At 46.8% G+C, this 288358-nt stretch overlaps 3 protein-coding genes and 3 pseudogenes across 8 annotated transcripts in view; 5 read left to right on the top strand and 1 right to left on the bottom strand.

Annotated features, from left to right (window-relative positions):
- Window positions 1-55640: 55640 nt before the first annotated feature.
- Window positions 55641-56200, top strand: LOC142566806 (uncharacterized; annotated as a pseudogene).
- Window positions 56201-57354: 1154 nt separating this feature from the next.
- LOC142566805 (uncharacterized) lies at window positions 57355-62441 on the top strand. Its single transcript, XM_075677687.1, has 6 exons — window positions 57355-59402; window positions 59460-59606; window positions 59704-59877; window positions 60163-60360; window positions 60443-60760; window positions 62433-62441. The coding sequence occupies exons 1-6, from the start codon at window positions 57555-57557 to the stop codon at window positions 62439-62441; spliced, it is 2694 nt and encodes an 897-aa protein (XP_075533802.1). The 5' UTR covers window positions 57355-57554.
- A 43579-nt stretch (window positions 62442-106020) lies between these two features.
- On the bottom strand, window positions 106021-238609 carry LOC142566744 (transcriptional adapter 1-like). Of its 6 annotated transcripts, none has more exons than XM_075677619.1 (10): window positions 238468-238608; window positions 238342-238378; window positions 238224-238278; window positions 187642-187701; window positions 186372-186457; window positions 172496-172699; window positions 149550-149698; window positions 134253-134412; window positions 111805-111893; window positions 106021-106349 (listed from the first exon to the last, which is right to left on the bottom strand). In XM_075677619.1, the coding sequence occupies exons 1-10, from the start codon at window positions 238539-238541 to the stop codon at window positions 106142-106144; spliced, it is 1122 nt and encodes a 373-aa protein (XP_075533734.1). In that variant the 5' UTR covers window positions 238542-238608; the 3' UTR covers window positions 106021-106141. The 6 variants fall into 6 exon arrangements, with proteins under 6 accessions (XP_075533734.1, XP_075533738.1, XP_075533739.1 ...); XM_075677623.1 differs by lacking the exon at window positions 238468-238608 and adding an exon at window positions 197540-197680; XM_075677624.1 differs by lacking the exon at window positions 172496-172699 and having other exon boundaries at window positions 238468-238609.
- LOC142566762 (uncharacterized) lies at window positions 111946-113494 on the top strand (annotated as a pseudogene).
- Window positions 156342-161551, top strand: LOC142566691 (uncharacterized; annotated as a pseudogene).
- A 48719-nt stretch (window positions 238610-287328) lies between the features above and the next one.
- LOC142566804 (uncharacterized) overlaps window positions 287329-288358 on the top strand; it is a 4631-nt gene continuing 3601 nt past the window's right edge. The window contains exon 1 of the mRNA XM_075677685.1: window positions 287329-287348. Coding sequence (XP_075533800.1) covers window positions 287329-287348 — 20 coding nt within the window. The remainder of the gene's footprint in view (window positions 287349-288358) is intronic.

Below are 288358 nucleotides of genomic sequence, written 5' to 3'. Positions count from 1 at the left end.
AGAGAAAGACAACACGAACGCCGGACTTAACTGAATTTTATTCATGAAAAACAGGGCTTTATGTACACAGGGGGAGGGAGGGGGGGGCGCTGCTAGTACGCAGGACCACCCAAGAATATTTCCTTGGTCTAGGCTAAAGCCCCTCCATACACGTTTCCGCCGACCAGGTTAAGTACCGCCAACCTGCCCTCCTCCTCCACGCTCCTCTCCCACTCACCCCCTTAGCTTCCGGCGTCAAGCGGAACTTACGTAGCTGCAGCTTCCTGTTCCGAGTGGAAGTGAGACTTTGTTTTTTAGCGTTGATTAGTTTCGCGCCGCTGGAGAGGCTTTACTTGCACGAGTTGCGGTTGAAACTGTGAATGCGATTCCATCCAAGAACCACCGCCTACTGTAACCAGCGATCTGCTCGTGTTTGCTGCTTCGCGTCAACCTGCGACGGGTTGTGGCACGAGCGACAACATACAGTGGAATGTAGTGCCTGGGCGCTTGGAGACCACTGCCGTTTTTCCTGCATTTGGACAACAGTGACCGCGAACTACTACTTCAGCGGAATACAACAGCTTGACCCCTTTGCATTCTTCTTATGGTGACTGCCACAGCTCTGCTAAGCACGCGCGGGCGTCTCACCATCGTCTAACAGCAGTCAAAGCGGAAATTCCCGCAGCGCAACTCCAGGAAGCGGAAACGCCGGAACCGGAAATTTTTAAACCGGAAATGCCGGAACCGGAAATACCGGAACCGGATTTGGTGTGAGGGAAAAAGGCGGCGCACAACAAAGGTTGTCGCTACTTAAGAAAGCGGCGGTGGCGCGTAGATGCAGGGGCTTTAGTCTAGGCAACAGTCATCAGAAGTGTCAAACCAAAATAAGAAAGGAATAAAAGCAAAAAGTGAAAAAAAGGTGAAAAAACCTTTCCATCTCCCGCCCTACCTAGCTGATTCGACACACCCGTTACCATGAGATAATGAAGTACAATAGAAGTGAAGTCTGTGTCAGTGCTCCTACCGTTGTACTCGGAAAAAAAGAACTTGATTATCTCAGGGCAAACGGGTGTGTCGAATCAGCTAGGTAGGACGAGAGATGAGCAAGATTGTACTAAGTGATGTAAAAAAGAGAGGGAAAGGTTTTTTCACCTTTTTTTCACTTTTTGCTTTTATTCCTTTCTTATTTTGGTTTGACACTTCTGATGACCGTTGCCTAGACCAAGGAAATATTTTTGGGTGGTCCTGTGCACTAGCAGCCCCCCCCCCTCCCTCCCCTTGTGTACATAAAGCCCTGTTTTTCATGAATAAAATACAGTTGAAGTCCGGCGTTGGTGTTGTCCTTCTCTTCTCTTCCGTGTTCAATTGTGCGCGGGAACGATGTTTCATAATTCTATTCACGGTCCGAAGGTGAGCGTCATACCCACTATGCTATACACCCAAAACTTTCTTCGCGAGGCGAGGCGAGGGGTGCCAAACCATGCTCTTCTTAGTCTAGCACTGCACTTCTTTGCTGGGCTTCACCCAGCTGCATTGATCTTTGGTGTTTGCTATAGCAGAGTTACGCATAATTTTTCATGAATAGCCTTATTTTAGGCAGTATTTTACTGTTATTGATCGTCCTAATCACTGCTTAAACGCAAACATGACATATACTTTCTGATCATTTTCCCTTACTCCAAAAGCAGATAACTCGTTGATGAGCGCATATCGGGCAAAGCTCTACAGCCCTTGCGTAAACTTTGTTCTCTTTCAGATTGATGTATTCAACTCCATCATGAAAGTTCTTTAATTTATTCAAAGCAACCCGGCAAGATGGATAAGCATTTCTCAGGTGGAAATGAATTCGGGTCATCTTGCTGAAATTCAGGCACTGCTCAGGCCTCTTGCAGAAGCCACCGATATGTTGCAATCGGATGGAGTGACATCATGTGACCTACATATCAGCATTAGTTCATGTTACGCGCAAGTCAAGAATTGCCCGACTTTCGAGTAAGTATACTATTCTGGGCCCGATAAGGTTGTAGAAAGGAAATTAAAAAGCACGGTTTTCAATGTTTAAATCCTTGTTTAGGAGGCGACTTTCCTTGACATGGGAATGGCTCGCGACTAATTACGCATACCCACGCGATTTCACTAATTTTGCTTGCTTTTCGTCGCTACGTCCTCTTGGCAATGAACTGTGATAAACAAGATTAACAGTAACATTTCCATGTTCGATAGAGAGGTTAAAGTGTAAATAAGTGCAGCTGTTTTGAATCGTATAACGGGATCACGAACAGAAACAGCCTTTTACTTTACAGGCTATTTTGCTCTCTGAAGTCTAGAGACCTGAGCATGCAGGGTTATTGACCTACAAAGTAGCGGGTTGCGTTTTCTTTTTCAAGCGAAGCTTTATATGGCTAGGCGAAATCGCCTGTTTTTTTTTATTACCGGCTAGGAAAAAGAAAATACAATGTGAATATTACATGGCCATAAAAAAACAACTAGTCAATGCCGGATCAGTGTGATGTGATTAGAACGATGTAGGCTAGTCACTTTGTCCAAAGCACTTAGCCAATCAGGAGGATCACTCTGTGCACAGAAAAATTCGCATATATATAACACACTTTTAATGAAGTATTCATGTGCTGGGGCCTGAACAATGCGCTCATGTCTAATATCCATATGCGTTCGCCACACACTGTGCATGCACAGAAGCATTAACAAATCGACAGGCACTCCCTCTGGTTCCGCGCATGGCAGGAAGCGTATCCCGAAAGCACTTAACGGCAATTCCTTTTTAAAGCTACGTTTTAGAATATCCCACAATAACACTGCGTCATGGCAGTCCAAAAAGATATGCTCAATTGTCTCCGGTTTTTTGCATATAAAGCAATTCACAGACCAAGGTACAAAAATGCCTTTGCTTTGCAGCCACGGTTTCACTGGGAGAGTGCCTGTATGTAGTTGAAAAAAGAAAGATTTAACAGAAGCTCTTACCGGCATTCGTTTAACTCTCTTAAGAACATCTCGTTCTTAACCTAAAACAAATACTGTACGATACAACGGTACAGGCAAGAATACATCAAGAAGATCTTTATACAACTTCTTACTAGTAACAGCGGCCAGATATGCACTAGAATATCTTGCTTTCAGTATTCGGAAAGACGCGACCGCTTCACGCAAAAAAGCACTTAAAGGCATTGGCCGCATATACATGGACGACACTACTTAATCAGGCAATGAATTGCGCAGTCTAGCTTGAATCATTGTTCTCAGAAAAGCATCCTTTTGATCACGCAAAAAAAAAAAGAAACCTGCTTACAATCTGTTTGAGGAACCAATTCTCATGCCAATTCCCATGTCAAAAACCAAGACACAGGCGAAATCGCCTGCCCATAGAAAACTATCAGCATTGCCGTCGTCTTCTGCAGCTGGCTCGTGCCACGGTTCCCACGTTCGTCTTCTGCCTCTGCCGCGTTGCCGCCAATCATTCCGGCGTGGAATTTCACTTGTGCCATCGTAATTGGGAAACCGCGTTTACGGGGCTATGAGCCATTCATTGTGTTACCTAAGACAGATTTAATTTTGAAGCAATTTAACTTCGAAGAATCGAAAGCGGCAATAGCGGGCGAATGCTGCTATAACCCCGCCGCCGAGCAAACTCGAGACAGCGAACGCAAGCGACAACGGCGGACTGCGGGCCTATCATCAGTGACGTCATTCTCACCGTCGCAGCCGAACGTGTGTGAAACCTCATAATTGAGAAATACTTTAATGAACCCTCGGGATTAACCAAGTGATAAACAACGGGGCCGCATACTACAGCTTCGCTGATTAACCATCTTCACGGAGTGGAAGGGCCGACGAAACTTTTTTTATGACTGATTGCCATTGCGTCTGGCTGTATGCCAAGCGATACCAGCATAGCTTTTTGATGACATAGCATTGCGGCAGTAGTCCACATTTCTCAACTCAGTAATTAAACACATCATTCACTTTCAGATCTCCTGACCTAAAAACTAAAGTCCTGGAGCAACTGAACAAGCGCTTCGAAGAACTGCTCTACGATGACTTTTTCGTGGCTTCAAGTGTGCTCCATCCACGACAAAAGCTCTGAGTATTTAATGCATCTGTTGCCCCAGAATTTGCGCAGCCCACAGCAAACGAAGCAACAGCCGCTGTTGGCGCACGCTACTTCAGGCCCACGTGCAAGTAGCTCGTCTTCTTGTTTGCGAATGAATGGGAGTGAACAAATACTTATGTTGAAATCAATCTCGTGACTAATGAAGTCAAATGTACAGATAGTAGCGAACCTGTATGCGGGTACCAAACGTGTCTTCCTGTATGCCTCGATATGTTCAGTAAATTCATAATTTGTTATTCTGTTCTTAAACTAATGTGAATCCCAGGATGTCGCCTTAGATTTCCAGGTTCGCTTAACGTGATATCACAATGCATGAAAGTATATTGGAGTGTAAAGTGGAAATGTTAGTTAGTAGTGTGCACGTTTTGATCTTGATTCCCAAGCTCGGCTGTGAACTAGTTAGTACTCACGTTGTCATATAAGTTGCGCCGTGTGCACCTACCGAAGTTATTGTTTGACTGCAAGGAGAGTCACTTTCTATTGTGTAGCCGATTCTTTTACTAATACTTCCCTGTGAAATGAGACAATCTGAGCCTTGAACGTTGCTGTGACGTGATTTTCACTGCTAAGAATAGAGATGCAGCCATTTACAGTATTCGATGTAACAGTATTGCCCAATAATTCTGCCTTCAAATACGCATTACGAGCCTTGCAATATTATCGCGTCCCTCGGGTAATATTTTCAAATATTGTGTTGTGAGCCTTGTAAACTAGTGCGTCATTCACGTTGTATTTTCACGCTTGTTTTGAACAGGGTGCGGCAACCACCACTGACAAAGCATCGTCGCAATAGTCCGAACGTGGGGCAGGAAGGGATGGACGACGCACGCGACCCCTGCGCACTACTGATTTGTCCAACAGCGCATCACGAGCAATCGGAACTCGAGAGGTGCCTGACTTTACAGCTGACGACGAGTTATTGGCAAAAGTATGAGGAAACATTCCCACAGCTCGCAGTTGTGCGTTTAGGAGGTCCCGCGTCATCTGGAGCAGGTTGTTCTCAACGGCAGGGGCACTCAACGAGCAAGACGAGCTTCGCTCTCTGCACGCACCGTGGAACAGCTGGTGCTCGTATCCGAACATATGCGGAAGGAGAGCGCTGGCAAATGATGGTCCGGATCCAGAATAAATAACATATCTCTGCACCACTGGGAAGGGGAGGGGGGGGGGGGCAGTGCGATACAAAAGCAACAAGCCTTTAATAAACATGCTAGTATTTTTCAAGACTTGTGGCTTCGCTCAAGGTGTCCAACTCTTCAGACTCTGAACACCGAATGACATTTCCTGTGTGGCCTCATATCTTGTGACATGGCACTTGGTCTGGCATTATAGAGACAACAGTATAAAATAAAAATGAAGCAAAGTAAAAAAAATCATTTTCTGTGATCTTTCAAACGAAAGCATTAACCAAAGTCTTGCAATTTATACTACACCTTTATAATGATGTAGTTTAGTCCTAGCGCTAGTGGATTCTGGCAAGGATAACCATTCCGCTGTGTTGTTTTTAACAGTGGCACTTTAAAGGCCACTGAATGTCTTAGTTTACACCTGCTTTAGGCGAATACAAATGATTTGGAAGAATTATTGCATCACAAATGAGCAAGTTACAAGCAGTAAATATTGTAACGAAAATAAACAGTACATGAAGACAAGAAATTAAAACAAAAGCTTTGCGTCATTATGACATGGAGTTGAAATTGGCCCGACATAGGACCAGATAATGCTACATAAGTTTAGGGATGACCTTGTTATGTTGGAACCAGGGAACTTAGCCAATTTTCAATTGACAATGCAGTTGGTGCGGGTCGAGAGAGAGAGAGAGAAATACTTTTAATAAAACAAAAATATCTACAAACGTTTTAGAACATTTGATCTGTAATAAAGGCTGTGGTTTCTCGAAATTATTATCATGTTTGCTTGAAATAAATTTCTTCACGAACGCAAACAGTAGCATCGAGCGCTAGCCGCTCCGGCGGTAGCGCTTACACAAAGCTACTCTAGCCTAGATGCACGCAAACAGGTGACAGAAAAAAAAAGCTGTAGGGAACATGGCCTCCGAGATTGATCCTCAGTTGTGCGCAATCTCGGAGGTCGTGTAACTTAGCTAGCCGCTAGTTAAAGGGGTGGAGACATCAACATTTTCGTTCATGAGTTTGTTGATTCAAACGTTGCGTCATGCTTCAGGGAGCACGATACACACAGCGGGATTCATATATATCCGATAAGTAATTTAATAATAGCATTATTATACCGAGTGATTTCGGTTTCGGTTTCTGGGCTCCGGGGGATGCTATGACGTCACAGAGGAGGAAACGCAACATGGCTTGGTCACGTGGGCCACAAAAATAGTGACGTAAAACTATGCTGCGTTGTCTGCTCGCGCAAACGCGTGCTCTGCCAGCAGAGGTCAACAACTGGCGATTCGAAGTGCATGTCGCGATTATTATAATTATTGCGAAGAGCGACAACAACGGTAAGAAAGTATTGCGGCTTGTGAGAGTCGGTGATTCATTCCGAAGTGCCGTAAGCTTTAGCTTTTAAGTGAACCGGAAAAGACCTAGCGACGATATCGGCGGCGACGAACAATCAGAGGCGGTGAAGCTGCCGTCGATGCCAGAGTGACCACTCCTCGGTCGCTGATTGGCCGCTTCGCCGTACGGCTGCCGCACAAATGGGTCCCGGGCCCGTCCTCTCTACGGCAAGGAAATCTCGCCGTTCGCGAGCGAAACCGCCGTCGTAAGGGGGGCCCGCGAACGGCAAACGGCGTGCGGCGAGTTTCCGTGCCAGTAACGTGGACGGGCCCTCACACTGAGAAAGGCCAAGCGAACGAGGTTAGGATGGATAGTTGGGCGTGTTGGTTAAGCATGATTTCTGAAGTGAAGGCGCTAAAATGACGGAGGACAAAGAAGAAACACACACACACACAGGGCGCCACTTCTAACAATGTTTAATCAGGAAAAGACGCCACCGATTTATACTAGGAGCGCAATCACAGTTTCTCAGGGCGCATTCGCGTTCAGGTAAAGCAGTTCTTTGCGTGACAGTGATATGGATGCAACACTTACGCAGTTATCAGCTGCTTCAATGATTCTTTTGGCCTCAATTATTAATCTAACCCATTTGTCACGGCTTCTGGCAACCACAGCGCAGGCGTGGAAGTCTGGCTTACACCTGCAATTTCTACAATGAATTGCCAGGTGGCCCTCCCTCCCATTGTTCACTTTGTTATTGTGTTGCCTCAGCCTGTCATTCAGGCACTGCTCTGTTTGGCCCACGTACTTTTTACCACAATCTAAAGGAATCTCATAAACAACTCCTGCCTGACAATCTACGTATTTGTTATCGTGTTTTGTAGCACAGGCCGGTGCCTTGCGGGAATAAGGGTTGGTCATTCGACAGAGCTTAGAGAGCTTGATCACCGTCGCGACTTGCAAAGCACGCGCGCTCTCCTACTGCATTCGGCGTAAGCTCCTACCTGAATATGTGAGGCTTCTTTTCGGAGGCTTCAACCCCTCAGTCGGTCATGGAAACCGCATTTGTAAAATTCTCAAGTCCGAATGGTCAAGACAGGCTCGCCTCTACCGAGTTCACCTAGAAGCCCAACTGCACAGCTTGATCAGAGATGAGCGAAGCGGGCCTTCTGGGATTTTAATCGTCTCGCTAGCCAGACGACCGAATTCCTCTGGCAGAGTACCCTGTCCCACCTACGTGGCCAGCCTCGTCCTAAGAAGAAAAAACAAGGCCCTGGGAACCCAATTTTCACCGAGGGAAACGTCACGCTACCGGAGGACGTCAAAAAGCGTCTGGCTTTAGGGCCGAAGTTTGCCATGAAGCCCCGGACCAGCGCTCCGGAAAAGCTTTCCCTGGTGCGAAAAGTGTCCAGTTTGGCTCCCGTGAGTGAAATGGATCGGTGCGTTTCAAGTGGCGTGGACGTTCTTCTGCGGGACCAGTGTGACCCCGGTCGTCCCGCAATTAATCGTCTGGCGTCTTATTTGAAGACGAACGCCTACTGCATACTCTCATCGGACAAAGAAGGCGGCTTTGCCATCTTTCCACGAGAGACTTACAAGGTGAAGGCGTTGGAAGCCTTAAATTATGTTTTTAGAGCGCAGCTCTTTGGCGTCCGTTCCTGGGTTTCGCGTCGGCGTCGTCGTCGGCCTCGTAACCAGCTCCGCCCCCCTTTCATCCCTCCAGCGCTAGCAGCGATCAACTGATACCGCTGGATGCCGCTGACGCCGCTAGAGAGTCAAGATAACGTGACTGCATAGAACACCGTCGCCGCCATGCAGAAAGAGGAGGAAAGGGTCCCCCCCCCCCTGTTCTTGTGTGGCGGATAGGGTGCTCTTCAGTTGCCGACGCGCCGGTTATTCGTTGTCCCTGAAACCAACTCCGCAGCTGGGGTTGACTCACTATCGGCGTCAGCGGCATCAGTCAGTCGCTGCTATCTCTTCCCTCCTCCCTTTATCGTGTTGTCCGCTTGCTGCGCGCGCTTCTGCCCCCATCGTTTGCCGCTGGGTGTACACGCCGCCCCCCTCCCCCCTCTTCCTGCGAGTCTCCGGTTGTCAAAGCGCCGGCTCGAACTTAGTTCCTTTCTTCGCTCCTCGTCCAATGCAACCCCTGTGCGGTGGCAATCAGAGAGCCAGATCGGTGGCGGCTTGACATAAAGACAAACAGCAATTTCCTAACACTTATGCGGGAGAACATCCCGTTCCTCTCGCTCGTAACGCGTCCCACGGCTGTGACAACCTCGCGAGGCACTTGTATGCATCTCGTCTTTGAGAATCAAGCATTGGTGTACCAAGTCGAACATATATCAGTCTATTTCTCCGACCACAAAGCTTCCTTCATGACTGTCAAGAACTGTTAGTGGAGTCTTTGTTAAAGGAATACGTGTGAAAAATAAAAAACAAATTCTGTGATAGCGCATACATGTGTTGCTAGATTCCTTTGCCTCAATCTATCGAAAAGGTGAAACAGCTTATTTGCTGCGCTCAAATTTCGCATTAGGAAGTAACGTAATCGTCGGCAATTTTTCATTATGCGAGGAGAGGAGCGGACAACACGAACACCGCATATCCTGGGCCCTTTCGGAGTCGGCCAGCTAGTGTTGCACTCAAACGTGTAAAAAGGCCCGTCCGCACGGCAACTCGCCGCATGCAGTTTGCCGTTCGCGGGCCGCCGTGCGGCGTTCGTGTTGTCCACTTCTCTCCTCTCGTGTCCGTGTCTGCACGCCTTACCCCTTCTTTGCATTAAGAAAGGATTTCTATATGCCTGTAGCTCGGTCATAGTGGAGGCTATGCTCGGTCGCTCGGCTCAGCATTTCATCGCTACTCATGATACGTCACGTTTTTGTGCTAGTGTGCTATGACGTGGGTATTTTCGTTCCTCCTCTGTGACGTAGTAACTGCCGCGCTAGCGATGGGTCTCGACTACGAGAAGGAGTTTTTAATGACTTTTTGGAGCTGAATTAAAATTATTTTGAAATGTTTGCAGCGTCCAATACCTCGTTCTGGGTGTCCTTGCATACGGAAGCAGCCTACAACATGGTTTTTATAGCCTCAAAATTTGGTGTCCCAACCCCTTTAATGCCTCTAGGATTTGCCCGCCTGCGACGGCAATTTTGGAGGTAGGAGGATTCTCATCATCCTCAGCCTGCTTTATGTTCACTCCAGGACCAAGGCCTCTCATTGCGATCACCAATTACCCCTGTCCTGCGCCAACCGATTCAAACTAGCGCCCGCGAATTAATTTCAGCGCTCCACCTAGTCTTCTGCCTTCCTTGACTGCGCTTCCCTTCTCTTGGAACCCATTCTGTAACACCAATGGTCCAACGGTTATCTAACCGGCGCATTATATGACCTGCCCAGCTCCATTTTTTTCTCTTGATGTCAACCAGAATATTGTCTGTACCCGTTTGCACTCTGATCCAAGCCGCTCTCTTTCAGTCTCTTACCGTTATGCCTAGCAATCTTCGTTCCATCGCTCTTCGCGCGGTCTTTAACTTGTTCTCAAGTTTCTTTGTCAGTCTCCAAGTCTCTGCCCCACATGTCAGCACTGGTAAAATGCACTGATTGCACTGGTAATGCAGTGATCCATATGATGCACTGGTAAATACAGTGATAATGGTAAGCTGCCAGTGAGGAGCTGACAATGTCTGCCGTATGAGATTCAACCCATTTTTATTCTATTAATTTCCTTCTCATGATCCGGGTTCCGTGTGATTAGTTGACCTAGGTAAACGTACTCCTTCACAGACTCTAGAGGCTGACTGGCTATCCTGGACTCTTGTTCCCTTGCCTGGCCTGGCTAGAGCTTGCATACTGTCTGCCTTGGAGCCTTGCCTCCCACTTCAATAGCTGCCTCTGAAGCCAGCCTAGTTAGGCTGGCTCATTGCCGCAATGTCATCTTCATCTTTCCATTCTAAGGCTGCATATTTGTTTGCAAGTACCAGCCTGAATTTGTCTGCTTTTACCCTTACTGCTTCTAGGTTGACCTGTTTCTTCTTGACCAATTTTACTATTTCTCTCTTTAAATTGAGGTGAATCCTAGCCATCGCTAACCTATGAACACTGCACTTTACCCTACTTATAACTTCTAGTTCCTGCACTATGCTGGCATCAGCAGAAAGTATGAAATCAATTTCATTTCTTGTTTCACCATTAGGGCTCTTCCAGGGGCACTTTTTGTTGCTAAGCTTCCTGAAAAAAGGTGTTCATTATTCGAATCTCATTCGTTTCTGCGAATTCTACCAGCATCTCTCCTCTAGCGTTCCTAGAGTCAACACCGTAGTTGCCAATTGCTTATTCACCAGCCTAAATTTTCCACACTTTTGCATTGAAGTCGTCCATTACTACAGTAAACCGAGTTTGCACTTTTATCATCACTAATTCAAGATCTTCATAAAACTGACCTACTTCATCATGATCGTGACTGCACGTTGGAGCGTAGGCTCGTACTACCTTTAATCTATACCTCTTAAATTTGATTACGACTACTGCTACCCTCTCACTAATGCTGTAGGATTCGTCAATGTTGCCCGCTATGTCCTTATGGATTAGGAATCCTACTCCGTATTGCTTCTTATCAGGGAGACCTCTATAGACTAGAGTCCCTCAATAATTTCAAAGTAGAGAAACGCTTTGATGCAGCCGACGACGCCAGTGATAGGCTGATCAGTGTCATGTAGCCTTGCTCTGCCCCTTTCTCGCCATGAAAGTTCCTGCGCGCCGGGCGAAGTGCGCGCGTTTCGCCTGTTGTGCTACGCACATTGCTGCGATAATTTTGTTCCAGGAGGGCCGAAATGACTTGTTGCTGTGTAGTTGGGTGCCGAAACCGAACGAAGGATGGCAAGAAGTTATTTTGCATCCCGCGCGGAAGCCAGAACCTAACCAGAAGAAAAGTATGGTTGCGCAGAATTGGACGGAAAGACTGAACCATTGGTAACTGCTCGACTATGCGAGGAAAGTAACGTAGAGCCATACGAAGGTGCGAGAGAAAGTATACACGTGTGTGTCCAGAGCTGCGATAGTATTTCATTCGCGCGCATGAATGTTGACGGCCGAAGTTTGTGGAGATTATTGATTTTAGTGCATTATGAGCCCGTTGACTTAGCAAGTGCAGTGTGACCTGGCATGCAAGTAAACAGTTGGGCAGAAGCGCATTAACTCGCAGACAAATATGCGCATTGCGTTACGTGCGATAAAAAAATCACACATTTCAGCAGCGAATTCTACTTTTACACTTTTGTTTGTGAGCGCGTTGTTACCTGCGCTTTAAAATATGTCTAAAAGTCATTTCCAACCCTGCATATCCTAATCGTATTCTGTGCATTCCATATGTGAATAAATATATTCCTAAGTGCCTGCATTACTCTGCTTTTAAAAACATATTGTCACGTGGTAGAGACGGTGAAGAAAGCGGCAATACGGTAAAATACAAAACTAACTTTTATTGGGCGAACCTGTGCCCACAAAAACAGGCTACACTTATAGCACAACGATAGCGGCGAACACGGTCGGCGATCCTCGGAAATCTGATCAGCTGGTTCAGCGCGTCGGCTTTTATACAGCAGTCATTGAATGTTCCAGACTAATCGTTGGGACCCGCGTGCCTTCCACAAAGTTCTACACCATTCGCGTCAAGCGATGAAATCAGATAACACAAGGTTCGGTGACAACAGACAGCGGATAGAAGCATCGATAACTTTACAGAAACTTCGGATACATGCAGGCGCGTCCCACGCTGTGCGATAACATTTGTTAGGCGGCGAAACGTGGTCGCCCGATAAAGTACACGTGTCATTACCCCCCTCTTAAAAAGCATCGACCCGATTCTGCAAACAAACGAAAGTAATAAAGAAAAGCACTCGTAGCAAAGAAAACAACAAAATAAGGGAGTTCGTCAGCGTCCGTAAAATGGTTTGAGGCGCACCACGTGGACCACTACAGATCGTGCGCGGCGCCGCTGTGAATGCGAAATGCCGTCTGGCACGACCTCATAGTCCAGTGCGCCAATACGTCGGATGACCTTGTAGGGTCCGAAATAGCGTCGCAGTAGTTTCTCACTGAGTCCTCGTTGGTATATCGGGGTCCATACCCAAACACGGTCGCCGGGCTGGTACTCGACGAAGCGTCGTCGGAGGTTGTAGTGTCGGCTGTCGGTCCTCTGCTGGTTCTTGATCCGCAGGCGGGCGAGCTGTCGGGCTTCTTCGCCGCGCTGGAGGTAGGTAGCGACGTCAAGATTTTCCTCGTCACTGACGTGCGGTAGCATGGCGTCGAGCGTCGTCGTCGGGTTACTGCCGTAAACCAGCTTAAACGGGGTGATCTGTGTTGTTTCTTGCACCGCCGTGTTGTAAGCGAATGTTACGTACGGCAGGACCGCATCCCACGTCTTGTGCTCGACGTCGACGTACATTGCTAGTATGTCGGCGAGGGTTTTGTTCAGGCGCTCCGCGAGACCATTCATCAGCGGATGGTAGGCAGTTGTCCTCCTGTGACTTGCCTGGCTGTATTGCAGAATGGCTTGCGTGAGCTCTGCTGTAAAAGCTGTTCCTCTGTCGGTGATGAGGACTTCTGGAGCACCATGTCGCAGCAGGATGTTCTCGACGAAAAATTTCGCCACTTCGGCTGCGCTGCCTTTCGGTAGAGCTTTAGTTTCAGCGAAGCGGGTGAGATAGTCCGTCGCCACGACGATCTACTTATTTCCGGAAGTTGATATCGGGAACGGCACCAACAAATCCATCCCGATCTGCTGAAAAGGTCGGTAAGAAGTCTTGATCGGCTCTAGTAATCCTGTTGGCCTTGTCGGTGGTGTCTTGCGTCGCTGACAGTCTCGGCATGTCTTGACGTAACGGGCGACATCGGCGGTTAGGTGCGGCCAATAATACCTTTCTTTTATCCTCGATAGCGTCCGGGAGAAACCGAGGTGCCCAGCGGTCCAATCGTCATGTAGGGCGTGCAGTACTTCTGGACGCAGCGCCGATGGAACAACAAGAAGGTAGTTGGTGCGGACTGGTGAGAAGTTCTTCTTCACGAGTAGGTTGTTTTGAAGCGTGAACGAAGACAATCCACGCTTAAATGCCCTAGGGACAACGTCGGTGTTCCCTTCCAAATACTCGACTAGGGCTTTTAGCTCCGGGTCTCCTCGTTGCTGTTCGGCGAAGTCTTCCGCGCTTATTACTCCAAGGAAGGCGTCGTCATCTTCGTCATCCTGCGGCGGCGGGTCAATGGGGGCGCGTGATAGGCAATCGGCATATAAGTGTTTTCGTCCGGACTTGTATGTTACAGTGATGTCGTATTCTTGTAGTCTGAGGCTCGACCGTGCCAGCCGTCCTGAAGGGTCCTTTAAGTTAGCTAGCCAATACAACGCGTAATGATCCTTGACCACTTTGAATGGCCTGCCATATAGGTAAGGGCGAAATTTGGCTGTAGCCCAAACGATGGCGAGGCATTCCTTTCCGGTCGTAGAATAAATGCCTTCCGCTTTTGACAACGACCGGCTAGCGTAAGCTATCACGTGTTCATGTCCATCTTTTCTCTGGACTAGGACGGCACCGAGGCCTAGGCTACTGGCGACAGTGTGTATTTCGGTATCGGCGTGCTCGTCGAAGGGCGCAAGTACGGGCGGCGACTGCATGCGTCGTTTGAGTTCTTGAAATGCGTCGGCCTGCGGCGTTTCCCACTTGAACTCGACGTCACATTTAGTTAGCTGTGTCAGCGGATCAGCGATGCGTGAAAAGTCCTTGACGAATCGCCTATAGTAGGCACACATGCCAAGAAATCTACGCACTGCCTTCTTGTCGACGAGCTGCGGGAACTTTGCGATGGCAGCTATCTTCTGCGGGTCGGGGCGGACTCCAGACTTGCTGATGACGTGGCCTAGGAACAGAAGCTCATCGTAAGCGAAGCGGCACTTTTCTGGCTTCAGAGTGAGCCCTGATGACTTGATGGCCTCTAGTACTGTTGCAAGCCGCCTAAGGTGATCGTCGAAATTTCCGGCGAAGACGATGACGTCATCCAAGTAAACGAGACAGGTCTGCCACTTCAATCCTGCTAAAACCGTGTCCATCACACGCTGGAACGTTGCAGGCGCCGAGCACAGTCCAAATGGCATAACCTTGAACTCGTAGAGGCCGTCTGGGGTGATGAAGGCGGTCTTTTCGCGATCTCTTTTGTCGACTTCTATTTGTCAATAGCCAGACTTGAGGTCCATCGGCGAAAAGTATTTAGCGTTGCCGAGCCGATACAATGCGTCGTCTATCCGTGGAAGGGTACACTTCCTTCTTCGTGATCTTGTTCAGACGACGATAATCGACGCAGAAACGTAGGGTTCCGTCCTTTATCTTTACCAGGACAACAGGGGATACCCACGGGCTTTTCGACGGCTGGATGATGTCGTCGCGCAGCATTTCGTCGGCTTGTTCTCTTATAGCTTCACGTTCTCGCGGCGAAACTCGGTAAGGGCTCTGGCCGAGTGGTCAAGCGCCCTCCTCTGTGATTATGCGATGCTTGGCGACTGGTGTTTGTCGAATCATCGATGACGTCGAAAAGCAGCCTTTGTATCGTCGGAGCAGACTTCTGAGCTGCTGTTGCTTAATCACGGGGAGACTTGGATTAATGTCGTAGTCTGGTTCGGGAACCATGGTCGTCGGGGTAGATGCGGCGGAATCCGAGAGGACAAACGCATTACTGTTTTCCAGAATTTCCTCGATGTGCGCGATCGTCGTGCCCTTGTTGATGTGCTTGAACTCCTGGCTGAAGTTTGTCAGCGACACCAGTTTTCCCTCCATGCAGTCGAGCGATCCCTCTTGCAACGCAAATTTCACGGTCTAGCAGTAGACGCTGGTCGCCTTCGATGACGCCTTCTACGTCAGCGGGTGTTTCGGTGCCGACCGAAATAACAATGCTGGAGCGAGGCGGGATGCTTACTTGATCTTCGAGCACACTCAAGGAGTGGTAAATGCGAGGGCTCTCCGGCGGTATCGCTTTATCTTCCGACAGCGTTATTGACTTCGACTTCAGGTTGATGATTGCGCCGGGTTGGTTCAGGAAGTCTATACCGAGAATGACGTCTCGTGAACCCTGTTGGAGAATAACGTAGGTGGCAGGGTAAGTTCGGTCAATAATGGTTATTCTTGCCATGCAGATTCCAGTCGGCGTGATGAGGTGTCCTCCAGCGGTCCGAATTTGAGGGCCTTCCCATGCGGTCTTAACTTTCTTCAACTGGGCGGCGATATGTCCACTCATTACGGAGTAATCGGCTCCTGTGTTTACTAAGACGGTGAGTGCGTGGCCGTCGAGAAGCACGTCGAGGTCGGTGGTTCTTTGTCTTGCGTTACAGTTAGGTCTTGGCGTCGGATCACGGCTGCGTCGTGTTGAACTGAAGTTGGAACGTCGCGTCGTCAAGTCGTCTTTCGTCGGTGTAGTCTTGGCTTCCTGATTTCGTCGGGACGGCGGCGTGTCGTTATTATGTCGTCGAGATGGTCTCTTCGTCGTCTTCGTCGGCGGCGGAGGGTCTTCGTCAGTTCGACAAACAGCAACCGCACCTCCATCGGTTGCTGCTTTTAGTTTTCCGGATATGGGCTGACGGACCGGCCCCGGACTAGGCCAGTGTATGGTCGGCGCTGAGGCGACAGGTAGCGGCCTGGTGACGGCGAACGGGAAGGTCGTCGAGGGCTCCATTGAGTGGCGGCGAGGTAGTCGGCGATACCGCGAGGTCGTTCGCCAATCTGCGGCCGCGGCGCGTTAATGGCGAACCCTCGGAGTCCCATCTCCCGGTATGGGCATCGGCGGTAGATGTGCCCGGCTTCTCCGCAGTGATAGCAAAGCGGGCGGTGGTGGGGGGGGGAGGGGGCGCCAAATGTCAGTCTTCCTTGGAATGCCGCGTGGGTTGACGGGTTGGCGTGCTGGCGGCGGGGGTGGTGGTGGACGACGGAACTCTGTCGTCACTGGGCCCGGCCGTGGGCGCGGAGGGGGAACGTGACGGCGGGCTACAGCGGCGTATGTCATCGCTTGCGGCTGAGGCTGCAGCAATTCAGGGGCTACTCGGAGTTGTTGTTGAAGCTCCTCACGCACGGGGTCGGCAATCGAAGTCACTTGAGGCTGGGATGACGGGAACAGCTTTTGTAGCTCCTCCCGCACGACCGCTCGGATAGTCTCGCGCTGGTCGTCAGTGGCCAGTGACTGAACTCCCGCGTAGCTTGTCGAGTTTGGGCGGCGGTCGAATCGCCGGTTTCGCATCTCGAGTGTCTTCTCGATGCTGGTGGCCTCGCGAAGAAACTCGTCGACTGTCTTTGGTGGGCTTCGTACCATTCCGGCAAAAAGTTCCTGCTTCACACCACGCATGAGTAGGTGGAGTTTCTTCTCCTCGGGCATTTCAGGGTCGGCGTGGCGAAATAGACGGCTCATTTTTTCCGTAAGGATGGCAACGTTCTCGTTTGGTAGCTGCACTCGGGCGTCCAGCATAGCTTCGGCCCTTTCCTTGCGCACGACGCTTGTAAAGGTGCGCAGGAAGCCGCTACGGAACAGGTCCCACGTTGTCAAGATCGACTCCCTGTTCTCAAACCACGTTCTGGCGGCGTCTTTTAAGGCGAAGTAGACATGCCGCATCTTGTCGTCGGAGTCCCAGTTGTTGAATGTCGCGATTCGTTTGTAGGTCTCCAGCCATGATTCCGAGTCTTCAGTCGCTGCTCCGTGGAAGGTTGGTGGGTCCTGAGGTTGTTGTAGGATAGCGGGTGACGCTGGGGCAGCCATTGGGGTTGTCTTGACCACGATCTTCTTTGTCGTCTCAGGTAGAAGTCCGTGCTCTGGGGGCAGCCCTTGCAGTCTGCGCCTAGCACGCTGGTCTTGGGCGATGTTGGTTCTGTCGTCGGGCTTCGGGCTTGGATCGCGGCTTTGCGGGGGCGTTCGGTACATGAACGCACAAGTACCTCCACCAGATGTCACGTGGTAGTGACGGTGAAGATAGGAGCAATACGGTGAAATACAAAACTAACTTTTATTGGGCGAACCTGTGCCCACAAGAACAGGCGACACTTATAGCACAACGATAGCGGCGAACACGGTCGGCGACCGTCGGAAATCTGATCAGCTAGTTCAGCGCGTTGGCTTTTATACAGTAGTCATCGAATGCTCCAGACTAATCGTTGGGACCCGCGCGCCTTCCACAAAGTTCTACACCATTCGCCTCACGCGACGAAATCAGATAACACAAGGTTCGTCGACAACAGACAGCGTATAGAAGCATCGATAACTTTCCAGAAACTTCAGATACATGCAGGCGCGTCCCACGCTGTGCGATAACATTTGTTAGGCGGCGAAACGTGGTCGCCCGATAAAGTACACGTGTCAATATACTGCATAGCCACTGCTGCTGGCCATCCAATAACAAAGTATAATACAATATATCAAAATACATTACATACACATGCGAGCTCATTCCTTCTAAGTTTCCCGGTTTCAGTAATCGGCGATGCCATTTTATTGATGAAAAACAGACAACTGCAAATTAACATAATAAAAACGCCATACACGGATCGCCAGCAAAACACAGTGCAGTAATAGCTAGGCCAATTCGCGTGCGTTTCGTATAAGGGCCCTCTAATTCTTAAGAGGCTTTAGCGGTGCACGGAGGCAAAAAGTCATAAACACAACAATGCGCGTCGTGATTCAAGTTTACGTGGCGACGTCGCACAGTTCACGAGAACAGTCAACCGCATTCACATACGCGCACACACTACGCTCGATGTTGGTGTGCCGCGAGATTAGATCGCGCTGGCAGCCCCAATACGATCGAGGAGACTCGCTGACACAATCCATACCGCCGCTTCAGAATGTCACGACAGTTGCACTGGCTCGTAGAACTGAGCCACAAAACACAACAGTCTTCGTGTAATCGCTACACGATCGACAGACACACTCAGCGGCAAGAAGACTGTTGGCGCACTCCTTTCCACACAGGATGTTGTTTAGTTGCCATGAGGGTCACACGTTTCAGCGACGTTATGTCGAAAGTTTTTCGGTCCGAGTGACTGTCAGCCTTCTTTTTTACACGAACTATTCGTTCAATGTAACCGTTATGTGTACGCGGCACACTTACAAGCAAAGGAAATCACAGAGCAAACGGCATTAAGCGCCAGCAATCACCAAGGCTCGCGCGGTGATTGAGCGCAAACGAACGAAAGGTAAACATGCGGAATCGAGGCGATCAAGCACTCATTCCACTCTCTTGAGCGTCTTTCTTTCAGCGCTCATTTGAAATTGAAGGACTAGATATAGCAGTTCGGACCCTTTTGTTTTTCACCACAGTCAGGCACCAGTAGGTTTTATGTCCGCGCGTGTGCAGATATTTTTTCACCTCACGAATGCCGCGTCGCCGTGGTTTAGCTTGGGCGCCGTCTGCTGCAGGAACTTCCTAGGTGGCGCGCGCGGCAGACGTCGCTACCTGGTTTTGTTTTGTTTGGATTTTGTGGCGAATGGAGGTGCTTCTCGGGGCTCCGTGGCGGCGACGAAATCTTCTTTTTGTGCATGCTTCGATCTTGCTTCTGTTTTTTATTTGCTATTTTTTTTGCCTTTAAATAGCAATTGGGTGGTTTTCTTTTTCCTTCCTTTTTTTGTCTCTCGTATTTCGGGTACCCGGGTGTGCTTCGTGTACATTTGTTTTGCAGTATGGTTAGAGCGTCCTTTCGTGCCACGTGCTCCAACACGTGCAGCCGGGTGGGACGTTGAGTGTTTGTAGTCTTTAAATGGTAGCTTGGAAGTGGCGAGAGAAATAGCTTCACTTCACTTCACTTTATTACCTTAAAGGCCCCCAGGATTTGGAGTATTACATAAGGGTTGGGTAGCTAATAAAGGAAATTAAATACACAAAGAAAAGATGTGTAGGTACAAGTTTGCTCGCTCGTAAATATGTTAATTATACAGTTAAAAAATGTTGATGGGCAGGCGATTGCGGCGATGTCGTGTGGAAGGCCGTTCCAGTCCGAGGCTGAACGTGGGAAGAATGATGAGGCAAAAGTAGCGTGCGCACGTGGACGGGCGACTTGAAGCGGATTACCAACGCGGAGTGAAATGCGTGCTGGAGGACTGATGTACGGTGGATGATGAAATGAGCTGTAAAAGAACCTATGAAATAAGTGCATAGTAGCGATACGACGCCGACAAGCCAGGGTTGTTAAGCCGGATTCTACTTTTAACGATGACATACTGACATTATATGAATAGCATGAATGAATTAATCTTGTGGCACGGTTCTGTACTGATTCTAGACAGTTTGTTAGATATATTTGGTTAGGGCTCCAGATGGCAGAGGCGTATTCCAGCTTAGAGCGTACGAGTGACTTGTATGCAAGCAATTTTAGGTTTGGTGGCGCTAGACGTAGATGACGTTTCAGGAAACCAAGGCTTCTGTTAGCAGATGATATCACTATTAGTGATATCAGCTATTAGTGGTTTTACTGTGCGTGTTTTGGTAAGAAAGCGAGAGCGTGGCCGCGTGGTTGAGCGCGTGCGAGAGCGTGTCATACCTTCGGTCTCCGCGACATTGATTGTTTTCGAAACAGTGGTGCGAGTTGCTTTGCGACATTTTGAGGATTTGGATCCTGTGCGTATCGGTCTTTGCTAAAAGGCACGCGCTCTGCATTGATATAGTATTATAGTATTATAGTGTTTGCATCAGTAGTAGCATTATTATAGTATTGTAGTATTCGCAAAAAAAAAAGCCGTCCAATACATGGCGACAAATACGGGAAAGCAAGCAGTGCGCGGGGGGTCCCTCAAGGCAGATGAGGAGACGGATGAGAATGGAGAGGGCATCGAATCAACCGGCACACAATGTGATGTCGATACTAGGCTGCAGAAAATGGAGGCTTTCCAGGAAGAGCTTCTCAAACAGGTGCAAGAGCTCAAAAATGAGCTAAACAGGAAGCGTTATGCACGAAAGGTAGTTGAAAAGAGACTTGAAGCAGCCGAGGGAAAGCTCAACAGGGCCGCCATTGTGAACGAGAATGTGCGTGACAATGATTGATTGATTCTTTATTGGTTCATCACATATACATGTGATGGGAGGCGAAGGAAAAAAACCATTCAAGGATGGCTTGAGGGAGTCCTTCGCCCCCACGCTGGCAAAGACAACAGCAGAGGCACACACGTCCTGTTCACATGGTCGTACACTTTTACAAAACCATCATATTAAGCACAACATTGCCATAAACCTTGACAAAACCATAAAATTAAACACATTAGTTACTGTCCTACGTAGGGCATCATGCGTTAACATACTTTACTTCACCTCAGCATCGAATGACAGCACATTTCATAACAATGTACGCTTAGTAATAGTGACATTGAAACAATATAATTAAATAGCAATCGTAAACAGCTCTAGTGGTCAATGTTAGGCTAGAAAGAATGTGTACAAGTCAGATAATGTTGCTTCGCGAATATCGATTTGTTTTTTATTGAACTCCTTTAGTAGACGTGGAAGCTTGTTTTGGAGTATTTGCCGACCATAGCCAGTGTGACAATATGGAACATTCCATATTTCTGCTGTTCTAGTGGCATATGATGCTTCCTTCAAATGGAGATTCACCAAACTCATGAAGATAGAATTATGACAGTCATAGTTAAGGCGATATTCACGCAACAATTTATGCTCATATGTGTCTTGTACTCTAATTATTTTAAATTTTGTAAAGAGTTCCACAGTAGAATGCCGGAGTGGCACATTCTCAATTATTCTCAAAATTCTTTTTGGAATGGAACGCACACCCCCAACGCGACAGGCGAGGGACGGTCAGCAAAATACGTGTAATGCGTGCAGGGTGATGAAGGGTTAGCTGGAAAGAGCGGCACTAACCTTGAGGCCGCCACGCGGAAAAAGCAGGAGCCCAGGGGGCAATGCCCCTTGTCGAGTCCAAATCACGCGGAAAAGGACAAAGGGAAGCAGGGTGAGGTAGGAGAGAGTGAAAGGATGATTATCGCTGGCGACTCAAACTTGGCTGGGTGCTCAAAAGCAATTGTGGAGAGGGTGAAAGGCGACAAAAGAGTGGCAACAGGGACATTTCCAGGGCGGACACTGCGTTCGGTCATGGAGCGAGCAAAAGAAAAGCTCGCGGAAAATGCCCATGTGCGCAACCTTGTCATAGTAGCAGGTGCGCTCAATGACGTCCTAAACAGGAAAGGGGGAGGCTACCCCAGCGCTTGGCAAAGGGGGCGGACGACTTGCGCGAGCTGTCCCCTCAGGTGCAGATCGTGGTGTGTACGGTGCCGGAGAATCCTGTACGTGGCAGTCACAAACAGCCGTAGTGGCTGCTAATGAGGCGATATCTAAAATGAACTGAGAAAAAGGTTTCGAGGTTGTCGAAGTAAATAGGGAAGTGAGCAGTTGTGGTGGTTTTAAACGAGACAGGATCCACTTCAATTACAGGCTGGCACGACAAGTGGGCTGGCGAAATGGTGGTCGCGCTGTTGCTTTTTTAGGGGGCCCGCGGGCGCTCAGGACAGAGTAGATAGTAATGAAAAAGGTCCCCTAGGGGAACATCAGAAGAGCATCACCGTCGATAACAGAAAAGGAGGAAAGCAAGAAAAAGAGCTCGCCATGCAATAGGCTACATAAACATGCAGGGCGGCAGAAGAAAGGAAAAGTGGGCAGAGATTGAGGAGCAGTTACATAGAGAAAAAATAGGGGTGTATGCGGTTACAGAAACGCACCTGAGATTCAGAAGAGCCGCCAGTTATTGAGAATTATGTTTGGGAAGGGTGCAACAGAACTAAGTCGGAAAGAAAGAGAGGGGGAGTCGGAATGCTCATACATCAGGGAGCCAAATGGAAAAGAGTATATTCACAATGTCAAGAGCATCTTTGGTTATCACGTACAATGAGTGGGAAAGAAACTTGGCTGGGCGTTACGTATTTGTGGACCGGAAAAATTGCACAGAGAAGAATAAAGAGTTAGTGGAATGCATAAGCGCTGATATTAAGGGTTTCGGGAATGGTGCTGAAATTGCCCTATTAGGTGACATGAATGCCCACATACAGGATTTAGATGGCTATACAGACAATAACGGGAAGCCAATGCTAGACCTTTGTGAGCAACATAACCTCGTTATCGTTAATACAGGGCCTAACTGTAAGAACAGATCACGTGGGAAGTGGCAAACCGGCAATCAGCCATTGATCACTGTCTCATGAAAGAAGGAATTCATGATAAGTTGAGAGAAATTGTCATCGATGAGGAAGGGTTTAGCAGCATAGGGAGTGACCATAAACGCATCATGTTGAAAACGGGATATGTAGTTAGGAAAGAGGGCAAGGAGAGCAAAATGGCCAGTCCAAATTTGAACGCTGAACAAATAGCAAATATAGTCACCAGAGTTGAGGAAGAACTTGGCAAATGGCCAAGTAAGGAGTGGAAATATGGTGAGCTTCTAAGTGCAATAACGACAGAAATACGGAAAGAGAAACAACATGTTCGTTGAAAAGGAAAAAAGAAACCGAAAAGCTGGTGGAACAAGGAGATACGAGAAGCGATCGCCGAACGACAGAAAGCATCTCGACAGCACAGGCAGGCAAAGAAGGTGCAGTTGCCGCAGGAAGAGGTAACCAGTAAGTGGGAAATATACCGGGAGAAAAAGACTATGGTTCAAATACTGGTGCAAGCAAAATTAAAAGGTCAAAGTTAACGTTGGTTGTCAGAAATACGTGAGAGAAAGAAGGCCGCACTTAGAATATTTTGGAACCACATAAAATTATTAGGCAGGAAGTCAACAATACAACAACGTATCCTAGACGAAGATGAAAACAGACTGGAAGGAGAAGCGGCAATAAATTACATCCGAAAAGTAACAGCCGAATCTTTCCAAGGCAATGACGAGGTTGAATTTGAAGAAAAAAAAAGAGCATGAAAGAGACCCAAGTGGAAAAGGAGCTGGGGCTGACAAATTTAAACTGGAAGAAAGCGGAAGGGAAAATTCCTAAGCCAACAGCCACAGGGCCAGACCAGGTTCCCGTTAGGCTGATTAATGAACTAGGACCAAAAAGTAAGGAAGGTCTGGTGAAAGCGGTGGAAAAACTTTAAAAGATAGACGAATACCAGACAGTTGGCGACAAAGTAGATTGATTTTAATTTATAAAGGTAAGGGGGAGAAAGACAGAATTCACTCGTATAGATCGTTGACCATTACATCGGTAATATACAGGCTAGCAATGCAGGCAACCAAATTAAAGCTTCAAGCATGGGCAGAGAATAATGGAATTTTGGGAGAGCTTCAGAATAGGTAGGCGTTTGTATGATAACTTGTTTGTTCTTACTCAGTGTATTGAAATATCAAAAGTAGAAAGTAGACCGTTGTACGTGGCCTTTTTAGACATTACAGGAGTCTAGGACAACGTAGACCGCAACATTTTGTGGGATATTCTGGAAGGGGAAAGGTTAGGTAACGATTTTCTACAGCTTTTGAGAGAGATTTACCTAGAAAATACTGTTTGCGTTGAATGGGAAGGGATGAGGAGCGAGGAGAGAGTTCATATCGACAAGGGACTGAGGCAGGGGTGCCCTTTATCCCCGCTGCTGTTTATGATGTACATGGTGAGGATGGAGAGGGCGCTAGAAGGAATAATATCGGGTTTAATCTCTTATACAAACAGGCGGGTACAGTAGTAGAGCAGCAGCTTCCAGGTTTATTTTATGCGGAAGATACTGTGTTGCCAGCTAACAAGCAAAGTGATTTGCAACGTCTGGCTAATATCTGTGGACAGGAAGGCAACAACTTAGGTTTGAAATTTAGTGTTAGAAAATCAGGTGTTACGGCATTTAATGAAAACAGTGAACAGACAGTGGAGATACAGGGCCAAGAAATACCTCGGGTAACAGAATATAGATATCTTGGTATATGGATAAACGAAGGCAATAGATATATGGAAACACAGGAAAAAAACCCTAACAGTAAAGGGGAAGAGAAATGCAACCATAATAAAGCACAGAGCACTATGGGGATACAATAGGTACGAGGTCTTCCGAGGTATGTGGAAAGGTGTAATGGTTCCAGGAATTACTTTTGGAAATGTGGTTGTTTGCTATAAATCAGGGGTACAATCAGGACTCGACGGGAAGCAAAGGTCAGTGGGTCGCTTCGCATTGGGCGCTCACGGGAAGACTACAAATGAAGCTGTGCAGGCTGATATGGGCTGGACTAGTTTTGAAGTGAGGGAAGCTCGCAGTAAAATTTAGTACAAAGAACGGCTGAGGAATATGGAAGAAAGTAAATGGGCTGGGAGAGTGTTCCGGTATCTGTACAGGAAAAACATTGCTTACCAGCAAGTAGCTTACTAGCCTGTAGGGTGGGCAACACAGCAACAAAGAAGGTCAAGCAGAAAGTCAGAGAGGCTGAAAAAATTGGAGGACGCTTAAGCTTCGCCTTCAAGAGTGGAACGCGACAGCGTTCCCATCGACCCGCCAAGGGGTGTAAGACAAAGCGCTACGGCGCAGGGATCACTTACGAGGCGCCCCGCATCGGACTTTGCGCCCACCTATCACACGGAGAGTGTCGAGCAACGCAGCGTTCTGCGCGGCAACGAAACGTGCGCCTGAGCAAACGGAACGAACCAAAGAACTCGGTGTCTCGGAGGGGGAAACGATCTACGCCAGCCAAACGTCGTGATCGGCACGGGCAGAGAGATAGACAGATAGTAATCTAAAGAAAGGAACGGCGCTCGATTCTGCAACCCGCGTGGGAGCACGGCGAAGCGTCGCCAGGGGAGAGGGAGTCGGGGCCGCAACGCGCCTGGCACCGGTCCGCGCACCGCACAGCCCCAATGCGCGCATGGCGCGCCACCTGTCGGGGCAGCGCCGTACATTGAGAGGAGGGGTCTTCTGTGTTTGCCGCAAGATGGCTCTGCGTGTGCGGTAAGCGCAGAAGAACTGTAGCGGAAACGTACTTCGCTATTCGTGTAAATGCGACTTCTGTAAGTTACGTGCTCATAATTACCGATATACACCGCAGTATAACATTCTACGGCACGTTTTTAAGGCAACACCGCGTTCACTAAAAGCGCGTTTGTACCGATTTCAAGCATCGAACTCGTGGCTGAGTGGTAGCGTCTCCGTCTCACACTCCGGAGACCCTGGTTCGATTCCCACCCAGCCCATCTTGGAAGTTGCTTTTTATTTATGAAGTGCCTGCCATGATTTATCGTTCACGGCCAACGCCGCGGACGCCGACGACACCGGCTTTTCTGCGACACGAGCTCCTTAACGCTATCGCGTTAATATTCAGCTCTCTGACTTTTAGCGGCTTGCTATTAGCGGCAAGCACGGAGGAAGGAAACTAAGTAGAGGCCCTGACGTCACTCTTTGTGAAGCTAAAGTGAAGCCGGAAGTTGGCGTTGCTCATGGCGTTGCTCCGCCTATCGGGCCAGCTCTCCTCTCTTGTTTACATTTCTCGCGAAACCACGGCGCGCTGCGCGCAACCGTGCTGCTCCGACCAGCGCGCTCCGCAGCAATACTAAGCAATCGTTAGCACGTTAGCATGATTCCGCGAAAAAGGGCAAAATTTCCCGTGGATATTCCTTCGTCCGTAGCCACTGCCATGGCGCGGTACATTGCGTACAGCGCTGCATGCGCGTTCATTTCACGAATTTTAGTTCTTGTCCCACCTGGCCACAGCAACACCCGGGAGAGCACGGTCCAGATAACGCAGCGCAACAAAACACGAAGACCAACGCAAACCTGCCCGAACGGCGCCTTTGACCCGGTTCGAAACCTACGGAGCAACACGTGTGAGCGCACAGAACCAAAACAAAGCCGCCATTGTGGCCCGAAAGGCGTGGCCGCTACGGCAAAGAAATAAAAAATCAGCAAAAAAAGAGAAGAATGTACTACGTCACTTCCTCCACACTTTTCTCTTAGCGCGCGGAGGGGCAGGGCCTGTCCTCAGTTTCCTTCCTCCATGGCGGCGAGAATTAGGAGTGGCGCCCTCTCGTGAGTCACGTCACGGCCAGGACGTCACTCGCTCCGGCTCGCTCGTTCCCGTCGTAGGCTTGGGGTATGGGTGGCTCGAGCCGTACGTATTGAAGGATACGTCGGCTTCTTTCAGCTGCCATGCCTTAAGAGTAAGCTTTAGCTCGGGCCCAACTCCGACGCGGCCTATTCAAATACATGTAAAACGCAAAAACGTTTTTATGAGATAACCCCTGGACCGATTTTGATGAAATTTGTCGCATTTGAAAGAGAAAGTTAAATTCTAGTGACTGTTGGAAGCGGAATTTCGATTTAGTGCTTGAATTTTCTTAAAACGATTTTCAAATGTTTGACCGTTTCAAAAAAATAGAAGCACGAAGTTTATAAATTCATAGCTCTGCATCAAGAACCGATATCGCGGTTCTGTAAACGGCATCGATTAGATCATTCAAAGCGGACAAATTCAATATGTCATTTTACATCTTACGTGAATTTGTTACGTTGGTTACAACGGTTTTGCAAAAGTTGCATTTCTTTGTGATTAAATTTTTTTATATTCATGTGTAACATATCGATTTTGTCCGCTTTAGATGTACTATTAGATACAATTCACAGAATTGTATTATCATTTTAGTGGTTAAGTTACAGAGTTGTAAACTTGATAGTTTCGTTTTTTGAAAATTTTCGATTTTTGCCAATTTTTAATAAAAAATTGACGATCTAACTCAAAATTTCGAAACCAACAGTCACTAGATTTTAAGTTTGTCTTTTAAATGCAACAAACCTCGTCAAATTTGGTGCAGTGGTTGCCGAGAAAAACGAATTCTCCTTTTACATGTATTTAGATGGGAGCACTTGAGCTAAAGCTTCCTCTTAAGAGGAAGCTTTAGCTCGGGGGCTCCTATCTAAATACATGTAAAAGGAGACTTCGTTTTTCTCAGCTATTACCGCACCAAATCTGACGAGGTTGGTTGCATTTACAAGAAAAACTCAAAATCTAGTGACTGTTGGTTTCGAATTTTTGAGTTAGGTCGTGAATTTTTTATTAAAAATTGGCAAAAATCGAAAAATTTCAAAAAACGAAACTATCAAGTTTACAACTCTGTAACTCAGCAATGAAACATGATATCACAATTCTGTGAATTGCATCTAATAGTACATCTAAAGCGGACAAAATTGGTATGTTACACATGAATATAAATAAATTTAATCATAGGGACATACAACCTTTGCAAAACCGTTGTAACCAACGTAACAAATTCACGTAAGATGTAAAATGACATACTGAATTTGTCCGCTTTCAATGATCTAATGCATGCCGTTTACAGAACCGCGATATCAGTTCTTGAGGCAGAGCTATGAATTTGTAAACTTCGTGCTTCTATTTTTTTCAGACGGTCAAATATTTGAAAATCGTGTTAAGAAAATTTAACCCCTAAATCGAAATTCCGCTTCCAACAATCACTAGAATTTAACTTTCTCTTTCAAATGCAACAAATTTCATCAAAATCGGTGCAGGGGTTATCTCAGAAAAACGTTTTTGCGTTTTACATGTATTTGAATAGGCCGCGTCGGAGTTGGGCCCGAGCTAAAGCTTCCTCTTAATCACAGTTTCTTCTTCAAACGCGCGTGAGTCGAGAAATTTTACGGCTTGGATATCGCAAGCTATGGCGTTAAAGGGGTCTACTGGTTTTGCATTGCATATATGCGCCGTGTCTATCGGTAAATTTTGCGTAAAAAGTATGTCTGCAAATTCAACACGCGAAGTTGTGTATGATGCCTCGCTAAACACTTAACATTCCCTAAGTATTTAGCTATGAGAGATATTGCATTTTACATGGAAGAAAAATCTTGGTAATTGGCGTCAGCATGTTATCCGATGTTAGAAAGACACTGTCCAGCGAAGCTGTCATCATGATTCTTTTTACTCTGGTGTATTGTTCTATTCAAATATGGGCATTCATTAATGCGTAAAAAAATAGGCGCGCATTTCTTATGAAAAAGTTTGCTGCTACTTTCATCACCCTCTGGAACAGGCCTCCAAAAATCTAATTGCTCATGGCTGCTAACACGACGGCGCGTCATGTAGAGTATTTACATAGTTAATTCACAAACACCATAGTAGCAATCACCTGAGAGAAAAGTTTCGTTGTTAAGATCGAGAACCAATCAATTGAAAGTGATGAAATGTTTCATAGTGGCCCTAGTAGCCTTTATCGACAATATAGCACACCCCTGATCACGTAACGGTAGCAATCGACTGTCGGTATGGCGAGGCACGCTTTGTTCGCGAAACCCATCAGTTCACTACAACTTCGAATTGAAACCATAAAGCATTTTTTTACAGCGCCATCTGGAATGGCTAAAGTATTCTCGAGCTACTACAGCGCAGCTTAGGTTGCCTAGAAAAGGAAAATTCAAGCACCTTCTGTCTCACCATGTCTCGATACAGCGTTCTTTAATTATACGAACGGATAACTATTCCCTTCGTCGGTACATAAAAGAGAACCTTGACCAACTGTAGGCTAAATAAAGTTTGCTCCAATCCAATCGCAGACATTCATTGAGAAAGCACCACAAGCCTTGCATATACTTTCACTTGATTTCTGACCCTCCACCGGAGGGGGGGGGGGGGGGGAATTTCGATATCTTCAATATGTCCCATACTACTAATGATTGACGCTTCGACTTCTTTCTGGCTGCAGCCATGCGGTCCAACAGGCATATTTCACTAAAAAAATTCGGCCGAGCAGCCTGTGTCAGTTCGCCAAACAGATTCATCATGTATATCCCTCAAGCAACAAGCACCAGTAAATTTCTCAAGTGAGCTGAACGTGCAGCACGGAAAAGGGAATATATATTGGTACATTCCTATTTGTATTCTGCAAATAGCTCTGAGCCTTCATTAACATTACTTCAAATTCCCGCCGCTTAATATAAACACGTGAAGAACCGCCTAATATTGACAAGCAGTTAAATCAAGGGGTGCTTGTAGAATATAAACTCCAGTATTAGTTAAGTTCCAGTGTTACGGCCGAGCGTTTCTGTGAAGAAATGCAAGAATTCTATATTATACCATGAACTACTCGTCGTGAGCAAAACTGTTTTAGCGGATTAAAATCAACGTAACTGTTGTAGAAGTCATTTATAGGCAGCGTTTATGACATACTTGTTGCACCGTGGCAGGTATGGTATCATAACTGGATTCCTATATGCTATGTGTTTGCGATTGTCCATCCGCGCATGAAAAACCCGCAATGGGTTGGTCTGCGCTCCTTCGGCTGGCACTGTAGCAATGCCTCTGAGAGCTGCATTGTTGTATAAGAAATTAGCTCTTTGAATAAATGCTCGCAAAAGAAGACGTTGTAAAAATATATTTGAGACGACCACCATAAGTATACAAGCAGAGAGAACGAGGGCGAACAAACGAAAACACTGCAGAAAGCGCCCGGACAACGCCCGAACTGAGCAGACGACAGGCGCGAGTCCGTGCCCTGACGTCACGCGAGCGGCGCTCGCAGCGCCACTGTAGTTCGTTCTCGGGGCCACGACCTACGACCCTTATACAGTAGGTCGTGCTCGGGGCTAATCGGTTTCCTGGGGCCGAATCTTATAACGGTTCGGTTGGGGAACCGTTCCTTTGGCCTCACCTGATTGGCCAAAATTTTGATTACGTCACAGGTCGTCAGAGGCAGCGGTAGGGTGGCTAGAAGGGGAGGTGTGAATACCGGCGGTGAAAACGTGACCCCACAGCGCACCGATGCCGCGGGGCGGCGCTGTAGACCGAGGCGCGGGAAGCAGCTAGCCGAAATGAGCGCCTCGCCAGCTTCGCGTCGGCTGCATCTCTAGAACCGAAGTGAAAGTGAGCCCGTTTCAGATATCCCGGGCTTTCTGCGAGCGTCAAAGAACAAATATTTACCACGAAAACGATCTTACGTCAGACCACATCATTACTCCTGTGAAATTTTACGGGCCCAGTTCGCACTGTATCGAGATTCAAACGCGTTTTGTCTGTGCACATTTCGTGAAGCGGCTCAGGGTGTTAAGGGCTAGTGGGGGGCTTCGAAATAATTTCGACCACTTCGGGTTCTTTAACGCGCACTGGCATCATACGGCACACGGGCGCCTTGCATTTCGCCTCCCTGAAAATGCGACCGTCGTCCTCTAGATCAGCGCAGTCAATCACCTTATGCGTGACGCACGCATAGTAGTCATTCACCCTATGCAATCACCTTATGACGCAGTCACGCACAGTAGTCAATCACCCTATGCGTATCAGGTAATGTCTCCAGATTAAGAGACATTACCTGATAATTCGTCTCGACGTATTTACAAGCCACTTTCTGTCTGCACTTGCACACCTGTAGCATGTCATTTTGACGCTCATATAAGCAATTTCCCATGACTGCAGACAGTGAAGCAACAAATCTGGTCATGAAATCGTTTATTTACAAGTGAGGAAAAAAATAGTGAAAACTTTACAACAAACACAGTATCAGTGTTTTCCATTTCTTCTCACTGCCCTGCTGATTGACACCTTTAAGCAAAAAGTGAATCCTTGTGAGGCAATAGAAACGTGTAACTGAGGCTGTCAGGGTAGCAGAATGGTTCAGGCAACGAATTTTTGGCATATCACGAATTGACTGCAATATTTCGGCCACAGCTTTGGCATGCAAGCGTGTTACACTGAATGAACGAGTGAGCATCTTTTCAGGGGCATTTACCAGCTTATAGGACGATTCTGGGGGATATAGAATGCCCCCAAGGTCCCGCTCTTTGGATGCCTCTGATGGAAGTTCTCTGGGGATATTGCCTTTATCACTAAGACATACTGCTTTGCAGTCTTCACAATGTGTGGGCAAAACACGCCGTCTCGCCACATAACCTGCAATGTAATAAACTTTAAGCCGTACGTCGCTGCGGTGCTCTATACATAACTTTGGTGGTCCACAGCCACTTGCACGGCATCTGTTGGCAAAGCCTTCACGCTGTCTTCACTGTGGCTTTCTTGTTCAGCCAGCACCTCTTCAACAGATAACTCCAGGACAACCGACGACACATTGCCGTCCTTGGGGCTCCTTGTGAGGCTCTAGAAGCTAAGACACCTGGATGTGCACAAGCAACATTTGTTACTTAAGCATGCCGAACTTCTGCAAAACATTGGTACTATTTACCAAGCTTGCACGTATACATACCTCATGACTAGAATGAATTGAGGTGGGGTAGGATGATTGTTTGCCCCACTCGCTTGTCTCCAACGCCAAAACATTGCTCTAGGCGGTCTTGGCTCAGTTTCCAAGTCGTCATGTACATAATGTCAGCATTGTCGGTAAGGTACTTTAGAAGGTGTTTTGTTGAATGGATGGTCATTGTCAGCCCCCCAGAAGTGCTGTTACTAAGAAAGCCGAGCCCATTGGAGTGAGCCTCCCATTCATCAAGAAACGGAAGAGTTTCATCAAGGGTGGCCTCTTTCTTGCTGCCCCGTCTGAAATACCAAAGAGAACAATCATGCACCATTTAGAGAAAAAAAACTATGTTAAAATAACCTCATGGCTTCTGCAGGGAACCTCGACGTCATAGCTTCAATGAGCCTGGTCTGACCATTGGGACCACTCGATCCCGTTTGGCAAACGCTTGTTTGCAGGCAGGGGCACGGAAGAGATACCTTTTCTGAGGTTTTCTTGCACCCAGTATCACATCCGGGCACAAAGCTCCGTCTTCTTTTTCGCTGCCGACTGTATCTCGCCCTCGAATTACGGATTGTCGCGAGGAACACTCCAAAAGGGGCGCCGAGACCAACTGACAGCGGAGGCGCAGGCCAGCACGGTTACGAGTCCCCCGCCGCGAGCGGCAGCGCCACATTCCCCCTGGTGGCATCGGTGCGCAAGGGGGTCACGCGTGCCCGAAGGAAAGCGCCACCAGTATTCACACCTCCCCTTCTAGCCACCCTAGCAGCGGGGCGGTATCGCAATTTTCGAATACGTCACGCATCTGTCAATCATCTTCAAAGCGAACCGGTCGTAGGAACCGGAGAGGGGGTAGTCCGTAAAGCCCCTGAAACTTCGTAAAGTAGTGCCACTCTCCTCCTCCGCCTTCACTCTTCCTCGTTTCTCCTCTCTTTCACGCTCCCTCCTCGACTTTTCGACGACCTTTCGCAGAGTGAATGCACGCATAGCAAGGCAGTGCTCTTTAGGCGTTCACGTTGGCTTTCCAGCTCCGCGTAACTTCGTGTACAGCATAGAATTTCTAGTCGGATCCTTGTACAAATTCGGTAACGGCAGCTTTTGTTTATTTTTTGATAACAATTTCTTAAAAAAGTATCTGAAGGAGTGTTAACGCTGTGCGTTGACGAGTGCGAATGTATCGCGTGCCCTACAATTAGGTACGCAACATTTGTCAAGGGCGTGTCGCAAGATCTTGTTGCGAATGGTTGTAAATAACACGTTTACCATCGAATGACAACCTCTTGGCTTCCAGCAAGCCCTCAGCCTAAAGAATCCGCGCCGCCCTTACCATGTGAATTCGCGGCGCGTATGAGCTATAACGTACAAAGGCTGACGGAGATCACTGCTCTGGAGGTTCGAAAGTGTATTACAAGCTACAGTGCCGCCAACGTGCGTGCTTGCCAGTCCAAGCGCGCGCAAAGCCTCAGAGGTGGGCGCTGGTGCTATTATGTTTCTCGTGTCTCAACGCCGACAGAAATACCGCGGCCGATCATCAAGTCGGGACTGTGTGTACACAAGAAAATAAAATGAGTTTTTAGCATTCGTGCGCGAAGCGGGAGCGCGATAACAATGCTTGACTCAATCTCAAACAAGACCACTGTGGCCTTCAGTAATTTTTTCAGGTTAGTGACTTATCACGAATAACACTTCATCGTGCGTTGGTTCGTCCGTTTACTAAGTGACGTACTTGTCGCGAACCGAGTTGCACTGAGGTGCATGCATTCAGGACGGTTGCACTCCCTTCGAAGTAACATTTGCGAGACATGACTTTATTAGTGAAGTCATGATCGCGCAAAGAATCCCCCCGCCATGACGCGGCCGAAATTGCGGCAAGTGAAATGATGTTTTATCCATAGGTTAAAATGATATGAAACGGCATTCGAGTTGCAAGTTAACAGTTTATTTTCACATAGATGCATTACAGATTAGCCTTTGCAGTTACAAGTCCGTGTGCACCATTTATTGTCTCATTTCGTAAATAAACGCACCAGCCTAAGAGTCCTACAGCGAGCGCGTCTCAATTAGGCATAATGACTGTAGAAACTAATAGTAACATAGACGAGCAAGCGAACGACTATATGTAAACCAGCCAGGGAACGGGCGGGCGACCGCACGTTTTCTTTGCGAGTGCTCCACCGCCGCATCTTAAGCTTCGCACACTTTAAAGCTCACGCGAATTAGCACATACGTCTCAATTACCAATGATGCGGTCGCTCGACGACGAACGCACCGCGTAACACGGTTTCGGGAGAGCACGCACGCTTTTCATCGGTGCCTCTGTATCGCAAATCCACCGGGCGACCGCCAATGAGGAACACGAACAAATGTGGCAAACAGAGCTAGTCTATCTAAAGAAGGCTAGTAAGTAACCACAAAAGGCAGAGAGTTGCTCTCCTGAGGCGCTTTCATGATCGAGACTGAAATTTTATCAAAAGGACTGCGCTGAATCTTAAAAATTTCGTAATCACGTTATCGCAAGCAACCTCGCGTGCCCGCGAACTCAAACCGGTTGGCGTTCAAAACGATTAAGCGCACCAAATATGACTAACACGACCACGTAGTGCGCATATAAGCAAAGCAGACGTTGCGTACAAATCATGTTAAAGCATGCGTACAAATGACAACATGCACAGTGAACTGTGCAATATCTACTACGTTATTGCCCGCAGCACAATACGCAAGCCTGGCACATACAATATTCTGAGAGAGCCACAACTTACATCACATAGTCGCGCGGAGGAAGTTGGTCGGAAGTTCTCCCTCCCGATTCGGTGAAGCCATGTCTTTCTTCTTAACGCGCTTACCGGACGGTATCGCGAACATATTCTTGCCTTTGCTAAAACTATATTGGCATCCAAACGCGCAGCAGGTCATGGTAACTGAAAATGACGTGAAGCGACGTCGCACTTGCCACAAAAAATCCTTCAAGGCGTTCACAAGATCAAAACAACACAGAATAGGAACGGAAGGAATGCCGTCAACAAGCGCCGCTTCTCGAGCAAAGATGGCACGGAAGCGCGACTGTAAACAAACGAAGCCGGTGCAAGGGGCCACGTGATGCCATTAGGCCAATAGCGACGCGGCGTCGGCTTCGATCAGAACGCTGGAGGAGGAGGCGGCGTTCTTCAAAGCGTGGCACTACTTTACGAAGTTTAAGGGGTTTTAGTAGTCCGCTTTGGGTTCCGTTGCTGTGGCTTGGCTGTTGGCTTGTGACCCTGGCTACAGTGCCCTGGCCGCGCGCGCCGGTCGCGCGTCCCCGGAGACGTGCGGGCGTCGCGCGCGCGTGCGTTGGTTGCTTCGGAGGCTATTGCTTGCCTTCGTCGTCTGCTTGGCGTTGCTCTTTCGGTGTCGACCACGGCTGGAAATGCGATACGCTTTCGAAGAAGTGACGGATAATGAGTTGCACCGCCCTTTCTGGCTTTCTAAGTAGACCTTTTGCAGGCTACGCTATCAAATGGAGGAGACTCGGGTGCAAGCGTACGAGTGGCCATTCCACGCAGAGGAAGGGATATTGCGCGCTGCGGTTCATCGGCACCGGCCTGCAGCTCCCAGAGCTCAGTCGGACGCGAAGCATTAATCGGAATTGCCTAGATCTCTGCTGCCGGCATTGTCCACAAAGTTGCTCTCGCAATTACTGTGTTGGCCGGTTGAAGGGCTGGGTCAGCTTTGCCGTGACTTCAGCTTCAAAGTCAATGCCAAGGAGATATTTGCATGGTGAGAACGAATTCCCAGTGCTATCGCCAGTGTGAATAGCTCGCAGATCGCCGTTCAGCAGTCAGAAGGGTTCAACCTAGGCTGGTTCAGCGCTTCCTTCGTTCGGCTGATAAAACTATACAGTCAGGACGGGAAGGTATTGTGGAGCTCTCTTATTTGGCTGCCCTTTTTTCTCTAGTTCGGGAGTGCCATACTTTGTTTCTCAATTTCACGGCACAGCGCGCACCGTCAGCACCACACTCTTCGATTTGACTTCGCTCAGGCAATGCAGGGTCCGTATACCGTAATGTTCGATTTAAGTTCCACTGCTTCTATCACGCGACGCGCCGTGGGGCAGATCGCAGGGATAGCGGCAGCGCGGCGGCGAGCGAGTCATGTCCGAGCCGATGACGAAGGGCGAAAAAAGAAGGAAAATTGATATAGTCGGCTAGTAAAGGTGTCCCTAAGAACCAGTTCACGGTTTTGTCGTGCTAGCTACTTGAGAAGTGCTGGTAGTGCGTTCCTATTGCGTGCATCCTGCGAGCTCCTGGTAGCAGACGACATAGCCCTGCGCTCTGCCAACTCCGTGGCCAACTCATTTACGCTTACGATACCGCCTGTGGGCTGAGAATGAAAAAAAATGACATTAATAAATTACTTCTGCATTGCGTAAACGCCTGACACCACAAGTTTATATTTCAAAACTTGGCGTATAATATTTAATTTATATTTTACATTCATTTAGCAAGCAGAAACATTCTGCAATTCCTCGATTAGCTCGTCATATAATGACGTACACTTCAGAGGTGGCACCCTCTCATCTATTGGTCGCGCACTCCCCTTCTTCCACCGCCGGCTTGGGAGTGGCACATCTAATGACGTAAGCGGCGAAGCGGACGGTTCGTATTCCGAACCGTTATAAGATTCGGCCCCTGGGTGCTATTCTCGACACGCATGGCGGCTGCACGGCCGCCATTATCCGCCATATTTACTCTCTGATTGGCTGTGGAGAGCTCACGTGCCTCAAAATTTGTGCCGGGAAACGGAAGTTTTGCGAAATGTCATTTTGCGTTTTCATCAAGATGACGAAACGTGACGTGGAGCTGCAAATTTTATGGACTAATACATTTTTTTTTTGGTCCTTGGCAGATATATTGTGATGTTAGCGCTTCAAAAAGAATGTGAGCGGTAGCGTGCAGAAGACAGTGCAATGCATCTGCAATTGCGCGAATGTGTGGTGGCGATCCAAGATATGCGTCATGCCAGCTTGCTGATTGGCTGAAGGAATGTCTCATGAGGAGCGTCACAGGGGGCTTCTTCGATTTTCCACTTATGGCCACCCGCGGGCTGCCAGAGCCAGCCAGAGCGTCTTCGTTTTTCTCGGGTTGCTACGCCCACCGCGCTACGCACTTCCGCCGGGCGTTCGTTTTGCTCGCGCTGGACGGTTCTGCACCCGCGGGCTGCCAGAACCTGCCAGGTCGATTTCGGTCTGGCTGCTCTCTGGAAGTTCTCTGGCTAGCAGACGACTAAAAGAGGCGATGGGCGCTCGCCGCCATCTTTACGGGGACTTCACGGATTGCAACGCGGGCGCTTGAGGACTTAAATTTACCTCGCTCAGCCAACTGTCTACGGTCATCTAAGGATTTCCTTACTTCTAGCGTTATCTTTTTAGGCGCTAACGCTCCGTTCCGCATAGCGAAGCGGTGTGACACGAGCCGTGGTGAACCGTTTGAAGCCTTTGTATTTGTGCGTGCGTGCGTGCGTGCGCGTGTGTGTGTGTGCGTGTGCGTGCGTGCGCGCGTGTGTGCGCGTGTGTGTGCGCGTGCGTGCGTGCTCTCATGCATGCATGTTATCTGCATCGTGTTTCACGCAAGTTGTAGACGCTCATTCACACATTGCGGTACATTTTGGGTTCGTCTTTCTCTGGTGGCGTTCCTTTTCACATATTTCGCGTATGTATATCTCTCCTTTCTCTGCAGTTAGCGAAGGCTTTGCAGTGAGCCCGTGTTCGCTCCGTCTCTCCGTCGTATGCTTAGGTGGCAGCTCGAAACCGATATGTGTTCGAACTGCAGGCCGTTGATCCACGTACTGATTGCACTCTGTACATTTAGACACACGTACATTGGCTTAATTATTGCTCTCATGATTGCGACCAATGTTGTTTTTCGTGTGAAACGTTTCGCTGGTCACAGGCGACGTACATTTTCACGCGCCAGCCGCGACCCCAGCTCCTTAAATGAGAAGCACCATCAGCCACAACAAAATTTCTGAAATCGAAGCCCAAGCAGGTCGGCGCGAAATTTTATGCGTATGAGATGTACCCGATAACCTGCTTTTTCATGTCTTGTGATGACACAACGCCAACTCATCAATGTCGCCGGTGGTCGACGTGATCGCTGCGAGCAGGGATCCTCCAGCTATCGCTTTCGAGTATAGACCGTTTCATCGGGAGAGGAGGATAGGGCGCGCGGAGCGCCTTTCCTCCTCTCTGGCTTGGGCGATCCGGTGCGGCGCTGCTTGAAAGTATTGCTGTCGCGTGCTGCGGAATGATTTCGAGATGTTTTAGATTGTACTTTGTGAAATTTACGCCATGTCCGTTCATATATGGTAACTACAGTAGGCGGAAATATCTCTTGGGGGCGCAAAAATGTGACGCGCTTTATCAGCCGCGGTGTACGCACATTATCAGTCGCGGTGTGTATGCGTGGTGAACTATTTTGCTTATATCGGTTTTAATTCAACAAAGAAAACCGGTGTCTCTGTATTAGCAGCATGAAATGGTAAACCTGCTCACTATCTGCTCGCTTGGCGTATAGGGAGTAAAACATGAAGCATAAGAGCGCATGTTCGTGAACGCCCCCCCCCCCCAACCTAAGGCAATTAAGAAACATCTAAGCGGCAGGCGCTATCAAATATTTCTGATGCACCGGCATCGTTCTCGCGCATTTCAAGACTAGTAGGCTTCAAATTACCATATGTATACGCTAGCCTTCCTGCGTGAGGCCGATGCATGGCGCTGCTCAACACAGCGATTACTGCATTCGGTGAACCAGCACGATACATATGTAAGCTGTGCGCTTCGGCATTGTCTTTTTGGCCTGCATACAGCCATAATATATGAGAGGCATCGCATAAAAAGAATGCGATGCCTATTTTTGAGGACAAAATTTCCGTAATACGTGTGAGTGCGTCGTAGAGAACGGAACGAACGCAACCGAAACAAAAATTTGATTGTCATCCTCTTTCTCGAAAAAGCAAGATAAAACGGGCTAACGCCGCAGTAGGACCTCGCATAGTCACGCCGCACAACGCTTATAAATATATAACCGCTGATGCCGTATGCTTGGACCATGCGGTATATAGAACAAAGATATATGTAATCCAGCACATACGACTGCTTAGGACGCTCGCGCAGTTCTTAAACAGTCCCTTTGCTGCACAATCTTAATTCAGACTGTACGGTATGCTGCTATTACTTGCAAAAACTATTTTATTCAGGGGCGGAAACCTCATCCATCGAACCAAGTATGGTCGCGCAATGTAACCGGCAGCGAACAGTTTGAACGCTTGCCAAAGTATAACAGCACAACTCCTATCGTAGCAGAACGGTACCCACGCTGTTACGATCGTCGCTTACGTTTCATGGCTCCTAAACCGCAGCTTAGAAATAGAGGATAATACTGCAATAAGGTCACATTAGTAATTGGAACATTCAGAAATACACAACTGAGCTCCGAGGCCGATTGTAGGCTCAACTATGCGCTCACACGTCGCGCTGCGTGTTCCGTCCACCTCAACGCCAGCAGAAATTCCGGCCATGACGCCTTAAACCACTTCAGCACGTCTCACAGAACCGTTTACCTCGTAGAAAACGCGCGTTATACAAAACAGGCCGCACGACCGCGAAAACAAACGCCAGAACCTACCGCCGAGCGTATACCTGCCATGCAAAACATCGCTTTCACCCAAGCCAGTATGGCGCTGCTCATAGGCGGCGCCACTGCGTTCACAAAATGGCGGCTCCTACGAAAAAACGGTCTATACAATCACGATTTCGCGTCTTGTCATCCGCCTCGTCGGAGGACATTTGTTGCGCTGCGCAACGCGAGGTTGGCCGAGTACGCGTCCTGCGCCGAGTCGCGCGAAAGTGATCGTATTCCTGAATGCAACTATATATTTTCAAGCTGGCAAAGCATAAATGGGCCGACTACGCCGAGCGCGCGTCGGCCTCGACGGGCGCTGCCATGCTGGTATGTTTACATTTGGCCAGCTGTACCGGCGTTCGATTTTGCAAACTTCGGGCACGTTCGGGTTGTCTTGGGATCCCAGCCCACGTGACTTCCTGTCAGAACCGGAACTAGCTGGCTGCCGTCTGGCTCCCAGCGGGCTGCCAGAACTCCGAAAATCATAGAGTTTCTCACTATAACACCTAGAGGGTAATCTGGCGCCACCGTCTATGGGAGTTTCTTAAGGGGGCACCGTGCCGTCATGGGAATGACGGGATATGTGTCTGTGAGGCTCGTGTTGGCTGGTGTTGTAAGAGGCTTCGTCTAAAACGTGGATATGGCTACGCAAATAACGCGTTCTCAAAGTAAAATCTTCATAAAATGTTTCCATTCACGCATATTACATCTTTACTCACCCCCGATGCATGACCAAGCTAAGAAAAGCAAGGACAGACGACCAACTGTTTCAAAGCGAGCGCGAACCTTGTCGTCTGTCCTCTAACTTTAGCAGCCCGCTGATACTTTTTACGTAACATGTAGTCGTACACACAATAACAAGTTCTCATAGTTAAACAAAACATGTTTTCGCGTAATAATAAAGCTAAAACAGCTTTTCAGGTGCTGTTCTAGTAGAAAATGAATCATTGTGACAGACGGAACGGTACTTGCCAAGCGCGTCTTCAAAGTGTCCTATCTCTACGAGAACGATGCCAATCCGAATCCACAATATACCGGCATTCCCATGCATACCACAGCGCAGCAGCGCCAGATTTCCCTCTAGGTAATGTAGTGAGAAACTTTATGCCGAAAATCGAAGAGGCCCAGGAAGGGCTGTTTCGTAAACGTCATTTTGACGATGCGTGACGTTGCGCTGCGCCGCCATTGCTGAGATTTTCCGCCATAATTTTTGCTGTGACGAGCCGCGCGAATTATAATGGCCAGCCATATGCAATGGCAGCCGAGAGGAATGCGTATCGCCACATTTTCCCCGTCGATTGGCACCACGAAAATCTTTTGTTCATAACGCGTGCTCATAGTATTTGCATCGTTCTCGGGTGGTGTTGGCATTTGTGTTTGGGGCCATCATTTTTTAAAAGAACGCGTTTATACGAAATAATATTGGTTGAACTTAGCAAACTTTCGGCAATGTTGTCCACTTTTCACTGCTGCATTTGTATTGTAATCAAGATTAATGCCTTTTCGCACAATCAAAAGTCATGACAACGGCCTCTTTCTAATTTATAAAAAGAAATGTACGCAAGGCGGCGCCTTGAAGTTTCCTCCCGCGGTGCGAGTAACCAGCGAAATGAACAAGAGATGGCAGCGCCGGCGCTTGCGTCGCGCTAGTGGATATCTCTGGCGCCCGCAACGCTATCGGTGATATTCTGCCGTTTCTCAGCCAGCCGAGTCGGGCTGAGTCAATTGCGTTTCACGAGATAGCGATAACGTGGCCTAGAACGTGCGCGCATCACCACTGGTATGTCGCGTATGTTGTCTCAAGCAAGAAAACAAGCGCGTTGGCGCCAACATGCGATGACTCGTTCCATTTTCCGGGGACACGCATCCCAGCTATTGAAGCAGACGATGGCTTGTACGCAGCAGACGACGGAAGCGAGAAGCGTTTTCGACGGAATAATCATACGCTTTGAGATAGCTGCTTTATTTTTACTGCGGAGGAAAACTGTTTTGCTTTACCGATAACGCTATATTCAGTGCCTTCATTTCAATTTCTTGGGCGAAACGTCAAGTTGGCGTCACGTTACGTAAGCAAAACGGGGCCACCAGCGCCATTTTGTTTGCGTCGCGCCTACGTCATGCATCGAAGAAAATGGCGGAATGTCCAGAATAGCGCCCCACATGGAGGAAGGAAACTGAGGAGAGGCCCTACCCCCTCCGCGCGCTAGGAGAAAAGTGTGGAGGAAGTGACGTAGTACATTCTTCTCTTTTTTTTTTTGCTGATTTTTTATTTCTTTGCCGTAGCGGCTGCGCCTTTCGGGCCACAACGGCGGCTCTGTTTTGATTCTGTGCGCTCACACGTGCTGCTCCGTAGGTTTCGTACCGTGGCAAAGGCGCCGTGCGGGCAGGTTTGCGTTGGTCTCCGGGTTTTGTTGCGCTGCGTTATCTTGACCGTGCTCTCCCGGATGTTGCTGTGGCCAGGTGGGACAGGAGGAACTAAAGTTCGTGAAATGAACGCGCATGCAACGCTGTACGCAATGTACCGCGCCACGGCAATGGCAACGGACGAAGGAATATCCGCGGGAAATTTTGCCCTCTTTGGCGGAATCATGCTAACGTGCTAACGATTGTTTAGTATTCCTGCGGAGCGCGCGGGTCCGAGCAGCACGGCTGCGCGCAGCGCGGCGTGGTTTCGCAAGATATGTAAACAAGAGAGGGATGCTGGCCCGATAGGCGGAGCAGCGCCATGAGCAACGCCAACTTCCGGCTTCACTTTAGCTTCGCAAAGAGTGACGTCAGGGCCTCTCCTCACTTTCCTTCCTCCGTGGCGCCCCAGAACACGATAGTCTAGAACCGGATGGGCTGAGCGCATACTCCGGAACCCAGCGACCGGCCGCCATCTTCCCTGAGCTGCCAAGAAGCGTTTACGTGCATGTAGCGTGTGTGTGTAGGCTGTTTCACATGCTGCGACTGCAACGACGAAAATCGGTGCTGTCGCACGCGTCGCAATGCGATTTTTAGAGGGCTCATTTCACATGATTGCGATTTCAACAATGCGACTGGTGCGACGCCCAGGGTTGCTTACAGCCAGGTTTCGCGGCACACGCTGCATAATTACTTTATTGTAGTGAATAAAACGTTTACACTATAATATTATTGACTTATCTTGATTAGAAGCAAATAATATGTACGTTTACTAATTTAAAACCGTTATTTAAGATTTGTCTTGGAGTGCGCGACGGCGGTTTCTGTAGATCAGTGCAACATCGCGCACGTAAACAGCTGTTCGCAGGTGGTTCAGCAATTCTTTATTCTATGGTTCAGCGCTGTGTGTTGTCTTATCTACCTTCTATGGCCGTTTCGTTTTGCCTGCGCTACAACAATCTACAAGATGGCCTACCGACAAGTTCATATAGCTGCCCTCACCGTATATGCAGTATTCGGAGTTCGGCTGCACGAAGTTGTCGTGTCAGCCCAACAAGATCCTCGCGCTACCCGTGCTCGGCGTCAGCTTTTGGAGAAATGATGCGTGTACAATGCCCGTCATTGCGCATATGTGGTGCCTGCTCCTAGCCATATTCTTACGCCAAACGCATCAAGAAGCACCAACCCGAACGCCCGCGTGTGCCCCTGAACGAAGCCTCAAACGATCTGTGTGATTACGACGTGGAATGAAAATTGTGTTGTGAAATTCAACCTTAGCGCTAGCCTGGTTCGTCCATCGCCGTGCTTGCGCTGCGAATATATATATGGGAGCCCTCTATAAATATTTCTAAAGGCGCAAAAGCCGACGAATCAAATGTTTCGAGCAGTTACCGTCACTTTTGTAGAAACCTGTACGTTGTGACATAGCATTCTAAAAGACACACTTCTCGTCCACTTTGTTGTCCCGTGTCTCGCGCTGGTACTATACTCGGAACTTCTAACAAGAAGACCATATCAATACGCGCTATCCATAATGCAGGATCGTGGGCCCACGGCAGGCGCACTTGCCGTAGAATTTTTCAGCTTTCTGCTCAGCCTCGCACGCCTCTCACGGTTAGCCTGTTCTCTGGAAATAAATATTATTATCAATGTTATTAGATATTATAGTTTCTTCACTGTAATTTATAGCAATCTTCCAGATTTCTTAAGATAGTCATGCATTTAACCTGTATTAGATCAACATTGTTACGACATGCTTATCGGAGTCATTTCAAACTAGATTGCTCAGCCAGAGAAAGTACAAGTGCAAGCCTCCATGTTTATTCCAATTTGGTATTCCTAAACAGATTATATTGGCAGAATTTTGTGTCTGCTTGCATTTCCTGCAATTCGATGTTCAGAGCTGGAAAAACTGATTCCTTTTCTTGCTGTCGAAAGGCTGCTTCAATGTCGATAGCAAGCTATAATTATTCATTTCGAAAGTGTTAAGCAATGACTATATGTCTAAGCTTATCAATGCATTTTTGTTCCACGAACACAATCAAGTTTTCTCTCCGTCTCATTGACAGCCATGGAATGAAACCGTTCACTTTCATAAGTATCAGGATGCAAACATTCTGGACAAACATTTGTCCTGAGCATTTGTCTGCATCCTATAGTGTGCATGTTTGTATCAAGTTATGGTGTTACAATCTATAGTAATTAACTATAGTGCAACAGAAATACGATGGACAGGAACGAAGTGAACACACAGAGCACTTCGTTCTTGTCTGTTGTCAATCTGTTGCACTTTAGTTAATAATGATTACACACAAAGTCATCTAGTTTTCAGTTATTATGTCGGGCTTATAAGCCTGCTTGTGTCCTGGAATATCTGCACGGTTATGTATCCTGTAATTTAATTTCTGGCCATGTGCTTGCAAGTCGCGTGTCAATCTCCTGATTTTCCTGACAATCTTGTGTGATGTGCAGGCCCAAATAGTTTCTAGTGAATCCATGCAGGGTGTTGTGCAGGGTGTAATCTGCACTACAAGTGCTGCTTTGATTGCTTTCAGTTCAGCTTTTCTAGGTGTAGGATGACCTGGAATGGTACTCACTTATATAGGGTTTAGCTTTATGTAGTGTCATACTACTGTTACACTGCTATTGCCATGCCATATGTGCCTTATGTTTGCTTGCATCTTCATGATTAGCAACCTCCTCTGTGTGTTTGGCAGTTGCATATAGTCCCCTGGCTTAATTGTTTGCCCCCATATTCCACGGTATGGGCCTGTTGTGTTTCAAGTTCAGGCACTCCCGAGGTTGTGTTTCTGAAGGGAGGGGTAGTCGTCTTTGCATCTCATATGCTAGCTGGCATAGTATCTTGGGACGAGGTTCTGAGCTCTTGAGACAAAGAATTTGTGCTGCAGGCTGCAACTCTACTGTCTAGGTGCTTGTTCGTTAGCTCTTTCTCATAGAGGTCTTCAAGCATGGTAAAGTTGGAAAGACCTGTTATTACTACCCGATGCCTGTATTCGACGAGTTGTCTTTTTTGTGTGCTGCTGGTAATTCATACCGTACCATACCTTGGACACAAGCACAGCATCTGCGATTTTCTATAGTATCCACTTGTCCACCCCCATTATTTCGAGATTATTCTTTTCACCAGGTGTGGAAGTTGCGTCCAGGCATTGCATAATTGTTTCACCCACGTGCTGGCTCTGCCGTCATGGGCTTACACTGGCTGAGGATTTGTGGATGTTGTCTTGTGGGCATACTTGTCCAGCTATGTGGATCACAATGTGCAATCTGGGGCAGTTCTTGATTCTAGTCTTTCTTTTTTTTTCGACGTTGATATGAGCTGACTTATCAGAAAGCGAGAGGCCAGACCGGCCAAGAAAGTCTGAAGTGTTGTCGAGGGCTTGTTGCATCATTCTTGATTTCTGCATAAGATAGCTTTCCCATAGACTGTAATACACCATAGGCTGTAGTGTTTCTTGTAGTATGCCCGTGTTGTTGGTATGTGTGGGCCAAATGTACCTCCAACTCTCACCTGGAATTTTCTGCCTTTCAGAAAGTTACTATTTAAGTGCTCTACCAAAAATGTTTTTGCTCATCGTTCCTCTTATTAGAGCAGCATGAGGTACTCCTGTTAAAAGCCTCTTAACTCTCTTCATTCTTTCATAAGCGGTATTACACAATGTCCTGCAATAAAGTTCCTGCTGCTTATGGCCCACTCAGATCTGCCAGAAGGGACAACTCTTGAAAAAGGTTTTCTTTGTGCTATGTGTGCGACGTATATGTAGTATGAGCATTCATGCCTTGATATTATACATCTGTAGAACCAGCTTCCTGACAGAGTACTTGCTATACCTGATCATGCTTATTTGTGCAGTGCTGTTGAACAATACATATTGATCCAATGAATATTTACACACTCGAATTATCACGAAACATGGTTGTTTTACAATTCTGCCCTTTGCTTTCTATTGGTGTTAGATTTTGCATAAGGATGCCCCCCTATGCAATAGTATATTGAAGTGCAAGGGTTCAATAAAAGGTGATGAACTAAATCTAAGTGCAAGAGCTTTTTTTTTCACCTATGACTCCCATTGAAATGCGACTTCCATGGCTGGCAAAACAACCCCTCGCCTTGTGTTAGCAGCAGAATGCTATAGCCACAGTGGCAGGTGAGCAAATTGAAGAACAATATTTCTGTCTATAATTTTTTTTCTTGCCTGTATGTAAGTAAAGTTTGGAATAAGTTTGTCATTGCAAAAAAGCCCAGTTTGTGTTATTTTATTGAATAAACCACATATTGTGTATAGTTGAGATGCAGAAATTTGTTCTAAAATCCTCGGGTGATATATGTTCTTGCAAGTAGCATGGTATTTCATTATTTATAAAGATAGTAATCGCAGCGGATATCGTTATATGGTTTTACACACTAATATATGTGATCACAAACTTATTAGAAACTTACTAGAAACATGTAAGGCATGAATGTTTCTGCACACTTGATCAGCCGTGAACGTGCAAGAACTGCTTGTACTGGCTGACTTCACTGCACAGTTTTGATTTACTTTTCTTCAGCGTGTCGTTTTATACTGTTTTATCCCCACTAGAACAGGCCATTTGCCTGCTTTTCGCATTGTTGCACGAGTTCTACATAATTGTGCAGGAGGGTACGTTGTCACTGTGCCATTATAGCAAGCAATTTACTTAATCTACTAGCTGTACAGTTAAGTACCTTGCAGAGCATGTGTTCATACAGATGCAGTAAGGATACAAAGTCCGCAACATAGTCAATGTTTATTGGTTTCTGTGCAAGAAAAAAAAATATCCAGAGAAGAGGTGCAACTTGACGTGCATGTAATGTTTTATTCAAGCCACGGATTTAATGCTATCGTAGCAAATTCATTACGATAGCCTACACTTTCGCTCTGTCAAATTTAATAAGAGGCAAGATAAGCTTTCAAGATGCATCGGGAAATTCATGCTTGAAAACCGACAAGAAAATGCAACTGAACGGTACCGCGTTCAGCGCAACGTTGAAACTTCGGGTACTTTGCTGTCTTGTCATTTGCCCTTGCCAAGTTTGAAGTAATTCAAGCTGCTTTGTAAGCGCGATTTCTGCATGCTACTCAGCAAAAGAAAATTGTGACGACCTCGTCGTCTGCTGGGGTTCGAACACCTCCTAGCACTGAGAACTCCCAAAGGCGTACGAAGCAAACGTGAAAATGCACTTCATTTGCTGTGTAGCGTGTCAACAAACGCATAGCAATCGGAGAATGCAATCTGCGGTACAAGTTTTTTATTCTCCCTTCGCGTACGTACCGAATTCGACGATCCACCTCTCCGCGCATTGCACTTGTCGTGCGAGACGCCATTTTCCAAAACAAACCGGCGGAATAGCTCCGTTGACAGCTCTCCGCGCAATTTCGACGGAAAATCGCAGCGATCGGTGCGACGGTGCGACTGTGCGACCAACCGGTTGGTCGCAGCCGAAAATCGGGGGGTCGGCACTGCGACTGCGATTTTCATCGCAAACGACGGAAATCGCACTTCCGGTGCGACGAAAATCGCATCATGTGAAACAGGCTTTACGCGGTGTTCAAAGTGTAAATATGTCTGTGCCTGCAACATTCAAGTACAGAACATCATCTGGGCGTCACTGCGTCATATATGGATGTGCAAATAACCAGCGAAACCGAAGCAAATTGCAGAGCACCGTTTGCGACGAGCACGATGTACTACAAGCTGTGCCACTGTGGCATATTCAGCCGTGCATGCTCTTTTGTCTCTGTATGTGTGTATCTGTGCGTTTCTCTCTATGTGTATGTGTCTGTCTACGGGCGTCGATTACACAAAGGCCTGCGGTGGGCTTCGTACAGCGGCTCTCGCCATAGAACTCCTCACCTGATTCACAAGTAAATGCCGCGAAAGTGTTCGCACTGCTACAAACTTCTGACGCTCATGACTATCGTACTCATGCGTAACAGATTAAATTCCGTGCACTGGTGTTAGTGGCCACGAAATTTCGCAATACCTTTCAGCAACTATTCAAAACCTTTACGTGTGAAAGCTGGTGTGTGTTGCTTGTAACTGCTGGCCACATGGCAAGAGCGGCGAAGTTTGTTAAAGAAGTATGCATACGTTGCACAGTAGATCCGACACGGTTGAACTAATGTTAATTCACTCTTCCGCCGTCCCGAGACAAAAAACGGACACATCTGGGCATCCGCGCACGTGCGCTGCGCTTACTTGAACCTACGGCATGCCGCCTGTTTTCAATGTTTTTCCAGACACAACAACGCGGAGGTAAAGTATAACGCGTACGGCAAGGCTTTTACTACTAGTTCATGACGTATTTTCAGACGCGCAAATCAAAGTGGAATAGCCGCAGAACCAATGTTTCCGCATGTAAATTACTCGAACGATCCGCTCCATCTGCGGACGTTGCGCTTGCCACAACCATTCCGATTTGCAGCACAATCTTGCCGAGAAGCTGAAGTTCACTAACTAAATTCGTTGGCTAAAATTCACCAACCCGTCCTTCGTGACAACTTCAAAGGCATGTCAAAGCGCAAGTACTGCGTCTACCTGCGGTCGCCTCGCTTGGCAGCTCGGAGCTGTTGGAGCAGCAGGTGGCGCCACCGCGCTTTGAAAATGGTGCCACTCGTAGACTTCCTAAGCTAGCCTCACTCGACAGAGTTCGGCAATTAAAGCTTGACAGGGTCAGTTTCCATTGACGGCCTGTCCGGACGCAGAGATTCTTGGCACCCCCTGCGGCGTTACAGGCCGCCTTGGTCAGCTTCTCCGCAGCTGCTGGGGACTGAGGGCCGTGGTTGAATTGTAGGGATCATTTGGGAGGTAGTGGCCGAATACTGCACCAGGGAGACCACACTTGTTCGCTGTGAACCGAATCCGGCCGCAGGGCCCTATGGAGGTGTCCGCTCTTGTATATGTACTGTGCGTGCTCCGTCTCGCAGCCCCTTCCTTCTGCCATAGCAGTGCCGATATAGTGTTGGCAAAGGCCCGCCGGCAGCCTGGCGGCGAGCGGGAAGCGCGGCCGGCCGGTATTGCAGACCACAATCCCGTGACCCTCCTCCACCTGGCTGCAGCGCAAATGCTCCTTTTTAAAGCGATAGGGTTGAGGGCCCTGTGTCGCAGATAATCCGGTGTCGGCGTCCGTAGTCTCGCGTACGGTGTTGTCATCCCGAGAGCGAGATTGCCGTATATATTTAGATATATGTATGTACCACGCCTTGTTATATGGCCTGCGGTATATGGGGGTCATATTGCCATATCAGTCTACCACCAAAGTTGCTCATACTTTGTCTTAATTCTTAACAAAGTTACTCCTAAGAATATTGAGAATGACAGCTAGGCCACAACCAATATCATGAAACAAAACGGCGACAGCACATGCTTTTATGTTAAATCTTCTCATAGTGAAATATTAACATGGCGAAACAATCACAGAAGGCTAAAAATTGCGCAACTTTTTAGTGCAACATTGCACTATCTTCGGGATCAGACCACGCAAGAGGCCGCGTATCTACCGGAAAGCTCGCCTTCGTGCATAGCATTCACCGCCAGCGTTTCCCGGTAAACATTACGTGTACATGAGCTGCATTTGCCGGGAAGCGTGAGAAGCAGTCGGGGACCTTTGAATGCTATAGCGTTCCACTCTTGAAGGCAAAGGTTAAGTGTCCTCGGAGTTTTTATTGTCTCGGACTCTTTGGCCTTGAGCATGCTGCAGGAGGGCGCCATTTTTGATCACACGCAGGGGCGTAGCCAGGGGGTGGGGCTTATGGGGTTTCAGCGCCCCCCCCCCCCCCGAAATTTTTTCGTACTGTCATGCCCCGCCGACCAAAACAACCCCCGGCTCCGGAAATCATGCTCGATTTTGTCTAGAATGTCCTTTTCACGTTCGAAAAGTCATTTTAGCGCAAACATTGCGCAATCGGGCTGGAGTTCGCGGCAACGCCCATGCACCGGAAGTCACACATTCTAACGCCAAGGAGCTCCATCCGAGCAAAAAGTTGCAGAGGCGTTTGGATGGCAAGCGGGCTCGTCGCGGCATTTCGCGGAGGCCGCGGAATCTATAGGGAGCGCTTGGATTTAAATTATGAAACTTTATGGGTATAAAGTTCTCATAAACTTTTGATGCGAAAGGCGCATTGACACTTCCAAAGTCGGGCTTTAGATATTGAATTCCGGAACTATGCGAGTTTAATGTTGGGGCGCTATAACGTAAAACTATTCCAAACATTTCTATTCCTAAATTCAGCCCTCTGCCATTGGACAAATACTTTTTTGGACCACCCCCACTTTACCTGTCTCTCACGCGACGTCACGAAAAGCGCATAGGTCCCAACCTGATAAGGCGTGTACACAATGATAATGTATGATTTGACCGAACAAAAGAAAAATAGTTATTTCCGATTCGATGCCTTTTCTCCATTATCCCTTGGCTACTCGTCAAAAGTTTTCGGGCTGCACCCACTTCACCTGTCTCTCACGCGACGTAACAAAACTGCAAAAACTCACCACGTCAAAGTGATGTGTACGCGTTAAAGATGCATTAATATGCCGAAAAAAACTTAATTTTCTTCTAAAAAGCCGCAGGCTGCCCCGTTCCGAAAGGAATAAAAGATGGCTGCCGCCGATCGCTCAGGCACTGGACTCGCACCTGCCGGAGGGCACGGGCTGCGTGTAATAAAGGTGTAGTAACGCGAAGCGCCGAATGATAAGACAAGACTATACATTGACGGGGAACAACAGAACTGAACTTCATTCTCATGACAATCGCTTATATACAACTGATTTAATTGACAGCGCCCCCTATACACAACACATTCCCCCCTCATAAAAAAAGGAAATAAAATCAATCCACTTTCGCGCACTCACTTCACATCACATGACACAGACGACGTTCTTACAGTCAGGTAAGCTCGTAGTCTTGATATCGCGCTGGCACTCTTCTTGTTCGTTCCGGCCTGATGCGAGGTGGTGCTGTGGTTGTGGCCAACTGCGACCGAGAATTGTCCTGCTCATCGGGAATCTCTACTATAGACTCCGTTACTGTGGGCTGTGCACCGTCAGAATGGTTGGCGCTTCCCTGGATGTCTTCTGATAGCACCATTTCAGATTGATTCTCGACGGTGGTTGGAGTATTTTGCTCCGCCATCTTCCCTATGTGAAGATCCAGGTCGCAGGAAAACCCTGAGGCTGCACTGCGTTGTGCTGTAACCGCGTCAGCTAGTGCTTGTGCCTGTCCTGTCCGTACTTTACCAATTACCGTTAATTTTGATGCGTTCCATTTCGTGCCATTTGCCAGCAAAAATGAATTCGTGCCCACTCGTCTGTTCACCTGGATCGGCAAAGAAAGCTTGTTTTGTCTTTGGTCCGCCTTGCTTTATTTTTACGAAATCTGCTGGCTCAATGGTAGACGCTCTGGCACCTCGTTTTTCATCGGTGTACTTTTTTGTTCGTTGTTGCTGCTCCTTAACGCACTGTTTCAACTTTTCCATGGCGACACGCGGCTCCTCGAAAAATTCCCTTTCTGGAAGGCCAACATCATCAAATCTTGTTCTGGGTCTTATTCCATGCAGTAGGTAAGCCGGTGACGCTCCTGTAGTTGCATGTGGGGTGGCCCTGTAAACACCGAGGTAGTACCAGATTGCCTCCTTCAGTGGTCTTCGTTCCAATGCCGCAACCTGAATATATTCCTTGAGAACGCGGTTGAACCTCTCAATCTGACCATTGCATTGCAGGTAATACAATGTTGTAACGCAATGCTGGATTCCCCGATCTCGTAAAAACTGCTCAAAACATGTCGGCATAAACTGACGCCCATTGTCAGTCAATGCTTTTCGGGTACCCTTCTCTCGCAAAAAGTTCCAAAAGCACTTTCACTACTGCCTGTGCAGTGATTGTGGACACAAATGCCACCTCGGACCACTTGCTGTGGTAATCAATAACAGTTATTGCTAACCTGCACTCCAGAGGGGCTCGCTCCATTGGCCCAACGATGTCGATTCCAAGCTTTTCCCACGGCTTGTCAGGCCACTTTACTGGCTCCAATGGGGCCATTACGGGTTTTGCAGATTTATCTGATGCTTTGCAGATGGCACAATTCCTAACCAGCGATTCAACATCACTGTCCATTCCGGGCCACCAGAACTGTTCCCTCAACCGTTGTTTGGTCCTTACAATGCCTGGATGCGATTCATGTGCCATCATGACCAGCCTGGAAGTGAGTGTCGATGCGGGAACGACCCGTTCAGCTCGAAACAGTAGACCGTCTATCACCGACAGCTCTTCTTTTACACGAAAAACAACAGCCGTAACATGCTGCGCCACCTCATTTAGTAATGAATCCTCAGCTGTTGCTGCTTGCAACTCACTCTTAGTGATCATGCTGGAAACCACAGCAACTACTTCCCCCACCGGTTCGTCCTCTGCAGAGGTCGAAAGTAACGTAGAAAGCGCATCCGCAACGACATTGGTGTTCCCCTTTGTGTACTGCACAGTGAAGTTGTATCTCAAAAGTCTAGCACACCAGCGTTCAATACGCAGTGGGCGTCTTCCAACCCCATATGTGGACAGCAGTGTCACCAAAGCCTGATGATCACTTCGTAAAACAAACTTGCGGCCCCACAGATAAACGTGCCAATGTTCGCACGCTGTTAGGAATGGCCGGACGGGGTGGCAACGTGCCAGCTTTCAGCCCGCTACACGTGTTCCTATCCAACCGGACGGGGCGCACTTCAGAGAACTGCGAATAACCGGCAGCCACGTGGCGCGGGGTCAGCTCAGGAATGTGGTACTCGGCCGCGCCACCCGGGACGGAGCAGAGTTCTACGAAGCCCCTCTAACGTCGGCTCCGGACCTTTACACCTGTGTGTGTGTGTGCGGCACTGAAACCTGTGCAACACGTGTTTGTGAGCCCTCCTCCAAAAGGGCGGGTCATCTACGGTGACGTCGAACGGTGACGTCGAACGATGACTGGACGAACGTTTCCGTCCACTAGGAATCAAGGGGAGATCAAGTTCTTATAAGCAGCGTTTGCCGGCTGCTAGAGTGTGCTCGTCATCGTGAGCTGAGTGCTCGTTGTCATGCTAGAAATGTACTAGTGAGCTGTGTGCTCGTAAGCTGTTTGCTGTATGTTAGTCTTGCGGGCTCCATATGAGAGTCACGCTAGACTGTCGATGTATGTCTTGTTCAAAATGTTAATATGTAAATAAATCCTGTTCACCGAGTTCCTCTCTACGACCTTCAACTCCTACATCTGGTTGACAGCGGTGGGACAACGCCCATAAACATGTCAGCGCCTCTCGTTCCCTGGTAGAGTACTTGCGTTCTGTTGGAGTTAGTGTCCTCGAAGCGAATGCCACTGTACGTACTTCTCCGTCGACTACCTGCTGTAGCACAGCTCCCAGTCCATATGCCGAGGCGTCAGTGGTCACTTGCACAGGCAAAGACTCGTTGAACATAGCCACCACCCCGCATGATGACAGCATCTCCTTGATCCTGCAAAAACTATCCGCGGTGCTCTGATCCCACACGAACTTCTGTCCTTTACGAAGAAGCCGTCGCAGCGGCTCCACCACCTCTGCATAATTGGGAAGAAAATGGGAGTAATAGCCTACGAGCCGAAGGAAAGACCGCAGCGAGACTACATCGGCAGACATTTGTGCTTTAATCACAGCATCCACCTTTGACTTGAGTGGGGCCAGACCACTTACACTCTCACGATGACCCAAAAAGGAGAGTTCCTTGACAGCGAATAAGCATTTCTGATTTAGCTGCAGCCCCGCCTCAGCGATCCGATGCTATACCTCGCGAAGGTTACGGTTGCGCTCGTTATTAGTCTTTCCAAAGACTATGATGTCGTCGATATAAAACAACACGCCCTTGCAGCCTTTCAAAATTTCTTGCATCATTCGCTGAAACGCGGCTGGTGCCGATGCGAGGCCAAAACACACTCTGCGGAACCTAAATAAGCCTTCGCGCGTAATAAACGTCGTTAATTCGCGGCTCTCTTCGGCTAATTCCACTTGATGGTAGGCTGCAGCAAGATCCAGTTTCGAGAACCATGCTGCTCCGCTCAGGGCATGCAACAGTTCCTCCGTGTGCCGCAAAGGGAATACATCAATGACTACTGCTTTGTTCGGCTCGCGCAAATCGACGCATAGACGAATAGTTCCATCCTTCTTCTGCGCAACCACTTTAGGAGACACCCATTCCGCAGCACTGACCTTTTCTATAATGCCTGCATCCAATAATCTTGCCAGTTAAGCCACTACTTTCTCTCGCAGCGTCAGGGGCAAACGTCGAACCTTCGCTGCTACTGGTTTTACACACCGCTTCCCAGAATGTACAAAGTTTTTCGCTAATCCCAACTTATCAGCGAAAAGAAAGGAAAACTCACATAATTCAGGAGGAAGCGACTGGGGGCTGACCGTGACTTGCAGACACTGCAGTGTAGAACCGATGATGTGCAACTGTAGCTTTTGTGGACCCCATCCAGTCCTGGTAATGCCATTCCTTGGGGAACAACGTAAAATCGAAGGCAAGCCGAGTTGTTCCCGCGTACAACTCTGGCTGTGAACCATCCCAAGACTGGAATTTTCTTCTGTAAAAAATGCCGCAGCGTCGCTGAAGCCGCAAAGGAAAACTGTTGGCGAACTTGGCTCGATAAACGTGGTCTGGCAAAATAGACACCGACGACCCAGCATCTACCAGCAACTGAAGTGGCTCGTTCTCAATAACGACGTCAACGACCAAAGTCAAGCTTCGTTCCACTTGTCTGACCGCCAGCACAGTGCCCAGGTAGCACGCAAAGTCTTGAAAACGTCGTATTAAGGGATTCAACGTCTGAAACGGATTTTTGACCAAAATCGTCGCATCAAAGACGTTCCAAACAAGACAGCTTAAAAACGAGGGGTGAATACGTTTTGAAAACGTTGAAAGCCAAACAACTTAAAAACGAGGGGTGAATACGTTTTGAAAACAACTTCACATAACTCGCTCTATCTGTTTAGTTATCAAGCGTACCGGGTACGTTTTCGACAGCGCCGTTTTTGGCGGGAGAATTCCTCGCTGTCAAACAGCACTCGTCGTGTCAATTGCTCCTGTATTCGACCTACATCAGAATGAGTGCGGAAAGAAAAAGAAATTCTTTTGTGGTGTTAACCTCACGTCAGAAGAGACGAAAGATTGCAAATGAACGTGGCATCCTAAGGGGAAGTGTTTTGCGCCAGGAGGAAGTGGAGCGCGAGTACAGAAACATCGAAGCCGCCCTTACGGCAATGGTAGCCGGCCGAGCCTTCAACAGGAAGAAAGATCTGTATGACTACCCGGTTCCTTCGAGTGTGTTTGGCATATCAATGGTGTCATCACTAAATGTGACAACGAGTTCCTGGAAAATGAGCAGCGTCGCATGCAAATGCTTCAAAATTCCCGCTGGTCAAGGCAGCTTTGCCGTGTTTCCTCTTATTCACAATGCAGTGATGGGAATACCTTACGGCTGAACGGCTCAATGTTTTTTTACTGCTGAGGCACGAGTGCTGTACAGTTTTCGTGCCTATAAAGTAACATATTGTGCCCAGTCGTCTGAATAATGAAAACTGCTGTTTTAATAGAAACAGTCCGAGCGCTTAGATATATATATATATATATATATATATATATATATATATATATATATATATATATATATAATGTGTGTGTTTAACTCCATATGAAATTTTAGCTGATATCTTATGCATATACAATACAGTAAGCGTACACTCGCCCACAAAATATTGCGGGATGCCAGCGCCATCTAGAATTGAGAGACATGAAATGAGAGACATGTGGAAATCTAGCAGCAAAACATTAGATGCCAGCCGCCTCATAGAAGACTAAAAAAAAAAAGCAAGGAGTCGAGCTTGCCAGCCATTACATACATAGCAGGATTTTGTGCACATGCAGCTCTAAAAAAGATTCCTTGCACAGCTTGTGCAGAAAACCTTACTGCACAGGAAAGAGAAATGTAGCTGCATCGCAACATAATAATTGAGAACCGCTCCCGGGGTGGTTTGAAGTTGCCGAGGCCTGTAGTCATAGATGCCGTGCTGCGAATGCAACTAGTTCTTGAGAAATTGACTACACAAGAAAATGTTGTGCAGTTTCATGCTTCCAGACATCAAAGGGAATTGCTGATTAGTTTGACACAAGAAGTAATGGACGATGAAGGATTCGATATCTGTTCTCAAGGTCATCATCCTGATGATGTCTATCAAAATATACTGTGGGCACCAGCGAACACATTGCTTAAAAATTATGTCCAAATGAAGACAGACCTCTTAAACACTGAACTGTCAAAAAAGAAAGAGCAAAGAAAGCTCAAAACGCTTTCGTAATGCAGACCAGCTGCAGACAGGTTGTTTGGTTCAAGGATTTGTTTGTATTGTTTGTAGTCAATGTATTGTAGTGTGTCTATGCAGTGTTTGTGAGGACTCCCTTTTCGTTCTTCAGTGTGCATTTGAAATAAATCTGTCAGGGTATTGTTCAGTGTTCTTTTAATCAGTTCTAGTATTGGAAAATAAACCTTTTTTCCTTAAAAGCTAAACCAGACGTACGCGTTCCAATGCGTCCGCACACGCCGCGCTGACTCGACGTCGCGTCGCGCCCGACGGAGGAAGAGGGCGCGCACCCAAACGATGCACGAGTTGCCGCGCGTCTCGTCGCGGCGGCGCAGTGTTGCTAGCTTGCCATGTTCAAGGCAGTCTAGCCTTCGCTTAACGGCCACGTTAAACAATGTGTTACATATTAGATAGCTTTAGTTTAGCGTCAGCAACTATAGCGTACGCTATACGCTATAATATAGCGTACGCTAAGCAGCGCACGTTTTCTACGATTTTAGTTGACCGGCGATATCTTCGGATCTCAGAGGCCATATGCCGTTGTTGAGGCTATTTCGCGCCTTTAGCGACAGGTGGCGCTGACATCTCGAATGTTTCTTTCGTTAGGCTTCGACTCGTTCGAAACGAGAAGCGATCTCCAAAACACCACGAGGTTATCCATAATACTCTGTCGTCGTAGCGGCCTGAGACTAAGCGAAAGCCGTTTACACAGTCATTTGCTACGAACGAAGTGCATTTTACAAAAGCAACGCCAAATTCAATTCGAAGCGGGCAGCCGGGACCGCCGCCATGTTTCCCGCAAGCTCCGCAAACCCCGCAACAACGCTTTGCGTTGCGTACGCCCGCTATACCCGCCATTTTGTTTAGCGTTCAGCGCATGCGCAGTGACGATCTGCTATTCTTTAGCGTACGCAATGGTATAGCGTACGCTATACTAAACTGTCTATTGCAAGAAAACACAATAATTTTAGCTTAAAATTTGTTTTTATATTTCAGAAACATATTTTACGACTCCTTGTGGGTCATTCAGCTCAACTGCGACCTAATATGAGTATCGTGAGCCCGGCGAAACCTGCAGCAGCATCGGCATAGCATCACCAGGTACTGAAGCCCAACGTTACTAGATTCTTTTCAGTTGCCAAACTCCGCCACGGCACCTGACCCCTTTCTGTCGCGGCCGCGGGGCGGCGCGCGCGACACGGTCGGCCCGAAGGCGGGCGGTGCGAGCCACCACGTTGGTGCGAGCAACGTTTGTGCGAGCGGACGGAGACCGACGAGTGCAGCAGCGTGCCACGTTTTGCGCGTTTCTTATTTGTGTTCCAGAAATATGCTGCTCCCCTTGTGAGCAAGCATGCCTCGGTGTTTTGTGACAGGCTGCAGGAGTGGGTACGACTCAGTGCAATCTTCAAACGAGAAGAGACATTTTTTCAGGCCGCCGAAGACTCATCCCCGCCTTCGCGAATGGCAGCGTGCGATTCCGAGGCTCGACAAAGAACTTTCCAGCTCTTGTGTGGTGTGTGACGTACACTTCCAGCCAGAAGACATCGTTAAAGATTTCGTGCACAACATAAATGGTGAAGTGGTCGCCATACCACGTGATAAGTGGGCGTTAAAGGAAGACGCTGTACCATGTCTCTTTCCGAATTGCCCGAAATATTTATCAAAGCCCTCAAAGAAGCGCAAGCTACCCACTGTGAGACCAGCTCGTGAAGTTAAGCGCCGCAAGAAACAAAATGGAGGCGAAAATGAAAACGCAGTGCCCAATGAATCTGACCATAGTGAACGAGTGCGCTCCACGGACGACGCGGTTGCCATCGAAAGCCCTGCATCGCTCTTCGCCGAGCTTTCGACCATCGCTAAAGCGGGCGAACGCGTGGAAGGCTGGTCGACGGAAGCAGTTGATGATACGGTTGTGCTGTTCAAACTTGTACTGGAAAACGCTATTCCTCGCATTGAAAAAGCCGTAACAAAATCAAGCGACCTTGAGCTAACTGTTAGTGCGAACGGCCTACTTGTACCGTCAAGCATCTATGCCACAAACACGTCCGTCCAAAGGACTTCACTTCGTGACTTGAAATATCTGCTCAGCTACACAGACCAAATGAAACCGTGCGAAGGTATCCCCGCCAAGCTCTATCCAGAAATCGAGTCATCAACGGTTGCCACGAAAGGCGGTGAAACGTGGAGACGGAAGACATGTACTGTCATAAGCTTAAACACCACCTGCCCAGAATGTAAGATGCTAAGTAAACTCTTCATGGACCGTATGAAAAAGCGCCAGCACCGAAAACCAAGGCAAAGAAGCATCTGTTTGAAACCATTGCGTCGCAAAGCAATACGGGCAACACTTAAAAGAGAAAAACTGAAACATGAGCTTGCGGTCGTGAAGAACTCCCTTCACAATATCACTGAAGCAAAGATCGACAGTGCTCTCCACATTCTCCCAGCAAAGCAGCAGCTCTTGTTTAAGACAGCTTTGATGGCATCGAGGGCTCGGGCCAAGAAAGGGAGGCGGTACGACAACGAGTGGCTAATGACCTGCCTTTTCTTACGGATATCAAGTCCAAAAGCATACACCCTAATTTCGGACATGGAACTGTTGCCGCTTCCTTCCAAGGCACGCTTGCAACAAATAATCAGTGGCATCCCTTGCAGGTTCGGCTTCAATGAAGTTGCCTTGAGGAATATTAAGCTACACTTCCACGACAAGGATCAGCTTAAACAGTATGGTGTGTTACTGCTTGATGAAATCAAACTGAAGCAGGCTGTTGCATTTAACAAAGCTTCCTGCAGAATGGATGGTTTTGTTGACTACGGTGACCTGAAAGCCGAAAACCCAAATCAACTCGCAGATCATGCACTGGTACTCATGTTCGTGCCGCTCTTCGAGGGCTGGGTGCAGCCGATAGCAAGCTTCGCAACAAGAGGAGCAGCACCTGGAAGGATCCTTTCGGAGCTTGTGTTGAGCGCCATCCTTGAGTTGCGCAAGAACAATGCCTCGGTGCTTGCTGTAATCAGTGATGGGGCCGGCAACAATAAGTCAATGTGGAGTCATTTTGGGCTGTCTGGAAAGTTACATTCCGCACGTCACTACATTGAGAACCCTTGGGATCTTTCCCAAAAGATATACTTCGTCTGTGATGTTCCCCATATCATGAAGTGCATCAGGAATCATCTACAAAAGCACAACTATGGAATGGTAAGAAACAACACCGTAGTCATTGTCTTGAGTTTTAACATTTTGTTTTTCTTTCAGGCCGGTCATCATCAAATCAACTTTAAACATTACAGTGCACTCTATGAAGCAGAAAAGGATAAATACGTGCGAGTAGTCCCAAAGCTGTCAAAAGCCCATGTTGCCCCTGACAATCTTCGTAAGCAGAGCGTCCGACTGGCTACACAGGTGTTTATCACTTAGAACGTGCATTTTTCATGTAAATGGGTCGGTAAATACCATTGCTTCCTTTCATAAGACTAACTGAGATGTTATTTCTTAACAGCTGTTTAGCCGTGGAACGGCCATTGGTATTAGAGTGTACCGAGAAGCCAAGGCAGCAGGCATGGAAGACTCGGAAGGCACAGAGACTTTTACCATGATGCTGAATGACTTGTTTGATGCCCTGAACACAAAGCTGCCAGCCAGAGGAGTCAGGCGCCACTCGAAGGAAATACAGGTAATGCGTCATATGGGTGGTTTGTTGGGCGAGTTATTACATTATTGCGTCATACAATGCCAGTGAACAGCAATGAAACAAGAAAAACAACGAGAAATAGGCAAAGTGATAGCTAGGGAGAGTGCATTGCCCTTCCTAACTATCACTTTGTTTTTACTCCTCTTTTTTGTTTGTGTTATTAAAAACTTGCGAGCATTCTACGACGAAATAGTGTACCAGACCACAGCCTTTGAACTTTGTGTGCATTTCCTAAGGGCTATAAACTTGTTATGCTATTCATTTCAGGTCATCAAAGATTTTTTGGAACTGCTAAACGTGACAGAGCAGAATGCAATCCAAAAAAACCTGAAGCTTTTTGCATCACAACAAACGACAGAGTCGCTGCGAGTAACTCTGATGTCCACTTTAGATATTGTTGATGATCTGCTGCGTCAGGGTGCGCTCTATGTTTTGACAGCCAAGTTAAATCAAGATCCACTGGAGGTAAGGCACACTGTTCACATTTGTTGTGACTGCATTCACATTGTACTATTTGCTAGAAAATTCACCCACTCTGTTTTTTCAGCGACACTTTGGACTGGTGCGTTCCTTCGGTGGAGATGAGTCCCATCCAACTATAACCAACTTCACGCAGATATTCCGCCTTCTAAGCCTGTATACACCTGTTAAAGCAGCGCTACGTGGGAGTGTGGAAGGTGTGCCAAGCCCTGTGCTCGTCGGCGTCAACGACACATTCCAGCAGACCAGAGAAGCCTGCAAGTCAAAGCAAAGTAGTCTTCGCAGTGCCATTGAGGCGTCGTTGATAAGTTGCCTGGAGCCAAGCAGTTCACCAGATTGTGCTTGCAATGAGCACACCTATGCTCGAGGAAACATAGAGGACAATGTTTATTATCTGTGTGGATATATCATACATAAAGTCAGAAAGGGCGCACCATGTGATCTATGTATAGCGGACATAAGCTCTGAAACCCCAGCAGTTGGTTGCGACAGTTACTTAACTGAGTACAGAAGTTTCAAGCAAGGTTCGTTAAAGCACCCGACGCCAAAGATGCTGGGCTTTATGAAGACTGCTAACAAAAGTGTGTCAGCTTCCCTGGATGAGGCAGGCCTTTGCGGGGACATATTTTGGAAAGTTTTAGATGACCTAGAGGGGTGCTGCCTCCCTCTTCTTGGTTGTACAGAGCATATGTTCGCGTTCACGTGCGAAGTACTGAATTTCTTTATTGTTATGCGGATGCATTTTTACTCCAGGGATATAAACTGTCAACTAGAAAGCAGCCACAAGGTATCTGTAGCAACCAAGAAAGCGCGTCTTTTGTGAATATCGATGCAGCACGCTTAAATTCATCAATCCGCCGTTGTACCGCTCCCGTTTTTTTTTTTCCATGTGTACATAAAACATGCCAAAACGAAAAGCCTCACTGACCCCTTCATTCACCTATTAGCTGCTTTTTACAGAGTGCACAATGTAAAAAGGATATTCTTCGAATACTTAGCGCCGCGGAGACCAGCAAAAGAAAAAAAAAAACCTGGCATTGAGTCGGCAGCGCGCTGCTGCCTTGGGAAGCTTCCGCAGCCCACCGGGCCGACCGTGGCGGCAGCGCCACCTCGCGAGTGGAGACGGCAGAGGGTCACGTTCTCGCGCCGCTCCCAGGCGGAGTTTTACAACTGAAAAGTATCTAGTAACGTTGCTGAAGCCATAGTAGGGTTAGGGTGGCTAGAAGGGGAGGTGTGAATACCGGTGGCGCTTTCCTTCGGGCGCGCGTGACCCCCTTGCGCACCGATGCCACCAGGGGGAACGTGGCGCTGCCGCTCGCGGCGGGGGACTCGTAGCCGTGCTGGCCTGCGCCTCCGCTGTCAGTTGGTCTCGGCGCCCCTTTTGGAGTGTTCCTCGCGACAATCCGTAATTCGAGGGCGAGATGCAGTCGGCAGCGAAAAAGAAGACGGAGCTTTGTGCCCGGATGTGATACTGGGTACAAGAAAACCTCAGAAAAGGTATCTCTTCCGTGCCCCTGCCTGCAAACAAGCATTTGCCAAACGGGATCGAGTGGTCCCAATGGTCAGGCCAGGCTCATTGAAGCTATGACGTCGAGGTTCCCTGCAGAAGTCATGAGGTTATTTTAACATAGTTTTTCTCTCAAAATGGTGCATGATTTTTCTGTTTGGTATTTCAGATGGGGCAGCAAGAAAGAGGCCACCCTTGATGAAACTCTTCCGTTTCTTGATGAATGGGAGGCTCACTCCAATGGGCTCGGCTTTCTTAGTAACAGTACTTCTGAGGGGCTGACGATGACCATCCATTCAACAAAACACCTTCTAAAGTACCTTACCGACAATGCTGACATCATGTACATGATGACTTCGAAACTGAGCCAAGACCGCCTAGAGCAATGTTTTGGCGTTGTGAGACAAGCGAGTGGGGCAAACAATCATCCTACCCCACCTCAATTCATTCTAGTCATAAGGTGTGTATACGTGCAAGCTTGGTAAATAGTACAAATGTTTTACAGAAGTTCGGCATGCTTAAGTAACAAATGTTGCTTGCGCACATCCAGGTGTCTTAGTTTCTAGAACCTCACAAGGAGCCCCAAGGACGGCAATGTGTCGTCGGATGTGCTTGTTGGAGAGGTGCTGGCTGAACAAGAAAGCCACAGTGAAGACAGCGTGAAGGCTGTGCCAACAGATGCCGTGCAAGTGGCTGTGGACCACCAAAGTTATGTAGAGCACCGCAGCGACGCACGGCTTAAAGTTTATTACATTGCAGGTTATGGGGCGAGAAGGCGTGTTTTGGCCACACATTGTGAAGACTGCAAAGCAGCATGTCTTAGTGATAGAGGCAATATCCCCAGAGAATTTCCATCAGAGGCATCCAAAGAGTGGCACCTTGAGGGCCTTTTATATCCCTCAGAATCGTTCTATAAGCTGGGCAATGCCCTTGAAAACAAACTCACTCGTTTATTCAGTATAACACGTACCCGCCGTGGTTGCTCAGGTGTTGGGCTGCTGAGCACGAGGTCGTGGGATCGCATCCCGGCCACGGCGGCCGCATTTTGATGGGGCGAAATGCGAAAACACCCGTGTCCTTAGATCTAGGTGCACATTAAAGAATTCCTGGTGGTCTTAAATTTCCGGAGCCCTCCACTACGGCATGCCTCATAATCAGAAAATGGTTTTGGCACGTAGAACCCCATAATTTTTAATTCAGTATAACACGCTGGCATGCCAAAGCTGTGGCCGAGATTTTGCAGTCAATTGGTTAAACATCAAAGATTGGTTGCCTAGACCATTCTGCTACCCTGACAGCCTCAGTTATACGTTTTTATTGTTTCAGAAGGATTCACTTTTTGCTTAAAGGTATCAATCAGCAGAGCAGTGAGAAGAAACGGAAAACACTGAAACCTTGTGTGTTGTAAATTTTTTTCCTCACTTGTAAATAAACGATTTCATGACCAGATCTGTTGCTTCACCGTCTGCAATCATAGTAAATTGCTTATATGAGCGTCAAAATGACATGCTACAGGTCTGCAAGCGCAGACAAAAAGTGGTTTGTAAACACGTCCAGACGTTATCAGGTAATGTCTGCAGTTTACAGGTCTTACGGCACGCATAGGGTGATTGACTGCTAATCTCGAGGACGACGGTCGCATTTTCAGGGAGGCGATAAGCAAGGCGCCTGTGCGCCGTATGATGTCAAAAAAAAAAAATTATGGGGTTTTACGTGCCAAAACCACTTTCTGATTATGAGGCACGCCGTAGTGGGAGACTCCGGAAATTTGGACCACCTGGGGTTCCTTAACGTGCACCTAAATCTAAGTACATGGGTGTTTTCGCATTTCGCCCCCATCGAAATGCGGCCGCCGTGGCCCGTATGATGTCAGTGCGCGTTAAAGAACCCGAAGTGGTCGAAATTATTTCGAAGCCCCCACTAGCCCCTAACACCCAAAGCCAGCTCACGAAATGCGCACAGACGAAACGCGTTTGAATCTCGATACAGTGCGAACTGGGCCCGTAAAATTTCGCAGGTGTAACGATGTGGGCTGACATAACATTGTTGTCATGATAAAGATTAATTCTTTGACGCTCGCAGAAAGCGCGCGATACCCGAAACGGGCTCACTTTCCCTTCGGTGGTAGAGATGCAGCCGACGCGAGGCTGGCGAGGCGCTCATTTCGGCTGCGTGCTTACCCCGCCTTGGTCAACAGCGCCGCCCCGCGGCATCGGTGCGCTGTGGGGTCACGTTTGCGCCGCCGGTATTCACACCTCCCCTTCTAGCCACCCTAGTAGGGTGGCTAGAAGGGGAGGTGTGAATACCGGTGGCGCTTTCCTTCGGGCGCGCGTGACCCCCTTGCGCACCGATGCCACCAGGGGGAACGTGGCGCTGCTGCTCGCGGCGTGGTATTACGGCGTGGTACTGCCGCGCTGGTCTGCGCCCTCCGCTGTCAGTTGGTCTCGTCGCCTGTTTTGGAGTGTTCCTCCCGCCATTCCGTCATTCGAGGGCGAGATGCTGTGGACCACCAAAGTTATGTTGAGCACCGCAGCGACGCACGGCTAGATTATTACATTGCAGGTTATGTGGCGAGAAGGCGTGTTTTGCCCACGCATTGTGAAGACTACGAAGCACCATAAAGGCAATATCCCCAGAGAGCTTCCACGAGAGGCATCCAAAGAGTGGGACCTTGAGGGCCTTTTATATCCCGCAGAATCGTTCTATATGCTGGACAATGCCCTTGAAAACAAACTCACTCGTTTATTCAGTGTAACACTCGCCGTGGTTGCTCAGTGGCTATGGTGTTGGGCTGCTGAGCACGAGGTCGTGGGATCGAATCCCGGCCACAGCGGCCGCATTTCGATGGGGGCGAAATGTGAAAACACCCGTGTACTTATATCTAGGTGCACGTTAAAGAACCCCAGGCGGTCAAAATTTCCGGAGCCCTCCACTACGGCGTGCGCCTCATAATCAGAAAGTGGTTTTGGCACGTAGAACCCCATAATTTTTAATTCAGTGCAACACGTTAGCATGCCGAAGCTGTGGCCGAGATTTTGCAGTCAATTGATTAAATGTCAAAGATTGGTTGCCTAGACCATTCTGCTACCCTGACAGCCTCAGTTATACGTTTTTATTGCCTCACAAGGATTCACTTTTTGCTTAAAGGTTTCAATCAGCAGAGCAGTGAGAAGAAACGGAAAACATTGAAACCTTGTGTGTTGTAAATATTTTTTCTCACTTGTAAATAAACGATTTCATGACCAGATCTGTTGCTTCACTGTCTGCAATCATAGTAAATTCCTTATATGAGCGTCAAAATAACATGCTACAGGTCTGCAAGCGCAGACAAAAAGTGGTTTGTAAGTACGTCCAGACTTTATCAGGTAATGTCTGCAGTTTACAGGTCTTACGGCACGCATAGGGTGATTGACTGCTGATCTCGAGGACGGCGGTCGCATTTTCAGGGAAGCGATATGCAAGGCGCCCGTGTGCCGTATGATGTCAGTGCGCGTTAAAGAACCCGAAGTGGTCGAAATTATTTCGAAGGCCCCACTATAGCTCCTTACACCCAAAGCCAGCTCACGAAATGCGCACAGACAAAACGCGTTTGAATCTCGATACAGTGCGAACTGGGCCCGTAAAATCTCACAGGAGTAATGATTTGGGCTGGCATAACATTGTTTTCATTATGAAGATTCATTCTTTGACGCTCGCAGAAAGCGCGGGATACCCGAAACGGGCTCATTTTCACTTCGGTGGTAGAGATGCAGCCGACGCGAGGCTGGCGAGGCGTTCATTTCGGCTGCGTGCTTACCCCGCCTTAGTGTTCCTGTATATGCTCCCGCAGGGAGCAGAGTTGCGCATACCTTTTCCGGCGCCGCTCGCACAGCTATTGGCCGAGCGCGAAAAATGACGTCAAATGATCCGCGCCGCTGCGAAGCCAACTTTACGGGCGCATCGCCGACTCATGCGAACTCGTCGTTTCCGTCAGTGCCATCGCCATTGCAATCAGCGGACCGTCGATCGTGCGTTGAGAGGAGCAGCTGCGGGTTTCAGGTACGGTATTCGACGATGTGAAGTCAAGGACCTTGGTGATGTGATACGAAACACATCGTACTGGCACTTGTATTGTGCCATTACGATGCCAAAAATGTGTTGTCAGATTACAGTCTGCACTGTGTGAATAATTACTCTGCAAGTTTGCCATCTTGATGTGATTAGTGCAATAAAAATAACCTGTTGTTACTTTTAATAGCTTGTTGCCTTTCCATTTTCTTTGAATTCTGCCCCCAAGGTTCCAAGAACCAGCACACTTGGCCTGCTGCCAGCAGCCGTTCATGCATTCCCTTGTATGAAATAAATTTGATCTAGAAGCTCTTGCATCTTGAATCTTTTTCTACTTGCAGATTTGCTGATACTATATAGCTGATTAGTCTGCGGTATGAATGAATCGTAAAAATAAGCTTTGCTTAAAATGTGCGCATGTGAACATTTGAAATGCGCTTAAATCTGTGTCTGCACCGCATGTATCGAAAACGTGCAGCTGTTTCGAGCGATGGTTAGTGATAAATGACGCTCTGTTAACGGTCACTGACATAACTGCAGGCACGATAGCTCTCTTGGCGACGGCCATTAATCGGCTGGTTTCGGCAGCCAACATGCGCTAAGTGTCCAGCTTACGTGTGTGAAGTTTTAAACACTTTCTAAAACATTTCTTGCTTTCTGACAATGATAAGACAACTTCATATGCATGAAAATCATTGCACCGCCTTTTGTGGCAACGTACTGCGCGTTTGCGAGCGAACTTTGGAGCTGTTCGAGCCACGGGAGTATTTTATTTTGGGGAACTGAAGGCGGTCCTACCCCTTATTTGTACGTTCATGTGTGTTTTTGTATATGCGTGTTTACATAGGTACATACAAAGTTTCGGTTGGTTGGAAGCCCACCCCCTCCGACTGCACGAATGACTCATTCGAGTGTAGCCTGTATTAAGAATTGCCCTTTACTAAGCGCCTGCGAACAATTGGCGCTTGTAGCTCGCGACCACTAGAGAAAAAGGCGGAACACCGCGCGGCATTTGGCTCCTGCGCGCGCGAGGAGGGGCTTCGCTGCAGAGCTGGATCACGACGGCGGACCTATGCGCAACTCTGCTCCCTGCGGGAGCATATACAGGAACACTACCCCGCCTTGGTCAACAGCGCCGCCCCGCGGCATCGGTGCGCTGTGGGGTCACGTTTGCGCCGCCGGTATTCACGCGTGCGTCTATTTGTCGTACAAAAATCCCTCACGTGACCTGATCCTAGGTGCCTAGGGACAGCATCGTTTAGGGATTTTTGAGAAGCGCGATGCTGGCGCCGAGCGACGCCGTGGCGTGTTCGTCCTCGGCGTGATCGTTCTCTGGACCCCGCGTTGTTCAACATTGCTCATGTCATTGTACGTGCCTTGCTTGTGTGTTGGTTGTAGGTTCTGCGTTACTTGGCGGAAAGCCGCGAGTAGTGGTGGTGCGGCAGTGCGGCTTTCGCCTCGGTGAGCTCTGGCAGTAGAGAATCTGCTTTGTGTGACCCGTGCTTGCTTGACAATTGAAATGTCGAAGTGGCCTAGCGCATCGGCAGCGAAGTTCTGCGAACCGCGATGTGGCGTCGCCGTGTCCGACTTTGCTTAACGGACATCGAGGGATGTGCTGCTCGCTACAAGTCATGTAAATGCGACTGCGTCGACCGCCCACTGTTCAGTGCTGAATGTGTGTTAGGTGTGCTGTGCTTGAAACGAGTGGTTCAGCCGTGCAGCGGGGGGTGGTGGAGGAGCAGAGGTCTCCATTTGCACGTTCACAGATATGTGCTCCCGTTTTGGTCTCATTAGCGGCTGTCGCGGAATTGTGGTGTGCTCCTTGCCTAGTATGAAGTTTACGATGCTAACACACAGCATGTTCACGTTTTTCCGTGCTATATGTCATTTGCATGACGACCGAGTTGAAAACAAGGCATATGTATCTGTTGTTTTCGTTTGTGTGTTGTAAATTACTTCCTGTTGTGGAAGTTCTGGAAGTCTTATTACGCAAGGAGTACGAACGTAAACATATTTCTGTGTGTGTGAAATTATGAATTACCCAGAATAGCCTTTACGACTGATAAGTGGGCTACACATGCTGTGTGAATCGGCTACCTTTTGTTGCGACGCTCTTCCATGTGGTAGACTGATGCATGGTGCGCGTTTATTTCTGTACTGTTGTAAAAACCATTTGTTTATTCACTCAACACAAATGTACTGCTTCTTCGACGCAGTGCATTTTAGTTACGCGGTAAAGGATACTAAAAGTGGGAGGGGGCCGCTATCACCCAGCATAGTATGTCCACTCAGGCGACCTGAGAGGCGGCGGTTGCGCGAGTGTATAATCATAGGGTATAATTAAAGAACTCTTTTTATGTCCAGTGACAGTGGCCCCTTTCCACTTTTAGTATGCTTCAACGCAGTACATTGCTTAGGCTTCACCGCAGAACATAGGTGTATTGCAAAAAAGGTAATCTTAAAAAGCTCAATTATGCAAAGTTTCTTTCGTAGCTTGCTACACCGCAATACAGAGGTGGAAATAAGCATCGCGCAGTAAAGCATACTAATAGTGGAAAGGGCACATAGGTTTGCTCATTATTTTCAATTGTGATATAATTTGCAAGTGCATCTGTGCTCTTGATAAGCTTAATTGACAATTCTTTGTACATTACAAATTCATATTGCAGGGAAGCTTACTAAGGCACATTCGTCATTTTGTAACGCGTTATTCACCTTCAATGCAGGAGCACAATGCGGATTCATACCTATGCTTCTGGCTGGACTGCACATGCTCTTTGAGAATTGATTCGTTTTTCATAAGTGCACTGGTACTTTACTCTAAACTGGAGGGCTGAAGTTTATACGGAAGCACAATTTTTATTAAGGGGACAAGATGTTGCCAAGATGGTTGCAGCACAGCTTTTTTTTCTTCCAGGCACCTTTTCTATTAGAAGCTTCCATTGCAGTGTTTCGAGCATCTTTGAGCCAGCATATAGTGTATATAAAAATCGGACACCGATTGGGAACATCACCTATGCTCTCTGCAGTAAGCTGTGCACAGGATAAGTTCATGCCTATGTATAGAAAGAAATGTAGCATGACCAGACAAAATAAAAGGGGTGGGCTGCAGCAATACTAGGTGTTAAATGGTGCCTTATCCTTTCCCTTCAGTTTTCTGTTTTGTGCTTTTTATTATGGATCCTCCACAGTAACCACACGAGTGCTGAACTTGAGCTTGTTGGTTTCAGATCTGATGGTTGTTACTAACAGAACAGTGTGATACACGAACAAGGGCTTGGAGACATCCGGTCACCTTGCTTGTCTCATGGTGTCGCTTTGTGAGCACCATGAGCCTCCAGACCAACTCGGAAGAAAGGTTTCTTGCAATCGCTTCTGAACTGTATTGCCACCAAACCAACAGTGCTCTCAATGACAACTTTTGGACAGTAGAATGCTTGCACCCAGAAAAGTCTAAGAAGGAAGCATTCAGGATGTGCCAAGTGGGCCTTTTGAAGCTGGCAGCATTGCTGAAGGGGTTTGCCTATCCGCCCTCTTTATGGATGCACAAGGATGATTTCTTCTTTCATAAGGATTGTTTCAGAGGTGTCACGTGGCAACAGTGTTGGGTGTTTAGTAGCAGATAAGCTTGCCTTTGGCCACTGTCAATAATCTGTTTCTTCTCCAGTGCCCCTGTGAAGTGCCTACTTTTTGGACACAATGTGCGCTCCATGCATGCATGCATTTTTAGCTTGTAAAGATGTATATTACCCCTTGCCTAAAGCCGGTCCTTGCTGATGTCAACCAAGAAGGCAGTGGGGAGTATGGCGATGCATACTTACAAAGCACTGCTGATACCAGTGAAACCAGATTAGTGGAGCTGCCGTTTTTTTTGTCCACTCCATCTTCATCAGTTACAATGAGCAGTTCTTTGTCCAAATAGAAGGCATATGTAGTTGGTCATGCATAGCCTGCGCACTAAGATTTGTTGGCGTGTTACAAGAGACGTGCCTGAGAACCTTAGCAGTGCCTATACGCAAAAACCTTCTGATGTGTTGATGACTTCCTTCTCTTTATCACAGTTTGCCTGATGAAGCCAGCAACTTGGTCAATTAAATGTTCAACAGGGTTCCCACTAGTTTTCCCAGCGTCTCCTTTACCAGTGTGCTGCTCATAGATATCTGTTTTCTTGACCTTGCACTGCACTTCAACCATGGCCACACCTGCTGAACCTATAGTATGCGATCAGAAAAGTGCTGTACATCATGTTGCTCCAAACTCATGACAAGCTAGAAGGCCTTGAGGAACACCTTCATTAATTTCCGTCCTCATCATACTGTAGGAAGCTTCGCATGACAAGTGCAACAATTAACATCTGCTGGTTTTTCAGTGCTATTCCTGTCCAGCTTGCTGAAAGCTATCCTGAGTGTTTCAAAAGCAAAACTGCTGCCAGACAAGAAGTGCATAAAGCAAGAGTAGCTATAACCATATGTCACACAAAATGAAGAAGGCCACCGAGTGTACAGGCGGTTTAATTCATATCCAACAAGCTTGGTTCTCTCTTTGCAAGTGAGTAAACCCAACTTGCCCCAAAAACATGGCCTGTGACAAACTATGTGCCAGATGCTGTGTCCCCTGCAAAGCTGAAGATGTGTACAAGATCCTGACACCCACAGTGGCTTCTACACTGCGCAAACAGTTTACTATAAGAACGACTGCCTCAACTAGTATGCTAATAACATGAAAACAGGCAGAAATTTGGCTATTCATTGGGCCCCAGTGCAGGTGCAAGCCACTCTTCCGCCAGATTCGTGTTGTTCACAGGAACTGGAGCTATACAAATGCAGATAAAAACAATGATGTTTGAAAGTAGTAGAGTTGAACTATATTCTGCACAAACAGTGCTACTTGCAGTGCTGGTAACTTATAGCTACAATTCATGGCTGCCCCACCATGCAAAGGCACTATTCTTGAATTAACTTCTATTTATGGAGGCCATATATTGCAAGTACATATCATCCACATTGTGTGCAATATGATTAAATGATGTCAACTGTGATAGCCATTCCTAATCTGAGATACAACAAAAAAACTAATATAGGCAACAAATTGTAATTCAAAAAGACAACCAGTGCACAGGATAAGTGACAGACTTCCTTTTATTGAACAAAAGTCACATGTGTGTCACATGTCAACAGCACTGGGTAGCAAGCTTGGGTGACAGAGGCAAAACTTAGCGAAATGCTACACTCATACTCAAATGTAAAACGGCCTACGACACAAAAAACAACATTATGTTGTACTGAATGAAAGGGCAAGACTCCATCCAAGAACACACTATGGCACCACATAATTGACATGGTGTAAAAGATGTTAACATGCCCTCTCCATAAACAAAAGAAACACTTGAAACATGCCTTAAAAGGCAATGTGCAGAGTCTGAAAGCAAGGAAAAACAACCCAAAAAAGGTTTCGCTAAGTCTTTCAATGATTAAAATTGTCAAACTGTCTTGTCACTTCTTAATGAATCTGCACAGCGGAAAAGGATGAAAAGAAAGCCCAATAGCAGGGCCACAGAAAATGTTACCAAATAAATAAACCTTGCTTACCAAGGATACTGGTTTAGTTGTCTGACTCTGCACAATAATTGTGTATGAGCTTTTGTTTAGAACGGTTTAGCAGATAGCGGAAAAAATGGACATGAGAGCACCAGGTGCATGCATAGTCGATGCACAAAGAGCCACTGTTTTCTTTTTTTCTCTACTACTATTCACGAATATGCAAGTGCCTTAATAGCACTGCTAAAATCCTACTGCAAAACACAAGATTGGGCAAGTTGTGGCATAACGAAAATTGGAGTTTCACTCATACTGTGAAAGTGATGCAATAAATGGTGAAATATGCGCAGGAAGCTTGCTTCATTCGGTGTTTGGTGAAGTGAACACTTGCCAGTGCAAGTCAGTAATCTCCTTTAAAGTAAAATAAGTGGGAGTTGTGCCTCCCAGTGTTGAAGTGGAAAGACAAGTTTTGTTCCTCCTCTTTCACATCCAGACTTGGTCTCTGGTCTCCAGAAAAACAACCCTTTAGCTTCTTACTGCTGAATTAATTTGGTTTTCTCAAATCTATATTTGAGCTGCCCATTGCTAGGTCTCTCGCTCTGCCCCATCAACCAGCCCCATCCAGTAAATCTGAGAAGCCAAGCACTAGAAGATTAATAAAGCAGATGCACCCAATCACTGTCATTACATGTAAGAAAAATTAACATAGTACTGCCTTCACAAAGAAAAATTAACATAGTACTGCCTTCACAAGTGGGGAAAGTGATGAGTAAGAATTTGAAGGCGTGGACGTCAGCTCTATATACAGCACGCAGACACTGAACAGGTGTTAGCCAATCATGGCACCTGTTGGCTAGATCGCACTCTCCAGGATCGGTATTCGCCACGACTGTACCTTCAGCAGAGTGGCTGAAATGTAGAATTGTGGACTGCCAATCTTTTGATCATATGTTTGAATCCACACATCACAATGAGAACTTTATCTGCAATATTCTAGCAATAAATTTGGGAATTAGAGTGACAACACCAGTACACATCAGAACCAGGGGAGTTGGCCCATTGCAGCTATTGGTGTAAAAAAGAAGACTGGCATAAGAAGAATTGAGATGTGCACGCTACATGCCTTTGTTCGGTAGTGTTCCACTACTTTGGTGCTACAGTTAATGATCTCGAATGAGTTCAAGGAGCAAGAATTTAGTCCAGAAAAAAATATTGCGCACAACAGCTGTACCTAGTTGTATCATTTGCCTATGCCGCTGTATATAACCCTGTCCACACTGCTAGGAAGGGAAGCGTAGCAGAGGGTTGCAGAAAGTTGGGTGGGCGGATGAGGTTAAGAAATTTGCAGGGACAACATGGCCACAATTAGTACATGACCGGGGTAGTTGGAGAAGTATGGGAGAGGCCTTTGCGCTGCAGTGGGTGTAACCAGACTGATGATGATGATGTCCACACTTACCTAAAGCACATGAGTGGCATCCTAAACAAAATTGAGCTTTTGATATTGCTTTGGAGAAAATTAATCTGTTTCAGCCTAACAGTATGTATACATACTGCGCATACCTGCATTCGGTGTGCCTTATCACCAACTGTTAAGTCACCTTCTTACCTCATCAGCGAATCACTCCTGCGACCAAGTGTGCTGGTCCGGGTTTTACCTTCATTTCCACCTGTGCAGTTGGTAAAAGTCTTTGGCTGTTTACTATAACTTCATATTCAAACATATGGTTGCATTAGAGGCTTTCACACCACTAATCACTGGGCAGGCTTCACGAAAGGCCACCAGTACCTCCTCATTGCAGACTGTGCTCAACATCCTTCTTGGTTGGACTGTGACTAAGAACCAATACATCTTTCCTCCAAAGCGGCTGGCATTGACGATGGTTTGATGCAGAAAGAGGCTATTGTCTTTCCCAGATGCTGGTTCAGCCTCGCGAGGCACATTCCTTCAGTCAATATGCACACTGTCAATGTGAGTGAGACTGATCAAAGGTTGTCTATGGTGTCAGGTTTCTGGCCTGGTTTCGGTAGTGGCATCATGACCAAGTGTTTCCACTCTGTGGGGAATTCCAATATTCCAGATTTCATTGATTACAAGCAATAGTGCTTGCTTCCTTGTTTCGGCAAGATTCCTCAACATCTGAAAAATGACTCCATCTTTGCCATGTGCACTTTAAGTGTTGACATGCTCGAGAGCAACAACAGGTTCTGCCATCGTATACAGAGGCTTTCCATTCCTTCCTTGGCAAGTGGTCATTAAGGTGCGTACAACTCAGGCGACGGTCAGTCACTGTGAGGTGGTCGGGGAAAACATCTGCCGCTTGTTCCTCAAGTTTCTCAGATGTGCACTGAAAATCGAGCAGCATGTTTTCAGTAGTATTACAGTGTTTGGTGCATCCTGTTATAGCCAAGAATGTGTTACAGCTTACTGAGGCCTATATGTTTAAATGACGCGCCCAGTAAGCTCTAGTTAGCATGTCGCTCTTTGCAGTGTGTAAAGGATGCGTGTTGCTAGCGATTCTTCAACCCCTTCACATTCTGCACACTCAAGTGCATCACGGAAATGGTCCCAGCCTGAAACCCCGATTTTTATATGTGGCACATTTTCACCCCTACATCAAGTATTATATCACATAATGGTCGCTTCCTCTTGGGGCAGAGTCGCATTGACACTCTGGATGAAGGCCCTAGTTGCCCATGCTAGGTAAGTGTACTGCCCTTCTGGTTTGAATGGAGGGTATACCAGTTGGGATAGTTGGTGTCATTTGTTAATTCGAAGTCTGTGGTGTCTGCTTCGTCAAGGTGGCATCCTCTTGGCCGTATGTCTTTGCATCCCCAGTGTGGGTGATGTGCATTGAGCTCAACTCGACTGAGTATTACGTGCTTGTGAAAGCGAATTTGAAGCTGTCAAAGCCAAGTGAAGTCGCCTTGGCTGTGGTGCCTGGTTTTGGGACAGAGGTAGACCAATGCCAAAACGGCTTTTAGCCTGCAGCACACCACCGCAACTTTCTGATGAGACATATGTTTATTCAAGCAGTTTCTTCCTTGCCCTAATTCAATAATAGCCAATTTTAGCAGCTGCAAATCAAGCTGACTTCAGAAGACTGCTGATTTTTTAGCCACTTCTAGTAGATTATTGCATGGTTAATTTTCTAGTTGGGCATGACATGCTTCGTGCTTAAAAAATGAACTGCTTAAAGAATTATTGGAGTAATATTAGGACAGGCAACTCTGACTGAATCATCACTGCTTTTGTCGCAAAATGTGGCAATGAGCTAGGCAGATGCTGTCACGAAAGCATAGGTTGTACAAGTACAGAAGAAACAAAATTGGAGTTCTGAAATTTAAAGCCATATTTTTACAGCCTCTCTTTATACTGCTGACATTAGAGAGCTTTAGATTAGTGGACGCAAGCAGCGTGTGTAAACAAGCACCATGTTTGGGTATTTCTGGCACCCATGTGGTTTGCATAACCAAGCAGCACACGAGTCGCTTGCGTCCTATTATGCAGTACTATTATTTTCATTGTAAAACAACCAATATCAAAGTAAGTCTGATCAGCCTGCATCAATATGCTAGAAATTTTTAAGCACTTAAGGTGTGTTGGTTGAATGTTTAAAGCACTTCACCACACCCTTGGTCACTAGACTTGAACTTTCCAGTATTACTTGCTAATCAACTCTTGAGGTGTTTACGTTGCTTTTCTGTGCCGTAAGATTAGTTTGACAGTCCTAATAGAATTGTTAAAGTGAAGGTGTGAGCTGTTGTATTGGCCATGTCATTCTATAACTGTTAGATCTGACACTGTCAAAGCACTTGGCAACATTAATCAGCTTCACCTCACTATATATATGTATTGCGGTAGGACCATTCAGCACGTTAAAATAAAAATACCGGCAAATAGAGAGTTCGAGAGCACCTGAGATTATAGTAAAGCGGGCGGGGCAGTATGTTCAGGGTAACAAATGTGTTGCGGTGAAGTTATTGCAGAAGTATATACACATTCATTCGTCCCAACTTTGCACCGAACCCTGCGTCCCGTCCTAAGAGCGCGAAAAACGGGCACAAATGCAGCTGAAGATTACAGGGCACAGTATTCGGCTCCACCTCACTGTGCTTATCGCGCCCTTAGTAGGAATAATATTAAACATCTGCTCTGCATTTCGTGGAATTCTGGCAGATCATGTGACATTACTAAAGCTCCGTTATGTTCACAGCACTACGCGATAATTGTCGTAAAGCCCACGATAAAAGTAAATCACATGAAGTGACGGATAGTGCACTAGCGCTGAACACGATTGAAAACATGCGCTGCCCTATTTCAAGGACGCGTGAACAGTTGTGAGCAAACACCACCTTAAGCATTATATTACTTACGTAAGTCGTGGCGAAACATACGTGCAATACCTCCGCCTACGAGTCCCGTCAAGTAAAAGTGCATGTGCGATGTGATGACGCTGCCGAAAAGGGGCGAACACGACGACGCTGCTGCACAGCGCCGGTTCGCAAATTGCATTGCCGAGGCGCTACGCCACTTGAATATTTCAATCGTCAGCACCAATGAATTCTTCAGAAATACGGATCTCACACCACCAGAGTTCACCGAGGCTTAAAGCCGACATGCCACACCACTACTACTGCGCGACTTTTAGCCAACAAATACTGAACCCACTGCGGAGACACACGACCAGCGGTCGGCGTGGGCCGGAGATTCAACGCACGCCACGGCATCGCGGTTCACAGAACTTCGCTGCCGAGGCGCTAGGCCACTTCGACATTTCAATTGTCAAGGAAGCACGGGTCACACAACGCAGATTCTGTACTGCCAGAGCTCACCGAGGCGAAAGCCGCACTGTCGCATCACCACTACTCGCGGCTTTCCCGCTAAGTACCTACAACGCTACAACCAACACACAAGCAACGCAAGCACAATCACATAAGCAACGTTGAACAACGCGCGGTCCGCGCGAGCCGGTGAACAATCACGCCGAGAACGAACACGCCGCGGCGTCGCTCGGCGCAACCATCATGCCTTCTCAAAAGTCCCTAAACGATCCTGTCCCTAGGCACCTAGGATCAGGTCACGTGAGGGATTTTTGTACGACAATTAGACGCACGCGGTATTCACACCTCCCCTACTAGCCACCCTAGCCATAGAGTTACTGAAGCAGCTTGCCCGGGCTTGCCTGAACGTCGCGTGAAGAGTCGTTCCGGAAGTGACGTTGGCTTGCCGTGGTCATGTGAGGTGCGTCATGCTACTGACGCGAGCGGCAGCTTCCGGCGCGGGCGCAAAAATCCTAGCGGTTGTAGGTCTCCACGCCGCCGCGCGCCGACACGCGAAACAGCCTCCGCGCCTGACGCCGTACGCGCCCAGGCGTGGTGCGGCGCGTGCGGGCGCATTGGAACGCGTACGTCTGGTTGAGCTACAGTAGCTCAACCAGACTCTCTTGCTTGCATGACAGCATGACACCGTTAAATAATGGTTTTAACCGCGGGCCTTTAAATGGAACTTCATGTTGGTATGAGAAATAAATTGACTCTAAATACTGGTCGTGCATTGAAATTCTTGGACGCTCCCATTTCACTTCGGTTCAAAGGCGAACGGGCGGTAGCAAGCAGGCGCACTCCGGCGGGGTCGGGCAAGCTACGTGACGTCACGGACGGAGCGCGCAGGCCTTGAAATAATTCTAGGTGGCTTTGGGGGTGCGCGAGCGCGTGGCGGAACGACCCTCCTCCCCTGCTAGCGAGGAACCCCTGGAATCGAGACCGACGCCTGCACGCATGCGTGTCCCTCCGAGACAAGTGTGCATGTTCCCGCGCTTCCTCCTTGCGCGCCCGGCGATATCCGAATGTAGCCGCGAGGTGCCCCTCTTGCGATTGGCGCTGTGGCGGCTTCGACGGGCACTACTGTAGCACAACTATGTGAAGCGTGTTTAGAAGCGCGAGCTTGCGCGCGCCGCTGCGGCCGCTTTTTGTCGAGTCACGATCGCTGACGCATAGGGCCCGGTGGCGAACGCAACAAATCATTTTTTTTTTTCTGCGCTGCACCTTTTCGCGCCCAATCTTCGTTGTTTCTTTTTGCGAACGGGGGCGTTCCACCGCAGAAGAGCGTGGCAGAAAAGGCGCTCCATAGAAGGAGACAGGCAAGACGAAAATTAACTCTTGATTTCCGTTGTATAAACGAAGTTTTGCCCGTCGAAGCCGCCACAGCGCCAAACGCAAGAGGGGCACCATTCGGATATCGCCGGCTCGCAAGGAGGAATCGCGGAAACGTGCACGCTTGCAGTCTCGGAGGGACGCGCATGCGTGCAGGCATCGGTCTCGACACCAGGGGTGCCCCGCTAGCAGGGGAGGAGGGTCGTTTCGCCACGCGCTCGCCCACCCCGCAATATATTAGGGCGAGTGTACATTATCCATCAAACAACGCGCTTCCCCGTGAGACCCATGAACAACTTGGAGCTTGGCTCCAGAGCGCTAAATCATGCAAGTCACATGCAGCATAAATAAAAGTATCGAGTTAATAAGCGAACATCACTTTTGGTGCCAACGGAGGGTCACATCGGTACAGTCGTTTCTGGTAACGGTGCTTCGTAGGAAGTGTGGCAACGAAGTCTATACTGTGAGCACAATGTATGTACATAAAAAAATTTGCAGAAACCATCGTCGATGATTGTTAATGCAAGCGATTAGTCCCAACGAGCGAGCGAAAAAAAGAATGCTAGAGAAAGCGAGTGAGAGAGCAAAATATAGTTAGCGTGAGAGCCAACGAACGAACGCGCGAGCGTTTTCCTTGCAGATCAACAGTCCGACGACCGACCACCGACGGCTGAACTACGAGAACATCCGACGGAGAGGGGACAGAAAGCTATTCGCTTTATTATTTCTGAAACTCGTCGTTATAGGCTCGCCACGCTTGGGCGCAGAGGGTGTTGTGATTGCACCTAGATAGAAGCGGTGATTGTTTTTTAATATGCTGTAACCACAATGACGCGGCACTGAAAGCGGAAAGCGTCCGAAATGAGAGAGGAAACTAAAGGCCTTGCGGAACGCCCACTGGCAACTTCCAGCTCGCCACCCTTGCTGCACATGGAGTGGCTAAAGAACAATGGAAGAGCGCGCGGCGTCTGGCTCTGCGCAACATGATTCACGGGTCGAGAACTACAAAAGCGCAATGCGCACGACACGCAAGACGCGCACACCAAGGCGCCACACCATGGCGCGTCAGCCACTTTAGCGGCTTGTACAATCAACTTATCAACGCGATCCAACCTTGCGCAAGGTGGCGATACCGTCGTCACATCATGTGACCAAGGCGGCCACGTGATTCGTGATGCCGGGCGAGCCGGGCATAATTGCGTCACCGCACTCGCATTTCGCTGTGGTGTGTTTGCGGCTCTTCTGAATGTGCTGCCGCTGCCCTTGGTCATGTAAGTGTTGCAGTGTTTTGCTGTCAAGAAAACGACATTCTGTGATTAGTTTGGTTGTGCGATCTGTTTGTGTGCTTTCAATTTGGAAATCGGTAGTGTTTTCATTTGGCATGAGACCAAGGCGGCCACGAACGTTATTCGTGAAGCCTGGCATAGTTGCGTTATCGCACTCGCATGGCGCTGTGGTCTGTTTGCAGCTGTTCTGAATGTGCTGCCACTGCCCTTTGTCATGTAAGTGTTGCAGTGTTTTGCTGTCAAGGAAACGATATTCTGTTATTAGTTTGGGTTGTGCGATCTGTTTGAGCCGGGCATAATAGCGTTATCGTACTCGCATTGCGCTGTGGTATGTTTGCGGCTGTTCTGAATGTGCTGCCGCTTCCCTTTGTCATGTGAATGTTGCAGTGTTTTGCCGTCAAGAAAACGACATTCTGTGATTAGTTTGGGTTGTGCGATCTGTTTGTGTGGTTTTCATTTGGAAATCAGTAGTGTTTTCAGTTGGAGGGCGCCGAGTGGAGGGCACTAATCAGCTCTTCAAGTTCATTGCCATGTTATGTGAGGCGCCTGTTCACTGACGCTGTAATTAAGGAGTTAAGGGCAGTACAAGGACGAAAGTTAGAGGGACGAAATCGTGCTTGTGTGTCCCTAGCGTCGGGATCGGCCGCTATGCGTGATCCTAACAAGAAAGTCGCATTTTGCAGAATGCGAAGAAAGGCGGCAAAATTGCTGTCTCTGCGCTCCTTGCCGATCTCCGCAATAGAGCCGTCATCGTGGTATTTTAGTCTCCCGTTTAGCAAGAGTGTTGCAGACAAGAGAACTTGCACAAACGGGCTTTTTTTAATGATTCAGTACTAGTACGGTACCAAGAGGTAAGGTCAAGTGCCCGCCCTATTCCCTCGCGCTTCAGCGCACTGACAGAATTTTGCGTGCGGCGAGCTCCACCACTGGAAAAGCTGGCGTCGGCGTGACGTGACATGAGGGATCTCGTGGACACAGCGGCCGCGTCGGCTGCTTCGGAAGCGCCGAAGCGAGCTGAAAACGAAAGTTTAAAGTCCCACCTGCGGCGCGGTTCTGATTAAGTGGTGAGGCTTTACCGCCTTGGGTGTCAGCTTGACAACATCTGAAACTACTATAATAGGTAGTGGCTGCCTTTTAAGGCGTGCAGCATGGTAGGCTACTGCTCGGTGCCGCAGTGCCGGATGTACGCAACGGAGCCCGCTGTCAGCCTTATTCACACGTAGCCGCAGGGCAAGGAGCTGCGTGAAGCTTGGCTGGCGAAACTTAGAACCGGCAGACAGCCATCGTCTACAACTCGGATATTCAGCAAGCACAAACGCGAGGAAGATTTCTGTTGCGGCGCCGGGACTGCGCGATGTTCGGCGAGTACCAGAAAACGCGCACTGAGACGCTCGCCCGCGCCCGCTACCCGGCTAATGTCAGGACGGTTTAGTCTATGAACTTGTTGATGCTAGATACTGGCAAGTTCACTGGAACGGAAAGGGAGCGGTAAGACGCACATTAAAGAAAGGCATAGCATATGGTCATGTTTGTGTTAAGAATTAATGCACTGGATTACGAAAAAGAAGCAGCGGCAAATCGCACGCTGGGAAGACCGATAAACACAGTACGACGCAACTTGAGGAATAATATTGAAAATGTCAAAAAATTAAGAAGACAAAAAAAGATTGAATCGTCGCGACGGCACATCACAGTCGCCGTAGCTAGGCGTCGAAGTCTCTATAACGAAATTATTTTTGAACAGTTCTGATAGCGTCCACGCAAAAATAGTTGCTAGTGTACTGTCAAATGCTCATATGCTGCGGCCTAAAGTACGCAGCACGGTGCGAAAACGCGCTCACAGCGAAAGCAAAACTTTGTGCGCGGGCATGCATGCAGACGCGCAGTCGGTCGCTGCGATCCGTGCGATCGCTCCATTGAGGCTTCATTATGTTATGCCCCATTTGGTTATACAGACAGCCTACTATAAGAACATATTTCACATAGTTTAGTTTCAGCGTTTGCCTACCTTTCACGCAAGAAGCCGGTTCGGGAGCCTCCATCGCGGCGACTGCGCGTACTGGCGTTCGTTGTACGTATTCGGTAAAGAGATAGCGTCTGTAAACGATTCTGTGCTTTGAGTTTGCCCAAGATTATTATATCGACAGTCAAAAACTTCCCTCATTTTGAGAGTACCTACATAAATGTCCAGGAGGGCTGCCGCGTGATGTTTTTATTGAGTGCCGTAAGCGAAACCTATGAGGAGCGCGCCTCGTGATCCCTCATACTACGCAAGGGGGGCGCTTTCGACAGATGGCGACTCCGTAACTCCTCGCCGCCAATACCGTGCTTTTATCGTTTGCGCTTCAGGTTCTCGATTGTGTTTTCGCTCCCTTTACCCACGTGATGGGTATTTCATGGTCTTACGGGGAACTTGTGTCCAATATATGAAACGGCCAAATTCAATTTTATTTGACGCCTCAAATGGTAGTAATATATTGAGCCCCTTGTAGCTTTGTGCTTGTTATCAATTTTTCTACTTGGCGAATGGATACAGCATGTACGCTGCATAACTCGCTTGTGGGATACTGCGTACGTGAGTCGGGTATGCCCTTGATATAAAATAACTTGTATGCTCCAAGCAGTACGATTGTTTGCAGTTTGGGACATGTGTCGGACTGTACGCTGTGCGCCCTTCGCGCTTTACTTAGTCGGCCGCCTGCCGACTTCGTGCGGGTGCCATGTGTGCGCATGGAGTTTGCGAAGAGCTCGCGCGGTTTTTTTTTTCGATTTGTCTTCTGTTCGCGCGCTTCGCACAACAGGGCATGCCGCAGTTCTTTGTCCTTGTGCAAAACATTTTCCTAGCGTACGTCTGTGCATTATTTGATACTGGTTTCACACGGGGCCCTTTTGACCGCGATCCAGTCCGTTACAAATCGAATTTCTCGGTCGTGATTGGCTCCTTTGCGCAAGCTGCGCGGGTGAGGGAATCGCATCGATAATTTCGATCCGGGTCGGGCTTGATCGCGATCAAGAGTGGTTGTGTGACACCAGTATTACACATGGCTCCCACATAGGTAACACTTTAAGTTCAATGCTACAGAATGAAGAGCAAGTGCATATATATCTCATATATATCTATATCATATCATATATATTATATATACCATATATCTATATCATATCATATATATTATATATATCTCAAACATATTGATTTCATAACGTGTAACGCTTTTCGTAAATTGTTTTTCTTAAGACGGGCATTGCGGTTATCCACTCCATCTGTCCGCCTCCTTGCTTACAGATGTATTGTCTTGCCTACCTTAGATTATGCTACTATCATTTGGGACCCATTCACTAAGACTAACATAAACAAAGTAGAGAGTGTTCAAAGGAGGGCTGCTCGGTACATATATAATAATTACCGACGTACATCAGTAACACACCTTTTAATCAAAGCTAGTCTGCTGACATTGAATGAGCGATATCGTTCTGCAAGACTTAAATTCATGTACCAATTAATTAAAGGACACTATACAGAACCGAACTCACCCATTTAGTTCATTTTTCGTCTGTGTATGCGACCCGACAACAGCATCAGCTAACTTTAACTCCTTTTCGCATCCGTAGTAACTGTTTTAAATACTCATTTCTTCCACGAACTATTACCAATTGGAATAACCTCACTAACGATGAAGTGTTGCAACCGTCACTGACGTTATTCGCTCAACATATTGCCTAGTCTGTGTTACTGCATTTCATCACTTTACTGTTCTATTGTGTATTTTATTTTTTACTGTTTGATATCTTGTTCAAATGTATTCATGATGCTGGCTGCAGAGCTTCAACCTGCACCCTTATTTCTTTTGTTTACATTTTGCCATTTTTGTGAAAGCGCTTAATTCTTTTTCCCACCCTGCTATAATCCCGATACCGGGATTGCAGTATCAATAAATAAATAAATAAATAAATAAATAATATGCCAGTGGTGGTCTGTGGGCAAGTCTTTCTGGTGAAGCCAATGCTTGTGAATTCAAAACATTTCAGCTACCAGCGTAGTGCATCAATGTGTCTACTTCGACAAAATGGAGCACCAGTGCAGATATCTGGGCTTACCTGTCCAAGGCAGCAAGTGTGGCTACATTGAAACCACTACCAGCATGTGCGGCTGTTCTATTTCCAGCGGGACTGCAGAATATTTAGTAGTGTGCTCTCAAGCTGTTCATCGATGAAGCTCTGCCTGGACTGTGTGCCAAATATTTTTGGACGTGAAAGTGGGCGTCAACTGGTAAGCATCAGTGGAACTGTGCCTGGACTTTGTGGCAAATATTTTTGGATGTGAAAGTGTGGGCGAACTGGCTAAGAATTGGCTCTGGACACGTGTTAAACCTTTTTCTCATTCAGTGCTTTTTTATTTTTTTATTTTAGGAGACTGGAGATGCGCACAAAGTGTGACATGTCAGTGAGCTAATTAATGTATTTGCTGGTTTACAAATTATTCTTTGCAACTTTGTTTTTGCCAGAGTAGTACAAATTTGCCTCCTGTACGGGGCTTTTTAGATAAACCAATTACTATTTATTATGACCATTGCTTCCTTTGTTACACAAATGCAGCTTCCAGTGCATTCCAGTTTATTTCCATGTTTATGTAAGTTTCTAATATGAGGCTTGCATATTCATTTCTCACGTTCTGGAGTGGCAAGATGCAGCTTTACTCAGTCTCATCGTTCACCGTAATACAGTAGTGCTTACTTGTTACAGTGACTCCCCCGTTTAAGTATTCTGAGGCCGTATAACGTAAAACTATTCCAATATATTTTTATTCCAAACTCCTGACGTCAAATTTGCGTAACCGCCGACGCAAGCATTAGGCGTTCACCCGCATGGTTGTCTGAACAAACCAATCAAATGCTCCCCACGTTCATAGGAGGTCGCTTTTGTTTGCTTGAAAAACAAACAACATTGCCTGCACTGAGCGGCTTGTCTTATCTAATTGGCTCACCAGAGGCGACGAGCATGCTCAAGTGGAGAGGGATTTGATAGGGCTGAGCCACTGCACTGAATATCGATAACCGGATGAAGAGAGTGGTGCCAGCGTCTGCGATTGGTCCGCTTTCTCTTACTTAGCTTGCAGTGGCTCATCGACAGTCGCGGCGGCATGCAACGGAAGCTTAAGAATGATGCTAAAACGGATCCTCAGCAAAAAAAAGTTGGCAGATCGTGGTCGTAAACGTGCCCAAAGTGCTCGAAAACGTTACACGGCCACGCAAAAAGCTTTATTACACGCAAATAAACCCATGCTCTCCGGCAGGCGCGAGTAGCCAGTGTCCGAGTCACTGGTGGCAGCCATCTTCTATTCCTTTCGGAACGGGGTAGCCTGCAGCTATTCAGAAGAAAATTCAGTTTTGTTCGGCATATTAATACATATTTAACGCGTACATGTCACTTTGACGCGGTAAGATTCTGCGGTTTTGTGACGTCGCGTGAGAGGCAGGTGAAGTGGGTGCAGCCCGAAAACTTTTGACCAATAGCCGAGGGCTAATGGCAAAGAAACATCGAATCAGAAATGACTATTTTTGTTTTGTTCGGTCTAATTATGCATAATCAATGTGTACACGTCACATCAGATGGGGAGCTATTGCGGTTTTCGTGACGTCGCGTTACAGACAGGTGAAGTGGGGGTGGTCCAAAAAAGTTTTTGACCAATCGCGGTGGGCTGATTGCAGAATTGGAATAGAAAAGTTTGGAATGGTTTTACGCTATAGCACCCCTATACTAGTTTCACTTTATTGCTTTTTTGTTGTATGCTTCTTTTTCTAGCCATTACCTTCTGTGATATATCCTAAAGGCAATATTTCCAATTTTGCATTGTTCCCATTGTTTGATTTCTGTCACAGGATTGTTTTATGATGGCGTGCGGTGGTATTTCTTATTGTGCTCTTTTCAAGCTTCTAGCTGATTGGTAACATTGCTTGGAGGCAGTTACCATCCGATTCAAGCTCTTGCGTTTTTCAGTCTACTTCTTCCATTCGCTCCGATGCCACTTCTGGATAACTCTAGTCCATCTAATAGCACATGCTCTTTACTATGATAAATGAGAAACTTTAGTACACTCCATATTTTTCTGTTCATTTTTGTATGTGTACTTGGAATTTTGTTTATGTACTAGTGAATGCTCACTTTCGAGTTCATTACAAATCCTTTCTGCGATTTTTGTCATTGTTGATGTACTTTTACTTCAATTTGCATTTCTCACACATTTTGCTTGAACCTTGCATAAGCATTACATTTTAATGAAGTGTTTTTGCTTGGTTGCAATGTTCTCATTTCATGCACTTTTGGCATGAATGCCTTAGTCAGGCCAGGCCGCCTGCCAAGACGTGACCATTTGTTCTTTGCAGGATGTCATTCCCATTTTGGTTGTAAGCATCGTAGCTTACTAAAGGCGGTGTTAAGGATTCATTATTCCTAACAGGTTCATTTTCATGTGACTTGGTAGAGGATGCGCCGGCCATGCGGGCAACAGTGCTTGGCACTGTGCCATGGCTCTTACAGTCACCACCGACGCTTCTACTCATCCAGGGCGCGATTGGAGATCGTTGTTGGAAACGCCCGTTCAGTTTCACCTCACGCGATTGGCCTAGGCCGTGCCGACGGGTGCGGCTGACGACGTCGGCGCGGCATAGGCCAGTCGCGGGAGGCGAAACAGAACGCGCGTTTTGAACAATTATGTCCGATCGTGCCCCTGGAACCCGCGAAAATTCGCTTCTGATTATCGTAAACCTTTCAAGACCACTTCTAGACCAGCATTTTGATAACGTCCTAAAAACGTTTAGAAATTGGTTACGAATACTTTTGGCAAAGGGATTATTTGTGTCTTTCCCAATCCTATTTCTAGACCAGCTTTTCGAATACCTTTTGCAGACCTGTTCTAGATCGTCTCAAGAGAGTAATTAAGCCGGATATTAGCAGACATATACGACGTTTTCCCAACGAAGTTCTCTCATTCGTGTCTTCTTTAACCCATTTTTATCGTCTTGGATAAACGCTACGAAAACGTTACGTATCTCTTTTGTGCTACCTAGGTGAGCTCGTCCTCGCTAGCGCCGTCGTTTCGGACCATCCTCACGTCCCGCTCTGCCGACCTGCCACAGACCGCTCGGAAACGTCCCATCCTGTGGCACTGGGAGCAACGTTTCCCCCGTGCTTTGCATTCCTGTGAATTAGCTAAATGCCTTGTAGAGCCGCACCGGTAACACTTGCGCACCAGCGTCATTGCCGCGTCGCTGTCTGGGCTTGTGCCTTGAGATACGTGCTGCACTACGTCCGTTTGTGACGAACCTTGGTCATAGACCGCAGCACCCTCCGCTGTCTGCTCGTACATCTGCAGCATTTCCACTGCCTCTGCGAGCGTAAGTTGTGACCCCTTCACGAGCAATTTCTGTCGCAACTCAGTGCTCCGTACTCCGTCAACAACCCTGTCTCGCAGAGCCGCTTCCAAGAATTGCCCGAAGTCGCACGTCTTTGCTAACTGTCGGAGAGCACTGACGTACTCTCGTATCGGCTCTTTCGGCAGTTGCCGGCGTAACGTGAATCGACGTCGCTCGACCAGTACGTTGGCGGTGCTTGAGAACTACCGCTCCAATAGGCCCAATGCCTCCGTGTAACTATCCCCTTCACTTGCCTCCGTCTTGTCTTTTCCTGCTGGTTTGCTTGTCTCCGGCCCGGCTTTTGTCGTGCCTGACGTTCGTGCCGGCTCTGGGCCCATTGTGCGAAAAACACGGCGTCCCTCGACCCCAAGACATTGCAGCAGAATGGTCTTTTTCCGTAGTGGCGGTTGCGCGTCCATCCCCGTCGCTTCAAGGAAATTTGTGAAATCATTGCGCCGATGTCGCTCCCATGGAACTGTCGCGTCTCCAGGAGTCTCCAGGAAAGGCGGTAATGGCGGTAGTCCGTGCGCTGCCATCTCATAGGTGACACCCTTTAATTGGAACAGCACGAAGCCAGATAAGAAAAAGCAGTTCGTTGCTAGCTTCGCGACTGCGCCAGATTGTAGTGACGCGAAGCACTGAATGATAAGACGACTATGCATTGACGGGGAACCACGGAACTGAACTTTATTCTCATGGCAATCGCTTATATGCAACTGATATAATTGACAGTGCCCCCTATACACAACAAAAGGTTTTTGCGTATCCGTGTAACGTTTTCGAGCACTTTCGGAACGCTTACGACCTTGTTCTGCCTATTCTTTGCTGACGATCTGTTTTAGCGTCATTGTTAAGCTTCCGTTGCATGCTGCCGCTATTGTCGACGAGCCACCGCAAGCTAAGTAATGGAGAGCGGACCAGTCGCAGATGTCGGCACCACCCTCTTCTACGGTTACCAATTTTCAGTGCAGTGGCTCGGCCCCATCGAATCCCTCTCCACTTGAGCGTGCTCCTCGCCTCTTGTGAGCCAATTAGATAAGTCAAGCTGCTCGATGTAGGCAATGTTATTCGTTTTTCAAACAAAGAAAAGTGACCTCCTATGAACGAGGAGAGCGTTTATTGGTCTGTTCAGACAACCCTGTGGGTGACCGCCCGATGCTTGCGTCGACGGTTACGCAAATTTGACGTCAGGAAATTGGAATAAAAACATGTTGGAACAGTTTTACATTACAAGGCCCTTGTTATAAACATATGACGCCAAAGGTGCATTGACTTTTCTAAAGTCATACATCGGACCATACGAGACAAGCGAAATCAACACACTATCAGACAAGCTGAAAGCACGCGGCAAGGTCCGATGAGACGAAGCGTTGTGGTGGTTCATTTGTGCCGTCATGCCACAGAAAAGACTATCAACATTTCTTTTCATCTTCGCCAAAGCATCCATTTCAAGACGCTAAAGCCAGCAAAGGTAACTACGTTCGTACTTATTTTTCTACTTGGACTTTTATTCGCGAGGATACACTGAGCCTCTTCAATTTTCTTGTTTTCACTACGCGTGTGCTGCCAGAGCCAGCCAGAGCACATGCGTTTTTCTCGTGTTACCCCGACCACCAGCAACATGTTTGCCTTGTTTGACGCATCATATATGGCGACTTCTTCTTAGATACATATATTTATTGGAGACTTATACATATATTTAAATATCTTGTTGAGAGGTTCTGTGTATATGTGCAGTGAACTTTGTTTCCAGTAACATTTTTTGCCCTTTATCAAGCTGTATCTTCGCATTTCTATATTCCATTGTATCTTCGCATTTCTAATGTACGAATGTGAGTCAAATGAAAGTGAGCCAACACCCCACTCCCCCCCCCCCTGGACAATAATGGCTCGGTTCATTATCTGCGAGGCATGCATGTGGCACAGAGGCATCTCTTATTTACAAAAGTGACAAGCAGGCGTGAGGATCAAGGTTCTTTAATGCTCTCATACACTGGGTTGAACATGTTTGTGTGACATAATGGACACTCCAAAAGTTGAACAGCGTGGTGTCATGAGGTCTTTGACAGATGAAGATGTTTCCCAAAAAGAAGTTAGTCACCGTATGGCTGCAGTGCTTTGAACATTGCATTAATTGGCCACTGTGAAGCATTGTAGCAAACGGTTCAAAGAACGACGTGAAAGTTGAAAAGACGATCCAAGACCATGCAGGTCATAGCCACCGTGCAACCACCCCCAACACAATTGCAAAGGCTGGCTAGACAAGAACGGAGGATAAGCATTGATGAATTGGCAGGGCTTGTGAACATCAGTCACGATTCGGGTCAAACCGTAATTCATGAACATCTCGGTTATCGGCACTCGTGTGTGCAATGGATTCCCAAGATTTTGAACTGCCACCAGAAGGCGGAGAGATTCGGCGCCCTTGACTCGTCCAACCCGGTATCACGATGAGGGTGAGCACTTTTTGTCTGCAATTGTGACCGGGGACGAATCATGGTGCCACTACTACGAGCCTGAAACACGACAGCAAAGCTTACAGTGGAAAGATTTGAATTCATCACCCCCAAGAAAAGCAAATGTCATTTCTGCCAAAAAGGTGTTGTTGACTTTTTTTTCAATTGTCAGAGGCCATTGTTGTATCGAATTTGCTAAACCTGGAGAGGCTATTAATCATTTCCGATATTGTGAAACATTGGATCGGCTGCTTGTCGCAATCAAGAACAAACAACGTGGAAAATTGAGGAATGGGGTCATCTTGCACCACGACAATGCCCATCCCCACGTCGCTGATGTGGTTAATACGAAACTGGCAAAGTTCAAGTGGGAAATAAATGCAAGGCCATGCGTATATCTCGTAACACTGCCACACACACCTACTTTATTAATGGTGCACCTGTGACGTCAGTTACCTCTTACAAGTATCTCGGCCTTCACATATCAAATAACCTTTCTTGGCACTCCCATATTGACCATGTTACTAAAAACGCTAATAGCATGCTTGGTTACTTACGCCGTAATTTTAGCTCTGCCCCTTCTTCCCTGAAGCTAACTCTTTATAAAACATTAGTTCGCTCCAAATTGGAGTATGCTTCAGCCTTTTGGGATCCGACTCAGTCTTCATTAGTTTCTACTCTTGAAAGTATTCAAAACCGCAGTGCACGCTTTGTATTATCTAATTATTCTCGCTATGCAAGTATTTCTTCAATGAAACGAACTCTTAACTTACCTGATCTTTCGTCACGCCGCAAATCTTCCCGTCTCTCCCTTTTTCACAAAGTTTTTCACTTGAACCCCCTTTTAAAAAAGACCCTTCTTGCCCCTCCGTCTTATATTTCTGCCCACACTGACCACAGCCTTAAAATCGGGGTGCCATTGTGCCGTACTAACCGGTACAGTGACTCATTCATCCCCAGGACAAGCACGGACTGGAATCGCCTTCCCGCCTCAATCGCACTCATCACCGACCCTACTAACTTCAAGACCGCTGTTCAGAATGCCTTTTGTTAGTATTTTTTGTTAATACTTCTTTTTTGTATTTTTTACCGCATTACTTCTTGTTTTGACTCCACTCCTTTCTGTAACGCCTTCGGGCCTTGAAAGTACGTGAAATAAATAAATAATAAATAAAATCCGCCATACATCCCAGTCTTGTTGCCTTGCAACTTCCACATTTTGGCTTAAGGGAATTAAATTCGTGTCAGACGATGACGTGAAAAAGTCAGTTACAGACTTTTTGAAAGAGCAACCCAAGGAGTTTTATCAGACGGGAATCACGCAACTCGTCAGTCAGCGGGACAAATGTCTAAATGCTCATGGAGACTACTTTTGAATAAAGTACCCCATTTGTCATATATTTGCATTGGCTCACTTTTATTTGACTCGCCCTCACATATATTGCAGAACTTCTGCTTTCTATATGTGCTCTCTATTGCGACTATAATTTCGGAGCAATTACTCACAATACATGACCGGTGGCAGCTGCTCCTGCGTAATACATTCTAACAAAGGACAGCGTCAGTGAGATTTTTCCCTGGTCGTTGCATACGTACAAAAACGTAAACAACGTTCTTGACTATCAGAGAGAGAGAGAGAGAGAGAGAGAGAGAGAGATGCAAATGTGAGAAAGGCAGGGAGGCTAACAAAGTTTTTTTTTTTAATATTTGTCCTCAACTTGTTCATTTCATGACCTTTGCATTTTTCATATCAGCGCCATGCACTGCTTTGCTGGTTTCAAACTGATACGGTTTTAAAGTTCGTGTGATAATTGCTTTACTTCTTAAATAAACAGAAAACATAGATAGCATTGATATCACTTATTACGGGCACAATTTTTGAGACGAGTATATTCTTTTATGAAAGAATTCATATTTTACTTGTCTTGACAGTGCGTAGCGTTCAAGAATTCATTTGCAGTATCTTTGGCAATGGCAACGAGGCTGTTATTAATGTTTAATGTATTTCATCCCTCAATAATTTCTATGAGGAGGAGGCCGAGCTGCAAAGTGAGCCCTCCCCCCCCCCCCCCCCCCACGAACGAAATTTCTGGGTACGCCACTGATCACACGTGTAAAGCATGCTGACATGCTGATGGGGTCGTGCATATTTTTAGCAAGTGTGGTCAATAATAAGACTTTGTCAAGCAGTTCGCCACTGAACAAAGTCTCAACTGTTAGATACTTTATCTGTTCATTAGTTACGTTATTTAAGTCTTTTTGTTTAGTTCATTTATTGCATGAGCCATGACTATTGGCTGAGCTAGTGCACGCTTGGCGCACAAGTGAATAGTCACTCGTGTATTTGAGACAATAGAAAGAGTTGTTCTCCATGCATTACAATAAAAAAAAAGCGGGACATGACAATAAACTATGTAAGTGGCGAAAGAAGGTGCGTCATAACAATTGGGTTTGTCTTCTCGAGCACTCAAATGCATTGCGTTAACACCGACGTACATTGGAAAGTGAAAGTAAACTGCTGAGAAAAAAGAAATGGGCGCCATAAATAACCCCAATATAAAAATTTTTGCTAACAGTGTATTTCAATGGGAGAGCTTTTCTCGCAGTGACATGGCTGATTTGAATCCACACAGAATGAGTAAGTGCTGCTTAAAAACCCATTCAGTCTTCTGACCTACATGCCTCCTAGCTGTGCATCCATTGGAAGCCGTTCCACTTCCATCAACGAGAACAGATGATTGTTTCGCTCATTAATATCAACTGATGCTCTGGGCACTAAAACACATTTGAAATATAAAGTCGAGTGGCGCTTTCTGGCACCTGCAAACGATCGCATATTCACAGATACAAATGCACATGCATAGCACAATAATGTGAACGGCAACGCATGAGCATTGACCTTGACATGGGATGTTGACTTCTTCCACCTTAACTTCTGACAGTTCAGACAACGATATATCCTTGAATAAGACAGACTGTTGCTTGTTTAATGCGATAGTGTTTAGAGGCTCGTTTCGCAGAAACTCCGGTGTTGGCGTTGTCGGTGTCTGCTGGCTGTGAGCAAAATTTTTTGCTAAAGGCAATAAATACACAATAACTTAAAATAAAATTGTGGGCCGGGGATTCGACCCCAGGGCAATGGGTTGTGAGACCAGCGCATTAACCCATTCAGCCACTGTCGACCAATGGTGCGCACGCCCTTAAACTGGGTTTTATATGAAGAATACTTCGGACGCGGCACATGCACATGCCTGCTATGCGGCATCCACTTCCTCTTCGATAGGGTCCCGCCAACAACAGCCTCCCATGATTTCCGATGCGAACGCAGCACGCTCACGCTATCGCATTCCGCTCTTAAATGGAACCTTAAACGTCTTCAATAGTTGTGCTAGCTGTGACATACTCACCCACGTACATACGTCTACTCACGCTCATCATCATCATCATCAGCCTGGTTACGCCCACTGCAGGGCAAAGGCCTCTCCCATACTTCTCCAACAACCCCGGTCATGTACTAATTTTGGCCATGCCGGCCCTGCAAACTTCTTAATCTCATCCGCCCACCTGACTTTCTGCCGCCCCCTGCTACGCTTACCTTCCTTCGGGATCCAGTCCGTAACCCTTAATGACCATCGGTTATCTTCCCTCCTCATTACATGTCCTGCCCATGCCCATTTCTTTTTCTTGATTTCAACTAAGATGTCATTAACTCGCGTTTGTTCCCTCACCCAATCTGCTCTTTTCTTATCCCTTAACGTTACACCTATCATTCTTCTTTCCATAGCTCGTTGTGTCGTCCTCAATTTGAGTAGAACCCTTTTCGTAAGCCTCCAGGTTTCTGCCCCGTAGGTGAGTACTGGTAAGACACAGCTATTATATACTTTTCTCTTGAGGGATAACGGCAACCTGCTGTTCATGATTTGGGAATGCCTGCCAAACGCACTCCAGCCCATTCTTATTCTTCTGATTATTTCAGTCTCATGATCCGGATCCGCAGTCACTAGCTGTCCTAAGTAGATGTATTCCCTTACCACTTCCAATGCCTCACTACCTATCGTAAACTGCTGTTCTCTTCTGAGACTGTTAAACATTACTTTAGTTTTCTGGAGATTAATTTTTACACCCACCCTTCAGCTTTGCCTCTCCAGGTCAGTGAGCATGCATTGCAGTTGGTCGCCTGAGTTACTAAGCAAGGCAATATCATCAGCGAACTGCAAGTTACTAAGGTATTCTCCATTAACTTTTATCCCCAATTCTTCCCATCCAGGTCTCTGAATACCTCCTGTAAACACGCTGTGAATAGCATTGGAGATATCGTATCTCCCTGCCTGACGCCTTTCTTTATTGGGATTTTGTTGCTTGCTTTATGGAGGACTGCGGTGGCTGTGGAGCCGCTATAGATATCTTCCAGTATTTTTACATATGGCTCATCTACACCCTGATTCCGTAATGCCTCCATGACTGCTGAGGTTTCGACTGAATCAAACGTTTTCTCGTAATCAATGAAACCTATATATAAGGGTTGGTTATATTCTGCACATTTCTCTATCACTTGATTGATAGTGTGAATATGGTCTATTGTTGAGTAGCCTTTACGGAATCCTGCCTGGTCCTTTGGTTGACAGAAATCTAAGGTGTTCCTGATTCTATTTGCAATTACCTTAGTAAATACTTTGTAGGCAACGGACAGTAAGCTGATCGGTCTATAATTTTTCAAGTCTTTGGCGTCCCCTTTCTTATGGATTAGGATTATGTTAGCGTTCTTCCAAGATTCCGGTACGCTCGAGGTCATGAGGCATTGCGTATACAGGGCGGCCAGTTTCTCTAGAACAATCAGTCCACCATCCTTCAACAAATCTGCTGTTACCTGATCCTCCCCAGCTGCCTTCCCCCTTTGCATATCTCCTAAGGCTTTCTTTACTTCTTCCGGCGTTACCTTCGGGATTTCGAATTCCTCTAGACTATTTTCTCTTCCATTATCGTCGTGGGTGCCACTGGTACTGTATAAATCTCTATAGAACTCCTCAGCCACTTGAACTATCTCATCCATATTAGTAATGATATTGCCGGCTTTGTCTCTAACGCATACATCTGATTTTTGCCAATTCCTAGTTTCTTCTTTACTGTTTTTAGGCTTCCTCCGCTCCTGAGAGCATGTTCAATTCTATCCAAATTATACTTCCTTATGTCAGCTGTCTTACGCTTGTTGATTAACTTTGAAAGTTCTGCCAGTTCTATTCTAGCTGTAGGGTTCGATGCTTTCATACATTGGCGTTCACGTACTCACGCTCACTCCACTGTTAAATATTATGCTCCGAAAAAGCTGAGAAGCCGAAGTTAGATGCGAGCGTGGAGTCGAGCGGGTGCCTGCATTTTTTAGTTGTTTTGACAAGCGTCGAGTAAAGAAGACGTTCTCTACTTCGGCTCCGCTTCCTGGTTTTCAACACTCACTCACCTTCGTACTCACCTCTACTAACATTTACGAGTACTCGCTCACATTCATACCATCATTCAGACTCACCTCAACAAGCACTCACTCACATTCAACTCACTAACTCACGTTCATGCTCACCTGCACTAACACTAACGTTCACACTCACCTCCGCTCACAAACAGCCACCACGTTCACTCATTTCCACTCACACTGACAAACACTATCAGGTTCACTCACTTGCACTCACCTCCACTCTCTCACACGCACTCACCACGTTCACACTCAGCTGCACTTGCACTCACTGGCACTTACTCACACTCGCACTCACTTCCGCTCGCACTCGCGCTCACTGGCACTCAGTTGCACTCACTGGCACTCGCACTCACTGACACTGACTCGCATTGGCACTCACCTCCGCTCACACTCACTGCACTCATTCACCTCCACTCACGCCTTTGAAATGAGTGCGAGTGAATGCCCGTGAGTGTTAGTGGAGGTGAGTGGGAGTGCAAGCGAGTGCCAATGAGTGTGAGCGGAGGTGAGTGCGAACATGAGTGGGTGCGGGGACTGGAAAAATTATGGTGAGTGAGTGTGAGTGAGTACTCTCCCACATTGCCGACCTATGCTCCAGCCACATCATGCTGTCCTGTCTGCTGAACCCTCCTCTACACACTATGTGAGCTAGTTGGTACATGATTTGGAAGCAAACAGTGCTGCTTACCAGCTGAAGGGTTTATTTAGCGAAATGTGGCTTATAAACCTTAGAAGGGAAAGAGAAAAAAACTACAAAAAACAAAAAAGATAGCTGACAAAATTCAAAGCCCAACGCATGCCTTAATGGTAAAGGGAAGCGATTTTTTTTTCTATTGCTGAGCCCGACAGGCAGAATGCTGAGTCGATTAAATCTGGCGTTGTGCTTCAAACTGTGTCAGCTATCCTTTTTTTTTTTTATTGTGACAATTATATGGACACTACAGGTGTATTTCCACTGCTGTCGTCGCTGTGATCTGTATAAAGTTCAAGTGCGATAACACTATGGCCGGGTACTGTATGCTGTGTGTGGCCACGGCGGCCGCATCTCTATGGGGGCGAAATGCGAAAACACCCGTGTGCTTAGATTTAGGTGCACGTTAAAGAACCCCAGGTGGTCAAAATTTCCGGAGTCCTCCACTACGGCGTGCCTCATAATCAGAAAGTGGTTTTGGCACGTAAAACCCCAAATATTATTATTATTATTATTGTATGCTGTGTGTGTGAGTGAACGCATGCGAGGGTGAGCCGAGGATGGTGGCTTGACCTCGTGTGCGCAAGGGAGAAAGGCAGGGAGGAAGCGTGCTGTCTTCCATCACATGCAAGGCACCAGGGGGAGGGGGAGCATTCTACTCTGGCGGTGACTGCATATGGCGCGGCCGAGCGCGGGCCCTGTGTTGAAAGCAATCTGTGATGCATACAGAGTCCAGATGCACCAAAGGCTGATAGCTTCGTGTGCGCTGTTCTCGCCGCTTGATTTGATTGAGGCGAGAGGCAGCACGAAGGTCAATTCGCTTGCTGCTGCTGCTGCGCTTCTTCATGCCAGCGTTTTGACAGCAAGTGTCCGCGGTCATGGAGTGAGATGTGTTGATGTTTTCCTGTGCGTGCGTGACACCATGCTCGTTAACTTAGTAAGCGAATGCTTACAAGTTTTATACAGCTGATAAAACTACTACCCTTACTTTGTATATTGTCACGTGGTGGTGACGTTGATTAACACAGTAGCAATACTGTGAACGACAAAACTAACTTTTATTGGGCGAACCTGTGCCCACAAAACAGGCTACACTTATAGCACAACGATAGCGGCAAACACGGTCGGCGAAAATCTGATCGGCGGGTCAAGCGCATCGGCTTTTATACAGCAGTCATCGAATGTTCCAGACTAATCGTTGGGACCCGCGTGCCTTCCACAAAGTTCTACACCATTCACGTCATCCGATGAAATCAGATAACACAAGGTTCGGCGACAACAGACAGCGTATAGAAACATCGATAACTTTCCAGAAACTTCGGATACATGCAGGCGCGTCCCGCGCTGTGCGATAACATTTGTCAGGCGGCGAAACCTGGTCGCCCGATAAAGATAAGTACACGTGTCAATATAATGATTTGCCTTTTAGGCGAAACTGGAACATTTTTTTAATTGTTTCTTCCTTCTTCTGCTTCTAAGTTTATAAGTTTATAAGCCGCTTTCACAAAATAAACCTTTTAGCTGGCAGTCAGCATGCACTGTCTTCAGTCTTGGTGTACTGTCCCGTTTTCTAGCACTGTTTGCCTCCAGAACTGAAAAGCAACACAAAGTTTAGCATGGCGCATTTCTGTGGCTGAACTTGCACTTACAGGGTGGAAACAGGCTGGTTATTCAGGTACAAAATAATGGGCAAGCCCTATTCGAATTTTACACTTAGGCTGCAGTATTAGTCATATTTGCTTGCTTTGGCCATTGTTTATGGAGAACAAAATTGACACCAGGCCTTTGGTTGCTTCAGAGTGCCAATGCAATCTTTGTTTCTCTTTAACATGTTTTGCTAAACACTGTGTACTTGGGAGCTAGTCTTTAATTTCTACTCACACCAAGACTGACAGACACGGATCCGGTGTTCGCCTAGAGCATAAAGCACCTTGGGCCAATGCAGCATCAACCAAGTCTCACAATGCTATCATGTTGCACATCTGGCACTTTCCAATCAAAATCATGCACGAAGCAAATTATTGGTTGCTGAAAAAATGTAAAGTTGCATGTCTTCGGATAACCCAATCAGGGTGTCTACCAAGTTAACATTTCCAAATTCTGATTTTTCCAGGTTTTCCCTGAGCACCTTTGCAAAATTCCCTGACTGAGCCAGAACTTTGTTTTTTGTCAAGACAGGCTGACACGATGTTGCCCAATGCTGTCACTCTCTTGCAAGCATGTTGAAACAAAAAAATGACTTAATCCAATTTGAATAGTAAGGAGTAATATCTATTTTATTTAAAAAGAAAACACAAGGAAGGTGCTAGTAAAATGCACAGCGAAAAAAATAGTCAAACCTATTAAAAAAAACTAATTATGGGGTTTTATGTGCCAAAACCACTTTCTGATTACGAGGCACGCCGTAGCGGGGGACTCCGGAAATTTGGACCACCTGGGGTTCTTTAACGTGCACCTAAATCTAAGTACAAGGTGTTGTGTCGGCAGCGGCAGGCAAGTGGGGGCCCCCGGCCAGCGAACGCGCGGCGAGCGCCGACGCAGTGGGGGAGACTCGGAGCTAACTGCTCCTGATGAAAACCGGAACGAAGACTCAGCCGGCTAGCGGCCGTTTATTACTAAATAGGACTGCACACGCCAGATGACACCTCCTGATTGGTCCTAGCTCGTCACATGACAGAAGGGGGGGTGCGCCATCTAGCTAAACTACTACAAAACATATATGTATGATAACACAGTGATCTGGCAGGGGGCAACACTATACTACATCATCCCCCCCCCCTGGAAACAAAGCAAGCATACAGTGAAACGTGCACACAAGACGCGCACTTAAGTCCAAAGGCAATTTAAGTTCGTTCCCCCCCACGTTCACACACACGCGCACCAGATGCACACAAGGCACGCACTTAAGTCCACAACGATTCAGTCCGTCCCCGCCCAAGTTCACATACACGCGCACCAGTCTTGGGCACCAAAACACAGGCAGTCAAAACAAAATCCGACAAGGAACACGGCACAAGACTCACTGCACCGCAACAAGGAACACATTTTATACCCGTGTTAATGAAACATGTGAATTGCCCGAGACGGCAATACGCTCTACATTCAAGAAACAATCATCGAGCCACGGAGGCCGTTTTCTGTCACGATGAGGACGCGTGCGTACCTCAGAACTTTGGGGGTTGCGACGCGTACCGGTCGACTTTAAAAACCCAGTCGTCCCACTACTATTTCCCTCCCCCTGGTTGGACAATTGAATGTGGGTGTTGCTCAAAGCTGGAGAGCGTTGCCCAGGAAGCTCCTCTCGAAGTCCCAACAAGTCCTGGGAGGCTCCCGATTCCCCCACGGAATCTGAGACGACTGCTGACTGTGCAGACTCGGAAGTGATACAGTCAGACGTACTACTTAGCTGATGCTTATAACTATGAGAAGACGCTGTCACTACAGACGAGTCATCGGAATGACTATCCAGATTTGAATATGAGTACAAAAAGTCTATCACTTGTACACAATGTACCACCTGCTGGATCCTTCATCACTAAGGTTAACTTAGACACATGCCACGTCTTCCCATCACTGAGTAGAAAAGTAGATGGTCCTATCTGGGCTTTGACTTTACGAGGTTTACTGTACTTAAAAAATCCTTTCCTGTTAAATCTAATTCTGACGGTGTCTCCCACCTTGACACGAGTTGCCTGAGCACCTCTACGTTTGTCTACACACTGCTGAGTTTGCCACTGTTTTTGCAAGACCCTTTCTTGAACTTGAGGCACAAGACTGTCCTGTTCCCATAGATCTACACAGAGCCGCATGGTTCCATCCTTCTTGCGCACCACTACGAGTGGAGACACCCACTCAGAAGCCTCAACGTGCTCGATGACGTCGCAGTCCTCGAGACGTCGCAATTCATTTGTGCCCCGGTCACGGAGAGCCAGGGGTAGTCGGCGCAACTTCGAAGATACTGGTTTCGCATCTTGCTGCCGATGAATTCGGTGGACAAAGTTGTTGACGAGACCAAACTCGTCACTGAAGAGGTGATCAAAACCCGGAGGCACACCTGTGGGGCTCTGTACTGAAGGAAGCGATGGTAGACGACATGTCAGCGACGTACCGTCGATCTGTATGCCCAAGCGTTGGATGGCGTCTAAACCCAGCAGTGATGTTCCTGTAGTCGTTATGTGGAACGTGACGGAGCATGACCTTTGGAAAAACTGGACAGTGGCTTGAAACAGGCCTTGAATGTCGATGCGTCGCTTGGAGAGTTTTCCCAAGTCCACTGTTGCTTGTGACAGCCTGTGCTGTCGACCAAAGTTATTTCTAAAATCTTCAGTCGTCATGCATGACACAGACGCTCCCGTATCCACCGGCAGTCGCATGGAGACGCCGTTCACTACGACCGGAACTTCCAAATCTTTTTTTAGTTTCAAAAGCGCTTACCGTCAAGACAGACGCGGACGGCTGCCTTGCGGAAGTTGAAGACAGCGTCTGTGCGGAAGAGACTTATTGAACAGTACGGGTTTTCCGGCATACTGATGCAAAATGGCCCAACGTGTGGCAGGCGTTACACCGCCGGTTCCTTGCTGGACAATTCTTGTATGTTGCAATATGTTTCGTGCTGCCACACCGATCGCATGCACCACGGTTCCCGGAGGAGCCATGTGCGAAATGTCGGCCCTCTTGGCGGCTTCTCTGAAGAAGTCGGTCATCTTGGCGGCTTCTCGGAAGAAGTCGGACATCTTCATGGCCTGCCGGACTAAGTCGGCCATCTTGGCAGCTTCCCGAAAGAAGTCTGTCATCTTGGCCCGTCGACGGAATGCCAAGTTGAGATGCCTCGATTCTTCGAACATTTTCGGAGCCGAACGCGCGGTTCGCTTGATGCAAGGCTTCTAAAGAGCGTCCAATTTCTTCTGCCTTGTCCAGGGACAGGGTTTCGCCATGAGCCAATAACTTTTCGCGAACGCTGACGTTCGCTACCCCATGTATTATTTGGTCTCGGACGCGCTCGTTGTAGGCTGTGCCGAAGTTGCACTGTACCGCCTTCTCCTTCAATGCGGTCACGAATTCCAGGAATCCTTCTCCCTTGAACTGCCTTCGACTGGTGAATTCGTGCCCCTCCGCCAGAACATTTGTTGACGCGGCGAACAGCCGGTCAAGCCGCTGCAAGAGTTTCTGGAACTCTGACGCTGGCGGGACCGCATCACTTGACGTTGATGCTGCGCCGGTCGACTGCCTTGCTGCTTCCTGCTCCTCGTCTGCAAAGTACTTTCGTTGTCCCTCACGCCCGAGAGCACTGACGAGCGCGGACGCTCGTCGCGCGTCCATCCAGTCGCCACCGCCGGCCGCTTCGAGGTGGGCCTGAAAATTTCTTTTCCATCGATGCCATGGAATTAACGGTGGCCCGGGCAATTCCAGAAAAACGGGAAAGTTCGCCGTAAAAGAAGCCATGCCCGGTAGCGTGCGGGGGACAGTGCAGAACACAAGCCGAAGCTCGAGTAGAATGGAGCAAGGAAGAACAAAGGGGCAAGAAGGCCTAGGCTCGGAAGCCTCGCGACGCCAAGTGCGTCGGCGGCGTTTGCCTGCCGTGCAGACACAGGAAGGGGCGCTTCACTTACGAAGCTCGTTGGTTTCCCGGGGTTTCGGTCGGAACCGCTGCGGGAATCCCATCCTCGTCGCCAAAAGATGCTGTGTCGGCAGCGGCAGGCAAGTGGGGGCCCCCGGCCAGCGAACGCGCGGCGAGCGCCGACGCAGTGAGGGAGACTCGGAGCTAACTGCTCCTGATGAAAACCGGAACGAAGACTCAGCCGGCTAGCGGCCGTTTATTACTAAATAGGACTGCACACGCCAGATGACACCTCCTGATTGGTCCCAGCTCGTCACATGACAGAAGGGGGGTGCGCCATCTAGCTAAACTACTACAAAACACATATGTATGATAACACAGATCTGGCAGGGGGCGACACTATACTACACACGGGTGTTTTCGCATTTCGCCCCCATCGAAATGCGGCCGCCGTGGCCGGGATTCGATCCCGCGACCTTGTGCTCAGCAGCCCAACACCACAGCCATTGAGCAACCACGGCGGGTGCAAAACCCATTCCAAATTGAGTCTAACATTTTGAAATACAAATGAGGAGATGCATACATAAGTAAATATTTTTGAATATGAGCTATTTCTATCAACTGATAGCAAGCTCATCGGTATGAGACCTGAACTTTGTCACAACTAAGGTTCTCTCTCAGCAGCTGGGAAGTCAACCTCAACTGTCCTGACATACTCTCGGCCCGTACACAACATCTGTGTTGGGTTTCATTGCTTTAAAGAGTTTATTTTGGTTTGGATGAGGGACACCTGCATCTCAGCGTCAGCCAACACTGTTTTTTGAGCTCAAGCTCCTTCAAAGCGGCAGCGGAATGCTTCCTCTCCTATTAATTCCATAGTGTGTCGGTCCTTTCTGTTCTCATCCTCCTTCTGCCACGCTTTCACCCCATGGATCATTTGAAGCATCCACTTGGTCAGTTGTACAGTCAACGTCCAATTTTTCGGACTCCCTAGGGGCCACAAGAACATCAGAAAAATCTGGCGGTCTGAAAAAAAAATGAATGCATGTCTTTAACTCCCCTTCAGGGCTAAAATTGTCACAGGCACGTCCGAAAAAGCTCTTAAGGAGGTATGGTAAGGTAAATGGTACATGTTAGTTTTAAAATATTATTTTAGAAGCGCCTGCAGATATTTGCATAAAATTCTGTGTGCTTACAAACGTTGCTCTTGGGTAGAACATGAGACACTTTGTTTGAGTCTAGATGGTTTGCCTTTCCTGTGGCCCACTCCCAAAATTTTAGGTGTTTTATTATCTGATGTACCTTTTTTTTGCAAGAACACAGAGGAATGTGATGATTTTACAGTGCTTTTCTAAATACCAATAGGTTATATCTGAACTAGAGATGTCATATCCACTTTGGAGTTCGCACCCTAAAAAAATAATCTCTGCTTGCACAAAGCCAGAAGGGGGGTTTCTTGCAGTGTAAATTTTTCCAGTGTTGTCATTCATATTAGCAGAGATTTCTTTAGTTCAATATATTTATGACTGGTTGTAGTACATGTGTACAAAGTTTCACTGGAATGGGATGAATACTTTCTGATAAAAGGTACATTGAATTTGGAAAAATCATAAATGCAATTTGAGAAAAATTAAGTCTTCTGTTCAAATACTGCTTGTGGATGCTCAAAATGCCCCAGGAGAACACATTTCACTGCTGACTTTCTTGCAGGTGTCTCCAAAACCCTTCTTAGTGTTCCTTTTTTTCAGTCAACCTTTTTTGCTCTCGGCAACGTCGTAGAATTCTGCCCTGTCAACACGCTCTTTGTCCGTCCTGTTGAGGGCAGTATTACAAAACAGACCTGGAACAGTTCCAAGGGCCTCCAGAACAGCTTTTCGTGCGGAATTACCGTCATTGTAGTTGGCTACAGCATTGTTAGTTGCTGTCTTCAATGTGTAAGCAGTGACAATGTTTTCTTAGGGCAGCGGCACCAGATGAGCTGTTTCAGCGACTCATTGGTGTTCTGTGTTCGTCCATGAATACATTTGCTCAGAAGACCGATTACCTTTGCAAGTTCTAATTCTGCTCCATTTGCTGGATGATCGTGCCATCTTCTGGACAAGTAATATGTTTGAAACTGAAAACAGAGGCAACCACGACCACGTAAGCAAAAGCAAGAGTCTGACGTAATTGTTCTTTTCTACAAAGGGCTATTATGTCAAACTCTTGCTTCAAGTTGTTAACAAATTCAACTTCGCCCTGCCATCTGCTAGACGCCTGGTTAGCTCAGATGGTAGAGTAACTGCCCCAGAAAGGCGATGGACCCGGGTCCGAGCCCCGGACCAGGACGAGTTTTTCATCAGCTGCGATGCTTTTGTTTCGAGGAAACTGTACGGGATTCCTTGTGGCAACTGCTACGATTGGGTAGATGTCTCATTTCCTTTTAATTATATTTCTTTAGTACAAATCATTTACTTACCACACACATACACACACAAGCAAAAAAAAGACACGCCATAACGAAGAAAACAGCGACCACAACGATAAACAAACCAGCCTCTGCCCGCCATTCTTAAACACCAGGACTTGTGGCACACTTAGGCACGACATTTGAACCGCTTTGAGCGGGCGCTCGAGGTCGCACTTCCACAGGTTTGTTCCTCATAGTGCAGTCGATTTTTCTGTGCCAAAATTGAAAATTCGATTTTTTGGGGGTTTACCCTACCATACCCCCTTAAGGCCTGCCAGTACACTTATTAGGCATATCGGTGCTCGTACTGTGACAGGAGATGGGGGTGCATGCGTGTATAATGATGAAAAACTTTATTTATCCCTCTTTAAAGGGAAGGGGGCAATGGAATGGAGGGTGGGGGAGGAACTACTTGAAGTAGGCCTCCTTTATCCTCTCAGCCCACTCCAGGATGGCCTCCTGAAGATCGGGCCTGGAGCTGCGCAAGGCAGCCTTCCACTGTGTCACCCACTGTGTCCCACCGTGACAATTGCCCCTTCCCACGCTTGTTATGCTTACCGCCTAACACTGCTGTATTGAGGCGAAGCTAACTTTCGGAGCCTGGCATTACGCAACGCGCTGTGCTCTGTGAGCTTCGAAGCCAATCGCGAGGATTACAAAGGCTGAGTCGGTGCCATTGCTGACAGCGGCGAATTCTTTCAATGAAAAACACGGCACCGCATGGCAAGAAGCTTAATAGCGAACGTAGAAGCAGCTACAATCTTAGGCAAAGTTACACCCCTTGGAGTGTATCTCTGCCACACAACGATAATCGTTATCTGCCTTGCTTGCGTTTCCTTTCTTGAAAACGCCGCGCCCGCTACTTTCCTGTTGGGAATGCTATGTCACGCTGATAACGCGCATGCCGTTCGTTACTGGGAAGTGCCGGGCTCGCCGCGTTAATGAAAGGAAATGCGGACAAGACGGATGACGATTATTGTTATGGCAAAAGAGTGTAATTTTGCTTAAGAGTACAGTAACGAACGGCATGCGCGTTATCAGCGTGACATAGCATTCCCGACAGGAAACTAGCGGGGGCAGCGTTTTCAAGAAAGCAAACGCGCAGCAAGGCAGATAACGATTACTGTTGTGTGGCAGAGATACACCCCAAAGGGTGTAACTTTGCCTAAGAGTGTAAACCTAACGTTGCCGCGGTGGTGGCTACGGCTGCCAGCGGATCTGCGTGCTAGGTGCCGGTTCGAGGCGGCGAGATAATCAAAATGGCGGCGTTGGTGGCTTTGATTAATGCCATTTCAGACCTGTAGTCAGGGCAATATACATTGACTATATAGAGTACGTGGTGGTGCCGCAAAGCCGTGCGAATTATCGGGCATGTCCGAAAAACTGGGCGTTTGGAAAATCGGTCGTTAACTACTCTGGCAATACATCGTGCCGATGAACGGCGTCAATGACGATTCTTGTGTGCGATTCCTCTGTTGCTGGAGCCAGCATTAACAAGACTTCCGTTCCCTTTCAATAGTTACAGCTAATTTTCCCTGATAGAAGCACAAATTCCTTGAGTGTTCCCTGAGTATTTCCAGGCTATTTAAATTCTCTGAGAATTCCCGGTTGGTAGACACCCTGCCAATAGAAATAATCAGTACAGTACGAGTTGCAACTCGAGTACTACAAGGAGGTTTGACTGTCGTCACAAATGTCGATGATGTCACTGGACACTCATGACACCAATCTGAATTTGGGGATGTCAGATTATTTTACTTCATGCTCCATGAGCTTAGCTGAGGAGAGACACGTCACTGCAATTTGAGTTCTTGTGCATAAATATGCACAACAGTCCACAGCTGTCTCAGCCTTTGCCAAAATGTTGCCTACGAGCATGTTACACTTAAAAGAAATATTTCATGATTAAGATGCCCAGGTTACTGAATGTCCCTGCCTATGAAGGACTTCGAAATTCCACTGGTCGCTATTAACCTTGTTAGGAGCATTGTGCTGACAGCCTACCTGATTAGGAAAACCCATACGACCCATGACTATAGGTTTAAATGGGTGCACATGGGATTCCGATGTACAATCATATAGGAATGCGAATATGGGACATATGCATTTTTAAATAACACATCCATTTTGTATGTTTTATGCCTCCCAGTATACAATAACCATAGTGGGCTTCACATTGTTCAACTGTTTAAGTAAATTGAAGATACTACACGGTGTTTCAGTGAACACTTTCATATTAAAAAAAATATATTGCCTGTGGAAGGTAGCGCAATTCTAGTCCATGTGCTAGTCTACTCGAAGAGGCGGACATGCAAAAAAAATTGAAAATGCATAATCAACTAATTAACAATTCACTAATTACACATTGAACTAATTATCTGACACTGCAATTTACTAATTGTAGCGGGTGAGACCGCAAGGCATATACACTTGAAAAGAGTTGTGTGGATGACACCGTTTACAAGATATGCGCCGTCAAACTTGCGGTAAAAATTCACTGTCGTTCCACTTTCTTAATAAAACGTCCTTTTATGCAGTGAAACACAAAACTAACTAAAACGCCAATGCATTTCTTCGCAAAGTTCGGGAATTAATATCTTGAAACTAGTATTATCCTGAGAATTCGTTCCAAGTGGATCTGCCTTGCGACCTCCCCGGCTAGAATTTGTAAATTGCAATATTTGCCGTAAGGTAAATAGTTCAGAACTTAATTAGTTAGTTTTTGTTAATTAGTCAATTATGATATTTCAAATCTTTATGCAAGTGAAGTTGGCCTCTTCAAGTAGACCAGCTCATGGAATAGAATTGTGCTATCTGCCAAAGGAAATTTTTAACAAATTTTGAAAGTGTTCACTGAAACACTTCGTATATATGCAACATTATATTAAAGCTGCTAGCCTTATAACTCATTTTGTTGGATAACTTACTAACTTTGCCATGGAACGAAATTGTACAGCTACCTGGGCTTTATTAAAAAGTCCATTGATGAAACAATTCCAGTAGCAAAGGTGGGAACACCTGAATATTTTTGAGATAGCTAATTCAGTGATGTTGCACAAATAAAAAGGACACAAAGAACATAGGTGCTACATTCATTTACTGCAGTCCCCTAGAGACGAGAGTTGAGTGCGGTCTGTGTTTGTTTCAGTGGCTTTACCAAACTCATTCCTAAGGAGAACCAATGAGTAATGGTTGCATTTGTTAGCACATTGGGAAACAGCCCACTACAAAGTGGCCGTCACCAAACACACAGCTGGTGGTGCTCAAGCAGCTGTGTCCGCAGGGCCTCCTCTTGCTCGTGGATGCTTGCCTGTCGTAGCTCTTCATGGCTCGGGTGCCACTGGGTGGCCAGGGTGTGTTCCAGGGCCCGCGCTTGGACAGAGTGCGCCAGCAGGATGTCACGCCGAACCTGCACCACCGTATTCATCAAGTTGGGCAGCTAAGCACGAGGTCGCAGGATCAAATACCGGCCATGGCGGCTACATTTCGATGGGCGCCAAATGCGAAACAAACCTGTGTACTTAGATTTAGGTGCACGTTAAAGAACCCCTGGTGGTGAAAATACAGAGTCCCCCACTACGGCGTGCCTCATAATCAAATCATGGTATTGGCACATAAAACCCCATAATTTAATTTTACTCATCAAGGAACCTTCCACTACCCACACTGCAGCTCATTATGAGATGACAGCATCTGCTAGCGCCTAGTTCAATGGTAAAAATTGAATGCACCGTGTTCCAAAGTTTTCGCAACTTTTAAGGGGCCCTGTACCACCTTTTTTTTTGAAGCCTTAAAAATGCACTGTAACAAGCTTGGCACCTCTCAGGAATATATTACCAAAAAACGTTTCCAGAAAGACTTAGTGGTAGCGTAGATACTACAAGTGCCATACAGTAGAACCTCATTCATACGGTTTTGAAAAAGACATGAAGAAAAACATACTAACCGGGAAAACGTATCATACAAAGTAATGAAAAAATATGATAGACTTAACTGTAGTTCATGTTTACGTAAGGCAAAGCGTTGCGCAAGTTGTTGTAGCAAGAGACGCCGACGTGCTTCGAACTGGTGGGCTCCGGCAGCCTGACACGCATGCCGTTGTTTTCCTATTGCGTAGTGTTTTAGGGCGGCGACGGAAAACCGAAACGAAATCAAGGTGGCGGGCAACATTGGATGACGCCGGAGTGAAATACAATGACCACATTACACCGCCTGCAGCAGGGAATGGCTGGAACGGTAGCGCGTTCTGGTTATCCTTTGCTAAAAACATGCAGTATGCTTCTAACAGCACTACGCAGCATGCGCTGTAAAAAAGATAGCTGAAAATGCTTGCCATAACAGGGTTGGTGGCGAAAGCTGTGAATGCAGCATGCAACAACTCGAAATGAAATTTGCTGGCACCTGAATACGAAACTGAGTGCATGCCGGTGTTTTCACGTGGGCTGGGCGAGCAAGTATTGCAGGGAAGCTGATGCGGCGAGTGGCTACTGTTCTTGATTGCGCGCGCCTCACACCTTTTCTTGTTTATGTGAGATCTATTACTCGCGGATAACTTTCTGTGGCAATGAAGGGAAAGCTACTAAGGCAAAGCATGCACAAGTGAGAGCGTTTCTGAAAAAAGGGTACCGTGTTTTCAACCACTTTAGTTTAAGCTGGGGAAGCGAAAACATAAATAACTTATTAGCAGCAGTTAAATAAGATAAAACACACCACTAAATGTAAACATTTACTTATTATGCGGCTTTTCCTGTCCGCGTCTGGGCAAACACAAAACTGTCGCACGTGGATGCTGCGTCAATTCAGCATCTGTTCCGAGCAACCAAAAGCACTATGAAACGCTGCTGGACTACTTGGTGCGGTAACACATGTGCAGAAGTTCCACCCCCGTAGCTTTCTCTTCAGTGCCACAGAAAGTTGACCGTGAGAGCGGCCGGAAAACGTATCATACGACTGCAGTCTGCAGCAGCAAACGGTGCCGCATTTGCGTTATCGCCTATTAAAAGTGTGCAGTATGCTTCCAATGGCAGCACACACTGAGAAACGGATAGGTGAATATGCTTATCGCAATAGGGTTGGCCACGATAGCCGTGAATGGTGCGTGCAATGACCCACAAGATTTGCCAGTACCGGAATAAAAGAAACTGAGTGTGCACTGGCATTTTCACATCAGACAGGCGGGCAAGTATTACGGGGAAGCTGATGTGGCAGATGACTACTGCGCTTGATCACGCATGCCTTTTTTTTATTGTGATAGCAATTACATGGACACTCCAGGCGCATTTCTGCAGTCGGCATAGCCGTGAGGTTCCGTATAAAGTCCAAGGGCAATAAAATTGTCGCCGGACACCGTATATGAAGTGAAAGCATGCGAGGGTGAGCCGGCGAACGCGGCTTAATCTCGTGTGTTTGAGTAAGGCGGGCCGGAAGCTCACTCTCCTGTCAACACTACGGATCAGCGCAAGACAGTTTACAATGGTGTTGGATTTCTTTCTACTCTTCTTCTCTGCAGAGGTGATAAAGACAATCTGCAAAAATGCAAACAGATATGCTTGGATGCATAATCTTGTAGTTACCCAGCTACGCTGAGAGTGATCGGTCTTGGAAGAAGTGCATGACTGTAGTGGTGAAGTACGTTCCTTGGACTTCTCAGCGTACCATCCTCAGAAGATGCCGAAAAGGCGGAATTGCAAAATGTGTTACGAGGACTGCAAAGTTGAGCAGAAACCAGACGTTCTGTAGGAAAAGTTCAAAGTGCACCTATGCGTCACAAAATCCAGGAACTGCTTCATCGCATGGCATGAGCGATGAACTTGTCGTAGTTTCTTTTTTGTATCCAAAGAACGGCGGTGTACTGAGAATTTCTTTTTCCAGATACTATTCCTGGGTTATCTTTGAAATGTATATTCTGAATTTCTTTTGATATGAATGTTTTTGTAGATATCACGTTTTTTAATCATTGTTTTTATCAACTGGCAGCAAAAATGGCGCTTCTTAGAATTTTTGTTGTAGCTAATTTTTTTGTTTGGCAACGTATGTTTTGGAAAGAGCATTTCATTATGGACAATATGCTATGCTGCAATGTGCGCTGGAATATTATTTGTAGTGGTAAATAATTTTTTTCCGAGACCTATAAAAAATGACCATTTTCTCACGGTAACGAAAGAGTTGATGTGTTCTTAAATCTAAGTGCGTGAGCGTTTTTATTTCGCCCCCTGTCGAAATGCGGCTGCTACAGTCGGGATCAAATCCGCAACCTCGAGCAATGACATGGCCGCAAAGCTACCGCAGCAGGCACAGAAGTGTTGATTTGACGTGCGACCACTTCCATGATGTCGCCTAGACCTTACGGTGTACTTTAACTGCGGCTCTTTTTCTGCACGCCTTGCGTAAGTTGTCCACTTGATATATTTGCATGATGTTTATTTTTCAGAAGTAGCAGAAACGTACCGTACCTTGAACTTAAACTTATTCTGTTTCCCTGCAACCAATGTCATGTCTATAATAGTATCGTTTCATTGCCTTCTCATGTCACCTTTTTCCTATTCCCCCTCACCATTGAATGGTAACTGCGAGTGAAGGGTGGCAAGGCTGTTATTCACTCGTTTAGCGACTGCGTCTATTCTACCCTATCTAGCTACCCTCTAGACTTGCATGTCAGTAGAAAGGTAAGAGCTACAGTTTCTGCAATGCTTTTGCGGGGGGGGGGGGGGGGGGGGGTCACAGATAATTACAGCTGTCAAGAGGCTAATGTGGCGATGCCTAGGGAGCTCCAGAGGGTATTGTGCACATTCGACGTGATGCAAAGGTCCAAGCGAGTTCCTTGCGTCGCCTTTCTTCTCTGCCGTGCTTCTGTCATGTATATACACGCTCTGAACAACTGCCTGACATGGTGTGCCAGAGAGCAGCAGCAGCAGTGGTAAAGTCAAAGAGGCAAAGAAATCTTCACTTTAAAAGGGTTTATTTACATTATGTGCACTGGCTCCAGGCACAGATGCCCACTCCACATACGAGCACATTAAATGTCTGAGTTAACATCAGGCCCCATCAGCTTCTCTGATTGAAAGGTCTCCGCTTTTTATCCCCTCGTCTTCCTTAGAAAACTAGACTAGGGAATATGATGACTGTACTGTGGCCAATCATAAATGTCGAATCGGTCACAATATCCCGTCCAGGATTTCACGCCGTTCCACCGAACTCCGTCTCCGATGGTATGAAATATGCGACCGTACAGAAACCTCGGAATCCAAGGTCGGTGCTGTTCTTCAGTAGCCGTCAACCTGGGCCCTTTTCATCCATTAGATCAGCATGACATCTTTAGGTACAGGGTCCGTTCCTGACCTGTCAACGGTCAACGTCAACACTGCATTGACTTCTTGATAGGCAGATGATGAACGAGGTGGGTTGCCTGTGGTAAACGTCTTAAGAAATGCTCTTCGCCGTATTGAGACTTAACAGGAGCTTCAGTGGTCAATGACGACAGCACCGCAGCTACGATTGCCCCTGGGCACACCATTCGCGGTGCGGCACAGCCGTTCTGCTCATTGCACTGACCCTTTCTAGCCTTCTAGTCCACTGCAGCGGTGGCACCAACCACTTCAGTCAGTTCGTTTGCTCGCTCACAAGCAGTGCTCATGTCGCGGGAGGAAATGCCAGCCTGTCTCACCTCCGGAAGAGGCTCCAATGTGTGGTCGACGCCACAGTACCTTTGGGTTGCTTCAGGATATTGCAGAAAAGGTCCATTGCAGACTTTTTTTCTACTGCAAGCAAGCGGACCAAGCAACAATGCATCCCCACTGAGCATTCTGCTTTAACAATAGGAGATTCGGAGATGATCCATGTACAAGAAAATCCTTCTCAGCGCTCCGTTTTAATTCTGCTTGAAGAAACTGCGTACAGCATCACTTCTGACGACACTTGTACGTCCTCACGTCACTGCAAATGGACAGTGAGTCCCACAAGCTTTCCTCATCATGTGCAGCAAGGGATGAACCTGATTCTGCAACCGAATTCACCGCCTCGGACGTGGACGTTGACCATGCAGGCCAGTTGGAGATTTCGAAATTTAACACTACCCACAAAGCCAATACTGAACGCATTTCCATCTAATAAATACGGCAAAGTGAGCAGGAGCTCCCACTCTGACTCGTACTGCCTATTTCCTTGGTTGGAGTACAGCGCGCACGCTGACACAGCTTTCTGTTACCCTTGCAGAATGTTTTCTACTGGTGCCAATGAGAAATGCTTGTCAACGGTGGATACAGTAACTGGAAAAAAGCCTTAGAGAAAGGTGCCGGCTTCTTAGCACGAAAACTTACTCACACACAAGTCTTGCCAGACATCAAGGTTTCCTACACCCAGATCAAATAGGGAACACAGAGCTAGTCAGTTGCAACACATCTCAGCGACGCATACCCCAGGGAGGTGCAGGAAAATTGCCTCTCTATAGAGCAAGAGTGGTAGATATTTTGTGATTCACTAACATTCAAGGAATCGCTCAGAGGTGCCACGATGAAAGTGTCACAAGTGAAAACAAGGGAAACTTCTTTGGCAAAAAGACGATATTGTCGGAAAGAAACTGAATGGTGGACCAGCGAACGCGAAGTACGTTCATCATTTGATACAAGACCAGATTTTCGAAATTCTCAGCCACATCACATTAACAAGCATCAAAACAGAGATGACGTGTTTTGCTCTTATTGTCAATGAAACGAAGGACCTAAGCAAGACGGAACAATCATCAGCTGCAAGACATTTGGATGCAAGTCACTCCTAGGCTACATAAGGGAAATGTTGAATCGCTGCAGCATTGATGCTCAGCTGTGCATTGCTCAAGCATATGATGGTGCGAGTGTCATAAGCGGTACCTTGTCCAGGCGCTGTTCAGACAGGAAGTGCCGCAGGCAGTGTACGTCGACTGCATGAACCACAACCCCAATGTAGTCACCATGGATGTCTGCAAGGTGATAAAACCGGTGAGGAATTCTCTTTTAGAATGCTTCTCTGTTTTCCAGAGTGGATCTGCAATTTATTTTCTGTATGTATATGTGCAGAAAAGGTTCTCTTTGCCAGTGATGGAGCTGCAGCGTCTCAGGGCCTGCCAGATAGTGGCTTGCACAGCAGCAATGAAATGTTTTCCTGCTATCCTTGTAGGTCTGAGCAAAGTCATCACTACAAACAGCAGGTGGGCAACGGAAGCTAGGGGTCTGCTTGAGCAAATGAACTGCTTGTTTCTCTTCCATGTAAGCCTATTTACTAAGGTACACAACCGCCTTCAGGTTGTTTTGGACCTATTGCAAAGTAGAGACCACAATATTAGGCATGCCTCATGGCACACACAGTCATTCATAAGTTCTCCGAAATGAGAAATTTGCAGAACGCATTTGACACTGTCTGGGTGCAAACCTGCAGTATTTCTGAGTAGAACGGGGTGTCCCGAAGAGAAAAGCAGAGAATGATGAGCCTTCCCCTTCATTTAGAACAGTATGTATTAAGCGAAGGACGGCCTGTTGAAGAAGAGTCTCCTCTCCATGTTCAAAGGAAACATTGAGTCAAAGTTTTTCTACCAATTTTGGACTGCCTGATTGCAGAGCTGACTAGGCGATTCAAGGAGAACAATGATGTACTCTGCGGAGTCAGCACCCTCCACCCCCAGAGTGAGAATTTTATGGACATCTCGTTACTCAACCCTTTTGCCAAGCACTATGCATGCAACATCTAAAGCGTTGAAGTTGAGTGCAAGCTGGTAACGAAACTTCTTCAGCACATAGGAAGTGCAAGATAGGGAAGAATATGAACTAGCCTTCCTAGAACTGCACAAGCTAGGTGTTATCGCCGTGACGATACTGGCATCGTCATCATTTTGTGAGCACACGTTTTCGTGCCTTTGAAGATTGAAGACTTATCTTTGCAGCAAGATGACGAATAACTGTCTGGACAACCTAGCTGTGCTTGCAGTCGAGCAATCTCTTGCCAAGATAGATCTTCAGCGTGTTGTCGACATGTTTGATGCTGCGCACAGTAAACAACGTATACGTCTGTGTGATGGGTGGTGCGCGACACGGTGCGGTGATCGGGACGGTCAGGAGCAGACGACACTGAGTGCACGCGTGCCGAGGTGGAAGAAGGAAAACAACGACGCCGAAGAGCGTCCGGCACGAGAACGCGCGGCCCATGAAAGACAACAAAAAGAAGAAAAGCAACCAATTAGAAAAGACCACGGGGCGTCAGGCAGCCAATCCGAGAATGCCAAATCGGCCAGATGAGAAGAAAAAGCGTGGTGCGCTGGCAGAACGAGAGGACATGCAGGGAGACGCCGGGGAGACGCCAGGAGAGTCCCAGGAAGCGACGGCAGGAGGAGGTCAACCACCGGAGCGGGCGTTGAAGACGGGCCGTCGGGTTCCGGACCCGAGCCCACCAGGACTTCACCCGACCGGGGCCTCCTGCCAACCTGTTCCTGTGCGTCGCCCGTCTACCCGAGCGTGCCGTCAGCTCCTCAACGCCGGTGAGCTTCTGCGCCAGTGGGCAGGACGAGAACAGTCGAGCTACGGGCCCGAGTTCTACGCCAGCTGCCCGGCCAGAATGCCGCCGCCGCCTACTCGCGCCACCAACTGCCCGAGGCCGGCGTTCGAGCATCTGCGCCCGTGGGCGAGACAAGAGCAGTCGGGCTACAGGCCCGAGCTCTACGCCAGCTGCCCGGCCAGAACGCCGCCGCCGTCTACTCGCGCCACCAAGCCGCCCGCTTTACCTCGCCTAGCCAGAGCTGGCGCGCTCCGGTCGCCCGGTCGGCCAGCTTACGCCGCGACCTATGGTGAGGCCGGCGCCACTCCTTTCGCCAGCTTGTCGCCGCGTCGAGACTGTTACGCGTCCCTGCACTTGTGGCAAGCCCAGACTCGCGCACCCGTTAACCTCATGCAAGCCCTATATGTGTTCCCTGCCGCAATGTCTGCTTGAGTGTTTATTTTAGGCATGCTTTCTATTTCCTTCTATTTACTTTATGCCTCTTTTTAGTTTCATTAAAAGTCTTTGTGAGTGTGTGTTCAAACCAACGGCTTTGTCCTCAATTGGTTTCTCGGAGGCTCCGCCTAAGAGAACCAACCGAACCATTGAGTACACGAACCTTTGCCCCATATTAGGGTCATCACAGTCTGCACTAGCATACCAGTATAATGATACCCCATCGTATCTCTGCGGCACTTTAGCAGGAAAATTGCGCGGCATGGGCGTAGGACCAATACCTATTCCAGTAACAGAACACCCCCTTCACCACTGAATAAATCCCAGCTGTGTTTTGTCTTCTACCATCACAGCGTCGCAGTATGATTGTGATGAAACCTTCCTCTGTCCCTGTCATCGCTTTGGAAGAAACTCCATACAGGCTGCTGTCAGAGGCCACGCCAGTCGCCTAGTTTGTGTAGTGAATTGTGTATAGTCGGTCAGCTGTTAGTTGCCTAAACATAGTCAAAACTCCATGCATAAGTTCCCCACCTCCCGCTCCCACCCCGGAGAAACTCTCTTGTCGTGGGTGCCCCCATGAACTCTCTCGAGAAAGGGCTCGTCATCGACATGCCGACCTCGCCATGAGGAAGTGCGAAGCTGAGGCGTTACGGCAACAAAGAGCTGCAGATCCCAAGCTTCGCTTGCACCCCTCTTCACAGTAACGGAAGGGCGGTCAAGTTTTTTATGTAGCTCTGGTTTCTTGGGCTCTCTGCGTATTTTTGCGTTCCTGCTGCACTTTGACACAGCATTCCTGCACTACTGGACCTCAGCAAGGTGAGAAATTTTTTTTGAGTCTGCACTGCACTTCAAGCAATTCAGGCTTAGGACATGGCACCGAGCAGTGGAACGCAGTTAGCAAAAAACAGATCAGCCGTTGTGGCGAGTAAGTTTGGTGTGTACTGAATTATACTGGGACATCTTTGCGACGCTTTCTATGGGCCCCAACATCGCAACTTATTTCGGTACTTTTTGGGCAAGCTCGCAGCACCAGACGTTGTGACCCAGTTAGCGAGACAGCTCGGCCAATGCGGCGTGTACTAAATCTTACTGGGACATGTTTGTGACACTTTGGCCCCAACATTATTGCAACTTGCTTTGGTATTTTTTTTGGTACTCTATGGGCACGGCGACTGCAGAGGGCATTGTGACGTAGTTATCGAAAGACAGGCCGGACGCTGTGGCTCAGTTAGTTCTACGTTGGTTATTTTCGCGTTGACTGAATATTCAGGGGCCAAGCATAGACAAAGAAATTCAACAAGAGGGGACACTCGGTGAAAACTGGTAACAGGAAATGCGTAACACTAGTATTAACCCCGTCTGCGAGCAACGGAAAAAAGAATGTGAATGAAAAGAAAAAAACAATGTCGGTTAACTTTAACTTAGATAGTGTTTCTTTTCGTTCTTTCCCGCTAAAACAAAAAGGTTTGCGTATAAATGAACTTATACTCTGCGACTTATTTTTTCTTGCATTACCTAGCATCAAGCTAACGACACGCCAGATGCATGCGTCATGCACCAGACAAGCCGCCACTGAAGCGAGTGAGGCTGGCTGCACATGCAAGTTCGCCTGTTCGATGACCCGGCTCTCTTTAATGCGATAGTGTTAAGGGCCCCGTGTCGCAGAAAATCCGGTGTCTGTGTAGGTGTCGGCGTAGGCAACGGCACCAGCATCCACGGCCTAGAAAATTATCCCACACCATGCATATTCTATGCAGCACTAAAGTTGTTCTGTAACTAAAGTTGCCCCTACCTTGTCTTACATTCTTTGTAAAGTTATTTCTCGGCATTTTGAGAATGGAATGACAGCCCACAAACAAATTCCATGAAACAAAACACCAACAGTGCATGCCTTTTATGTTAAATCTCTCAGACTGAAATATAAAAAGTGCGAAACATAACACAAGATCGGCCCATGCAAGGGGCCGCGTTTCCACCAGAAAGCATGCCTTTGTGCAAGATTTCACCGCCAGCCTTTCCCGGTAAACATTACGCTTGCCTAAAAGCTGTAGTTTGCTCGGAAGCGCGAGACACTGTCGGGAATCTTTGAGCGCTATCGCATTCCACTCTTAAAGGTGAAGCTTAAGTGTCCTCCAATTTCTTTCTTTTTGACGTAGGCTGGTTTGTTGGGCTCCCGGTGTATTCTGGCGTTCCTTCTGAACTTCAACACGGCACCACTGGACTACGGCAAGGTGAAACATTCTGTTTGACAGCCTGCGACACATTTCAAGCAATTTAGGCTTACAGCATGGAACCGAGACTTGCAATGCAGTTGGCGTAAAACAGCTCGACCGTCCTGGGGCAGTTAATTTGAGTTAGTGACTCATACCGGGAGATGTTTGCAATGCTTTCTATGAGCCCCAACATTATTGTAATTTATTTCGGTAGTTTCTGGGCATGGGGGGGCTCGTAGCACCTGGCATTGTGACACACTTTCGCGTATGCTTAATCTTACTTGCACAACTTCGTGATGCTTTCTCTGACCCCTAACATTATTGTAATTAATTTCGTTACTTTTTTGTATCATTTTGAGGCATGCTCACTGCACCTAGCGTTGTGATGCAGTTAGCGAAATGCAGCTCGGCCGTGGTGACAAAGTTAGCGGGTACTGAATCTTAGCAGGATAAGTTCGTGATGCTTTTTATGGCCCTGCAACAACGTATACCTTCATTCGTTACTCACGCTTGTCGAAAAGGTGACAAACAATTGCAAAGAGTGATAACACGGGAGTGTGCTGCTTGCGCTGGCAGAACGCCCAAAATGCCAAGGAGCCCAAAAACCAGGAACTTGTGCCTCCAACATTCTGTCTTCCAAACGACTGAAAAAAAAAAAAAAACGCTTTGCATCCATGCATTAGTCTATGAGTAGAAGGCATTCTGGGAGCTTTTAGCATGGTCTGGTTGAGAGCCTGCATTGTGGCCACCTGTATGTAGCATACCATCGCATCCGCTGAGGCCACGTTATTTTGGAGAGGCGCATTCACCAATCTTGTAAGTTGAACTGGCAAAAATATCCGCGAGGTCATATTTTGTCTCGTCTAATTCTCTTTCAGCAATGCAACGGCTGGCTTTCAGAGTGTGACATTGTCTGGCCGACATTAAAAACGTGTGGACGGCTTGCTTCGCAATTATCCGACACGTGCAGATGACGAAAAGAGCAGCGCTCACTGCGCCTGCCTGAAACTCATTGCAGACGCCCTTTAACAGTGGACTGCTGGGTACATCGCGAACCATTGCGTCAGCTGAGGCCAAGTTGTGTTGAAAACGTGCAGTCACCGATGTATTTGTGTTCTGAAAAAGCAGGTAATAAGGCCCGGGAATGGGGGAATGCCTGAATATCAGACGTTTTTGTCACATTTCAAATATGGTATTATTTGGGATGAGTCGGGTATTTTCTATGCCATGTTTACAAAACTGAATTGCCTTTGTTTACAATGTTGCCCATTTATCACTTTTGCTCGTTTCACCTCTACATGCAGTTTTAATGCGAGAGCATTATATGCCTCATTACACGAAAATCTGTCGGCGTAGTCGGCGTGACCGAAAAATGGTATCAAAAATGGCCGACAGCGCAAGGATTAAGAACACGTCACAAAATGCTCAGATTGATGTCAAATTTCTCAGGGAGGCTCCTGTAAACAATTTAAATTAATGGCTTAGCAAAGAAAATTTGGTAAATTTCCATCTGGATGGGATTAAACCCGGACCACCGAGGTGCGAGACGAGCACAAGTCCCCAATGCCATGTTGGCTCCATGGTTCTCGTTGACTAAAGATGTGCCTAGTGTGTTTGTCATTGCACATGTGACAGCACAGCCAATGGGAAGGAGGTGGCGCCACATCATGAGTGTATAAAATGAATGAGTATAAATAAAAAGCATTAATGTCCAATTTAGAGGCGCTGAGCTGTTTTTTGAGTTAGAAATTCCTCGCGGGCAAGCGAGCGTACTGGGACGCTGGGCGCACTTTGATTTGGCCTTACCGAGGCGCAGTTAGAACGCATGCGAGAGCTTGTGCGGACAGCGGACAACGAACACGCAAAAAAAAAAAAAAAGCATTTCACCAAAGGAACCATAACGCTTCCGCATCCCTACACATATGCAGTATTAAGTGTATCTGCCAAATTTATGTGCCAAAATGAGACACGCTTGTAATTTATTTTTTTCCGCTGATGCCGTCTGGTGGAGCTTCGTAAGAGAACTACTGCTGCTTACCGGGTGCCACAACATTGAATGAATGCACCAAAAGCCTGGAACAAGCTTTTTATAGAGCAAAATAAACATTTCCTCATTACAGAAGGCGTCTTGCATCAACTTTATAAATTTAACGTTGCACAGAGGTCACAGAGGTTCGACTGAGGCTTGTAAAGGTCGCTCAAAATCATATTTTACCAAACAAAAAGAAAATTATTCCTCACCAAGACAGCACGCGGTTCAGTAGTAGAAGCAAAAACAAATGCTGCGCTGATCAGCGCAGCTGGTGTAAACGCCCAACCACTGGAAAGCTTTGGCACGCGCCAATGCATCAAAAGCGACGGTCGCGAACAGGCCTGACGCGTGGCGACACACAGATTTTGTTGACTACCGATGCTAGAAAATCGGCGACGCATGCCGGAGCTTCACCAGCATTCACCAATCGGAGGCTGCAAGGCCTCTGGCTGCTATACCTATAGAGAATAAAAAGAATTTCCTTTCTCTATGCTATGCCTACGATGGCTGCCGATGTGAAAAAGGGCAAAAACGCCAACACCAGCAATCGTCCGAGTTCTTTGGATACAGGACACATGCGACAGTGTTCGTGAAAGACAGTGTTGTGATACTAGGCTGACAACAACACAACCAACAACCGTGGGTTGTGGCAGTGCGACGTAGATCTGAGTTGAATTCAAACGATGCCGACAAATCCAACTTGCCCATCGAGTTCCGCCGGTCTCAATGCGATTGTCTGCTAAAATATCCAACCGAATAATGATTGCAGCAACATCTGTGCTTAGTGTATGTGTATTTTGTCGTGCTCGATAACGAATGGAAACATGCTTTCGAACTACGCAGTCTGCATAATGAGCACTTGCCTACTGACAACGTTGTTTAGGTTATACATAGGCCTAGCGCGTCCATCGAGTTCGTAAGTGGCGAGTGAACGAGCCCAGCTGAGAAACTCTGTCAAAGCAAATTTATTTTCAGTTCCGTTCGGTGCTGCAGTGATTTGAAATATGGCACTCTCGACTTCAAGTGGTGTTTGATGTGGTGAATGAACCATGTGGAACTTCGGATGGTGAACCGCAGCGTTTCGTGTAGTCTCAGGTGACTCAACTTTAACGGCTGAGCTCTGCACTGTTTCCAGCAGCAAAGATAACTATGGAAATCGAAAGACACTAGTAGCCGAACAACGGTAAGTAACTATACATCATCAGCCATGCCGTCCATTTCAGCTGACAATGCGCTCTTCTATTCGGCATCTGAATCCATTTTAGTACAAGTTCACAGTACTCCTTCACTCTCTTCTTTGAAGTGCAGCTGTTTTATGGGCTAGTTGGGGATAAATCGCTCTTGCAGCACTCAAGAACGCTGATGTACTGAAGGAAACATGACACAGCGCTGTCATGTTTGAGTCAGTGTGTCCTTCTACTTGAACAATGCAAAAAAGAAACGATCTGTTTGCAATATGTTCACCGTGTGCGATGCATAGGAGGACCCGCATCATGAAAGACCTATGTATGAAGCCATGTATACAAGGACTGCTTCGATGCCTGCTTGAGAAGCAGCACGTACCGAGTCAATGAAACTGTAATTGACTTTTGATCTCTCTTTTTGTTTATGGAAAGAGCAGATGGTGTGAGTGCATTGCAGGGAAGGTGAAAAGGTGTCATTGGTGCTTTGTGCAGTCGGCATGCTTAAACAGGCCAGATCTCTTCAGCTTCCACTAAAATGTTTCTCGCTGTGATACTATAAACTATTGTGAGGAAAAAGATCAACTTAAAACCAAGTTCCTAATGCATCTTCGCAAAATGTGTTTGATTAACAAGTTAACACCTCTACAACATTATGCCGATATACAGCATATGCGCTTGAAATAAATACAGTCAAACCACTATATATCGAAAATGCATATATTGAACTAGTGCGTGTATTGAACACTTTCTATATCACCTGGAAAATAGTATGCATTTTAATTTATTATTTTGAAGAGGGTCCGAGGTAAAATTGATATATCGAACTCCGCCACCACAGACCACGTGCGCTCCTGACAGGCGGTGAGCTTTCCCGCAACACCCTCGAAGATAGCAGTGGCGCGATGGCCATTCCCGATTGGTGCAATTGCACCGAGGGTGCCATTTGAACGTAGCGGCTTAGGCACGCGCCAGCTTGGCTAGTTCGACAACGTCAAGGACGCACTGCATCTGCCGCACTAACTCCACCTCGGTGCCGCGCTCTGCACCTGTCGCGCCTTGCGAGGACTGGCGGTTTTCATCCATAAAGATGCGCAACAGTGCGCGCTCACTGAGCTCACTCATAGATGCTGTGGCAGACACCACTTAATACGTTGTTACTGATAGTGTTTGAAAATACTTCGATTGATGGACTTGGAGATTGCAGCAGAAGTAGCAGCCAAACGAAGACGCTGCCGAGGTTGATCCCACAAGCGCCGATGTTGCCCCGCTCCAGACTTCGACTGAGGCTGTAGCTGCTTTGGCCCTTGAACACCGATACTGTGGTGCAATAGAGGGCACTGGCCAATGGCTTGTGGATCATTTAGACTATGTTGAGGACTTGGTGTTTAAGCACACAGCTGCCAATGAGAAGCAGGCTACACTGCTGCAGTACTTTCAGCCAAATAAATAAATGCTTTGTGTGAAGCTTCAAATGCGCTGCCTACACCATGATTGGGGCGTGATCGGGGATCATTGTTCGGAGCGCGAGTTCAATTGTGCCGTGTGCGCAACTGCCCCGACTTTGCACGGCTGACGAAGTTGGTGCTGCCTAGGCTAATTGCGTGCACCACAATCGACTGTGCGCTAACGGCGGACGAAGTCGGTGCGGCCTAGGCCAACTGCACGCCGCACAACCAAACGGGCACTCCGAACGATCCCCGATCGTGCCCTTGGTTCATTGATTGATTTGCAGAAGTTTTTGACGCATTTTTTTTACATGATTTTACATATAGAATTCTGGCTATATCGAACTATTTCGCAATCACCGCGCTGTTTGATATATTGAGGTTTGACTGTACGTTCTGTAAAGGTTAAGGGCTGAGCTTGCAATAACAAAATTTGTAGTAGCACTGGAAAAAGTGCTGCAATGTGTATCAGCCACAACAGAACTGTTGCATGTCCAACCTACTTTCTCAGGTCACCTCTTTTCTTGCCATTTTGGGTGTAACATTCAGCCCTTAGTAATCTAACTTAGAAAACTTAGTAACCCAACATGACTTCCCTCTGCATGTCCCTCGCTGGAAACTAGCTGAAGCTAATTGGAAATGTTTTAAGGAATCCAAGTACATGTCACGAGATTTATAAGTATTTTAATACAGATCATGCCGTATCATATTTTACCGCTTTTATCATAGACGCAGCAGAAAAGTTCATCCCTCAAACAAAAGGTTGTTCACATGGAAGACGAGTTCCCTGGCGAAACAATGACTACAGACAAGTTTTAAAAAAAAGCAAAACAAGGCATGGGACATTCTGCGCCAATACCCAACTGCAGAAAACCTTGTTCAATTCAAGCAGTATAAGTAGCAGGGAAGGTGCACGAGATGACAGGCTAAGACAGAAAGCTGGGAGAAGTTCCTCTCGGGAATCAATTCGTATACCCAGAAAACAAAAGTGTGGAAGGCACTTAGAAGGTTAAAGGAGCAGGAACTGCATCCACTGCCCTTGGTAAATAATCAAGGAAATAGGTTGGAAGACCAGGCAGATGCTCTTGGAACACATTTTCAGCATCTGTCTAGCTCCGTGCACTATACACAGACATTCCTTAACCATAAAGAGATGGAAGAATGCAAGACTCTGGGCCGCAAATTCATAGGAAACGATTTACATAACCGTCCTTTGAACATTGGATGTCTTGATGCATTGAATGTCTGTAAAAGCTCTGATCATGTATGACGTGATCAAGAACATGCACACGGCCACACAAATTACATTGCTCGCACTTTTTAATAATATTTGGGCAGCCGGACACCTTCCAACTTCATGGAAGGAAGCTATCATTGTCACAGTCTTGAAACTGGGTAAAGACCCATCCTTGTTAATAAGCTACCAGACGATAGTGCTTACAAGCTGCCTGCCAGTACACTTATTAGGCATATCGGTGCAGTATGAAGGAATACATACTGCGTCCAGTGACAATTGCCCCTTCCCACGCTTGTTATGCTTCACCGCCTAACACTGCTGTACTGAGGCGAAGTTAACTTTCGGAGACTGGCATTACGCAACGCGTTGTACTCTGCGAGCTTCGAAGCCAATCGCGAGGATTACAAAGGCGGAGTCGGTGTCATGACTGACAGCGGCGAATTCTTTGAATGAAAAACACTTCACCGTACGGCAAGAAGCTTAACAGCGAACGTAGAAGCAGCTAGGCCTAACGTTGCCGCGGTGGTGGCTACGGCTGCCAGTGGATCTGTGTGCAGGCGGATCCAGCGAATCTCCTGCTTCGAGGCGGCGAGATAATCAAAATGGCGGCGGTGGTAGCTTTCATTAATGCCATTTCAGACCTGCAGTCAGGGCCATATACATTGACTATATGGAGTACGTGGTGATGCCGCAAAGCCGTGCGAATTATCGGGCATGTCCGAAAAATCGGGCGTCGGGAAAATCGGTCGTTAACTACTCTGGCAATACATCGTGCCGATGACACGTCGTCAATGACGATTCGTTGCGATTCCTCTGTTACTGGAGCCAGCATTACCACGACTTTCGTTCCCTTTCAATAAAGTTACAGCTCATTTTCCCTGATAGAAGCACAAATTCCCCGAGTTTTCCCTGAGTATTTCCAGACTATTCAAATTCCCTGACAATTCCCGGTTTTCCCGGTTTGTAGACACCCTGCAGATAGCGCACGCACGAGGCTCGGTCCAAATGCTGACTGGCATACCCGGCCAGCAGCACGTTTATTTGGATGGATGTAGATGCATGGATGTTATGAGCGTCCCCTTTGGAACGGGGCGGTGGGTTGCGCCACCAAGCTCTTGTTGTTATGCTGCCTAATGCGCTACCTAGGTTAAACAAGAAAAAAAACAACCATGAACTCCCACAACCAAATTTTCTGATCCCCTATTGCGAACTGTGCTTTTGTACATCTCAGTTTTTTGTCGTTTCCCTACTTTTCTTCCACCAATCCTCCAATTGCCTCTTACTTCCGATGGTTTTAAAATTTCAATGATTGTAAAAGTGCCACCTTGTGGCGCTACAGCAAATTGCACAGGCCAATGGCAACAACATAACAGCTGGATTCTGGGAAAGAGTCCCATAATGTCAAAGGCTGCGACTTGCCAGGATAGTTGGCTGTCAATTGGCTGCATGAGCCCGGGGGCTTGCCCGCACAAGGCTTCATACATTGGCACATGTGGCATGAGCGGGCATAGTGATGAGCGTTATGCTTCATGCCTGGCCAGGTAGCAGAGCGGCACAACTTTTGGAAAGTCTTAAGGCCACTCGCATGTCCGGCCAACCGCGAGTCATGGAAATAGCTCAAGGTGGCTTTCCTTAGACTTCGGGGTATCACCACCTTGAAAGACTGCTGGGAAGCCTTCTCAGATGGAATATAGTGCAGGAGAACTCCATCAGCGTCAAGCAGCTACGTATCCAATGCGCCCGCAACCGTACCAGCTGCATCGCACTCGGTGCCAACAGCAATACCAGCTGTCCATTGCAGGGGTTCCACTCTGCGTGCAGCTAGGGCTGAAGGCGAGCTCCAGATCTAGCCCCACCGTTGTTCCGTGGTACTCCCTAACCTGTAGTGCGGGAATCGCAACGATGTCGGGTTCGAATGAATAAGGCAACCAGCGGCGTCAAAAATGTTTATTGCTACAAGCAATAAAGAACACTGGCCTCTCTGTAATAATAAATAGGCTTGCCTCGTTACCTGGGATAGTCAGGCAAACGAGGCCACTCACGGGTAGCAGCAGGTGATCCAGTCTGGCAGGTTAGGAGTCGGGCATCAGAGAGAGACCCTCTCTCTCCCCTGGTGGTGCGCTTTTATACTTTTTTACCTTTTGCGAGGGGAATGTCCTCCTCCACCGCCAGATACCTCTCCTTTTCCCACAAGCCGGGTGGGGGAAAGAGGTATGCGTGTCACGAGAGCGACGGAGCACAGGAGGGCACGTAGTGCCTCTTTTCCGTGTCTACACCGGCTCGACACATCCGCCACATGCAAATGGAACGACTTGAGTACGTGAGAGGAAATGGGAGCGGGTGCTGCCCACACTGTGTGCACCCGGCGGCGTTGCCACCTCGCTCCTTTTGAAAGCTCGGCTCTGTGAGCTTTTCAATGATTTGTCGACAAAATGGGTCATTCTGCTGTGCCTTTACTAGTTATTGCCTGCTGAAGACGATGCCACAGGAAATAACAGAGTCCACCACGTAAACATCCTCTCCCGAGGCTGGCAATCTGGGGATTGCTCCACCATAGGGGATCATGCCATTCGAGCCATTGGAGACACAGGCTGCGGTCTCTACTGAGTGCGAATTGGTGCCGTTCGAGTCGTGAGAGACAAAGGCTCCAGTCTCTACTTGGTGTGAATGCTTACAGGAGTGGCAGACCAAAGGGTCAGACGCCGAAACTGGGACACATGACAGGGCGTCAGCCACCACGATCACACTCCCTTTCCGGTAGTGCACAGCAGAGTTGTACTGCTGCAGTGTTAACGCCCAGCATGCAAGGTGGCCTGAGGGCTCGGGCAAACGCTTAAGCCAGGTGAGTGCCATGTAGTCTGTCTCCACCACAAACGGCACTACGCCGACATAGCAGTCGAACTTCCGGAGAGCAACAACTGTAGTGAGACACTCCCTTCGGTCACGCTGTAGTTGCGCTCGGCTGTGTTAAGTGACCGGCTGGCAAAGGCGACTGGCCGGAGAACACCATCGTGCTCTTGAAGCAGCACAGCCCCAAGGCCCAGGTCGCTCACGTCAGCTGGGACAATGAACTCCCTGTTAAGGTCGGGCAGCTTCAGTTCGGCTGTGTCCACTAGAGCTCGGGATAGTGCATGAAAGGCACCCTCCTGCTCAGGACCCGAGCTCCATCGTGCCGACTTTTTCAACAGGGCAGTCAAGGCTGCTTGGAGAGTGACACAATTTGGGATGAACTATCTGCAGTAGTTCACCATTCCTAAAAAGCGCCTAAGGCCCTGAATGTTCGCCGGCGTCAGGTATTTAAGGATAACTCAGACCTTCTCTTCGCACGGCAAAACATGACCCCCATCGATGGTAAAGCCAAATAGGGAAAAGAGAGTCTCAGCTATTTTAGCTTTCTTCGGGTTTAGAGTGAACCCTGCGGCACTGACGACAATGTCATCGAGGTATGCCAGTGCATAGTGCCACTTAGCATCCCCCAGAATGTGGTCAATCAATCTCTGGAACGTCGCTGCAGCTCCAGAGCAGCCAAATGGCATATGAGTAAACTGGCAAAGGCCTCGGTGAGAAGTGAACACAGTTTTCTCCGCATCAGCTGGTTCCACATAAACCTGTAGGTAGCCGCGGCTAGCATCCAGGGTGGTGAAGTAGCACGCATCGCCTCGATTAGTCACCAGTGAGTCCATGTTAGGCATAGGATAAGCACCCTTCCTCGTGACCTCATTCAGCTGGCGGTAGTCCCCACAGAGTTGAAAAGAGAAGTCTCTTTGGGAGACCATTACCACCGATGAACCTCAGGGACTGTTTGAGCGCTGAACAATACCGGTCTCAATATGCTCACCCAATGCCTGGTTAATTGCCTTCCTCTTGGCGACACTAACAGGGCGAGGATTGGAATTCCACGGCAGTGCATCACCTGTGTCAATCCAATGTCGCACAAGGGAGGTGCAACCCGGTTGTTCAGTGAAGATCTAACCGAAATGAGTCAGCATTGACAACAGGTGTGCCTTTTTGTACACCGACAAGCTGTCAGACAAAGGCGGCAGCGAACAGTCCGAGCCTGCTGTTTAACCCTTCACGGCACAATTTTTTGTTTCGTCATAATATTATTCATAGAGTTGCAATGAAACATAACAGTAGCTGTACTCCCATGGAAACTAACTTTAGCGCATTTCTGTGGTTTGAATTTGCAGAAAAAGGGTACATTGCATATTTGCAACAACATGCAAATGAAGAAGTTGAAGGTGAAAGATGGACTTAGTGTGATTCATATTAAGATGTTTATTTGCACGTGACAATCATTGGTGCACTCATGTTTTAGTATATAACAAAAAGAAGCAATTGTTCTTGCGTGTGCAGCACAAGTGGTTCCCACACTTTGAGCAGTACATCATGCAGATTCCCATGCAGCCAGGAAGTAATGCAGTGTTTTCACGCTATCATAAAAATTTAGAAACATAGAAGCACAGATGTAAGGGTACACCCGTGACAATGAGACATGGCAGCGTGCGGATGCACCGTATCCTCTAGAAAAAATAAAGGAAATTCGTCCAGAAAACATACACACACTGAATCGAAACGAACTTACACTTGGGATTGTCGTCACTTCCGGAAAGGTCGCTGTCTTCACTATCAGAAAAAAATTTATCGGACATAAAAGCATTTAGGGGCCATTTAACTTCTCAGAAGATAGAAAACCATATACACGTTGTTGCATTTACACAACATAGCAATGTTACATTGCCACGAACAAACTTTTCCGAGATAACAATGTTTTTTTTTAATCAACAGAGTCAGGAGAATGTGTAGCTTAGCATAAGAATTTTTTTTTCACTTTGTCTTATGGAGAAATACATTTACAATTGGCAAAACTTACCTGTATTACTGCTCGCGGGCATGCGCAGCCTCCGCCACGTTTGTTTTGATAGAAGATGCGAAGGATAAGCGCAGATGGCAGCACAAGGTGGCGCGTTTTTTCAGACAAAAGTTGTGGAAATGCAACAACATGCACAGGCAGCTCCAAATGGACTTTGTGTTTGTTTTTACCACGGTTCATTGGAATGTTGCATAAATGCAACAAGGTGCAGTAAAGGGTTAACGGGGTGGTCGCCAGGGTAGCTGGAACCTTGACCACCATAGCAGCGCAATGCTCGTGAGAAAGTGTTTTGCACCGACCGTCTTTCGCCGTGCCGGCCAAGGGGCCAGTACTGGCAATGGAGTGAGGGAGACGAGCCAAGGGGGCTGCACTAGGTCTCCTCTCCTCCTGCTCTCACGTGGCACCCAGCGTCTGGGGGGCCGCCGTAGCGAGCAAAGGGTTGCATGGGGTCAGAAGGGCCTGCCCTGCAGCCTCCGCTTGCGACGTCAATCATGATACCCGTGCGTGCGAGGAAGTCACGTCCGAGAATCACGGGCACATAAAGACCCGGGAGATGCACAAAGTGCCGACGGCACGTGATTCGCCCAGTGCCCAACCAACCACACAGAGTCACATGAGGTAGCCGTACCGCTCGCGAAGTGGAAGGCGGTGTTGCAGGTTTTAATGCGGACAGAACGCCGGCACAAATGAGCCATAGCCTCTTCGCCAAACAGTCAGACCAAAGCCCCACTATCCAGCAGCACCACAAACTGCCAACCAGCGATCGTAAGGGCAATGAAAGGCACTGGTGTAGGGGAAGAGTCAGTTCCAGCACAACATGCCATTGGAGCCAGAGGTTGCGTGTCACCACCATGCGCTCCTACTGTTGCCACTGGCGAGGGGGAGCTCACCGGCAGCTCACATCGTTTCCCGCCGGGCGAGGAGGCTCTAGCGTCGGGCAGCGCGCTTTGTGTGTTCGGGCAATATGGACGCGTTCATGGCAATGGTAGACATGGCAGAAGGAAAAACTGAGGAGGGGCCACAACATGAAGCTGGAAGTTGGCATTGCTCCACCATCATGTCGGGCCAGTTCTCCTCTCTTGTTTACATTTCTTGCGAAACAACACCGCGCTGTACGCAACCTGGCTGCTCGGACGTGCAACTCCACAGCAATCCTAAACCAAAGGATGCAATCGCGACGTCTCATCGCATTACCGGTGCCAAAGTTATGTTGAAAGAATTTCATAATGGAACTTCGTAGGTCGAATTAACTTCGAGGTCGAATCCGCTGCTTTTGCCGGCTTTTATGAAAAGAAACATGCTTTATCAGCTCAGCCAACTGAACTGTTCTCATCAACCGCAGATACCGGCTCTTGCCCAATTCTTGCGTGTTTTTAAAAAATATCACCTTTATCGCTCCCTTCTACTTGCTTTTCTCTGCTTGGGCTTCCTGGGGCTCTCAGACAGACTTGCAATCTATATGTATGGTTATAAGAAAAAAAATGTACGCATTCTCATTGCACTGCAAGAATACACTGGAGACATGTAAGAAACTCCCGACCCATTTGCAATCCGTCTGGAGTTTATTAGCACAAACACATATTCTCGCTGTGGCTTGAGGAACAGTGCTTTATTGAACAAATTTCGGGTGGCCCTGCATCACTACCACAGCGAGCTGGCGAGGAGGCAGAATGTCATTTCTGACTCTGCGTTTAGATACACTGACTGCGGCCTGAGGTGCCTTCTTCCCACGGTAAGTGAAGCTTCATGGAACCAAAGTTTTGTGATAGCCGGCGCACAGTGCCGAACAGTACACGCGTAGACCCAGCCTACATGTGACCATAGAACAGCCATTTGATGTGTTCGCAGGCCAACGTTCTGTGAAGCCTTGCTCATTCTTGCAGCACATACAGTAACCTTCACTTCCCTGCGTGTCTCGTGCGCACAGATAAGATTTCTTTCCTATCTTCCCGGATGAAGAGTCGACTAGCCGGCGCATGGTTCCAAACTATGCACACAGATCCCCCTACGTGCAATTTCGAGGGCAGGAAAATGCACATATTCTGCGTAAAGCTCTATCAAGATGTGTATTGTGGTACACCTGTGCAGGTGTGCATGAGCCTTGGACGCACTCTGTTTTTTAAAAGAGTTTGTGCTGTCGCGAGTGCTGTGAGAAACGAGCTACAGTTGACGAACATCAAGAGAAAAGACGGGGAATGCGGGAGATGGAAATTCAAGACGATGAGCAAAACGTGAACAAGGTGAATGCAGGAGCCAACGTTTCGACAAGTGGATTTGTCTTCTTCAAGGCGACATATGCTTTCCTCGCCATGGTATATATAAGTGGGGTTCTTTTAAAGGGGAGGGGGTGTGTGGCAGGAGGACGCGGAAACGAGGGAAAATGTGTTAGCGTGTCGAATTGAGAGTAAAGGAACGCTGTGTACATTGTCAAAGCCAGGCCCCCACCCCCCCCACCCCGGTCTGTCAACACACGTGCGTTAGCCGGCGTGTCAAGGGCGTCTGACATGCCGGCTGACAAAAAAAGAAAAAGAAAGGAAAGGGGAAAGAAAAGGGGGGAGGATACGCCAAGAAATCAAACTAAGTGTTGTTGCCTATAGCTTGAAGTTTAGCATAGCGAATAGAAATTGGAATCTATTCGCTATGCTAAACTTCAAGCTTCAAGTCTTCAAGTTTTCGCAAGATGAAGCCCAGAGTGCCTGGATTAGTGCGATAGCACGTGGAGACTTTAATGTATCACCGCACTCCAGGGTAAGATGTTCAGAACTTCTTTAAATAGTTACTTTTGAAAAATATGGGAAGGCTAATTGCTGAATTAAAGAAAGTTCCTTTAAATCAGGAATTTAGAACAACTTTTAACTTCTTTCTAGGTTTGTGAACTTAACTTCATTGAGGCCGACATCGTACGGGAGGTCTCTCACCTCGACGACCTTACAGGGCACACCGTAACTGCACCACTCTCACGCCTGCGTCTTCGCCCAGGCGCTGTCCCATCAAAGTTTCCTGAATGTCCACCTTATCTTTCGAAGCCAAGCACCTCGAGGGAGGATCCCGATTCCAAGCGCATGCGTCTTGAGGCTGCTTCTTTGAAAAAACCGTGTGAAACGTCTGCTGAAGCATTCCGCAAGGAGAAGGAAGCAGATAAGATTCTAAACCTAGAAGACCTGATGCAATTTATAACAAGCAAAATGTCTACATTCCGGAAGAGGAATTTATTAATCTGCCAAAACAACGTCGTTTAGTCACTGACCTCACGCTGGAACTGCTCGTCAGTGATGATTCCTCAGAGTTCGACGCTTGCGAGGATGGACACAAATGTGAATTTCTGTTAAGGCACCTTTTGTGGTGTAGCACAAATATTTTATTGACGAACTACTGCTGACGAGATGAACGACAAAATACTGGATGCCAATGCTAAGGCAAGGAAGAGAAAAGCTGAAAATCTGCGCAATAAGGCAGCTGTTTCCTTGTAAATAGCTGCATGAATGTCTTATATTCCGTTTCTATACTTATTTGAGTTGTTCTAAATTAGTGCACTGCGTTAATTAGTGCGTCAAAAGCGAAATTATTCGTTTAAGCATAATCTAGATTGGAATAAGTACATGTGTCCCCAGTAAAATTGTTCATACGCACTTGTGAAGCTAATAGAGTGCGTTACATTCATCATTGCCGCACCATAAAAACCATAAGTACAAAAATGCGGAAAGAAAAAGTTTTATGGATACAATTTATATGAAGTAATAGGTATGAGGTGTAGGGTATAATAAATAATAATAATTATTATAATGCACAAAAAACGTACATTACAAGGACGACAAAGCGCGATGCTACAACAAACTGCTGGCATCAATACCTGCACAAGCTTTACAAAGCTATTTTGTATTTGTGGCTCTAAATAAATGCTTTGTAAGGTGCCTGCTGCTCATTCCGCAGTTTCGACTGAAGAAAAAGTGTGGAGTGGTCAATAAAAGCATACGGCTGCTAGGTGAACCAAGCCGCGATCCCTTCATTCAACCCGTATCCCCGAGCGTGCCACTGGCCTCTTCTCCGTGACGTCATTCGCTGAGCACTCAGGCCTTCTTGTCTAAGAGGTGTTGGGTAGGGCCTCTCCTCAGTTTTTTCCTTCCTCCATGGCAGCAGAGAACGCTTCAGTCCGATTGAGGGGGCCTGGGCACATCTCGAGCGCTAGCTGGTTTCTGTTCACTAGTCAAAGGGGCACTGCGATCGGATTTTCCCTCGCACGCAGGGCACAGGGTTCGCATTCTTGTTGGCTGTTCGGGCTAGAGCAGCGTGCCCGGGCGTGCGAGTACGGGCCGAGAGTGCGGTCAGAAAGCAACAGATTGTGCTCACACCACACAGCCATTGTTATTGAACCAGACTAATTTCACTATGTATGGTGGCGCATCTCGGTACTTTCTCGTGGTCAAGGCCACCTCTTATTACAGGGAATTAGGGGGTGACGAGTCACCACCAGCCCACGCAAAACGAGGTTCGAGAAAGGCAAACGGCAGTGGCGGTGGGTGGTAGACACTCACTGCCAGTATGTCGCCCTGAATCCGCTTAGCATCGGATGCCAAGTCATTGAGGTACCGATAACGGGCGCTCCGAAGGCAAGCGGTGAAGGTTGGATGGGCTTGACGAATGGCCTGCTCCACCTTCTCGGCATCAGATGCCATGGGGTCAGCAAGTACAGCTCCTGCACAGCCCTGACGTATTCGAGCAGAGATTCGTTGGGGTGTTGGGTGAGAAGCTCTAGCTCGCAATGCATGCAGCACTCATAGTCATAGGGAGGAATTTGCTGCGGAAAACCGTCCTAAACTCCTCCATTGAATGAGCTTGGTGGCCAACAAGTCGGTACTCCCGTGCCACGTGGGCTGTTGGCGAGACAGGCAATACAGTGCCTAGCATCGCGCTTTTGTCCAGCCGCATTGCCTGCTGATAGCGGTGCAGTGCCTCGAGGTACTCCGTAGCACTCATGCATCCCGAATAACCGCCGTACTCCAGATGTACCCATAGGCCACTCGGCATGCCTGGCTGGGGGGAATGGAGGTCTCCCTTTAGAGCACTAGGCTGTGAGCGCGCCACTTCCATCAGGACTTGGAAAAGCTATGCGTCTGCAGTGTGCAGCGGCGTTTGCTCTGGGCCAGGCGCAGTGGTCCGAGACGGGCCCACCTGCGCCTGTTCTCCCAAATGCACGCCTGACCCTGAGGGTCCAGTAAACGGCGCAGAGGAGGGCTGGGCTACTGCTCCGACAGGTGCATAAGGCCTCACACGACCGGCGAACGGATCGATGGCGGAGCGGGGTGGCTCACGCACGTCGAAAATGTTGCTCAGCTGTGCATGAGGCAAGCAGTAGTCAGAAAGCGCAGTGCCATTGTTGGCTGAGCAGGTTGGCTCATGCTCGACCTTGCCAACCAGCTGCACTTGGGTCAAGGAGAGGCCAGCGAGCAGTTTTGCACCAACAGCGAGGCAGAGGGGCTCCGCTGCGGCACACCTAACATCGAATTGCGCTCAGGACAAAGAGGGCCAGCTAGCAAACTCGCACCCATGGCAGAGCGTTAAGCCTGCTCCGCGGTGAACTTGTCTGAGAAAGGCGCTCAGGACAGAGAGAGGCCAGTGAGCGAGTTTGTGCCAGCACCTAAGCAGGGTGGCTATGACACGGGACACACTGGTACTCAACTGCGCTCAGGACAAAAGGGGGCCAGCAAGCGGAAACCTGAAACTGGCATGGCTAGGGGACTACTGTACACATCCAAGCGGTCAACATCACTAAAGGGCTGTCCAAAGGAAAGATGGCTCCCGGTGGCCGAAAGCAGAGGGTTGCCAAGGCGAACATACCACATGCAGGCGATGTCATCTGCATCAAAGGACATTAAATCTGTAGCCAGGGGATCAAGCAGGAACTAGGGCCGTGAAAGGGCCTGCTGTGATGCCATGCTGAAACCCAAGTTGGGCACAAGTTATGTGGAGATGGGTTTGCAGAAGGCTCATCCGATGAGTGACAGTCAGGAAAGGGCACGACGCTCCTCCACTCCGCAACGCACAAAAGCACTACGGCAGGATTCGTCGACTCTCCAACACAGAGCAGAGAAGGCTCCGGAGTCAGATCCCCAACAAATACGGGTTTATTTACTCAAGATACAGCACAGTGCGACAGTCACGGCACTCACCGCAAGACCAATCGAGTACACGCGCTCGCTGCGCTAGGGCTAACAGGGAAGCGGTCCACCAAGCGCGAGAACGAGAAGTCGTGGGAACAAAGGTCCCATATAACCACCTCGTTATGGGCATTATGCAAAATAGAAGTGAGGCGTGCAGACAGGACACAAGAGTAGAGAAGTAGACAACACGAACGCCATGGCGTTCGTGTTGCCTACTTCTCTACTCTTGTGTCCTGTCTGCACGCCTCACTTCTATTTTGCATAATGAATCCTTACCAACTAGCTCAGCTTTCTGTCGTTCTAAGCTCGTTATGGGCCTACAAGCATCACCCGCGGCAGTGAAGCGCTCAGCGGAAGGGAGCTCGGGTGGAGGGGGCGCCTGGAGGCCGCCACTCGGGAAGCCAATCATGGCGCATCCCGGTGACACTTGCTCGCGTAGTGACTCGACCCCGGGAGGGAGAAGCATGGTTTGAATAGGAAATTAGCTCCGACGCACTAGCCGTGTCCATGTTGCCATTACAGTGGCACAAGCATTACGGTGGCACGAGCACAACGCAGGAGCTGGGGTACGAGGAGTGGGAAGGCACCTCGATCCCCACAACGGCTACATCGGTCACATGGTGACAGCGCCCTCGTTTTATAAGAGGGCGATGGTGCAGTCAGGGGAATGATGAGGCCATAAAGATTTAACTGATTTCGGCAGTGGTGCCAGCTGCACACTGTGGAGCACAACAAGGGGACATGACAGGATTTGTGTAAGACAAGGCCTACCTCCCAATGCGAGCTGTGCACAACCACTATAACCAAATCTGTTATAACCAAGATTGTTTACCCCACACAAGGTTAACGCTTGCTGCCTGGAAAGTCATAAGTGAAAGAAGAGAAGACAGGTAAGGTTGAAAATAAACAGAGAAAGACGAAGATTGGGGAGGAGGACAGGAAAAGGCAACTACCGATTTCTCCTGGGTGAGTCGGTCTGGGGATACGGTCTACGTGAAGCCGAGGCCAAAGGGGTGTGTTGCCTTCACTGAGGGGGCACAGAGGCCTTAAAGGTTCAAACATTCATCAATGGCTCAACTCATAGGATCTTCTTTTCTCCAGCCACGGCTAAGTCACACATGGCTAAATGCAGGAAAGTCCAACCCCCATATACTTGGGTCCGTGCTGTCACAACACAGTAGACACTGCCTTTCGTGCCTACCAATGGAGCAACCTACCTGTAATGTTTCCAGCAAATCAGCGGCGCAAACCGGCTGATGAGGCGGATGCTCCGAGGGGTCAGCAGCCACTTCCAGAGCTGCCTTGCTCTCGGCCCAATCCAAGCTCAGCGGCGCACATGGCTGGTGCTCCCCTGCCAGTGTCACTGCTGTGGTTCGGCTGCAGCAGCACAAATCATGCACATAAGTCACTCTTCTATTTGAAATAATCATTGCCGAAACACAATGTTGCCTCAATAATTTTATTGCTTGCAAAAACGTTTTTCTACTTAGCAGTCATACAATTTGTGTGGCAGTGTACTTTTATTGATGCAATACCAGGCCAGTAAAGCTCTTAATTTTCGTGCCATTCTAACTACGCTTGATGATGATTACCACTAGGCCTGCTCGACATGATCCCAATGACTGGAGGTGTACTATTTTATTTGATGATATAACTAGTAGTTGTGCAAAAATGAAAGCTCACAGCTTGAAAAGTTCCCCTGGGATTGAAAATCAAAGCAAACAGTCAATATTCAAAATGCCCCATTTGAATTTTCTTTTTACTGTTACCATGGTTACCGCTGCCAACTTTGCAATGATGCAACAAGTGGCAACCGCTGCCGAGCTGTCTGCTCATGCCGTGACGTAGCATCCGCATGAAGAGCGAGATAATGCAGCAGATAGTGGTGGCAGCTTGCGTACCTGTATGCTGTAGACAAGGCAGTTTTGCAGCCACAACAGCATCAGTAAATGTCAATTTAATGCCTCGCCATGCAACTTTGAATAATTCTAGAATAGTAGACTTCCGTTAATTTGATTCCAGTCGAATTTCCCCCCAGCCAGTGTCCATGATATCTATGGGCCCAAACTTTCGTTATTTCAATACTAAAATGTGACTGAACTTGACAATTCAGCGTGCAAGCACCTGACCCATATGGTGGCCCTAATAATGACCACTTTAGTGGGAGTGTGTCTTGGTGGAGCTTACAAGGCAGCGAATGCATTGAACACATGTCACTTCTGTGATATTCTGTTACGGTACACAGCTTCGGTTTTTAATGGTTATGACCATTGGCGCCACTCCACGCCTAATGCTGTAAGTGTACCCTGATGTATTTCCTTTCCCCTCACCAGAATAAAGGCATTCTTTGTCTGGTCCCCGACTTCAGCAGTCCAGCTCTTCTTTTGCGGCGCATTGCGCCCGGCTGTTAAGCCTCATGCCGCAGGTCTCCCGTCCTGCCATCTCGCCGAAACTACTACAAACTGGTGACAAGGTAAACCGTTTATTCTGCTGCTGCTTGCCTCTGCCATTCTACTTCTGCTCCTACATAGCTTTCGGCATGCAAGACGCTACAACTACGTCTACTTCTGCTCCATCAACCTCAACTACCCCGTCTTTGTTCCCAGTGCCCAGCATGGCATTCGTACCGCCCATGCCACCTTTCCTTGCATTACCCGGTACTCCTTCAGTACCGTGGCTCACTTGGAAACATCCTTTTTGCACATTTTTCCAGGCGACTGGATGCGAGGCACTACAAGACGAGAGGAAGAAAGCCATTTTACTAAGTAACTTAGACTCCGAGGGTCAGCGTCTCTACTACAACCTGGCACCGCAAACGGACCTGACAACTGCAACATTCAAAGACATTCTTTGCATCTTCGACCAACATTATGAAGAAAATACCAATCCCCTGGTACATAGTATTATCTTCAGGAACAGAAAACAACAACCCAGGAAAAACTGGATTCATACACTGGGTGTTCGTCTGCCAGAGTACCCGGAAGCCAACCTGCATGTGGTGCAGAGCTGCCAAATCTGCCAGGAGCATCAGCGAGCCTCGCGTCATGTGGAAGGCACCCCCTGGCCGTTCCCACAGAGACCCTGGTCCTGCCGACATGTGGATTTTGGGGGACCCTTCAAGGGCCATTACTTCCTGCTGGTTGTGGACGCCTTTTCAAAGTGGGTGGAGGTTCTACCTGTCACCACTCCATCAGCAGGTGCGACCATTGCAGCGCTACGACAGGTCTTTGCCGCCCAGGGGTTGCCGGAAGTCATCGTGTCCGGCAATGGACCTGCTTTCGCCAGCACAAAGTACCTGGCCTGGCTGACGAAAAACGGAATCCGCTGGATGATGGTTCCGCCGTACCACCCTGCTTCAAATGGTGCAGCCGAGCGGGTGGTGCAAACCATCAAAGACAAGCTCAAGAAGAGCCAGACTGGGGATTTCCGGATGCAGATTGCTCGGATACTATTTCAGTACCAGACCACACCCCACGATGTCACTAGCCGTGCCCCCTGTGAGCTCCTGCTGGGCCGGATCAAGACACCCTTGGACGTCTTGCATCCGGACCTCCAATTCGCAGTGCTTTTGAAGCAGCTGAAGCAGAAGCTGGCTGCTGACCAAGGGTGCCGTCCCGGGCCTTTGCCAGAGTCGGAAGCTCCAGTTTTCGCCAGGAACTTTCGTCCTGGCCCACCCTGGTCTGCCGGACAGGTGGTGTCTCCTGCCAGTGCCTCATCGCTGCTCGTGCGCATGCCAGATGGGGCCATGTGACACAGACAAGCCAACCATGTCAGGCCTTGCCTCGGTCACTTCCAGCGGAGCACCACCTACCTCGGAGGCGGCAACCGTTGTCAGTGGTGCGGCACCCCGTTGGACCGGTGTCAAGCCCGGCACCACTCGCAAGGCCGACCACTACGAACCCTCCGGATGGAGCAAAGCTGGCCCAGGCAGCACCCGGCGTTGCCACACCCGACCCATCAACACCTGTGCCCAGGCGGAGTACTCGACGGCGGAGGCCACCGGACCGTTACTCGCCTGGATAGCAGGCAGCGTCGACCCAGCTAGGGTGGAGGCAGAGCCTCATATTGTGAACATGGACGTTTGTTTTTCATTTAACAAACAAACTGGGGGTAAGGGGGTGTAGCAAGTATGTGACGCCCCCTCAGGCATAATCTTGATTCGCCCGCCAAGCTCGGTGGCCTGCTAAAGCTCGGCAGGCAACATTGGTCACCGCACCACAATAAACACCGACAAGCACAGCTGCTCGCCGGTCAGTCATCGTTCAGCATCACCACGCTGCGGAGCGTCCGTCTATCGGAGGGTGCCACAAGGCCTCCCTTGTTCACGACCTGGGGTGGATCGTGACAGTTCATTGCCAGTCAGCACAAAGCCATGGGTGCCATATGTGTGTCCTATCCTGAGTCAACAGAATAGAACATCAATTTGTTGTGTTTTGGTTGTGGAGGGCCAGAAACTAACTATGGCTTAATTAGGTGAAGCTTACTACTACCCGTTACGTACGTTTTCCCGGCACCAACGTTCACAATTGAGAACACAAAAATTACCCAATAGAGTTACGCTCATTTTTTTACCGGTTCATATGATCCCGAAAAATCTTATTTTTCGGCACCGACGTTCGGTACGTTGCCAAACTGTGATCGTATGATACGTTTTCTGGCTGCTAGATCCCATGTAAACAAGAAAATGCGTGAGGCGCGCACGATAGAGAACAGTATATGGCTGCCCGCCGCGGCAGCTTCACTGCAATACTCGCCCATCAGTCTCACGTGAAAACACCGGCGTGTACTCAGTTTCTCATTTCAGTACCAGCAAATCTTCGCCAGGGTTGTTGCACGCGCATTCACAGCCATGACCGCCAATTCAATTGCGATAAGCGTCTTCGTCTATCTGTTTAACAGCGTGTGGTGCCACCGGAGGAGTAGCGCACACTTTTAACAGGCAGTAACCAAAAAACCAAAATGCACCGCCGTTCCCTGCTGCAGACTGCGATCATATAAGTTTTCCGGCCGCTAGATCCTACGTGAACAAGAAAAGGCATGAACCACGCGTGAACGAGAACAGCATATAGCTGCCTGTCTCACATGAAAAATTACGGTGCACACAGTTTCTTATTCCGGTGCCAGCAAATCTCCGCCCAGATCGTTCGCAGCTATCACAGTTATCACAGCTATTCACAGCTATCGCCGCCAAACCTATTGTAGTAAACATCTTCACCTATCTGTTTTACAGCGCGTGGTGCTTAGTGCCATTGGTAACATACTGCACACTTTTAGTAGACGATAATCCAAATGCGCCGCCGTTCCCTGCTGCAGGTGGCACGATACGGGCACCACGTTGCGAGTGGCGCGCTGCCCCAACTCGCAATGCTTTCCGTGGCTTCGCAATGTCCGGGCGGGCAAGACGCGCTGTGCGGTAATGGCGGAAGATTTCAACTCGCATAGGCCAGCTTTTCACCCCGTCTCAGCATCATTTGTTTAAGGTGAACTTGGCAGCGCAAATGCTAAGCTCCGTCTGCATGGAAAATCCAGTCCAGAAGGCAATACTTCAATCAATGTATCCGACATGCGGTCATAAAATATTGTAAAATCATCATATCATAAAATACTTTTTTCTCACAGCCCTTATGCATAAACTAATACCATACATACTCATGTAAGGGCCACTCTTTTTTTTTTAAGGGACAGGCAACTGCTCAGAACATGAATAGAGATTACCCCGCTGATGGAATTATTTCAGTGGCCAAAACGAGCCACGTTTTTTTCATTAAACATGGATTCATATTATTAATTCATCACTAAAAGTCACGAAAAATGACCTTTGGTGTCCCACACAGCAAAAACATGAAGCTGCATAAGAGGTCCACCACATGATCTTCTAGTGTACGCCTTCGTCTTTTTATTAGTACTTTCAGTATACTTTTTAATATTATACGTTTTTCCTGACTTACAATGTGTCGATAAGCCTTCGTTTGTAGTGAGCAGAACAGTGGCGTTGCCTTCGCCTTTGTTTTTGATGAGTTGACTTGGCTCATCTATGGACAGAACGACGACGACGGGGGCCAGCCAGCCATGACGTAGGCGTGTATTTGGGGAAAAATGCGGTGCAAATATAAGAAATGTCTGTACAACAATTTGAACTTATTGCACCAGCTTTTTATATTTAAAGTGGTTGAAAAGGCCCCAATGTAGGTGGTTAACCACAGTTATGCTCACTCCTGTGAAAGCAGAATGATAAGTGGCTTTCACAATTTGCGAGGCGGGCTATCGACATAGCTCTCAGTTCTCAGCATTGCAGGAGGAGGGACTCTTACTTTTCTAGAGCCTGCTCAGATCGAAAAATTCTGCTTACTAAATATAAAATGGTGGGATGGCAGAGACTGCGGGAAGCATGTTTCATTCGCTCATGCCCTGCGTGCATCACAGGTCATTGCAAAGGGCAGATAGGTGTGTGCAACCTTGACTGACACTGTCAGGCTGTGTTGCATGTTTGGAGATTTCTGCATAGGGCAAGTGCATGCCATCAGTAAGCGCACAAACTTGGTAGGTGCTCACAGTAGTGGACGGTAGATCGCCCAGGGACCCTATGTTGGCTTATACAACTGCCAGCCTAGCCATGTGCATTAATCCGATGACTGATCGCTGAAGAACTTACTGGTCAGGACTACTGGTCAGAACATACCAGCAGCAAGCTTGGCTCGACGGCGAATCTTTGTCAAGACAGCTAGGCACGCTATGCAGCTAGGCCACAGAGCAAAAAACATTTAGGAGTGGAAATTCCGCTGTTTGCGGCGACCACAAAAAGTCACAAGCCTGCGGAGCAACTATCATGCTGGCAGTACCTGGTGGCCGAGAAAGGAATTACCGCCATTTTGGTTGTCAAGGCAACCAGTCGCTTGTGTTGCTCGCATTCGGCCACGTGCCTGGCACAATTTCTAGTGAGGGCACTCACGTGCGCCTCTTTAGCAGTGGTAGCCTGGACAGCGATTGGTGCTGTGCTTCAACCATTTAAGCACACTAAAAAATAAAATGCATTGATTCGATGACCACTATAAGATGATCAGTAACTTCCGGTTGCATGCAGAGCTATTGTTTGACACCCATGTGATGACTTTGATTGGATGGGTGTAACCGCTGCTGGCATTCGGCGAAGGCAAACATGCTTTCAATTTCTTCGAGTATGTGACCGAGCTGATTTTCTTCAAGCTCATCGGCCTCACACACTGTGCGAACATTGCTGATGTTCATCGCCGTTGATGTTCCTGGCTTGTCGTACACGCTCATTCTTGATCTTTCAACGGTAGCATGACTGATACTTGATGACTATTTGATATTTGATTTTTCCTGGGAAGTCCCATTCTTTTTCAGGGATGTCAAAGATGCTGAAGATGGAAGAAAGATGCAAGGAACAACCTCTGGGCGCAGTCCAGGTTTCTTTCGGGTGGTCCAGGATTACCTCGCCCCTAAGCTCACCGTAGTATTTATCCTGTCTCATCACGTTGCTTGTGAAGTGCTTCTGGCAGACGTAATCTCTCAATGTGAGCTAACGGCCGTCTCCAGGAATCCCCGCAGGAAACACAATGTTGCGGGGTGCCTGCTGAAGCTAACGACTGTGTCGTCTGCTTATCGTCTGCTTTGAGCGGAAGACACGGGTGCCGCCGAAGAGAGTGCACCTGAGCTGCCCGCCCAGGCAGCTCGGGCATGTGCCCCCTCGTATGTGCCCCCTGCATGTGCCTCCGTTGGCACACGCTATTTCTTTGACGTTATCTGGGCACCCGCGCACATGCTGACAGGAGTTTCAACGCCCAAATATTCTTCCTCCATGACTTAGGCCTAACCAGCACTGCTTTGTCGGCATCCAGCAGTGAAAGTTGCAGTTTGGTGCAGAGTTGACGAAAATCCTAGTAGCGCCCATATGGCATTCCTTAAAGGGCCCCTGACCAAGTCTGGCCATTTTGAGCTGATAAGTGCCATGCATACAATGCGCACTAACAATCGTGTCCACTAAGTATTACATCGCTACACGCTACGAAAAGAGCTGAAATTTTGAACCAAATGCTGTTTGCCCTCCGCCTCGCGGGCACCGCACTCCCAGCCAGAGAAGTGATGTATATGCCTACGTACATGTCTGTGCTATGACAATGCTGACAGTGGCATGTGAGTTCAAGAATTATTCAGGGCAACATCTGTTATTTGTGTAATCTGTTGCACTGATAGACGAATTAAGGTTTAGAGAAATAATAAAACACGCAAACAGAATGTCCGCATGTATATGTTTTACTTGGCATCGCAGCAAGAGAGATGTACTTCCGTTTCACCTGCTTGTTCCCATGTCGTGCAGTCGAACGCGCTGACACCAAAACTATGCCATTTTCTACCATGTTCCAGCACACAATCACGCTCTATGAACCGCTTGTGTCTGCCTCAGTATTCACGTAGCACTGACTTACTCCACTAGTCAGGTGCCCTCATGCACAGCATGCAAAATAATGTCCTGCGTGAAACGAGACAAACGCAACAGCTTGCGCACAATGCCGTTAGCAGAAGTGCGCCGCGCAGCACAAAAGCGAGGCGACAAAAAATGAAGGCCGGGGCCGTGACGCAATCCTTGAGATCCAGTATGAGAGAACGCAGGGAAGGAATTTCTCTTGCGGAGGCTAGACGGGGCAACTGGAGAGAGTGTCTCTCTTGGCAGTGGAACTCACCTCCTGAAATCATGGGTTTGTGGCATGGAAATATATCTATCTCAGCTATTAATGAACCGATTTGAAAAATTTTTGCAATTTTTTATTAACAACTTCCAGTGTATAATCGAAATTCGCTATGTGGCCGGGTGAGGGGCCCCATAAGTTGTGAAATCGCCTTGCCAACGAAAGTAGCAGTTTGATTCGGCGCCAGTACGAATGCATGCTGCTGCCTGAAAACTGACAGGAAGCAAAGCTGTCCCATTGCTTAAGCAACTCGCACATGGTGGCCCAGCGGACCCCTAGTGACTTTGAAGGAGCTGAAGGTACTGAAAAAAAAGCAATCTGCAGACAAGAGCCCATAAAAGAAACAATGGCATGATCCAGGCTGGGCCAGGTTTGGCTCTACCTATCGTCGAGCCAACTCAGCCGCTGGCACATGCCACATCGCTTTCCGTGGTGCGGAGATTTGAGAACATTGTTCCATCATCAACAGCCAGAGTAACTCTTCCAGCACAGGGTGGGCACAGATTTATGATATTTTGCCAAAATATGGCAGGACGTAGTATCACCTCTTGACGCAGTTCCGCACAACTGGGGCAGCAGTATCATCACTGTGCACATTTAAGACTTTGTACTAAATGCCGTAACGCGAGTGACAGCAACACACGTTGTAGGCGCAAGCCAAAGAATGGTTTATTACAGATAGTGTGGCTACTTTTATGCAGTGCACATTTCATCGAGCATGCGCACTTCGTGCGATGAACGGGCTTCCAATGACGCGACACGGCACTTCCTTTCCCTTAGAAGCCTAGTCTATCGGGAGGTCTCCTTGTGCACATAGAGTGCCTGAGAAGTCCCAAGACTGTCGGTTCTCTTGAGGTTGACTCATTGGGAGACCGGGCTGTACCAAGCGATACGTCCGGTGGCAGTTCGGTGTCTTCTCTAGATGAGGGTTGGTCACGCTGCGAGGCTTGGTCGTCTGAAGGTCTCTCACTTTGTGAGGTGTGGTGTTCTGAAGGCCGAGTTGTGCCGAGTTCCTGTTTTAACTCTGCCATTGCGTTGCGTGGTCGCACTTGGTCCCCATGACGGCACTGCACTCCTCCTGCGGTGTCCAAGCACCTACCTCTTGTTGACGTCACCGTGCCAGGTAACCACCTCTAGCCGGCTTGATTGTACTGTTGTAACTAAACAGGTGCTCTCGGAGTAAGCAATTGCAGTGTCGGTGCCAGGGGTGTGCTCACCGTGGAATCCCGTGGTGCCACCTCCTCCTCTGGAAAATGCGCACTTAGACCGGGCCTTGGTTGAAAACCGAGCAACATCTTGGCAGGCGATTTCCCTTCTCGAGTCTGTGTCGTCCTATAACGAAGCAAGAACTTGTTAATCTGACTGAGTAGACATCCAGCTTTATTTTTCTTGATTCCCTCTTTAATGGTGCGCACAGCACGTTCCGCCAATCCGTTTGACTGAGGGTAACATGGACTGGAGTTAACATGACGCACATGGTTATCTTTGAAGAATCTTTCAGTCACTGCACTGTTAAATTGTGGCCCATTGTCAGAAACGACTGTGTGTGGCAGGCTAGAATGCACGAAGATCCCCCACAGAATTTTCACTGTGGTTTCTGCACTTGCTGTTTTAAGGGGTACTGCCTCCATCCATTTCGTTTCTGTATTTGCTACCACCAAGATCATATGACCTTCAACCAGACCAGCATAGTCTACATGCAGGCAAGACCAACGTTTGTTGGTCTTCAGCCAGCTTAAGGGGATCTGTTCCACTGGCATGGGCCAACACTGCACACATTGATGGCAGCTTTGTACCAGATTCTCTACGTCGCAGTCCAATCCGGGATACCAAAACATTGTTCGCGCCAGGCGCTTCATTGCCATCATGCTTTATGGGTCAACTTCCTGCAGAATAATTGACCGCACATCTTCAGCCAAGACAACAAGATGACCCCAGTAGATTAGTCCATTACTCACAGTAAGTTCATGTCTGCGGGTGAAGTACTGCTGAAAACACTGTTGCTCCGATCTCAGTTAGTTTAGCCAGCCGCGTAGAATCCATGTCTTCCCTTGTCAGAGAGGGACGTCATCACTGGTGCTGTCTGCCAACTGCTGTGCACAAAGAGAAAAATCTGTCAAGGTTTGCACATGCAGCGCATATTCTACAGGATCATCTTCACCAGGCCATCCACGTTCTGGCAGAGGTAAACTGCTCAAGGCATCGGCGTTCGCGTTCAGCGGTCCTTTCCGATAGTCTATGTCATACTGATACACCAATAAAAGCAGTGCCCATTGCTGTATCCTAGCCGCCGCCATATGCGGAATGGGTTTGTCGCGATGAAACAGCCCCGTCAATTGCTTATGATCTGTTATCAAAGAAAATTTATTACCAAAAAGAGAGTCTCGAAATTTTGTCACACTGAAAGCTAGTGCAAGCACTTCCTTTTCCAGTTGAGAGTAACTGTGCTCCGCCAGTGTTAAGGTTCTTGAGGGAAAGGCTATCGGATAATCTTCGCCATTGATACGATGGGACAGTACTGTGCCCAAGCCGACCGACGGTGCATCGCACTCCAGGAGCTTTTGTGGGTCATAGTGCACAAGAAATTCAGCTTGACACAAGGCAGTCTTTACTTCTTGATACGCTCTGTCTTGAGACGACCCCCTTTCCATTGCATCCCCTTTGCCAGCAAGCCATATAAAGGAGCTGGAGTAGTTGACAAGTTGGGCAAGAATCTCACGTAATATGTAACCAAGCCCAAGAAAGATCTCAGCTGGCTTACCGATGTTGGCTTTGGCGTGGCTAGCACAGCCTCAAGGTTGTCCAGTAGAAGATGAAGACCTTTAGCATCGATGCAATTCTCAAGAATAGACACTTGCACTAAACCGGCATTTGGCTTTGTTCAACTTCAAGTTGTGTTCATGCAGCCGCTGAAACACATGCCGCAGTACAGAGGTGTTGTTTTCCTTTACTGCCACAATGATGTCGTCGACGTAAGCTTAAACATTCGGCAAGCCTTCAAAACCGATTCCATGCGTCACTGGAACATGGCAGTGGCTGAAGCAATCCCAAGTGCCAGACTATTGTAACAGTAAAGACCCCGGTGTGTTTTGAGTACCACTGTCTTTCTGGCTTCTGCATCCCACAGCAGCTGATTGTAGGCATTGCGCAAGTCCAGCGTACTGAAAACTTCGCCTGCAGAAAGAGCCGCGAACATGTCTTCAACTCTGGGCAAGGGATACTGCTCCAAGTGCAACAACGGGTTGACACTTAACTTGAAGTCGCCGCACAAACATATATCTCCGTTCTTTGCCACCGGAACTACTGGAGTTGCCCATTCCGAAACGCTTACCGGTGAACGCACTCTGTCTTGTACAAGACGGTCGATCTCGGCTGAAACTTTGGAGAGCATAGCATAAAACACTGTTCGCGCTTTACAGAAACGTGGGCGGGCTCCTTCCTTGAGGTGCAGTTTCACAGGTGGGCCTTTGCAACAGCCAAGCTTCTTCTCAAAAAGACCCGAAATTTCCTCGAGCAGAGGATTTACCTTGCCGTTCTCTCGAACCGCATTTACCCTCGAGGTGTTTCCAGCGTCCCAAAAGGACACACCCGCCATGTGTAATGCTTCTATCGTGTTCCGACCACAGAGCAGTGGTCTGTGACATCCAACAAGTATTACAGTGCTCGTTACAACAGTTGCACCCGATTGTATCGGCATTGTTATCTGACCAATGACCGGCAGTGGTCCCAGGAAGCATGTTAAACGGAGCAATGTCTTTTCCAGTGCCAGCCACCACTTGCGGTGCTTCTGAAATACTGTATTTACTCGCATAATGATCACACTCGCGTAATAATCACACCCCTGAATTTTGTTGTCAAACTTCGATTTTTTTTCTTTCCCGTGTAATGATCGCACCCTGAACTTGTCGCAGTGATATGTCGTATGCCAAGTCTAGCTAATGATGATCGCCCTTACCATCTGTCGAATGGTATGTGAACGACTCTCGAAGACATACCAAGTGGTCTGCACGCAGCCAACATTCTTAAGCAGGTGCCCCAGTTCATTCCTTTCATCCCTTTCAGCACTTCCATGAAAAAAAAGCTACAACCAAACTTGCCTCGGCTATATTACATATATTTGTAGGCTTCATAATTGTTTTGGTCAACAACAACAACATAAAGGGCGCCTTTCGATTCTTCTCTTCTGCACTCGTGGGCATGCAACAAATCACGAGCGGCAATGATAGTGGCCACGTTTACACTGATACGTTAGAAGTGTACCCTATTCATAAGCCGCCACTTGTAACGCAGCTGAGATATTCGCACAGCCTGAGGGGAAACGCTTGAGCCAACGTATTCAGATTGCTGACAGCTAAGCGCACCCATCTCCGTTTCTGTCCCCTAAAAATGGACATGGCTACGTTATTTATTTATTTCAAATACCCTCATGGCCCTTCGGGCATTATTGAGGGGAGTGGAACAAGACATACAATAACACAGATAACAAGAAATGTAAACACATTCATGGGTCAGAGCATTACATATCATCGCATTATAGCATAGCATTGCATACATAGCATTACATAGCTCACTGCACTGAGTTTTACAAATTTCAGCAATTGTGCACACCCATGGAAAGCTAAAACAACGAGAAAAGAAAACAAGGACTAACAACGCAAACTAGAAATCAGCAACACAGAGTTCGTGATGGACCACGAAACAAAAGGCACGCATGTCATGAAGAAGAAATGCAGACACTTATTCTTAAGATGCTCGAGATCGTCGGCGAGTGCCACATCTGCTGGCAAGTGATTCCACTCCAATGATGTAGTTGGAATGAAAGAAGTTAAGTGAGCAGTAGTGTGACAAAGTGGAACGCCCACTTTGCGTGGATGGTCAATGCGTGATGAAACATAGGCGGGTGAAAGGAGCAAAGCGTTTTTCAAAACAGGATTCAGATTGTAGATCTTAAAAAAAAGACAGAGTCGTGAAATTTTCCTGCGCAATGAAAGTAATGGTAGTGACAAAGTGTTTTTCATTAGTGTGACACTTGATGTGCGGTCATAGTTGTGGAGGATAAAACGAGCGGCACGGTTCTGAAGAGCTTACAACACAGTGACTTAGATTGAGGGTCCCATATCGACGCGGCGTATTCAACCTTTGAACGAACCAGGGTTTTATAAAGAAGGAGTTTGACTGAAATGGGCGCATAAGAAAAGTTTCTTTTTATGTAACCGAGCATGCGGTTCGCGTTTCCAGTAATGTAGGTGATATGCTGATTCCAGGATAAATTTGATGTCAGATGTACACCGAGGTATGTATACGAGGTAACCGGGGCTAACGGAGCACTGTTGATGCTGTAAGAGGCTGGTGACGAGACGCCTTGACGTGAAAAGCATATAGATTTGCATTTTGATGTGCTTAAAACCATTTTCCATTTAGTACACCAGTCAGTAATGCAGTTAAGATCTGCTTGCAATAAGTGGACATCATTAGTGTTTTTAATTTCACGGTATAGTATGCAATCATCTGCAAAGAGTTTAATAGAAGATTTTATATTGTTAGGCAGATCATTAATGTACACAAGGAATAACAAGGGTCCGAGTACCGATCCTTGTGGTACGCCAGACCTAACCGGCATTGAAGATGATTGAAGACCATCAACGTGGACGAACTGCAAGCGATTAGATAAAAAAACAACGAATCCATGCTAGAACATTCGGGTCGATATGAAGATGAGCAAGCTTATACAACAGCAGACTATGGGATACCTTATCGAAAGCCCTGCAAAAATCTAAGAAGATGACGTCGACCTCTGAACCTTCATCAAGAATGGAATAAATCTCGTTGATGAAAGATAACTGTGTTTCACAGGTTATTGTCGTAGACTTGCCGATATTAACGATATTATTCATTACTGATACGAAGAAACTGTTTAAATGCATGTAATATACTCGCGAGAAGAAAAATAATCGAGTTCGGCAAGTTCAGCTTGCTTCGCCGGCCACCATTTTTGTTTTGGTGTCCCGCACCGACAACGGCAGACACCTGCTTGTCATCCCGCAGCAAATGTGGGATGGAAAAAAAAAAATGTTTCTTTTCGTGGGAAATTTAACCTGCGTAATAATCGCACCCCTGAATTTGCGTCAGTTCTCTTTAGAAAAAAGTGCGATCATTATGCGAGTAAATACGAGTATGCTCTTTGGTATGCCACTGACCAGAGAACCCGTGTCAATTATCATTCGCAGTTTTCGACCCTGCCAGGTCAAGTCTTCCTCGAGAGGCTTCCATGGAGCTCCATCGGCAGGGCTGTGAGCTACAAAAGCAAGCAGCACCTCTTCTTCGCCCTCGCCTTCTCTCTGCTCTACGGCAAATGCCCTGGTCTATGGGAACGCCCCTACTGCAAACCTTTGCCAGATGCTCTTTAATGCCACAATGGTGGCACTTAGTGTTCCAATGACGGCACGTACGTGTAACGTGGGGACCGCCGCATCGATCACATGAATGATTGTTCGTTGGAGTGTTCCTCCACTGTGTCCAGGGCCGCCGTCCTTGCTGCGACTACACCGTTGATACTGGTTACCGAAGTCTCTGGGAACCCTTCCCGCATGTCTCGCATGTCATCTAGAGCTTTCTCCGAAGCTATGGTGAATTCTTCTGCCTCCTCCAAAGTTAGCTTTTTTCGCGTGAGTAGACAGCGATGGATGTCCCATATTCTTGTTACATCATCCTGCGGCAACTGCACTTTTTTTGCCTGCCTATGCTCTCGTAAAGCTTCGTTGTTCGTCGATCGCTTCCTGTATCTCCCTGTTCCATCTGCTTTTCGGTTTCTTTTTTCCTTTCCAACAAAAGTGTTGCTTCTTTTTCCTTATTCCTCCTGTCATTATACTTAGAAGCTCCCCATAATCCCACTCTTTGCGTGGCCATTTGCCAAGTTTTTTCTCGACTCCTGTGACTATATGTATTTGTTCAGCATTGCAATTTGGACTGGCCATTCTTCCGTTCTTGCTCTTTCCTACCTAAATATCCCCTTTTCCAAGCTACGTGTTTATCGCGACTCACTGCGCCACTATACCCTTCCTCGCCAATGACCATTTCTCTCAAGTTATCACAAATTCCTTCTATCATCTGACAGTAACCAAGGGTCGATTGCCCATTTCCTACTTCCCATGGGATGTGGCCATCACATTTAGGCCCCGTATATAACGAGGTTACGTTGCTCAGAGAGAACTAGCATTAACTTCCCGTTTTTGTCGGCAAAACCATCAAGATCCCGTTGTGGGCATTCATGTCACATAACACAATAATTTCGGCATCATTCCCAAACTCTTGATCCCTGCAGTGCTAGCACCATCTGTGTGATGTGCTAGTCACTACATCCTCTGCACAGGAACAAAATGACAGAAGACACTCGGGGCAGCACTCAACCATTATTCACAAGTTGAGCCTCCTCTTGGGGTGCCAGCTGAACCTTGGCACCCTTCCAGCCTCCAACCACAGGATCCATGCCGCAGCCAGTGCAGAGGGCAATGTCGTCTTGCCTCTTATCCATTGGTTTATGGCAAGATATTAAGGCGTGTTAACTGAGCTCATCATTCAGCTGCTTCCCGTAACAGCACCGGTCTGTGTATTCTGCTCGTTTCGCAGCCTGCATGCTGTCGAAGCAGTCTACCCACGAACTGGAGTAAGATGGCACAGCTAAGTAGCTGTCTGATTTGGAACACACTCTAAGATGATGCAGGAATAATGAGCCCTACAAACCGACTTGAAAATCACCTCCAGAGCAACTGGAGAAAGTAAGAAGCTAAGAAAGATATGGAGGCTTACCTATAGCCCTGGGAAAAGTGGCAGCGAGCAGCAAACCGTAGGTAGGGGTTCGGTGGTGCACATCCCAGGGTGTGGAGCAGTCGTCCATCCCGCAACTTGTATGCACTGCGACGGCTGAGCACTGCCGAGAGAAGGGCTCGCAACCGTTGCTGCATCAAGGAGACACAACTCGTTTTATTCACATGGACACAAAAGTGGTTGAGCAGCTTGCCATTTTGTACTAAAATCTCAGTACGAGCTGACAAATTTCAAAGTATTTTCTTGAATTTGGGCTATTTCTGCAACTTGGTTAAACTGAACCTTTTGTCCCTTAACCCTTTGAGGGTCAATGACATAAATATATAGCGCCGCGAACAAGTCCGAAAATGGCCGATGCCGTATATTTACGGCGCGGTTTGCACATTTAAAAAGCGCGCCCATTTCCTAACTTTTTCTTTTCTGTCATGTGCTGCCACTATGTGGGAATACAGGGAATTTTTTTTCATGCGCCTCCCTCTCTCAGTTTTTGTTGCATGGTTTTAGCGCTAGTTCGCTCCCGCGCGTCTATATAGTACCGCCCGCGCATTGGCACGCGAGCGGGCGGGTGGCAGTTAGGGTTTTGTTTTCGCGGGCGGTTTCGGCTTCTTGCGCTTCCAAAACTGATGGCTATCTCATTACTAATCGCTCAAAGGGCGACCGCCTCTTTTTCGCTCGTTCAGTGCTCACAGGGGTGCGCATAGAAAGGATGCCGCCATGCATACATTTCCGCTGCTTTTTTTTTTTTCGACACTTGCGAAAACTAATTGCCTCTGGTTGACGATAAGATGAACATTAGCGGAAGTTGTCACACGTTTTGCTTTCTTGAGGGGCACACAACCACACAGTTTTCTTGAGTGCGCGCACCTACACAGTTCGATTATGCTATGGATGTACATATAAGATATTAGTGTAAGAGCAGGAACATTTCAGTCTTGCGAAATATTCTTGTTTGTGCATTTTCAAGGCCTTCAACTATGTGTATAAAAATGCATCAAATTTGTAATTCTTATAAGTTTATTTCCTTTTTTATTGTTATTCATGAATGAAGAGTACATATATAGCAATGCAAAATATTTTTTTCTCACTTCACAGTCACCCTAGAAAAAATTGCGGCGAATTTTTTGCAAAATAAGTCCCTAAGAAGAATTGAAATCTGCAACAAAAAAAAATCGACCCTGGGCAGTCGCATATGTCTAAAAAAATCGACCCTCAAAGGGTTAAGAATGTAGCGTAGCCCTTCCCTACTAATAAAATTACAGCAGAATCCATCTCGCGATAACTGTGATGCAATTACCATTGAAGCAATGTAGTGAACACAATGTATTGCCAACGCCAAAAGTCATCGTGCATGAGGCATGCATGCAGCTGGGCTCCTCTATCGGACTTCAATCTAGACATGCTGCACCATCTAGTGGTGCCACTGCAAAATCCACAGGAAGTGCATGTCTGAAAAGAAAGAAATCACCGCCCAAGCACTCTGTACGGATAGTTAACCAGAGAAGCTGAAACGTACAGCCCCGGTGTTTATCACTTGGTTAATCCTGATGGTTCATTAAACAACAGCTTCTTAGGCTGCCGGATCCTCGGTACACAGTTGCTGCTTATGTTCGGCTGCATGAGCCTGTTCTTGTGTCCGGGCTGCAGCATCGGCATAGTGTAGATGAGCTGGTTCTTGGTTCTGTTTGCCGTGTTGCTGATCGAAAGCTGCCTGCTCCTCAGGGGTATATATGACGCGTGGCCTACCCATTTCGGAATCGGAGAGAAACTGCTGTGCACGCACTCGGCTGCGACACGACGTCGCTACTGGCACAGCCAATTGCCTCTCTCTCTCTTTTTTTTTCGCATATGTGCACAGGGTTGCGCCGGAGCAGTTTTCGGCGTACAGGCAACAGACGGACGGACGAATCGGCTAGCCATATACAGTTTCACTGTACAGTAAAATCTTGTTAAACCCTACCCGCTTAAACAGCACTTTCATTTTAAAAGTCGTAAAGTCAAAACCTTGACTCAGCGGTGATCGAACATAATGCATTTTGTATCCGCACAAACCGTACCAGCTTATTGCGTACGCGTCGGTTAACCCGTAGTGTTTCCACTTTTTGTCATGCAATCACGGTGGTGCGTCGTTCTCATTGGATGGCCCGTCAGAACAACAAGATCGGAACGGCCTCCAAGGGCCCTGTGCGTGTGAAGCACGTTAACATCAACATCATTTCGGCGTCAGGCAAGCAAGGATTCGCGTCATGCTCATATAAAAAAACACCTGGTGCTCAGCATAGAAGAAAAATTAGACATTGCTCATGCTGTGGAACGTGGCACAAAGAACTCGGTGCTGGCATGCAGCAGGGATCTACCGTTGACTACAGTGTGTGGCATTTCAAATGTGAAGTTGCTCGGCAGCACTGCTGCGACAGCAAAGAGATGTCGGCTATGAGGTTCGACTTTTCGCCATTGTTGCCTCTGTTGCCAAAGGGTTGCCTAACGACAGCGATGAGGACGACACGGAAAGCGACAGCATGGGTGATTGAGGCCTGACAGTAGCAGAAGCTGCACATTACATCAGCCTCATGAATGCAATCGTCACGATGAGAACAGCACCTCGCAATGAAAAAGGTGCCCAGTGACTTCTTCAGCGCTACTGCGCTCATGCACGAAGAATATGCAATGCCAATGAGGAATCTTCCATGCGTGTGTTTGCCGAGAAGAGGGAGGGGACTGGCAGAAAAGCTGGCTCGCAGCTTCAGTAAAACCGGTGCCACAAGAACACTTTTTATCGCGATCAAGCCCAATTGGGATCGGAATTCTCAACTGCAACTGGCTGCCTTGCGCATCTTGCACAAATGAGCCAGCGATGACTGAGAAATTCGATACGGATCGGGCATGATTGCGATCAAAAGTGTGCCGTGTGACACCCGTATAAGTTTGAGGCCGTTGTCATCGCTGCTAGGCCACCGCAGCATCAAACGAAAATAATGATACTTTTGTCGCACGAAGTAAATACATAGTGCATGTTTCTGCCCTTTCAACGCACTCTCTCTGAGTTCCGTTTTTGACAAGGGGGCGATCTCATGCTCTTTTGGATAAGCAGTACTACCGTTTAGTACATACTTTTTCTGAGCTTCGGCCAACTACAGCTTACTGTAAGGGTTCACTGTAATATATTTTCAGAGAAGAATGTCCAACATATAAAACAGGTTCAATTCCGCCCAGCATGGAAGAAATATTAAAGAATTTTTTTGTCACTGAAGAGCGACACATACCCAGTGGCACATACCCAGTGAACCACGTTGGCATCAAAGAGGTTCATTGAAGTGGCACATACCCAGTGACCCAAGTTGGTGTTGAAGAGGTTCATTGAAGAGTGGCACATACCCACTGGCACATACCCAGTGACCCAAGTTGGTGTTGAGGTTCATTGAAGAGTGGCACATACCCACTGGCACATACCCAGTGACCCAAGTTGGTGTTGAAGAGGTTCATTGAAGAGCGGCACATACCCAGTGACCCAAGTTGGTGTTGAGGTTCATTGAAGAGTGGCACATACCCACTGGCACATACCCAGTGACCCAAGTTGGTGTTGAAGAGGTTCATTGAAGAGTGGCACATACCCAGTGACCCAAGTTGGTGTTGAAGAGGTTTATTGAAGAGTGGCACATATCCACTGGCACATACCCAGTGACCCATGTTGGTGTTGTGGTTCATTGAAGAGTGGCACATACCCAGTGACCCAAGTTGGTGTTGAAGAAGTTCATTGAAGAGTGGCACATACCCACTGGCACAAGTTGGTGTTGAAGAGGTTCACTGAAGGGTGGCATATACTCACTGGCACATACCCAGTGACCCAAGTTGGTGTTGAAGAGGTTCATTGAAGAGTGGCATATACCCACTGGCACATACCCAGTAACCCAAGTTGGTGTTGAGGTTCATTGAAGAGTGGCACATACCCAGTGACCCAAGTTGGTGTTGAAGAAGTTCATTTAAGTGTGGCACATACCCAGTGACCCAAGTTCGTGTCGACACCAACTTGAGTCACTGGTCTCTGGCATCTGTGTCGACTGTCGAACAGTCGACACAGATGCAACTTATTCTAGAAGTAAGAAGTGTGCTATCACTGTGGCAAGCTCGGTGATCGAGCCGACATCTGCGCTAGCCCAAATACCAAATGCAGAGGCTATGGGCTATCAAATCCGCCAAACGACCACACATGCAAACCAAACTGTCGCCTATGCGGCGCGGAACATTTCAAGGCTGACGGTCGATGCATGGAAATCTACAGGATCCCCTACACAGTCAAGCGCCAGCAGTGGGAGAATCACCGACAAGCCAAGGCAAACAGACCCAAGCCCCAAGAGCCCGCCAAGCAGGTCATGCTTTATAATAAAAACTTAGAGCGCTAAAAACACAAAGGACATAGAAGAAGAAACACACAACACACACGCTCTACGTCCTTTGACATCCTTCTATGTCCTTTGTGTTTTTAGCGCTCGAAGTTTTTATAATAATGCATTACCAACTAGCCCACCTCTCCATCCTTTTGCAAGGTCATGCTTCAGCACACCAGCCGAAGGGACCGGCAACGCTCCGGCAGCCGGCACAGCGGCAGCCCCGGGACCGCTCGAGCTCCTTTCCATCGCTCGAGTCGACAACTTACCGGAGGCAGTCTCGGACTCCCTCCAGGAGCAAACACGGGCCACCTGCAGTCACGCAGCAGCCCAACCCCCTTCTCCTCTGCGGCAGCCACCTAGGCTACCGCCATCTCCGTCCATCAAACAAGAAGATCAACAACTGGGGATTACGCAGGATGGGACTCCCTGTATTCGAGACACACACAAAGCGATCGTAGAACTGACAGCAGTCATCCAACAACTCATACTCCGAGTAAAGGCTCTCGAAAAGCGAACCGCTTCACACATCCCGCCTCCGCCCGCTCTGCAAGTTGCACCTAAGGCGGTACCTCTGGAGATCGCACCTTCCAGCGGATCCACAGACAATGCAAAGCTCCGGCTCACAACGAACCCATGCAGAGGATTGGCAGGCACATCTCAACAGACTCGAGCAAAAATACGAACTCAGTCACACTCACATCAGGGCTCCAGAAGGACATATTGAATGTTCACTCCACAGAATTGCCTCACAGGTCGTCAATAAATTGAGACCTCGTGCAAAACTATAGAAGCCCAGGGAAAACCCCGAGCAGTCGCTGAATTTGTGGCCTCCACGGTGGCACTCACTCCAACTCTCGAACTTTCCCAGCCCAATCATGGCAACCAGCTCGGGTAACGCCACTGTCTGGCAGTGGAACTGTCGCGGGTTCGCACGTAAGCATACAGTCTTCCAACAGTTCCACACCACGAGTGATCACCCCGAGCTGATAGCCCTCCAAGAAGGTGGCAAGAACATGCAACTTGCTGGTTTCGCTACATACCTATCAGAACAAGTAGAGCCTCAGGTGGCCACTCTCGTCAAACGTAATCTCACTGTTTTCCAACACAATTTGGACCCTACTTTCCCGGAACACGTATTCTTAGAAATATTACCTCGACCTTTGCGCAAAAGTTGCACTAGTCTGTTTGTGCTAAATGTTTACAGCCCTTCCTGGGCCCATAAAAATGTTTTTGGGCCCCTTTTCCTGAGAGCCCAGCAGCTCGAGCAAGAGCAGTCTCTCATCGTCGGTGACTTCAACACGCATCACTTCACTTGGGGCTACCACTACTACTCTCCTAAAGGCAGACACCTCTGGAATGACTGGCATATACACCAGCTCACCCTGATCATGGACATCTCCTACCCCACAAACTCGGCTCGGGCCTACACCGAGATACAACACTGAATCTTGCCTTTATGAGCAACGGAGTCATAGCTGCCTGGTGTCACACTCACATAAATTTTGGAAGCGATCACTTCACGCTCAAGATCATGGTACAAGAGCCCACAAGGCAACATACGCGGCCAACTCAGGTGATTGACTGGGATTCCTTTTGCATGCACAGGAAACAGCAGGCCATACCTCCTGCCATTACCGACATCACAACATGGGCAACCGATATGGTCAAACAAGTGGCTGATGCCACGCAAACCATTCACTTAGAGGACTCAGTCCCACACTGCGACTGCTACTACGCTCATCTCTGGGAGCACAAGAAGTCGCTCCCCCCCCCAAAGCTCTTCTCGCCACTCAAAAATGGGACCACGATATCCGCCGTTGGCTGGCGCGGCCCACACAAACAGAGAGAACTATGCAAACTCACCCGCCAGAGCTAGCACAATTGTGACCAGATGAACAAGACTCCTAACGTTCGTAACTTGTGGAACCTTCTCAGACATCTACTGGACTCGGATGTAGGCAAGCTCCAAGCACACCAACAGCTTGAGCAAATCTCCTACCAGTATCCTGGCATGCCAGGTGAACTCAAACAAGAGCTCACTGACGCCTACATATGCCTCGAACCAGCAATCAGCCCCCCCCCCCCCCCCCCCCTATCAGGGCTTGGCCAACCTAGGTCTAGACTCTCCAATCATTTTAGCGGAGGTCCGTGCAGAACTCAATCACCTCAAGACCAAGTGGGCGGGGCCGACTGCATTTCTAACACGATGCTTAGAAATTTAGACGTCTACATTCACGCCTTCACTGACTACCTTCATGAGTGTTGGGCCAGCGGTACCATCCCGCAGGAATGGAAGTGCGCCAAGCTAGTCTTCATCCCCAAGCCAGGAAAACCATCCACCTTGGTCAACCTCCGTCCCATCTCTATTGCGTCCTGCGTTGGGAAGTTAATGGAACACGTTACCCAGACCAGACTCCTTCGCTACCTTGAAGAACCAGACATGATGTTCGGCTTCCGTCCTCACTTAGCGGCCCCGGACGTCATGCTTCTTCTCCCTCACCAGGCCATCATGCGTCGCACACTAGACACAAAAGTCACCATCAGCCTTGATGTTGCCAAGGCCTTCTACAACATCCTCCATGAAGCGATTCTTCAACAACTCTCGACTCTCAGTGTCGGACATCGCAAGTATGTGTACGTCCGACACTTCCTCACCGACCACAAAATACAACTCAGTGCCGGCACGGGACATCCCTCCACCATCTCTCCTGGCAACCGCGGCACGCCGCAAAGCTGTGCTCTCGCCGCTGCTTTTCAACGTTGCACTGCTAGGCCTGCCCATGCTTGTGGCTGACATCCCCCACCTACACCCCAGTCTTTACGCAGACGATCTCACTCTTTGGATCACACACGGCAGTGACGGCCAAATTGAAGAGACTACAGACTGCCATCGATCGGGTCGGAGACTATCTTGATACAGTTGGCCTCAGCTGCATGGCGACTAAGTCAGAGTCAGAGTCGGTTGCCTGGATAACACGCAAAATCATTCATATAAAGCGGCGCGTAAAACGACTATCATCTAAAAACCAGAGAGATAGCGATACCTTGGCTGAGCTGAGATTGTATTTGCATTCAAAAATAAAATCGTCCAGACTCACTTTTTTTAACGTCAAAATGCACAACTTCCTTTCCAGCGATCCGAGAAAGTTTTGGCTTCACTTGACGCAAAAGAAGGAACCAGTTAAAGGGACACTAAAGGTTACTATTAAGTGAACGTGGACTGTTGAAATACCATCCCAGAAACCTCGAAACACTTGTTTCATGCCAAGGAGAGACTTATTTTAAGAGAAAATGCGTTCTGAAGCGTCCGCGTACCTCTAGCGCAGTTCAAATCGCCCGCCCTCCGATAGAGGAGTACTGACATCATGGTCTCATAGTGACGTTGCGCCTTCAGTGAGTAGAACGGCATCCGCAGACGGTGCTACGGCTTTTCTGCACAAAATGCAAACGCGCGGCCAGAAACAGAGCCAAGACCGAGCCGACAGCAGAGCGAAAGCGGGAGTATGGTGGCTAGCGGAATGAGAAACGCGCGACCATAAGCTGGTACTATATTCTATGACGCGAACTTCGACGCTCGTCGCAATGGACCCTGACAACGACAGATTGGCTCGCGATGCTGGGCTTAACTTCAGCGATTTGAGCACTGACGAGCGCGACCTGCTGCTGAGGGCTCGCGCTGCCGGCGTCATTGCGTACTACAACGGCGGCCTCGACAACGGCTCTCCGGAGCGGGAAAGCAACGAGGGCTTCCCATGACATCACAAGGACGTGGCATTCTCACTGCTTGTTCGAAATGAAAGTTTCGCAAGCCAGCAGAACCCGCACAGCACGACGCGACAACGAAACTACTGAAACTCCAAAGCATGCGCGCCGCAGAGTCGAGCGAAAACGAAACCTTTCGACCACCCATACTACAGAAGGGTAACGTCAAAACGTTATTTTTTTTTAGAATCGAATAGACGTAGACAAGTAGCATTTTCTTCCGTCTTATAATCGATTGAAATGATATTTTCAATATGAGTAGTTGAGTATTAGTAACACAAATTATGAGGAGTGCTTTCGTCATCGGGCTAGTACCGGAATGTCACTGGGGGGTCTCAAATCGTGTCATGCATTTACCTCAATTTCTCGGTTACTAAAGCTCTGTTCGCGATTATATTGACGCCTTAGACGTTCTAGAACATTGCTCTACCAATTTAACTTGACTTTCTGGTAACCTTTAGTGTCCCTTTAATAAATTGAAAATACAAGATACAAATACGTCACTGACCCAACTTGTATAGCAAAGGCATACAACAACTATTTTTCGTCCGTTTTTCTGTGCAGTGCCGATAACAATATAGATTTCAGCCACGCAACTATGTATGAACTTCCAGAGCTAATAATCACAGAAGAAGGTATTTTTTTCAGCATTGCTTAGCTTAGACATTAGGAAATCATCGGGACCCGACGAAATCCCAAATGCATTTTTGTTTAGATACGCGGAGTGGTGTGCCAAGTATCTTTATATTATATTTAGCAAAAGATTGGAGAAAGGAGAAGTTCCTTCTCACTGGAAAATAGGCAAAATTATACTGATACACAAGACTGGCAATAAGCTCACAGTAACTAACTATCGCCCGGTGCTGTTGTTGTGCACAGCTAGCAAGGTATTAGAACATTTTCTTTTCAAACATTTAAGCAGCTTCCTAGAAGGCAACAATTTTTTCATGAACAGTCAGCACGGATTCAGGCGTGGCCTTTCAACAATGACACAGTTACTCCACATTACTAATGATTTGTTCGCAGTTCTTGATAACAGTGGCCAGGTCGACATAATCTTTCTAGGCTTTGAAAAAGCCTTTGACCACGTGTCGCATTCCAAAATGATATTAAAACTAAAGCATCTCTTTAGAAATGAGCGTATTCTGAGGTGGCTTGACTCTTACCTAACGCAACGCCAACAATATGTTCAAATAGGTGACTCTAAATCATCAATGCTTCCAGTCCTTTCAGGCGTACCTCAAGGGTCCGTCCTTGGAACATTACTTTTTCTTGTTTATCTGAGTGATCTCTCACTTGACACTGCTGTTCAATGACGATTTTTCGCATTGACTGCATTGTTTATCATGCCATTCAAACTAAAGATGATCAATTACTCTTAAGCAATTCTCTAACATCAATTTCTAACTGGTGCCAGACCTGGAAAATGAGCCTAAATACACCGAAGTGCTCCCAAATGACCGTAACAAAAAAGAAGAGTCCACTATCGCATGCATACAAAATTAACGACGTTGGCGTTATTCTTGTCGATATGTTTAAATATCTGGGGATAGAAATATCTCGCGATTTAAGATGGAGTGCACACATTAAAAACATAGTTTCGTCAGCCTCAAAAAGACTATGATTACTTTGGCAACGTCTGAAGCACTGTTCAAGCAAGACAAAACTAGTTGGTTATACTTCCCTGGTGCGTCCTCTACTTGAATATGGGGATGTCGTTTGGGACCTGCACACTAAGACTGATACAGTTAGGCTGGAAAAAGTACAAAAATGAGCACTCAGGTTTATTTTTAATGCCTACGGAAGACAAGTGTCACTATCTGATCTCCGTTCAAGGTCTGGTCTTTCAACATTGGAGGAACGATGTAAGCTGCACCGTCTGAAGATGCTTTACACGATAGTCAATGGCCAAATTAAAATGAATTTTGACAAATACTTACAGTTTAACACGTGTACAAGTACCTGCGGAAAGCACGAACTTACCCTTATTGTACCCCAGGCTAGAACTATCGCTTATCAATTTCCTTTTTTTCCTAGAACGATAATAGAATGGAACAGGCTTCCACAAGAGGTAACGAACAAGCGTACTGTCGACTCTTTCTAATCGGCTATTTCTCAGTTGTGAGCGAAGCACGCAATTCCTTTCGTACCAAATTTTTATTCAACTCGTGTCTTTAGTTTTAGAGATATTGTTCTGCGCAGTAGCGTACAAGTATGATCTGTGTTGCACTGTGTGTGAGCTTGCTGCATTCGAATTTTATTTTGACATTTTCTTTGCTTGTACAGTATCCCTTTTTATTTTCTATGTACCACTCCTGCTTTGGCTGCCAAAAAGCAGCTGGCAGTATTTTCAAATAAATAAATAAAATAAATAAATAAATAAATATCACCATCCTGTCCCCAGGACAACGCCCACCAAAGGTACTTTCTGAGATCAACCTCCAAGTGCAAGGCCACCCCATCCCGCGTACAGATCACATCAGGATTCTGGGCCTACACCTACAGGCAAACAGCAGTAACAATATGTCGCTCCAACGCATCGACCAGTCGGTGGTACAGATCAGACGCCTACTTAAGCGAGTCTCCAACAAGCACCGATGTATGCGAGAGTCCAACCTCTTGCGCCTCGTTCAAGACTTCATCTGCTCCCATATCACCTACTCTGCACCTTACCTATGTCTCACCCGCTCTAAAAGCGAACGGCTAGAGGCGTCACTTCGCTAAGCATATAAGACAGCCCTGGGGCTTTCAATGTCCACAGCTAGGCGCAAGCTTATGGCTCTCAGCATCTCCAACACTGAACGAACTGATCGAAGCTAACCTCACCGCCCAATACAAGCAGCTCCCACTCACACACGCTGGCCGAGCAGTACTGCAACAAGTTGGGATCTCACGAACAAACGAGGGCAGCCCCCAATTATATTGGCCTTACACCAGAATATCGTCAAAATCTTCACATCCCTCCCATTCCCAAACGGATGCATCCGGAACACCATGCCGAGAGACGGACCAACCGTGCATGTCAATTCGAGAAACGCTGCAGCGGACATCCGGATGTCACCATATACGGACGCCTCTTACTACCCCTCAAAGCCAGCGATGGTGGCAGTAGCCCTCACCCTACACCATAGCTGGTACACAGCCTGCAGCATTCACAACACTGAAACAGTCACCGCAGCAGAGGAGGTTGCCATTGCACTGGCACTAACTGATCCTAATACCAAAGTCGTCATCAGTGACTCTCAACAGGTGATCAGCAATTACGATGCCGGTCGTACCTCTCGTCAGGCATCACACATTCTACTTTCTACTCCCCCCCCTTTCACCCCCCACTTACTCCTTTGGGCTCCAGCCCACAAGTTGCTCAGCGGAAACACCCAAGTGCACACACTTGCCCGAGATCTTAGCTGCTGAGCCGAATGTAGGATCTACCATCCCGCTTCCCTTGACAGGATTTTCTACTTTCCACTTACACAGAGATCCTCCAGTACTACTGACTCGGAAGATGCCCATATCCTCCTGCACAGCCCAATCTAACAAGACGCGAAGCCGTCCAATGGCGCAAACTACAAACAGGCAGCTTCCCGCACCCCCTCTTGTACAGCAGAATCTTTGCCCAACAGATAGCGCCAAGGTGCAAACACTTCTCAGCCCTGGCCACTCTCATACACCAGACGTGGACATGTACGCATTACAATGCATGCAGTACAACGTAAACACCCCAGAGTTGTAGGAGTCCCTCCTAGATGCCTCCGAGCCAGCAGATCAACGCTGGCTCATCCAGCACACAATGGAGGCCGCAGCATCCCAAGGGATCCCCGCCGACCTCCTCTAGGCCAGCGCAACCAGTCCCTGGACTAGTCCCCTCTTGGGCGAAACAAAGAGTTCACCACCACCGGCACACAGCAGAACACATGAATTTTCTTCAATACGCAAAGAAATATTTTGCTAAGCTTGCCACACCTTAGCTGAAACATTTTTTGTGCGTGTATAGATTACAGTGACACTTCACCTTGAATATTTGCCTTTCGACTAGCATGCTTAACCCTGCAAGTTAGGTTTTTCCTATTGCCAACAAAGACTAGATACATAAACAAGCACAAAGTGTTCCTTAAATTATTCTGAATGCTATTATTTTTCGCTTGTTAGCTGATACGCATCAAGATGAACAACACTGCTTGCTGTCAATAAACTGGGCTCAAAATTTCAAAATCAAATGGCAAATTGACCCCCATTACAGTTGGTGACTGTACGACGAAGCGTTACTGTGACAACCACGGCACAAATTCTTTTTTTTTTTAACTTTGGGCTGTACATGTCAGACACACAGTAAGATTATGAGGCACACCGTGGTGGGGTACTCAGGATTAATTTGAACCACCTGGGGTCCTCTAACGGGCACCTTAATCTAAGTGCAGAAGTGATTACAGGTTTCTGTGGGTGTAGCACACTGTGTCTTGCTTAATTCATGCCCCATCACAATGGCAAGATGCACAGACGAAAGCAAGTGCCGACACCAGACGACTCATTCATAGGTTTATAAACCAGCTCAGAAAATGATAGACTGCTTTGCAGTTTTGCTTTTGCTTTTTTCCATTGTTTGTCATGCCATTTTTCCTTTCTTTTTTTGACTGCATGATTGTTTATTTCCTTGTTACTGACTTATACAGTCAAACCTTGATGTATCGAATGATCGCAAAATAGTTTCAAATAGCCAGAATTCGATAATATGATCACGTATAAAACATGTAAAGAAGTTTTTCAAATTAATCAATTAACCAATCGTGCCGCAGTAAATAGTCACTTGAAGCTTCACACAAAGTATTTAGAAAGTACTGCAGCAGTGTAGCCTGGTTCTTATTGGTAGCCACATGCTTAACCATGGCGTCCTCAACATAGTCTAAATGATCCACAAGCGATAGGCCGGTGCTCTCTATTGCGTCGCAGTAGCGGCACGGAAGGGCCAAAGCAGCTACAGATGAAGCTGGCAATGGGGCAACGTCAGCGCTTGTGGGATCAACCTCGGCAGCCTCTTCTTTCAGCTGCTACTTCTGCTGCGATCTCCATGTCCGTCAATCGAAGCATTTTGAAACACTAGCAATAACAAAGTATTAAGTGGTGTCTGCCATGGCATCGATGAGTGAGCCCAGTGAGCACATGCAGTCACAAGTCTTTGCAGTTGCAAATCACCAGTTCTTGCGAGACGCGCCAGGCGCAAAGCGCGGCACCAAGGAGCAGTCAGTGTGACAAATGCAGTGCGTCGTTGACGTTGTCGAACTAGCCAAGCCACCATGTGTGTACGCCGCTACGTTCAAACAGCACCCTCGGCGTAACCGATGGGTGCAGCTACAGTGCGCAGCAGTCGGGAACGCCCGTTGCGCCACCGCTATCTTCAAGGGTGTTGCAAGAAAGCTCACCGCCTGTCAACAGAGTGCACATGGTCTAGGGTGGGAATTCAATATATTCGTTTTACATTTGACCCTGTTTGAAACAAAAAATTAAAATGCATGCGATTTTCCAGGTGATATAGAAAGTGTTCGAGATATCTGTGTCGGATATATCGAGGTTTCACTGTAGCAGAACTGTCTTGAAGTGTAATTGAACTGTACCACATGCTCCCCTCACTCAATGCCTCTCTGGAGGTCTGTAAGATATTTTTAAATAAATAAGTAAATAAGCCCGTAAAGTTTCAAGTACAGTGCGTTTATGGGATATGACTTTTGCAGGGTTATTCCACTTCGACACATACATGTGAATGCAGTACAAGTATGTGTGCAGAAATAAAGATATTTGAGAATGAATAGACGTCAGCATGCACTTTGCCCCTCACTTCAGTGGTCATTTCCAAATCAGTGAGCTATTACACATAGCAGCGCAGTATCATTTTTTTCTCGCCTCATCCAAGCTGCAGCGCTCAAAAGCCTGCTCGACACATGAAAATGGATGGATGGATGCTACGAGTGTCTCTTTGTAACAGAGCAATAGGTTGCATTGCCAAGCTCTTTTTATTATTTTTGCCTAACTTCTTACCTATCGTCTTCGTTTTTTTTACGGACCGAAAATTCCCAGCATCAAACTATCTGACCCGATATTGGGAACACTGTTTTTGTCACCTCTGTTGCTTGCAGACTCCTTACTTTTCTGCCACCCAACCTCCAATCACCTCTTACTAATCTCTACTGCCGACATGTTTATTTTCCCCCTGCTATCCCTGAACCCAAGGGCTTCAAAGAGGCCAGAGGAGCCTAAACTGACAGTTGGGTAGATACCTTCACATTCTAATAAAATATGTTCCATCGTTTCCCCATCTTTAGCACAGCAAGCACGATTCTTCCTTGATGTACCTTGCTTTATAACTACGCGTTCTAAGGCATCCAGATCTTGTTTCAAAAACTAAGGAGCTTCCCTTGGAGTTGTCATAAATTCTTTCCTGAATTCGTTTTTTCTTCTTAGGCAGTTACCCATGGCGTGGTTCCTTTCCATTGCCGCTACCCATAAGATTGCCTCAGCCTCTTTGACTTTGCGTTTGACGTCCTTTATCAGACGATATAGGCTGATATTTATAGGCCGATATCCAGATTCCCTTTTCACCCATTCACATATCTGCGCTTGACATGGCTCGTGCAATTGAACGCCTACCTCACCACACTAGCCCAGGACCTGATGGTATCAACGCGAAACTGTTAAAAATTACCTGCCAACACACAGCTTTCCCGCTACCTCTCATTTTCCAACAGTCACTCGATACGACATGTGTGCCAGAAGATTGGAGGTCCGCTTATGTAATCCTGGTATTTAAATCTAGTGACAGATCTGTTCTTAATAATTACAGGCCAATTTCACTAACATCAATATGTTGCAAGGTACTCGAACACATATTATACACTAACATTATGACTCATTTTAACCAGAACAACTTCTTCATAACAACCAACATGGCTTCCGCAAACATTTATCGTGCCAGAGACTGTCATTTGAGTTAATAACGGACCTTCATCAAGCAATCAATTCTTCCCTCTACCTTGACTCCACCTTTATTGATTTCTCTAAAGCCTTTGATCGCGTGCCTTATAAGCGCCTGATGATACGCAACCTGCAGCTGGATCAACATACTACGCAGTGGATCAATGCATTTCTAACAAACCGCTTTCAGTCAGTTAAGTTAGAGAGCTTCTTATCAAGACGTACAGGTGTTGCTTCAGGAGTACCCCAGGGTTCGGTGCTGGGTCCACTGCTTTTCTTAATATATATTAATGACATCACGTCGAACATAGCATCAACAATACAACTATTTGCAGATGACTGTGTAATTTAACGAGTAAGATCGAGCCCTTGCGACATCATTGCTCTCCAGACTGATCTTGATGAGCTAACTCATTGGTGCGGGAGGTGGCACATAGTAATTAACGCAGATAAAACTAAACATCTCAAGTTTACTTCTGCTGCTAACACGAGTCCTAATACCTACACAGTTAATAATACTATCATTGAAACTGTATCCTGGAGCACTCATATTGAACTGATTACTACCAAAGCCTTCAAAAAACTTGGTCTTCTTCAACGCCAACTACACCAAGCCAACCAGGATATAAAACTTCACGCATTCAACATGCTAATCAGGCTTGTGATAGAATATGCATCAGTGATCTGTAATCCTCATTATACCTATGTTATTAACATGTTGGAATCTATACAAAACAAGGCTGCTCGATTTATCCTTTCCCGTTACTCTCGGTATCAAAGTGTAACAGCAGTGAAAATATTGCTCCATCTCCCGCCTCTGGTCATGTGCAGAAAATTCAGCTGTTTATCCTTTCTCCATACTCTCTGCCACAGCAACACACCATTTGTAAGTTCACATCTTCTCCCGGCGCCGCACACATCGGCTCGTGTAGATCATATGAAAGAGACTAAACCCATCTTCGCTCGGACAGAACGATACAAATACTCACCTTTGGTCCTGGCTATCGAAGAGTGAAATTCCCTTCTTTCTAGCATTGTGGCTATCGCTGGAACATCATCATTTCAAACAGCTCTTTGGTCATACTTAGAAAATTCCAATGTAAAATGATGTGAGTCTTTTTTTTTTAGTGCGTGCGTGTCGGCCGTAACATTCCGTGAAATGTTAGATGCCATGTTTTGTAACTTCTGAAGGTGCAATTTTTGTTTTGTTTTGTGGGATTTGCTACATGTGCAATTTTTCAATTCCTGTTCCTAGCCATTTTTTTTCCCTGTTAACTTGTACCTGGCTTCTTAACTTGTTTATTTCTGTCTTCAGCCGTTTATAATCTGTGTTGTATATTGTTAAGTTTTCTTTGATAAATCCTCTCCCCTCATGTAATGCCCGCATTGGGCCTTTAGGATATTGAAATAAAATAAATGTTGCCATGTTGGTCACTATACCAGTCGCATACTTGCTGATATGCCTCCTAGTTCTTTTCCTCTACTGTGAGTCAATGTTTTTCCTGTACAAATACCTGACCACTCTCGCAACCCATTTACTTTCTTCCATATTCCTCAGTTGTTCTTCATAATCAATTTTACTGTGAGCTTCCCTCACTTCAAAACTAGACCAGCCCACATCATCCTGCCCAACTTCATCTGTAGTCTTCCTGTAAGCACCCAGTGCGAGGCGTCCCACTGACCTTTGGCTGCCATCGAGTCCCGATTGTACCCCTGGACTTCAAGCAAACAACCACATTTCCAAAAGTAATTCCTCGAACCATTACACCTTTCCACATACCCCGGAGCACCTCACACCTATTGCATCCACCCAGCTCTTGGTTGCGAGTGCCATGGTGCAGAGAAGGAGCTGCCCGTCACTGAACTTACTCCATGCAAATAGGACGGCGAGAGCAAAGCCTGCCGGCATGCGCAAGCCATGGATGAGAACCTGTCACCGACATTCTGGAAACTTGAGCAACTGCCTTGGCTGCATCCTGGATGAGATGAGTGGTCAGACCCCATGCATCTTGCACCGGCCACGTGGTCAACCGCCCAGAAATTGTCCATCTTGGAGATGATGTCAACCACTTTCTTAGGGGAAGTGCGAGAGAAGAGGGCAAAGTATGAGTTAGCGCTTGCCAAGTAAAGAAATGTTCGGAAGGCCACGGGTTTCTTATAAGGAGCACATACCCAGTGACCCAAGTTCAACGTTAAACGTCAGCTTGCAAGCCCCTTTTCCGTCTCCTGTGCTGTCAATGCTAGCCTAGATGCCTCATTCAGCTAATTCGGCAAGGGCTCGGCCACCTGCTACATCCATGCGAGTTTCCATCGCATTGGAAGCAGTCATGCTACATGCAAACTTGCAACTATTTGCAGCACAGTGCGACTGGAATTGCTTGAAAGCATTAGGCACATGTTTTTCCGGTATGCTGAAAGAACTGGATTATTCACCCGAGTGTGAGGTGCATGTCAGATGCAAAGTGCAGGCAAATTCTGCGGTGTATAGTAATTAGGTGCTAAATGAAAATTCCTAAACTGTGATGTTCTCCACATTTTTAGGTGTTCCCCTCTTGAGGCGTTAAATGAAACGAATGCGAACATTTCTGGCTGTTCTGGGAGAACCAAAGGCGACATTAATTATATATTTCAAGAAAATGTGGGCCATATTTGTAATGGATCATGTGCACCAAAAGTTTCAAATGACTATATTAATTAGGATGGTCGTAAATAATCACCGAATAATAGTTTTTCTGTTCTTTAGGGGCGTTAACGATGTGCATACTTTGTTTCCCCCATGTGCTGAAGTGGCACCTTGATTATATTTGTATGCAGGCCCTATGTGTGAAGACGATCGCAAAAAAAAAAAGCGAACAGCACAAAAGAAGTGGACACCTCTCATTTCCTTCATTCTGTACTTGTTTTTTACGTGAAGTATGCACCAAACATCAGCCTTCTGCAAGTCCTTTCAAGTCACATGCTCTGCGTTGCATTCGATAAAAGTTTACCCTTGTAGGTTAACTACATCTTTTGTAAAGAATTACTACTAACATTCCAGAGCATTAAAAACATATTTTATGAAGCGCATGTAAAGTGTACCCGATGATGATGAACTGAACCTACCATTCAAGAGTGTCAGTTAATTGCAGGCTTTACGATAAATGGGAGTGTGCAGGCAGCTTTCGAAATAATTACGGAATTCTCTTTTCATTATTTTCGGGTGCTTAGAGTGTTAGTACGCTGTCCTAGGTGAATTTAGAGCGGCATAGACTCACCGTATTTACTTGATTCTAACGCGCCCTTAATTGTATTGTGCACCTGTTTTCCGTGATCAAAAAAAAAAAAACGCCCTCAATTGTAACACGCACCCGTTTGCTGTGACTTAAAAAAAGAACAGTGCTTTGCAGTATGGCGCACCTCATTCTTCCACACAGGAAGAGAACTTCACATCACTTGGAAAAACAAAGATTTACTGCCAGTGCACTGAAGCTGCGATGAATTAAAAATTTCGCCCGAAAGGTGAAGCATCGATTGTGATAGCAAATTAGTAGACAGCTATGCAAAGTAAGGATAGTAGTTTTATTGGCCGTATATGCTTGTAAACATTCGCTTACTAACTAAATTAACATGCATGGTGCCACGCGCATAAGCAAACATGAACACGTCTCACTCACTGACCGTGGAAACTCGCTATCAAAATGCTGGAGTAAGGAAGTGTGGTAGTACGAGCGAGCGAACTGAATTTCGTGCTGCCTCTTGCTTCAATGTGAACTAAGCAATGAGAACAAAGCACGGTACACCTAGACGCACAGACTCTGTCCCCATCGCAGATCGCTCTCAAGTTAGGGGACGCGCATGGCCACGCCATATGCAGCAGCCGCCAGAGTAGAACACTTCTCCTTCTGCTTGCGCCAGTCCCGCACACAAGTTACGGGAGCTCCGAACGCCCATGATGTGGCCCGATTTCCCTACGTCTCTGCACACATGATCACTTTCCTTTTAATTGTGGCATCATGATGAACTCAGTGTGTCTTCGCAGTTAGCACTTCCATGCCCATAGAGCAGATGCAGAAAATGCGAAGCCGGACTAACCCAAGCACAGGTACTACAACACATGGAGGAAGCAGCTAGGCTCAAAGCACGTACGAGGGAATGCTTTTTGGAATGCCAATGGCGAAGAGGTAATACAGATTTAGGGCCTTACTCGATTCTAACGCGCATGCAATTTTTGGGCCTGTTTTAACGGAAAAAAGTTTTGCATTAGATTCAAGAGAATACTTTAAATACTAATACATTTATTTATTTAATTACACATGCTGCCAATCTTGATTGGGATCGTATAGAAGGATATATACAAAATAAGAAAGAATGTGGAATTGCACATGTCGTGCTTGATATGTGTAGAAATATTTGCCCAAGATCGCAGAAAATCGAGTCTATATCACGGGTCATACGCAAGCATAATTTTAAGGTGTGTGGCTTATTTACAGGCAACTGCTCAAAGGGAATAATTTGTTGAGACGGCTGTGCTTATTCTTCCTTTCTCGGATTATGGTGTGGCACGCCACCAATAATATCGTGCACAAACTTTCTCAGCACGTCATTATTTCGAATGCGGAAGTCGCACGTTACCTTCTGAGTTGAGGAATTGCGTGCAACATCGTCAGGAAGACAAATAAATGCCTCTTGAGTGCTTTACCCCCGATCCTTCTAATGGTTTCACATCACAGTGTGGCATGTGCGTCGCTCACAGTCACTTCACACGGCAGCAACAACAATTCGGCCCAGCTGCGACAAGTCGGGAGTACTGCAACCATGCAACAGGAATGAAACCGGTGACATGCTCTGCACCACAGTGTTCAAGCTCAAGCTAACCTGATCACATTGCCCAAGTAACACTGAAAAGCAGCACATACCGAGTGGCACACACCCAGCGAAAAGAAAATGGTCGAAATATCGGCACAGGAAGAGCACGAAAATGACTCAGGGTGAAGCCAGCAGTAAAAGCAGATGGAAACACGGTCATCTACCTTGGTGCACACTTTGTGCTTCGGGACAATGCTAAGTGCTGCTAACCTGACATGCAAGTGTTTTTCCAACTTTGAGGGGGCTTCCTTATAACAGTTTGAAGCTGTCTAGCTAACACTTTCGTCTAAATTTCATAGTCTAACAGTTGAACTAACGGGGCAGTAGGATAACTGAAAGTAACTCTGCAGGGTCATCAGTCCTGAGGATCAGTACTACATGTGCTACCCTGAAAGCAAGAGGCACTTGCCTTTTTTTTTTCATAGCATTCAGCTATGAAATTAAACACGCACTACAAACGGCCATTCACAAAGTCGAAGAGTACCTCCAAGGAACGGGCCTCAAATGCTCCCCGAGCAAGTCCGAACTACTCCTTTACCGGCCCACGCGCAGAGGCATGCCACCAAAGAGCTACACAGGACCCCAGGAGTACGAGGAAATCGGCCTGTACACCCAAGATGGAAACGCAATCCCCAATGTAAACAAGATCAAAATGCTCGGAATGATCGTTGAGGCCAACGGAGCTAACGGTGAAACCGTGAGGAAGATCGAAGGCAAAGTCACCAGCGCCACGAGACTCATAAAGAGAATAACCAATACACACGCGGTCATGAAGGAAGAAAACGTCATTCGACTGATCCACTCATTCATTGTCAGCCACATCGCCTACGTAGCCGCCTACCACAACTGGTAAGTCGCGGAAAACAACAAGATCAACACGCTCATAAGGAAAACGTACAAGATAGCCCTGGGCCTCCCGGAATCGACGAGCACCGAGCTCCTGGCTCAGCTGGGCATATACAACACCCTGGAAGAAATAGCCGAAGCACAACGCATCTCGCAGCTCGAACGCCTGTTGACCACCACGACGGGAAGGTACCATTATGAACACACTCAGCATAACGTACCACAACCAGCATGGCCAGAAAATGCAAATCCCCAACAAAATCAGAGACACCATTACGGTGGTAAACATCCCAATAAACGTGCACCCCGATTACAACCGAGGTAGAAAAGAAAGGCAAGAGCCGAGGCTCTGCTCCGTTCATTCAGCAGGGAGAGAAACGTGCGCTTTGTCGACGCAGCCGAATATCCGAACAGCCAAAAATACACCGCCGTAGTCTTAGACGCAGAGTCCAAAATCAGAACCACATGTAGTGTATACACCAAACACGCGGAAATAGCGGAGGAAGTAGCGATTGCGCTGGCCCTCACAGAACAGGAATGCGAAGTCGTACTAAGTGACTCAGAAATGGCAGTAAAGAATTACGCCAAAGGTCGAATTTCCAAGGAAGCCCTGTCCATTCTGGCCAAAGCAGGCAGATCCAAAACCGCGAGCTCGAGGATCATATGGTTCCCCGAGCGTGTCACCACGGAAGGCGACGCGCTCCCGAACCTAAACAAGACAGCGCACCGGACGGCGCGAGACACGACCCGCCCCGCCAAACAGGGCAACGCCTCTCGCACGATAGCGAACGCTTCTCGAGCAGAACGGGACAGGCTCACCAGATACGACATAACCAGTGCATATTTGAACGTCAGAAGGATATACTCACCGCCGAATCCCAAATTGAACAGGAGGCAGGCCGTCGCCTGGAGACAACTCCAGACGAACACCTTCCCTAATCCATTCCGTCTGAAACGTAACTTCCCAGATAAGCATCAGGACGACACGTACAAATTGTGCCAGGAAGGACCAGCAACATTCAAACACATGCTGTGGGAGAGCAATGTAGTTATAGGAAGGATGGCAGTTACTCCGGAGACCCTGTTGTCAAGGTGGGCCACCGCTCTGCGCAGCTCAGACCTCAGAATCCAGACGTGGGCAGTCCAGCAAGCCCGTGAGCCGGCGTTGAGGCAGGGCCTTGACGTTCCCCCGCAGGAGACCTGAGCCCGGGTCGCGTTAAACCTTGCCAGACGTACAAGAAAGATGTACCCATCCATCCATTCAGCTATCACTTGGTAGAAAGTCATTGGCATTTCTGTCCTGAAAAACTTATAGACAGCTGCTCCCTGTTCATCTGGCCCATGTGACTTGCGATTACTCAGGCTGTCTATTGCTGTTTTATAAGGGGCAGGAAGTCAGAGCCCAGAAAATATTGCTGAGCACTGTTACGAATTGCTCCTTGCTAAGGGGGGAACAGCACATGACAAAGCAGCACAAACACAACCCATAAATTACTATACTATCCCCAAATCAGGTAGTTAGTTAAATTACATAATTTGTTACAAACAGATAATTAGTTAATGAATCACAAAATAAATTGCTCAAGCTCAGGATGACCACGAATAATATTCATTTGGTCCCAATTGCCTACACAGTACCACTTTTATGCTCAAGTAAAAAGGGTCACCCCCGAAGGAAGCTACAAAGCCATACTGCCAGGAGCATGCTAACCGAGCTAACCAGGAACGCAAGTTCCTGGTTAGCTCAGATGGTAGAGCAACTGCCGGAAAGGCGATTAAGAAAAATGCAGACCCATCACCAGAACAATTCTTTTTTAACATTTGGGCACTCGAACCACTTCACATACAATCTACAGTGCACACAACACCAACTGGACATGATAGCCTCTCCCTGAGTTACACGCAAATGCACTGCGTCTTTGACAGCTACATAACAATGACTACCATGCACTTTGTTCACTGCAAATAAGGCATTGGTGTTTTTTTTCCTTCTTCTGTTGGTATGTGTGCACTTCAACCGTGTTCTTCACTCGACCTTCAATTCAGGTGGATTCTCTCAGGTGGACTTATTCTCAGGTGGATGCCACTTGGTTCAACAAAAGTGTGCCTCTGAACACGTCAGTGTACCTTGATGGCAAGCAACACAAGCTCCACCGCCCGGTCGTCGACAGCTTCCAGTCCGCAGTCCCAAGCAATGACGAACATGCGCCCATGGACAAGAGTCGAGTCAGGAAGGCAGCGCTCTCGAAGACACAAGTCCAAACTGCGTTCAGCTGCAGGCTCACGTGCCGTAGGCACATGCCGGGTAACTGCCACTGGCACAAACCGCTTCTGCACACCAAGGAGGGACAGCAACACAGCTCTCAATTGTCCTACCATGTGAGTTCCCATTCCAGAGAGCATTGTATAGTCTATATTAACATCCAGGAATATAGCATCTGGAAAAACATGATGCCACTTTGCATCAACAAGCTAAGAAGAGCACATATCATATTTAACAGATTGCATGCACAAACACTTTCAAAACACGTCACTTACACTAAGTGCATAAGAAAACGTGACTGCATTTTCCTGAAAGCATACAACCTTCCCATCAAGTTTCCACGTTTTCTGCTAAGCCGCCATCTTGTATGCACAGCAAAGTTGCCCTCATCATTTTTCTTTTCAGTTGGTTGCTGCCCTTGCAAAGCTCTCTCTTTTGTCAGCTTTGCCAGAACTGGAACGGTAGCTGTCTGCTTAGCTGTCTATTTAGCTGTCTAAGGCAAGTATCAGAGCTCAGTCAGGGTGACGTAAATGTCTTTGAGTGGCAACTCCACTTGGAGTAAGATTCTGCCCCGACTGCAATAGGTCCACACACCAGGGCATGTTGGCGAGACGATACCTTGGCAAATACTGACACTCCTGCTGCTAATATTTGAGGGTGCAGACTAGAGTACTCTATGGCTCCAAGCTTGGCCAGGCCCACCAAAGGAACTCTCAGTGTGCACTTCATTTCATTCAATTTATCCCCTCAGGGCCTTTGGCATAAAAGAGGAGGGCGGGTACAACCCCCCAAAACATGTAGAACCAATTTATTCCCAGTCTCCTATTCCATGTGCATTTAAGGATTACAACTCAACTCCAGCACCTAGTATTGCAACACTTCAAGATGTTAAACTTCTGTGCAATTACTTTTTCTGACTGCATCTACTTTTAGCTAACATTGTATAATAGAAAAAATCTAGAACTTCCTTTTTAACAGTTCATTTTTAGGCTGTATATAATAAATAAAGGGAAAATCAGACATCCACACATTCGCAGCAATTGCTACAAAGGAAACCCCCATACGGGCTCCTCAAAAGAAAAGCCTCACAGTTGAAGAAAAATTTGTCCTAGTCCGGCACTCGAGCCCTGGACCACCACCTTACTGGGGGGCAGCCACTCTACCATCTGAGCTAACCAGGTGGCTAGCAGATGGCTGGGCGAAAAGGAATTTGTCAACAACTCAAAGCAAAGGCAAGAGTTCAATGTAATAGTTCTGCGGAAACCCGCAAAATAGAGAGAAGTAATTATTAAAGGGAAAATCAGACATCCACCCATTCGTAGCAATTGCTACAAATCAACGTTCAACAATACTTCAACATTCAGCATTACTTCAACAACGAAATTCAACATTGCCCTCTGTAATTCCAACTGTGTGCATTACAAAACCTAGCCTCAGCATGTTGCCTTACAAACATCTCTTCTGGTTCGCAGAGGCTTTCCCTTTTCAAGTCTGAGCTGCAGTGAAGCTGGATCCACGAATCAGCAACACAAGCAACAACATGTGTGGCTGCGATGCAGATGTACAGAGGATGGCAGGTCCCAATTCCCATTGGATGTGTGATGTCATCGCTGCAGCGCTATCTACAGGACCATAGATGTCATACCAACCCGCTATAAAGCAGGCACTACAGAACTGCCACTTCAGTGGGCATGGCGGACATGGCCTCAGCATGTTGCTTTGCAAACATTTCTTCTGATTTGTGCAGGCTTTCCCTTTTCAAGTTCGGGCTACAGTGCAGCTGCGTCCACAAGTCAGCAACACAAGCAACAACACGTGTGGCTGCGATGCAGATGTACCGAGGATGGCAGGTCACTATTCCCATTGGATGTGTGATGTCATCGCTGCAGTGGCATCTACAGGACCATAGATGTCATACCAACCCGATATAAAGCACGCATTGCAGAACTGCCACTTCAGTGGGCATGGCGGACATAGCCTCAGCATGCTGCCTTACAAACATTTCTTCTAATTTGTGCAGGCTTTCCTTTTTCAAGTTGGAGCTACAGTGCAGCTGGATCAAGTCAGCAACACAAGCAACAACACATGTGGCTGCAATGCAGATGTACCGAGGATGGCAGGTCACTATTCCCATTGGATGTGTGATGTCATCGCTGCAGCGCCATCTACAGGACCATAGACGCCATACCAACCAGCTATAAAGGACGCACTGCAGAAGTGCCACTTCAGTGGGCATGGCGGACATAGCCTCAGCATGTTGCCTTACAAACATTTCTTCTGATTTGTGCAGGCTTTCTCTTTTCAAGTTGGAGCTACAGTGCAGCTGGATCCAAGAGTTAGCAACACAAGCAACAACACGTGTGGCTGTGATGCAGATGTACTGAGGATGGCAGGTCACTATTGCCTTGGATGTATGACGTCATCGCTGCAGCGCCATTTACAGGACCATACCACGTCACACCAACCCACTATAAAGGACGCACTGCAGAACTGCCACTTCAGTGGGCATGGCGGACATAGCCTCAGCATGTTGCTTTACAAACATTTCTTCTGATTTGTGCAGGCTTTCCCTTTTCAAGTTCGGGCTACAGTGCAGCTGCGTCCACAAGTCAGCAACACAAGCAACAACACGTGTGGCTGCGATGCAGATGTACCGAGGATGGCAGGTCACTATTCCCATTGGATGTGTGATGTCATCGCTGCAGTGGCATCTACAGGACCATAGATTTCATACCGACCCGCTATAAAGCACGCACTGCAGAACTGCCACTTCAGTGGGCATGGCGGACATAGCCTCAGCATGCTGCCTTACAAACATTTCTTCTAATTTGTGCAGGCTTTCCTTTTTCAAGTTGGAGCTACAGTGCAGCTGGATCAAGTCAGCAACACAAGCAACAACACGTGTGGCTGCAATGCAGATGTACCGAGGATGGCAGGTCACTATTCCCATTGGATGTGTGATGTCATCGCTGCAGTGCCATCTACAGGACCATAGACGCCATACCAACCAGCTATAAAGCACGCACTGCAGAACTGCCACTTCAGTGGGCATGGCAGACATAGCCTCAGCATGTTGCCTTACAAACATTTCTTCTGATTTGTGCAGGCTTTCCCTTTTCAAGTTGGAGCTACAGTGCAGCTGGATCTAAGAGTCAGCAACACAAGCAACAACACGTGTGACTGTGATGCAGATGTACCGAGGATAACAAGTCACTATTCCCATTGGATGTGTGAGGTCATCGCTGCAGCGCCACCTACAGTACCATAGACGCCACACCAACCCGCTATTAAGTACACACCCCAGGACTGGAGTAATAGTTTGGCGGAAACCCACAAGGTGGAGAGAAGTAATTAATAAAGGGAAATTAGGCATCCACCCAATCGTAGCCGTCTGGTTAGCCCAGATGGTAGAGCGGCTGCCCCAAAAGGCGGCGGTCCCGGGTTCAAGTCCCGGACCAAGACAAATTTTTCTTCAACTGCAAGGCTTTCTTTCAAGGAATCCATATGGGCTTCCTTTGTAGCAACTGCTACGATTGGTTGGATGTCTTATTTCCCTTTATTAACCGCATAAGCGCCACTTCAGTGGGGATGGCAGACTTAGCCTCAGCATGTTACCTTACAAACATCTCTTCTGGTTTGTGCAGGTTTCCAAAGCTGGTTTCACTATTCGCAGTGACTACCATGGTTTCGGGGTTTTGCCGTGCGTCATAAAATGTATTGATATTGCTCGTGAAGTGTTTTGCATGTGCAAGCTGCTTTTGTGTGGGGATGTGGAGTGAAATCCTGGCCCTAATACTCAGATGCTGTGGCAGTTACTGGATGGCCAGAACAATTAACCAAAGTTACAGCTCTGCAAACCTAGCAAACTGTTTTGCAGAATCTACTTACTGAATTCAACAAGTGTTTCACTGAAGTGGAAAAACATGCTGCTTGTGTTGAAGAGCTCGAAACGTCTGTTGGTTTTCTTTACAAGAAGATTGCTGACATCAAAGTCAAAAACAGAATCTAATTTGGTTGTCTTTGGCATACCTAAAAACTGTAATGCAACAGCAGGACCTCAAGCAGACAGTAATTACTGACCTCTTTCACAAAAAGCTAAACAAACATTGCAGTTGAGTGGGAAGAATTTACCACCTTCGAAAGCCTGGTATGCATGCTACATAATGATTTGATGGCTGAAATTTTAGTTTGTATACATTATTTTTGTATTTGTTGTTATTATTATGTGTGACATGGAACATGTTTGAATTCCACTAAGTGACTTTGTAAACATTATACGCAACATTGTGCAAATCTTATGCTGCGACCGCATGTGCTCAATAACCATGAGGGGGGGGGGAGGCTTGGCTTTAGCAAGCTGTTTCAAAACACCTTTAGCCCAATCTTCCTCGGTGTGCAGTGTACACTTTGAACCAAAATATATAGCTTTTGTTGTTAATGAAAACAAATGAGACCTGTAATTGTGTATTTTCAGAATTATAATGAAAAAGAACAAATACTAAGAAAAGTGCATAAACTCAAAGTAACTAATTATCTATCCAGAATGACTACTCGCCTAATACGCTAAAGAAAAGGAACCTTCTCTGCAATAGTGCTAAAAGCGAGAAACCGCAAGGCAAGAAGGCAATGCTTATACATGAAAAAGTGCAAGTCAACGGTGATCTGCATTAATGGGATGAAACCGTAAAATTGAAGTTGCCCCATATGTTCCTCTAAAATGTGACATGTGCAATCTCATATTTCAGACTTTCGACTTTTAAACATACATGCGCGGAGCATTGTTAACAAAACTGTACAACTTGAATCTATCCTTCTAAGTCACGTTCCCCATGTTGTAATAAAATAGACAATGATATTGACATCGAAAATGTTTTTCCACCTTCATATAATGTATTTCAAAGGGACAGACTGTCACGAGGAGGGCGCACTGCATTGCTAGTAAAACAAAACATCCCTGCTTTCCTAGCACGCCAAATTGCTAAGCACGAGAGTATCACGCTGATAATATCTTGTCGGCAAAGCATGCATGCGGTGTGTGTGTTTGTGCATGTCTGTATGTCTATGCTTGTGCATTTGTGTGTGTACGTGTGCATGTCTGTATGTGCATGTGTGTGTCTGTGTGTGCATGAATATATGTGTATCTGTGTGCGTTTACCTCTTTGTGTGTGCACAATCATGTGGATGTGCATTTGTATGTGTGTGTGTGTGTGTGTATCTGTCTGCATACGTGTAGGTGTGCACATGTTTGTGTGTATGTGTGCGCCACGCGCCAGATTCACCTCCTGAATTCTTTCATCTTGTGTGTGAAGCTAGTGGACATGTCCATAACGTCTGCTGCTCAAGTTGTGATTGGCTAGGCTGGGGTATGCGTCAAAAGGAGAAAGGCACCCCCAGGCAATCAGGACTTAAACAAAAAGGATCTCCACTAGGTGGAGATGTCCTGTCCACCTGTAAATAGGCTGTTGCCTATTTTACAGGTTGGCGTTTTCTGCATGGATGCCATTTTTGGTCCTTGTTGTTTATTTTTACTCAGTAGCTGTCACTGCTGCCCTTGCTTAGGTTTTACTTCGCACCTTTCTTTTTAGTATGTTTTGGTGTGCGCTGATACTGTCTTGAGTCATGCAGAAGTCAATCAATGATTTAAGAGATGAACTACTGCAGGAGCTAAAGACAGTCCGTGAGGCTATAGAGAGGGAGTTCCACACGCAGATGAAAGCACTGCGAACAGAACTTCATGAAGATGTTCGCAGTATGGATCACATGAATGGCGTCTTCGAAGACATTTGACAGAATTACGATGCCATCAAGGCGAAAACACTGAGCTGAAGGATGAAAGTAGTATGCTACGTGCTGATCGCACTGAGTATGATGGCAGAACTACTGATGATAAGCATTGTATTGCTGAACATCTCAATAAACACTTTCACAGTATTTTTTCTAAACCACCGGGTGACAACCATAGCAGCTACCATGAAGTTGGTACTACCTGGTATTGTTTCAACGCTAAGGGTAAAAGCACTGCCTGGACCTGACGATATACCGAACCCCTTTCTTCGCCGTTGTGCTGAAGTACTAGCTAAATTCCTTATTGTAATGGTCTGTGCATCCTTATCACTGCTCTCGGTAGTGCTGATTCATCTCAGCACATAGGGACGACTGCCACTTCTGCGCATTGCCAGCGTCTGGACATGTGTGGTTCACTGGTGCATCTGGACACTGCGGCCTTTAGCGCTGTCGACATCACCGGACTGCTAAAAGGAGCTATCCAGCGGGTGTGCATTTCCTTGGCAGCAGTGGCAGCGTAGTGGTCAAAGCATCTCACGCATCTACATTTGCCTATTTTACAGGCTGGTGTTCTCTGCACGGATGCCATTTTTGGTCCTTGTTTGTTTTTACTCAGTAGCTGTCACTGCTGCCCTTGCTTAGGTTTTACTTCGCACCTTTCTTTTGAGTGTGTTTTGGTGTGTGCTGATACTGTCTTGAGTCATGCAGAAGTCAATCAATGATTTAAGAGATGAACTACGGCAGGAGCTAAAGACAGTCCGTGAGGCTGTAGAGAGGGAGTTCCACGCGCAGATGAAAGCACTGCGAACAGAACTTCATGAAGACGTTCGCAGTGTGGATCACATGAATGGCGTCTTCGAAGACATTCGACAGAATTACGATGCCATCAAGGCGAAAACACTGAGCTGAAGGATGAAAATAGTATGCTACGCGCTGAACTGAATGGAATCAAGAAACGCCTTGCAGATGCAGAGTCTCGTTTACAACACTCCGAACAATATTCGAGGAACAAAAATATCAAAATTAAAGGTATCGCAAAAAGCCCCAACGAGGACGTAATGGCTGTTGTTGCAAACTTGGACAGCTTTCCGGAGTGAGCGTTGCACCAGATGACATTGAGGCTTGTCACCGTGTTCGTGCTAGAAAAAAGCCAGGCTGCATTATTGTACAGTTCACACGACGACAGAAGCGGGATGCCCTGCTTGAGAGGCAAGAAAACTGCATCTTAAGAACAGCGACTTTGGCAATGAATCAGCGTCGCTTGTCTACATGAATGAACACTTATGCCCAACACTAAAACGTCTCCTCGGAATGGCTTCGTCTAAAAAGCGCGAGAATGGGTGGAAATACGTATGGTGCCACAGTGGGAAGATCCTTGCGAAAAAGTCGGACGGATCAGGGACACTTGCCATAAGGCAGGAGTACAATCTGGAAAAGATCCAATGAAAAGCTTTGCATGCTTATCGAGTACACTTCAAAATGGAGCAATACGAAGACAACGGATTACGGCGCCACATTAGTAACAAAAGCAAAGTTATAACAGAAACTGCTGAAACCAGTCAGGCAGTACTAAATCAAACACGAAGACGCAGACCAAGACGTAAACCTCGCAATATTTTTACATTTACTTTTGTTGAAACATTCTCTAATAGATATGAAATCGGCGCTTGCCAACAACTGTTATCGTGGATGCATTCAAACATGAGGACAGTTTCACAAGCTGTCATGTTGTTGATACCGGGTACAATCAATGAAATGAGCGGGTCAGTACACTTTGAAGTCAAATATTCAATGTTCTTTATCATTTTGGTGACGAGAATGCAGATAACCTTTTTCATGAATTGGCAGACATTGCGTGGTCTCTCATGCGCGTTAATAGTGGCCGGGACATTCTGGTCAATATGTGTTTTCATTGAGCAAATGCTATACCAAAAGTGTTGTTTTTCTTGTCCGTGATGGCTTCGTTGACAAATGAAACTGCAAAACTGATGCAGCGAAGGGACTGAATTTCAGCAATGCTGTAACTGTGTCCATTTCAACTTGAGATCCAGTCGCAATAAGTACGACAATGTTGAATGTTTCTTTAGTAAGGTTAAAATTATCTTTGATATTGTGATGTTTACGGAAATCTGGTTTACTTGCGAAGAGGATGTGTTTGAAATGCATGGATATAAGTCTTCCTTTATAAACCGCTATCAGGAGCGTGGTGGAGGCATGTTCATTTTAGCCTCAAATGAAGTGCATTGCGAATTACTATCTGAATATTGTTGTTCTACTCCTCATTATGAAACACTTGTTCTCAAATTACAGAAATTTTTATTCTGTGTCTGCTATTGCCCGCCTCGCGGTAACGTTTCCTCCTTTTTTAGCTTTTTAGATTCACTCCTGGAATTTAACTATTATAAATATCAAATAATTTTAGGTGGCGATTTTAATATTAATTTACTTGCAGATAACCATAATAAAGCTGCCTTTGAGTCTCTCTTAGATATACACAATAGCCAAAATGTAATAACTTCATCAATGAGGCTGACAACAACAACACAAACTCTTCTTGATCTCTTCATTACAAATGTTGATTTGCACCGCTTGAACTCTGGTATTATAAACTACTGCCTCAGCGACCATCTTCCAATATTTATTTCTGTACATGAATCTTCTAAAATTATTGACCACTCTACGCCAGTAGCATACATTTCTTACAGATCAATTAACCCTGTCACATTAACCACTTTTCGTGAATCTATCGCCCAGGTAAGCTGGGATGATGTTTTGAGTGAATGTAATCCGGAAATCACCTACAACAGGTTCTTAGAAAAGTTTGCATTTATCTACAATTCATGCTTTCCACAAAAAACGTTTACCCGACCAAAGAAAGCTCGTAAGCTGTGGATAACTACTGATATTTTGCATCTAATAAGAAAACGAGAGCAGCTATATAAAACATTCATTCAAACTAGATGTCCTCATACGCTTAGTGCTTTCAAAAAACATAGAAATCATGTCACTAAAGAACTTTGTGCTGCTAAAAACAGGTACCATTATAACCGCTTAATTTCGAGCCAACGCTCTGCGGACATGTGGCGCAAACTAAACACAATATATGCAAAAATACTGAACCTATTCAAAGATACTGAAGGACAACGTGGAAATTTCTGGAGCAGAACTAGCAAACGCATTTAATGATTCCTTTCTTTCTAATATCCCATCATCATCTGGAGGTGACAGCCTGTCTGCAGCCGCGATGTGAGCACACAATGTTTCCGCGGCCAGTATCTGAATCGGAAATTCTTACAACGTACATGAGTTTAAAAAGCAGCACAGCCACAGATATGATGGATCTGCAGATAAAACCAGTAAAATTTGTTATTGACCTGATTGCACATTGCTTAAAGGGACACTAAAGGTTAATAATAAGTCAACGTGGACTGCTGAAATACTATCCCAGAAACATCGAAACGCTTGTTTTATGCGAAGAAGAGACTTACTTTAAGAGAAAATGCGTTATAAAGCGTCCGCGTACCCCTAGCGCAGTTCAAATCGCCCGCCCTCCGATCGAGGAATGGTGACGTCACGGTCTCATAGTGACGTTGCGCCGTCGGTGAGTAAAACGACGCCCGCAGACGGCGCTACGGCTTTTCTGCGTAAAACGCAAACGCGCGGCCAGAAACAGAGCCAAGACAGAGCCGACAGCAGCGCGAAAGCGGAACTATGGTGGCTAGCAAAAGGGAAAGCACGTTACGATAAGCTGTTTCTTTATTTTATGACGCCAACTTTGACGCTCGTTGCAATGGACGACCCTGACAGCGACACATTGGCTCGCGATGCTGGGCTCGACTTCAGCGATTTAAGCACTCATGAACGTGACCTGCTGCTGAGGGTTCGCGCTGCCGGCGTCGTTGCGTACTACTACGACGGCAACTAGCTGTATGTCATGGCTGTACATATTCGCACATTTGTAGCTTTTCCTTCGTGAAAACCGAATGCCGCACTCACCGCCCCAGGTCTTCAACCTGCAGTTGTTCTTGCACTTCGGAGAATGCAGGCAAGACCGACGGAACAGCGCTACGGGAAAGCATTGCTTTGAAAGGCATTCCACACGACTACAGTAAGTCGGCGTTGAACTCGTAATCCTGTGGACGAAAGTGCAGCGAGCACACTATGCGATTTTTCGGCTCTTAGCCAACGCGCTGTGGCAGAGGTACGGCACTTAACCACTTCGAACGGAGAGGTTCACTCGTTGGCACACAGTGATAAATAACGTTGGATTCGCTGCTGCAACTGCCCTTGGCCAAGTTCCGCGGACCGTTCGCGCATCCCAAGACATCACATGGACTTGGCATTCTCGCTGCTTGTTCCAAATGCAAGTTTCGCCAGCCAGCAGAACCAGCGCAGCACGACGCGATAACGAAACAACTGAAACTCCAAAGCACGCGCGGCGCGGAGTCGAGCGAAAACGAAACCTTTCGACCATCCATACAACTGAAGGGTAATGTCAAAATCTTTTTTTTTTCTTAGAATCGAACATAAGTAGACAAGTAGCATTTTTTCCGTCTTATAACCTAATGAAATTATCTTTTTAATATGAGTAGTTGAGTACTAGTGACATAAATTATGATGAGGAGTGCCTTCGTCATAGGGCTAGTACCGGAATGTCGCTGGGGGGTCTCAAATCGTGTCATGCATTTACCTCAATTTCTCGCTTACTAAAGCTCTGTTCGCGATTATATTGACGCCTTAGACATTCTAGAGCATTGCTTTATCACTTTAACTTGACTTCATAGTAACCTTTAGTGTCCTTTTAAAGCATATAATTAACAATTGTCTTTCATGTGCGGTATTTCCTCGTAAAATGCAACGTGCAAATATTACAACAATCTACAAAAAAGGTGATAGGAATGATCTTACAAACTACTGTCCAATCTCTGTTTTACCAGTCTTTTCAAAAGGTCTTGAAAAAATAATTTTAACGCGTTTAATTTCATTTACTGATCGCTACAACATGCTAACTGGCTTGCAGTATGGCTTCAGTAAAGATAAATCTACAGAGCTAGCATTGATCATGCAAAAAGAAATAATAGTTGAAATGTTTGAAAGTCTGAGTTTGGCCCTTGGTATCTTTCTAGATTTCACAAAAGCATTCAATCATATTAATCACAACATACTTGTGAAAAAATTGGAGCACTATGGCATTCGAGGAAAAACTCTGTTGCTCATTTCATCATACCTACAGAATCGGTCACAGTTTGTCATGATTAATGGTCACTCTTCTTTAGTCAAACCAGTTAATTTAGGTGTTCCACAGGGAAGCATTTTGGGTCCTTTTCTCTTTGTTCTTTACATTAACGATATTGTTAACGTTGATCATATCGCCAAGTATATATTATACACTGACGATACTAGCCTATTTTTTACCGGCTCGAATGTCGCATGCCTATCTTTTCACGCAAATGAAACACTTCATCGCATTCACTTGTGGGCTACAAATAATGAATTAAAGCTAAACATTAGTAAAACCAAAGCAATTTTGTTTCATCCATGAAACAAATTCTGCAAAAGCCCACGACTACTGCTAAATGATTTCGAAATAGAAGTTGTAGAAAGTTTTAAAACCCTTGGCATGATTTTCTCCAATAATTTATCCTGGGATGCTCACATCAATTAGCTAACGGAAAAACTGTCCAAAGTAATTGGCTTCATGCGTCGACATTGCTTTACGTTCCCTCTTTCTATTAACAATATTTTGTACAATGCTCTATTTTCTTCTACGCTAGACTATGGTGCACTAGTTTGGGGAACAACAACTAAAGAAAATATCAAGAAACTTCTTTCACTTCAGAAGCGTGCAATACGCCTTGTTTTTAGATCTCCTTACCTAAGTCACACACAGGACATGTTTAACAAGCTTAAGCTTGTAAACGTACAATCTCTATACAATTTCAGACTAGTACTTCGACAACATAAACTGGAAACAAACAAGAAAAATAACCTTCTGAAATCTGGCGAGGTTGCAAAAAAATTCCACTGCATACAACACCCGCTATCCCGAAACATGGAAAGTTGATAGATGCCGCACAGCCCATGGTAAGCAAATGTTAAAGTACACCGACCTTGTTAAATGAGTTGGCCAAAAATGGCACGGATATACAATTGATTTCTTTAAATCAGCTACGCAACATATATGTATAACTCTCCATTGTTCTATTTTTTGTTGAAGCATTACTCGTATTTTCTGTACTTTTTTTTCCTCGTTTCTGATTCAGTGAATTTCCCACGATGTTTCTGTATATTCATAGATTTTCTTCATGCACATATTTTCCTGTTGTTTGCGTTGTTGTTTTTGTATTTCCTACGTGTTGATTTTCTCCTGTATGGAATTGATGCCACTGTATGCCATGCTATGGTGCACGGGCCCAGTAAAGCCCAGGCTTTTTATCCATGCTCCAAACATCTGACAGATGTTGAATAAAGCTGACTTGAACTGAATCTGGTAGCATTCCTACCGACTGGGAAGCTGCTAAAATTGTTCATGTCCTCAAGAAAGGCGACTCCACTTATTTGGAAAATTACTGACCTATCTCTGTGATGTTATCAAGCTGTTAACTTCCGGAACATGCAGTCACAAACTACATCACAAGGTTTTTTTAATAATAACAACTTAGTACCCCGTTCCAGCATGGATATAGTAGGGTGCTTTTTGCAGTCACCCAGCTGACGTCAGTTTTCCACAGCTTTGCATTGGTTCTGGATAAGTTGGGTCAGGTGGATGCAATATTTTATGATCTAGTATGTCATTCAAACCTAGTTTTCAAGCTTCATAGTTGCTTGGATTGCTGTGCATCTGAGTGATGGAGCACTGAAGGACATTGTTCAGGGCGGTGAATTCAGGCGTACCACAAGGAAGCGTCCTTGGACCGTTGCTCTCGATTGACATTAATTATATTGTCGACATAGTTATTGAGCCAGTGCAAATATGCCGATGACTGTGTGCTGCTTAATGAAATTGAATATTCCGATGGCCAAGTGCTCCTTAATTGTAATTTGCATAAGATTCATCAATAGTGCGAACATGGTGCTTAATGCTGAGAAGACTGTTTTTATGAAAAATACCTAAAAAAACTATTTCCTATAATCAGTGCACACTTGCATCCCAGCCACTTGTTGAATGCGAAGGGAATTGTTGTTGAATGTTGAAGGGAATGCGCACATATCAAACGCTTCCGTGACCGTTTTCCGCAAACTTTGCTTCCTCAGACATAAAGCATGCACCAGCCAAAATAAAACACTTAGCATATACATCAATTATTAGACCTAAACTTGAATAAGCAGCCATTTTTTGAGACCCACATATGAGAGTAAATACCGATGCACTAGAAAGGATCCAACAGAAATCCATCCAGTTTATTTATTCTAAGTGTCGACAGGCTGACTCCCGGACCTGCTTAATGAGGCAACACAGTATCCAAACTTTGCAGCTGCATAAAAAAAAAAATCGGACTCTTTTTAACTCAAGCATAGGAAACTGTCTTTAAATCTTGATAATTACATTTCACCCCTCATACTGAGAATGACAAGGCATCGTCCTCCTTTAAAAGTTTTCCCTTTTTCCATGCATGGTAAAGGGTGAAACCTCCTGTTGACTGAGCACAAACACCTGGTTGTTTAGGGCATGGCAGGTGCTATGTATGTTTTTTCTCTAACCTTGCTAAAATTTAGATTTTTCTTGCCTTTTTGTGGCTGTACTTGCTTCACCTTGTATTTAATTTTATTTTGTATAATTTCTCCAAACTGGTGTAACTGATTCCTTCATACTTAATATTATTGTTGCTGATCTGATTTACTGGTGAATACAGGTGAAATGGTAATTGTGCTCTTTAATGTCCTTTGGGGAATCAACTTGTGCATTTGTGCAGAAAGCAATCAACTTCTTGCACCCTTTGGACACAGCGAGCTCACCTCAAAAGTGACCCGCACAGGCTTCACCTTGCTCTTGAGCTTCTTGAGCTTGTCCCGGACGTGCGTGGAGGAGCTTGACTCACGGCCTTGTGGTGCGAGAGAGGGGGAACAAGAAGCCCATTTTCACTCAACTGTGTCACTCAGGACTCAGCCCAGCGTGCATCCAGTTTGGCGCATGTTGGACGCCTTCAGACTGCCATTGCTCCCAGACAGAACGCACATCTGGCCAGCACTGTTTTCTCTCTCATAATGGTTCATCCTCTAATAAGATAGCACACACAGAGGTGTTCTTTCTTTAACATTACGCAACATTTTTTATTCCATCATGACCTGCTTCTGTCTGGGCGTACATACCTGCACGCCAACAGAAGCTTGTTTTTATTTTAAACCTGCATATTTGCCAGGAAAATTGTGAGTGCTTGTGTGAAGGTGCTTCACAGTCAGTCTCACTTTCTCAGGACTAACTACAAAATGCAGTTTTGCAGTTGCACATCAAATAAAACAAAACTTATTTCTGAAAACAAAGCTCTAGACGGACAACTTTTTAACAATTACAATTTGCTGTTGAACTTGAGCGATAGTTGAATTTTAAAGCTGGCATCAGACAGCTTGCCTTGCTTCTTATTTAATATGTCTGTGCCCACGTTGAACAAGCGCTTGACGGATGCGCTGGATGCAACGGCTATATTTACTTTCTGGAAAGGTTGGAGTGTGTGCATGCATTGCATGCTTCAGCTTATGCGCATGCAAGTGTATGATCTTGATACGGGTACATTTCTTTAGTAAGGTCCACTGCCTACATTTAAGAGCACGCATGCAAGCAAAGAGAATGGCCATCAAGAGCAGCCATACATTTTGCTTATTTGCCATGAGATTTTAGTTGAAGTGCTTCATGCATTCCAGGGTACTGCAATGAACACGAACTAGGAATGAAAACAGCTAGTAATTTTAATTTATGAATGTTACCTGTTACAATTTAGTACATAGTGCCACATCATCGTTAGTGGGCCATGAAGCAAGAGGCACCAGTGTTGCCACGCACAGAAGCTGATGTGCAGCATGAATAAGAGCCCCTTGGTGGACCTAGTTGCTTCATCGTTGTTTTCATGTGGACGTCGCAATACATTTGGCAACGAGTGTGGCAGTAGTGCGTTACCATGAACACTGCTTAACTGTTCACCAATAATAATTACAAAGAAACCAAGAGCTCGACACACTGCAGCACCTATAATGACATGCAAAACGGGCAACTTCCTTCAGAAAGCCTCACCTGCACATGGGGCTTGGCACTTGTTGAAGAAGGCCAGCAGGAACTCATTGTGGGCGTGCACTGCGCAGACACACAACCTCACTTGTGCACTGCGCCATGCATTGGCCTTTGTGCAGCTCAATGCAACAGATATAAGCAAGCAAGTAACAAAGCTTGACTGTATCTCATATCCTGAATTTTTTGTAACCTTTATGAATTTGGGCTATGGTTTTACAAATGTTGCATCAAATTTTTTTTTTAATTGTGTTGACAATAAAGTCCCACTCGCCAGTCTCCAAAGGTATTTTTCGAAATTTAATGGTGAAAGAACACCCGAGGGATATTGAAGACAAGCTCCTATAGCAGGCCCCTGATTACCTCAAAACAGGCTGCTACTTGTCTTGAAGATTGTTGCTGCTGTTTGTGTGCTGTGTCCCAAGGGGCACTTAAGCCAAATATTAAGTCAAGCTAAAATCATCTAAGGCTATTGTAAATGGAGCTTTAGTAATCGAGAAACTGGGGCAGAACACAGACTCCTCCTCCGTGACATTCAGATACTAGCCGTTGACGTAGCACTCCTCATTATAATTCCGTTGCAAGAACTCAACCATTCATAATGAAAAGATTATTACATTGCATTGCAAGATGGAAGAAAATGCTGCTTGTCCTGCTCTATTCAATTTGTAGAAAAAAGAACTCATTGACTTTACCCCTGACAATGATGCGGGTAGTCGAGAGGTTTTGTTGTTGCTCAACTCTGCACCGCCCGCACTTTCGCATTTCAGTAGTTTCGTTATCACGTAGGGCTGCGCTGTTTTTGTTGGCTCGTGAAACTCACACAAACTGCAAGTAGCAGAGAATGCCACGTTCATGTGATGCCATGGGATGCCCAAACGGTCCATGCCACTTGACTGAGAGCAGCTGCCGTGGCAAATTGGCTCATGGCTCGGTTTGCTCAAATTGGCTCAAATTGGCTCGGTTTTTGCATGGCCACACGTTTTGCATTTTCTGCAAAAAATTTTACTGCATTTGTCATGCACCGTTTTGCTCACCAATGGCAGTAAAGGTCAGTGATGGCCTATGCAACACCATGCTATGGGGGCCGGGCAATTGCACTAAAGGCATGCTTCAGATGCCACTCTCTCTTAAACCAAGTCTTTTCTGGGCAGGAAACAAGCACTGCGAAGTTTCTCGAATGGTGCTTCCACGTTGGCCTAATATTTGTGTCCCTTTAATAATTATGGGAACGGCGCAGTCCATGCACCTGGTGGCCACCCACGGGCATGCAGCTCGCACATGCTCCCATGGCTCTGGTGTGTTAGTTAGTGCTGTTCGCACAGCATGTACCCCACACAAGTTGTGTGCACTCTGGGAAGAAAAAAGAATTGCGCAGATCCCATGCTATGTGGGAATCGACGTTATGCGAAGCAGTTCACAGGTATATGGCTATCTAGCATTCTTTGAATTCTTATCTAGCAGTGTCTGGCTATCTAGCACGATTTCCACGCCGGTCATTCGACAAAAGCTTACATGGCAAGTGTCGGTTTTTACATAGGTAATGGACGAGCGTAAACGAGAGAAACACAGATTGCGACATAATCAGAAACTACATGCTGTGGTGTCAAAACATAAGATGACCATGGGCCGTATTCTGTAGCGGTTCGTTTTGGAACCGGTTCCTTTTGGCTGTTGCCATTGGTCGGCGCTTCGTTGTCGTCATCCCTGGTGGGCGGGACGACAAATTTTGATGACCTCACACAGGTTGCCAATTATCTGGAAAGGAACCGGTCCCCTGCTACGAGAGGAACCGCGGAGAAGTGGTTCGCTCGAGGGTCGCGCGCGGTGGCGAGCATGATGTCGAGGGTTGCTAGGGCAGCCGTGGCTGCCGGCTAGTCTCGCGCCAGCTGACGAGCCGGCACCTAGACGAGACGAGACAGAGACGGCAATGGCGGCTCCTTTGGTTGTGCTAGGTTGTGCTGCTGGCGAGCGCCGAAAGACAACGACGCGACGAGAGGCAACGACGCGACGCGTTCGGCATGGCCGAAGAAGAGTTTCGAAGGCATTTTAGGCTCTCCAAAGACATAGTGCGACGTCTTTGTGATGAGCTGGAAGAACATCTCTGACCTCAAAGATTTCGTGGTGTCGACACTACGATGAAAGTGCTGTGCGTGCTGCGTTTTTTTGCCACCGGGAGCTTTCAACAGTGCGTCGGGAATGAAGAAGCGATTGCACTGTCGCAGCCTTCGGTCAACCGGATCATTACAGCCGTCGCCAAGGCCATTACGGTTGTGGGCAAAGAAAAAGGATGGGTTAGATTCCCATCCACGGCGCAACAGAAAGCCGCCGTCAGCTGTGCTGGCCCAACACACATGACGCCTTTGCTAGGTAGGGGTGCTCCTCGACAAATGAAACGAGTATTTCGCGCTGCCTCGCTGAAACATCAGGACCCCGCCGCCTGTCCTTGTGCGACGACATCGTTTCGGTTTCGGTGCGCGAACAAGTCCAAAACGTAAACAAAGCGAGGCAAGTTGTTTGCATAACGTATGGCACACCACCTAGCGACTAAATAATATAACAACACAAATAAAATTACAACTCCCAGTAGCCGTCTGCGCCGCAAGCTCACATTTATTACTGAAAATATATTTGCAAGTGTTCTATACAAACCAATGTTTTTTTATCAAACTAGCAACATCCTTCAATTGCTATACCGTCCCCCAAGTACAAACAAAAATGATGACGTGATCTTCCGGCAGACCGCCGCTCGTTGATTGGTTCCCCTCACGCCGCCCCGTTCCACTCTTTCTCCGAGTGACGTAATCCTGACGTAACAGCCAAAAGGAACCGGTTCCAAAATGAACCGCTACAGAATACGGCCCCATGTCTGTACTCCAGCGAAGGACTGTAAAAGCTTAATTAATTTGGGTGATGATCAACTGAGTACAACATCGCACAATTTCTACACAGCGTGCTATGAGGAAAGTAAAGTGGGGGTGATAGTGGAACCGAACGCGGCGGTGTCTCTGAGCTCAAGCACAACAGGCGAGACCCGAACCTGCCTACCTACCCCAAAGTGCCAAGAATGAGGCAAAGAATGCTTCCTATTAAATATCGTAATATAGGCCCCCCTCCGGTGGGGTCATGACTTTTATGAATTTTAATGTGCACAAGCTGGCAGGTATGCTTTTATGTTGAAGCATACGGGTAGGCTGGCAGTCACGACTTGGCAGTGTCCTGCTATCCAACCCATTTTGGTACCGATGCGACTGCTTTAGTGCTTATTCAGCAAGGAGCATTGGACAGGTTAATAAATCAAGGTTCTTGCTTTCTCCGCTAGTGTTTTCTCGCAGAAATGACCAAAGCAAGTGCACTCTATAAAGCAAACAGGCAAAGCGCATTCAATGAAGAACAATACAAAACCTGACTGGTGGCAGGCAATCTAGTGACTTCCACAGACTTAGTCTGCAGTTATAGCATACGAGGCTTCCTCGCTTAGCACTGTGGTGACTTAAATACACAACTCAAAGTGTGGTCTGGCAATGTGCACAATCATTTCTTGGGTCCTTCATTAGTCTCTTCCAACATCATCCTCTATAGCTGATGTCAGGCCTTGCCATTTGCCAGGTCTATCACTGCTGCACCCATGTGGTGCGATACTGTGAGTGAGACGTGTATGAGCCTTTGGTTGGTATAGCACTGAACGAAACAGATAACAGGCTCTGGCCCCAAACCTTACAAGGTTTCATCGCTGTCGGTCTAGCACAAGTCGATTCAGCAGCAGTGCAAGGACACAACAGCTAAATTTTATGGCTGAAGAACCAGGGCAGCACAGAAATCACCGCTTCCAACCATGCCCAGTCAGAAATGTTTCTTAACACTGCATTCAGGGATCATACTACATGGTTGAACCCACTAATACCAATACCGGTTTTAACAATATATTGGATATAACAATGAGCAGCTAATGCACTGCCAACTTTTGTGTGCACCACTTACTGCAATGCTCCTATACCACTTTATTGGTTATAACAAATACATCTGCCTACTGGGTGTGTGCGCCACATCCGCCTTTGTGTTGTGCACGCCTTCGTTGCCTCGTCTCCCTTCCCGCGGACATCAAAGGTCTGTGGCACAAAGGCCAGTGTGGGCACGTATGTTTCTTCTGCTCTTGGATTTTGTGCTTCTTTTCAGCAAACACACCCAGCAGCCACATTTAACTGTTATAGCCAATAATGTGGCATGGCAACATTGCAACAAGCGGTTTATTTTGCCACAGAACATAGAGAAAAGTTCACAGTGGAGCAGCTGCTAATTTATACATCTGAGTACTGGTAAAACAAATGTTATAAATGGGTTTGACTGTACTTATTTCTGTCTAATTAAAATGTTTGAACGTTTGTCCCCGCTGCTTTATTTATGCAACCCAGTTATAACAATGATCAGTTATAACAATGGAATTTTCTTGGCACTTGAATATTGTTATAAATGGGCTAGACTATATATCTAAAAAAAAACTGTTTCGTTACCACGCAAACATATCACTGCTGATTTCAATCACCAATTTCCAGTACAGTTTCTTAGATACTATCCATTAGGTGGCCCAGGAAAAGTGCTTTCAGAATCAGTTTGGCTTTTGCTTCTAAGGTGAAAACTTTTGGTAAGCTGAGGCGTGCATGCTCTGGAGAAATTTCCCCTTTTTGTCGCTTCCTCTCTAAAACATGTGCAGCTCACCAGTACGGCTCATCAGGTTTTGAAATCAGAGCAGCAGCAGCGAGCTGCAGGACGACATTAAATGGTCAGTGCTTGAGGGCAGCAACTAAAAGGAAATGTCAGCAGCTGTACACCAGTAAGTTTAGGTTTCAACTATGACAGCTTTTAATCCTTTCAAGTACACTTGAAGATGCAGAACAAGGCATCTTTACGATGTTTAAGACAGTTTCAGAGGAGTGCTAATGTGGGCCAGTTGTTCAGAATACAACTCGTCCTGCTGGGCCTGAACAGTGTTTATGCCTGGAGAATCAATGCTGAACAAATTGTGTCCTCACCTGATGCAACTTGGCCTTGACAATCAGGTATGCTGACATTTGGCGGCCAGCTTCCCTTCATGGGTTTTACAGCAGTTGACAAGACACTTCCCCAAAAATTTAAATGTGGAACACAAAGGGAGACAAGTGCGACACAAAAAAATTTAAATTAAATTGTGGTCTTTTACATGCCAAAACCAGGATGATGGTTATGAGGCGCGCCGCATAGTGGGGGATTAATTTCGACCCCACCTGGGGTTCTACGTACACCCAATGCACAGGTGTTTTTGCATTTCGCCCCCATCGAAATGCGGCCGGGATTCGATACCACAACCTCGTGCCAAGCAGCGCAACGACGTAGCCACTAAGCAGCTACAGTGGGTGCAAGTGCGACGCAGCATTCAATTGAGTCACATGGTCTTCCACATGCTCAAGGTGGCAGGCAGGCCTGTGTGATGCTGGCTTTTCCTGCGTTCAAGAAACTCGGGATGTCGTGCCCACACATTTGCACCGACAAAAAGCATGGACACCAAGAAGCATGAGAATTCCAGGGGAGTCGTCTAATCAATTCCATTATTATGAAGGAAGTTTCACATCAGCTGAGTGTTGTTTACATGACTGCTGCCCGAAGAAACGAAAAAGGAAGATAAATTGGCGCATCCTCTTGCAAATGTTTATTTCATGTGGGTATGAGCCACAACTTGGTGATAGTATACATATTCTTGGCAGAAGCATAAAAAGAAAGGCACATTTGGCTTTACAAGTATTTTTCATAAATTGGAATAAGAACCAGTGTGTCAGTCCCAATGGTAAACACTGAGCTACAATATATCATGCTGCAGTAGGTGGCTTTGATGCTGTATCGGGTATGCATGGGGATGGTGTACGTATGTAGGTACCAATAGGACAGCATGTGGGGATGCGTGACTTTCATGCATCTCCTGATATGTTGTTTTCCCCGCATGGCTCTAGTCTCCTGTAATCTGGCTTCACCGCGTGGCTTTACGGTAGCGGCCGGTGTGGTTGCAGAGTAGTACGAGAGATGGCCTGAGTGTTGCGCTGCTAACTTCACCTCACGGCGGGGTTAATCAGGCACAACAGGGAGTAGGCTCTTCCTCTTTCACTCGGGGTCGGCAAGTGGCACAGACGTTCCGCGAACGCACCGATTTATGCTTCTGCGAGACCGTCTCACGAGGTCAGGACACCGAAATGTACGAACACGATCGTTTGAAGTGCCGCCGTTCAATGTGCCATCATTCGCATGACCATACACACGAACAACCAGGCATTGGTGTCCAGCCTGGGGCGAACATATTCGCTCGATATCCAGTCGCAGTGAGTCACACTTCCTAGATTTGTCGTGCGCCCATCAGCATGTTCTGTGGATAGCAATTTGGCCAGCAGGCATTAGTGTATGAAAGGTGCAATAAATGCCCTTGTAATTGTTTGCACTAATGTGTTGTCGTTCCTTTGTCCCAAGAGTACGGCTAAGACTCCGCAGGCTGTAAACAGTTTGTAGTGAGCGCTGCTGTGGAGTCCTTTGTTGGGTATTCTCTTGTGCTCTGACACAAGTTACCAACAAGGATTACCAACTAACCTGGCTACAAGCTCTTCTATACTTCCCTACATGGCATGGAAGACTAACCTTACTGTGCAAAATAATATTTTTTAGAAAAATGTACTTATCTGTGAAACATATATTTTGAATGTCCTTTGACATTTTTTTTTTGTAAATACATAAATTTTCTCAATTTTTTCAAGTGGTCACAAAATTGCCTGTATTAAAAATTTTTGTCTCCTGAACTCCTGAAGTATTTTTCTAGCAACTCATGCATTTGGACACACTCCTTAGTTTTATACTATGCTAAACATTGTCTATGATTACAAAAATAGTTTTCTTAGGCCCCTGATAGAAAGTCACTTTTCCATGGTAATGAATGAGCGGAGATGTGTAGCGAAGCAGCAGGCCTCTGTCCCCCTTCCCTGCGTTCTTGCTTTCTTTTTCAATGATTCTTCACACACTTTCCGGTAGCTACATCTGTTGCGAATCGTTTTTTCCCTACCCATGCCAACACTGGGCAGAGCATCAGACTGCTAGGCTCAGGGAGTGAGGTTCAGAGTGTGACCACCTTAGGTCACTCAGTATGTAACACTAGGTATGTGCCGCTTTCCCATATTTCATGCCAGCTTGGATCACTTAGGTACGGGCTGCTCTTCAGTTAAAAACAAAGATTCAGCAGAATCCATCTCACGATGACTGTAGAAGGCAATGCATTTAGCATTTAATCAACATAGCGACGTAGCATATAGCAGCGCTCGTCCTTGTGTTGCCCCTATTCTTCGTCCCTGTTTGTTTGCGCACAAAAAGTATAAATATGAATATGTTCCAACTAGGCCGACTCGCAGTTATGAGGTAGCATATTGCCACTCTCAAAATGAGTTATGTATCAGGTAACACTCAACATCACTAGCATCACCACCAGGAAGCCTGCGCGAGGCCTCTGAAATGCATGGTGCGCCGGTGCATGGAAACACCGAGAAATGCATCGTGCCACAACTGGGCTCCATTTTCACGCTGCTTTCTGGACACGCTGTGCAACCTAGTGGCACTGTCGAGAAGGCCACACGCCAGTGCCTGCAAATGCCAAGAACTGTTCCCTCATTTGCAGCACACTCAGTGGCACACACTCAGTGACATAAGTTGGCGTGAGGTTCATTGAAGAGCAGCGAATGCCCAGTGCATTTGTGGCACAGCCTGCAAAATTCGTAGGGTTGATGTCCTTGAGGAACGCTTGAGACATGGGCTGGATTCCATTCTGGAGGTTCTGCGACATATGTGGCAGCTAAGCTGGGTTGTCGAAACCTTTTCTGGAAGGGACAACTGAGTTCGAGCATGCAGGATTTTTCTACCAGACAAAGCTGCTGAGACAACTGGCCCAGACGCTCTACCTGCTTGAACTAGAAGTGGAATGAGCCAGTGCTCATTGCTGGGGAGGCTGCTGAGAATTGCAAGCAATGAGAATTGCAAGCGACTGCTGCCCGTTGCACCTATGGTTGGGGGTCTGACGACGCACAAGAGACAGAGCCGGCGGATAGACGAGGAGAACCTCGATGGTCCGGCGTCCCGGCCAGCGCCTTGACCCACAACATGGAGGAAGGAAAACTGAGGAGGGGCCCTGACGTCACTCTTTGTGAAGTTAAGTGAAGCCGGAAGTTGGCGTTGCTCCGCCATCGTATCGGGCCAGCTCTCCTCTCTTGTTAACATTTTTCGCGAAACCACACAGAGCTGCGCGCAACCGGGCTGCTCGGATGCACGCGCTCCGCAGCAATACTAAACAAAAGGATGTAACTGCGATGTCTCATTGCATTACCCTTGCCGAAGTCATGTTGAAAGACGTTCATAATGAACTTTCTAAATTGGGCCGTGAGGTCGAATCGGCCGCTTTTACCGGCTTTTATTGAAAATAAATGTGCTTTATCAGCCCCAATCAACTGTTCTCGTCAACTGCAGGTACTGGCCGCTTCCCAGTTCTGTTTTTAAAAACGATCACCTTTATCGCTCCCTTCTACTTGCTTTTCTCTGCTAGGGCTTCCTGGGGCTCACAGACGGACTTGCAAGCTAGACGGCTGGCGATACGAAAAAAATGTACGCATTCTCACTGCACTGCAAGAACGCCTGGAGACGTATGACACACCGACCCATTTGCGATCCATTTGGAGTTTATGAGCACAAACACATATTCTCGCTGTCGCTTGAGGAATCATAGTACTTTATTGAAGAAACTTCGGGCGGCCGCGCATCACTACGACAGCGCGCCGGCGAGGAGGCAGACTGTCATTTCTGACTCCACGTTTAGATTCATTGACTGCAGGCTGAGGTGCCTTCTTCCCATGGTAAGTGAACGTTTATGAACCAAAGTTTTGCAATAGCCAGCACACAGTGCAGAACAGTACGTACATAGAACTGGCTTATGTGCCACCATCGAACAGCCGTTATGATGTGTTCGTAGGCATACGTTCTGTGGAGCCTTGCTCACTTTTGCAACGCATCCGCTAACGTTCACTTCCCTGTGCTTCTCACGCACACAGATAAGATATGCCTGTGGTAGGGGGATTCATTCCTTAACAAGTCAAAACAGCTGCTTCTTTCCAATCTTCCCCGATGAAGCGTCGACTGCCTGGCACACGGTGCCAAGGGCGGCAAAATGCACATATTCTGCGTAACGCCCTATCAACATGTCTATTGTGTACACGTGTGCAGGTGCGCATGAACCTCAAACGCACTCTGCTTAAAAGATTTCATGCTGTCGCGAGTACTGCGAGAAACAAGCAACAGTTAAGCAACATGTGTTTTAATATGCGCAAAAGCAAATTGTTACTGAACACGAACATTCTTAAACCAGGACTATGCATTTTTGCAGAACGTATGTTCTACGTGCCGCAAATGCACCATGCGCTGTCAAAAGGAGGAATCACTGACCTGCAAGGCGTTCGTTGTACAGATTCGGAAACGCATCGCTTTCAACCTGCAATGGCATGTTAGCATGATTCCGCCGAAGAGGGCAAAATTTCCCATGGATATTCCTTCGTCCGTTGCCATTGCCGTGGCGCGGTACATTGCGTACAGCGTTCCATGCGCGTTCATTTCACGAGCTTTAGTTCCTCCTGTCCCACCTGGCCACAGCAACATCCGGGAGAGCATGGTCTACATAACACAGCGCAACACAACACGAAGACTAACACAAACCTGTCCACACGCGCCTTTGCCACGGTTACGAAATCTATGGAGCAACACGTGTGAGCACACCAAACCATAACAAAGCCGCCATTGTGGCCCGAAAGCACGGCCGCTACAGCAAAAGAAATAGAAAAACAGCAAAAAAAGGAGAACCTACTAGGTCGTTTCCTCCACACTTTTCTCCTAGCACGCGGACGGGGTAGGGCTTCTCCTCAGTTTTCATTCCTCCATGACCCGCAAGCTGGTCCGTGCTGCCATGTTTTCGGTGAACAGACTGTTGAGAGTGAATTTCCAGTGCCTACGAGACGGACAAAAGTGCCGGTGCAGCCATAAAGATTTTGGATTTTGTGTTTCCTTTTCTCTTCTCCAGAATCTGCCTTTTGCAAAACAAACGTTCAGTTTCAAAGTGAACACCGAGGAGTGGGCATCGTTCCTTTGACGCTCCTGCGTGTGCAGCCACTACGCTGCCCAGGAGAGCCTCAGGCAGTTAGTCGCATTCACGAAGTAACTTCCACAGTTATCGTCGTTGCTTTTATTCCAGAGAAGGGGAAACTCATGCCAAATCATAAACATGATCTTTAACGCTCGTCACAATGGGCCTTGTTCTCTGCTGCTTGCAGTTTGTGCAAGTTTCGTGGGCTACCAAAGGAAACGCAACCCTGCACAATATCGAAACTACTGAAACGCAAAAGCGCAGGCTACACAGAGTCATGTGAAAAACGAAACCTTCCAACTGCCTGCCTCATCAAAGATAACGTAGAAAAGTTATTTTTTGCCAGAATCGAACATAAGTAGACAAGTAGAATTTTCTTCTCTCTTATAATGGAATGCAACGGTCTTCTTATTATGAGTAGTTGAGTACTAGTGACAGAATTATAATCAGGACTCACTACATCATCGGGCTAGTACTTTAATGTCATGGTTGAGTCTCAAATTGTGTCCCGCATTTATCTCAATATCTTGATTACTAAAGCTCTGTTCTCAATAATATTTGATGCCTTAGACATTCTCGAGCATTAATCTATCCCTTTAGCTTGATTTAATATTTCCTTAGTGTCCCTTAAAAAAGACATGTATACCGTGTGTCCCACAGCTAATGTGGGCCAAGCTGTCCAAAAAAAGGGGGGCGATGAGATACAACAATGGAACCCACAGTGTTTCGTTAGCAGTCGCCATGCCCGCACTGGTAAATTTTCCTGTTATTGCTGATTAGCTAATTTGTCAAAATTAATTGCCTAAATTTACAATTGCTTGCATAATTGTGCAAGCTCATATGTCAAATTCTGCATTGCATTGTAAAACATCATATTCAACAGTTTTCAACTTGCTGCGCTTTCCCAAGTTATTTTTCCTGGATTTGAGAGTTGTGGCTCTGCATAACGCAAAAAAAAAATGCGAAGCAAAGTGGGCCCGCACATTATGGTATATCTTGATAGCGATGACCACTTAGGACAGGAATGCCGAGGTATCACCTGCGGATGACTTTTACATTGACCCAACCAGGAGCAGACCTCAAGTCTAAGCAACAATGAAGATGACCCAGATGCTGAGTGATGACAATCTTGTGCGCAAGATTTCCTTATGTTGCAACAACGCCCTACTTTCCAGAGCGCACATCGAGCGAGTCTTCAGTGCCGCTGCTGATGTTAACGAATTGTTAGGAAAGACAAGCAATGTACGAACAGCTGCAGAGAATGTAATGAATGCGCCAGGCCAGCTCATTCCGTTTACAGTATCTGTGCAATGTTATTAAATGTTTGGAGAAAAGTAACACAGAAGTAATCGATTACTTTTGAGTTAAGTCATTGTAATTCTAATCACTTACTTTTTTTCTGCAACGTGTACAAGTCTGTTTTAATTACAAGAGCTTATTCAAAAATTTAAGCAGCAGCAAAGCCACACTGTGTTTTTTTGTCGGAGGCACACCTGTATCACAGGTTCATGTTGTTAAGGTGTGGGCCACCATCCCACAAGCGATTGTTACTAAGTCGCTGGGGAAATGCACACACATTATCACATGCAATGAACTACGTGGAATTAAGACGTCTTTTCTTTAATAGACAAAAAACAGTGATGGTGAGAAATGAGTGCGTGAATAAATTTACATTCTGTGAAGGTTTTATCTTTGTCAGGTGGCATCAAACACATGCTGCTTTCTTTTTTAGAATGCCATGTGCTTATTAGATTAATCGGAGTTCGTGCAGGTGTCAGACATGTAAGGAAGAAGAAGTGCGCCGTGCAGAGCTCCGCAGCCGGATCGCCAATGCTACTGAAGTGGGGCTCGGGCTAGACGCTGTTCCTGGTGTGACTGGCTAAGCCTACGCTGTTGCGTCTTCTTGTCCGCGTCCATCGTGCCGTCCACAGCCGTGTTGGACTTCTTTACCATAATTGGTGGAGGTGCGGCTTGAGCGTTGTGACGATGACGCAGTTCTTGCCTCGGGAACTGCGCCACTTAGTTTTCCGTGTCAGCGGTAGAGGGACGTCGAAGCATCGGGGAGAGCGAGCGACGAGGAGGAGAAGAAGAATGGCGGTCGGAAACTGGGCGAAGGCTTGGGCGGAGAAGGGGTAAATCGTGGTCTGGAGCGTGAGACAGACACAATAAATTAAAGGACACTGAATTTAGACACCCCATGATTACGTGTGGTCTTTTCTTTTCCTCGTGTTTGCACCTAAATTTTTCACTGGTTTTTCGCAAGTATCAACATTCAAGGAATTTCACGGCCCTGTCAAAATTTTTCAAGGGTGCAGTGCAGCAACCCCCATTTAGAAATTCTTTACTATAACAACGTTTCCAAAACACTATAGCTAAGCTCAGATATAACAAAGTTGGTAAAATTGGCATTTTACATTACTATATCGAAATTTTGTCATACACTAGAACCTCATTGATACATTCGTTATGTAGGTTTTCCCGGTGCCAACATTCGCAATCGAGAACACAAAAAATGACTCAATAGAGTTACACTAATTTTTACCAGTTCACACGTTCCCAGAAAACACGATTTTCGGCCCCAATGTTCAGTATACAGTTAAACCTTGCAATAACGAAATCGGCGGGGAACGCGAAAAATTCGCTTTCGTGCGAATTTCGTTGTTGCGAAAAGAGACAGCACAGATAGGTAATGCATAAAAAAAATTTACTGTCAAAATTCCGTTAGCCTACTTTGCAAGCATTGCCCGAGGATATAGAACCGCATTGCCGACAGTACAAAGTGCGCGGAATGCGTCGGCCAGCAGTGGCAGTACTGCCGTAGCACAGTATTTCTCGGTCAATTACTTTTGGAAATGCGATCACTTTTGCGAGATTTTGTGCAACTCGGCACCGGATGCAGAGCAACAGCGGATATAGGATATAGAACCGCATTGCCGACAGTACAAAGTGCGCGGCATGCGTCGGCCAGCAGTGGCAGTACTGCCGTAGCACAGTATTTCTCGGTCAATTACTTTTGGAAATGCGATCACTCTTGCGAGATTTTGTGCAACTCGGCACCGGATGCAGAGCAACAGCGCATGCAGCAGCATTCCTCCAGCGCACGCTGTTGCCCATAGGCCAATGCGTCCAGTGCCGTGCGCAAAAGTGATTGTATCTCGTGCACCCGAAGGCAAATGATCAAGATAATGGCCCTTTCGTGCAAATCTACATCCGGCGCCGAATCCACAAGCAGTGCCTGTCAGGTGGCACCAAAACCAGCATTCTTGAAGCAAGGGATGCGTATTCCCAGACGATCGCTCAATCATGGCCCAATGCCTGACACTCCCTATGCTGCAACCGCCATCTCAAGCGCCACAAACAATTCCATGTCGGTGGGACGTGGATTCTTTGGTTTTGTTGCATTTTTTTTCACCAAGGTGCACATTACGCAGTGCACTGCTGCGATCGGCGATTGTTGTTCGAAACGCGCGTTCAGTTTGCGTTCAGTTTCGCCTCACGCGATTGGCCAAGGTCTCGCCGCATTGCCAGCCGCGGGGAACACAAACTGAACACGCGTTTAAAACAACAATCTACAATCTCGCCTAGTAGGCGTGCAAAAACCGTTGTCACACGTCAGTAGCAACATGTGTGCCGCCTCGAACAGGCGATCAACAAACAAGATGGCGGTCATGACGTGCTTCCAGCTCACTGATTGCTTTCGGCGCTTGGTTGTTTTTGTGAACAAAAATGACGGCGCCCACACAAATGTAATGTGGTGGTATTTTACGCAATTTTAGTACAAAACAATGGCATTTGAGCACATTTTGTAGCCTACTAGCCTAACGCAAGTAGGTAATATGCGGAGTTACGTCCTGGCGAATTTTGTTGATGTGGGATCGCAGTACAGTGGCATTTCGTTGCCGAGGGGTAAGAAATGCATTGAATCCTATAGGCATTCGCTGGGGATACGAAAATGTTTCGTTGTCACGAGAATTTCATTGTTGTGGGATTTCATTATTGCAGGCTTTGACTGTACTGCCAAACTGTGATCGCATGATATGTTTTCCGGCCGCTAGATCCCATGTAAACAAGAAAATGCACGAGGTGTGCGTGCGTGACTGAGAACTATATAAAGCTGCCCATTGTGGAAGCTTCACCACAATACTTGCCCGCACGCCCCGAGTGAAAACGCTGGCGTGCACTCAGTTTCTAATTTTGGTACGAGCAAATCTCCGGGGTAGTTGCATGCAGCATTCACACCCATCACCATCAATCCTAATTTGATAAGCATCTTTGCCTATCTGTTTCACAGTGGGTGGTACCATCGGAAGCATAGCGCTAGCTTTTAATATGAGACAACCAAAATGTGTCATCCTTCCCTGCTGCAGACTGCAATCGTATACGTTCTCCAGCCGCTAGATCCCGTGTAAACAAGAAAAGGCAGGAGGCGCGCGTGATCAAGAACAGTATATAGCCACCCGTCTCACATGAAAACGATGGCGCACAGTTTCTCATTCCGGTGCCAGCAAATCTCTTCCCAGCGCAAGAAACCGACACTGCCCGCGGAAGAAAACCCGAACCGCCGCCCGCCCGCGCACCAATGCACCGGCGGTAGTATATAGAGGCGCGGAAGCAAACTAGTTCTAAAACAAACCATGCAACGAAAACAAAGCGAGGGAAGTGCACGAAAAAAATTCCCTGTATTCCCACATAGTGGCAGCACGACAGAAAAGAAAAAGTTAGGAAATTGGCGCGCTTTTTAAATGTACAGACGGCACCGTAAATATATGGCGTCGACCATTTTGGGACTTGTTTGTGGCGCCGTATATTTAAGTCATTGACCCTCAAAGGGTTAATGTCATGCTATCTGTGTAAGGTCATGCAAGCATGCCATTCATATCCTGATATATATAGAGTTAAACAGCCACGCCTGCATCATGTCATTAATACCATTCATGTCATGACATACATGCCATGGCAAGCACGTGATGTCATTGATGTAGTGTGCATGCATGTCTTGTCATTCATGTATCGATGTACATGACAAGCATGCATGTCATTCATAACCTGATATACACATATTGTTACGAGTTACCTCCTTGGACTAACGAAGAAGACGACGATCGCCAGGGTGTTGGACATGTTCAGCCATCTTGGCCATTTCTGTAAATAGTCTGTTTAATATACTATGCTTCACTTTTCATCTATTTGATGCCCTATCACACATTGGTGGAGGTGTGGGTATTCTTGCCTGATGATGGAGCTCTGAAGCGGTCGGCACTGCAGTGCAACTAACTGGAATCTGCTTCTGCGCCACAGACCATAACTGTGTGGTCTGTGGCGCCACAGCCCACCTTCGAGACCCTGGAACGTTCAACGGGACCGATGACATCAACGATGAGGAGTGGCTGATGTAATACTAACGGGTGAGCGATCACAATACCTGAGACCTGACATTCATGGTGGCCAATCTTAGTGGAACGGCGAAGTTGTGGTATGACAATGACGAGGCTGAACTTGGGAGCAGGGATACACTTAAGCAAAATCCTTGTGACCTGTTCGGTAAGGCCTCCAGTCGAAAAATCGCTGCAAAGAAACGGCTGTCAACTCGAGCCCAAACGTCTACATCATGCCCGTCATACATACAGGTTGTGGTGGCACTGTGCTTTAAAGCTGGCAGTGACACGCCAGAGAATGAGGAGCCTGTCCTGGCCCTTGTTGGCAACATTCTAAAGGGGATAGTGGTCGACGCATTTAACCTGCTCATGTGCAGAAATTGTGCTACTGTCGATGCCATATTGAGGAGTGTCAGCGCTTCGAGCAAATTAAGAGTCACTGTATTGAACGACAATTCGGCCAGTTTCCCAACATCACTGCAATGTCTTCATGTGAAGATCGGCTGCAATCGCACCTTTCACCACCTTCGGCCAAATTGACGAGGATAGCCTGCTGCAAAATTGAAGCAATGGCTCCGGCTAGCCTCTTTACCAAATCGAACGCCGGCGACTCGAACACAACAGTTTCACTCGTCTAAAACGAACTCACGAATCTCAGGGTTCGTTGCTTGTGCCGTGGTCAGTCCTGCATCCACTTCTGGGACCCCGACATCATTCCCTCGTTATCAAAGGTTTGCTCCACGATCTCGAAACCCTGCTGATTGCAGAAATGAAGACGATGGGTGTATCTGCTTTAACTGCCGCAATGTCGGGCATGTTGCTCACTACTGTAACAACCGCTGATCGTTTCCACAACGTATTCCACCCTTTGCCCATGCTCGCCGCCCTATTCGCAGCCCTTTTGAACCACTATCTGCGGCACACCCATACAATTCTGACACTGCCACGACAAGATTCTGCGCTCACCATCACCTAGAGATGTGACCAATCGCATTCGAAACCTTTCCGCCATCCATCCTGCCACTTCCCACCACCTCGCCATGTGACATCGCCAAGCAACCGTGGCTCAATGTCCTTATGACATTATACTTTGTATAGATTTCCTAACAACTTATTCTGCCCTAATTGACTGTGCGACTAGCCTCCTGCAACTCGAACAACCTCACCTAGCCAATGCTCCAACACCTTCGGCCCATCTCTGCTCTCTCGACAATGTGCACATGCCCCCCCAGGCCACCATGTAATCTCCATGATCTCAAGCTCTCCCGTGGCCGATGGCAAGTACATGCTCTCCCCGGTAACAGAAGTTCTGCTTGCCAAAAGCGCCGCCATGTCTAACACCCTCATGACTGTAACTGGCAATCGCATCTCCATTCCCATTTTAAATTTCAGCGCCTCTCCTCAACTGATTCCAGCAGGCACATCACTTGCCACCATCACTGCTGCCAAGTACTGCGAAATTTACACATTGGATCCCTCCAGTTCATCCTTCATTTGCAACCACAACCAGTTCGCCGTGCAATGCCTTTCTCGGAATTATCCCTGCTGACCTTTCTCCTACTCAAGCTACCAACCTTTGCAGCTCTGGAGTCGTACCATGACATTTTCAATTTTGGCGATCATTCTCTGAGCCTAATGTCTGTATGTCCAGCATCGAATCGACACAGGGGACGCAAGCCCTATCCGCTGCTGTCCTTATCATGGCTCCCTCACCGAACATCATGTGATCCAAGGCAAAGTTGACAAAATGATCACAAAAGGCGTAATTGAACCTTCTTCCAGTCCATGGGTGTCCCTTGTGATGCTTGTCAAAGAGAAAGACAGCAGCTGGCACTTTTGTGTTGACTACCGACACTTGAACAACATCACGCACAAGCACTATTGCGACTCGGGGTCAAAAATGAGATGGACACTTGGAGCAGACGAAGAGGAGACGAAAAGCTTTATACAATGTACAAATAGTAGGTAACAGCATACAAGTAGCGATGCCGAAGAACGCACCAGACCAATGGGGCAGCTGGTGGCAACTCTCTCTCCTAACAATGGACCAGTTCTGCCTTAAATCACTTTGGCAAGGCGGGTGCTGATGTCAACCATGTCGCCTTCCTCTTTCGTCGCGGGAGAAGTCCTAGCTCCATACAATCGGTCTCCACGGCAAGGGGATAATAGTTCTGTGGAATTCTGAAAGCTGTCAGTGGATTTGTTATGGTGCTCTGGGCCCCTGGACTCCTCAGTTCAACCCATGAAAAGTGGTCGGCAGTTTCTTGGAACTTTGAAGGTCGTCAGTGGATGTTTGAACCCAGCACGAGGGCAACCACTTCAGTAGAACGAGGGGGAGAAGGGGAGCATCCGTTGCCTCGATGATAGGCACGCAGTGTGGCACAACAGGACGTATGCTCACTGGCCCGAATTGATAATGCCTTGGCTTGCCTCCACGCGGTCACATACATTTCCCCATTAACCTACACTTCGCATACTGGTAGATTACTGTTGACGCCATGAACCACGAGAAAACTGCGATCGTCAAACCAGATGGATTTTACCAGTTCAAGGTTATGCCTTTTGGATTGTGTATGCCCCTGCAACCTTCGAGCAAATGATGGATTCTCTTCTCTAGATGATGTGATTCTCTTTTCGCCTACTTTTGAGAACCACCTGACCCACCTGTTGGCCATTCTCTATGTGTTTCGGCACACTGGCCTGTAACTTCACTTCTTTAAATGTCATTTCGCTAGACGTCACGTCAGAGTTCTATTAGTGCTAGTGGTGTCCAACCTGACCCCAACAAGGTGCGTACTGCCCAAGACTTTCCCGTTCCTCGCTCAGTCAGAGATGTCTGGAGCTTTGTCGGCTTGTGCTCTTACTTTCGCCATTTTGTCAGTAAGTTTGCCGACATTGCCTGGTCACTTACTGACCTACTTAAGAAGGACGTCTCTTTTTCTTGGGGTCATGAGCAAGCTATCGCATTCAACACCCTGGTCAGTTCACTTACATCACCATCCATTTTGGCGCATTTTGACCCATCAGCCCCTACAGAAGTTCGCACCAACTCTAGTGGCCATTGCATAGATGGGCTATGGCAAAATTCTACCCTTACTTATATGGCCACGCGTTTTCAGTCGTCATGGACAACCACGCCCTTTGCTGGCTTTCGTCACTGAAGGATTCTACAGGAAAGCTTGGTTGCTGGGCTTTACGGTTGCAGAATAACACTTTTGACGTTCTGTACAAGTCTGGCTGGATGCACAGAGATTCTGACTGTTTATTATGCTGCCCTGTCGACCCTCCCGGCATCGCCGAGCGTGATACCGGTGACTTTGTCATGGCCATTTCAGATCTGGCCAACAACTGCGCTCAACAGAAAAGCGATGACACGTCACGATCTATAAAGGGTCAATCAAACCGGCGACTTACGGAGGGTGCATGATAATTTGCGACCAAAATGCGACTGAAGCCGACCGATGCTCACACTGGCAAACCCGGCTGAGCGCAACCTGCAAGTCGCAATCCTGGAGATTATCATTCTCAGAGAGAACTCTAGGGATCTAGGCAGTTCGCATGCACTTCACTGGTTTCGCGTTCCGGCAACAGCCATAGATTTTGATTCGAGCGCAGAGAAAGACATCACTGTGCTGATGTGCTTTGCCATGATGTCAGCTGTGGCAGTGCGGAAGCCTCCGAAGAAAAAGCAACGCTAGTGGGTGCGTCCGTGCCTCCGTTTGTAATAAGTGGCCGGCCACAAAAGCCACCTCCTGCCCGAACTCCGCACACATGACAAGGAGCATTATCGAGAGTAAGTTGTCAATTTTAGTTCGCATTGTGTGGATATCGGTGCAGAATTTTTGTCCTGCAGTCTGCCATGGTAGCGTGGACTTTGTATTAGGCGCGATGCAGAAGGACACTGGATGAAAACACATGATAACATAGCTTTCAGTGTCCTGCTGATTGGTTTAGCAGTTTTGCGACCACAGTCATGCGAATGAAAAATTTAGCAGCGAGTGACTGCCCCAATGTAGTCGCTTTTCGGGAAAAGCAACCTTTTGCAACCAGCTTGGTCGTGTGACCGCTGTCAGCTGCTGGTGTGAAGGAGCCTTAATGGGACGCCTCCATTCTTGTCACCCCAGCCCATCACTCCATCTGTTTGAGCATAACGACGATATTCTTTATCATCATAGTATCACTCCCAACGGCCTGTAGCTTCTGCTGGTTCTCCCCAAGCAACTTCGTGCTACTGTTCTCAAAGAACTCCACGATGCCCCAACCGTTGGCCATCTTACAGTATCCTGCACAAACGACTGCATACGGTGCCGGTTTTTCTGGCCTAGTCTGTTCCGATCTGTTCGACGTCACGTTGGTGCGTGTGACCTTTGTCAGCAACGTAAACGGCCCTTGCAATACCTGACCTTGGCATTGTCTGACATACCCAAGGAGCCATTCTACCACATCAGTCTTGACCTCTTCGGCCCATTCCCTACGTCTACTTCAGGGAACAAGCGGGTCGCAGGTGCGACAGACTAGTATGCTACACGGTATGTCCTCACGCGAGCTTTGCTGACTAGTTGGGCCAATGACATCGCCGATTTCCTACTTAACGACTTTATCCTTCACCAAGGTGGTGCCCCTAGACAACTGCTCCCAGACCGAGGCCACTACTTCCTGTACAAAGTTGTCGATGACCTCCTTCGTTCCTGTTCTGTGTAGCACAAGCACACTACTACATACCATCCACAGTGCAACAGGCTCACCAAGAGGCTGAACCGCACCTTAACCGATATGCTGGCAATGTACGTGTCTGATGATCATCATAACTGGGACAGAACTTTGCCATACGTCACGTTTGCGTAAAACTCAGCCCATCACAGAACCGCCAGTTTTTCACCATTTTACCTACTATTTGGCCATCACCCAGCATTGTGTTTCGACACACTACTACCTGCTGTTGTACAACACAGCACAGAATACACCCGTGATGCTGTCACACAAGCCCATCTGGCACGCCAGATCACTCATGAGCGACTATCCGACTCACAATTATTTCAAAAGGACCACTATGACTGAAGCCACCGTTACCTCTGCTTTTCTGCAGGATCTCTTGTATTTCTCTGCACTCCATCTCGTCCTGTAGGTTTTTATGAAAAGCTTTTGTTACTTTACACCAGACCTTATAAGGTTTTACAGCAACATAGAGACGTTAACTATGAGATTGCGCCACTGGACAGTTCTTCACTAACTACCCCGTCAGCTTGTGACATTGTGCACATATCCCGGATGAAACCATAATTTTCCACTGCCTTCCTCCTTGTGTAATTAGTCTGCGCACAAACAGCGTTCTGCCTGCACGGAGGTTAGATGTTATGAGCCACCCTCCTTGGTCTAATAAAGAATACGATGATCGTCAGTACATTACACGTGTTCAGCCATCTTGGCCATCTTTGTAAATAGTCAGTTTATATACCATGCTTTGCTTTTCATCTAACTGATGCCCCATCACAATATAGAGGGGCCCCACTTTATGGGTTAAAACAATTAATTTCATTCAATTAGTAAGTAAAAGTAATTTCCCCCATGTTCTTGGTGTCTTTGTTTGTTGACTTCTTATGATACCATTTATGTTGTGACATAATCAATTTATTTAATTCAATTAGTAAGTAAAAGTAATTTCCCCTATGTTCTTGGTGTCTTTGTATGTTGACTTCTTATGATACCATTTATGTCGTGACATCTCATTAATGTTACGTATGCACGCACGTAATGCCCCCAGGCCTGTCCTGTTCTGATATATACTCAGTTGAAGAAACGAGCATGACAGTATCACAACGTAGGAGGCTAGATAGATACTCAAAATGCCTGAGATTTGCAAAGAATACTTCGCGTTAAAAGTGAACTGCCACACCCGCCTTTGTACCGCACACCTGATGCAAAGGATTTCGCCACATAGCGCCTTTGTCCCTTCCACCCTTCCGAAACATGCGTCTGACAGCATCGACAGAGAAGGGGTTGAAAGGAGACAGGAGAGAACCACAAGAAGGCATTTGACATGCTGGTGGTTGGGAGGGCTTGCATTCTTTTTTAATAAAGCAAAGCAATCTTTGCCTTTTCCTTCAACATTTCCACTGCTGCTGTCTTGCATGCGTCATTGGGAAGTGGTTCACACTGTGCATATACAGTAGCCGACCGTTTATTTGGACCTCACGGGGACTGCGGAAATGTCTGAATAAACAGGTGTCTGAAAAAGCAGATTAAGAAAAAAAAAGAAATTCTTTATTTCCACGCACGTATTCGGGTTTGGCAGTAGGCTTGACGAAATCGTGAATGCGCCGCTGCACGCTGTTCTGTTTATGCGCAATCAGATAAGCCTGAATCTCAGAGAGGGTCGTACGGTCACTATAGGCGGGTGAAAGCACAGTCACTGCTTGTGCACGCTCTGCATGCGACGGCAGTGTAGCACATGGTACGTCATCTTCCCACTCGGAGTCATCGTCCAGTGGTGCAGCACAAACCTGACGAATGATCTCGCCGTCATCGAGTTCAGCGCATGTCGGTACAGCAGTGTGAGCACCTGTGAAACTGTGAAGTGAGACGGTATCCGGAACCACTGCACAGATCTCGGCAGAACACTTTCGGCATCAGTAGGGTGTGCATCGGAAGGCGACAAATCCTAGGCCTCCCAGCACCCACTTGCCGGCATTCCCAGCGCTGTCTGTGCGGGCACTGTCGGCAGGGGGGGGGACACTCCCCGGTTTCGGTGGCACAGGAAATTGGCGCCATCTCTGTAATGGGCGAACGCAAAAATCCGTTTCCCTTGCATGGCCTCGTAGATGGTCGCGCGCACGCGCGCCGATCCAGGTGGCCGAGCCCTTCCCCCTCCCCAACTCCTCTCCAATCGCCCTCCCTCGTTACTTCCCTCGCAACTCCCTCACCTTCGACTGTCTCCGCACGCACGCCGTGCGGCCCCAGCGGCCCGGAGCCAGCTCAGCCCGCTGCATGACGTTTCATGTTTTGTTATCTGCTGTTATCGCAAAGCGTGCGCTGCTGTGCGTTGACCAGCATGGCTAGTTTCGTCAGTTTCGTCATCCTCGGTAGCTGTGTGCTTGTGCTTCGCGATGTTTCACCCGTTTCACGACTCGTACCGCTCGTGCATCGTGCAGTGGTGCACAAATACCTCAAAAACAAGCCCTGCACGGTTGTTCCGGGTGCCTAAAGACAACAGGTGAGCGCTCAGACCCAAGGACATCAGAAGGCGCATGTACACGAACACAGCCCTGTCCATTTGTGTGCTTCATGAGGCTCCGGACGTCGTTGCACCTTGATTGTGCTACACTTGCCTCTTCCCAGTAGAGAAAGCTGACAAATAGGTGTTGCTCCTCATTGTCACCTGGTCTGTGACTTGTGTTTTTCTGTGCCAAGTCTCATTCTGCAACTTCAGTAACTTGCCCAGCTTTCCATACCACCCTCACTGCTTTTTCTGTGTGTCACGTTCTACAAACCTTCTAAGAGCTGAAAAATTACTGTTAGAGTTTGTGTACTATCTCAGTAACCCCCGATGGGAAAACCGCGCGAACAACCTTCATGTGTAGGCATGATACACTTTTTTTTTTCTTCTGGAAAGCATGAGCATTGCATTGCATTGCACTGCACATGCAGATTTTTGCAGTTCGTGTTTATTATACAAAGGAGAGCCCAGTAGGTACGACTTAGTGCCTTAAGTGACGTAATTTTATTGCTAAGCATTGCATTCGGGTCGATAGAAAAGTTGTGTTGTTGGCTTATTTTACCTGGTCTTTGATTGAGGAATAAGCCTTTCTTTCTGCGAATGTTTTCTATGTGCTGTTGCAAAAGCCGACTACCTTCTGTTCCCCTTGCCACCGTTACTCAAGCTGTGGCCAAGAGCAAAATAATGTGATAATGTGTGTTTCAGTTTTTAGTACAATGTTATTTTTTTCTGCCATGTTTTTTCAATTTGTTCAGCAGTAATGTACATGTCACGCATTTCATATACTTTCGTGCAGATTTATAAGTAAGCTTTCTTTTGGTATGGCTCTCAATCAAACAATGCAAGCATTTTATTCTATTTTTCAGGTATTTTGCGTGTCATTGTTTTTGCCATTACCAGTGAGGTTTCCCTTTTTATAGTTGTCATGACTATGTCATACACGTCGTCCAATTTTGTGCAATATCTTAGTGCATATATCAGGAGCTCGTCTACATTTCGGTCTTGAGAACATTATATAAAAATCTTTTTTTATGTGTGTACATGAAACGGCCTTCGCATTTTCTAGCGCTTTCTTTTGTTATTTCACCATCTGTGAACTTTTGTCTTTAGTATTCTTGTATATGTCATGCACCTTTCACTATTGCTCATTTTTTGAGCGTGTATCACACCACATTGTAAGAAAAATCTGTTTTCGGAAACGAAGTCAATAAAGCGAGACTAAACATCTGCTGTGTTGGATGTGTAATTTTTTTTTATGCCCCAGCACATGCTGGTATAATATAAGTATGGGCAAGACTGCGTGCATGCCAACGCATAGCCCACGGCGCACCACGCGCCAGCACGCAAGCAATGCCAATGCGCTGCGTAGCGCGCGCATTGCTTGCGAGCTGGCGCGTGGCGCGCCGTAACAAGCATGCTATAAAAAAAAAAAACGCGCCGCTTACGGGTAAAAACAAAAAAAAAAAGTGAGCGGCGCGCGCGGCATGGGGGAAAGGGGGATAGGAAGTGGAGCGGCTCGGCATAATAAAAACAAAAAGGGAAGAAAAACGTTTGGGAGAGGAGGTGCCGCCCGGCTGCTGTTGCTGTTGCCATGACAACGTAAACAATCATGTGCGCCGCCATTTTGCTTCTGCGTCGCCCATTGGCTAGGGCCATAACTGAAGGGGACCTTGGCGCTAGCGTCGAAAGAGCGTCTGCTCGAAAACGGCCAATGGGAGCCATACGGAGTGTCCTCCCCCTGCTGTCGGTGCCATTAGACACTTGACGCGATGTTTCCGTATGCCGCGTTGCCAGGTCGGACAACGCGGCGTAGCCTAAAGCTAGAGAAACTGTAGCCCAAATGTAGCCAAACACAAAAATAGCAAAACAAATTTGTAGCCAAATATAGCCATTGCTATTTTCAGTTTTGTCTTATATACATTTTCACATTCGACTACGGTAACCCCTTTTTGTACAACCCGTTGTAAAAAAGAAATGTCCGTGATGCCGTGACGCTCGACCCTTAACATCAACAGCTACATAATGCTTTCCCACAAAACGCTTTTTTGTAGGCCCCGGAAACTCAAGTTACAGTGGATCGCTGCTGAGGGAGAACCTATCGAAATGAATGTTGAATGGAAGCACGAACAAAGAACTTGGAGGACAACTGGGCAGAAAGTGTCGTGAGACGTTGATGGAAATGAACTTATCACGATTTATGGTGATAGAAACAGGCATGCTGTTCGGGATTGAAGTAGGGATTATAATTTTAAATTCACAAAGATCTCAAAGGCCAGTAAGTGGCGAGACCTGGCAATGAAATCTTGGTACTTCGGATGTAGTCGATGAGATTACTGTAAGTCGGCTGTTATTAAGTACAACATAACTATTGCTTAAAATTGCAGTCGCTGTAATATTAGACACTTTCGCTTTATTCTATGCTTCGGAAATCAAAAGCGCACGCATGGCTACGGCAACACGCTAAACTGCGTATCACGTGTAAAACGTCATTTCGTTTTCAATCCGATTGGTTTTGCTTTGACTGTTTAAATACCAAAGCAGTTGGGCAGGGAAAAATGAAAACACGTAGCTATTACCGCAAAAGTACTTAGCACTTCGGAAAACATGAATCGCATGAATTTCGAATTGCTAGACAAAATACTTTGTCACAATTACGGCCGCACTTCTCGTCTGCCTCCCACTAATGCCGTCGTATAATCACTATCGCGCTCACCTATCACCGCTTTAGCAAGCTGCCAGTGAAAGACTTCATCCTCACTGCAGAAAAAAAAAATCTGATAAAAAAATGTTTCATGGCGTTTTCCGCGTTAGCACTTCTTGATTACACACTCTGACCGGTAAACTTTCCATTGCATTAAAAAATAGGTACCATGAAAATTGGTTCTCAGCTCTTTAATATTCACATTTAAGAGTGGAACGTGATAGCATTCAAATATCCCTGAGTGCTTCTCACGCTTCCCGGCAACTGCAGCGTATGCAACCATAATGGAGGCGAACAATATGCACGAAGGCGAGCTTTCTGGTTCTTTTTTTTTTCATTCCACTTGCACGGCAAGCGCCGCCGCTGCCGCGGAGGCGAGTGCCTTCTGGATGGTGTCGCATGGAACCGAGCGGGGCGCGCCGCTCCTACTTGGCAGTAACCGCTTGTCCTCGTTTTCTCCCAGTGTCCCCTATCCTGCTTCGCGCTGCATCACTCAGCATCATGGAAAACCAACTAGCCCAAACCATCTGCCCCCTACTAAGACTTCGAACGGCAGCTGGAAAAGGGATGTGTGTTCGAGGTTCCGCATAAGAAACATGTTTTCATGTATATGTAAATTACTATTCGACGCTACCATGTTTGCAGGTTGAGTGTAAGTCGTACTTTACGAATTTTCTCAGACATTTTACTTCGAGAAAAACAATTATTTCAGCAATGCATATGCGCCAGCCGAAGGGCCTACGTGGTTCGCGAACATATTTCTCACACGGACAACGGCGTCGACGCCGAATTATCCGCGACACGGCGCCCTTAACGCCTGTCGCGTTAAAGTGCATTTCGCACGCAAAGGAAAATGGCAGTAAAAAGCGTACCGTGAGAAACGCGGACTAGGTCGAAAACTGTGCCCACCGCGACACTTCAACCAGACGCCTTCGCCATGGGCACACTGGAGCGTGTCATCTACCCGTGCTTTCCTTTTTTCATGTCGGCGCCACGATCGCCTCACCGTATTGTTCCCGTTTCTCAGCATAGCCATGTTAGTACAGTGTACTGTGAAGCACCCTCCACACCCAGGCCCATCCCGATGCCCGGCGATTGGGTGTCGGGATAAGATGATGATGAGACGACATGCTGGAGTAAATGTTAGCACAGTGAAGCACGGTGTAACTTTAAGTGCGGCAATGATAAAATCATCGGCTGAGAGAACGGTGCACTGAGGGGGAGAGGAGTATTTCGCGCACACACGCACAGCCGCGCTGCCGGCTCAGCCAACTAAAACATAGCCTTCAAGATTTGTTTCTTCTCTATGAAGAGTCGCCTCTGGAGCGTGGAATAAGGTGCCGCTCATAGCCCAAACAAAGCCAATTTGCAGATTTTCAGTAGCCCAAACATAGCCACGTAGCCAACTCGCCCAAGTCGACGCCAAAAATTTTTTTCTGTAGCCCAAATTGGCTATATATAGCCAAACCTGGCAACACTGCGCGTTGCATCACCGCAACCTCGACACAGCACACAAAGCAAACATCATCACGCCGATACGCTCCTGACAGTGGAGTTTCCCCGCGACGGCCGCGCCACCTGTAGCGTCGAAAGCGCAACTCTGGCACTGATGCAACTTCAGTCGACGGCGTAGAACCCAGCTGGTGCACGTGTTGTTGTTATGACCGCGTGTGATTCGAAACGCCTGAACCACGTGCGCCACCGTCCTGCTGGTAAACGTTCTCATACTGCTGTTTTACGATGGCAAATTTGCAAGACAATGAAAACTGCCCAGGAAAGAAAGCGTGCGGACGGCCGGTCTGCTGCGTCAAACGCTGTAGCGGCCGCGCAGGACATGCCTGCTCTCCGACTCTACAGATTTTCTGGCCGGCCGTGGTTTTGTGCTCGCGCTTCGTTCCTGGAGGATCGCAATAGAAAGTATTGTATTCAGTAGACTGAAGTTTTTGGTCGAGAAAGAGTCTTGCCGAGAGGCCGACCTAATTTTTATTTTTTGTAAATTCTCCATATCATTTAGAGCTATTTATTTTGCTGTACGAAGCGTACTGCGTGGTGGCTGCAGGTGTTCTGGCTTGCATGATTTGCTGCGCGCCTCACGCTGTGCGGCTCTGCTTGGGTTCAGGCTGCCGGATACGGTCACCCTAGTCGTAGCTGCCGGAGCGGCCCAAGGTCGTGCCGGTGCCTCGGCAGTTGCAAACAAAGTACTGCGGTTGCTTGGCAGAACATAGCAGTCTAATAGAATGTTTGCGCAAGTAGTTTAAAAGAACCTTTTCGTAATTCGAAAAGATATGGCGCCTATCGGCCGTGGCGGCCGCATTTCGATGGGGGCGAAATGCGAAAACACCCGTGTACTTAGATTTAGGTGCACGTTAAAGAACCCCAGTTGGTCGAAATTTCCGGATTCATCCACTACGGCGTGCCTCATAATCAGAAAGTGGTTTTTGCACGTTAAACCCCATAAGTTAAATGGCGCCTATCGTTCGTGGCCAATGAGACTTCGCAAGCGTGTCAGAACAACACCACGGAAGAACACGTTTTGTCTACGGTAACTCAAATGGTTGGCCAAGAACGCCTACGCCTAACCCTTAACAAGCTCATCCGTGCCTGCTCACTCAATTGAACTGCTTGATCAAAGCATAATACGATAGTTGAGTTTTCTCACGTCCAGAGATACGCTGTAGTTGTGTATGCCTTGATGGGAGTGACACTTCGCCAGCAGCCACACCGGCGACTTCTTTCACGCTGTGAACGTGACCGGCAGCATAGAGCTTTTGCCCTTTACGACGAATGGCAGAGCGTATCCGACCGCCTAATTTTGAGATTGGTTGGAAACCACACAGCAAAACTTGCGCCATTTGTTCGTTTCAAAACAAGCATGGGCATTCGATCACGCTGGCAGATCCGCGTGGGCAGCCTGAGTACCGTGGTCCGTCAGTGTCAGCTTTGACGGAAGGTGCCGCAAGAGGCGCTGACGATCGCTGCTCGGTCGCGCCGCCTGGGCAGTGTCAGGAGCGTATACCAGTCGCACAAACGAAAAATGTGGCCTACTCGCAGCGTCGTGCACGAAGAACAAACGCATCAGCTGCTGGATTGTCTTGACATGGCTTACTGAGCTGAGACCGGAACTGCTGTAGCCAGGAAACATGCAGAAACGATGATGATGAGCGGGGATTTGCAGTAGCGCCACTTCGGGTATACCTTCTAGTGGCCTGACCGCCTCCCCTGGAGTATGCAGAAGGCCTGAAGCGGAAGAAAGATGCGGCGGTGCTGTAGTCGACCGCACTTGAAAGCGCGTCAGCTTTCGGGCCGTCGCGCTGCTAGGACAACCCAGTGATGCCACGGCTTCTGATTTATCAGTAGATCTACTGATTTTTAAATTTTTCTGCTGATTCAGTGATAAAGCACTTGAATCTACTGATTTTCTTGCTTTTCTACTGAAAGGAAAGCAAAAGCTGCTACTTTTTCAGTACAGAGTTTATATTAATGTGATGCCACCTAGCGAGCGAAAAAAAAACGTGGTAGGCTTCGAGGTTAACATACACTCTTGCGTTTCCAGACTTTCAATCGTGGCGCTACCTCTGTCTTTGAGCAAAGTGGGGAAAAGGCATGAAGTTTCTAAATAAATAATATGAAACTCTATGGGAAAAGGCATAGAGTTTCTCACTACATTACCTAGAGGGAAATCTGGCGCTGCTGCGCTGTGGTATGCATGGGAATGCCGGTATATTGTGACTTCGGATTGGCATCGTTCTCGTAGAGACAGGACACCTTGAAGACGCGCTTGGCAAGTACCGTTCCGTCTATCACAATGATTCATTTTCTACTAAAACAGCACGTGAAAGGCTGTTTTAGCTTTATTATTACGCGAAAACATGTTTTGTTTAACTATGAGAACTTGTTATTGTGTGTACGACTACATGTTACGCAAGAAGTATCAGCGGGCCGCTAAAGTTGGAGGACAGACGACAAGGTTCGCGCTCGCTTTGAAACAGTTGGTCGTCTGTTCTTGCTTTTCTTCGCTTGGTCATGCATTGTGGGTGAGTAAAGATGTAATATGCGTGAATGGAAACATTTTATGAAGGTTTCACTTTGAGAACGTGTTATATGCGTAGCCATATCCACGTTTTAGACGAAGCCTCTTACAACACCAGCCAACACGAGCCTCGCAGACACATATACCGTCATTCCCATGACGGCACGGTGCCCCCTTAAGAAACTCCCATAGACGGTGGCGCCAGATTACCCTCTAGGTGTTAAAGTGAGAAACTCTGTGGGAAAAGGCATAGAGTTTCTAAGTAAATATCCTAGAGGGAAATGTGGCGCTAGTGTCTACGGGGGTTCTCATGAGCGTTGCCTCAACCTACATGGGAATGATGGGAAGTACAGGCTTCGGATTGACTTCAGTCTTTAGACTAGTGGCGTTTGCTTGTGGAGCAGTAAACAAAGCTATACTCAAATATTATCGCGTAAAATCTAATTTTATTTCTGTAGTATGTTATATAATGTACAACACGCTACATAAACATTGTATTACTTTGAGATGGAAGCATGGTTTACTATGGTTTGTCCGCAGGACACTCCAGGGTATGCATACTTGTGCGATTCTGTTCCCAATTTAACGCCAAAGAATAATTATTTATTCATTTTTGCAACAGCAAAACAACCGTGCATGTACTTATATAAAAATACTCATTAAGCATTTCTGGAAATAAAAATGTTGCATTGGGACAAAGCGTTGCGCCCTTGAGCGGAATGCGACAAGTGTCGTCTGGTATACGACGCCTGCTCGCTGCAAACGCGAGACTTTTCTCGCAGATGACAGGCACTTGCGAACTCTCTCAACCTTTCGAAAGGATGTGTCAGCTGTCACGATTGCTGAATGTCTTCAAGTACTTTTAAGCAAATCTGATGCAGTGCTAGCTAGGACGCTAGTGGCCTTCTACGAGTATTTCGTCATCATATTTTATATTGACGTACCGCTTCCGAAGCGTTATGGCGTAGCTTTGCACTTACCCATTTTGCGACACTAGACTACAGCCAGGAAGCAGCAACCTTTCCTACCACAAGTAAGTTTGTGTTCTCGAAGTCCTAAAACACGCATTTCAATGAGCACATAAACGAGCAATGCATAATGAAGCTCTCAATAAAATTTGATTGTCAAGCCACTAGAAGTACAACTGTATATGTCTTGTATCAGTAGTGCCTTCTTTGTTCTATTCTGAAGTTTCATAAAGCACGTAACGTTACAGTGCCAACATAACACACTTAACAAACCAAGGTCCAAACGCTCAAAACATGTTCTTTCAACGTTTACGATGCCGTCGCTTTCTCGTCAGGACTTCGACGCCACACCGCGACACAAGCATCGTCCCAGGCGCCGGCCCAGCGCGCTAACGCCACTCCGAGCAACATAACAAAGGCAGAGAGCTTTGCGTTGCACTGTCCCACTGCAGGTTATAGCAATTGCGCTTGGAGCGAAACCAAAACTGCCAAAAAAATACTTGTAGACTAGTTCGCCAGTCAATAGAATGCCAATCCGAAGCCTGTACTTCCCATCATTCCCATGATGGTTGAGCGATCGCAGCGCCAGATTTGCCTCTAGGTATACTGATATGAAACTCTATGGGAAAAGGTGAGGCGGTGAATCCGTGAAAGTGGGTGCACTACCGTACCCCACAACTATGAAACCACCACCACCATCATCATGATCAAACTATTTTTGTCTACTGCAGCACGGAGGCCTCACCCAGCGATCTCCAATTACCCCTGTCTGGAAGATACTATACTCTCAAGCTTTCAGGTACTAACTACCATCTGACGCCTTTGAATAGGCCATCGGAGGGCTTCACTGTTCTTAAATTAAATGGCTCTCTGGATCCCCGGGTTTCTCAAAAGTGTCGCCAAGAATCTCGGGGTCAATTTTTGTACTCTTTCTTAGAAGCTACAATACTACAACCGAGTACTAATATAAGCGCTGAATTCGTGGGCTCATAAACTGAGTGCGAAAATCGAAATTAAAAATCTACTGATTTCTACTGATTTTTCGCGAAAAAATCTACAATTTTTTATGTGTCGTGTGGCAACACTGGGAGCTTCGTCCATCGTTTTGGGTGGCTTCAGTTTATCACCACGAAGTAATGCAAGGCTAGCAAGGGACAAAATATTTCGCTTCATATTTCTGTTCTTTGCAGCTTCGTTACGAATGTGGAAAGATTCAAATAGTGTCGCTTGCGCGCGTTGTAGTTGTGGAATCCGATCTGGCCGGAAACATAGCCGCAATACTTCACATCTCGTGATGGTATTCGTAGCTGTTTGCCATACCTTACTATTGGACTCTTTTCCATGAACATGCAAAACGTAAAAGGGGTATTTGCAAACGCTTACCGCGATTTTCGCGAGCGGTTGAGTTGGATAGCGGGCCGCGACATACACACTTCGTATGATGCATCTCTTCCCACTGATGGTGCACTTCCCACAAATTACGTACAAGCCCGTCTCGTCGCTTTCAAGATCCTTTAATGACGACATAAAAATTATTTTCTGTTTATGCTCAACATGAAATCGCTTACCCGAGATAGGAACCCATAAAGAAGGAAGTTTGCCGCAAATAAAATGCAATGACGATTCACGTTTCTTGTTTCCTTAATATGCTTTGTCGCGACGTTAGAAGCTTGTTCTTGGCGACTCATATTAGCTCCTGACTCTGTATCAAACTTTAGAAATCGCTGCGGCATTTACACTGAGTGATGCCAATGTCCTAATTTTTTTCTTTTTGCGCCGGATTTGGAACGCAGCGCGCTGGAATATACTGAGTTGTATTGCATGGATGTTCTAGGTTTCTTGGTGACATTTCATTATTTTTTATTACCATTCAGTACCTTCGTTTTTAGATTTTTGCACCCCAAGGAATTTGCAATGGATTTACCACTGCTATTTTGTTATGCACAGATGGCTGGCAGAGTTACGAAGACTAAACAACCAAGTTGTTGTGTAGCACACCAGTGCGCATTTATTTAGACAATATGATCGCTTTTCAGTTAACTACTGTCGAACGGCTTGCTATCATTACCCTCACATGCGACTAAGTTTCAAGTGTTGGTGCAACTTTCTGCATGCTGCATCACGAGACTTGTTTAAACCTTTAATATATAAGTGCATCCTCGTTACTATACAAAATCCGATCATATTAGCTGTCAGAGTTTTTCTGTGTTCCTTACATCCAATAGCTGCGATTTCTTTGCTATGTATCACAGCCAGCAAATCCATGATGCTGTCTTGGTGCAGCTTGTTGGAGCTGAAACAGCCTGTAAATATGCCCTCGAGGCTACTAATGAGCTTGAGCAGTGTCACCGAGGGATAGAGCAAGCCACCGAAGTCACAGGCTCTTATGAACACCGCTGCATTCAACATCTTCCCTTCCGAGGCAGGAAGTAATAGCTCATTTGTGCAGACAAGGCACTTAGACTTCAAAACACACTTCCTTGCCAGTCTCGAGTCACTTCTTTGGAGATTATAGCTATGTCCTTGTTCAGGCATATCACCGACTGCAGCAGAAGCTGCAGTCGGTGATATGCGTAGCCAGTTGCGCAGCCTGGCCCGTAACAGTGGTTTAACCGCCGCTTGGGTGACATCATGAATACTGACGCTGGAATAGGCATGAAAGAAACAACGCTCCGCGACGACGACATACCATGCGCAGAAGCGGCGCACACTCGCTTCAAGTGCGAACGACGACAGCGCCAACGCTACTTTTTTCCAAAGCAGGTATGCAACGCCCGGTAGGACGCGCCTCTGCTCGAGCCACTGTAAGATATTCTAGTACACTGTACTTCGGGGGCAGAAAGGAGGCTCCGTTCAAAACAAAAATGGCGTTCAGCAAGTCGAACCGTGCACTGGTCAGAGTCGGTGCATGGTGCGCTTGATCGAGTTGGCTCAAGGAGTTACCGAAAAATCAGACGAGAGGTTGCAAGGTGTCCAAACTTTCGGCAGTTGTTATACATTATGGTCTATGGGGAGAATGGTGGTGCCACGAAGCAGACCGAATAATCGAGCATGTCTGAATTTTTGGAGTCCAAAAAGTCAGTTGGCAACTGTATAAAAAGAGGAAAGGAGATGCGAGAAACTTGTTTGGACCTTTCCATCACATCGCACATGCACAATGCCCTCTGGAGCTTCCTGGGCAATACCCTCAATACAATACCACAATACCCTCTCGACTGCTGTAGTTATCCGTGACCCCGAGCAAAAGCATTGCAGAAGTTGCAGAGCTTACCTTTTTACTAACATGCAACAGTCCAGATGGGAGGTGGATAGAATGGTAGAGAGGAGGCAGAGAATGGGTAGAACCAACGCAGTCACAAAATTGAACAGCATTGTCATTCTTTGCTCACAGTTGTCATAAATTGGGGAGGGCAGCAGAGGAAAAAGGCGAGGAAACCCTGCTACTAGACATGACAGCCACTTGCGGACAAACTGGAAAAATTTAAGTTCAAGGTATGGCACGGTACGTTTCTGCTACTTCTGAAAAATGGACACCATGGAAATTTGTCAAGCAGACAACTGACGCATGGCGTGCAGAAGCAAAGCCGCTATAAAGTACTGTAGTGTATAGACAACAGTGCGGAAGCAGTTGCACGTCAAATGAACACCATGCGTCTGCTGTGGTAGCTACGCTGCTACGGCATTGCTCACAGTTGCGGGTTCGATCCCAACCCCAGAAGCCACATTTCAACTGGCGCAAAATATAAAAACACTCATGCACTTAGATTTAGGTGCTTGTTAAAAATCCCGGTCCGCCACTATGGCATGCCTCATAATCCGATTGTGGTTTTGGTATACATACCAATAATTCAATTGAAGTTTAACACTTCTGCCACGATGCAATGTGCTGGGTGAGGCAATGACAATGCTAAATTTCTCAGAGGCTATGAACAACGGCACACAACTACACGTGAAGCAAACACATCTCGCTGTGTGTTTTGTGTACTATGCAGACAAGCAGCAGTGGTGGCCACAAGGTAATGTTTAACATCAACTCACCACTCTCGTATTGGACTAAACACTGAAAAAAAAAACTATCGCCATCAACACCATTGCTAATTATTGTCGATCAAAACACAAAGCAGAGAAAGCTTTGCTTACGTAGATTCCAACAAAACAAGAAATCTGTTTTTTTTTCATTTATTTTTTTTCTTTTCTTTCTTCTGTACTGTTGTATCTAATATGGGAGGTTTGCTGGGTCTACAAAGCCCAAGGTTTTTCCAAGAGAAAAAAGGAATTGCAGGATTTTCAAGGGGCTTGAAAGCACACTTTACAATTTCAAGGGTTTTCAAGGACTTGTACTCACATTGGAATATGGTAATTACAGTAAACACACTGTATGACGAGAGCAGTTTGGGTTTGTTGGTACATCACTGTAGAAGAACGAAGACAAATGAGGCGAGCCACATAAGCACCAACTTTCAACTAATGTACATTCGAAGCAGGACAGAACATGTAATGCATGAATTCAGAGCTCGTGCACATGTTACGCAGCTGCAAAGCAGTTACCTGACATCGGCTCTAAGAAATGCAAGTTCTTTTCCTATTAAAACCTACACATTACAACCTTACACATTGTGTGACCAGCCTGTCAATCACTTTGGCCTCAATTATATCCCTTACCAGCTTATCTTTATTCTTGGATATTACGCCAGCTTCCTAAATCTGTGGCTGACATCTGCACATATTGCAATAAGTTGCAGGTGCCACAACTGTCCTTCACTTTGCGCACATTACTGCTGTGTTCCCTGAAGCAATCGTTTAAGTACCTAGCACTCTGTGGTATAGTATTTGCCACAGCTCAAAGGAATCCTACAAACTCAAGTTTATAGGTAAGCTCGTGGCTGATGCCATGAGATCGAAACTGCATCTCAGCTTGATATCTTTATTTTGTCTGCACGGAACCAAAAATTTTATTTCCAAAAAGCATGCAAAAAAAAATATATTTGAAGGTGGTGCTGCGGGTGTCCTGCTCAATGCAGTATTCTCAAACTTCATGGTGGAATTCAGTGCAAAGTAAAAAATTTGTGTCAAGAACCTTTTTTGCTAATTTTGATATGTTAAAATGTAAATAATTTCTATGCCTTTTTTATTCTGCACATAAAAGAAAAAAATGTTTAAAAATTCCAAACACTGCCCAAGTGAGAAGAGCTTTGTAACTTCATTGCACCTTATAGCATTTTCTATTTTATACAGAAACTTGCAAAAAAAAAATGTCAAATATAGAATGCTGCCTTCGCAACATTGCTGCAAAAGATTCTGTTCCTACAAAGAATGCAAAACAAGACCAAATAGTTAAAGTTTTCCAAAAAAAGCTCATCTTCAAAAATAAAATAAGGAAGAAACTCTTGTCACAATTTTTTTTTTTTTAATTCGATGGAAGTCTGCTTGTGTGAGGTAAAACATCGTTGTGATATTACATCCCCTCATTTGCTTTATTCTCAAATGGGCCGATGTTGAGCAAGCCAGTGCAGTAAGACAATGCACACAAGGTGAGCTGCGTCCCTCCAGAACAGGAGCAGCAAATAGGCGTGCACCTGTCCCAGGGGGTCGAGAATTCTCGGTGAGCAAGAGGACTGACCGGGAGAATCGGAATTCAATACGCAAGAGCAATACGCAAGAGTCCAAGAGCTTCTCCTTGAACCCCCGGTAGGTTTGAGCCACCAGGAGAGAGGGGACACCTGTCCCAGGGGGTCGAGAATTCTCGGTGAGCAAGAGGACTGACCGGGAGAATCGGAATTCAATACGCAAGAGCAATACGCAAGAGTCCAAGAGCTTCTCCTTGAACCCCCGGTAGGTTTGAGCCACCAGGAGAGAGGGGACACAAGTTCCTGCCCAAACAGACCAATCGAGTGAGCCCCTGGTCTGCTTGGGGGCAGACAGCAGCAAGTGTTTCATGGTCCCGCTGCTGTGCGGTGCCCTCGGAGAGAGAGGGAAAGTGGTGGCCCGCGCATGCAATGTTTGAAAGCGACTTCGCCACGATGCGGCCCCTATGCCCAAAACAGGCTGCACTATGGTGCCGCAACAAAATGAATAAACACAATCCCCCCAATTTAGAACACTGTTAATGCTGCACCAATATGCTTATGGCACATTATTCTCAAGCTTGAGCGAGACAATCGACACTGCTGTGCAGGTGCGCACAACCAGTGGCCTTCAGAGTCACCAGGTGCACAGTGGGCCTCTTCGATTATGCAGTCCTGGACTGTCCGCAAACCATCTGCGGCTTCTGGTCTGACTAGCCCCGACAGAAGAGTGTGTCACAGTCATGGGATCCAGCTGTCGGGGACTGTCCAAGGTTTCATTAAAAAGTAGAGTGACCGGAAGTCACTCTCCTGGCTGCTGTCTACTCTAGCCATAGCCCCGTACGCAGCAAATTCATTAGCATGGCCTCCAAAATGGTGCACGCTCAGAGGCCATGTCACCGACACAACCATAAAGCTTGCATGGTAGGATCACAGCCTGAGTGCGTAGAATGTGTGCGCAACGTGCAGTTTTATGTCGTGCTCTCGCTCCTTCGTGCCTCTTAACCGCTGTATTTAAGCTAGCTCACTGCCTGCAAAATTTAAGCAGAATTTCCATGCAAACATAAGCAAAATCACGGTCATGCCACGTCGCTGTTCACGCAGAAAGCACTCGCTGTTATCCTCAACGCTCATGAGACCGTCTACTAAAGGCCCTTCGCGAGTATAGGGCAGAGCATATGTACACCATCTACTAATCCTCCACATCCAAAAGCAAACACTTGAACTTGGTAACAGAAGGTATCAACATATGTATGTTAATGGCAATCGGCAAAGCTCAGATTATATACCACCCCAGCTACCGGCACGAAATATGCAATACGATATGCTTCCTCGTACACCAGTTTCCCTCACCTGAAAAGCAAAATTGACCTGTTTACTACGCAAGTAGCAATGAGCACGAGAGATCTTGCGAAACACATCAAGAAAAGCAAGCATGTGCACCTGACCACAAGGTTTCTCAAAAAACATGAGGACAAAAGCTGTAGCAATTAGACCGCTTGTAAAAGCTCCCATGATGGCACACAAAGCACCAATGTAACGGAATCGATAGCGAAGTTATAGCTGAGTGCACAATACTTCCAATTGGGAATGTGCAAAGTATGCAGAAGCACATGGCATCTTTTACAACATTGTGTCAAACACTGCCTGCACCTTTTTAAGACAGCCATTGTCTGCTAGCTGCTTGCGCACGTCCAAGCAAATATCTGCTGTCAGCTTCGAGAGTCTGCAGAGTCTGCGACTTCCAGTCCATGAAAAACAAACATGATTCTGGCAGCACTAGGACTGGTGGGTGAAGTTTCCGAATCTGTTTGAGAAAATCAAATGCAGGACAGCAGCCCCAAGCAGTCCGGGACTGATAATCGAAGAGGCCCAGTGAGTGAAAAGCTGTGCCATTCTCAGTTGATTCATGGGCCTTTTTGAAGAGCTGCCTGTCCAATAACTTTATGGAGGACCGTTGTTGCCAACAGTCACAAGGATGTCAGCAGTGACAATTGTGCATGCACTCGTCCTTTATTTTGCGACAGCAGCCATCGGCTTTTATGTGCCGTTTCCAGTTTCTTTGCAATATCACTTAGCATTATATTCGTAATATCTTACCTCCTTCTTCTCAGAGCCCAAAAGTCCCCCCTAGGTTATATTCGTGGTGACTTTATGTGCAAATGCAGTATAGCCTCTGCGGGCATCGCATTTATGCCTCCATTATTCACTTGTCAACAGCATGCGAGACACATCAAGTGCATGTTTTGGCTGACTAGGCCAAAACCTGCCTTACGCACTCGGCAAAGAACCTGTAAGCAGCGCCAAGGCAGGACTTGGCTAATCCATAACTGATTAAGCAGTTCCATAATCAAAAGGTGCACCAGTATGGGGCTGACAGGTGCTATTTTGCTGCCTGCATCCCTTCCCTATCCCCAGGTGCAATGGATACTAGAACCTTCTTCAGAACCACCTCATGAAACATACACTGTGTGTCATAAGCTTTCTACAAAAAATTTCCCGAGTCATTTTCCAAGCCAATTATTTCATTTCCCACCATCACGTTTTCTGCGCCACTCACAGATGTTTTCCTGTATTATACCTCCATCTTCACCGAAAAATTACAGTGCAGCTTGACCCAAAAGTTGCCAAAGCTATCTGATGTTTTGTCAGCACCTTGCTAATGTGCTTTCTCATGCCGAGAACAGTGCAGGTCGCTGGTGCCGCCAGACGGACTTTGTCCTTCAACAATGAGTATGGCCGGCTTGTTTTCAAAGTGGAAAGCTTTAGACGGCCTTGTTCATTAAACACGAAATCGCGACACATTCTGGAGCTTCAGTCACAACAGTAGTGCAGAAAAAGCGACAGAAAGAGTGCAGCACTTTCAACAAACATTTCAACTTGGGCTAGCTGTTCACTATATGCGATGCATGCGGCTCACAGCTTGGTCCGAGTGTTCTGTGCCAATTATCTGCACATTCACAAGAAGAATATCGCTAAGAAAAAAAAATTTTCTTTGCATGAGCATTTTGAACGTTGCCTGCCTGCGGAAGCTACTGCCAGAGGTTTAGGTTATTCACGCCACTTACCAGGTCTGCCATCACTGCTTTGCGCACCTCAAAGAAATACTGTCCTCATCGAGCGAGACCCGCAATGAAGCAGACAAGGCATTTCTTCATGAAGAAGCGATTGATTACTTTAACACTTGTGATGTTTCACCATTGAAGCCCTTCCATTCACAAATGCAGCAGACACTCTTCCCAAATGAGAAAATGGGCTGAGACTGAAAGCGTCATAGTGACGAAGATGTGCTCAAGTTTGAGCACTGCATATGGAAGCATCAGCACATCACCTGTGACAGAATGTCGGGCATGGACTCGCATGTTAAAAAGCTTGAAGAAAGCATATGAGGCTTCAAGGTGCTATCAAGAGCGCCTCCGTCTCTTACCTATTGTGCCACCAGTAGTTGCAAGCAAACACATTCAAGAGGCAGACCAAGCTGTCACAACGTACATGCTCAGAGAGGCTCAAAATTGACAAGAAAATCATGGATTGTGGTCCGATTTTGATCCGTAAACAAGGTCAAGGCTGCACAAGCTCATCGGAGGTACAAGCTGAGCTTGACTACTTCTCCAAAGACTAACTTGAGTGCTCTCGGGAACATGAAGGAAGTTGTGTCATCACGAATAACCTGAGAGAGCACATCTCAAAGCTGTTTATGATGCGTTGTATCAGTGAGATGTTCCAGATGTTCAAAATAGCTCACTCCAAAACTGCCATCACCCTATCATAGATAAACTAAGTCTCTCCTTGGCACGAAACAAGCATTGCAAAGTTTCTGGGTTGGTATTTAAGCAGTCCACGTGGACTTAGTATTTGCCTTTAGTGTCCCTTTAATCAAGACATCGCCTCCCATCCTTTTTTGTAAAAGAGCTACACATACATACACAAAACTCAAGCTGTGGCTATTCATGAGGCAAAGAAGTGCGTGCAGTCCGGAAGCATTGTTTTGCATTTTGATTTTGCAGAAAACTGAACTGTCCTTCTCTCAAATGAAGCACAATCATACCATTGGCACAAGAAACAAATCTCCATCTTTATGTGTATCGCCCCGACAAGAAAAGCAACACACAGCTTTGCAGTCATAAGCGACAACCTGCATCATGATGCAGCAGATGCCTGCTATGCCCTAAATGAAGTGCACGAAATGTTAGATGAAAAAGCACCCACCCACTGTCACGTAACATGTGTCAGCAATGGTGCGGTGAGCTATTAGAAAAATAAGTACCAGCTGTATGAGTTGTGAAGAGAATCACGATCACTGACCAAGTATGATAAATTATCCGACGTTTCGGAACCATGTACGGATTCCTTGTTCACGGAGTTGGACAAGAAATCATTGTCACTTATGTATCCAGCACGTAGCATAACGTTCGTGCGTAAATGGCAGGTATGGTCCCTGCTGTCTGGTTCATTGTAGCTGACGTCGATTGAATGATTAATGATTCTAGCAGCCACCAGGATGACATGTTCTTTGGCGACAATAGTGGCATTATCCCAGTCAATCTTATGATTACGTTCTAGCGCATGCTCAGCAATGGAGTTCATCATGTGACTGTTATTTCTTATGTCAAGTTTGTGGTCCCTGAGCCATCAGGAGAAGTTCCCTCAGGCCCAGTGCTCTCAGGCCCCAAAGAGCACTGGGTGAGGGGGCATACCAGTGAATATACAGTACAGAAATAATAAACCAGAGTAACGGTACAACAGATGCGGTACAAGGCAAATACACAAAAGAAATACAAAGTTGATTAAAGAAAGGCATAAAAGGGGCATATTAACACAAGGATTAAAATACAAAACAAATGCAAAAATGGCAAAAAGTGCAAGTACAAGAAATCTTTGCTCACTAGTTCTCTTCCTGCAGATTGGAAGGTTGCCTGCATGGTCCCTATTCATAAGACCGGGCCTCGGGAATTGGTCTCTAATTACCGTCCTATATCCTTAATAAGTAATGTCTGTAAAACTCTTGAGCACATCCTATATACGAACATAATGAATCATCTCAATCCCTTATTAAATCCAAATCAGCACGGCTTCCGGCAAGGGACATCCTGTGTTACACAACTAACCGAGTTTGTTCATGAGGTATGCGAAGCCATGGATCGTTGTAGCATCATTGACTGCATATTCATTGATTTTAAAAAGGCTTTTGACGTAGTAGATCATGGTCTCTTAGTCCACAAGTTGCGCTGTCTAAATGTGAATGAGAAGGTTGTTGAATGGATTAGGGAATATTTAAGTTTAAGGTGTCAGTATGTCACAATAAACGGAGCCAAATCAAATGTAACTTCCGTCACGTCGGGCGTCCCACAGGGGTCAGTTTTGGGACCGTTGCTTTTTCTTGTGTTCATTAATGACATATCAGAGAATATTACTTCCCACATGCGACTCTTCGCTGATGACTGTGTAGTCTACAGAGAAGTGAAAAATTCCCAGGATTCGCTTGCTTTGCAGGAAGACCTAAATACATTGCACCGGTGGTGCGAACAGTGGCACATGAATATAAATTTGCAAAAAACAGTGCACATGTGTTTCACGAGGAAAAAGAATGTACCTAATTACGTCTATAACATAAACGGCCACTTATTGGAAACTGTTCTCGAATATAAGTATTTAGGTGTGTACATCACCTCAAAACTATGTTGGCATCGACATGTTGATTATGTTGCTGGGAAAGCATGCAAAATGTTGGGTTTTTTGCGCCATAACACGAGAATGTTTCCGCAAGACTCTAGGGATTTACTATTTAAAACGTATATTAGGTCCTCATTGGAATATGCTTGTACTGTATGGGACCCACCGACAAAGACCGACAGACAAAAATTAGAAAGAATCCAGAACTTAGCGGCCCGCTATGTTTCTGGGAATTATGGTAGATACATTAGTGTGTCTGGCATAAAACAGGAATTAGAATGGGAACCCCTTGAAGTAAGAAGAAGAAAGCTAAGGCTTAAATTTTTTCATAACATATATTACGATAAGATTGCTATTCCTAGGGAGAAGTACATTTTTCATCCACACTATAGATCCGAGCGGGTTGATCATAATCATAAAGTGCGTGAATTCAGGTCAAGAACCGAAATGTTCAAGATGTTGTTTTTTCCTCACACCGTTCGAGAATGGAATGCTTTATCTTCATTTCTTGTTAATATTACTGACAATGAAGTGTTTGCATTGTCATTGTGACTGCCCTTGTAATATATTTTTTTTTCTTCTGTACAACCCCCCCACTGTAATGCCACTGTGGCGCTGTGGGTAAATAAATAAATAAATAAACAGTAGTACAAAATAAAAGAACATTTAATGCGACTGAAAGAGTAGTATAACAGAAAACAACATTTAGAACAATACTAAAGTGATAAATGCAGGCAGAGGTGGTTTTTCAACTCTCCAGGGTCAGAAAAAAGGATTAAGTTGTCAGGAAGATCATTCCAGAGCTTAATTGCTTCATGTAATGCAGATGGACTGAATGATTGAGTTTTTCCATATAGTATGCGGTTAAAGCAGAGAGGATTATCTAAGTGCCGTGATGATTGAGAAGGCAATTCCAGAGGCAAAAATTAGGTGCAAGTGGGAACATATTTATGAAATAAACACAATAGTGAAATAGAAGGATGATTTTCAAGTATGTGTATATCATTAAGGTTCTTAAGCTGGGTGTTGCATCTGGGTCGCAAGCCCCAAGGGTAGCGTTGGCCTGGCGGCCTAGGGCACAGCTGGAAGCATCCGAAGGTCCCGGCAAAGGATGAGTCGAATGCTAACAGAACAACTTGTTTATTTTAGCATCGCAAAAGAGCGGCCGGTCAGGTCGACCGAAGTGGAGAGACGGGAGAGCACGTTACTCGACGGAAAAAATCGGAGCCTCTCTCTTAGCGTCCGGGGGCAGCTGCTTTTATACTCTCGGAGTTGAGGGCAAGAAGGAATGCCTCGATAGAGGCGCACGTGACGGCGGGGCCCGGACACGTGACAAGTGACGCATCCGCCGGGCCGGCGCCGGTCAGACCTCCTCGCATCACAGTTGGGGAGCTCCTCTCCCCGGCTGCCGCGCTTTGACAAGGGTGGGCACCAACATGCACACACAAAGACATGTGGCACTGAAACATGCCTGGACGCGCTTGGAGGAGGCGTTTCGATAAAAAATTTCGATAAATACCACCTTATTACATTTGTGTGGGCGCCGCCATTCTTGTTCACGAAAACAACTGAGCGCCGGAAGCAATCAGTGCACTGGAAACACGTCGTGGCCACCATCTTGTTTGTTGATCACCCGTTTGAAACGACACACACGTTGCCACCAACTTGTGACGACGGGTTTTGCATGCCTACTGGGCAAGATTGTAGATCGCCGCTTGAAACGCGCATTCAGTTTGTGTTCCCCGCGGCTGACGACTCGGCGAGGCCTAGGCCAATTGCGTGAGGTGAAACTGAACGCAAACTGAATGCGAGTTTCGAACAACAATCGCTGACCGCAGGAGTGCACTGTGTAATGTGCACCACGGTGAGAAAAATGCAGCAAAACCAAAGAAATCCACATCCCACCGACATGGAATTGTGTGTGGCGCTTGAGATGGCAGTCGCAGCATATGGAGTGTCGCGCATCGGGCCATGATTGAGTGACAGTCCCAGATCATGCATCCCTTGCTTCAAGAATGCTGGTTTTGGTGCCACCCGACAGCCACAGTGTGTGGATTTAGCGCCAGACGTCGATTTGTGCGAAAGGGACCTTATCTCAATTGTTTGCCTTCGGGTAAACGAGATACGACCACTTTTGCACTCGGCACCGGATGCGTCGGAGGCCTACGAGCAACAGCGTGCGCTGGAGGAATGCTGCTGCATGCGCTGTTACGCTGCGTCCGGTGGCGAGTTATGCAAAATCTCGCAAAGTGATCGCATTTCCCAAAGCAATTCACTGAGAATACTACGCTATGGCGGTACTGCCACTGCTGGTCGACGCGTGCAACGCACTTTGTACTGTTGGCAATGCAGTTCTATATCCTTGAGCAAAGCTTGCAATGTAGGCTAAAAAAATTTTGACAGTAAAGTTTTCTTCGGCAATGCATTACCTATCTGTGCTGTCTCTTTTCACAACAACGAAATTTTCGTGAAGGCTAATTTTTTTCGTGAAGGCCAATTTCGTTATTGTGAGGTTCAACTGTAGTGTTAAGATTATTTTGAAGGGTCAAGTGATCAGTTTCCGATCATATAGTAAACAACACAGTCATCTGCGAAAAGACAAACTGAATGAAATGTTATTGGGAAGGTCGTTAACGTAAATTAGAAAACGTAAGAGTCCAAGCATACTTCTTTATGGTACACTAGCGGGTGCATTGCATAGTGGTGAGGAAAAGCTTTTGACAACTGTGACGGAATGAAAGAAAGTTACGAAGCGAGGATAATTTGCAAGCGAATCAAGACAGGCAGAAGGTTAGGCAGAGAAATCTAAAGAAAGAAATACACTCTGGTTATCATCCACGTTAAAATGCAGGTCAGTAGTAAATTCAAATAACTGGGTATCACACGATTAGCTTTTCCTGAAGCCATGGTGATCTGAAAAGAAAAAGTAATTTCCTTCCAGATGGTTGTAGACGTGAGAAGCGATAATATGTTCAAGTGATTTACAACAATACACATGTTAAAGAAAAGGGACAATAAGTGCAACAATGCCTCGAACGTATTTTCGAAACTTGCACCCGCATCCCGACCAGCAATCTCCGCTGGCACCAGCCAATGAACATGAAAGACAGGCTGCCTATTGAATCATTCCCAAGAGTCGTGTGTATAAGAAACCATGTGCTGATTGCCATCAAGCAAATATTGGCGAAACAGGGACCTTCTCCAGACGGCTCAGGGACCACAAACGTGACATAAGAAATAGTCACACGACAGGCTGCATTGCCGAGCATGCGCTAGAACATAATCACAAGATTGAATGGGACAATGCCACTGTTGTCACCAAAGAAAAGAATGTGTCCTGGCGGCTGCTAGAATCGCTAATCATTTCAATCAACATCACCTACAATGAACCAGACAGCAGGGACTATACCTGCCATTTACGCACCATCGTTATGTCCCGTGCTGGCTACATAAGTGACAACGATTTCCTGTCCACTCAGTGAAAAAGGGACCCATATGTGGTTCCGAAACGTCGGATAATTCATCAGACTTGGTCAGCGATCATGATTCTCTTTATTCTGTGCCTGACCAGAAAAACTTTTGTCGAACCCATGATTATGTATGTGTTGTGCCGTGCCAAGTACACGTCTGTGAGGTGGCTATTTTCCGCTACTGGGCATCAAAATAACACCTGTGTTGGTGTGGGTGGTCTTGTTAAGCACCAAGCTTCCCTCCCCACAGCATATCATATTGACCGCAAATAAAGACGGGGACAGCGGAAGAGAACACAAAAACAACACGGGTGGTAATACTGCCTGTGTTGTTGTGTGCTCTTCCGCTGTGCCCATCTTTATTTGCGGTCAATATGATAGGCAGTAAACACCAACTAGGCCAAACTGAAGTTCTTCTGAAACATATTTCCCTCTACACCTCCATTAGTCTCCCATTCTCAAGAATGTGGCCCTGCTCCATGCACCTGCCATCCAGGGTCAGTAGAAGTCAGTAAAGTGGAAGTGCCAGGAATTCAGTCGCGGCATGCATGCCCATGGTCAATCAAGGGCCCCCTTGACTGTGCTGTCCGTTGAAGGAACTGCTGCCAGCCAACTTACGGTGATTAAACCTTTCCAAGTAATAGCTGTGAGTGACACGCAAGAAATTTCTTTGAGCACAAGTAGTGTCGAGCTAAGCAGAAAACATATTCACTGTTCTCGCCCCAATAAAAAAACCCATGTAAGCCTTCCTTCATTTGTGGCAACCGTTGCTGAGCGCATTCAACATTTGTGAATTAAGCAAATGAGGAAGCGTAATATCGCACCTATGTTTTGACTGACGTAAGCGGACTTCCACCAAATATTTCTTCTTTTTTAATTGGGACCAGAGTGTTTTTTTGAAAATGAGGTTTTTCAGAAAAACTTGTTTAACATGTAAAGCGGTGTGCTCGACAGTTAAGCATGTAGCGCCAAGCATAACCGTCAGGCGACGCAGAGCAGGAACAGCCGGATGGTTCTCACACATACCAAGCACTGGTGATTCGGCTGTCTTAGTGTGTGCACTGCAGGCATCAAATAAACGGTCTGGTTCACCCTGTCTATGCACGCTTCTTCTTCATTACAAACTGTTTCTGATCTTGCATTGCTTGTTAGAACACAACACATTGCAGGAATGTTGCAAAGACAACATTCTATATTTGGCACTTCGTTCAAGTTTCTGGGCAAAAAATATGCGCAAAGGAGCAATAAGGTTACAAAGCTTTTCTCATTTGGTCCGTGCTCGGCACTTCGAAATGTTTTTTTTTTTTTTGCAGACAGCACAGAAAATGCATGGACATCATCTACATTTAAGCGTACTAAACCAAGCAGAAAAGGGTTGATAGCACTATTTTAGTCTGCATTGAATTTGGCCGTGAAGTTGGAAAATGTTGCAGTAAGAGCGTTACTCGTGCAGCCACCTTCAAATATCTTTTCTTTGCATCTTGAGAACGCTTTTTGTAAATAAAATTCTTGCTTTTGTGCAGTTTCAATATGCCTACCTCACGTATAAAGAAACAGACAAAATATATATACCAAGGAGACATTCATGTTTGATCTCTTGTGGGATCACTTTTGTAATTGAAGCTAAAATGATTGACAAGCTGGGCAATGATGCACAAGGTGGAAAGGTGGAAAACTCGAATTCATCTCTCCCAGTACACTACATGTTCAGGCTTGGAGTGGCTACCTGACACCGGCAAAAACACAAAGGGCAAGTGGGGCTATACTATTCCAGGTACAACCAAATTAGGAAGACACATTAAGCTTCAACAAGACACTCCTTCATCAGAACAGGAATTCGCCTCCCTGGTTCAGTATTCAGCCCCTGCTTCCCACTCATTCAATTACCCAATGGCCCTTAGTTCCCAGCAGCTGCAGAGCACTTGACCAAGGCGGTGGTCAGACTTGTAAACGCAGCAGAGGGTGCTAAGAATCTCTTGGTCCGACAGGCCGCCAATGGAAACTGACCCTGTCAACCTTTAATTGCCGAACTCTGTCGAGTGAGGCTAGCTTAGGAAGTCTATTTGAGGAACTGTCGGACATTGTTTGGGATATCATTGGCCTTAGTGAGGCTAGAACTTATACAGTGCTGACAAATGGTCACGTCCTCTGCTATAGAGGACTACCAGATAAGCAGCAGTTCGGAGTAGGCTTCCTAATCCCTAAGGAGATAGCAGGCAACACTGACGAATTCCACAGCATTAATGAGACGGTAGCTGTAGTCGTAATCAAACTTAATAAGAGGTATAGATTAAAGATAGTACAAGCCTACACTCCAACAAGCAGTCACGATGATGATGAAGTAGATCAGTTTTATGAAGATGTTGAATTAGTGAGGAGAAAAGTGCAAACTCAGTATACTGTAGTAATGGGCGACTTCTATGCAAAAGTGTGGAAAGAGCAGGTTGGCGAACAAGCAATTGGCAACTACGGTGTTGATTCTACGAACGCTTGAGGAGAGATGCTGCTAAAATTCGCGGAAAGGAATAAGCTTCGAATAATGTACACCTTTTTCAGGAAGCATAGCAACAGAAAGTGGATCTGGAAAAGCCCTAATGGTGAAAAAAGAAATGAGACTGACTTCACACTTTCTGCTGATCCCAGCATAGTACACGATGTAGAAGTGTTAGGTAGGGTAAAGGGGTGCAGTGATCATAGGTCAGTGAGGGGTAGGATTCACCTCAATTTGAAGAGAGACAGAGTAGAATTGGTCAAGAAGAAACAGGCCGATGTAGACGCAGTAAGGGTAAAAGCAGACCAATTCAGGTTGGCATTAATTGAATTGAGGCAATGAATGAAATTGTAGCTAGGCTGGCTTCAGAAGCAGCAATGGAAGTTGGAGGTAAGGCACCAAGGCAATCAGCAGGTAAGCTCCCCCAAGTAACAAAGGACCTAATATAGAAACAACAAAGAATGAAAGTGTCCAACTCAAGAGATCAGGTAGAATTCGCGGAACTCTCAAATCTAATCAACAAGGAGAAAATAAGGGATATTCGAAATTATAACATCAGAAAGACAGAGGAAGCAGTAAAAAATGGATGCAGCCTGAAAACAGTGAGAAGGAAACTAGGCATCGGACAAACCAAGATTTATGCACTGAAAGATAGGCAGGGTAATATTATCAGCAATCTCGAAGATATACTAAAAGCTGCGGAACAATTCTATACTGACCTATACCTATAGACCTATACAGACCCAGAGGAGTCAGGATACCTCCATTAGAAACAGTAATGAATAGGATACAGAAACTCCTCCTATAACTAGCGATGAGGTCAGAAGAGCGTTGCAAGACATGAAACGAGGAAGTGCGGCAGGAGAAGATGGAATAACAGTCGATATAATCAAAGATGGAGGAGACATACTGCTTGGAAAACTGGCGGCTCTTTATACAAAGTGTCTATCGACTGCAAGGGTCCCAGAAAACTGGAAGAATGCAAACATTATACTAATCCACAAAAAGGGAGACGTTACAGAATTGAAAAATTATAGGCCCATTAGCTTACTCCCAGTATTATATAAAATATTTACCAAAATTATCTCCAACAGAATAAAGGCAACACTGGACTTTAGTCAACCAAGGGAACAGGCTGGCTTCAGGAAGGGCTACTCTACAATGGATCACATCCATGTCATTAATCAAGTTTTCGAGAAATCTGCAGAGTACAATAATCCTGTCTATATGGCTTTCATAGATTACGAAAAGGCATTTGATTCAGTAGAGATACCAGCAGTCATAGAGGCGTTACGTAATCAAGGAGTACAGAATGGTTATGCAGATACCTTGGAAAATATCTACAGAAGTTCCACAGCTACCTTAATTCTACACAAGCAGGAAGATACCTATAAAGAAAGGGGTCAGAAAATGACACACAATCTTCTCCAACGCTATTCACTACGTGCTTGGAAGACGTATTCAAGCTATTAAACTGGGAAGGCTTAGGAGCAAGGATCAATGGCGAATATCTCAGCAACCTTTGATTTGCAGATAACATTGTCCTGTTCAGCAACACTCGACGCAGACGAGTTACAATAAATTATTGAGAACCTTAACACAGAGAGTATAACAGTTGGATTGAAGATTAATATGCAGAAGGCAAAGATAACGATCAATAGCCAGGCAAGGGAACAAGAGTTCAGGATCGCTAGTTAGCCTCTAGTGTCTGTAAAGTATGTTTACCTCGGTCAATTACTCACAGGGGACTCTGATCATGAGAAAGAAATTTACAGAAGAATAAAAATGGGTTGGAGTGCATTTAGCAGACATTGTCAAATCCTGACTGGAAGCTTACCATTATCATTAAACAGAAAGGTGTACAATCAATGCATTCTACCGGTACTGACATATGGGGCAGAAACTTGGAGACTGACAAAGAAGCTTGAAAACAAGTTAAGGACCACGCAAAAAGTGATGGAACGAAGAATGTTAGGCATAACATTAAGAGAGAGGAAGAGAGCGTTGTGGATCAGAGAGCAAACAGGGGCAGCCAATATTCTAATTGACATTAGGAGAAAGAAATGGAGCTGGACAAGTCATGTAATGTGCAGGTTAGATAACCAATGGACTATTACGGTTACTGAATGGGTGCCAAGAGAAGGGAAGCGCAGTCGAGGACGGCAGAAGACTAGGTGGGGAGATGAAATTAAGAAATTAGCAGGCGCTAGCTGGAATCAGTTGGTGCAGGACAGGGGCAACTGGAGATCGCAGGGTGAGGCCTGCAGTTGACATAAAATAGGATGATAATGATGAATAGGAAAAGAACCTGCTTTTCCAGGCGATTTCATATCAATTTTTTGAAGTCATGACCGAGCGCAGTGACTTTGAATTCGTGTATATATATGTTCTGTCCTGCTTCACATGGAACATTTGTTGGAAGTTGGTGCTTGTGTCTCACCTCCTTGGTTGTGCTGTAGAGCCTGTATGCTTTGTACGGATGTTTACAGAGTATCCATGAAGACTGGACCCTTTATTAACGTGATGCCAAGTCAATTGTGTTACACCTTTTTTCTTCATAGCTCAACATGCTACAACATCCAACTGAACAGAAAAATGGTCGTGTGGTGGTAGGTTGAACGCGCAGCAATTCCAAGGACGGATTTAACTTGTTTGCCTGATGATACTGTGCATTACGGGGTGCATTTCATGGCTGCGTGCTTTATCAAGTTTGGCCCTACATAGCTCTGTCAAGCAAAAGCGTCCAATGTAGTCCCGGAAACATTGGCCATCGATGCGTTGAGATCTAGGCTGCTTTAGATTACCATCGACGGCCGCACAACACATAACGACAGCAGCGGCCGTGTTAACGGCAACTCCTGCCCATGCAGTTCGCCGCCGCCGAGGCGGTGCGATTACTGCAGATGTTTCGAAAGAACATTACCTCCTTCTTGACTCAGCACTTTCCTGACCTCCGAGTCAAAATCCTCCTTGGTGAGCTGCGGCGTAACGTTAAAGCAACGTTACAATATATTTTGCGCTATCGGTGAAAAGCATCTTACCTTCTGGCTGAACCAAAGTTTCAAGCAATTCATGTATCTGCAAGAAAGAGGATCATTGGGTATAGCGGCTTCCTGTGAACTGTAATGATACCATTAAATTGAAGCTGTTACGATCAAGTCACATACGTTTTGAAACGATCCCCCAAAACATAAGAAAGTTTTTGCTTGGCCGCTACGAGCTGGTTTGTGCACGCCGCCATTGGAGTCCTCCTCCGTTCCACCTGAATACAGTGCACTAGAATAGGGGCAGTGTGCTCACTGCCGCATCCCTGCGCCGCGTCGCCGTGGCGCACTCAGCGTCGACTGCTCCGGCGCCCGCCAGAGGCGCTGCCGCCTGTTACTCCTGAAAACTTCCCCTCGCTTCGTGTGCACGGAGTGTGTTCTGTGGGATCGACGTGCTGTCCACTGCAAGTCCAGCCGGCGTTTTCAGCAGTATACTCTGTGCTTGCTCTGTGCTTGACGCTTCACTCAATGTGCACTGTGAGTGAGTGAGAATGGCAAGCTGCCGTCGAAATTACTACTTTGTACCTGGGAGCAGAACTAACTACTGTCGCGTGAAAGATGCACTAAAGGCGTCTTTCTTCAGCGTTCCACGTGATGAAGAATAGCGAAAGGAATGGGAGAGGAACCTCCACCGTGCACGTGCAAATAAGACACTGGATGAATCTTGCGCGGTCTGTGAGTTGCACTTCCAACCGCGATTCAGAATTATAGGGACTTCGTGCACGGCAAAGAGGTACCGAAGCCCAGGTACAAAAGGAAAAGGTGTGAAAATGACAAAACACTCGCGAAGAAAATAAACCGATGCGCACTGGATAATAACCATTCGGAGTTTTCACCGGCTGCTCCCGGCGCTTCCGGGATAGACCATGACTCGGCGCAAGAGGAGGGCGTTACGGCAGAGCGTCAACTTGTCGTTTCTTTTTGATTTAGACTCCTTTCAAGTATTGGAGTTCGCATCAACTCCCCGACCTTAACGGAGTGCGTTATTGCACGTCGACCAACCTAAAAGAAGGCGTTGTCACGTCCGATAAAGTAGTCGTGTTCCTCTGCGACAGACAACCGATCAAGGAACTCAGTTTGAAATCTCAGGAACAAGCAGAGAACGTGCTGAAAAGCGTGGACGGGGCAACGTGCACTCTAAGAAAAGTTTACGCCCTTTGAGTCGTATCTTGCCACACAACGATAATCGTCATGTCTTGTCCGCATTGCCTTTCTTTAACGCCGCGAGCCCGGTACTGTAACGAACGGCATGCGCGTTATCAGCATGACATATCATTCCCGACAGGAAAGTAGCGGGCGCGGCGTTTTCAAGAAAGGAAACGCAAGCAAGGCAGATGACGATTATCGTTGTGTGGCAGATATAGACCCCAAGGGATGCATGTACCTTTGTGTAAGAGTGTGATATAGGTGGGGCAACGTGAAAATGTTTGCTTTAGTACAACACACTTACGCGCTGCACGCGCCTTACCTGAGAAAATTAAAGAAATGAAATTATGGGATTTTACGTGCCAAAACCACTTTCTGATTATGAGGCACGCCGTAGTGGAGGTCTCCGGAAATTTCGACCACCTGGGGATCTTTAACGTGCACCTAATCTAAGTACACGCGTGTTTTCGCCTCCATCCGAATGCGACCGCCGTGGCCGGGATTCGATCCCGCGACCTCGTGCTCAGTAGCCCAACACCTTAGCCACTGAGCAACCGCAGCGGGTCTGACAGAAGTAGAAAAACAAAGTGGTGGGTAAATTTGGCGCGGTGGTGCGGTGGCTAAGCGCTCTGACTAGCTCAGAACTACACGACCAATTATGGGCTATCCAGCGGGCCCGGGCAGCGGTGGAAAGGCTATGCCTCACCGCACACAATGCCCGGGTGGCCTGAGCCCGGGCTGGCAACCTCGCAGGTCCTTTTTCCATTAAAGTTTTTTCCGTCCGTGCTGGAAACGCGGATGCACGGTCGTTCTGGCGAAACCACACTTGCAATTTTGTCTATCTATCAGCAGGAGAAAACACTCGAGTGCCCCCTACGGTGACTGCAGCGCCCGCATCAAGCTATTAACGTAACAGTGTTAATAGCAAGGTTAGTTCATTCGTGCTTCCGGCAACAAAACATCGCCAACCATCTGTAGATCAACCGCAACAATAGTAATTTAGTTAAGTGCACACTGCGAAGGTGCACCAAAAGAAATTTGGAGTGTTGCATGTCGTGCATTTTACTTTTATTACGGTCAAAACAGCAACCGCGATAGCCGCTTTACCGCAACACGTAGGAAAGTTTCAGGTGACGTAGTGTTCCTGTATATGCTCCCGCAGATACAGGAACACTAAAGTGACGCTGCGAACCGCGCCGCCTGTCGGCGTCGACACGAAGTGCGTCAAGCTCTGCCGCAATGTGAGCGCACTAGAACTGTTCTACACCTGAACATCGCCCCCGAGGGCTCTGTGGTCGCTGCGCATGCGTTAGCTGAGAGAAGGTGAGAAAGGAGGACAAGTTGGCTTTACCAGATGTGACGTCACATTGTTGTTCGTTTTTGATTTTATGAAAGAACTACTCTCGAACTCAGACGGCATGGCTTACGATGGCTTACGTCTCGTTCGCGCGCGTACCGTATGCATGATGTGGCCCGATTTTTGTTTTTGGCGAATTCTTAGAAGCTTCAAGTTGCGGACACGGCGGTGGGCCAGGGCTTGATGACATTTGTTACCCAGCTGCTGGTGCCATAGAGTTTCTCATTACATTACCTAGAGGGAAATCTGGCGCTGCTGCGCTGTGGTATGCATGGGAATGCCGGTATATTGTGGATTCGGATTGGCATCGTTCTCGTAGAGGCAGGACACCTTGAAGACGCGCTTGGCAAGTACCGTTCCGTCTGTCACAATGATTAATTTTCTACTAAAACAGCACGTAAAAAGCTGTTTTAGCTTTATTATTACGCGAAAACATGTTTTGTTGAACTATGAGAACTTGTTATTGTGTGTACGACTACATGTTACGTAAAAAGTATCAGCGGGCCGCTAAAGTTGGAAGACAGACGACAAGGTTCGCGCTCGCTTTGAAACAGTTGGTCGTCTGTTATTGCTTTTCTTCGCTTGGTCATGCATCGTGGGTGAGCAAAAATGTAATATGCGTGAATGGAAACATTTTATGCAGATTTTACTTTGAGAACGCGTTATTTATGTAGCCATATCCACGTTTTAGACGAAGCCTCTTACAACACCAGCCAACACGAGCCTCGCAGGCACATATACCGTCATTCCCATGACGGCACGGTGCCCCCTTAAGAAACTCCCATAGACGGTGGCGCCAGATTACCCTCTAGGTGTTATAGTGAGAAACTCTATGGCTGGTGCTACCGCGACGTACTTGGAGCAACGGTATATAGGTGCCGTGCGATGGTAACACTGAGCTTAGGGTCACACATCACTTCCCCCCATAGAGTTAGTAGAACAACTCTAGAGGAAAAACTGGGCCGGAAAAGTGGGAACCTCTAGGGCGCCGCCCTGTTGCTACTGGTCAATGTGGCCAGCGCAATTACTATTAAAAGGGCTGAAAACAAGTACAAGTCACCTTATGTTTTGTCATCTAAAACGCATACCCGATGGCTTTGTGAAGGTGGTGCGTTAAAATTAAGTTTACGGGAAGGGATCGCTAAGTATGTGATTTATGTAAATCACGATGTACGCATTCATGCAATAAAGGATGACGCGAATTTCGGTTTCGAATCTGTTTTTTGGATGCGTAGTAGTTTCGTACAGTTTAGGTTTGACATGCGATCGCGCGTCGGCATCGGACGCTATGGCACACTCGTGCCTTACGTGCGACCGAAGGCCCTAAGTGCTCTGGCATATACCTTCACATGTAAGTAAACGAATGTATCTCCTTGTTGAGAATATCACGTGAGTAGGCCGCTCTTGTGGTGCATCACAATCGTTTGAGAAGCGTCACAGTAGAGCATTTTTCTGCATGCGGAGCGGTGTTTTTATTTGCAGGTTTCCCTTCAGTAAAAAATTGCTGGACAGGCGGACCAGCGCACCGGAATTGTACTGGCGAAGCCACAAGCAACTCAAAGAATCTGTTTAATTGTTTCACTTTGAACAATCATGCTTCTACACAGGCCACAGCAGAAAAACAGCCTGATGCCAAGTATTTCTGTGCCACGAAGTAATCAGGAGGCGAGTGCCTAATGCGGACGAAATCAAGTGCATCGAGACTTAGAACGACAGAAAGCTCAGCTAGTTGGTAAGGATTCGCTATGCAAAACAGAGGTGAGGCGTGCAGACAGGACACAAGAGTAGAGAAGTGGGCGGCGCTTGTGTTGTTTGCTTGTAAATACTCTATAGTACTCTCTACTCTATATAATATTTTCCTGTCTGCATGCCTCACCTGCCTTTTGCATAACGAGGGCATCAACCCACATATTAATAGCGTAGGCGTTTTATTAACTGTACAATATTTTCAACACTTCCTTGCATGCCATTTCATGTGGATTATCTTTTCTGGTCACAAATTTGTGCAGCGAATCTATTTGCATAATCGACTCCGGACCTGTGGGACCGTTCACTTGCACTTGATGCTGAGTCTTTTACATGTATCCATAAACTGCAGATATGCACATCAGATCCCTGCGAGCATTTTGGAAATTCAATTATTTTAGACAACAGGCACATATGCAATACTGTCATAATCTCAAATACCACTAAGCAGCTGGGACACATTTTTGTTGGCCATACTCGCAGGTAAAATAAGCAGATCATGTGGACAGCTCCAGCTCATTTTCCTTAAATCAGTGTGTACAAGGGGTATGCAAAAATAATTTTTTTCTCGCGCACCGATTATTTTGCTGTATAAGCAAGAGAACCCACCACGTTCGTGTAACGTATCTTGTGCATCACACTAATATGTGCTTTAATTTACTAAGTGAGATGAGTTACTTTTATGGCTCATTCAGTCATATCACACTGCAAGCTGCATTCATCAATCTTCAATTGTATTTTGCAAATGTTTAATGAAACATGTTTCCCTTTTATGCAGATATGCAATGGCAAGCCCTTCCGTGTGTTCCAAAGGTAAAATTTAAGCTCTAAATTAAGGAAGACATTTCTAGTCAGTAACAACAAGCAAATATGGTGAATGCAGAGTATCAGAAGCCAAGGCACAGAAATTATGAGAAGTGTTGAATGATTTTAAGAAAAGAGTCATATTTGAAGATGCAAGACTCTTTAGTGGAGGTCAAGCAAGTCAATATAGGTAGAATACTCTGCAAAATTGTGCGCGTGAGGGGATGTCAAACAATGGGTCAGGAAATGCGTTGTTTTTCTGCAAAACAAAAGCTGATTGCCATTACATAAGTCACTTTAGTATCATGGGACTGCTGCTTGATAAATTCAGAAATAAACCAAAAAACAAGACACGCCAAAATGAAAAAAAAAAAACAATTTAATGATGCTTTCTCCACACTGGGATAAATAAAAACAAACACATCGCATCTAATGTGGACATATCAGACGCCTTGTGAAACACTAAAGGAAAAATTCAGTTTCGAGCTATGGCACTTGCCGCATAGATGTGGGGGGCCTTGCACTAATAGTGATAGTTACCACTGCATTTAGAAATTGAAAGCATTCATGCGGACAAGGATGATTCTATATATTTTTGGCTACCACTTCAAATGCCTCCACCAAGTGTTACAATGCTGCACGCAGCCATACTAAGGATCTCGCAGCAACACCTGCATGTAAAAAGCAGAAGCAGTCAAAGTGCTGGTGTATATTGGACACTATGTTTGAAAACTTTTAGACAAGAAGAGTGCAAGAAGCAGACGTAACAACTGCATTTATTTCCACAATTCCCCATTTGAATGGCCTTTTCTTTTTGCTTAGACAATGCCTACGCCTAGCCATAGCAGCTCCCTCACACAGACTCCGCAAGCCAAGAGGCCGTGGAGGCAAATGCAGGTAAGAGGCAAGAAGCAATAGCATTGGTATCGACATTCATCTAATTTCTTTCTTTTTCTTTCGTTGAGGCAGCCAGCACACCTCGAACAGCCACCTTGACTGCAGGTGTGTCAGCCTAGTCGCCAAGGAAACATTTGAGGGAAAGCGACAGGCAATGTGAACAGCCACTTCTCCATGTAAACGATACTCTTTCTCTCGGATGACTCCTACGCCTCGCCACGCCAGCACACTTATGCACAAAGATGCCGCGGAGGCACGTGCAGGTCAGAGGCAAGAAGCAGTGGCACTGGTGTCGACATTCACCCAATTTCTTTTCTTACACTGAGGCAGCCAGCACACCTCGAACAGCCACCTTGACTGCGGGTGTGTCAGTAGATTCCTGTTGTACATATGCTCATAATAAACTTCAGTAAACTTGAACTTGATAATAAACTTGAAGGCAAATGGGGCATTGATGCATTGTATTTTTGAACATTTATTGTACACATACAATATATGTTACACTTTGCAGTGCTACAGAGCGTATTTTGAAGCTTCCCCCTATATTTCGCACCTTTAATTACGTATGTGTTGTGTGGCCCTCAATGCAGTTCATGTTGTAGCAGCTGGTTTGTCTGTGTATCGCACATTGGCTTAAGCTCGTGATATCCACATACTTCTCTCACATGTACAAAATAAAGTTCTATGTCGTCCTCAGTGTTACAACAAAACATGAAAGTAAACAGTCCGATCGTGGAATTGTGTTTATTACAGTGATTCCTATGACAGTTACTGACAAGTTGACAACTTGAACTGGTCAATCCGTCCATAGCCTCCTCTATTTTTCAAAAATAAAGGAGGCTATGATCCGTCATGGCAAGGAATTGTATGTATACATAAAAAAAAAGGGGGGGGGGTATGTGTGTGTGTTTGTAGTGGAGGGTATAGGATTAGGGCGGTACGAAAAATGTACCAACACCGTCCTCTAGACCCATTCCGTTAAGGTACCGTAACAAAGCGTATTATGCATTAAGTTCATACAACCAACTCTGATATTACTACACACGCCAGGCGACGCGAGCTACATTTGCCATGACACATTTGCGACTGCACCAGATGCCCTCCATATCATTCTCGTTAATCGTGCTCACTGCACCGAGGCAAAAGAAAGATCATGGGCGCAGGTGCCTTTAAAATATCTCGACCTTGCGAGGCACTGCTGCGCTTGCCAGGGGAGCTGTCCGTGCGAACACTCCTTGGCACACACCTGCCTCAGCGGCCCCAACCTACGTACCGTTATGCTTCGAGCTTTGATCGCCCCACTGTCCCTTGGGTGCCCTGGAGTTCCTGCGCCGCCTGCTTTATTATAATCTCAGGTGCTCTCCTGAGACTTCCGTTTGTCGGTTACATGTGCCCTACAGCTTGATCAGTACTTACAATAATAAAAAAACCCGATTTATCGTCGCGACGATAGATCGCGAAAGCGGCTTTTGCAACATACCGCGCCCGTACGAAGAGAATTGCGGAACGCCAACGAGGAATCTGACCACAGCTTCAAGCTCGTAACCTCCTCGAGTGACACTCCTGCAACAGGCGTGACCGCTGAAAACCGGATACTGCCGGAAACTTCAACAGGATCATCCCTCGGTTGCATAACTGCCACCTGTACGGAAAACATGGACCACACCCACACCATCCCGCAACATAGAATAAAGAACCAACTTATAAAGCCCAAACACACGGCTGCACGCACACATCACGACACTACAAGCGAGACGCCATGCTGCCACTGCTACGGTTGCCGGATTAAAACTGACTACTGTCACCAAGTCTAGCAAGCGTCTCAGGAGCTGGCAACCTCGGCGCGTAGCAACATGGCGGCGCTCTTGCGGTTCCCAATTTCAATGCATGGGCCCTATGGGTAGTTTGTCTCTCGTGTAGCACGTCCTCTAGAGTCAGTATAGTAACTCTATGCTTCCCCCCATGCTCTGGCTTCTGGATTGAATTGGCGCGGCTCGCTACGTGCTTGCGCGCGCTTTTTTGAGCGCAGATTGTTGTGCGCCTGGTTTCTGTACTAGGCTCTTATACAGTTGCTCTTTCGAGCGCAGGTCGGTGTGCGTCTGGTTTTTGCACTAGGCTTTTATACGATCGCTTGTGGCTGCTTTCCATTCGTCGCGGCTTGGTACAGGCGCACAGACTTGGTGCGCGCCTGCTTCTTGCACTGGTCTTTGAACACATCGCTTGCTGCTCGCACTTATATATTAATACGAAGTGAGCAAAGTGAGCGTCGCTTAGCGCAGAAGTGCTGCGCCGCGGGCGTACCGTGTATGTAAGCGCGCAGCAATGCCGGGAAACATTCATGCAAAAGCAAAGGGTCAGAAAACTGCGCTTTGTTTTCCATTACTTTGTCGTGTACCTTCACACTTGGTAGCGCCGAGCGATCGCTTCTAACAAACGCAGAAATGAGTCTTTTGCAGCGCGTGTGGCCATTAATTGACTCCCACCCCACAGCCATGTGAGGTGCGACTCCAGCAGCGGTGCAGTTACTCTGCAGCCGGCGGAGAGGAGGTGGCGCTTCACTGTCTGCCAATAACTTTCTTTTTTTTTTTTTTGCGTGTGCACGCCCGTGAGGTTGTGCGGGATGAGCTGCTGGCGCGACCCCCACTCGGTGGCCCCGGGAGGATTGTGCAAATTGATGAATGCCTCCTTCGCGGCAAGCGAAAATACAATCGAGGCCGCCTGATTACGGGCGACAACGTTCCGCCGAGCCGCCAAAATCACAACGGCATTGCAGATCGTGGACCATGGGTATTCGGCATGATCTGCGTGACCACCGGGCAGCTCCGACTATTCAAGGTCGACAGACGTACGAGACGCGGCGACGCTAGGCCCCATTATTGCAGCCTACGTTGAACCGGGTACCACCTTCCACAGTGAATACAACTGCATGCCGAACTTAGTGGATGCTAACGGAGCGAGCCTCAATCTGCAATGGGAAACTAAACCACAGCGTGAACTTTGTGGACCCAATCACGGGCGTTGACACGCAAAAAAAAATGGAATGTTATTGGCATGCAGAAACTGAAGCGCCACCTCCTCTCAGCCGGCTGCAGGGTAACTGCACCGCTGCTGGAGTCGCATCTCGCATGGCTGTGGGGTGGGAGTCAATTAATGGCCACACGCGCTGCAAAGACTTATTTCTGCGTTTGTTGCGATCGCTCGGCGCTACGCACTGTGCAGACCGGTACATGACAAAGTAATGGAAAACAAAGCGCAGTTTCCTGACCCTTTGCTTTTGCATGAATGTTTCCCGACATTGCTGCGCGCTTACATACAAGCAGTGGCGTAGCTAGGTCGTCTGGCACCCGGGGCCCTTAGCTCTTCTGTCACCCCCCTCCCCCCGGGTGTAGTCGAGGAAGGCGCGGATATCGACAATTTTCGGGTGTCTTCAGACGTATATGACACCCCCCCCTCCCCTACTGGCCCCGTGCAACCGGGGCCCACGGCCCCCCGGCCCCCCCTGTCGCTACGCCACTGCATACAAGGTACGCCCGCGGCGCAGCACTTCCGCGCTAAGCGACGCTCACTTTGCTCACTTCGTAATTATATATAAGTGCGAGCAGCGAGCGATGTGTTCAAAGACCAGTGCAAAAAGCAGGCGCGCACCAAGTCTGTGCGCCTGCACCATAGAGTTTCTCACTACATTACCTAGAGGGAAATCTGGCGCTGCTGCGCTGTGGTATGTAAAACCCCTCAATTTTTCAAAAGTAGCGCCATTCTTAGATCTTTCCGCCACCCCGCTCACCCTGGCGCGTTCTCCTCCACGCCTCCTGTCGCCCCGGCCTCCTCCGCTCCCCCATTGGCCAACCTGTGTCACGTGGAAGCAGGCGCTGCGCTTTTGTATATTTTTTCTTTCTAGCGCGGAGCAGTCGACGCGCTTTTGTATATTTTTTTCTTTCCAGCGCGTGCCGACCTCCATTGTTGGGCCTGCGCAACGAAAGTACGGCAGGCGGACTGACGGAGTGCGTTAGCGTAATATAATGTGTAGGGCCGAGAACTTAATTGCGATGCCATGCTGCTGCGCCTTCGGCTGCCGCAACAGACACAGCGAGGGCAAAAAGCTTTTTGCTTTGCCGTCCGGCGGGCGCAATGCAAAAAGAAGTGTGTATTCGCACGATCAGGCGGGCTGACTTCGAGGAAGTGGCAAAGAACGCACGGCTTAGTGAGTAAGGGTCACGGCTACTCACAACCTCTTATTTCGAGCCTAGTTCACGCCTTCCGCTTCGAAAAAGTGTGTGTTCATGCTCTGCGTGGTTTTTAGCGCGTTGCTTGACTATTTTTTTTTGTGGAATGTGCTCTCTTTCTTTCATGTAGTTTCGTCTTGCGGTGAAATGCACGCATCTGCAGCTGGCCTGTGACATAAAAGCGACTTTATTCAGGGTGTGTTTTGAGCTCCACCAGAAGTTAGCACATTCTCGACGCTCTCGCAAGGCTCAGTATGACTTCCTAGGTAGCACACAAAGTCTTGAAAACGTCGTATTAAGGGATTCAACGTCTGAAACGGATTTTTGACCAAAATCGACGCATCAAAGACGTTCCAAACAAGATAGCTTAAAAACGAGGGGTGAATACGTTTTGATAACGTTGGAAGCCAGACAGCTTAAAAACGAGGGGTGAATACGTTTTGCAAACGACTCAAAACGCCACCGCCACGCCACGGCGCGTCAGCCTCTTTAGCGGCTTCTACAATATTCAACAACCCATCAACGCGATCCAACCTTGCGCAAGGTGGCGATACCGTCGTCAAATCATGTGACCAAGGTGGCCACGTGATTCGTGATGCCGGGCAGCCGGGCGAGCCGGGGCATAGTCGCGTCGTCATGGCGTCGTCGCGTCACCGCACTCGCATTGCGCTGTGGTGTGTTTGCGGCTGTTCTGAACGTGCTGCCGCTGCCCTTTGCTATGTAAGTGTTGCAGTGTTTTGCTGTCAAGAAAACGATATTCTGTGATCAGTTTGGGTTGTGCGATATGTTTGTGTGGTTTTAATTTGGAAATCAGTAGTGTTTTCAATTGTTATGTGACCAAGGCGGCCACGTTATTCGTGAAGCCGGGCATAGTTACGTTATCGCACTCGCATGACACTATGGTCTGTTTGCGACTGTTCTGAATGTGCTGCCGCTGCCCTTTGTCATGTAAGTGTTGCAGTGCTTTGCTGTCAAGAAAACCACATTCTGTGATTAGTTTGGGTTGTGCGATCTGTTTGAGCCGGGCATAATAACGTTATCGCACTTGCATTGCGCTGTGGTATGATAGCGGCTGTTCTGAATGTGCTGCCGCTGCCCTCTGTCATGTAAGTGTTGCAGGGTTTTGCCGTCAAGAAAACGACGTTCTGTGATTAGTTTGGGTTGTGCGATCTGTTTGTGTAGTTTAATTTGGAAATCAGTAGTGTTTTCAATTGGAGGGCGCGGAGTGGAGGGCACTAATCAGCTCTTCAAGTTCATTGTCATGTTATGTGAGGCACCTTTTCACTGACGCTGTAATTAAGGCGTTAAGGGCAGTATAAGGACGAAAGTTAGAGGGACGAAATCGTGCCTGTGTGTCCCTAGCGTCGGGGTCGGCCGCTATGCGTGATCCTAACAAGAAAGCATTTTGCAGAATGCGAAGAAAGGCGGCAAAATTTCTGTCTGTGCGCACCTTGCCGATCTCCGCAATAGAGCCATCATCGTGGTATTTTAGTCTCCCGTTTAGCAAGAGTGTTGCAGACAAGGGAACTGGTTCAAACAAGCTTTTTTTTAATGATTCACTACTAGTGCGGTATCCCAAAAGGTGTGGTCAAGTGCTCGCCCTATTTTCTTCCCTTGCGCTACAGCGCACTGACAGAATTTTGCGTGCACCATACCGTGCTTTTATCGTTTGCGCTTCAGGTTCTCGATTCTGTTTTCGCCCCCTTTACCCACGTGATGGGTATTTCATGGTATTACCGGGTACCACATGTGTCCATATATTCTGTCCAATATATGAAACGGCCAAATTCGATTTTATTTGACGCCTCAAATGGTAGTAATGTATTGAGTCCCTTGTAGCTTTGTGCTTGTTATCAATTTTACTATTTGGCGAATGGATACAGCATGTACGCTGCATAACTCGCTTGTGCATACTGCATACGTGAGTCGAGTATGCCCTTGGTATAAAATAACTTGTATGCTTTAGGTAGTACGATTGTTTGCAGTTTGGGACATGTGTCGGAATGTACGCTGTGCGCCCTTCGCGCTTTACGGCGGCCTGCCGAGTTCGTGCGGGTGTCATGTGTGCGCATGGAGTTCGCGAAGCGCTCTCGCAGTTTTTTTTAATATATATATACATGTGTTCTGTTCGCGCACTTCGCACAACAGGGCATGTCGCATTTCTTTGTCCTTGTGCAACACATTTTCCTAGCGTACGTCTGTGCATTATTTGATACCGGTTTCACACGGGGCTCTTTTAGCCGCTATCCAGTCCGTTACAAATCGAATTTCTCGGTCGTGATGGCTCCTCTGCGCAAGCTACGAGAGTGAGCCAGTCGCATCGATAATTTCGATCCTGATCGGGCTTGATCGCGATCGAGAGTGGTCGTGTGACACCGGTTTTACACATGGCTCCCACATAGGGAACACTTTAAGTTCAATGCTACTGAGTGAAGAGCAAGTGCATATATATGCCAGTGGTGGTATGTGGGCAAGTCTCTCTGGTGAAGCCAATACTTGTGCATTCAAAACATTTCAATTACCAGCGTAGTGCATCAATGTGTCTACTTCGACAAAATGGAGCACCAGTGCAGATATCTGAACATACCTGTCCAGGGCAGCAAGTGTGTCTAGGTTGAAACCACTACCAGCATGTGCGGCAGTTCTATTTCCAGCAGCGCGGGACTGCACAATAATCAGTAGGGTGCTCTCAAGCTGTTTATCTATGAAGCTGTGCCTGAACTGTGTGCCAAATATTTTTGGACGTGAAAGTGGGGGTGAATTGGTAAACATCAGTGGAACTGTGCCTGGACTTTGTGGCAAATGTTTTTGGATGTGAAAGTGTGAGTGAACTGGCAAAGAATTTGCTCTGGGCTACATGTGTTAAACGTTTTTCTCATTCAGAGTGTTTTTTTTTACTTTAGGAGACTGGAGATGTGCGCAAAGTGTGACATGTCAGTGTGCTAATTAATGTATTTGCTGGTTTGCAAATTATTCGTTGCAACTTTATTTTTGCCAGAGAGGTACAACTCTGCCTCTTGTAAAGGGCTTTTTAGATAAAACACTTACTATTTATTATGACCATTGCTTCCTTTGTTACACAAATGCAGCTTCCAGTGCATTCCATTTTATTTCCATGTTTATGTAAGTTTCTAATATAAGGCTTGCATATTCATTTCTCACTTTCTGGAGTGGCAAGATGCAGCATTACTGTCTCATCGTTCGCTGTACTACAGTAGTGTTCACTTGTTACACTGAATCCCCCGTTTAAGTATTCTGTACTAATTTCACTTTATTGCTTTTTTGTTGTATGGTTATTTTTCTCGCCATTACCTTCTTTGATATATCCTAAAGGCAATATTTCCAATTTTGCATTGTTCCCATTTTTTTATTTCTGTCACAGGATTGTTTTATGATGGTATGCGGTGGTATTTCTTTTTGTGCTCTTTTCAAGCTTCTAGATGATGGGTAACATTGCTTGGAGGCAGTTACCATCCAATTCATACTCTTGCATTTTTCAGTCTACTTCTTCCATCCGCTCCGATCTCACTTCTGTGTAACTCTAGTCCATCTAATAGCACGCGCACTTTACTATGATAAATTAGACACTTTAGTACACTCCAGGTTTTTCTGTTCATTTTTGTGTACTTGGAATTTTGTTTATGTGCTAGTGAATGTTCACTTTCGAGTTCATTACGAATCCTTTCTGCGACTTTTGTCATTGTTGATGTACTTTTATTTCTATTTGCATTTCTCACACAGTTTGTTCGAACCTTGCATAAGCATTACATTTTAATAAAGTGTCCTTGCTTTGTCACAATGTTCTCATTTCATGCACTCTTGGCATGAAGGGCTTGGTCTGGCCACCTGCCAAGACGTGGCCATTTGTTCTTTGCAGGATGTCATTCCCATTGTGGTTGTAAGCATCGTAGCTTACTAAAGGCGGTATTAAGGATTTATTATTCCTAACAGGCTCATTTTCGTGCGACTTGGTAGACGATGCGCCGGCCATGCGGGGAACAGTGCTTGGCACTGCGCCATGGCTCTTACAGTCAACACCGACGCTTCTACTCATCTGGGGCGCGATTGGAGATCGTTGTTCGAAACGCCCGATCAGTTTCACCTCACGCGATTGGCCTAGGCCGTGCCAACGGGTGCGGCTGACGACGTCTGCGCGGCATAGGCCAGTCGCGTGAGGCGAAACTAAACGCGTGTTTTGAACAACGATGTCTGATCGCGCCCGTCACCCGCGAAAATTAGCTTCAGATGATCGTAAACCTTTCAAGACCGCTTCTAGACCAGCTTTTTGATAACGTCCTAAAAACGTTTAGAAATTGGTTACGAATAGTTTTGGCAAAGGGATTACTTGTGTCTTTCCCAATCCTATTTCTAGACCAGCTTTTCGAATACGTCTTGCAGACCTGTTCTAGATCGTCTCAAGAAAGTAATTAAGCCGGACTTTAGCAGAGATATCCGACGTTTTCCCGCCGAAGTTCTCTCATTCGTGTCTTCTTTAACCCGTTTTTATCGTCTTGGATAAACGCTACGAAAACGTTACGTATCTCTTTTGTGCTACCTGGGTTACGATGCAGTCTAATTTTAGCTTCGAATGTACGCTCGCATGTATTGATTTGGTTTGTGGTGATTAACGTTTTTAACGTTCCGAAGCGACTAAAGCTAGGATGCAGGTCGTAGTGGATGGCTCCGGATAACTTTATCTAGCTTGCCTGGGGATGTTTAACGTGCACTTTGATCGTAGAGTCGTACGTGGGCCGGTAAATTCCTCGATGGCTTTTTATAATACTCGCGCGGGCGCGCTAGCGCTGCTTTAGAAGTTGCGCCTCGGCGCGATTGTATTTCTTCAATAAATTTTATTTACTGGTTGTAACACCTTGTCATTATTTCGTATTATTGACGGCGCCTCCAGGGCACCAAAGCGGCAACGGGAACACCAAAGCTTGAAGCAGGGCTGGCTGGGGCTCGCCGTAGCCTGTGCATGCCAAGGGGGTATAAGATCGCGGACAGCCAATTTTGCATGTGAGCACTCCCTGCGACGCCTGCATTATTGTAATGTCACTAGCTCTTCAGAGGCCTCCGTTAGCCATTACACGTGCCCTCCTGGAGCAGTACTTGTTCCCACAGCCGCACACAGCCATCCCGGTTGTGTGCGGTCAGCAATCTCTCACGCACCGGCCGAACAAAAGTATCCTGCAGGTACGTAAATGAACCTACGAAACCACGTACACATACTTTTACGCTGTCAACACCTGAAACTTTGGTAAGTACGCGCGTGTTTAAGTACACCGCGAGCTTGCGTCGTGTTTCAGCAACACGAACTCTCAACGTCGCGCGCTTTACGCCTTAAATACGCCTTGAATAATGGTCCTTTTCTCTATTTCTTCCGCAATTCCAACACGAAATTCTAAAGGCCAGTTACCGACTGACGAAGAAAGATCTCGATTGAAAAAACTGCTCCGCAGGGCTCGAACGAACTTTTCTGCGGATTTCCTCCAGTAGCGTGTTAGCCGTCGTCTGCTACGGCAGGCCCACCACCGGCGGCGCCACCGTCGAGGCCGCGCCGAGCGGAGGAGGAGGGAAGCGAATGGCGCTACTTTGGGAGATTCAGGGGTTTTAGTGGTATGCATCATAGAGTTTCCTACAAAATTACTAGAGGGAACTCTGGCGCTGCAGTCGTTTTCCTACCATGGGAATGATGGGAAGTACATGGATTTGTCTGATCTTCGTGCTTGTGGATTCAGACGTTCTTGTGGCTTTGTATATTGCGCTATATAAATCTTATTGTCGTATATTTCAGCGCAATCTATATTCTTCGAAGTGTAGAAGACGCCGGGGAACGCGTACAATTGCTATTAATTGCAATGATTGAGCTTGTTTATGTGCCCAAATCGAAACGCACCAAGCGTCTCAAAGCACTGGCATGCCCGCGATAAATTCATAAGTGCGTTTCATTCGCTTGTCGATACATGCATCCGTGGCTTAATGATTTCAATATCAGGCTTCTGTACTAGAGTCCCTGTGTTCGAATCCTGCAGTCGGGCAATTTTAATGATGTTTATTTAATCATTTATTACGCAATAAACTGTTGAAAATGACGAGTTTACTAAGACACAAAGCCGTTTGAAGCCAAAAAGGACGAAGTTTAGGCAAATCCATGTACTTCCCATAATTCCCATGCTGGGACAACCGCTCCCATTGTAGCTCACGTAGACACTAGCGCCAGAGTTCCCTCTAGTAATTTTGTAGGAAACTCTATGGTATGCATGGGAATGCCGGTATATTGTGGATTGGGATTGGCATCGTTCTCGTAGAGACAGGACACCTTGAAGACGCGCTTGGCAAGTACCGTTCCGTCTGTCACAATGATTCATTTTCTACTAGAACAGCATGTGAAAAGCTCTTTTAGCTTTAGTATTATGCGAAAACATGTTTTGTTTAACTATGAGAACTTGTTATTGTGTGTACGACTACATGTTACGTAAAAAGTATCAGCGGGCCGCTAAAGTTGGAGGACAGACGACAAGGTTCGCGCTCACTTTGAAACAGTTGGTCGTCTGTTCTTGCTTTTCTTCGCTTCGTCATGCATCGTGGGTGAGCAAAGATGTAATATGCGTGAATGGAAAGATTTTATGAAGATTTTACTTTGAGAACGCGTTATTTGCGTAGCCATATCCACGTTTTAGACGTAGCCTCTTACAACACCAGCCAACACGAGCCTCGCAGACACATATACCGTCATTCCCATGACGGCACGGTGCCCCCTTAAGAAATTCCCATAGACGGTGGCGCCAGATTACCCTCTAGGTGTTATAGTGAGAAACTCTATGGCCTGCACCAAGCAGCGCCAAATGGAAAGCAGCGACAAGCGATCGTATAAAAGCCTAGTGCAAAAACCAGACGCACACCGATCTGCGCTCGAAAAAGCAACTGTACAAAAGCCTAGTGCAGAAACCAGGCGCACAGCAATCTGCGCTCGGAAAAGCGCGCGCAAGCACGTAGCGAGCCGCGCCAATCCAATCCAGAAGCCAAAGAAGGAATGGGAGTAATGTGTGACACTAATGCCCCAACCACTGGCACGCGCTGGAAAGCTTCGGCGCGCGCCGAAGGGTCAAATGCGTCAAAGCGTCGGTCGGGAACTCGCTGAAGCGGAACGTCGCGCAGCGATTATGTCTACTGCCGATGCTAGAAGTTTGCCGGCGCGCGGCGAAGCTGCGCCGGCGTGCACCAATGGGAGGCTGCGACGCCTCGCAGGCGTCAACCAATCGGAGGCTGCGGAGCCTCCGGCTGCTAGGCCTGTAATGGCCGACCGTGCGGAGACGCCGGCACCAACGACCATCCGAGTGTTTTGGACGCACGACGCGCGCGACAGTGTTCCTGAAAGACAGTGTTGTAATAGTAGGCCGACAACGACACGACCGACCGACCGCCGACCGTGGGTTGTGGCAGTGCGACGTGGATCCGAAGCGACTTCGAACGACGCCGACTAATCCAACCTGCCCACTGGGTTCTGCCGGGCTCAGTGCGATCGTCTGCTAAAACAGCCAACCGAATCACGATTACCGCAACGTCTGTGCTTGTTGTGTGTTTATTTTGTTGTGCCCAAAACGAATGGAAACATGTTTACGAGTTCCGAAGTCTCGATAATCAGCACTCGCCTATCGCCGATGTTGTTTACGTTATGCGTAGGCCTAGCGCGTCCATCGAGTTCGTAACTGGCGAGTGAACGAGGCCAGCTAAGAAACTCTGTCGAAGGAAGTGAATTTTCAGGTCCGTTTGGTGCTGCAGTGATTTAAAATATGGCACTCCTGACTTCGTGTGATGTGGTGAATGAACCGTGTGGAAGTTGGGTTGGTCAACCGCGGCGTGTTTCGTGTGCTGTCGGTTGACTCAAGTTTCACGGGCAAGCTCTGCGCTGTTTCCAGTGATAAAGATAACTTCCGAAAGCGAAATACACTAGTAGCCGAACTATTGGAAGTACTTACATAATCAGCCGTGCCGCCTGTTTCAGCTGACACTGCGCTCTTCTATTCGGCATGTGAATCCAGTTCAGTACAAGTTCACTGTACTCATTCACTCACTTCTTTCAAGTGCGTCCGTCTTTTGGGCTAGTTGGGGATAATTCGCTCGTGCAGCAATCAAGAACATTGCGATACTTCAGAACGTTCAGATAACTTCCGAAAGCGAAATACACTAGTAGCCGAACTATTGGAAGTACTTACATAATCAGCCGTGCCGCCTGTTTCAGCTGACACTGCGCTCTTCTATTCGGCATGTGAATCCAGTTCAGTACAAGTTCACTGTACTCATTCACTCACTTCTTTCAAGTGCGTCCGTCTTTTGGGCTAGTTGGGGATAATTCGCTCGTGCAGCAATCAAGAACACTGAAGCATACGTGACAACGCAGTCATGTTTGAGTCAGTGCGTCCTTATAGTTGAGCACTGCAAAAAGAAATTATCTGTTTGCAACGTGTGCCCTGTGTGCAGTGCATAGCAGGACCTGCATCATGCAAGACCTAGGCATGTAGCAGTGTATACCACGATTGCTTCGATGCCCGCTTCAGAAGCAGCAAGTACTGAGTCAATGAAACTGTAATTGATTTTTTATCTCACGTTTTGCTTATGGAAAGTGTAGATGGTGTGAGTGCATTGTGGGGAAGGTGAAAAGGTGTCATCAGTGTTTTGTGCAGTCGGTATGCTTAAACTGCTGGAATCCCTTCAGCTTCTACTAAAATGTTTCTTGCTGCGATACTATAAATTGTAGTCAGGACATAGGTCTACTCAAAACCAAGTTACTAATGCATCTGCGCAGAATGTGTTTGATTAACAAGTTAACCCTTCCACAACAACAATATGCCAATGCACAGCATATGTGCTTACAATAAATACATTCTGTAAAGGTGAACGACTGGGCCTACAATATCAAACTTTGTAGTAGCACCGTAAAAGGTGCTGCCATGCGTATCAGCCACAACGAAACTGCTGCACATCCAACCTTCTTCCTTGGAGGCACCTCTATAAAGACTGTTCGGGCCCTTCCCATTCTGGATGTAACATTTAGCTCTTCTCTCAACTTTTCCGCATATGTCACCAGCACTGTGTGTAAGCACCGGCCCATTCTTGGGTTTGTGTCCCGTGTCTCCCTTCCCTGGTGACCTAAGGTTTTCCGAGCGCTCTACACTTCTATCATTCTGTCACAACTTGAGTACTGCTCATCAGTATAGTTCCCGTACCAAATTCGCGACGCTAACAAACTTAAGCTTGTTCAGCGCCGGACAATACGCACCCTTTACTCCCGTCTTTTCGGTTGTCACAAGCTCATGCCAGCCTTCGAGGATTGCCTCAAACCCCTCAAGTAGCACACCCTGCAATACCAGCGCAACATTGCACTAGTCTATACTGCAGGGTGCTTGACGACTCTCTGGACAGCACTAATATTTCTTCAGTTCGTCTGAACAAGTGGTCAGCAAAGCCTGAGCCCTCATCGCGCTTCTATGGCCCGACACCACAACTCCATGATAATATCTGGCATGCAGAGCTTTCTCTCCACCCCCCTAGCGATATGGATTCTCCTTCCTTGGAACCAGACTGAATTGGCACTCCTGTGTGTTGTGCACCTGTGAAATGTGTGCGTGTGTGCCGTGCTGTGTTATTGAGCAAGTGTGTGTGCACATGGAGAGGAAGGAAGTGTCTTCTGCATCCTGCAAATTCCTGCTCTAGATGGCTGGTTATCAGATGCTCTAACATACAGGCATCAGCCTTCTTTTTAGTGTGCCAAGTTATCACTAAGATTATTATTATTATTATTATTATTATTATTAGAATCATCACTTTGACCACATTGATTGTGTTGAAGCCAGCGTGACACATAATTCAAAATATTTCTGGAGCTTTGTGGGCTCTCTCTTCTAAAAAGAGTGCGAAAGATGTACATCTTCTTCATGAAAGTAGTGGTGTTGTCTCGAACACTGCTGATGCCTTTGCAGAACATTTCTGTTTGCTATATGGCGTGAAATATGCTTCAAGTAACCTTCCTTCTCAGTCTGGCACAGTGTATGCTAACAGTCAATGAAAACCTCGTTTCCAAGTATATGAAGTGCCTTAAACTTTCCCTTTCTTGTGGTGTTGATGGTATTTCCTCCACAGAGCTTAACCCTTTGAGACGCTGTCTACACAATTGGGCACAGCAGGACTCTTAAATGCTTCCAACACTATGGCATTAAGTTATATGCACAAAACGCACCATGTGAAATTTTGATACACCCTACATGATGCTCCACTCCTTAGGGTCGATGAAATGAAAGATCTTGGTGCGTACTTCGACAAAATGCTAAGCTTCTCTTCACATAGATAATTACACAAGATGCCCTTCACGCTCTTGGAATTGCATGCCGTATATTGCATGATTTCCACTTACCTGTTGTGTTTCTGAAATTCTGCCGTGTGCCTCCAACAACTAGAGTATGCCTCTGTAGAAGGGGGGTGCAATGAGCAAATCTAATTCTGACCTCATTGAACGCATCCAGAATAAATTGATGTCTATCTTCAAGCACCACTTTTGCCATTCTGGCGACCACAGTTGAGCCTTCTCAAATATACTTCAACTCGCACCTCTAGATTCAAGTCTTAATTAATCGCACCTTTGTTCCTGTATAAGGTGGTCCATGACATTATACATTCCTTAAAGCTTCTTGATCATATGCATTTGTTTGTGCCGCAACAGTATACCAGGTAGCATTCCACATTCGTTGCCTGGGCTTGTTACATGATTGTGCTAATAAGACTCGACTCCAAAACATACTTCAGAGTTCATTTCCTGTGTATTGTGTATCTGTAGATACTCACGTAGGATTAACTTCCTTTTACTTTTCCACATTTCCGTTTTTCCCTATTTGTTTCTCTATCTTCCATTTTTTTGTCTACTACATTCATGTTTTCTCTACATTTTGTCTCACATAGTGCTCGTTATGTGCACCAGTACAAAGGCTCCTAGCTGTTCCTGGGCACTACAATAAACATTTGAATGATTGATTATTATCGTAGTATAAAATTGTGCTTTTTAAGTATGTACTAGTGTACTATTTTAGTGCAGTAGCTTTCGTGCAATTAAAAAAAGGGCATGAATTAAGAAGAGTGAGAAAATGATAGATGAAAGGTAGGGAGGTTAACCAGGACTGAGCCCGGTTGGCTGCCCTACACTGGGGAAAGGGAAAGGGGGATGGAAAGATTAAAAGAGAAGTCCACTGGGGATATCAGTCAGTCACTCAGTCTGGATCACAGACACTGACTCAATCCGGTATCTTTCAAATATCGCTGCAGCGCTTTTGTGGCCTTTTGTAGCTGCGATATGCGAGGCCATGTTCCCAAGATCTTGTTCAAGGTGAACGGCTTTCCATCTAGCTGATTGAGAGCTCTGCAGAGGTCTTGTCTTTCATCTTCAAAAGATGGGCAGTAGCACATTAGGTGTTCTATGGTTTCCTCGACACCGGAGGCATTGCACTCGGCGCTATCAGCCATTCCAATCAAAAATGCATAGGCACTGGTGAATGCGACGCCCAAACGTAAGCGGCACAGCACTGTTTCCTCATTTCGCAGAAGACCTGGTAACAGCCGCAGTTGCATAGAGGGATCGAGGGAATGCAATCGATGTTGAGTGAATTCACGTGTGTGCCACTACTCCAATGTCAAAAAAGTGCGCTAGCTTGCCTAAGTGTTGGGCTGCGTCGGTCCGCGATAAAGGTATAGAAACAAGGGTTGCTCCTTCGTGGGCTTTCCTAGCAGCTTCGTCAGCGAGGTCATTGCCGGAGATACCGCAATGACCAGGCAGCCACTGAAACAAGACGTCGTGTCCTTTCTTGATCACGTGATGGTGCATTTCTCGTATCTCCGACACGAGTTGTTCACATGACCTGCGACGAAGAGATGACAGAAGACATTGTAAGGCCGCCTTCGAATCGCAGAATATAGCCCACCGATTAGCCGGTTGGTTATTAATATAATCAACGGCACCTTGGAGGGCAACAAGCTCCCAACCGGTCGATGTTGTCAAGTGACAAATCTTGTATTGGATGCTTAGTGATCATGATGGTATAACCACTGCGCTGGTGGAGCTGGTCTGAGTGGAAGAACCATCCGTATATATGTGGACTCGATCAAAATAGAAAGTGTGCAAACAATCCAGAGCTGCTTGCTTCAAGGCCAAGGTAGGCAGGACAGTCTTCTTTCTTATCCCTGGAACCGTAAGACGCACTTGAGGTTGCTTTAAAAACCACAAAGCTGAGGTTGAACGTGCTGAGGGTGTGAAGCCCGATGGTAAGGAGGCACGATGGATGCTGACCTTGTTGGAGAAGGACGCCTGTGGTCGTCGTTCTGGCATGAATTAAGAAAGTGCAATAATATGCTATGTGCCTGGTCATATGCATTGTGCTATTGATTTCTTCTGAGTTTTAATAATGGCTGGCTACTGTATGCAGTGTTGTGCAATAAAATAATATGCCACAGCAATTATTCCGTGCCTCGCAGAAAAAATTGAATATATCTTTCTCAGTCAAAACATCATAGCAGGCTGAAAACAATAAACTGCAATTTTTCTTTTTGTGGTGACGAAGTGTATAAATTGTGAAAATAACCTGTTTATATATTTCTTATACTATGCAAATGAGCTGCTCCCATACATTCGAATAAGTGCTTCAATAGTACGACTTGGCAAAGGGCAACGAAAGACTCCTATTAAAACCCTCTAATTCTCAAGCTTGTCTTATCTGACGGTATGTCATTTCATTAATGTAAAGAAAGGCAAACTTGATATGTAGAAACCAGTTACAATAGAACATGGTCCTCACACTGTGAAAATGTTTTGTAGCAATACACTCAATGTGAAGGCCTCCGCATGCGGCGTTGATGCATCAAAACAACCTAGAATAATAAGAGGTGCTCCATGGGCTAAATTTGGCAGAATCAAGAATTGAGGGGAGACAAGATACGAATTACATACATTTTAGCTATTCTAGTTTTTTTTTTTTTTTTGTGAGTGCTACAGGTGTTTCAATTCTGTTGTGCTGATTTTCTCAGAACCCACTTTTTCACGTTTCTCTCATGCACCAACAAGCATAATTATATTGACACGGATGCTTTATCTGTATCCGGTTACCGTATTTCACCGGCTAAAAAATCTTAAATGTTATCGCTCGGTGCAGGATGCGCCTGAACGTATCGGAAGTTTCGCGAATGTTATCGATGGTTCTGTCTGTTGTCGACGAACCTTGCTAATCTGATTGCATACGCGACACGAATTGTGTTGTAGTTTCTGGAAGGCGCGCGGGCACCAGCGAATAGGCTGTAACTTTCGACGACTGACGTATGCAAACCGACGCGCTTGACCCGCAGATGAGATTTTCTACGATTGCCGACATTGCTCGCCGCTATCGTTGCGATTGCGCCGGCACTATTTTTTTACCGTCACTACTACGTGGCAATATTTCCAACACAGATTTTTTCAGTTATACATTGCACGCCTAATTCTTACATAGTTGGCTGTGCAATAAGCTACCAAAGAATGAAATGGTACAACAGTTTTTGATATATGGCATCGTCGTGCAGGTGTTTGCAAAGCGATCTTGCAGACAGACGACGCGCGAGCGCTGAAGTCGATATTTTGTACACTATTGTTCCTTCAAAAATAAAAACAAACTGTTGCGGCAGGTGTATATTCATTATTCAAACGTGTTTTTTATATCTAAAAGCACATACAGATCACTAACTTATTGTTTCAAGCTTAGTTTACAGCAGGCTGTTTTAGGCCGGACTTTGACGGATGAAGACGGAATAGTCCAGCAACAGTGCGCCGCAGCCGAGGAGCGAGCTTCGGCGCGCGTCGGAGCTTTTCTCCAGTGGTTGCGCGCCCTTTCCCTCCAGCCGAAGCGAAGCGACGCGTTCGCTTGCCAGCGCGCGCCGAAGCTTTCGGCGCGTGCCAGTGGTTGGGGCATAATGGCGTTTTTCACTGGTCGATTCGAAGCAGGGTTTCTTGCTCCGCGGCAACGAATCCGAATTTCACTGGTCGATCTGGAGCGGATTCGCGCGTTCCACTGGTCGTTTCGGATGAACTCGCTCCGCACTGGATCTCTCTCACTTGCTTCGCCGCCGAGGCGCGGATTCGGGCGGAAATAGCACGCGTCACTTCCGTCTTCAAGCGAAATCGGTACCCGATAGGTACGCACAACATTGTGTTGCTTCGCAAAATGGCTTCTTTCGGTGCTGCTGCAGCGCTTGCAGCGCTCGCGTTTAGCGATGAGAGCTCAGACGACAGCGATTCGGTGCTGTACGAAGCCTTCTATGCACGTTGTACATGCACAATCCTTGCGGGCACGACATGAAAATGACGGACTATGCAACTGCCACGGTCAAATTACACACTGGGGACGGCGAGTTTGGTTGCCGTGGAAACGTACAGAACGGAAGTCGGGCATGGTTTTCGGAACCGGTTCGTGCGACGTGTACGCAGACTTCCTGTGTGATCCGCCGCGGAGCGTTTTTGCGCTCCGCTGGCCGATTCGGATTTATGAAACCCGAGCGCTCGCTCGAGGATTTCGGCGGCCGCTCCAGATCGACCAGTGAAAAACGCCATAAGCTCAGTGTTACCCGTGCGATTACCCGTTCTCTCTCTGACACGTAAAAAACCTGTTGCGTATTCGAGCTGTGATTGATGTGATTTCGAAATTCGAAGGAACACGAAACGGTTGTCGCAGGTCCCGCAGTGATCGCAGGATAATTGATTCGTTCGTGCCTTCAACAATTACTACTGCAGTTCCTACGCGTTGCACCGTTGTTTAAAAAATAAACGGCCACAGCTTCCACGCGCCAGCAATGCACGCACTCAACTAGTGTGGATGTCGTCCTGTGATATTTATCGCGTTCTTAAGTCAATTTTTCTCCGTATCAACAGGATGACTACGCTATGCCCCTCTTATTTACCCATGCAGCGCATGGCTGCATTTAATTACCTTTCTCACTGCTCGCACTGACCTCGGTAGGGGCGCCAGAGGCTTTCGTTGCAGTGAGATAACGAAAGCGTATTTCCTTCACTTAAAGCTTCTTAGTAGCTCCTTTGCGAGCCGTGGAGTTAAATCATACAATGCGTACGTTGTGAGCGAGCTGGCAAACGAACCCACTTCTACTGCTGCTGCTAGTATCGCTTTTACGGGAACTTTCAAAATTAAACATATATGAGTATGATCGGCTCACCAAGTTTTATGTGCACGTCCGTTGCTGTCGTTCATAGATCACGTGCGTAGCTTTGCAACCGGGACCGATATTGTAAAAACAGCAAGAAGGCAGATTACACAAGTAGTGTGTCTGCTTTAATTGTTGTCTGTGCTGTTTTTAGAATATCAACCAACTCCATGCACTCGTGCTGTTTACAGCTAAAACATGTTTTTTCTTGTTGCATGAGGAGCATTTGCTTCTAATTGTGGCAGTAACGTTGTGAATTGTCCTCGGCCCAGATCGCTGACTGTGGGCAAATTTGTCTAATTTGTTTCACTTTGGTGCTGTCTTTACAGCTTCTGCTTATTTCCTCTGCCTGCACCTTATATTTGTTGTGTTTATCGAGACCTGGCCTGTCTCTGCCTCGTTGAAGACAAATGGACACAAGTACTGGTCGCTGTTGGTTTGTTTGGTTTGCTCAGTTTGAGCGTGGTATGTATATCCATTTGCTAAAAGGGTATGCTGCTGCGTCTAATGCAGGTATACTGCTCATCTAAAGGTAGATTTAATTAGTAGTGATTTGAATGATGTATGACACCAGAGAGTTATTGTTCTAGAAAGGTGACAAAGCTGGTCCACAAATTTAAGGTATGGAGATGCTTAACCATTTAAAACACTAAGTTGCCATGAAGTATTACACACATTTGAAATTTCTGTCGCAAAAGACATAGTAGAAGAACAATCCAGAAGATTTGCTGCCAGTTGTCTTGAGACAATAAATTGTAGAGAAAGAATTATGTTGTGAGCTGCCAGTGATTGTCTAGACCATTTTTCTATATGGCCACTATTGCTTTGTTGTCTGCTGCCATCACATTCTTGTTATAAACAAAAAATTGAGCCCCGTGATTCCCCTGATACAAATGTCTCGACTTGGGCTGCCTTGGTGCCTCATGGTAGAAAACGAGTGTTTATTAGCCAGTTGCCAGCTTCTAAGATCACATGCTTTGTTAATGTAGGTGTTTTAAAGGATACTTCACATCTGCCATCATGACTGTGAGTGCTGCTGCCTAGCGCTCGCAGGGCTCTGCTTAGTACACATGCGCAGCTATCCAAGAAAATTGATATTGGGACAACCGCTGCTGTAGCTCGCTTGGTAGCAGGCAAGCACAAGGCAGAAAATATGGATTCAGCTCCGTTGTCTCTTAATGCAAAGCATTAACATGATCTATCTCCAGGTTTCTTTGTACGTCTGGCCAGGTAGCCTTAATAATAATTAGTGACGTGCCTGATGGTGGGTTGTGAAACTGGGTCCCTAGTGCAGCAGCCCAATTATTTACCCATTAGGCTACAGATACATGCATAGGGCGCCAGATTAATTTCACTGGTTCTCTCATAGCAGCTAATTCTTTCAGATGTTATGTGACATAGAGTTTGGGATTCACCCGTTTCAGCTCAAATGCAACATAAAGCAGGTGTTGTGTCTATTTCGGTGAGAAGTTGTGTGTGCAGTTGTTTTGGTTTCTCTGTGTTGATGTATTGTGCTTTGTATTTCATGTGGTGTTAGGCATTACCCTAATTGCAGCTTCAATGCTGTGCCCATAAAAACAGTTGTAGGTAGGTGCTCAGGAGTAACGGGAAGCTCATTCTTCCTCATTCTCTCTTGCATACAGCAGGTAGTGCGTCCAGTTTAGTGCCATGCACCTGTGTGGGGCATTTCCTTGTTCTTACTCTGCTGATGTGTTGTACATAGGGGGAAAGTCAATCCTCTACATCATGGTTGTCAGTGCCGCTGAATACATTGCAATCTCAGTCTCGCTGCCTTGAAATGTCATAAGAGGTGACATCTGGGGGTAAAGTAGCATCTTGCTGTCCCTTGTCATCGGGCATAGCCAAGGTTGTGGTTGTGCAAACCAAGGATCCTGGAACTTTCTGCGGGACCAATGGCACCGATGTTGAAAAGTGGGTGGCTATGTACGAACGTGTGAGTGGAATCAACAGATGGGACCCCACGCTTATGCTAGTTAACCTGTTGTTCTACCTAAGAGGCATGGCAAAGGTGTGGTACGAAAACCATGAAGAGGAGCTAACCAGCTCGGACCAACGCAAAGAGAAGTTGGCAGAGTTGTTTGGCAAACCAGCCGGCCATAAAATTGACGCAAAACAGGAACTGGCCTCCTGTGCCCAGACCTCCGCAGAATCCTATCTCTTGTACATCCAGGACATGCTGGCACTTTGTTGTAAAGCAAACCCGATCACGACATGACAGAAGCTGAGAAGGTCGGGCATGTGCTGAAGGGCATTGCTGACAACGCCTTTAATCTGCTCATGTGCAAAAGCTGCTCTACAGTTGAAGTTATCTTTAAAGAGTACTGACAATTCCAGCAGGCCAAAAGCCGATGCGTCTTGCAACCATTCGCCAGACTTCCCAATACCGCTGCAACGCCGACGTGTGAAGATCAACCCACACAGCAGCATGCGTCGCCATCGGAGGACGTGGTGCGAATCGTTGACGTGAACTGGATGCGATGGTGCCTGCATTTCTGTTCGCGTATCCCTGACGCTACAACATTTTCAGTCCCCTTCTTACAAGCCATCATTCCACAGGAACTTGAAAACATTGGTTTACGTTCTGTCTGTGCTGTTGCCAATCCTAGAGCTAACAAACGCCCTTCTACTATTTTTGCTCCACCCCGATGCTGACCCGACTATTGTGGAGAACTGCAGATGACCAGCCGATATGTTTCACCTGCCACCGCATTGGTCATGTCGCCTGATACTGTCACAACTCCTGGCCTTTAACACTTTGCACGCCGACCAACCTGAGCCGTTGGTTGAGCTGAGCCTTCTGTTCTCTTTGCTGCGATCAACATCTTCCCTCACAACGTTATATGGCAGGCAAAGAATCGCGAGCGAAGTATGGCTTCAGCCGCGAAACATGCAGGACGTCAACAGGCATCGGACTTGAGGATGCATCAAACTGAAGCGGCGAAATCTCGTAATATTACGTCGTTAATTTGACTTTGGACTTCATAAGGCGCTGTGTAGCGAGAGAGAAGCTTCTGGGAGAGGCCAACCCGACGACATGGTGACCAAAGGAGCATCCAAGCACCTGGCGCGAACTTAACATCGCGATGGCACTGGTCATAACTCTTTGTATATGCCGCGGGGCTAATAAATGAGATCAGGCGACTTGACGTGCCATGTGAGCACAATCGATGACTTCAGGAGCATACTCAGTAGCAACACGTGGCACAGAAGGGAGGATGGTGTCAAAGGGCAAAGTAGGGTTGCAACCATACAAAAGATAAAAGGGTTAATCCCTTGCGGTGTCACATCGGGACGAGTTATACACGAACGGCACGTAGGCCAGCGTGGCGTCCCAGTCGCGGTGATCGCTGGAGACCTACTTACATCGACAGCATCTCTGTGATTGTTCGGTTGAGACATTTCATAAGACCGTTTGTTTGTGGGTGGTAGGCGGTGGACAGCTTGTGCTCAGTGGCACAAGAGCGGACGAGGTCGTCGACAACTCGAGAAAAGAATGAGCAGCTGCGGTCTGCAATAACTGTCGAGGTGCACCGTGGTAGAATGACGGCGTGGAGGAGAAAATCGACGATGCCTGTTGCACAACTAGTCGGCAACGCCTTTGTTATTGCGTAGCGTGTCGTGTAATCAGTAGCGACGGCAATCGACTTGTTAACTCTAGTCGTCGGAAAAGCGCCAGGCAAGTCAAGGCCTAAGCGAGAGAACGGTTTAGCGGGAACTTCAACTGGATGGAGTCATCCGACAGGTGGTAGGGGAGGTTTTTTCCGGCGCTGACACAATTCGCAAGTTGCGACATAACAGTCACAAAGCAGTAGAGACCCAGCCAGAAGAACCGGCATCGTACGTGATCGTATGTACGCAAAACTCCAAGGTGTCCCACTGTCGGTGCATCGTGAAGTTGTTCAAGAGTAACGGATTGCAGATGACGAGGAAGGACAAGGAGAAACTCAGGGCCATCAGCGTTGATATTGCGGTGGTAGAGGATGCCGTTGTGCGGCACAAACATGCGGCATGTGCCGTCAGTGCTGCCGGAGTGATTGCACTCTGGCGATGATGGACTGTAAGGACTCGGCGCGTTGTTGTTCGGCGCGCATGTCAGTCATGTCAGTGAAAGCCATCACGCAGGTCACCGGATCATGTGCAGAAGGATCAAGTGGATCCACGGGGTGACGAGAGGCAGTCAGTGTCCTTGTGGAGGCATCCAGTCTTGTAACTGACAATAAATGAAAATTCCTGGAGCCACAAAGCCCAGCGACCAAGCTGTCCTGTCGGGTCCTGGAGGGAAGACAGCCGGCAGAGTGCGTGGTGGTCTGTAACGACCGAAAATGTACGGCCGTACAAATATGGCCGGAACTTGACGACAGCCCAAACTAAAGCGAAGCACTCCCACTCGGTGATGGGGTAATTTCTCTCGGCAGGTGACAGCAGGCGGCTGGCGTAGGCTATCACACACTCAGTACCATTCTGTTGTTGATCGAGAACAGCGCCGATGCCATGACCACTTGCGTCAGTGTGGACTTCGGTCTGTGCAGATGGATCGAAGTGGGCAAGTATGGGAGGGGTGGTGAGAAACCCGATGAGAGCGGCAAACGCGTGAGTCTGCTCCGGGCCCCGTGAGAATGGTGTGTTCTTCTTTAGAAGAACTGTCAAAGGCCGAGCAATGTTGGCAAAGTTTTTGACGAAACGGCGAAAGTAAGAACACAGGCCGACGAAGCAGCGCACATCAGAAGTAGAAAGTGGCACAGGGAAACTGCGTATGGCACGAACTTTTTCCGAATCTGGTTGGACACCAGATGCGTCAATGAGGTGTCCTAACGTGGTAATCTGACGGCGCCAAAATTGACACTTCGTGGAGTTCAGTTGGAGGCCGGCTTTTCAGAAGACCGCAATAATGGCAGCGAGTCGGGTAAGCAGTGGCGTAGCTAGGTCGTCTGGCACCCGGGGCCCATAGGTCTTCTGTCACCCCCCTCCCCGGGTGTAGCCGGCGGAAAGAGGGGTGTCTTCAGTCAGACGTATATGACACCCCCCCCCCACTCACTGGCCCCTTGCACCCGGGGCCCACGGCCCCCCGGCCCCCCCTATTGCTGCGCCACTGCGGGTAAGGCGGCTGCCGAACATGGGAGAAAAAGCAACAGCTTCGTCAAGGTAAGAAACACAGGTGGTCCTTTTGTAGCCACGCAGAAGAGAGTCCATCACACGTTCAAATGTCACAGGAGCATTGCATAGGCCAAAGGGCATGCCTTTGAGCTGATATAAGCCATCCGGTATGATGAAGGCTGTCTTCTCCAACCATTTCATCAACTGAGATCTGCCAGTAGTTGGACTGAAGATCGATGGACGATAAATATTTAGCTCTGTGCAAGCAGTCCAAGGCGTCATCGATGCATGGTAGTGAGTAGACGTCTTTTCGCGTGATCTCATTTAAGTGGCAATAATCGACGCAAAAATGCCAGGCACCATCTTTCTTTTTTCACATGGACAACATTCGAAGCCCAAGGGCTGGCTGATGGCTTGATGACCCCTTTGCGGAGCGTTTTGCCCACTTCTGATTGGATGACTCGATGTTCAGCAAGCGATGCACAGTAGGGACGCCGACAAATAGGATTTGTCTCCAGTGTTTATACGGTAGTGAACAACAGATGTTCGGCCTAAAGGCCTGTCGCCAAAATCAAAGATGCCACTGCACGATTCAAGCAGGAGATGTATGTCCCTGGCCTGTGCAGAGGTGAGGTTAAGTGCAGTCATTTTCGCAAAGTCATCCGTTAAGGAACCAGAGCTGGGAGCTTCAATTGGCACTAATAAACCACTCTCAGAATTCAGACTCTCAATATCAAATTCAGAACCACTAGAAACGCTGTCCAAGAACATGCTGGCCGGAATCACTTGAGGGCACAGGCTGAAATTCAGAAGCGGTAAAACGATGTCGTTATTAGTAACCGTGACCGGTTCAAATCACGTCGATGATGGGGCGAAGCACATATTCACCATCATGGAACCTGTGGCTGGGCGGTCAAAGTGACGTAAGTGACTGCCTCGGGTGACAGACGCACATCATGAAGTGAGCACAAGTGCGGTGGGGCGGTGCTCGGAGCATCGGCGAGTTGAGGCAGTTCTAACTGAAGAATGCCGGCCGTGCAGTCGATGCTAAGATACTAAAAGGTACGAAAGCAATTTCCAGTCTAATATTACAAATAATTTTTACCCAGTCCATTACTGATAGTTCTCTTCCAAATGACTGGAAGATTAGTAAAGTGGTACCGGTATATAAGTCAGGCAGCCACTCTGATCCTTCCAACTATTGCCCCATTTCCCTAACGAGTATTCCCTGTAAACTCCTAGAAAATATATTCGCAAATAGCATGTCATCTATGAGCCGAGACGGCACTTCACCACCCGGGGGTCCTGTTATGGAAGGATGAAAAAAAAGAGGAAGAAGACCGCAAGACGCTGGCTGCTGCGTGTTGTTGGTTGTCAGCCATCTTAACTACTCTGACTCATCTTGTATATATTATTACGGGGTTAAAAACAGTCAGAAGTATATTTAGAGGATATTCACAATAATCGTAGCAGCTGGCAAGATGGTAGACAGCGTGCGAAATCCAGAGCGTCGTCTTCTTCCGACCAAGCTGACGTCTTCGTCAGCGTGTCACATGACCCCCGGCGGCGGAACCACCGGCTCGGTGCTGGTTAGGAGGCAGGCGAGTGATACAACTTAAGACGCGTGACATGGACCACATCAGAGCGATGCTGAGCCACAGTTGGCTCAAGAGGGGCGATTTCGTACGTGACGCAAGACACGGTAAGGGCCGGAGTAGCGTGCAAGTAACTTCTCCGAGAGGACGACGCGTCGTGACGGCGACCAAAGAAGAACCAGGGCACCCGGTGTGTAATGGACGTCCAGATGGTAGGCGTCATATAAGGGCCGCTGATTGTCCTGCGACTCCACAAGTCAACGTCAAGCAATATGGCATGCTTCTTGTGTTTTGAGGATGGCTTCACGGGCGAGCTCGGATGTGGAATTCAGACTAGCAGGCAGAACGGTGTCGACAGGTAATGTAGGGTCGCAGCCAAACAAGAGGAAGAATGGAGAGAAGCCTGCGGTATCATGGCGAGACGAATTATAGGCGAAAGTAACGAACGGCAGCGCAACGCCCCAGTCGCGATGGTTATCGGAGACATACATGGACAGCACGTCATCCTTCACCACGGCGCCCCTCGACAGCTCCTCACCGACCGAGGCCGCTACTTTCTTTCTAAAGTTGTCAACGACATTCTACTTTCGTGCGCGACTAAACACAAACTTGCTACTGCTTACCATCCACAAACGAACGGTCTAACCGAGCGCCTTAACCGCGCCCTTACTGACATATATGTACGTTCCCTAGAAGGAAGTCGGCGACATCGGTTGCACAGCTTGTCGGAAGAGCCCGTGTGATTGCATATTGGGTGGCATAGTCTGTTGCTACAGCAATCCACTTGTTTCCCGAATCAGACGTAGGAAAAGGGTCTACAAGATCAGCACCTACACGGAAGAATGGTTCTGATGGTACGTCAAGTGGTTGAAGGCGACCAGCAGAGAGTGTGGTCAGCTTTTTGCGTCGTTGACAAAGGTCACACGCAGCGATGTAACGGCAGACGTCACGGTATAGACCAGGCCAATAGAAGCGCCGACGAGCGCGGTCGTAGGTCCGTGACACGCCAAGGTGACCTGCAGTCGGGACATCATGAAGCTGGGTGAGAACAGTCTGACGCAGATGCTCAGGCACAACGAAGAGTCGGGCAGGGCCTTCCGGGCGCATGTTAGAGCGGTACAATATACCATCTTGAAGTTCAAACATGCGAAGGGAAGGATCGGGCGTCGTTGAAGTGAGCCGTTGAAAAACGTGTTGCAAGGAGGCGTCCCAACGTTGTTCAGCTCCAATATCGCGAAAAGCAGCCAGTGAGAGAACGGTGACAGGTATTTCTGGCCGCAGAAACGTCAGGAGGGTCGACAGGATGGCGCGACAAGCAGTGCGCATGTTGATGTAACCGGCCGGTCTTGTATACAACTGAATAGTTGTATTCTTGAAGGCGCAGAGCACAGCGGCCAAGGCGCCCTGAAGGATCTTTGAGGGACGAAAGCCAACAGAGAGCGTGGTGATCAGTGATGACTGTGAATTGGCGGCCGTACAAATCCACTGCCCAAACGAAAGCCAGACACTCGCGTTCGGTGATGGAATAATTGCGCTGAGCAGAGGAAAGAAGGCGGCTGGCGTAGGCAATAACACATTCTCGCCCTTGTTGTTTCTGTGCCAAGATAGCGCCAATACCGTGGTCATGGCATCGGTACGGACTTATGTTGGAGCTGACGCATAAAAGTGAGCAAGAGTGGACGGGGACGTAAGTAGCCCAATCAGCTCGGTGAAAGCACCAGCTTGCTCAGGGCCCCAAATGAATGCGGCGTCTTTCTTGAGGAGCTGAGTGAGAGGGCGCGCAACGTTCGCAAAATTTCGGACAAACCGACGGAAGTAGGAGCAAAGGACCAAGAAGCTGCGAACATCCTTGGCACATGTTGGCACGGGAAAGTCTTCCACTGCCCATATTTTATCGGGATCAGGGCGTACATCAGAAGAATCGACGAGATGCCCGAGCACATAGATTTCCCGACGACCGAAGTGGCACTTGGACGAATTTAATTGTAGCCCCGCCTGACGGAAAACAGATAGGATCGTCGATAGGCGTTCGAGGTGTGTTGCAAAAGTCGGAGAAAAAACGATCACGTCGTCCAGGTAACGGAGGCATATGGACCACTTGAAACCATGTAGGAGGGCGTCCATCATTCGTTCAAATGTGGCCGGGGCATTACATAAACCGAAAGGCATCACTTTGAACTGATACAGGCCATTTGGGAGTAATGAATGCTGTCTTCTCGTGGTCCATGTCATCTACCGCAATTTGCCAGTAGCCGGAGCGAAGGTCAATGTACGAAAAATATTGTGCTCCATGCAGGCAATCCAGGGCATTGTCAATGCGTGGTAGCGGATAGACGTCCCTCTTAGTTACATTGTTGAGGTGTCGATAATCGACGCAAAATCGCCAACTGTTGTCCTTTTTAACTAGTACAACAGGGGATGCCCATGGGCTGCAAGAAGGTTCGATGATGTTTCGAGAAAGGATCTTGTCAACTTCATGTTGAATGATATGTCGCTCAGTAGGTGAGACGCGGTAGGGTCGCCGATGGATCGGGCTCGCATCACCGGTGTTTATTCGATGTTTTATGACAGATGTTTGTCCTAGAGGGCGCTCTCCAAGGTCAAATATGTTGCAGTGTGAGGCAAGGAGGCAACGTAGTTCATTAGCCAGGGTGTCTACCAACCAGGAAAACCGGGAATTCTCAGGGATTTTGAGTAGTCTGGAAAAACTCAGGGAATTAGCGCTTCTATCAGGGAAAATCAGCTGTAATTTTATTGAAAGGGAACGGAAGTCGCGGTAATGCTGTCCTGAGTAACAAAGGAATCGTAACGAATGGTCTTTGACGCCGCGTCGTCGGCTGGAGGAGTTGCCAGAGTACAGTTAACGAGCGACTTTCAGGACGCCAGATGCTTCGCGGCGCCACTGCGTACCCGCATAGGTACAATGTATAAGAAATTTCGGACGCAAGAACCCTTCGCCGTCCAATTTTCCGGACCTTTTGCCGTGACCGCAGGTCCGAAACGGCATTAATAAAAGCCACAACCGCCGCCATGTTGATAACCTCGCTGCCTCGCACTGGCACACTTGCACGCAGATCCGCTGGCAGCCGTGGCCACCACCGCGGCAATGCTAGGCCTAGCTGCTTCGAGGTTTGGTATTAAGCTTCTTGCCATTCTGTGCCGTGTGTTTCATTGAAAGAATTCGCCGCTGTCAGCAATGGGACCAACACCGCCTTTGTGGTTATTGCGATTGGCTTCGAAGTTCGGAAAGCACGGCGCGTTGCATAATGCCGGTTCCCGAAAGTCAGCTTCACCTTATTATAGAAATGTTACGCTGTGAAGCATAACACGTGTGGGAAGGGGCAACAGTCACGGGACACAGTGTGTATTCCTTAATTATACACGCGTGCACCCGCCATCTTCTGTCATAGTACGAGCACCGATATGCCTATTAAGTGTACTAGCAGGCCTTGAGTGCTTTTTCGGGCGTGCCTGTGGCGATTTGAGCCCTTAAGGGCTGTAAAAGACATGCATTCATTTTTCTGATGTTTTCGCGGCCCCTAGGGAGTTCGAAAAATCGGACGCTGACTGTACAAGTGTCCAAGAGGATGCTTCAAGTAGCCCGTATGGCGAACGCGCAGACGATGGAGAACAAGAAGACAAAAGACCTACACATTCAGGAATGAGCAGGAAAGGAAGCATGCCACCGCTTTTTTGGAGGAGCTTGCACTCTAAAAGCAAAGCGTTGCCTGACACCGAGATGCAGGTGTCCCTCATCCAAGCAAGAAAAAAACTCTTTAAAACAGTGAAACGCAACACTGAGGCGTTGTGCGCAGGCTGAGAGTGTGTCAGGACAGTTGAGGTTGACCTACCAGCTGTTGCGAACTAATCTCACTTGTTATAAAATTCAGGCCTCATACCAATTACCTTGCTATGAGTTGATAGAAATAGCTCATATTCAAAAATATTCTGTATGCATCTTTCTTATTCGTATTTGAGAATGTTCGACTCAATTTGCAATGGGTTTTACTATTTCTTTCGAAGATATTTTATTCACTATGCATTTTACTAACCCCTCCCTTCTGTTTTCTTTTTGAATAAACACTACCCCTTACCATTCAAACTGTTATTGTTTTTTTAATTTTTTAACATACAGGGAGTGACGCCGTTGGGCGACATGATGTAGGGAGCCCGTCTTGACACAAAACAAAGTTCTGTGTCACTCAGGGAATATTGCAAAGGCACTCAGGGAAAACCTGGAAAACTCAGGGAATTTGGAAATGTCAACTCAGTAGACACCCTGAACATAGTACTACCTTATGCTTTAATGTTTCTTCACTGGAGTACAAAAACGAATCATGTAGATCCAACGTACATGTTAAAATCTATGTAAAGTGGTTAATCAGAATCTATGAGACATTTATATTTAATGCATTGTTGCAATCCAAATGATGGAAGGCGTATTTGCCTTGGCAAGTAGATGTCACAAGCATGGTGTGCAGGGAAGCCACCTTATCACCTGTAGCTGTTCTCTGCAGTGAGGATGGTGACATGTGCTTATTTAGAGAAGAATGTTGACAAGAGGTGTATGCACAGAGACATATGACACTTAGCTTAATACTACGTGTAAGGCTTGTATACTTGTGACGCAGCAACACATACCCGTTCCACGAGATGGGCCTAGAATAGGCACGTGCCGGTTTGCGCATACTGCATAAGCCAAGTTTTCCACTCGTCAAAACAGCAGCCACCACAAAGTGTTAGGAAGGAGGCAAAGAAACCGTGCCTTTGCATTCGTACTCTCCTCACAAAGCTTGTGTCATATATGCAATCACTCGCCGTACACAAACACATTGGTCAACACTGCAATGTTTGGAAGAACCCGAACCAACCCTACGTAGCCATTTACCTGCAATATGCCTCCTGTAACATAAATCCCCACTGTGTTTGGAATCTACGTAATTTTTTTATATTTCTCAGGCATTTGGTGGTAGAGGCCAGTGCATTAGACAGAAATCCTGCTAGACTGCAGCAATGTTCAGAATGTAGTACGAGGTCTGGCTGGAAGTTGAAGATAGAAATTATATTAGTAGTTAAAATTTTGTAGCCAGTATTGAAACTACACATGCACTCAAGGCTGAGCCACATCATGAGAACACGGAAGAGCAGACACACACGGTGGTCACTTGAGCTGGCATTGTGTAGCTTTACCAACAAGCCCAGCTGTACACTGAAGTAAGGTATGTTATTGGGCTAGTCAGCTCGTAGCTTCAGCAAAATTTTAAACTGTGCGAGGAAGACAGGACATGAACAGAAACACAGATGCATGTACAAAGTGTAGACTTCCGACTGGCTTTGTTTGGTGAAGGCAGAGAGTTTATGAGGTTCTTCAAAATGGCAAAACAAAGAACATTCGCAAAGAAATTGTGCACGAGTCAGCGACGAAAAATAGCAAGACCACCTGTGCATTGAGAGCGCAGTAGAGTCCCAGTGTGCCCATCTTAAAATTATATTTCTTTCCCTGATAGGGATCAAGAAGGTGAGCTAACTTAGTTGTCACACCTTTTAGCGATGTGGAATGCCTTGATGACTTCTTTTTCTGTTTTTGATTTAGCCTTCAAAAGGAATTTATTCTGTTCCAGATAAGGCAGGCAGCTTTTGCTGTCGCAGCTCCTGCACTACAAGTGGAGATTCTCAAGAAAAGAATTAAAGTCTTGGATGGGCACATTAAGACTCTCCTGCACTCTTAATGCATACATGGCCTTGATATTTTTTGTCACTGCCTTGTGCACGAATTATTTGCAATTGCTCCTTGTTTTGCTATATTGAAGTACCATATATATTCTCTTCTTTCACGAAATGAAACCAGTTGGAAGCCTGTGCTTTGTTTGCGTCTATGTTTCAGTTCATGTCCTGTCTTCCTCACGGAGTTTAAAATTTTGCCTAACCAGCTGTATAGCTTGTGTATACGATGAGTAATTAATATTACGATCACTGCAGCACAGCAATGGTCTAGTGGCATAGTGTTGACATAGTATAGAGATGGTACTAAGTTAAAAATCTGGAAATGCCATAAATTGTGCAATAAACCCTTATCCCTCAGTTTCCTACAGCTGCAGAGCACTTTACCACTGCAACAGTCAGGCATGCTGTATATTAGGGAGTGCCAAGAATTAGGTAGTGCCAAGAACAGGCTGCCACTAGAAGCTCCTTGGGCCAGGTGATAACTCAAACGCATCCAAATGTTTCTATATTTCACTATATAAACCTTTGTAGAATGAGGAACTTTTCAAGGGTGAAGTTGTTTCACACAAAAGAAAACTATTACTAAATAGTGACCAGTTTCTTTTGTTTTGTAAGCCAGATTGCATGTATTTGACATTGCTTACTGACTCTTACTTATTCTCGCTGTCCGATACAAGCATATGCACTCACATATGTTTTCAAACAACTATTGTGTGGAGCCATGTTTTTGGTGGAATAAAATCAGTCCCAATAGAGAGCTTTATGGCACACCGGATCTTACTAGCGATCACGGAGAAGAAAGTTCATTCGTAGTTACAAATTGGTACCGGTTAGATAAAAATTTACTAATCCAATTCGTAGTCCTGTCAATTCAAAGTTTACCGTCATTTGCGTATCGGACCAAGCCGATGTCCCCTGGCCTGGGCGGGCCCTGGCGCTTCACCTGGCCTTTGAAAATAGCAGTGTGGCACCAGTGGTTGCATCAGGAAGATAGACAGCAACGTGCACAGGGCAAGGAGTTTGGTGGCCTGGTACTCGTCACAGTTGTGGAGTTTTTGCGAGTCCTAGCCCTTACCTAGGGCACCACCCACGAAACACAGAACCTCTTAAAAACTTCTTGAAACGGCTACAAACGGCTATAGACGTCTTGGTCTATGATAAGACTGAAAATAGAATTTCTTTTAAACATAACCTCAGCACTTGGAATATGCTAGTATATATTCTATCTGCGGCAAAACCCACTACTGGTGTCACTAGAGTCTGTTTTGGTAAACGCATTCAGAATGTCTAACTCAAGAACTTTTCTAGATCTTTTTGTCTAAAAGTGAATAAAATGCCAAACGACGTGTTAAATGTGAGGTTACCGTCGGCCGTCGGCGTTAGCGAATAAAAGACGCCACAGACAAATCGAACTCGTTGGAAGCAACATAAGTTAATTGGCTTTAATATTAAATAATTTCACACCAGAACTTCAACAATCAAAGGCGTGTTATTGTTTTCCATACGGGGCGCGCACACGACGCCTGGAAACCATTCTATGCTCACGCAGCAGGTATTTACAGCAGCAGGAGCGAAACGCCGGTGTTGCACAGCGGTGTCACAGAGCCACCGCGCTGCGATCACTTCGGCGGCACAATCCAAATTTGTTGGACAGCTCATTCTGTGCTGGAAACACTGGGAGGCAGGAAGTTTGAAAAAACGGCCATTGCCGCCCGCTATGTCTCGGTCGTGGGTTCGTTATCCAGTTGTGCGTCATTCTAAGCCGTTCTGTACATTTATACTGGATATTAACTGGAGTCATTTAGCTTGGTGATGCTGTGTGCCGTGTGTTTTGCATCAGTGCTTCGTGACATCGGCTGTATTGCGTGTTTTCGCCGACGGCTTACTACCACAATGGCGGGATCTGCGTTCGCCGCCTTCGTGTCTCGGTGCGTCTTTGTACGTCGCACGTTCGGATAACACTTTTTCCGGTAAGTTAAATACATTGCGCTTCGTTTTTCGTCAACAATGTGAATATATTTAGGTGTTACCCGCGACAATTCTTGATATATGGGCTCTTCTGCCCTACGAGTTTTCGCCATTACTTTTATACGAGGGTTCTGCTTGTGTTCAGCCGTTCAGCACTACCGCGCTCCACGACTTCCGCAACAACAGTCAGAACTTTGCCCTGCTTGTTAGCCTGTGGTTAACGTAGCACGAACCAACCGAAAGGAGTGCATTCGAAGACGACGCACTGGCTGTAATGCTGAACCAGACTGAACTCGCCCTATTTTGTGTCCTTTTGTTCTTACGTGTGCGCGCGTGTGTGTCAGTGACTATGCAGTTTGTAGCCTTCCCACTTTATAGCAAAACAAAAAATATAACTGCAGTGTTTACTTCATCTATACAATTCCAAATTAAATCGTCTGCTGATGTACAAATTTCACTTGTGTTTTGTTCTAAATAAGCAGCAAAACCTTTAACCTAGTAGGTGCTTCATCTGGGAGTGAAATCACGACAGCTCGGCATTTATTAATGAATGACTGTGACCGGGTCACCTTATTTGTAATCGCAAATTTGCCTTTCAACTGACTTGATGCTATCTTATTTTGTCCCTTTCACTCTATAGACGGCTGGACATCCTTCTTGCACCTTGGCACTAGCTGGATGACGGGACCTCATCATGATCAGTGTAAGCCAATGTACTGTACCCTCTCTGGTCCTCCCAGTGCTTTTTATATGGGTTAAGGCCAGGGAGCGCTTCGTGGTAAAATAGCTAGTTGGTGTCTCACAAATGGCCATTTTTTTGCACTGGTCCATTATAAGCTGCCACTATTATAACCAATTTCTCAGTGCCAGTGTGCATACACAGTTCTACTAATAATTAGTTTCCGTAAGCCTTGCGAAATTTACCTGTAGGTAGTCATTGCTATGTAAGAGCTCACAAATTAACTCTGCTGTGTCATAGAAGTATTCCACACATGAGTAAAAATTTTCTACAACAGTGTACATTCCACCTTGCTTCCTTAATGCACAAATGTATTCAAGCCACTATTTGATTAGTTTGGTATTCTAAATGTTTTCTGTGTGATTTAGTTTCTTTACAGGAACTTACTGTACAGCATCAGCAAGCAGTCTAATTTAAGATTTATGTGTGCTGTAAAAGGTGTGCTTTGCCGCTAGAATTGATAGAACATGGGTCAAGGCTTCCATACAAGGACAAACTTCAATTTCGCTCTACCACCATCAGTACTTGGCTGGCGCTTGTAAAATGAATCACATCAAGTAGCTTGTGCCAGACTGTTTTTTAACCTTATTGTTAGGAGATCACAAAGTGATCTGTGGAGGTGCTTGCGTCTGAGATATAGATTGCGCTGCAACATATGTGCGTGTAGAACAGGCGTGATGCTGAGGGTTCCAGCAGTTTGCAGAGGTGCTTTTAAAATTTTGTCATAACTGCAATTTTACCTGTGCTGTTTTTTATCACCTATTTCAATAATATTATTGGAGGTGTTATCAGAATTTATCAATCTATTTGCCCTGGCCCATTAGCCTGCAACATTTGCCTTTTCACTAGGTGGGCAATTATTCTGCATGGACCATTACTTGAATATACCTTTTTGTGTGCAGCAGCTTCTCAGTTGCAAGTCAGCATAGATGCTCAGAATTACCTGAGGCTATAGATACACTGATGAATTTGCCACCTATACGAATCACTTTGCACTTTCTCACGCAAACAGCATGCTAACACTTCCAAGTCAGTGGGCAATGTTATTGTTTGATCACATCATGAGATACTTTCAACTTTGTATGACGCATCATCCAAGGTGTTTCGTCATTTGTGTGAGGTATTGCCCGAAGCCAATTAGGGTCACATGAAAATATATCAACAATGTGATTGATCCAGCTAGGAGTGTTGCTTTGGAACACTACTTTATCGCCAGTCCTCATTTGCATGCTACCTGCTTACTCTGTACTGTGTGATGTTTAAGTTTGAAAGAAAGGCAACAGCTAGGCAGTGCAAAATGCCAAACTTGTTTTAGTTCAACAATATAAAACGCTATTGAACTTTTTAATTAAGTTAGTACATCATTTACCTGCAGAGTGAATTACTGTTTTAAACTGATTATATTTTGCAGGAAGCTTCTCAGACTTGTTTGACAGGTTGATAAGTGGCTTTTTAGCCACAAAACACCATACAATAAATTAAAGGCTGACTTTGACTCTGCTATGCAACTTAATGACTATATGCCAGGAAAAGGTCTCTGAGTTGTGGCGCTGGCTAACACTCCCAGCGTTCGACTAGGACACATAAATACCCAAGAAAGTGGATGGGAAAACGACGCCGCTGTAGCTCAATTGGTAGAGCATAGCACGCGAAACGCGAAGGTTGCGGGTTAAGTTCCCACCTGCGGCAAGGTGTTTTTTCATCCACTTTAATTTCCATTAATTTATCGTTTCTTTATTTAATCTATTAAGCACAGGTAATTTCCCCTATGTTGTCCTTGGCGTCAGTGTTTTTTGGCTTTTTATGATAGGAAATATACTAGTCATATTAAACATCATCGCATACATACTTTAAGATACCCGTAATTTAAGAGAAATGAGTGCTTAAATTTATTTTTAATGTGAGCCAAACTTTTTACTTAGCACATATTGCTAATTGAAGTTCCAATTTCAACATTCCCATTTCTTCCCTTGCCATTTTTTTCCTGTTCTGTGCAGGTATTGCTTTCCTATGTCTACAAGAACCGTCACGCGTGGCCTGTGAAAGCAAGCTTTTGTGGGCAGCCAGTTGCTCTCCTACGAAGGCTGGCCTACTCTGGCCAGCCATCTTGAAGATTTCTCCATGATCACCTTTGCTGCTATTTGTCACTCTTGCTAATTACACTTTCTGCATCTTTTCTAATTTATAGGTAATAAAGTATGAGTATGTGACATGGTGTGAAGTTGATGCCTTGCTGCATTTTCGCTTGCAATCACCTTTTATGCATGAAAAGCTCATCATACAGTTTATGAAAAAAAAATAACAGCATATTATGATTTATCTTTCAGTTCTTCTAACATGCAACATACAAAGAATTCACTAATGTATGGTATGCTGAAGAACTCGCCATTATTTCCGCGTGATGCTGTGCAAGCATGTGGCGCTACCTTACAAGAGGCACCCAGAAAGTAAGTTACAATTTACTTTTAAATGAAGCATGGACATCAGAAAAAATATATTTATATTGCTAGTTAGAGTGGTTCGCAGAGTGTTTTTCCAGATGTGTACTATCCTTTATTAACTCATTGCAGCACAGTGTTCTGTTTCGTATACTGGTGTAAGGCTATTGTGCCTCCTGTAGCTGAAACAAGGATGTAATTTTTGCCTGAACTGCAGCATCACTGACAAAATTTTTCTTTGCTAGAAACTATTTCAATTTGGTAGAGACCCAGCATGGCGAAGTTTTGTCAATAATGACGTGTTTCACGCAGAGATGTTCTTGTTTCGGTCAATGAGTGAACATTGGAATTATATCAGCATACAATACAGATATTGTTTTATTTGCAAAATAATTCTGACAGGTGGCATTCAATTGATTGGTCTAATTAAAAAGCACAAATTGACCAATGAGGCTGTACTATTCCCATGGTTCACATCTGGAAAAACTACCTCTGCATCACTCTATCCGACACTATAAACTTTTTTTTTTCTGATGTCCATGCCTCGTTTGAAATAAATTGTAACTGTGGGCAAACGTTGTGTTACTGTAACAGCTGCCGCAAAAATTTGAGGGAATGTCTAATAAAAGTCTTCAGTTGTTCTTGTCAAGCTGTCCATTAGCCAACTTTTAGCGTAACGTTAGCAGGGCTTACTGAAGTATTTCTAGACGTCCATGGCTACAAAATGTCTTGATCAAGACAGCTACTAGGCTTTTGAATTAGCCGTTCAAGACATCTTTTAGACATCAAATAGCTGCTTGCGTGTTTCGTGGGCAGTCTGTGCACTGCGTGTATATATATATATATATATATATATATATATATATATATATATATATATATATATATATATATATAGGTTGTGCAGGATTGCTCGTTGGCAATCCTGCACAACCAGGCTTGTCAGGTGCGTCGGCAGCTGACAGGCCTTCGATGCGTTTCACCCTGGTAGTGCGGTCGTCTTTGCTGCGCTGGCATTGCCCAAGAACAGGATGTATCGGCATGGTGCAGAATTGCAGAGTGGGGGCGCTCCATTCTATTCCCACTCCATTCCTTCAGAGTTGTGGTTTATGTGATTCCAGTCTTTATAACTCGTCAGAATTCTGACAGTTGGACCATTCCCACTCTTTGAGTGGTTGAACTAATCTACTCAAATCCTCCAATTACAGTAAATAAAACGCTTCCTGTATAATTACTTACTACTTGCACCCCGATGCAGCGATAGCGTAGAGGTAATGCATCCGCCTCACATGCAAAAGGACTGTGGTTCAAATCCCAGTGCCACGCAATTTTCCAACGGATAAAAAAAATCCACATTTTGATACAGTTGTATAAACCCCTGTGACCAGAACCGGTAATGCACTCCCTCACGAGAGCAGGATTGGCCACCTTGGTGCAGTACTTGGCCACAACCTCCTATATCAATACAACAATCAAACCGCAGCCCTCAGTTGCTGCGAAGCAACTGAACACGGCGGCGGTCAGACCTGTGAAGCAGCAGAGGGTGCTAAGAATGTCTGGATCCGGACAGGCCACCATTGGGATCTGAACCTGGCAATGTTTAACGCTAGAACATTATCTAATGAGGCGAGTCTAGCAGTGCTATTGGAGAAATTAGCGGGAATTAAATGGGATATATTAGAGCTCAGTGAGGTTGGGAAGACAAATGAAGCATATACAGTGCTAAAAAGCGGGCACATCCTGTGCCTCCGGGGCTTAGTGGAGAGACGAGAACTAGGAGTCGGATTCCTGATTAATAAGGATATTGCTGGTAACATACAGGAATTGTATAGCATTAACGAGAGGGTGGCAGGTCTTGATGTGAAACTTAATAAGAGGTACAAATGGAAGGCCGTACACGTCTAGCCGCCTACATCCAGTCATGATGACCAGCAAGTCGAAAGCTTCTATGAAGACGTGGAATTGGCGATGGGTAAAGTCAAAACAAAATACACTATACTGATAGGCGACTTCAATGCCAGGGTAGGCAAGAAGCAGGCTGGAGAAAAGTTAGTGGGGGAATATGGTGTAGGGTCTAGGAATAGTAGGGGAGAGTTATTAGTAGAGTTTGCAGAACGGGATAATTTGCGGACAATGAATACCTTCTTCCGCAAGCGGGATAACCGAAAGTGGACATGGAGGAGCCCGAATGGCAAGACTAGAAATTAAATAAACCTCATACCCTGCGCTAACCCTGGCATCATACAAGTGTGGACGTGCTCGGCAAGGTGCGCTGCAGTGACCATAGGATGGTAAGATTTCAACTTAGCCTAGACTTAAGGCAATGGAAAAAACTGGTACATAAGAAGCCGATCAATGAGTTAGCAGTAAGAGGGAAAATAGAGGAATTTCGGATCAAGCTACAGAAAAGGTATTCGGCTTTAACTCAGGAAGAGAACCATAGTGTTGAAGCAATCAACGAAAATCTTATGGGCATCATTACGGAGTGTGCAATAGAAGTCGGTTGTAACTTCTATAGACAGGATACCAGTAAGCTATTGCAGGAGACGAAAGACCTAATTAAGAAACCAACCCTTATACATAGCTTTCGTTGATTACGAGAAAGCGTTTGATTCAGTCAAAACCTCAGCGGTAATGCAGGCATTATGGAATCGGGGTGTAGACGAGCCGTATGTAAAAATACTGAAAGATATCTATAGCGGCTCCACAGCCACCGTAGTCCTCCATAAAGAAAGCAACAAAATCCAAATAAAGAAGGGCGTCAGGCAGGAATTAAGATACCAACTCTCCAATGCTATTCACAGCGTGTTTACAGGAGGTATTCAGAGACCTGGATCGGGAAGAATTGGGGATAAGAGTTAATGGAGAATACCTTAGTAACTTGCGATTCGCTGATGACATTGCCTTGCTTAGTAACTCGGGACCAATTGCAATGCGTGCTCACTGACCTGGAGAGGCAAAGCAGAATGGTGGGTCTGAAAATTAATCTGCAGAAAACTAAAGTAATGTTTAACAGTCTCAGAAGAGAACAGCATTTTACGATAGGTAGGTAGGTACGACAGAAGTGGTAAGGGAATACATCTACTTAGGCCAGGTTGTGACCGTGGATCCGGATCATGAGGCCGAAATAATCGGAAGAATAAGAATGCTGGGGTGCGTTTGGCAGGCATTCTCTGATCATGAACACCAAGTTGCCATTATCCCTCAAGAGAAAATTGTATAACTGGTGTGTCTTACCAGTACTCACCTACGGGGCACAAACTTGGATGCTTACGAAAAGGGTTTTACTTAAACTGAGGACGACACAACGAGCTATGGAAAGAAGAATGATGGGTGTAACGTTAAGGGGATAAAATGAGAGCACATTGGGTGAGGGAACAAACGCGAGTTAATATCTTAGTTGAAATCAAGAAAAATGGGCATGGGCAGGGCATGTAATGAGGAGGGAAGATAACCGATGGTCATTAAGGGTTATAAACTGGATTCCAAGTGGGGAAGCATAGCAGGGGGCGGCAGAAAGTTAGGTGGGCGGATGAGATTAAGAAGTTTGCAGGGACAACATGGCCATAGTTAGCACATGACCGGGGTAGTTGCTGTTTATGCAAGCATTTTGTATAAACATGCAATGTTTATGCAAAACATTTTGCTCGCTTTTAAGCACCTCTTCTTATGCCTAAAAGAAACAGAAATAAACATCCAGTATTCCTTTTTAACTTTTACTAAGCTTATCATGTAGCTCAGTTTTAACATACAGGCTAACATACAGTATTTACAGGTGAGGTTACAGAAAACAGTAATAAGTCACAGTAAACACTGCTTGGATGGTGAAAAACATGGGAATCAGGTCATTTTTGACAACAACCTTTTTTGGCATAGGAGGCTAAGCAAATGGTGATGTAGCAGCACTGTAAAGACTAAATAAAATGGATGTGGAATGACTTGATGACTTTGTTTTTGATTTTGCCTTCGAAAGGAATTTATTCTGTTCCAGATAAGGGAGGCAGCTTTTGCATCTGCAACAGAACATCGGTGTATCTTGTGTGAAGCACTTTTTCCATGCTCTTTCACTACCTGAGCAAGGTAACTTTCTTGGTGCTTCATCACGCGATTTCTAGTCAACTTCCATTAATTGTACCCTCACGAGACTGACGGGTCGAATTAAGATGCAAAAACCTACTGAAACACCGCTGATTCATTTGGCAATATGTGCTTGAGTAACACGCCTCTGAAACGAACATGCATCAACTTTCTATTTGTCCAAAGTAGAAATGACTTAACTCAAAACCAAAGTAGAAACCTACACGTACCTGATTTTTTAGAATGGCAGCCGATTTTCTATAGTTAGCTTCGCCACATTACAGCCATGTATGCGGTAGAGCAAATGAATGCTACAACCACGGTTTTAGTTTCGCAATCGATTGCACAGCTAGGAAATTTTCGGCTCAATGTCCTTGGAAAACAAAAAGTGTGTTAGAATCAGATACGTTACCACAATCGGACATTGTCAGCTACCGTTACTGCTTGAAAATTTTTCTCGGGTGGGTCAAAAATAGGCATTTCAGAGAGGAGATGGCATTTGTTTAACGCATTCACTGTCCCCTAAGCTCTGCTGAGACAGACGCTGCCACTAAAAGGGGTCGTTATTGGGGTCTGATCAAGTTGGCATTATCCGGCTAATGCCAGTTTTAGGATCGCAATAATGAATGTTTAGGCCCATAGAAATGCATGGGCGCCGACCAGGACCTTCGGCCAGGATCGAATTAGCTGAAAATGTAAATTAACTGGAGTAATGTTATTGGAAGGTTGCTGTTCACTTTCAAAAAATGAAGCGCCAACGGTAACGGCACACAAAGAAGGAATAAAAGACAGGACAAGGCGCTACTTGCAACTGTTTATTGAGTCAAAGGTGGCTGATTATATAGCCACAGGGGAGGAGGGGGACGAAAAAAGAGCGACACTGATTATGTGAATGCGCACATGCGAGAACACTGAAGATATATTTGAAGGAAATCGCAATTAATCAAAATCTAAAACTTATCTAAAAACATGCTTTTATTGTTATAAATGTTCTGAGACGGAGTGCTCACACAGGCATCCCCTCTTTTCTTAATCTTGTTAGCCTTCAACATTTCACGCACCGCAGAATCTTTACTTGTAAACATGATTGTTGTTTCATGAAGCCTTGCTTCACATACTTGTTTCTTCTCATTCCCGCAGGCCTTGCAATGAAGCGGCAAGTTTGAACCATAGCCGTTTTTCAATGAAAGCTTATGCTCCCGCAGGCGTTCATTGATACATCGGCCAGTTTGGCCGATATACTCTTTCCCACACTTGAGTGGTATGCGGTATACTACCCCTTCTTCACACTTAACAAAAGGTTTCGTATGTTTAATAGCACACCCTACTTTCTTCGAGTCATCAGAACCAATCAGGCGGCACAAAGTAGCAAGCTTTCGGGGCGCGGAAAAAACCACAGGGACTTTGTATTTCACGGCGACGTGCTTAAAATTATGCGCCACTTGATGAGAATACGGTATCGCCACTGGTTTTGTTTTCTTTTCGAATGCTTGACATTCTTCACTGCTTCTTTTTCTTTCTTTTTTCACCTTTTTCAAAAGTGCCTCCGAAACTGCGCTAAAACCAAACAAGGAAAGCCAGCCTTCCTCAACTTCAAAATCTGTTCACCAAAGCTTGCTTGGGCCTTATGACAGCACGATTGTTTAAGGGCGGACTCGAGGCACATAGTGGCAATCGCACGTTCTACAGTCTTAATAATATTTGGGGTTTTACGTGCCAAAACCACTTTCTGATTATGAGGCACGCCCGTTCTACAGTCTTGGAGTGTGTAGAATCATACGGCAACAATTCCTTGCGGGCACGGGGTCGGTACATCCAGCAGGAGCCTTCGTCAGTAAGGGTTATGTCAAGATCTAAAAATTGTAAGCTGTTATCCTTGGCTAGTTCAAAAGTAAAACCTAGGCCTTTGCTTTGCTGGTTAAAATCAGATAAAATGCCCGGCACAGTATGCGAGTAAGTTATGGGAGATCCTTCTGTCAGTAAAATTAAAAAATCATTAACATACCTAAAAACCTTGAGCACTTTGCCTCCATCAAGCACCTTGGATAGCGCTCTATCGATGCCCACAAGGAAAATGTTGCAAAGTACAAGAGCCACGCACGAGCCAATGCAAATTCCTTTCTTTTGCACATAAAACTGACCTTGAAAAGAAACAGCTGTTGAACACAAATAAAACTCCAGGAGTGCCATGAAGTTATCCACAGAAATTCCCGCACTATTCTGAAAGGATACTGTTAGATACGGGACCGTTTCCTGAGCCTACTTCGATTTCCCCAGACCACATCGAAACGCACCACAGCTAATTAAGGAGCGCAGAAGCACGGATACCACATTCCTGAGGCAAGACACGTGCAAACAAGTTGGCGGACCCCACTTCGTGTGCAGCTGGTGGAGCTATTCACTGCTTGGCTCTTCCCGAAAGTAAAGCGAGAGCTTGGCACTGTTCCAAGTAACATGGCTCCCAAGGCAAGACGGCTGTAATGCACCGTGAAGCCACGACCGCGTCGCCCCCATCCGGCTATTGTGACGGCGCATTGCAAGTCAGCAAGGCAAGACCGCAGGGAGAAGTAAGCCCTCGGACAATTGGGGACCCAGCGGTGACTCTCTTCGCCGGGTGTGACTCCATCGCACGGGCGCCTACCACTGGCCGAAAATGACGACACCCGAGCGGGCTCGCCGATTGGCTGGAAATGGCGTCACCTGAGCGGGCTCTCCCGTTGGCCGAACGTGATGTGTCTTCGAGGCACCGAAGGGCTTAAGAGACGCAGACCGGGAGCAGCAAGAGAGGATTCCTAGAGCATTCCTTGATTCTTCTCTTTCAAGCTTCTTGCCGCGGGCCGCAGCGTCCGAGTTGCTGCCGGCCCGTAATGACTTTAATGGCGTTTTTCACTGGTCGATTCGGAGCAGAGTTTCTTGCTCCGTGGCAACGAATCCGAATTTCACTGGTCGATCTGGAGCGGGTT

Source organism: Dermacentor variabilis, unplaced genomic scaffold, assembly GCF_050947875.1.
Source record: "Dermacentor variabilis isolate Ectoservices unplaced genomic scaffold, ASM5094787v1 scaffold_13, whole genome shotgun sequence".
Lineage (NCBI taxonomy): Eukaryota > Metazoa > Arthropoda > Arachnida > Ixodida > Ixodidae > Dermacentor > Dermacentor variabilis.
This window is presented reverse-complemented; position numbering and strand designations above follow the sequence as displayed.

Excerpts from the sequence above, each read along its gene's own strand:
- LOC142566805 (XM_075677687.1), top strand. The coding sequence starts at position 57,555 with ATGCCTCGGTGTTTTGTGACAGGCTGCAGGAGTGGGTACGACTCAGTG. Across the intron at positions 59,607-59,703 it reads GCGTCCGACTGGCTACACAG|CTGTTTAGCCGTGGAACGGC; the intron begins GTGTTTATCACT and ends ATTTCTTAACAG. Across the intron at positions 59,878-60,162 it reads GCCACTCGAAGGAAATACAG|GTCATCAAAGATTTTTTGGA; the intron begins GTAATGCGTCAT and ends TATTCATTTCAG.
- LOC142566744 (XM_075677619.1), bottom strand. The coding sequence starts at position 238,541 with ATGGCGGCGTGCACAAACCAGCTCGTAGCGGCCAAGCAAAAACTTTCT. Across the intron at positions 186,458-187,641 it reads GTGCCAAGCCCCATGTGCAG|GCCGTGAGTCAAGCTCCTCC; the intron begins GTGAGGCTTTCT and ends TCGCACCACAAG. Across the intron at positions 149,699-172,495 it reads TTGTGTTGCTTGCCATCAAG|CAACGGTTGCGAGCCCTTCT; the intron begins GTACACTGACGT and ends TCCTTGATGCAG.